Here is a 288,358-nt window from a genome sequence, read left to right as displayed (position 1 = left end):
AGTCTTGACCCTGTGCCTCATGGGAACAGTCCAGACCGAACTGCCAAGCCAGGTCCTCCCTGGACCGGTAACAAGCATCCTAGGACCGGTTTCGGGGTTTCACCCCTCTTCAGCCAGGATAGCTTGATTCCAGTGGCACAGTGAGCCCAGGACTCACGTCTGAGCATACCTGGCGCACTAAGGGCGAGAAAGCAAAAGACACACAATTGATGGACGGAATGCAGAACAAATCAAAACATTCACCCCCAGTCAAGAGATCTGGGTTAAATCCGTCATTTTTCTGCATTCTGTCCATCAACTGTTGTTTTTGCATTAAATCTGATAAAGGCAAACAATCAACACCAACAAATGTTCATTTCACATTTTGGTAAAAAGTTCTAGAAAAGGTAGGATATAAACCAAAAGGAAGACGGGTAGGTGTAGCAAATTATTTTACTATAGCAACTAATGTGGGGGAGATAAAAAACATCTACAGGCTGAAAAGATTCCCTACTCCTGGAGATTTCTGCCAGACTCTTGAAGATGCATTACGATAAATGATTTGACATGAGCCTTGCAATAGAGGTTGTGAAGGTGTCCAGGAGTAACACAGACCGCTGAAAGTCACCAATCATGCCCAACCACATCAGCAGAGCAGAAATGAGTGGAAAAAGAGAGACGGAGGAGTTAAGTGAAGGCACCACAAGAGGTAGCAAGTTGAAAAGAAACAGAAGACTTGGGGCAGATTTACTACTTCTGGCGCATCTCTGCTAATCAGCAGGGATGCGCCAGAAGAGTTGTAACGCATCTGCCCACCCATGCGCCACCACTGATGTGCCGCATTTACAAAGCGGCATACCGTGGCACACGGATGGGCAGATGCGTGTCGCATCCCCCCAGCAGAAAGGCGGCGCATTGCTGGAGTTGCGTCGCAAGCGTGACGCAGCTCCAGCAAGGTTCGGGGTGCCCCTATCCCTAACATGCTGCTTCAATCATTATGCTTGCTTCAAGCAGGCGCAGGGTTTTGACGCAGCATGGCCGTAAAAATGACTGAGTGAAATCTTGTAGATTTCACTCAGCCACTTTTCGAAGGCGTTCCTGCGCAGGAACGCCCCGCCCATGCAGGAACGCCCACATGTGGCGCAGGGCTTTACAATGTGACGCATCTCCCTAGATGCGTCACGTTGTAAATAGCCCGCAGTATGGCGCTGGCTTTGCGCCACCGCTGCGTCACAAAAGTGACGCACCGGCGGTGCAAATCTGGTGTAAGGGGCTTGTAAATTTGCCCCCTATGGTTCTTTGAGAGCGGAGTTTGCATGTGTTTCACAAGAATGTGCAATTTACTTACCTCAACCACACTGCACTTGTGTTAAATATGAACATGTTTATGATTGTTTGAAGAAATGAATGAGAAGGTGATATGAAGGAAGGAAAATAATGGGAGAAGGTATGTCAGGAGTGAATGTATTCGGTTTTGGGTTTCAATAGGTATCAATGGTAAATGCCCTATACCTGTAGACAAAAGAAGAGATGCTTTTGAGGATGTGTGTGTCTACAAGCATTCAGAGAATTTCCTGGAATGTCTATGTCAGATACACCAATATACTCACTTAGGACTGTAAAGGAAATGTTGGCAGGAAGTTCTACAGGAAATACAATGTTGTGCAGTAGAGTAAAATAATGGCTGCCAAAGTGGGTGGGGCAGGTTGTGTATTACTCCTTCTCAGCAAGTATAGATGAGTATTGTAAGATATTGGGTTACTGGTTGAGGGGGGTGAAACCATACTCAAGTAGAAACTACAATCCTTGTCAGGGTGAAGTCGCCACCAAACCTAAAATTAACCTGTGCTCAAGCCTCTGGTAGCTTGGCACAGAGCAGACAGGCTTAACTTAGAGGCAATGTGTAAAGTATTTATGTAGCACTTCAACCAGTAATAAAGTGAAAATAGAACACAAGAAAAATCCAACAATAATTTAGACAAACAGAATAAATAAATCAAAACCAGAATGACAAAAATCCAATCAACAGAACCAGAGATATGCAAGGTTAAAGATCTAAGTGAAAACAGCGCTAAAAAGCACTAATCGCCAACTGTGGTTATCTGGTTGCGCCAAACTGGGACAGAGTCGTAAGTTCATGCTGACCGTGATGGACCTACTTAGGCCTGCTGATGACAGTATCATAGTCCTGGTTCTGAAAACATGCAGAGTCCCATGTCGAGGATGCGTCAGGCAGCAGAAGTGATGCACGGTCCAGGCTAGGAGATGTGTTGCACATTGGCGTTTCAGGGGAGCTGCAATGAACGAGATGATGTCCTTGCGTGGAGATGATATACACAGCGGCGGTTCCCATGGGCTGTGTTGGGCCAAGCAATGTCCTTGCATGGAGATATGTTGGCTCCGATGGGCTGCAATGGGGGATGTGAAATCCTTGTCTCGGGAAAGTCCACACAGCAGAGTGATGCATCGGTTCCAAGGGTACTATGTTGAGCAGCAAAGGTGATGCGCTGGTTCTGCGGAGATGCATTGCGGAGAAGATGCATCATTTCTGCTAGATTCACAAATGGGCTGGCAGAGCACCTTCAGGCCCAGGTCCGAGGATCCATGACTGGGGTGGCACCACTTGGAAGGTGGGTCTCACAGATAGCAAGAGGCTAGCAGGTCAGCACAGCATGACGGCAGTCCTTCAGAGCAGCAGACCAGGGGAGTGGCAGTCCTTTCAGCAGTACAGCAGTCCTTATTCCTGGCAGAATCCACAGGTCCAGAAGTGCACTGAAGTGTTAGGGTCTGAGGTCCATTATTTATACTTGGTGCCCACTTTAAAGTGGAGGAAGCTTCTGGAGGGTTTCTCCCTCTGGGATACCAGGCATCCCCATCCTCCTTGTCCTGGCTCCAGCTTGTCTGAGGTCACAAAAGACTAGTGACAATCCTTTGTGAGAGTGCTCACCCAGAGAATTTATGATGTGCGAGTATGGTTGAAGACAGCTCCCCCCCCCCCTCGTTAACTCAAAGTGACCCATCCGACCTACATCTCTCCTCCCTTTGTCTCACTGTCTGGCAGAAATACACAAAGACCAACTGGCAGCCACACCTAGTCATTTGACCCAGGATCAGGCTCCAAATGGTTAGGACGAAAATAGCAACTTTCTCAAAGTGACATTTTTATAATTATAATAAAAAATCAGACTTTACTATTAAAGAGAGCTTTAATTTCAATTCTTTAGACACCTAACTCAATCCGTCCACCTGCTCCGAATTGGAAGCTACAGCTTATTAAATGTAAGAAGGTAACTCCAATGTTATTCTATGGAAGAAGTATGCCTTGCTGTAGTGAAAAACAAGTATAGGAGTGTTTCACTACCAGGACATGTAAAACTTAAACGTATACGTCCTATTTTTTAAATACACTACACTCTGACCTCTGGGCTGTTCAGTGCCTACCCTAGGGTTGACTTATATGTATGCAAAAGGAAGGGTTGGGTCTGGTAAGATGTTTATTTTGACAGGCAGTTTAAATACTGCATACACAGGTTGCAGTGGGAGGCCTGAGACATGTTTCATGGGCTACTTAAGTGGGTGGGATAATCAGTGCTGTAGGTCCACTAATAGCATCTACTTTACATGCCCTGGGCAAAAATAGTACCACTTTACTAGGAACTTACAAGTAAATTAAATATATGCCAATTGGGTGTAAGCCAATGTTAACATGTTTAAAGGAGAGAGCTCAAACACTTTAGCACTTGTTAGCAGTGATAAAGTGTGCAGAGCCCTAACACCAGTAAAACCTAAATCTGCAAAACAGGAGGGTTTAAGGCAAAAGGTCAGCTACAGCTTATTAAATGTAAGAAGGTAACTCCAATGTTATTCTATGGAAGAAGTATGCCTTGCTGTAGTGAAAAACAAGTATAGGAGTGTTTCACTACCAGGACATGTAAAACTTAAAAGTATACGTCCTATTTTTTAAATACACTACACTCTGACCTCTGGGCGGTTCAGTGCCTACCCTAGGGTTGACTTATATGTATGCCAAAGGAAGGGTTGGGTCTGGTAGGATGTTTATTTTGACAGGCAGTTTAAATACTGCATACACAGGTTGCAGTGGGAGGCCTGAGACATGTTTCATGGGCTACTTAAGTGGGTGGGATAATCAGTGCTGTAGGTCCACTAATAGCATCTAATTTACATGCCCTGGGCAAAAATAGTACCACTTTACTAGGAACTTACAAGTAAATTAAATATATGCCAATTGGGTGTAAGCCAATGTTAACATGTTTAAAGGAGAGAGCTCAAACACTTTAGCACTTGTTAGCAGTGATAAAGTGTGCAGAGCCCTAACACCAGTAAAACCTAAATCTGCAAAACAGGAGGGTTTAAGGCAAAAGGTCAGTGGAGAACCACGCCAAGGATGCTAAGTCTAACACGTGTGTCCGCCTGCTGAAAATGGGGAGAACTACTCAACCTACTAGGAGGTCTCATCACTAAGGGTTAAAAACCTGGAGAGGCCATCAGCATTAATGTGGTCTGTCCAGGTCAGTGTAACAGCATAATTTCCATTCGCGGTAGTGAGCTCCAAACAGGTAAAGTTTCAACTTCTTCAGTTCCCAGAGACCACTGGAAAGGCTTCTCTTTCTATTGCCCTCCACCTTTGTTTATTCTGAAGTAACCTCCTACTGATGAAGTCTACCGGTTGATCTAGGCTCTCTTCATTTAGCTGTGAGAGCACTTCCCTTATCCTATACTGTGAGGCATCGGTCTGCACGATGAATTCCCTAGAGAAGTCAGGGGCCTTGAGCATGGGTGCTGTGCTCATGGTCTCCTTCAAGGTGTCAAGAGGGTTCTGGCACCGCTCAGTCCAGATCACCTGTCTGCCTGGGCTGTTTCTTGGAGGTCAGTTCTGTCAAGGAGGCAACAATAGTGTCATACTCCTTGACAAATCTCTTGTAGTACCCAGTGAGGCACAAGAGGGCCCTCACCTCTGCCTGGGTCGTGGGGGTGTTCCCAAGCCAGAATGGTTTGGATTTTGCCTCCTCCCACTTGGTGTCCCAAGTAGACCAGTGAACCTTGCCATATCTGGCACTTACTAGGCTTGATAGCCAGGCCTGCTCTCTGCAGAGCCTAAAGCACTTCTCTGCGGTGGCACAGGTGGTCCTGAAAACTAGAACTGAAGACTGCAATGTCATCCAGGTAGGCGACACAGATGTTCTCCAATCCTGCCAGGACCTTGTTGACCAACCTCTGGAAGGTGGAAGGGGCGTTTTTCAACCAAAAGGGCATCACCCAGAACTGGAAATGGCCTTCTGGGGTAGAGAATGTAGACCTCTCTCTTTGACCCCCATAGTCAAGGCAATGTGCCAGTACCCTGACATTAAATCGAATGTGCTGAGGAACTTGGCAGCTCTTAACCGATCGATGACCTCATCAGCTCAGAAGGTGGGGTGGGCATCAGTCTTGGTGACTGCATGGAGCCCCCAGTAATCCACACAGAACCTCATATCAGGGATAGTACCTGGAGGGTCAGTCTTGGGACCAGCACCACTGGGTTGGTCCACGGACTGTTTGATGGCAGGATGACCCCTTGCTCTAGCATGTTAGAGACTTACTCCTTTATGCTGACTCTCACCTTATCAGATAGTCTGTAGGTTTAACTCTTAACGAGCATACTATCCCCAGTATCAATATCAAGGGTGCACCCTGTACTGGGGCAAAGGAGAAAAGAGAGGCAAGCTGCCCCAACAATTGGCGGCAGTCCCTCTGTTACTCTAGGGTCAGGGTAGGGGAGAGGCTGACACCCTCAGCTGACCCACCCTACTCCTTGGAAGAAAGAAGGTTAGGGAGAGGTTTATTCTGCTCCAGCAATGATGACCTCGGGCATGGTTACCTTGGACCTCTCAAAGGGGGTTTGAGGCAACTGACATGCAAAACCCTTAAAGAATTCCTGGGGTCTTGGAGGCCACCAGGTAGGTGACCTCGCTTTTGCATTCTTTCACCTGTTAGGGCCCACACCAGCAGTCTTAGAAGGTTCTGGGCTCCACAGGCTCTATTACCCACACTTTTTGGCAAGGCTGAAACTCGACCACAGTGGCCTTCTGATCATTGTTTCATGAACCCCCTGAATAGCTTCTAGATTCTCCTTGGTCTTCTTCCAGAATGCTAGTATGTAGCTGACCACATCCCGTTGAACTTTCTTGGGAGCTTACTCTCAATCCTCATTCACCAGACTCTGAGTCCCTTGCACAGAGAGCCCATACATAAGTTCAAAGGGTCTGAACCTAATCCCCATCTGTGGTATCTCCCTGTATGCAAACAGCAGGCATGGCAAGAGGACGTCCCACTTCCCTCTCAAAGGCTCTGATAGGCCAATGATCTTGCCTTACAGGATTTTGTTTAACTTCTCAACATGCCCATTAGTTTGGGGGTGGTAGGGTGTTTAAAAACATATAAGTTACCCCACACTCCTTCCACATGGACAACATGTATGCAGACAGGAAGTTGGTACCCTGATCAGATACCACCTCCTTGGGAAATTCCATTCTGGTAAATATCACCATAAGTGCCCTGGCCACTGGGGACCATCAATGTCCTCAGAGTAATAGCCTTTGGGTACTGGGTGGCATGGTCCACCAAGACCAGCATCAACCTGTTACCCAGGGCTCTCTTGGGGTCCAGAGGCCTAACAATGTTGATGCCCAGCCTTTCAAATGGAGTGCCAATGAGAGGAAGCGGCTGCAGGGGAGTCATGTGCTTCCCACCTGACTTGCTACTAGCATGGCTGGTAGGGCATGACCTGCAGAATGGATTGGAGGCCATCCTCATCCTGGGCCAATAGGAGTGGGTGACCAAGGTTTCAAAAGGCTTGTCCTGCCCTAGATGACCTGCCAGGGGAAAATCATGAGCCATCTCCAGTAGAAAGGCCCGTCAGCACTGGGGGACCACCAACAAATGGGTTGCACCATGCACAGGCAACTTAAGCTCCCTATATGTCAAATGTCAAATGTCAAATGTCAAATGTCAAATGTTTTTGTAGAGCGCGCATATCACCAGACGGTCTCAGGGCGCTTTGCAACGAAAGACAGAAGGAAAGTACAGTAACTAACATGCTCAGACCAGAGATTAGTGGGCAAAGAGCCAAGTCTTAAGTTTTCTACGGAAAAGTAAGTGGTTAGTTATAGCCGTTAGCTCCAAAGGAAGTTTATTCCAAAGAAGCGGGGCTAGATATGAGAAAGATCGGCCTCCGTTACGTACCGTCAGGATACGCGGCTGAGCAAGCAAAAATCTGGAACTGGATCGCAAAGAGCGTCCAGAAACATACCATTGAAGTTTTTTTGCAAAATACAATGGACCAGCTCCATGCATTACCTTGTGGGTGAGACTCAGAATTTTAAAACGCCCTCTTTAAAGAGCCGAGAACCAGTGCAGGATTTTAAGAGTAGGGGCAGAGGGAGACCGAGGGGGAAGATTGAGAACCAGTCTGGCGGCCGTGTTTTGGAGAATCTGAAGCTTACAAAGCAAATCTTGATTGAGCCCGGTAAACAGGCCATTGCCATAGTCCAAACGGCTTATTATAAGACCCTGAACCAAAGCTTTCCTCGCTTCCAAAGGTAGCCACTTAAAGATCTTCCATAGCATACGCATAATCCCAAAACAGGTCCAAGGCACTTTCTCCCAATATTTCAGGTGATCACCAGAGGTGTCACCAGCTGCCTGGGCTTTGCCCCTCCAGAGTAGGGCACTTCTATGCTCTGCATAACTCCTTCCTTTCTTCTGCCAATTTGCCAGTTCAGGTAGGTTTCCTAGAACAACAATGTCGTCCCCTGTAGGTTCCAGGGTGTCACCCTCAGGCTCAGCCTCCTATCAGACCGTGGGAGTTTTAGGAGCCGGTTTCCCATGCCCCTTGCCCTTCCTTGTTTTGGTAAGCACCTGGATCTTTCTTCAGAGCTCCATGTCCTCCTGACTATCCTCTTGGGCAGCCATAAACCGTGTGGTCAGGCACACCCACTCAGGCAACCCTAACATCTCCAGGTGGGACGTGAGCTCTACCTCCTTCCAGATAGTGTACTCTAGGTCACTGCCAAGCAGACAACTTACAGACTTGGATGGACACTCAAAGCTACCCTTAAGGAAACTGAGACACCCCCCCCCCACACACACACACACACTTAAAGGAAAACAGAGCCACTGTATAGTGACTCTCATGATTGTCAGCTACAATAACCTAGTGGAATACAACATAGACTACCTGCTCTGAGGTCACCAGATGACATATGACAGTTGTCATGCTGGCTCCAGTGTCTCTCAGAGCCTCCAACCTCTGCCCATTGATGGTGGCCCACTGCCTATACTTTTTAGTATCACTAGGCAAATGAGCCCCTTAGCACCATCTCTCCCTCATCCAGAGACACTAGGGTAACCTCTGCACTACCTCCCACACCATCTGAGACAATCTCCTCCCCAAACACTGCACTCACCAGCCCCGGTGTCTGCCCACCAGAGGGGGGCTGTGCCCCCTTGGGACACCAGAATCCCCCTCGTAGTGCCCAACCTTTTCGCAGTCATAACATTTTAAGGGTGCCTCCCTGAGGACTTGTTGACAGGGAACCATTTCTTCTTCTGCTCAGGTGGGGATTGGGAGCCCTGACCCATGGACCTAAATTAAAGTGGAACTATAGAAAACTCCTTGCTTTTATGTTTATCTCCCCCTTCTTCCTCTACTGGGGATCATGCTGACCTTTGTGGTGATCTCTCCCCGAATACTTCCTTATGGACCCTGGTGCTTAGCCAGCTCTCTGCCTCCTTGGCAAGCTCTACTGTCAATCAGGTGTTGGCACTGATCTGCAAACCAAAGTCTGAACATGTGCTCTCTAGCAATCAGATTGTACAGACCCTGATAATCCTTTATTTCAATGCCCTTCGCCCAACCATCCAGTGCCTTGCAAAAGGAATCCACACAATCCACCCAAGACTGGTGGCCACGTTCTGGCTGCCCTACATTTCTGCCTGTACTTCTCTTGGGTGTCTCTCTTCTCTATGGCTGGTAGGGTGTTGTAGTGATGTCCCTTCTGGGCCCACTTTGGTTCTCCCATAGTTTATTGAATTAGATATTTTACACTGCCTTTTTTTGCACAGCCATGCATAACACATTTGTATACATTACATTATTTTAGAAATATACTACACATGTTGATCTGTCATTCAGTGCTTCTTCTTGGGATTCCGTCTGCATATTTCGTACAAGGACGTCTAAAATACATAACACCATGTTGTACTGTTTTTTGCCCAGTCAGCAACAGCTCCTAATATTTTAGACATAAAATGGCGGCCCAGCTGCAGGTTTCTAACACGGTAATTTTATCATATAAACTGTGTCTTGTCCCTTTGGGGGCAGAAAAGAGAATTCCGGCAGAGAGATCTGTCCTGGAACGAACTCAAGCCAGGAATGGGGTCTGTTGCTAATCCCAGAGATCACTCATATATCCCTTTGCTTACACAGTAACGATAGGCATAGACAGAGGGATAATTTGCCATGGTTGGGTTGTTTATTGTATGCAGCCTGCTAGTAATGCTGATTAAATTGCTCAATTGTATTTGCCCACTTGTAGCAGCACATGCACATTTGCTTCAAAATAGACTACGATAGTTTCAATAAATGTATTGTAAACTTTCTTTGTGTCTTTCCTTTGTTTACTAAGGGCATGCATGAGTGAGAGACGAAAGGTGATGGTTTGTTTCCACGGGTCCCTTGGGGACTAGAGGGTCATGCTCGAGTTTGCTAAAATCATCTGCTACTCTGGAAGGTTTGGAGTTCAGGTGAGGTACTGTGAGCTAACCAGGATTTGTGCCAACAGATACTGATGTTATAGACAGACTCAGTCCCTACATTCTGATGTCTTGTCATCCCAAGGCACAGTTTTGCCTTACCAGCAGAATCCCTGCGCCAGTGTCCCTCCCTTAATTAGGCATATGCCTCCAGAGACCGGCTCTCCAATCCACTCCAGGGAAACCTCATAGTCTTCAAGCCACTAGTCAATGTCATCCCCACAACATAGTTAGGCACCAGATCCTTGGGAATGATGACCCTCTTGTCTCCAGAAGGCACTGCGGGTATGTTGCCACCAACGCTGCTAGACTCTGCTTGCCTGGCTTTGAGATCAAGCTCTTGGAGACTCTTTTCATGAGCTAGTTTCCCTAAGACCAGTTTCTCCTCCATGGCCAGTTTCCTTTCTTCCTTCTTCTTGAGTGTCTCCATCTCCAGCCTAAACACCCTTTCTGCTTTCCTGTACACCAGCTTCTCTGGGTGACAGGCCTTGAGAAGACACACTGTTCTCTGCTCTGGCAGGGAGCTCCAACTCGGGAGACAAGTTATACCCCTCAGTTGACTGCTGTATCTCAGAACTGGTCTCCCACTTCTGTCTTTGCCTTTCCACATCATCATCCCCTTCTGTTGCTGTAACCAGTGACTGGTGGACTTCTGCCCAGGCCTGAGTGCCTCTTGGAGCTCCAGAATCTGGCATTGATCTTTGCTGGAAATTCCCTCTCTTTGAGGGACTCCTCGGCCTCCACCACAGTGTAGACATCTATGTTGGTAAGCTCAAACTCCATCCTTGTAGGTGTGGTTTCAGGCATAATAGTCTAGTAGAATGAGAAGGAATTTGGAAAAAAACAAAAAGGCCAATCAGGGACAAATTTAAAACTCAAATGGTCTCAGAATATTTTGGGGGGATTTTCATTATAACACAAAATTACTGTATGGCACTGCACAAACACAAGTCCTAATTCTCACATCGGATCACCAATGTGAGAAATTGGGTTACTGGTTCACCGGGAGTGATACCCTACTCAAGCAGAAACCACAATCCTTGTCAGGGTGAAGTCACAAGCAAACCACAAATTAGCCTGTGCTAAACCCTCTAGTAGCTTGGCACAGAGCAGTCATGCTTAACTTAGAGGCAATGTGTAATGTATTTAGGAAGCACTTCAAACAATAATAAAGTGAAAACACAACACAAGAAGAGTTCAACAACAATTTAGAAAACATATAGTAATTTTTTAACAAATTAATCAAGACCAGAACAACAAAAATCCAATTAGGAGAAATGGAGATGTGCAAGTTTAAAGATTTAAGTGAAAATTGCACCAAAAAGCACCAAAACGCATTAGTGGATATCTGGCCACACCGGAACGGGACAAATTCACAAGTTCAGGCCGACCACAATGGAGCACGAGCCGGCTACAGGGAGCCACTCAAGCCAGCTGAACCTTAACCCTATTTGCAAAGAGATGTGGAGTCCTGTGTTGAGGGTGTGTCGTGCTGCAGAGGTGATGCAAGGTCCGGGTGAGGAGATACATTACGCAGCAGCAGTTCAGATGGGCTGCACTGGGTGAGGCGATGTCCTTGCATGGAGATTCATCGGCTATGATGGGCTACGATGGGCGATACGCAGTCTTTGCATTGGCGAAGTCCGTGTAGCAGAGGTGATGCACTGGTTCCGAGGGCGATGTGTCAAGCAGCAAAGGGGATGCAACGGTTCTGCAGGAGATGGGCCATGGAGGACGCGTCGGTTCTGTTGGATCCACATATGGGCTGGCAGAGCACCTTCCTGCCCACTTTCCAGGGTCCAGGACTAGGGAGGCACTACTTGGGAAAGTGGGACTCACTGTTCGCAGAGTCCCAATGCTGGGCGCAAGGATGTTCGAAGTCCAGTGTGTCCCTGAGGTTTATGCTCAGGAAGCCAGCCAACTGGATCCTGGAGACTCTCTGGGTCCTGGGTTTAGAGATGTAAGTCTGGTCCTTCTCACCCAAGCAAGAGGGCAACAGGGCAGCAGGGTAGCAGGGCAGCAGGTCTTTACAGCAGCAGTCCGGCAGGGAGGCTGTCCTTTCAGCAGCACAGCAGTCCTTACTTGCAGAGTCTCCAGGTCCAGAAGAGCACATTGGTGTGCGTTGTCAGAGTCGCTGTGGCCTCACGTCTGTGAGCCAAGATCCTAGATAGGGCTGGGAGTTGAAAGGTGGCTAAATTACGTTACATGTAGTGTCAACACGATGGTGGAGTCCCGTCTGTCTCCACAGCTGATACCTTAACATCGGGTCCTCGACGAAGGTGGGGGATTTCCACCGGCCGGTCAGAGCGCAATGGCGTGACCCGGTTGAGATAGGGATCCTTCAGAAACCAGGTGATAACCTCCCCGGTGATCACCCTGTTTCTGAAGGATCCCTATTGTGAGAAACTTGGATCATCGTGAATCTCAACCAGATCACGCCATTGCACTCCGACCAGCCAGTGGAAACCCCCCAGCCCTATCTAGGATCTCGGCCCATAGAAGTGTGGCCGCAGCGACTCTGACAAAGCACAACAATGTGGTTTCTTATATGATACGATATATTGAGTGAGTATCAACAGGCTATCACTCAGGCATAAATCCTTGTGTCCTGATGATGATCCCCCAATTCTAGTTGGGATCAAAACATCATTGACTTATGTATCTTGACTCCAAATTGGCTCCTTTGAATTTCTGTGGAGAATAAATTGCCTTTTCTATTGTGACAGACTGAATATGTATTTACTGAGAAAGTCACCATGTATACAAATGCCTGAGGTTTGTAAATCTGTTGCCTTCCAACCTTTTGCCCAAGTAATTTGCATATGTTCTTGCTTTATGGTTTAAAATTATTTTGTATTTAATAAATGTATTGAGTCTCCATTTGGAGAATATCAACACAGGTCCTACTGTGGTTCTGTGTACCATGTTTAAAGGAGAGAGCACAAGTATTTTAGCACTGGTTGGAAGTGGTAAAGTGTGCATAGTCCTAAAACCTGCAAAATTGAAATCAGCATAACAGCAAGGTTGAAGGCAGAAAGTTAGGGTAGAACCACGCCAAGGATACCAGGTCTAACAAGGTCATAGCGCTATCAGTGCTTAATTTGTAAAAGTAATAGTACAGGTGCCTAAAGCTCTGTTCAGAAGCCGACAGCTGGTGTAATTGAACATCAGTTCACTGAATACCAAGGCTGTGTAGTCTGAAATCCACCTCATGCCTCTTTAATCCATTCCCAGATACTCCCTGTGCCTAACCTCACTCTTCCTGTCTCCCTTTGCGACATTTTATCGGTCTTTCTCTTCCTCCATCTTTCTGATAAGTATGTTTTTCCCTCTCTTGCTCTTAGTAAATATTTGATGCAGAAAGTGCTGGTTCCCAAAAATAAGTGCCAACGGGCCTCACCAGCACTGTCAGTCTTTCAATACTCATCGTAAATTGAAAGACTATAAGATCCCTTAGGTGGAAGAGTGATCACTTAAGCAGAATATGTAGAGTTGCACATGGTACTGCTGTTAGCTTCGAAGATTTTTTGAGGAAGTTTGTGGTTTTCTCACTGGTATAAGAGGAGATGTTGTTATAATAGAAAGGAAATTAAATGAGGTGATGGATCCAGATTTCATTACCTCTCAAGTGTATTTGTAGAGTGCAACTCACCACAAAGACTATCTTGGGGCAAATGTCAAATAACAGTGGTTTATTTTCACCCAGCTCAATGGTCAATAGACCTTAGAGGGGTAAAAGACTGAGAAGGCATGCCGGACTTGATAAGGTGATCCTGCAGTCACACACACAACACACATCTGTGCAGTGATTGCACTAGTCCACTGATCCACCAGATCCCAATTTAATTTAATTTCAGGAGGATGATGCAGGAATTATTTCACACTAGATGTCGGTAAGACCTTCCTTTCTTTAATGTGTGACACATGCCATAGAACAGATTCTGGGACTGTGTGCTAGAAGTGGGATCCCACTTTCTGCTCCTGTTTGCACGTCACTTCGAAACTGCATGGTTTTGTTCTCCATCATTTCATGCATTCCTTATGAAATTAAAAAACATTTTCCTTATGGATATCCGTGTTTATTCACACTTATTCATACATTATCAATCCTTTGTGGTCATTCCCAACAAATTTTGCAATAAATATTCAGCTCTTCTGATTGGTTTCCAAATATTCCAATCCTCTATTCCAAGTCTCTTGACACCCGAAAGCCACTCGCTGTACTGTCTCTTACACTGATGGTGAAGATACTAATCAGGAATCCCAGTTGTTTGATGATATATGGGCTCCTGGTGAAGGGTCTAAGACCCGAAATGCATTGGGCAGGATTGGAATATTTGGATTCCAATCAGAAGAGTTGAATATTTATTGGAAAATGTGTTGGGAAAGATCACAAAAGATTGATAATGTTTTTATTTTTTTGTTTTTTCTGAGCTTTATATGACTCAAACTTGACCCAAAGGTAATGGGTATCAGAGCGCTTTACATGGTCACCAGTTTCATTACAGATGGACACATTCATTTTTGTTAGGCATGGGGAGATTAAGTGATTTGCCCAAAATCACAGGATGTTGAGCGTCGTTGCTGAGACTCGAACCTTGTTCCCCAGATTTGAGGTCGACCCCCTCCTAGCCTTTAGGAAGTGTGAATAAACACAGCTATCCACAAGTTAAATCCACAGAGTAATTTTTTTTTATTTCATAAGGAATGCATGAAAGCACGGAGAACAAAAATTTGCAGTTTTTAAGTGAAGTGCAAACAAGAGCAGAACGTGGGGTCTCGCTTCCACCACAGTCCCATTGTTTATACAGTGTGAGATAGGAGACATGGACTTAATTACCTGGTACGCACACAGAATAAGCTCTACGTAATAATTGTGTACAAACAAGATATACAGCAAGGATTGAAACCAGAGTGCGCTAAGGGAATACAGTATAATAGAACAGATTCTAACAGGGACTCTGTGTCCTTTACACACCACTTGATTATGGCTGCATTATAGTCCGAGGCTTGTTAACCATTCCCATGTTCTAGTAATATGTTATACTAACAAACTGCACAGGGCAATTAAGATGTGATACAGTCACCCTTAGTAATGATATGTTGGAAGAATGTTTTGAATTAAATGATATGGAAAACTTGTACAGAGCTCATACTGGTTCAGATTGCCAGATAACATTAACACCCATTATGTGCCAAGGACATACCGACCACAAGTGAGAGAGCCAACAACCAGAGAACCTTGCAATAACGTGCAAGGAAACAGGGAGGAAAACATGCCATGTTTTAGTACTCTGAGAACTACAAAGGAAACTGGTTCACCAGAAGATTACCCTTAAGTTTCACACTGGGTAGCCAGTCTTGTCTGACATTGCCTCTGGGTAAACTATCCCTATGGGAGCATTTAAGCGGCCATCTTGCGTTAGTAACCTTCCATGCGTTATCATAAGGAACCACCATGTTCGATCGATGCCACAGACACGCAGTATGAATGCATGCCTGCCGATGGAGGAAAGCTTTGTCAACTGGTGAAATTCCATCTTCGTGTCTCTAGGGAAGGATCCTGATGTGCCACTGGTTGAGCACTTGCAAGGCTATTCTCCAATCTCTACGCAGTATTTCCAGAATCTCCTTCACGGTGCGTACATTATTTACCCCCTATATTCTCTCACATTGAGATCATGAGTACATTGTTTCCTTCAAGCACAACCTAGAGCACTCCATATTCCATAAATAGGCCTTAATCTCTACTATTTTATTTCTGCAAATAGTTGAACACCTCATTACAAAGATCACAACCTCTCCTTCTTTGAAAGTCATACCCTTGCAACCTAACAATATCTAATCTCCTCTAGCTCATCTATTAATCTCACCAACCATCTACGTGAACTCACATACACCTCACTAATCAACACACCAAACTCCTAATAATGTAATCTAGCAAACGAAATGGAGTAAATGCATGGAAGGGTTTTCCTTGAAAGCATAAACCTAATCACAGTAACCAGCAAAGACATAACCATTGGAGTGACCACTAACCGTGGGTTCTGGAGCATCGCGCTTGCTGGCATAAAGCACTTTTAACCCCTCGTCAGGGATAGTGCTATATAAATGCAACTACAGTACAATACAATAAATAAAATTGGGTCTGCCAGAGACATGCTAGTGTACAAAACAGTACATAATGCACTGCATGTGACAGAGAGAATTAATACAGCTTCTCTGTGAGCTCTTCTGACGTCTGTGTCAGCAAATGCGGTAAGGATCTGGGACAGGAAGAGAGCGGCTGTGAAGATCCGAATATAGCCATTCTCATGGGAGCATTGTATAGTGAATTGGAAGCCCCATTGCCAGTTTCTTTCCTGATCCTTCAGGTGAGATTGTAGGTGTTCCCATAGGACCAGGGTACTGATTAGTTAGCCTGCAATTGCAATCTGGTCTCCCAAGCCCAGTGCCTAATTTAAGCTGGTGGTTTCCAGTGCTCGGCTCCGACACTTTACTATCAACACCGGACCCCGGCTCTTATAACAGCCTGCCTCATAGTGACGCTGTACATCTGATTTTGTGATGAGCACAACAACAGTTGTTTAATAATTAAATATATGTTAAAATCACCAATACCCGCTACCCAAAGCTATAAGAATAGCGTGGTCGGCATGTGTTAGTCATTTTTAATGTATATTTAAAGTCTAAATTGTCGCACTTGTATGAGTGTGATGGTTAGTTGTGATGGTACTGTCATTGGTAACACTATTGGGGGCAATGAGTAGTGCAAGCGGCAGTGGCCTTCTGACAAGGCCCTGGTACTTTTTTTTTCTTATTACGAATGAAGTACTGCTCAAGCCTTGTAGCCTTTCAAGGTAGCATGATTGAGTCATAGTGTGAAGGTTGAGCTGAGGTAAAATACAACACCATTAGCATAGTTTTATGATGGACGTGAATGGTTTAGCTCAGTTATGTATTGTAAAAGAACGCCATTTTAATGACAGATCTATAGATTTATGCATAGTAAAAACAATGGTGAGATAATGAAAAGAAAAAGGCCAAAAAATAAACTGTAATAAAACAGTGAAAAACATAATAAAAAAGAGTTTTTCAATTGCACGGACCATTTAATGTACACCAGGGGTCTTCAACCTTTTCTGTATTAAGAGCTAGTTATATGCAGCAAAAATCTTTCGGATCTGCCATAAGTATCAGTGTTGTAATTGTGACCACATCAGACAAGATTGCATTAACAGCCACAATATGCAAAATTACCAGCAGTGGTCACCTTAGTTCATCATGGTTAATACACCCACAGCTGCAGTGCCTGTGGCACCAAGGAAATAATATTAGTAGTAAGTCTCCCCAACGCCACATGATTTATCACTCAAATAACAGCTTTAACTATATTTTGGAAATTCAACCATTTTTCGCCATAGATCCGCTTATTAGTTCTAAAAATACACACTTTTTCGCCTCACCTCCACACATTTCAATTTTGGAATACAGATATTAGTTCAACCAATCAAAAACTTCTAATTTAGTAGTCTGGGCTGCACACAGGTGAGCGACTTATAGGAGGAGCTGGCTGCACAAAATCACCAATGGTCAAAGAACAATCCTGAGAGAAGTTCACTATGCACTTACTGTTTCGAATTATGTCGAGAACTCAGTATAATGTGTACTGTTCAAAAACATATATCATTTGTGGTCCCTATCCGACCACAAACACCGGCTATATCTAAAAAGGAAGGATCCCAATCTTCCTGCCAAAACTTGGTTACTTTGTGTCCATATCTAGTAAACAAATGTCATTCCAAGTAATTAAAAGCATCAAAAAAATTAGAAGACAAAAGAAACACAGTGGCAACCTGTAAGGCAACAAAACAGTATATTTGCACAATGGAAACAATCTGTTTCTCAGTTCTGGGGGAAAGGACTGGAAACATCAGCTCACCTCGTTAATTATATTTAATGTTAACTGATCCCTTACAAAATGGATATCTTGTGCCTTGTGTGTCCTAGTGGATCCAGGTCCACAGCTCCAGGCTCATTTGGGACTGGTATCGATACTGATCAGAGGCAGCTGTACGTCTGTCCGCCAGTCCTTCACCTGTGTGAGCCACAGGCACAATGACTCTCATTCAGACCATTCAGGCCCTTCCCTAGCATTCTTAATCTGGCTAGCAAGCAGAGTCAAGGGGTATGGACCGGATAGATGGGGCACAATGAGGTAGTATGCTCACCATGCAGAGTCAGGATTCAGTTCATGTGCACATGGCTGGTGTTGCCATGCTGGCCAATAATAAGGGTGAAACCGGTCCTGGGTTGCTTGTGTACTGCTATAGGGAGGACCTAGCTTGGCAGTTCGGGCTGGACTGTTCCCATTGGAGCAGGGTCAAGGCTGATTTGCATACGGCTGTGTTCAAACTGATGTAGCATGGTGTTTGAAAAACAATGGATTGGAATGCGGCTCAAACAATCGCCAGTGGCTGAAATTAATTTAAGCATTCCATTCATCACTTTGTTTTTTTGATGTAGGAAAGGTCTGCAACTGGAGAGCCAACCAGCAGGACTGCATTACTGCTTCCTGCTTTGCCTTAGCCTTTCGAAGTCTGCACCGTACAGGATGAGCTGTGTTGATGATGTTGGACTTAAGCAAGCTGTATGGAGGCTCTGTCTTTTACTTCTCACCTTTCACATTTGAACGACAGCCCCCTTATAATCAGCATTGGGGCATTGTACAAGTTCAAAATCCCAACCAACTCGTTAGGCACAAGCCTTTCCGCTTCAGAGGGATGTCGTGAAATTGGCAAGCCGTGCCCTCCTCCCATATGACACTAGGCTAGTACGTGCTTCAGAAGTCTGCTCTCATCGGAAGAAATCTTGTGTATTCCTGTGTGAAAGACCTTATAGACAAAGGAAAGAGAGGTTTGACTTGAGCTGTCCTTAGCATTTCTCTGCAGGCAGCAGTCATCTTGTACTCAGGATCTTCTAGCCACCTTGGTGGTTAACAACTCTTCCGTTCTAGTTCTCGGAGATTTCAACTTCTGGCCAGGAGATCCTAAGGAAAACTCCCTTCCAAAGACTTTTCTGCCACTCTCCACTGCTTGAATCTCACTTCCCATGTCACAGCCTCTACCCATGTACAAGGTCATATCCTTGACCAAATCTGGTCTTCTTGTCCCCTTGTTTCACCTCCCTCTATTTCTCCTTGTGTTTGGTCGGATCACCATATTATTTCCTTTTCTATTCACTTGGGTGTGGTTGATAAGCCCTCTCTTCCCAAAAATCTCCTTGCCCGTAACTGAAATCAGACCGACCTTGATTCTCTTTCACTTTCTTTGGTTTCCTCCGCTCCTGATCTTACTAACCTCCCTCTTGAGTCCCAGGCCAACGCCATCAGTACATGGCTTTCCTCTTCGTGCGATCGAGTGGCCCCGCTAAAAAAGATCAAGGCGGTTCGCCCTTACGATGCGCACAAATGGTTTTCTCCAGAGCTTAAAGCTTTAAAACTCGACCTCAGGCGATCGGAATGTCTCTGGAGACGGCAGTACTCTCCCTCTTTGCGCGCTAAATATAAATCACTTCTCACTGATTACAAACAAGCTATCCTTGTGGCCAAAACCTCCTATTTCACTGAGAGAGTAGCTCTCTCTGCAAACAAATCCCGTGAAATCTTTTCTCTGGTTCACAATCTTGCCACCTCTGATCGTTCTTCCCTCGGTTTGGTCCCCTCTCAGTCCCTCTGTATGTCCCTCAATGACTTTTTTATAGACAAGATTGTGAAGATTAAAGCTAACATTCCGACTGTACCCCAACCTACCCCTATGTGCTTTGCTACTTCCCCGCTTTCCTCCCTCGCCATTTTCCCCTCTATTTCTCTTGAGCTATTCTACAATTACCTGCTCAAGGTTAAATCTGGTTCCCCGGCAGACTGTGCCCCGGCGCGCATCCTTAAAACTCTTTTTACTGACTCTCCTGTCTCCCCGCTCACTCTACTTAATTCCTCTTTGGCCTCTGGTTCTGTTCCTTTATCATTTAAATCCGCCGTTGTTCTCCCCATTCTAAAAAAACCTGGTCTGGATCCCTCCCTCCCTGCTCATTTCCGACCCCTCTCCCTTCTCCCCTATTTAGCTAAAATCCTCGAGACCCATGTCACCTCTTGCCTCTCCTCGTATATCGAGGATAATGGCCTTCTCGCTTCCCATCATGCGGGCTTTCGCTCAGGTCACTCAACGGAGGCAGTGGTTCTCGCGGTTCTGGATGAACTCAAGGGGAAGGCCGATTCCAACCTTCCCCAAGCCCTGGTCCTTCTCAATCTGTCCGCCGCGCTTGACACGGTTGACCATTCCATTCTTCTCGCCCGTGTCAGCGCGGCGGGCATTCGAGGTGCGGCCCTCTCCTGGCTGGCATCCTTCCTTCGGGATAGGTACCAGGCGGTTCATCTCTCCGGTTTCTCTGCCCCTCCCCGTCCGGTCACCTGTGGTGTTCCCCAGGGTTCTTCTCTTTCCCCTCTTCTCTTTAATCTTTACATCTGTCCCCTTGTCACCTCTCTTCTTGAGCTAGGGGTCTCTGTGTATAACTACGCAGATGACCTCCAGCTCGTCTTTGATCTTTCCTCCTCTCCTGACTCTCTTCCTAAATTCAGTTCCACCTTAATCTTCATTTCCGAGTGGATGAGAGCTAACCATCTTAAGCTCAACCCCGATAAGACGGAACTTGTTCTCACGGGTGGTTCATCTAACCCCTGGTCCCCAGCACACTGGCCCCTCTCTTTTTGTCCCCCTCCTACGCCCTCTCCCTCTGTTCGCACCCTCGGCATCAAAGTTAGTTCTGACTTACCAATGCATAGTCAGATTAGCTCTGTTGTGTCTTCCTGCTTTCTTTCCCTCCGTCTCATCCGGAAAATCTCACGCTTTTTCACCACTGATGCACTCAAAACCATAGTCCTGGCTTTAGTCATCTCTCGCCTCGACTATGGGAATGGCCTGTACGTGGGCATTCCTGCCTACGAGTCTCGACGTTTACAGGCCATCCAAAATCAAGCTGCCCACCTTATTTTCTCCCTTCCCAAATTCTCTCACATTACTCCTGTTCTTAAATCTCTTCACTGGCTCCCTATCCGTTTCAGATCTCTTTTCAAACTAGCCTGCTTCGCTTTTCGAGCTCACTCCCGCTCTGCCCCTCCCTACATCACCTCCCTTATTTCACCCCACGTCACTAGTCGAACCCTCCGTTCTTCTTCTCTTTCTCTTCTGCACATCCCCCGTTTCCGCAAACTCAGAACTGGTGGCACTCGCCTCTCCGTTTTTGCCCCCCAGTTCTGGAACAGCCTTCCACTTCATATTCGCTCCATCCCCATTTACACCCACTTTCGAAAAGCCCTCAAAACTTTTCTTTTCATTCAGGCTTTTTCATCATAGGCCCCCCGGATCCCTTCTGTGAGCTCTGACCAGGTCCCCAGCGCCAGGAAGCCGCTTGGCCGCAGTGCGCTTTATTAAATATTTTTTCATTCATTCATTCATTCATTCATTCATTCATTCATTCATTCATTCATTCATTTCATTTCATTCAGTGGCTCTTTCTAACAAGCATTTGCAATGCAATAGGTCTCACATATGCGAGAGTTTGAGCTATTGTCATTGTAAATGACAATGCCTTTTATTTATGCGTTTTGAAAACTTGCAAGCGGTGCGTAAACATGCACTTTGTACATATAGTCCTTGCTTAAGAGAAGCAAGACTGGCAGTAAAAGAGGCGCAGTTACTGCCAGCCTTGCCTCTCATAAGCAACGACTATGAGTACAAAGTGCAGGTTTTCAAAACACATAAATAAAAGGCAGTGTCATTACAATGCCGATAGCCCAAACTCTTGCAAATGCAAGACCTATTGAAATGCAAATGCTTGTTGAGCTCTGAGACGGAGGCGGCAGCAGCCATAGGAAGGCAGGGGCCGTGACTTTCAAAAGCAGGAGGGAGGAGGAGGCAGCTGCAGCCAAAACAGAACTCAGTGTTTGAATGCAGAGCAAATGTGTCAAGATAACATCAAGATTTACAGCCCTGTTTTCAACAAGTCTCTTTAAACCATGAGCACTGGTCTCCAGTGTTATAGGTCAAGGAAAGAAATGGAGCTTTTAAAGTCCATATCCGGAATACAGCATGTCTCGCAGGGACCACGCAAGCACTGCCTAGGCGAGACTTGAAAAGATGTTCACAGTCATCTGAAGGTAACTGGAACATCACAGGTAATCATAGACTATTTTCATCCACATGCATTCCCATGTTTTTGATCATATCATAGTAGCACAACAAATGCATATAATGTTCACAGTCAGGAACAGTTCTCAAAAAGACCCTGCAGTGACGTCACTTGGCTTAACTTAGAATGGAAGGCCAGTAAGCATCGCCCCGAGTGCATCTTCTGTGCCCCAAAAACTATAAATGCTTCTGCTGCTGGGACTGGGTAGAAGGGTTGAGAAGGGATGACTGGGAGGGGAAACCAGTTGCATGGTCCCAACAACCCTAGAGGCCACCAATGATCAGATCCACAGTATCCCTTAGGATTAGGCACCCGACACACGGTGCCAGCACGAGAAAGGTGCAGGGCACCCCCAGGGCATGAAGATTGAGCACGGAGCAGCTGAACAAGAGGCCTGGGGCATTTCTTATGAAGTTCAAATACTTTTAATTTACAAAGTCATCTTCCTTCCAGACTTAACCTGTTACAGCTCTAACCTGATGCTGTTGAATTATTGCTTTGGTACGTCGTTTACCAAATGAAAGGTGAACTTTGATGTTATTGTTTACAGGACTATTTAAACTTACTCAACTTCACAAAGTAGAGAGCAGCTCTGTGCATCCGAGTCGTGTCGAGAATTAATCATTTATGTGGTGTAACCAGAGGAGGGCATAGCATGTGCTTCTTTGATAGAAAGCTGACCTTTTCCTGCTATTACTTCCGGTTCAGCCTGGTTGCTGTGTATTGAGGGTGCATAGAAACGTGATTCCCATAACAACATCACTGCAGGAACCTCACCTCAACCTGGAAACTGCTGAGGTTTACACTAGGTCCTTGAGATGGCAGAACTGTTTATCCTCTTTCACCAGCCAGGGGACTGAGGGAATATTTGTTGAAAGGAATTTCAACAACCAACCACCCAAACATTTTACCTAAGACGTTGGTCTCTTGCTGGCTGACAGGTAGAGGCCATTTTACGTGTGAGAGACTGCTTTGCTTTTTTCCAGGTTTTCTGCAAATCTCCCTGAAAACATATATAAAATAGTCCTTTATTATCCCATTCAGGATGTTTAATAAGTGTATGTTCTTCACAACTATTATCTCCAAAATTGTATTTGCCGAGAACCTTTTCCACAGCATTATTCACCAGGATGCAACGGGGAGGCGAGAAGTGATTAGAGTGACTAAGTGAATTGATCTGTACTAAAATAAGGATACTATGAGGGTGAGTTAGACCCCGGCAGATGTTCGGTAAGTCTCTGCCACCCTGTTGGTGCTCAGTCCGCCCTACTGAGAGATCATCCCCTACCTCATGAGAATCTTTTCTCTGTGAATGGATCACCGCTGAAGCAAAAACCAAAGGAAATGATGGACGGAGTGTTGAACATTGCAAGCACTCACCCCCAGTCAACTGATCTGGGTTTAATCCATCACCGTTCTTTAGCCCACTCTGCCACCCCAGTTCAGACATGGCCATATGCAAATCAGTCTGGCCCTGTGCCTCATGGGAACAGTCCAGCCCGAACTGCCAAGCCATGTCTTCCCTGGACCGGAAACAAGCTTCCTAGGACCGGTTTCTGGCATTTCAGCCGTCTTCAGACAGGCTTGCTTGAATCCAGTGGCAAAGTGAGCAAGGGACTCACGTCTGAGCATACCCTGCCATCTTATGGCGAACAAAGCAAAAACCAAAGGAAATGATGGACGGAGTGTTGAACATTGCAAGCACTCACCCCCAGTCAACTGATCTGGGTTTAATCCATCACCGTTCTTTAGCTCACTCTGCCACCCCAGTTCAGACATGGCCATATGCAAATCAGTCTGACCCTGTGCCTCATGGGAACAGTGCAGCCCGAACTGCCAAGCCATGTCTTCCCTGGACTGGAAACAAGCTTCCTAGGACCGGTTGTTAAACTGAACTTTAACAGTCCGCCCTATGAACATTATTTAGCCAGTTTGTCACTCTATATCTATCCCCATCATGTTACGTATCTCTGATTCATACAAAGCTCTCATGTGTTCAGTTTTATAGTCCAAAGTCTTAGGGCAAATACAGTTTGCGAAAAGAGAGCATAGAGGAGGCAGGCATTGTATACCCAGGCAGCAACCACATATGATCAGAATTGGTACTAGTACAATCATTAGCAACTTCCAACCCCAGTCCTTTAAAGTACTCCAGAACCAGACCCCAAGCGACCATCCTTCTTGTTCTTGATGCACCTCTGAGGAAAGTCTGTGGAGGTGTTCGATCGCCTTGTAGACTGAGGGCGAGTTGTCAGGAATAAACGTGCAACAGCTAGATCCGATGATGCGGCATGCTCCTCCATGGTCCGCCAGAACCACGTCCAGAACAAGGCGGTTTTGAAGAGCCACCAAGCGGACCGCCTGAAGCTCAGCTGTGTTGTTTGTGAGGATGCCGGCTGTGATGTTCATAGTTGTCTCGACTGCCTGGGCCAGATGTCGGATGGCACAGCTGTTTGCCATTGGGCCCCAAAGTGGAACGAGTCCCTTCGCTGCATCAAGGAACTGTGACGCAGTGGAGTCTGCTCGCTCGATATCTTTTGCTCGCCTTTGCCGGTGATGGTTTGCTGGTGCCACATATGTAGGAGGAAGGATAAAAGAGATATAGCAGGTGCCTTCCCAGCCCTTTGGGAGCCAGGTGTTGGCTTTGGTTCCGCAGATGAAGTACATATTCGGGGAGGCAACAAAGGAGGGTGGATCAGCCGTGTCCAAAGTCTTTGTGATGAGGCAGGAGCTGTGACCCACTGATTTTTTTCCACGGCCTTCAATGCAGACAAGGCCTGAGACATTCACCACAGAGAGGGCCACAGTCAGAGTGGCGGCAGTTCGTTTCCGGAGGTAGGAGAAGTTGGGTCTGGCTGGATTGTTAAACACCTGCAATTCAATGCGTTCTTGTGTAGGAATGTCCATTTGAAAGGTGGTGTTGGATGTCAAGGGGCAAAAGGGAGCGGAAGTTTTTTCGGTTTTGCTCAGCCAGAACCCATCGTAGAAGTGTGAAATGGTTTCGCCAGAAGTTGCATTGTCCTTGTAACTCTCTTGCAAGAGTATCAGCCAGGCAAGGCAGGACCCATGAACAGAGAAAGGCGAAGGGATGAAGGGGATAGAATGTTCAGTTGCATGTAGTAGCAGATCCAGCAGTTCGTGGCATTGGCAGCAAGGTTGTGCTGGTGCAGCAACTGTACAAATGAGTTGTTCCAGAACTCCTTGCGTCTTTCTCGGAGCTGGGGCGAAAGTGAAATGAGATAGTGTTCTCTATTGGTGGTGGGCTGCACGGTGGGTATCAAAGTCTTATGGGCAGGTAAACTTTCTTCCACGACCCAGAAGGTGGCCATGAGAAGGAGGCAGAAGAGAAAAGCAATGAAGAGGGCAATTGTCTTTGTGCTATGCAGCGTTTCAGTCTTGGGGTCTTTACGGTGGATCTTCGGGTGTCCGGTTGCTTCCATCACCTTCATGTCGGGAGCTTCCATCACCTTCAAGAGGCTCGATGGCTGGCTGGGCCACACGCCTTGTCTAGCTTCTCTCCTGGTAATCTTTGTAGTGTTGGTTACCGCTCTGAGATTTGTCGATCTAGCTAGTGGCCTGCTAGGTCGAGACGCTCTCCTTTCGTCGCAAGTTGTACCCTTTTCTGGATGGCACAGTGGGATCTGGAAATTCAGCCAATTCGAGTGTCTTTGTTCAGGTGCTCTTCTTGGGTGGCCACGTCTTCATTCGTCGTCAAAGTCGGTGAAATATTTTTACAGTGATGTGCATGCAGCCAATTTCGTTTACCTTCCACTCGGAGTGCAGTTCAGGTGGTGATCAAGACTTGCCAGGGGCCCATCCACCTGGGTTCCAGACTCTTCGTTCTTTGAAAATTTCGAATCAGGACGAATTCTCCGGGCTGGATGTCGTGCCCGGGGTCCCTGAATGCGTCTGGTATGGCTTGCTGAACCTGTTGGTGGATAACAGTTAGTGTTTTTGTTAAGTTATGAAGGTAATCAGACATTAAGATGTCCGGGACATCATGGATGGACGCCGGTTTCGGCGCGGCCCAGATATTCATGGGTCGGACAAAAATGACTTCATAAGGGATTAGGTGGTGCTTGGTAGGAGTGGAGCGCATTGATAGTAATGCAAGTGGGAGGGCGTCTGGCCACTTCAGTCCTGTGATGGCAACTATCTTTGCTAGTTTGAGTTTTAGTGTGGCGTTATGTCGTTCTACTAGGCCTGCAGATTGGGGGTGGAAGACAGCGTGAAATTTTTGTTTTACACCCAACCCTTTCAATATGAGTTGGATAACTTCGGCTACGAAGTGGGGGCCGTTGTCGCTCCACAAAATTCAACAAAGGCCGTAGCGCGGGAAGAAGTCCTTCAACAACACCTTAGCAGTAGTGATGGCAGTGTTGTCTCGAGTGGGGTAGGCTTCCACCCATTTGCTGAACGCACACACAATGACGAGCACGAATTTCAGACCATGGCACCTTTCTAGCTGAATGTAGTCCATTTGAAGGACTTCGAAGGGATGGTCAGGGACCCCAAACCCTCACCGAGGTACTACAGTCCCTTTCCCTGGGTTGTGTTGCAGGCATATCAGGCATTGTTGGACCAGGCGTTTCACTGTGTCTGCTATTTTGTCATTGTGCCAAACTTTAGAAACGAGCTCAGTCATGGGGACAGATCCTATGTGCGCAGGGGAGTTTGCCATGGTCAGTATGGGGATCAGATAGGAATTGGGTAACAGCCATTTGTTTGCGTCTTTCGTCCGCCAGCAGCCTTCATCGTCTTTTAGTCCCACCCGTGCCCATTCAGTCAGTTCCTGTGGTGTGCTAGTCATTTGAATGTCCCTTATAGTCTCCCTAGCGTCTTTCCATTTTTCTGCTTGTGACCTGGTCACGTACATTCGGGTTGTCGTCCTATTGTCAGCTGTGGTTCGGGCAGTGATGTCAGCTAGTGCGTTTCCTTGTCCTACAATGTCTGTGACTTGCTTGTGTGCCTGGCACTTGATTACATCTAGCTGTTTGGGGAGGAGAACTGCTTCGGTCAGGGCAGAGACTAGGTCTCCATGCAAGATCGGTGTGCCATGTGAGGTCAGGAATCCCCTCATCTTCCAAAGGAGCCCAAAGTGATGAACCACCCCGAAGGCATACTGGCTGTCCGTGTATATGTTAGCGGTCGTCCCTGCTGCTAGGATGCACGCTCGTGTGAGGGCAATCAGTTCTGCTGCTTGTGTGGATAGCTGTGTGATACGAGCTGTCTTGACGACAGTTCGGGCTGTAGTAACGGCATATGCGGCGGAGGTGGTGCCGTCGGGGAGTTTAATGCATGAACCATCTACCCAAAGTTCTCCGTCAGGTTCTGGGAAGGCAGTATCTCGGAGGTCTACTCTGATCCTAGTCTGTTCATCAGTGAGGGTCACACAGTCATGTAGGGGAGCAACATTGGGGTCATTCTCGGGTAAGGGTAGCAAGGTTGCTGGATTCAGAGTGGTGCATCTTTTCAAAGTTATGTGGGGTGCCAGTAAAGTCAGTTCGTACCCAGTCAGTCGTGCGCTAGTCAGATGTTGGGTTTTGGTTTGGTTCAAAAGGGTATCAACGGAATAGGGTACTAGCACTGTGAGGGAATTAGAAAGTACAATTCCTTCACTCTGTCGTATGGAGACAGCAGCAGCAGCTACGGCTCGAAGGCAGGCAGGCAGGCAAAGCTCTGGCTACAGGGTCAACAGTGGCAGAGAAGTAGGCACAAGGGCGTTGTTTGAAGCCAATGGATTGTGTTAGGACAGATAAAGCACATCCCTCCCTCTCGTGAGTATAAAGGGAAAAAGGTTTGGAATAGTCTTGGGATCCTAGAACAGGAGCTGAACAAAGGGCATCTCGTAATTCTTTGAAGGAGGATTGGCATTCGGGGGTCCAAGGGAGTGGGAAGGGGACATCTTTGGCCAGAAGGGAAAGTAAGGGTTTAACAATGAGGCTGAAGTTTGGCAACCGCTGTCGACAGAATGAGGTGAGGCCTACCAGAGAGCGGACTTGCTTCTGGGTTTTAGGGACGGGAGTTTCCAAAACGGTCTGAATTCTATCGGGCGTAAGTTTCCTCCCTTCTTTGGATAAGAGGTGGCCTAGGTATGTTACCTGGGGTTGGCAGAACTGTAATTTCTTCTTGGAGACCTTGTGACCATTCTCTGCAAGGAAATGTAGGAGCTGGATGGTGACTGTGACTGCAAGTGGGGTGTTGTCAGCTGCTAGGAGGATGTCATCTACATATTGGATCAACGCCACTCCATCCGGCAACTGAACTGCGTCTAGCTGTCTCTTGAGGGCCTGGCTATAGATGCTGGGACTTTCAGTGTAGCCTTGGGGTGCTCGACAAAATCTGTACGAGCGGGATTTTAAGGTAAATCCGAAAAGGTAGCGGCTGTCTGGGTGGATAGGGATAGAGAAGAAGGCGTTTTTGAGATCAATGACAGTGAAAGTGGTGGCAGTGGACGGGATCAGGGTCAGAATGGTGGTGATGTCGGAGACCACGGGGTATTGCGGCACAACTACTTTATTAACCTCCCGCAGGTCGATGATGAAGCGGTACGCTTTCTCATCTCCCTCTCCTTGCTTCTTGATAATCGGTAAGATAGGGCTCTTACAAACGTTGCTGACCACCTCCTCTACCACTCCTGCATCCACTAAGGATTGAATAATCTCTACCAACGCCTTCTCGCCTTCGGGTGATATCCTATATTGTGGGAGTTTTGGGAGTGTTGCGTCCTCTCGTACAGTTATATGCACAGGATCAATCATCATCCGTCCTACGTCCGAGTCGGTCTTTGCCCATAAGTACAGGGGTAAGGTGTCAAGTAGTGATATGTCGGCGTCATTCACAGAGAACATGTGTCGTGTGGGACAAGGTCTGAGCAGATTGGGGTTGTCATATAAAATGACTCGGACTCCGTCAGGTGAACATCTAATGGTGGCTCGGAAATGTTTCAACAAGTCAAGACCCATAATGGCATCGGGGGTGTTGGAGGAGAGCAGAAATGTCGTGTCAATGGTGTTGTTTTCCAAGTCGAAGGGGATCGGAGTAGACAAGGGATTGGTGGAGGGCGTTCCATCAAAACCTATCGATGTTATATGTGAGCCAGACAAGGGTGCCCTTGGAATCAGTCCTTTTAGATAAAGCACTACGTGTTGCTCCTGTGTCTACTAAAAATGGAGACTTCGTCCCCAGGACCTTAGCGGTGACATAAGGGCCTTGCTGGTCAACATAGAGCTCGACTGGATCCTTCCCTTGCCTTCGGCAGTCCTATGCAAAGTCGTATGTGTTGTCGTAGTCAGTCTGTTGGCACTGGTTCTGTCGGGGACGGTCAAATGTGTTCGTTTTACCGGGCCTTTCATCGCTAGTGTCGTTTGTGTACCCTCGTCCACGTCCTCTATTTCTCGGTCCGTTCACTGAGTCCCTTGTTTCCTTATTTTTGATCATTTCTAGCAGGATCAGGCACTGGAATTTCCAATGTCCGAGTCCTTTACAGAACGCACATTGATTCTCACTCAAATCCCTACGCCCAGCGTAGGATGTGGGTGCATTATCTCTAGGAGGCAGGTTTCTAGGGGCATTCGGTTGGTAATTTTCTTTATAGGGTTCCTTTCCTATAGTCACTCCCTGCAATTGTGCAATCATAACCCTTTCTTTGAGGTCCTTCTTCTTTTTCTCCGATGCCCTATCGTTTTCGTTCTTTTGATGTTCATAGTACTGGGCCATCTGAAGGATAGCTGCGGGTTTGGAGGCCGCCCAACTACTCTCGCTGGTCTGCAGTTTCTGTGAGACTTCCTGCAACAGACCTTTAACATAATTTTGGACAAACAGGTGATGTCCGGTTGCAGTGGTCATGTCCTGACCACTATAGTCAGAAAACACCGCCTCGAATCGAAAAAAGTATTCGGAGACATCTTCTTGGGGTTTCTGACGGCAAGCCGTTACAATCGACCATCCTACCTTTTTCTCAGGGATTAGCGTCTTCAATTTCTGAACAATTTTGTCTGGAAGTTCTAAAATAGCTTTTAAGGGTTTCTGTCCGGGATCTCGTTGTTTATCTATGCCATCGAGTTGTACCCAGGTATGCCCAATCAGCTCAAGGTGGTCGACTTTCCGGATTTTCTTCCACACATCAGCTGGTAGACATAACCCGAAAAACAAGTCGATGTCTGCTAAGATCATGATTGTTCATCCTAAGGCTGTGCCTAGTTCCGTATAAAGGGCTGTAGGGTTCTTCCGTAGATCCGGTAAGGATTTTCGGAAGGTCAGGATGTCTTGTCGATCCCAGGGTTGGTATACCCAGTTATAAACCACCCTACCCCTCACGTCCTGATGGTTAATGTCATCATTAGTTCCCTGACCTCGTGGGGGGACCCAGTAGGGAGCAGCTTCCTTTATTGGCATCATGGTATCCACTTTCTCCATTGGGGGTTCGGTCGTTACAGGAGTTGGGTTTCTAGTTACCGGTTCTTGTTCAGTGAGGTGGCGAAAGACTTCCAGCGTATGCGAGAAGAGTTCCGTCACATCACACTCGCTCTCATCTCCTATGTCTACCTTCCTGTACAATTCTGCAAGGCGTTCAGGTCTTTTGCCTTGGTATCTCTCCTCATAGGCTGTGAGGGTGTGGTAGCAAAAGCGTACAATAAAGTGTCGTCTATGGCTGTTGGTATATGAGTTGCACATGTCCGAAATGTATTCCTCTGTTTCTTTTCGTTCTATTAACGTTTTTACGATCTTGTCGATACCCGCTCATTCATGGCTGTTCAAGCGGCTCGCTCTCATAATTTCTTTTTCTAGGGTTTCAGGCTTGTTTGAAGCTTCCGTTGATGCGGTATTTAGTACGAGAGGCTCGGTCGGCGCGGAGGCCGTGGGTACCGAGGCCCTGGCACTACCTTCGTTCAGGTTCGGGGGTTGTTGGTGCTGTGCTACAGGATGGGAGGGGGCATATGGAGAGGGCATATAGATGATTGGGGGACCTAAGAGTAAATCATCATTTGCCTTTTGCGTTGAGGGTAGCTCGGGGTAGAGCACGGAGGGTGTTCTAACAGGGTATTGGCCTGATGTTTCGGACTCTCGTTCTTTCTTTATTCTCTCTCTTTCTTTGATCTCTTCTTCTAGCTTTTTACCAGCTAGGTGAGCTGCCTTCCGTAGCTCTTTATCTGTCTTTGCTTCGTCTCTCTTTTTACGTTGCATTGCTTCTCTGCGCCACATGCCGAGACTATCAAGCATGGTTGGCGTGGTTTTATGTTTACGAAGGGCTATTTCTAGTGCTTCTATTTTATTTATATCAAAAGATCCTATCAGTGGCCACTGACTTTCTCGATCTTTCTTGGTATTTTTATGCCATAGCTTACTATAGGCTACAGTGACTAATCCATATTTCGTGAACATGTCCTTATTAGGGGTGCCTTCCAGTGGAGCTGGATGATCTACCTCTAATAAACGGTCCGGGCTAAACCAACTACCAATCAGTGGGGGGAATATAGGCATGACGTATAGCGGTCAAAAGAAGGTTTCAAACAATAGTGGACAAAGGTCCGCACTACCTATCCTTCGCTACTTGCAAAGACTAGACAAAATATTTCTATTTTACGTTATTTGCAAATAGGGAATATCTCAAGAGAACCAATAGAACCAAACAATCAGTGGGGAGAAGATAGGCACGGTGTATTATCAGCCCTTACCGATATGGACAAAAAGTCTGCGCTACCTATCCTTCACTACCTGCAAAGGGAGAGAGAATATTCCTATTCTTCACCGTTTGTAGGCAGAGAATGTCTCAAAAAGAACCAATCTCGTTTAACAAACGAGGTTAAGCGATCCAATCAATTAACTAGTATTTTCAAACAATCAATCAAACAAAAAGAGTCGTGCTGTACGACCTTACCGTATGGACAGTTTCTCGTCTTCCACTTCCAGCGCCCGATCGTCCTCTATTCTCTGTTATCGCCGCGGCACTCCTGAGGGTTCCCAGTCAGGACCGTAGACCACTCGAGAGAGGTCTGTTCGGAACAGGAGAAGTTCGGATGATCGGCCGCCAGACAAGGGTCTATCAGGCGTGAGCTCTTCCCGATCGTTGCAGTCGTTCACTTTGTCGTCAGGACTTCTCCCACTGGATCCATGTGTCGCTGATGGGCCCCACGTTTGGGACGCCAATTGTAAAAGAGCAGTTTTCTCTGGGTAACCTTGTCGAACACTGCTTGGCGTTAGTCGCCTCTAAACCATTCGATGATTATCAAATAAAGAGGCAGGCGCTGGAAACTGGAAAGCAGGAAACAGGTTTTAATTTGATCCGGAGCAGAACACGTCAGATCGGACAAACAGGGTATCGTCTCGAGGTGCTCTCTTCGCATCTCTGTGGCCTGGCCTCTTATACACAGGTTTATTGCTTTATTGCACACAACACATTCTTGACGATACTTTGAAATATGGAAGGACATCCTTGGAATCCCCGCTTCAGGCCCGTTCCCACATGTATCTACAGTAGAAGTCCCCACCCCAATCTCAGCAGTTGATGGCTATCGCGCAGCTGGACATTCCGCTGGGAAAAGGAATGTGTGCGATCGGTCGGATCTCGTGGTGTGAAGACATTGATTAATCTCAGCTCCTTTGAAGAGGAGCGAGTTTCTACTGTAGGGGGCAATAAACTGCATCCGCAGGGCTAGGTGATGGCCTGGGATCAGCTCGGACAATCGGGCAGGGAGGAAGAGGTTATCAAAGGGCCCGTTCGCATGAAAGGGATGAAAGGGTATGTGGGTTCAGCACGGGATGGGGCTCCAAGGCAGGGTCACGCTGAAGATGGTTTTATGGCTCAATCAGGAGAGTTCGGGGGCTGCCTGGGCGCGGGGGATGTTAGCGAGGTCAGAGAGACGTGCAGGCGGCTGGAAATGCGAGGAGAGGCCATGGTGTCTAAAATGGCTGCCGCTTACGCGCTCATACAGGCCTAGGAAGGGACAAAATGGCGCTGGGAATGTTCACGTTGCAAACTGAACTTTAACACTCAGACGTGAGTCCCTTGCTCACTTTGCCACTGGATTCAAGCAAGCCTGGCTGAAGACGGCTGAAATGCCAGAAACCGGTCCTAGGAAGCTTGTTTCCGGTCCAGGGAAGGCATGTCATGGCAGTTCGGGCTGGACTGTTCCCATGAGGCACAGGGTCAGACTGATTTGCATATGGCCATGTCTGAACTGGGGTGGCAGAGTGGGTCAAAGAACGGGGATGGATCAAACCCAGATCTGTTGACTGGGTGTGAGTGTTTGATTGGTTCTGATGCTCCGTCCATCACCACCCCCTTTTGTACCGATTTGTTCGCCATAAGTTGGAAGGGTATGCTCAGACGTGAGTCCCTTGCTCACTTTGCCACTGGATTCAAGCAAGCCTGGCTGAAGACGGCTGAAATGCTAGAAACCGGTCCTAGGAAGCTTGTTTCTGGTCCAGGGAAGGCATGGCTTGGCAGTTCGGGCTGGACTGTTCCCATGAGGCACAGGGTCAGACTGATTTGCCTATGGCCATGTCTGAACTGGGGTGGCAGAGTGGGCTAAAGAACGGTGATGGATCAAACCCAGATCTGTTGATGGGTGTGAGCGTTTGATTGGTTCTGATGCTCCGTCCATCACCACCCCCTTTTGTACCGCTTTGTTCGCCATAAGTTGGCAGGGTATGCTCAGACGTGAGTCCCTTGCTCACTTTGCCACTGGATTCAAACAAGCCTGGCTGAAGACGGCTGAAATGCCAGAAACCGGTCCTAGGAAGCTTGTTTCCGGTCCAGGGAAGGCATGGCTTGGCAGTTTGGGCTGGACTGTTCCCATGAGGCACAGGGTCAGACTGATTTGCATATGGCCATGTCTGAACTGGGGTGGCAGAGTGGGCTAAAGAACGGTGATGGATCAAACCCAGATCTGTTGACTGGGTGTGAGTGTTTGATTGGTTCTGATGCTCCGTCCATCACCACCCCCTTTTGTACCGCTATGTTCGCCATAAGTTGGCAGGGTATGCTCAGACGTGAGTCCCTTGCTCACTTTGCCACTGGATTCAAGCAAGCCTGGCTGAAGACGGCTGAAATGCCAGAAACCGGTCCTAGGATGCTTGTTTCCGGTCCAGGGAAGGCATGGCTTGGCAGTTCGGGCTGGACTGTTCCCATGAGGCACAGGGTCAGACTGATTTGCATATGGCCATGTCTGAACTGGGATGGCAGAGTGGGCTAAAGAACGGTGATGGATCAAACCCAGATCTGTTGACTGGGTGAGAGTGTTTGATTGGTTCTAATGCTCCGTCCATCACCACCCCCTTTTGTACCGCTTGGATCACCGCTGAAGCAAATTCCATGTTTACCCATTCGGCAAACATTTTTTTCTGCAGTTTTATACAGCGCAAGCTCGATCCGAAGGTTTTGGTGCACCAGTTACATTACACAAGGACACACTAATTTTTTAGTAGGCACGGGGAGATGAAGTGATTTGCCCAGAATCACAGGATGTTGAGCGGAAAGCCGAGACTCAAACCTAGTTCCCCAGTTCCAAAGTCGGCAGCTCTGGCTGTTACACCACATCCTGTAGTAAGGACTCTCTTAATACGTACATACATTGTTAAGTTAGCATAACCATGTTAGATGTTAGAAAGCCATCTTGCTGCTTTTGTGCACGACACTACGTTTACATGTTATTCCTTAAACAAACTGCTGACTCGAGCCTTGCCTCACACGAGAGCAATCTGTTGTTACCATCCCGAGCTCTGCGCAGCGACCTTGGTCTGTACATGATGTGACAAACAGTCTGGGTTGTTACACAATGCATGTTTTCTTCTCTAGGTTGATCGACCCACTATTTAGCCATAACACACGGGCAGCTGCAAATACCTGAAAGTTGGTGCTTTTAATATTGCAGACATCATATTTAATATTCAGACCGAAGACGAGCCTTCCTGCGAGAAGACTCCTGATGCTCCTGTGATGTGATTTCACTAAGCTGATCTTTGAGGTATGGGGTCCCCTATTCAAGCCTAAGAGACCTTCTATTAGCATAATAATAATATTAGCTTCTTAGTAAAGGGAAGGTGGTAGTATCCACTGTCATTATAACATGATCACCCCTTTTATATTCTATGGTATTGTAACGATGCTGATGGTTTTGATTTTAATCATTTGTCTGCTTGTATTAGCCAAAGTACTGCATCTTAGGACATGTGGTCTATAAAAATAAACTCTTTTTATTTACACCGTGTCTCTGTTGATTCTTGTTGTGGACTGATGTGAGAATAATATATGAACAGGTATTTCCGATTCCCACCATTCCTGAGAGTACACTGAGTCGCTTGTTCTGGGTTGTCTTTTCATTGGGACCGCCGAGCTAAATCTCGGATAACGAATGGGACACTTATGCTAGCCGGATACTGGGTTCTGGGTTCTGAGGTGAGTTTCTGGTACACCACAATTCACTGAGGTCCTGGGGTTCTTCGCATAGTTCTGTGTATAAGCAGAATCCCTGCAACATGGCGCACCTAACGTTTGGTCTATGAGTTGAAACGCCTTAGTAGTGCTTACATTAGTCCACAACACCCTCAGTCTTGTTTCCGGATAACAAGTCTGACGGATTTAATACCTACCTAGTTCTTTTGATATAGGTTCCTTCAAGCTTGATCATTAAAAAGGTTATTGAACCCTTGTGCTACTACTTTCTACGAGTGTAACTTGTCCTTATGGCGGTTGAAATAGCGGCGCACAGCCGTGCAGCTCTGAAACGTCATTTGACGCAGTATGGGGTGCCGGACACTGGCATGAACGTCATCTATGTGGTGGGAGCCAATGCGGCATATCCATATGAGTTGTTCTACTCTTGGGTGACGATTCCGGCGGTGAGTGAGGATGATAATACCTTTCATTCTTACACTGCGACTGCCGTGCCGGCGAACTATGTACCGTATAGGACACAAGAAATACCAATATCTGCTTGGCAGCATCTTATTTGGTTTAATGGCGCCCTTCCCCATGTGGTTATACCGCCGAGAATGGGCACTTTATCAATTGCCGGGGCCACTTGGCCGGTACTAGCTGGATTTACGCCTCATCCCCGTTACCTCACGGTGCCGGTGGCTGAGTTGCGTGTACTGCACACTGCCCTTATTACGGTCTATAGGGCGTTGGTACAGTACGTGTCGCGCAATATGCAGGCGGGGGCACCTGCTGTTGCGGGACAACCTACTGACCACCACGCGGTGGTCATTAGTCCTGTTATGGTTAATTCTGTTATGGGCAAGCGCCCCCAAACTAGGGATGATTTCCCCTTTTGGCTTACTGAAAAATTTGACCAAATAGAAGCGGTATACCCGAATACATCTCCTGTGGAGAAACACAGGATCCTTACCATTAGTTTGCCTAAAGACTTGGTCCCCGACGTGGATGATTGTGTAAACTGGGGCTAGATCTTTGCAGCGACGTACGCGCAGTGCTTTGGCACTCTGTCTATGATGATGCTGCCCTCCGTTATTAAACGTGTTCAAGAGAACCACGGTGCGGAGTCTGCGATAGAATTAGGAATGCGGCTCCTCGGACAGTTTGACCTGGTGGCTACCATGATAATGGGTAACCTTAAGGGTGATGCGTTGCAGTTCCAAGTTCGTAATGAACTGAAGAAAGTTGCTGAGGAGGATAAGCCGCTGGAATTTGCGAAAATAATCTCGTGTGCGTACAGAGATTTGGGTCGTAGCTCTTTAGGAGTTAAGCCTGTGGTCAAAATTCCCGATATTAAGCAGCTGGGTAAGGCGGAAGCCTCTGGTAAGGATGACCGTCCAATCTTTCAGAAACAGAATTGGCGGTCGAAACAACAGGGAAAGCAGCAGCAGAAACAGGGCTCTCGGCCTGCCTCTCCCGTTCAGTCAAGTAGTGAACGCACTTATGATCTACGTGATCGTGCTACTATTAAGTCTCCTGATAGATTTCAGGTTTCTGAACAACGTTCTCCTCGTTCTTCACAGGAAACATCGGCTTCACAATCCGGTGGCCGAGGCGGTGGCAAAGGTCGGGGTGCTCCACAAACACGTGACCCGCCCCGACAGACTGAGGGAAAAGGCAAGCAGGACGAATTTGCACGACAAAGACCCCCGTTTCAGAAGAAGAAAGTGGCTGCTCTGACGGCGAGGTATGCCTCAGATAGTGCGGACACAGCTTCGGAACCGGACATGGGCGCTGACGCTACTGGACAGCGCGGCGGAAATTACCATAGTCCGTCAAGCTCTGCGTCCATTTCTGGCGGCGACAGCAACTGATATAATGGTTACTGTTGAAACAGCTGACACCAGAGTGGCTCCCCCTGACAGACTTTATGAAATAGTCTTACTAATTGAGGGTGACATACAACGTACAATTAAGGGGATTTTTTGGGATAATCTGACTACCACCTATGATATCCTCCTAGCGGAGGCAGATTGGCCCCCAGCCTTCATTTTGGAAGCTCCTAGAGGGGAGGAAGTAATCCTCCCGTCCTTTGCGCACACAGTGCCTAAGGACCAGGCTGAAGTGTACGCTGAGGAGTGGGTGCTGGCGCTTGCGCCGGCGGTGTATCGTACTCAGGTGGGATGGGACCGGTTGTCCCCCTGCCATGAGATTCCATTGCGGTCTATGCCCCAGCCTCAACCCCAATATCCCATGCGTCGTGAAGCTAGGCCACACGTCGCGGCGATCCTTGAACAATTGGAATATCAGGGTGTTATTGAAACTTGTGTGTCCCCTATGAATAACCCTTTATTCACTGTAACGAAGCCTGACGGCTCGTACCGTTTAGTTTTGGATTACCGGCACCTAAACTCCCATTGCCGGACATGCGCGGTACAAAATACACACAGCTCGGCTCTTGTCGACAGTCTCGTGCGTAAAAGATTTAAAACGACACTTGACATTTCCAATGGCTTTTTTAGCCACAACCTGTCCACACTAAGTAGCCAGTGGACGGCGTTTACTTCGGGCGGCAAACAAAAACAGTTTACGAGATTGGCCATGGGCTACAAAAATAGCCCTGGCATCTTCTCCGCTCGAGTGGTTTCTCTCTTAGAAAGAATAGACCCCGATGCATACTCCTATGTTGACGATATCTACCTCACGGATGATGAGCTGATGCCACATCTGTCTCGAGTCGACAATATTATAGTGAGTTTTGCTGACTATGGCTACAAATTCAATTTTGCGAAGTCACACATCGCGGAATATACGGTGTTGTTTTTGGGCTACGAGCTCAACAATGAAGGTAAAGGACTTGCTCCTCACTTTCTGGAGAAGTGCGCATGCTTGCGTGCTCCTACAACGCTGAAAAAATTACAATCTCTGCTGGGCTTTCTGAATTTCGGACGTACGTATATTCCTGATTATGCCCAGCGTATCAAGCCGTTATACGCCTTGGTACAACCTTCTTTTTCGAAGTCTAGCTGGCAGCTAGAACACTCTGCTATTTTACAGTCTTTACAGGCTGATCTTCTTGCTTCACAGTACTTGCTGACGCGTGATAACCGCACTAACCTGGTAATAAGAATAGTACCGGGCGCCGTGGGTTTCACGTACTTGACGTTTAATGAGGGCGATACAGTCCCCATTGCGTATAAATCACACTTGTACACCTCTGCTGAATTACGTTTTTCCACAGTCGAGAAAGTTCTGACTGCTGTACAGATGGCGATCCTTAAGGAACGCGCACTGTCGCATGGGAAACAGATTCTGGTTGTAACACCGTATCCTGCCCTGGAGGCAGTGACTAAAGCAAGTGTACCTAATTCTAAAGCTTTGCATCCACGATGGATACAATGGGCCACAACTCTGACGTCGCCAGATGTCACTTATATCTTTGACGCCTCATTACAGACTCAAGAGTTCTTGCAGTATGAATTCATTCATCCGGCTCCTCTGTCTTTGCGCCCGCTCGAAGAATACCATTGTGTCATATACACTGACGGCTCGGCGCAGCCCACGATTGGATCGAAGCACGCTTATTCTGCGGCTTGCGCAATTGTCGTAGGTACCTTCGTAAATGGTGAATTCCAATCTGATGCAGTGCATACGCAGTCATTGGGTGATTGTACCGCGCAATTGGCGGAGCTTCGGGCTCTGGTGCTTGCACTGGAGTTTGCTGATCCCCGAGTCACGACTCTTATAGTCAGTGACTCTTTTTATTGTGTCCAGTCCTACAATGACAACTTACACTTCTGGTCTCAAAATGATTATCGAGATACCAAAGGTAGCACAATTAAGCATAAAACGCTTTGGGTTCGAGTGGCAGACTTTAAAGAACGTCTCCCTCTTGTGAATGTTATTCACACTCTTGGTCACCAACGACTTGGTGTCCATGCTGTCGGTAACAGCTTGGCTGACGAGGCAGCAAAAACCGCAGTGGCTACATACTTAGTGGCAGCAGTTACAAGATCCAAAAGTAAGATTGATGATGACATCTTGGCAGCTATTGCTGCTACAGAGAAGGGAATTGATTACCCGAAGGGTTTTCCTTCTCGTTATTTTTATCATTTAAGTCCTGATAACGTCCCGTTAGTGAGGATTAACGACGTTGGTGACAGAATTATTCCCAACGCGGACTGCAGACCAGCTCTGATATTAGCAGCGCACGAGGGGTTGGCGTCAGCCCACGCCGGCGTGTCCGCTACTATATCTCTGTTACAACAACGTTACTGGTGGTTTGGTTTATATAAACAAGCGCGCGCTTATGTACTTGATTGTGACATTTGCCAGCAGATTAACCCTTCCTCTGTTGCGCGCCCACCACAGACACAGTTGTACATATCTAATAAACCATTTGGTTGTGTTTATTTAGATCACTGCGGTCCTTTTTCTGATACTGCGTACAAGTACGTCTTGGTTGCAGTGGATTCGTGCACACGTTTTCTCTGGGTATGGCCACAAAGGAGTGCTGACTCACGGACTGTCATCAGGGATTTGCGTGTCTTTGTGGGAACTTTTGCGTGTGGTACCTTCCATTCTGATCAGGGCCCTGCGTTCGCCTCTAAGGCTTACAAGGAGGCTATGAGAAATTTGGGGGTCCAAGTCAAATTTTCGGCCCCCTACCGACCTGAGGGTAATAGTGTGGTGGAGCGAATGAACCGTGACTTAAAGCAATCATTGACAACACGTGTTTTAGGCACAGGCCGGAACTGGCTAGCCCATTTGTATAACGTCCAACGTGCACTTAATAATCTCCCTAGAAGGTCTCTGGGTGGGCGGACCCCGTACATGATGCTCTTCGGAATCAGAATGTTTGTTCCAGACCTTGATGGTCTAGACATGGCGGCGTCGACCGCACCCTTTGACGTAGATGATCACTGTGCTGTTTTGCAGACTTTAAAAGAAGCCAGAGACACTCTTTCGAAGGAACATTTGCCCTCCACATCTGAAGCTGAGGTTCAGATTCCGGTAGTCGGCTGGCTACCCCGAGTTGGAGACCTGGTCCGTGAGAAGATGGAGAACAAGAAGGAGTTCGGCCCCTCTTATCGTGCACCAGTTCCAGTGCTTGGAGTGCAGGGTACAAGAACAGTCATTTTACCTCCACTTCCTGGTCGGAAAGAAAACAGTTACATCTCTATTGACAATGTCAAACTTCAGCGAGTGGCCGATACTTCTTAGTCTGACTCCAGCAGTTTCATGCCAGACGATGCAAAGAAATTCAGTGTTGGTTCCTGCTTCTAACACCTTGTCTGATGTTGCCATCGAGATGCAGTCAGTTACTGATCCCCTGTTAATACCACCGGCTGGTGGTCTGCCAGACGAGACTGAGTATGCTTATCCTACAAATGATCACTCTCCCGTTTTACAATCTACGGCGCTTGACCAGTCCAGTTTCTCCTTTGACACTAATTCATTGCCCGCCACTCCCCCTTCGAACATTGCTGTTTTTGCTAGTTGGTTTAAAAGACACTTTTTGGTTGCCCCTTGGACATATATCTGGCTGTTGCTTTTCAGTGTTTTTTTGTTTATGTCAATTGGATTCGTGATAGTGTTTTTCCGTCTCGTGGATGGCCACTATCTCAAAGAGAGATCTACAATTAGACTTATCAATGGAACTTTGGCTCCCCACTCCTCGTCCCACATCATGAAAAGGGACCAGACTTTTGTGAATATTACTGCCTGGCCCGTCTTGGATGGAATCGCGTGGGATGCTGTTAAATTTCAAATTCATGGGCCTACAGAGGTCATTAATGTACCTAATGTATTTCGTGTTTCTATGGGTGATGTGGTTAAGCAGAACATACGTTCTGATGATTGGGATGTTCACGCCATTGAAGCTCTGTTTTCAGATTTGAAATATTATGCCGCTTTTGATGCTGAAGATTTATATGAAAATGCGGCTAACTATGCGGAACAGTATTGTTTTCAGCATTATGGAAATCACTTCCTGCATAAAGCAAATACAGTTAGGAATTTTGTAAATTTTACCCAATGGGAACACTGTCCCACCCCCTCTTTTGGAAGTTCACCTACATTGGTTGATAAGTATACTTATTTTACTGATTTCAGTGTTTCCGACCCGGCATCCTTTTATTTTAAGGTTATGCCTGAGTCTGCCGCAAAGGTTAGACTGACACACACCAAATTACTTTATTCTAAGTCCTTTATGGATGAGTTGTCAATCAAGGGTTATGATCTATGGAAGGCTACTATTGATCTTAAGTCGGTTTGGGGTTCCAAACCATGGCAGGTTCAGGGAACTGAAGCTTTACACCGTGCCTGTCTCATACCAAATCATATGTTGTTTTTGAATTCAACCATCTTCCAAACCACCTGTTTCGGATTGGCTACTTCTAAAAAATTAAATTCACCTTCTGTGCCGGATCTGGGCGCTTACCCCAATTGGGATAACCACACGGATCTGTCCCTTCCTGCATTGCAGTCATGGGTTTCAAATACATCTTTCAATATTTCGAAATTTAGTAGTGAGGGATGGTTAATCTGGCAAAGCAGTTCTGATACCTGTCAACGTCGTTTTCTGGGACTAAAACCAGGGTATACCCAGGAACGCGTAGACCCTAGGTTTGAGTCGTCACACACAGTAACTACATATTCTGTAGGGAAATTATGTCAGTCCTGGCTGCGACATTCCACCTTGGCATCTGTCAAAGTTCATTTATCAAAATTACATGACAAAATAGATTTGAATGATTTTGTTAAAGGTCCTGTGGGTGGCAGAACCAAAAGGTGGGCGTTTGCTATTTACAACGAAGTATGGAAATTGTCGCAAATTGAGGCGGCTTCTAGATTGAGGGCTATTGACCAAGCAAATATGGAAAAGGTTTTAGCCGTTATAGATAACAGCATTAACACTCTCTCTTCACGAATTTATATGTTAGATAATATTGTTTCTTCAGTTGTTGATATTGTGCATGATGATATGTCTGTGTTGTATCATGGTCAAAACCAGTTGCGTTCTGTTATGCAGTTTGCATGGACATTGCAAACGTTAAAGGCAGGGAGGGTCCCTTGGGACTATTTGAATACTACATCTTTATTCCTTCCCTTTAACCTTACTGAGAAGCAGCGGTTCATGTCCATGAAAGATGCTACATATTCCTTGTTACATATTGAAAAATTGGAGCCGTTACCTTTCTCTGTAGTGGAACTCAATTCGGCCACGTGGTTAATCCACGGGTTGATCACTTTACCTTTTGCGCTTTTTAAGTTTACGTCCTGTATGAAACATTATGCTCTGGGTAGATATGAACAGCTGGGTACCGCTTTCATACATGAGGTTTGGTCCCTCCCCTTTACGTACAGATGTACTAGAGACGATACTGAGGTTTATCTGAAGGGTGAGGAATGTACCACGACACCAGATCATTCCTTGGTATGAAGGCACATTCAGTTGCACGGTGCTTGCAATGTACAAGCCCCGAATTTGGCCTGTGTCCTAAAAGGTGTCCCAGTGCCAGTGATTACGCCTTCTTTCACGCTGCTTGCAAACGGTAGTTATTTAATTTTAAATAATGAAGCTTGCTGCGGGATGTTAGTGGGAATCCCATATATAGTAACAGTAACGCAGAGGGTTGTCTGCTGCAATAATGTTCTATTTCCTCCCCCGCATGGGCGGCTGGATATTTCCATCTGGCCTTCGATTCCGACCTTGAAAGCAGAGTTCAACAAGATGAGCAGAATAAGGGCGCTATTGTCCCAAAAGGAGGTGCCATTAACTTCCTCCCGTGAAACATTTGTCCTTCACGTAGCAAATACGCGCACTGAGGTACAGGCGCTTTTAAATACTGACCTCCCCCTGCATTTTGGGGCTTTGATCCAAACCATTTTCAATGCCTCGTCCACAACCGGCCTGGCTCATTTTTTTAAACTTGTGGGCTCAGGCCTCGTGACCTCTTTCCAAACTATTTTTTGTGTGATCCCGGCATTTTTTCATTCCATTTTCTCGAGCGTCTTTGGAGGTGTTCCGCTGATTCTGGCGCTGGTGGCAGGTATGCTGCTTTTACTTTTCATACTACGGAATGGCTGCTCTTTCTGTGCCACACGACAGCCTGTCCCGTCTGCATCTTCTTCATGACAGGATGCTTGACTATTATGGTACGCTGCCGTTGGCAACTTTGAGCCTGGCATATGGATTATCCTTCCGGTATTCTTACTTCACCTGCGTGCAACCTGTCTTTCACTGCCTAGATTGTCCCTTTGAATGGCCTCTGGATTTGTGCTTGACCAACACGGTGTCTCCGGTGCCGGATTTCGATCGACTAATGAGGCCCTTAGTGTCTCACGAGTTTGCCTGTTCTGGTGTCCGGATTATGGCCTGTGGTGCGGCGCATGGTATCCTGAGTAATTGGGACATCGCAAGGGCTGCCTATGACTTCTTAGCTATGAGCTATCTGGAGGATCAGTTCGGTTGCCCTCTGATTGTGCTAGAGGCTCCGCTTATTGAAGAACATGTTTGTTCCTTTTCTTTACTTGATTGGATGGCTGAGACTTTTGGTGGCTCTGCAAACGATTTCTTGTTGGAAGCAGTTGCCACATATGCGGCATATACGTTCATGGATTAAGTGTACTGTCGTCCGCTTTGTTTTTATTCCATTTCCTGTGCCTCTGGACTGCTACCTTTCTTTTTAATTTTACTTTTTTTTCTCTACCCCTTATATGTTTGAGTTTTTTTTATTAGGGTTTTTCTCCCCTTTTTCATTTTTCGTTTTTGCAGCTTTGCCCTAGCCTGAAACTTTTAATTGAGTACGCCTTGTTCTGCTCTATCGATACTGAACTCTGCGTTCTTTATTTTTCTTGCCTATTGGATAGTGCTTCGATCAAGGGGGCATGTAGTAAGGACTCTCTTAATACGTACATACATTGTTAAGTTAGCATAACCATGTTAGATGTTAGAAAGCCATCTTGCTGCTTTTGCGCACGACACTACGTTTACATGTTATTCCTTAAACAAACTGCTGACTCGAGCCTTGCCTCACACGAGAGCAATCTGTTGTTACCATCCCGAGCTCTGCGCAGCGACCTTGGTCTGTACATGATGTGACAAACAGTCTGGGTTGTTATACAATGCATGTTTTCTTCTCTAGGTTGATCGACCCACTATTTAGCCATAACACACGGGCAGCTGCAAATACCTGAAAGTTGGTGCTTTTAATATTGCAGACATCATATTTAATATTCAGACCGAAGACGAGCCTTCCTGCGAGAAGACTCCTGATGCTCCTGTGATGTGATTTCACTAAGCTGATCTTTGAGGTATGGGGTCCCCTATTCAAGCCTAAGAGACCTTCTATTAGCATAATAATAATATTAGCTTCTTAGTAAAGGGAAGGTGGTAGTATCCACTGTCATTATAACATGATCACCCCTTTTATATTCTATGGTATTGTAACGATGCTGATGGTTTTGATTTTAATCATTTGTCTGCTTGTATTAGCCAAAGTACTGCATCTTAGGACACGTGGTCTATAAAAATAAACTCTTTTTATTTACACCGTGTCTCTGTTGATTCTTGTTGTGGACTGATGTGAGAATAATATATGAACAGGTATTTCCGATTCCCACCATTCCTGAGAGTACACTGAGTCGCTTGTTCTGGGTTGTCTTTTCATTGGGACCGCCGAGCTAAATCTCGGATAACGAATGGGACACTTATGCTAGCCGGATACTGGGTTCTGGGTTCTGAGGTGAGTTTCTGGTACACCACAATTCACTGAGGTCCTGGGGTTCTTCGCATAGTTCTGTGTATAAGCAGAATCCCTGCAACAATCCTCTCCCTTTTGTTCAGAGCAAAAACTCCCAAAGTGTAAGGTTTTCCCTCTAAACAGAAAACAAACAGTCCCCAGCACACAGGGAGTTTTCTCTCTGCACCCTGAGGAAATCTACATTAGGCAGGGGAAATCTGTGGCTGTTCTGTGGCAAATAGACATCTGGACTGGGGGTTCCCATCACCAGTCATAATTAGCGCCACTGGAATTATATGATTTTCGCGCCCATAGAGTTTTCGGCACAAATATGGATTTGCTGTATTTGCCACATAATCCTTCATCTTCTGCATAATCTGCTGGGTTCATAAAATAAATTTGTTTCAGCTCAACCAGATTAAAAGTTAATGAAAATGCAGCAACAAGTATTACAGCACAGTGGAAGGCCTTTCACAAAGGTTGACTGGTCACCTTAAGGTTTCTTATTTCTTTATTTGGGTGTTAAAGTGGTACTAATGAGGTAAAACCCTTTCCCAGAAAGTGTTAATATATGTAAAGAAGCCCAAATAAGGAGGTAATACTAACACAAATTATGCTGCATTATACTGACTACATTTCTGTTTCTTGCTGCATAATTTAGTCAACTCTGCTACATAACTTGGTCCTGATGATAGCCAACACGTTCCGACACCCCTAAATAGGTTGGGTGAACCATGGCTTTGGCGGCTGAGAGAACTGTCATTTTACATTGTTCCGCCCACTCCACCTAAACCTAGATTAAGCTTTATATTTGTTTACATTGAAAATGCCTCAAAAAGGTTATTACAAGAAAAGTTAAGTATTATTTTAAAAGGAGATTGAAAGCCTCAAGTCAAGAAACTCTACACTCATAAAATCCAGTTCACAAGAACAATAATCATGAGTTTGGTAATTGGTAATTGGTAGCATGTGGCAATATGCAAATGTCTTCTAACATACTATAAAATAGCACAACATAGTACCTGCTACTCGATAAATAAAAGTTTTAATCTAAATGGGGTTGGCACCAGTTCCCATGCTCCCTGTGAATCAGTGGTGGCAGGTGGTGGAGGAAGGTTGCAACTCCACATGTGTGGAAGAAAATAGTCCCACTCTGGGTAGTATCGCTGTTCACTTCAACATCAAGCCCAGATTTTGTATCCATGAACTAGAGAAAGTTTGGCCGACGGTAGAGGAAACAGAAATGGGCGGACAACAATGAAATGTGTAAATGAACCAAGCAGGACTTCATAGAAAGTGCATGGCATGCATCTTTCCACTTCGCCTTGCATGCATAGCACTACTTCCATTTACAACAGTTTTTACAGAAAAGTTACTTTGAGGATTCTGTCGCAATGCATCTTTTTGCATGCTCACCCCCAAAGTTTTGGACTGATGCATGAGTTTTTCGATTCTGAACGTGCACTGACGACTGCTAACCAGACTGCAGTGCCAGTGCTGTGACCCTTAAAAGCAGCCACGGCCACTACAGGTAAGAGTGGTGGGGCGGTGGGGAGGGGGATTTTGACAGACAACAATTAGGGAAAAATAGTTATTTAATTTTCCCTCGTGGTCATCTGTCAAATCCCCCCCTCAACCCGGCCTCTCTGCACTTACATGCACAGGCCGCAGCTGCTTACAAGTATATGTTTGATTGGCTTACACCCAAATAAAATAGCTTTACTTACTTATAAGTCTCTTGTATATGGTTCTAGGGACACACAAGTCTTGTAAGTTAAAATGTCTCACTTCGGCAGTTTTTGTACCACCAGGATGTGACAATGTGAAAACTTGTCTCACAGCCTGGCACTACAGACTGGCAGAGCAATTCTAGACTGCTAACTTGATGTTGTGATTTAAACTAATTGCATAGCCCAAGCCACGCTTTTTAATATATATAAATGACCCCTACAGCAGGCCTATTGAGCCCTTACTCAGGGTGCTGCATATTAATAAGTAGTACATGTATTTTTAGATGTCTTGAACAGTAAAAAACACAAATTGCTGTTTTTACTGTAGAAATGCTAGAAGCCCCATTGGCGAGTGTAGAGTTACACACTGACAGCTCAGCTGTGCTAACTTCTGAATGGGAGTCCTAAGGTTGGTATTTCAAGGTATCAAAATAATTGTTAAGTTGAACCCATCTTGATGCTCAAGCCAAACTAAATGTAACTTTTGAAGAAATGCAACTTTTAGAAAGTTGACACTCAGTAGCCCATATTTTCCAGTGTCTATTCACAGATGGTGGCCACCAGAGAGCCTTCTGCCCTCCTGGGGAGAAGTGTGGATGACTCCCAGGAGTGGAAACAATAGAGGTCTGCCTTTGGGAGAGGTGATACCGCTCCCTGGCTCGAGGCCACTCAGGGTGTGAGCCCATAAGGCAGCCTTCAAAGGGGAAGCAGCCTTTGATGGGCAAATGGTGGACACACACAAGAGAGGCTGCTCTTTTGTTCAGGTACACGGGCTTGCATCGAGGACGCAGAGGGGAGACCAGTTGCCAAACATTTTTTTTGTGAGCATGTAGCCCTCAGATAGTCACACCTCTGAGGTGGGCTACCAGGTGCCACACACAAAGAGATGGACTCTGCCATCTTGGGAGTGGGCAGAATAGTGGACTCTGGGATAGCTAGATGTCACACATTGCACGAAGTCGTCACCAGGCAGGAAAGGTCCTAGTAGCCAATTGGCTAGTAACCGCTGCATCCCCAGAGGGCACTTTCTGGCACCCAGACCTCATATCACACCTGGCCTGGAGAGAAGCGCTACCCTGCTGTTCCCTTGTCAGGGCGAGAGAGTCTTCAACAACCTCTGGAGAGCACCTACTGATTTTTGGACTAGCAAAGAGAGGACTGTGCCTGTGGTGCTCGGCTCATGGAAAAGCCACTCCTGTGCCCCAGAAAAAAGAGGTGAACTCCAGGAGTCAGTTGGCTGGCTTCCTGTTACAGCATCAGGGCCACAAAAGCTGAGAAATTCCATCCTGACTAGTTAGTAGCCACAATTGCATGATCGTCACTGACCGCTGACGTGCAGGCAGGGACACCAAGCCATGATGCTCAAAGGTTGCACTCGAGTCTGCTGGACCTGGGAAAGACATCAGAGCACAGTTTGGTCTGCCAAGAAGATTACTCGCCTTCACCAAAAGGAACCACTGGTTTCGCCATGACCGGAGCCCATTAGTCCAGTGGCAACCAGACTTATGCTAGACCCAAGAGGACTTCAAGGGACATCGATCCATTTGGCCAGAGTAACCCCACCTCAACAATGGAGTAGCCCCAATAAGCTCCCAGTTGACCGCACAGCATTCTCAGAATCATACAGCATCTTCGACATCCTGCATACCTTCCATCAGGGCCACTCTGTTGAAGTCTGTGGCTATTCGGCCACAGAACCTTGAGAAGGGCTTGAGACTGCTTTGGTGACAAGGTAACTGTCACACAATTCCTTACTGTCACCCTTGTCTCCCCCCATCCAGATTTGGTCACCCAAAGAGGGCCAGAATAGCTGGACACAACTTTATTAACTTTTTACAAATTTTCCAAACTTTCCACTTACTAATACTTGTTAGAAATGTGTGTACAAAGCAGTGATTTATGACCAGTTAAAAATCTATGGTGCACATGCATCAAAATAGCCAATAGCGAATCCTTAATTTCGATTTTTAAGGAATCGCATTAAAGATTCGCTATTGGCTATGCATGTAGGAATCGCAAATAAATTAGTGATTCCTACAAATCCCTTAATTGGGACTCGCAAATTGTGAGTCGCAATTAAGGAATTGCTTCCCATTCATTCTTTTGGGCCTAGAGGCCCATAGGAATGAATGGGAATTGCATGCGCAATTTGCAAGTACCCAAATGGTACTTGGAAATTGCACATGCAATTTCAAGGGTGCCCGAAAGGACACCCTGTTGCACCCCTGAAATTGCCATGTGACAACATGTTGCACACACACATGCCCCAAGGGCATGTGTGTGTATAACATGTAACGGAAAAATGCACTTTAGTGCATTTTTCAAAGTTTTCGCAAATTACCGTCCAGTTTCATTTGATGATAATATGCGACCTCTAATAGCGAAATCGCTATTTCAATTTGCATGATGCATTGCATTTAAGGAATCGCAATTTGTGATTCCTCTTAAATGCAATCGCAATTTAAGTAATCGCAAATTTGTGATTCCTTAAATTGTGCTTTTTATATTTGGGATGATGCATCCCAAATGCAAAAATACCGGTCGCAAAGGGGCAAATTCTGAGAATCTGCCCGTTTGCGACCGTTTTTTTCATTGATGCATGGGGCCCTATATCTCCAGAACCCTCCAGTCAACTTTCTTTGTTTGGTGTCTAAAACTTCATAAAAATAAGATCTATTTTTAGAAGGCGGTGCCATATAGTCTGTGGATAGTGAACAGTATCCATCGTGAATACTGCCATCTACTGCTGGTGCCCCACAAAAGAAGTGACTGTAGGTCTATCATTGGGGAGCCAAGTTACTCCCTCTGTACTCTTGATTTCCAATTTAGGAAGCACAATTAACAATAGAATGTATTACACGATAAGTCTTTATAATACAATTGAGACAAAAATCTATGCCCAATCTTATTCTATGAATGGCTGTTTTAGATATCTTTTTAAATTTAATGTGGGCTCTGTTTACAAATCAGAGTCCATGGGGCAAAGGCCCTGGACAAAATACCATCACATACCAAGCTTCACTTAACCTACAGGACAGGTTCCCTGTGGGATGTCAACCTATCTTGATGGTGGTGTTGTCTTCAGGATGTCAACCATATTGACGAATGCATGGTCTTCAGAATGTCAACCTATTTTGATGATGACATTGGCTTTAGGATGTCAGCCTATCTTCATGATGGCATTGTGGTGAGGATGTCAACCTGTCTTGACGAGTGCATGGTCTTCAGGATGTCAACCTATCTTCACTATTGTGGTATCTTCAGGACATGGGTGTAGGAAGTGTGGGGGACGCGGGGGATATATCCCCCCCAGATTTTGGAGTGGGGGGACATGGGGGACAAGGGTGGGGGGGACAAGGGCACAAAGGAATTTCCCCTCTCCCTTCTGTTATCGCAGGGCCATTAGCACGCGAAAGCGCTACCTAATGGCCCTGCACTTGACCTGCCTGGAGTCAGAGGCCACCCGCCCTCTGCCCTTTGTTATGCTGCAGGAAGGCTCAGCCGTTCTGGGAAGGGCAGAGAACGGAGAAAAAATAAACGCTGTCTCTTTTCCTTCATGGCAAGGACAGTGTCCACTACTCCTGATCTGCCTCTGGCGGCTGCCCTCCTCTCTTTATTCCTCCATCTCTTTCTGTCTCTGTCTCGCTCCTGCTTACTGCTGATTTCAAGAGGCAGCTCTTAAGGTACTCTCTCTTGCCTCTCCTTTTCTTTATTTGTTCCCCTGTGAAATTGATCCAAAAAAGGCTGAACACTTTGGCTGTAAATGTCCTCATTTTCTGACCGTTTTCTATTGAAAAGAAAAACCTCGGAATGGAGAGAAAAAATAGTTAAATACCTAAATAAAGCAATACAGCAATTTACACCCACACACATTAGCGCCACTTTACAGAGTTTGCCAGTGAAAGCGCTACTTTCTTTTTATTTTCTTTCTTTGAACAACATTGTTTTCCCAGGATGGGTAAGTGCGCCATTCCTAAAGGGACTGCAATACCTGGTTGATGGGTAGAGTGGAAACGTTTAATATGATAGTTTTCAACTTTTTAATTATTTTAGCTTATAAAATGCGGCTCTGTGTTTGGGGATGTGGTCTTTTTTAAACCAAACTGCATACATTTTGAAAGGATATAAGCAATGGACATTGAAAGGGGTCCCTTCCTGGTCCTGTAGCCATGCCTTGAACTTTTCAGGCAAAATCACTTACTGATTTCTGAATAATGAGTTTAAAACCATTAAGGTAACCATGTTTTTTTCTGATTACAGTTCACATGCTTTGCTTATTCTTGCATTCCCTATGAGTGTTTGCTTTTTCCAGGGTGTTATTAATTTTTTTTCAGGCAGCATTTTACTGTTGTCTAGTGCATAATTTGAATTTAGTCGCAGCACAATTGAGTTGTGCTGAAGGCAGTGCGAGTTTCTCTCAGTGGGGCAGTATGGTGTTCAGTGTGGGAGAGAATGTGGCACTCTGGCCAGAGCTTCTGAATTTGGAACTGGAGAACCATGTTCAGACCTTCATGACCAGTTCACCATACCACACTCCTGACAGAGCTTATTCCGATGCTACACCTTAGAAGGCCCGATAGACCTTAGAAGCCCAGGTGTCTTAGCACCCGCAGGTGGACCTGTCCACCACAATCCATACTGCAGTTCACTTCCAGTCTTACGGGCAGGCATATGAAGAAGCACATCCTAGATCGACAGTGAATCTGTCACTGAGGTCACAAGACCCTTGAGGCCAGTCCACCTCACCCATTGGTACCTCCATTGGCCTTTTTCCAGCACTAGCAGTGCAACTTGCCAGGGGATGGCAATGTAGGATTTGCATGCACACCAAACTTAGGGGGTGATTATAATGGCAGTGGGACCGCCACGTCACCCCGTCGGTGGCGGTCCCACCGCCATTGATGACTGCATCACAGCCCGCCATATTACAATGGCGGGTGGTTACCTGGCGGTCGGAAAGACCAACCACCACGCACCCGACGGGCTTCTTGAGCCCGCCGGTGTGGTGGAGGGGCTCGTGGTTCCTACAATGCTGGTGGTGCCTACCATGCACCGCTGCAGGAATTACGATGTCCCTTACCCGCCAGCTTATCAATGGCGGTTCACCTGCCATGGAAATGCTGGCGAAAGGGACATTGGGGGCCCGTAGCAGGCCCCTTTACCCCTGGCCCCCAGACATGGGTCCTGGGGGGCATCTATGATGCCCCACAACATATCACTGCACCATGTGGCAGGCACCGATATATTTAACTTGTTCCTTTTTTTTTTACTTTGCGGCGGATGATGCAGCCAGCAGCACCTGCTGCAATGTAAAAGATAGGCACTGCGAACACCGTAGTGGCAGTCGCATTGTAATGCCTATCGTGGGGCCTCCACCTTGAAGGCCAGCGGTCCCATTCCCCGATTCGATGGCGGTGGTACTGAAGTCCGCCTGCCATCGTAGTCAGCCCCTAAGTTTGCATTTTATGAATATGATTCAGCGGGAAATAAATTGATGTTTACAATTTAATTGACTTTGGTTGGCCTCTTATCTATGAGATTTCCCTGTTGAATGTGCCTTTACATTATACATTTTCGGTTGTATGAATTGATTGCATACTACACTCTCCTACAGGTATTAACTTGAGTGTCATTAGGAGTGTCTGGGACCAATTGTTTTCTTAGGAATTGTTTTCTTTACTAACCTTTGCAAAGGGCCCTAAACTTCACAGCAACACAAGCCACATTTCTTTTAATAATTTGGGATCCGTTTGAGCTACAAAATTGTTTTGGAGGAAATCGTTAGATTATGCAGCAGATGATGTATTATGTGGCAAATATGATACAGCCATAGTTAAGTGGAAAACATTTTTCCACTTAATTTTGCCCCATCATTGTAGTTGATCGACTTGTAAGTTCCCCAAACCCAAAAGTCGAGTTTGGGCACAATTTGCATTTTAAAAGCAGCCCTATAACACAGGGCTACTTTTAAACTGACCTCAGGCTTCAGCAGTGCACACATGCAAGCGCAGAAAGGCCTGCTGGCCTCTAAACTGCCATGCCTTATTCTATTCTAGGGACTTAAAAGTAGTTCTAATCCCCCTGCCCTATTCTGTACTAGGGCCTTATAGGAGAGGTCATGCCAATCATAGGGGTACCCTAACCCATAGTGCAACCTAGTGTATGTAGGTGTTTTCACTGTATTTTTAAGTGCCTCTTTCAGAATAGCACTGGCTGTTTAGGCAGAGGCCAGGGTCAGTCAGTCAGGTACCACCAGTACCAGTCAACAAAAAGTTGGGGAGTGCCCAGGGCGGCTTTGCAACACTAGAGAAACACAAACTCAGAATGTAAAACATAACACCATGGTTGGGGGGTTCTCTTCAATAATCAGAATTGATTTCTATCCTAATGAACCCATTTTCCAACATTAGGATAGGGAAAGACTGGGGAAAAATCATAACGTTCTAATCTATACATTGAAGTTTTTATGCAGCTCTTTGATGACGGTTAATAGCTCACTGTTCAATGTTAGGATTTTAACTTATAAACTTCAAATACCAAAAGAATATCTCAGACAAAAGCAGTAACTCACTGACCTTTTGAATTAAAACTTTCACTAGACAAGCCTTCGATCTCTCTCAAAAAAAGAACATTAATCACCAAAGTTATCTTCACATTTTTATTGTTGCCTGAAAATTGCTGGAGACCAGGAATGCAGCAGCAGGTACTTTTCCAACCATAATGCACTTGCAAACACGACGCCCCCACCCTAAGTCAGCGGCCTTTGTTTGCTTTGTGCATTAAGATGCAAGATTCATATATATGTTTTTTTTAAACATTTGGTCTCATTACTATATGAATGTAAATAACAATAAAGCATACATGCAAACTGTGACTACATGCCTGCTTTTCTCAATATTTCACTTCGAAAGTATGCAATTGTATTTGTTTAACGGGCGGTGATTTGTATAGGTTCACTGGAAAGTGCACAAGGTTGTCCCTGTCCCCCCCCCAGAATTTTAGTGTCTCCTACGCCCCTGCTTCAGGATGTCAACCTGTCTTGATGATGCCATTGTCTTCAGGATGTCAACCTATCTTAGCGATCATGTTTTCTTCAGGATGTCAACCTATCTTGACGATCGTGTTTTCTTCAGGATGTCAACCTATCTTGATGTTGGCATTCTCTTCAGGCACATCTCATCAGATTTGGGAACCCATCACAGTCCATATATTGCACTTCTAGCTCAATGCTGTGACCACAGGGAAGGGGAAAACTGGGGGGTCGTCTTTGTCTGCGGTGACCAGTTCATAGTGCTGCCTGCTGATGGTCTGATCTGATGCTGTATCAATGTGGGCCCCCACATACACCAACCGAAACCACAGACAGTTAATCACGCTTTAGATAAATATGTGAAAGAATTAGTCCAGGTGGACCAAGGGTTCGTTGTCCAGTGCCACGCCAGCGGGTCGGCTGGTTGGCGCGTGCAGCTTTGTTGGCCTGTGTCCTTGGCACACATGACGGCTCTTGCGCGGAGGGTGCAGTGAGCTGCACTTTGATCTGGGTGCAGCGCCCACGCCTATCTCGTTAATCTGGGAGAGCGCGTCGTCGGCTCGCAGCTCGCGCACGCCGGGGCATGCAGCGGGGAACTCCATGCCCGGGGGACAAGGAGTTTGAACAAAGTACTCATGCGCACCTCGTTCCTGTTTTATTCAGGATCGCAACTTAGTCTGAGAGCAGAGGCCGCCGGTCTGAGCCAGCTACCCCGGCCCTAGACCGGTGCACAGCCTGGACACACAGCCCGGGTCCAACCAGGTACACATGGATTTTAAATGGATTTTTAAAAGCGTTTGTAACGCGACGTGTGGCCACCAGAGCGCGCTGTCGAGAATAGAAGGGAGTCCAATAAGTGCAGGAAGGGGCTTCGAGTGCGTGGTTTTGTAATTGCATGCATGTAGCGCTTAGTATGCTGGAGGTTGACACGAGGCACTCTAGTTCCATGGGTGCCACGTTGTGGCGTTGGTGTTAGCCAATGAAAGAGAGCTCGCTAGGATGACAATTGGCTGGTTTTCGGTCACAGTCGGTTAACAAAATTCTTCTCCGGGGGCCTCAGTAACCAGTGAGGTGGGTATGATGTGTGGTGTGTCACGTCACAGCGCTTCATTTGTGTCCCAAGTTTTGTTCTGAAGCCCGCGACAGGCGCTATCCGCGGTCGGAGTATCGAATGCCAAGGCTGAGTCGTCTTGGTTCCTCCTCGTGCCTCTTTAATCCACCATCAGATACTCCCTACTCCCCTATTTCTCACTGTTGTAGGTTATTTGTCATCTCTACGTTTGCCCCTTGTCACTATTTTTCCGTCTTCCTCCTTTTCCTTCTTTCCTAATTTTGTGTTCTCTCTCTATTGTTGTAGAGCAAAGTTTATAAAGGAAAAATACATTTCAAGTCTCCCACCTGCAACCACCGGCTCAAATTAAGCACTGAGTCATCCCTATCCAGTCTGCCTCTTTCGCTGCCCCTGTGGTCACAGGCCAGGATGCGGAAGTTGGGTAGAGGGCTTCTCGGGAGTTACAGAGTCTAGGCCACTGGGCACCCAGAACTCTTCCTGTATGTTTCTACCCGTTGAAGCTCCATCCATGGATAAAGTCCACGTTGAGCGATCAGAGGTGCCATTTTATCCCGCGGATTAAGAAATGCCAGAAGAGCAGATGTTAGGGACCAACATCTAACAGGCGAAAGACCGAGCAGCTCATTAAAGTAGCCCCAGTAATCGGGGTCCGAGTGGAACCAAGTATCTGCCCAGGCACCCCAAAACAAGTGGCCTACATCCGCAGGCCGCGCCATTACTTCGTTAGTATTAGCGGGTTAATTTTGGGACCAGTCACACTGGGTGACTCTGTAACCCATCACTACACCACTGCAGTCACCTGCAGCCTCCAGATGATCATCTTCAAGTCTATAACTAACTCATTCGACGGTCCCTGAATCCACTGCTCGCCATTAAGGCCCTCAGCCCATGAAGACCCTCAGATCCCTGAATGCCCGTCCACCGTCAGTCACAATTCCGCTTGCTCTTTGTTAGTGATCCCCACTTCCCACTGACCGAAAGGACAATCCGCCATCAGGGGCCCATGAAATACCCTCATCCTAAGCTCCTGAGGCTTCCACTCATGCCCAAGCCCCACAGGCTCCCACTTGCTCTCCTGTTCCCAGCAAGGGCTCAATTTATCCTAGCACACCATCAGATCTTCAAGGCTCCTGCTCACCCTCAGATCTTCAAGGCTCCTGCTCACCCTCAGATCTTCAGGGCACCTGCTCACCTCAGATCTTCAAGGCTCCTGCTCACCCTCAGATCTTCAAGGCTCCTGTTCACCCTCAGATCTTCAAGGCTCCTGTTCACCCTCAGATCTTCAAGGCTCCTGCTCACCTCAGATCTTCAGGGTGCCTGCACACCTCAGATCTTCAGGGCGCCTGCTCACCTCAGATCTTCAAGGCTCCTGCTCACCTCAGATCTTCAAGGCTCCTGCTCACCTCAGATCTTCAGGGCGCCTGCTCACCTCAGATCTTCAATGCTCCTGCTCACCTCAGATCTTCAAGGCACCTGCTCACCCACAGATTTCCCAGGCACCTGCTCACCCTCAGATATTCAAGGCTCCTGCTCACCCTCACATCTTCAAGGCTCATGCTCACACTTAGATCCTCAAGGCTCCTGCTCGCCCTCAGATCTCCATAGCTCCTGCTCACCTCAAATCTTCAAGGTTCCTGCTCACCCTCAGATCTTCAAGGATCCCCCTCACCCTCAGATCTTCGAGGCTCCTGCTCACCCTCAGATCTTCAAGGCTCCTGCTCACCCACAGATCTTCGAGGCTCCTGCTCACCCTTAGATCTTCAAGACTCCTGCTCACCCTCAGATCTTCGAGACTCCTGCTCACCCTCAGATCTTCCAGGTTCCTGCTCTCCCTCAGATCTTCAAGACTCCTGCTTACCCTCAGATCTTCAAGGCTCCTGCTCACCTCAGATCTTCAAGGCTCCTGCTCACCTTCAGATCTTCAAGGCTCCTGCTCACCCTCAGATCTCTAAAGCTCCCGCTCACCTCAGATCTTCAAGGCTCCTGCTCACCCTCAGATCTTCACGGCTCCTGCTCACCTCAGATCTTCAAGGCTCCTGCTCACTTCGGATCTCCAAGGCTCCTGCTCACCCTCAGATCTTCAAGGCTCCTGCTCACCCTCATATCTTCAATGTTTCTGCTCACCCTTGGATCTTTAAGGATCCTGCTCACCCTTAGATCTGTAAGGCTCCTGCTCACCCTCAGATCTTCAAGGCTCCTGCTCGCCCTCACATCTTCAAGGCTCCTGCTCACCTTCAGATCTTCAAGGCTTCTGCTCACCCTCAGATCTCCAAAGCTCCCGCTCACCTTCAGATCTTTAAGGCTCCTGCTTACCTCAGATCTTCAAGGCACCTGCTCACCCTCAGATCTTCTAGGCTCCTGCTCACCCTCAGATCTTCAAGGCTCCTGCTCACCCTCAGATCTCCATGGCTCCTGCTCACCCTCAGATCTTCAAGGCTCCTGCTCACCCTCAGCTTTTCAAGGCTCCTTCTCACTCTCAGATCTTCAAGGCTCCTGCTCACGCTCTGATCTTCCAGGCTGCAGCTCACCCTCAGATCTTCAAGGCTCCTGCTCACCCACAGATCTTCCAGGCTCCTGCTCATCCTCACATCTTCAAGGATCCTGCTCACCCTCACATCTTCCAGGCTCCTGCTCACCCTCAGATCTTCAAGGCTTCTGCTTACCCTCACATCTCCAAGGCTCCTGCTCACCCTCACATCTTCAAGGCTGCTGCTCACCCTCAGCTTTTCAAGGCTCCTGCTCACCCTCAGATCTTCCAGGCGCCTGCTCACCCTCAGATCTTCAAGGCTCCTGCTCACCCTTAGATCTTCCAAGCTCCTGCTTACCTTCAGATCTTCCAGGCTCCTGCTCACCCTCAGATCTTCCAGGCTTCTGCTCACCCTCAGATCTTCAAGGCTCCTGCTCACCCTCAGATCTTCAAGGCTCTTGGTCACCCTCAGATCTTTTAGGCTCCTGCTCACTCAGATGTTCAAGGCTCCTGCTCACCCTCACATCTTCCAGGCTCCTGCTCAGCCTCACATCTTCAAAGCTCCTGCTCACCCTCAGATCTTCCAGGCTCCTGCTCACCCTCAGATCTTCCAGGCTCCTGCTCACCCTCAGGTCTTCAAGGCTCTTGCTCACCGTCAGATCTTCCAGGCTCCTGCTTACCCTCACATCTTCAAGGCTCCTGCGCACCCTTACATCTTCAAGGATCATGCTCACCCTCAGATCTTCAAGGCTCCTGCTTGCTCTCAGATCGTGTAGGCTCCTGCTCACCCTCAGATCTTCAAGGCTCCTGCCCGTCCTCAGATCTTCAAGGTTCCTGCTCGTCCTCACATCTCCAAGGCTCCTTCTCACCCTCACATCTTTAAGGCTCCTTCTCACCCTCACATCTTTAAGGCTCCTGCTCACCCTCAGCTTTTCAAGGCTCCTGCTCACCCTTAGATCTTCAAGGCTCTTGGTCATCCTCAGATCTTTTAGGCTCCTGCTCACTCAGATGTTCAAGGCTCCTGCTCACCCTCACATCTCCAAGGCTTCTGCTCACCCTCACATCTTCAAGGCTCCTACTCACTCTCACATCTTCCAGGCTCCTGCTCACCTTCAGATCTTCCAAGCTCCGGCTCACCCTCAGATCTTCCAAGCTCCTGCTTACCCTCACATCTTCAAGGCTCCTGCTCCCCCTCACATCTTCAAGGATCCTGCTCATCCTCAGATCTTCAAGGCTCCTGCACACCCTCAGATCTTCGAGGCTCCTGCCCGCTCTCAGTTCTTTGAGACTCCTAATAACCTCAGGTCCTTGAGGCTCCTGCTCACCCCTAGCCACCCAGGACTCCTACTCACATTCAGTTCCCCAAGGGTGCTGCTCACCTTCTGTTCCCATGAGCTTCTGCTGACCTAATTTCCTGAAGGATTCTGCTCACTCTGGGTTCTCTGAGGCTCCTCTCTACCTGCATTTGCCCAGAGGCTCACACTGAACTTCAGTTCCCAGAGGCTCCTGCTAGCCCTCAGGCCCCAGAGTGCCATTCTCATGGAACAGTAGACCCAACTGTGCACAGAGCATCTGCAGGCCAGTACTGAAGACTTTTGGGAAAGCTGTCTTAGCATATCTTTTGTGTACTGAGGTAAACTGGTGCCGCTCTTTGTGCACAGATTATGCTCTGCTGCATTGGGGTGCACCTGCAGAGCTGTGTACAGTGTACCTGCAGGTCAAGGCAGGGGTGCACTGGCAGTGCACATAATATGCACGGGGTACACACAGGTCAGAATTGAGGTGCACTGGGAGAGCTGTGTGTAAGGGCAGGTTATGATTAAGGGGAGCTTGTTGTGTGCACGGTATCATCATATAAGGGCTGAGGTGTATCAACAGAGCTCTGTGCACATTGTGCATGCATGTCAGTACTTAGCTGTACTGGCAGATCTGTGTTGAGGTGTAGTGGCAGAGCTGTATGTGCAGACCAGGTCTGAGGTGAAGTGAAAGGTCCCAGTGTGGGTTATGAGTGAGCCTTGGCAGAGTTCGCGGCAGCTTTCTCAAGGCGAACAAACATTTTCTCAACACGAGCCGTCGTGAGCATACGTGGCCCTTCGCAATGAGAAATCCGACCGCCGGAGTTAAGAAATTTGCCAGGAGGTTGATTTTCCACGCTCGCCAACTTGGAGTTGACAATCCCAAATGAGGAAAAATCTCACCGGGATGTGGATTTTCTCACTCACGCTCGCCGACTTGATCTTAATGAGCGCGATTGAGGAAAAAAACTCAGCAAGCTCCACGTAACGCAGAGTGCAGAAAACCCTGCAAACTCCGTGAGCAGAGAGGAATTCACCGCCCAGGGTTAGTTATGAGTAACTACTCCAACAGTGAGCAGCCTCACTGTGAGTAGTATGATGCCTCTATGTGCCTGATTTAGAGGTGGGCACTGCAGGGGGTGGGGGGTGGACTTAACAGAGCCAGTTTCTGGAAGCCAATTACACTCCTGCACCATCCAATTAGAATATATGCACCCATTTTCCAGGTCATATTACACACGTTTCCCCCTCTTCTGACCTGTTCAATGCTTTGTTTACCACTTGCTCTGACGAGGGAATGGGGACTGTCGAAGGCTGTAGCACCCAAATAGCTACCGGCAGTCTGTCAAGTCTTGGGGAATAATGTGGGAACTGTTGATGCCCCCTGTGGTACCATTTGTGGGACTGTGGCCTTGTCTGTTATTGGCCCGTGCCTCTCCTTCTATCAATCAATCAATCAATCAATCAATCGTCGGGGCTTCTATAGTGCGGCTTGTCACCACGGGGGTCTCCTAGCGCTGTGTGGTTTGGGTGATTCTCGGTCAAAGAGAGGTGGAGGTCTAAAAACCAGGTCTTCAGCTGCTTCCTGAACTCCCTCAGAGAGGGAGACATGCGCAGGTGGTGGATGAGATTACAGGCCTTGGCGGCGAGGTAGGAGAAAGCACGACCACCGAATCTGCTGCAACAGATGTTGGAGTGGAGCTGTCTGGTCGGTTGGTAGAAGGTCAGGCGGTTGTTGATGTAGGTGAGTATGGACTTGTGGAGGGCTTTGTAGGCATGAGAGAGGAGCTTGAAGAGGCATCTCTTCAGAACAGGGGCCAGTGGAGGGCTCTGAGGTGAGCGGTGATGCAGGCTCTTCTGGAAAGGTTGAGGATGAGTCTTGCCACTGAGTTCTGGATGGTTTGGAGGCAGATAAGAAGCTGTTTGTTGATTCTGGCATTGAGGACGTTGCCATGGTCGAGTCGGCTGGTGATGAGGGCCTGGGATACTGTCTTCCTGGTAAGGGTGGGGATACACCGGAAGAGCTTGTGGAGCATGCTGAGGGTGTGAAAGCAGGCAGAAGAGACAGTGTTGAGCTGTTGTCTCATGGTGAGATGGGTGTCCAGGATAATGCAGAGGTTGCATGTGTGATACAACGTGTAGGGTGATGGGCCGAGTGCAGAGGGCCACCAGGTGTTCTCCCAAGGGGAGGGCTTGTTTAAAAAGTCTTGTCAGGTAGAGATGTTGGTCATGGTGGTTTGGAAGTTGAGTCTTGCGGTGTCTGGGTCTTCGGAGAAGGATAGGATAAGCTGGGTGTCGTCGACGTAGGAAACGGTGTTGAGTCCATGGGTGCAAGCAATGTTGGCCAGAGGTGTCATGTACATTTTGAAGAGGGTGGGGCTGAGGGAGGAGCCCTGGGGGACCCCGCTACAATGTCATTGAGAGCGGATGCAAACGGTGGATGCTCTGGGTCCACCAGAGAGGATGGAGGCGATCCAGTCGAGAGCCTTGCCCTGGATGCCTGTGTGGTGGAGTCTGATGATGAGGGTGTGGTGGGATACTGTATCGAAGACTTCCAAAAGGACGAGAAGGATGAGGGTGGCAGAGACGCCTTGGCCAAGGAGTCATCTGATGTCGTCCATGGCTACCATCAGGGTGGTCTCAGTACTGTGGTTAGGTTGTAATCCTGACTTGTATAGGTCAAGCAAGTTGTTCTCTTCAAGGAAGTTGGTAAGCTGATGTTGATGGCCTTCTACAAGACTTTGATGGGGAAGGGAAGGAGCGAGATGGGTCTGTCATTTTTGATTGTTGGGGTTGGTTGTGGGTTTCTTCAGGAGGGGTTTGACCTCGGCGTGTTTCCATGCATCCGATATGGTGGCTGTGGCAATGGAGATGTTGAGGAGCTCTGCAAGGAGTGCTCAGTTGGCTTCACGTCCTAGGTTGAAGATGTGATTAGGGCAAGGGTCCGAGGGGGATCCAAAGTGGATGGAATTCATGATAGACATGGTGTCTTCCGGGGAGAGTTACTTCTATTCGGTGATTCGGTGGATGGTGGCATCGCTAGGGGTGCGGGTGGATGCGGTTGGTAGGGTGAGGGTCAAAGTTGCTGTAAAAGTCTGCCAGTTTGCCGCAGAGGGTTTGGGAAGGGTGGACCGTGTCCTCAGTGGCGGAGGGATTGGTGAACTCTGACAATGTTGAAGAGTTCCTTGGTGTGGTTGGTGCTCGCCTCAAGGTGGAAGGTCAGGGATTCTTTCTTGGTTTCCTTGATCTGTTGGTGGTAGCTGTTGAGGGCAGCCCTGAAGGAGTTGCTGTTTGCAAGGTTTTGTCGGATTGCCAGAGTCTTTCCAGTTACTTGCAGAGATGTGTGAGGGTCAGAAGTTTGGGGTGAACCAGTTGGCTTGCATGGTGGGTCTTCCCCTGGGAGTGTTCTTCAGGGGGGTGATGGTGTCAGTGGTTGAGGTGATCCAATTGAAGTTTGAGGGAGTCTGTGGAGGGTGGTCTGGTTTCGTTCAAGGCGGTGTACCACAGGAGCTTGGTGACTTTGCCCCAGTTGTGACGGGGAAGGTAGGGGTGTCCCGTGGGGGCTTCCAGGGGGTCATAGATGGTGAGGTAAGTGATGCCATGGTATGTCCAGGTTTTGTGAGAGACTTCCGAGGCAGATGCCCCGCGACCTGTTCAAATCCATCAAATGCGGCGAGCACTCCTAATTGTGAATTGCGCAAATGGAAGTTTCACCCACAACTGTACGTGTGGAGGCCTGCTGATCTAGGTACAGCAGATGACCTCAGCCGTGGTTCCAGAGGTAGACTTGCGGCACCTCTAGATTAAGAATTATGCACACTGATTGTACACGTGCGATGTCAGTAGTTGAAAGGCTCACCATCTCGGATTCCCCGCTTGGCGGGAGCTTTATGTAATGATGACGATTTTGTTTTTCTCTTCTTCCTTTGTCCTGAAGAGGCCTCAATAGTTTGGCCAAAACGCGTTGACCATTTGGAATGGAGGAGTCCAACTAGGAATTACATTTATATATAGGATTTGAATACACACTGGCCCTGTTGTTTCCTCGGGTGTGTATTGATATTGGACTACCTCCCATATGGACTGTCGTAAACTATTGAATATTGCAGTCATATAAATTGTAAAAAATGATTTTATATGGAAGAGAAAATCTTTTTGCACATTATATCTGTTGTGTTTTTTTGTTTACTTAAATGTTGGATACTTGGAATTGGTGTCTGCTTAAGAGTTTGAAATTAAACCAATGTAGGTTGGCTGGAACAATGATACCCAGTAATAGAGACTAACTAATGTTTCTCTATTATAAAACGTTTTTTTAAAATTATTTCATACACATAATTTTTGTTCATTTTTGCCCAGATGTGGTGGGATTAATAGGGCAAGCCCCCAGATTTTAGAGTGTGGTATATCCAGGACAGCACAGTGGTGTGGAAGAACTTGGCCCAGTCGTTAGTGGAGAAGATGTCATCTAGTATGTGTCCTGTGCTGTGCGTGGGGGCAGTGACCAGCTGAGCAGGACGATGATGCTCATGTTTTCGAGAAGCGTGGTGGTGTTGGAGTCGACTTGGTCTTTGAGGTGGAAGTTGAGGTCTCCCAGGAATATGTAATGGTTGGAGTCTAACGCTAGGCGAGCTATGAAGTCTGGGATGGCATTGCAGTAGCTGCCTCGGGGGCCTCATGGTCTGTAGGCGAGGGTTCCTCTAATGGTGGTTTTGGCATTGGGTTTGATCTCGAAGTTGAGGTGTTCCATGGTCAGAGTGGTGTTGTCGTCTAGGGCTGTGCAGTTGAGGGAGACTTTGTGGATGATGCTGATGCCTCTGCCGGGTCTGCTGTGGCAGTAGCGATGGATCATCTTGTATCCGGAGGGGTGTGGCAGGGGCAATGTCGGGTGCAGATGAGGGGGTGAGGCAGATTTCGGTGATGAACATCACGTTGGAAGTGAATGTGGTTAAGTTGTCCCAACTTGCAGATGGACCTGACATTGAGTAGAGCGCAGTGGAGCTGTGGTCATAAGAGGGTTTTTGGAGTCTGAATGGAGGTAGTGCTGTCTCTGGCACTGCAGGAGAAGCGGCAGTAGTGGTAGGTGAAAGGTCATTTTGTGGAGCAGGGTGAGGCAGTACAGCAGTTGTTGTCTCAAAGCTTGGATGCGAGGTTCCTGAGTTCGTTTGTGGATTAGCAATAACAGGCTGTGTGACTAGGGGTCCTGATGCTGGGCTCGGTCCAGGTGCGGATGGGTTTGCCTTTGACGTGCCTTTGTCACAACCGTACAGAGGCCTCCATTAAGTAGTCCTGGGGGTGAGGGAGGGGCAGGAGAGTGGCGCGAAAAACCGGCGCAAGCTGGTTGGTGTCGAGAGTCTGGATACAGCCCAGTGACAACGGGGCTACAATACTAGGAGAGAAATAAAATACAAGAAAAGTGGGCAAGAGTGACACAAATAAAAACAATCAGAAAAATGAGATTTTCAGCAGGGAAACAATACTATGAGACGAGAAAGTCAGGAGCGGAAGGTGGTGCGAGGTGAGTGACCGGGGCATGAACCGGTGCTCATCAGGAGCGGGAGGCAGGAGGAAAATATGCTCCCCTTGCTATGGAAGTCTTCTTCCATGGTGGGGAGGGGAGCATTATAATGATTTTACTGTTCCCTACCACCAGGATTTTACCTGCTTTTAGGGAACAGTAAAAAATGACTGCATGTCCACCCATCTAAATTGGGTGGCCGGACATGTAGCCATTTCTCTAATGGCTCTTACTCCCCAGGGTCATCAGAGAACTTTGGCCATGGCAGAGTAGTCTCTGCCTTGGCGAAACTTAAAGTCCCTCTGCAATGAAATTTGGCAACTGGGCCACTATATTGGTAGAGAGGGATCTCTGTTGCGGGGGCGATGGAGTACCCTCTCTGTCAATAAATAAATTAGGCCCTAAGTCCGAGGGTATAACTTCTGACCGGGTTAAACCTGGTATCTATATCTGACCAATGCTCCAAGCGATCGGCCTTAAATCTTGTCTAGATGCCTGTCAAGTGCGATCAGAAGACTGCCGTTGGCACTTTAACGCTATTTGGTGCTATTTTTATTTAAACTTTACTAATTCATATCTCCTGCTCCCTCTATTCGATGTTTGTTGTGTTGGTGTAATTTTATTCATTGAACTATTCTCTAGTTTTCTAAATTGGTTTGGGACTTTTCATGTGTTGTGTTGTATTTAGAGGTTAAGACTGTTTTAGTATTGCATAAATACTTTACACATTGCCTCTGAATTAAACCTGTTTGTTTTGTGCCGATAGCTACCAGGCGGTTGAGCTCTGGTTTATTTAGTGAGTCTAGTGGTTCACCCCTTCCACTAATATTTTAATTTCTTACAAGGAGTAATTCATGAGCTGATTTGTTTATTTACTTAAGAGTTTTATAAAGCACTGCATGCTCCTTTGTAGTTACTTCGGATCGTTGAGATGAACAGTTAAATCAATCTCTGTGGAGCATAATTGGGTAACTTAGAGTCCATTTGGATGTGGGATGGAGACAATTACTGGCATTCTTCAGCCCCAGTGCCTTCTGTGGGGATATCAGCTGAAAGCAAGTTTGAATGGTTTGAGTTTCAGGAGCTTCCTGATATGTCCGTTTCAGTGTGTTGCACGTCTTGGGGCTTTGGACTCTTAGAGGCCTACCTTGGTGTTTGAAGCTCTTAAAGATTCTAGTTTTGAGTGTGACTAGTCAATCACACAATTCTAGATGGCACCCAGTTGGGTGTAAGACTCAAAAAAGGATCTTTGATCTTTGCACTGGTAAGGTGTGTGAGTAGGTTAAACATGATCTTTGTAAACATTGGGCGTCAGTGGAGGGATTTGGGAGGTTGAAACACAGGCTTGATGTCTGATATTTCAGTATTTCTAGCCTGTGAGTGCTTTTCTTCTGTACTGTCAATCGCTTGTTTCTTGTAGGACACCACTGATCGGCACATGACAGTGTCACAAAAGCTCAGTGCTAGAAAAGTTTTCTAGCCAGCAAGATCAGAACCAGCTCTAAGATAAACAGAATGGAAGGAGTACTTCTTGAATTATATTGAAACTGTGGATTCAGATGGGAAAATGTCAGTGTAGCACAAGAAATGCATTTTATTACATTCATTAGGTCTGCAGGGACTTAAAACATGCAATCAAATGAACAAACCAGTTGCTGGTGGGCGCAATAGTAATGTGTTTACTGTTGCGTTGGCAAATCTTGATAGGTATTTTCCCCCGAAGGTTTGTATAGGTAGCACACGCTATACGTTTTTTCAAAGGAAATAGCTCTAGGCAGAGTCCATAGATGACTACGTAATTGGAAGCATTTAGTGTTGAATGGTGATGCCTGTTTAGATGATATCCTAGCTATAGTATGTAAAGCTGAAACGTCTAGCAGATTTGCAAATGCTTTGAAAACAGAAACAAAGGAGAAGACACTATAGCCAGAATTAAAGCTAACACTAAACAAAATGTTAGTAGGAAGCAAAGATATGAAGGGAGGAATGTTAAAGCCTCCAAGTTAAACAGAGAACCACCTAAATGTTACAAGTGTGGAAGTATTGACCATTTGGCTTTTGCCAAATCTTGCCTAGCGAGGAAGGTTAAGTGTAGTCCTTGTGGTGTTATAGGCCATTACACAAAAGTATGCAGGAGAAGGTCTAAATCAGTGAAATGTGTTCAAGATGGTGTGGACTCAGATAGTGACTTAAGCAGTAATGATGAGAATGAGTCGGAATGCAGTTCTGAGTTTTAAAAAAATGGTTTTGTATATCAGGGACGGGTGTTTACTGGTAGAGAACAAATCTGAGTGTTGGATCAACTTAGGGGTTGTGAGTGTTAAAATGTACGCTGATTCTGGCTCACCTTATTCAATCGTGAACGAAGACGTATGGGTAGAGAACTTTATAGATAAAGTAGGTACCAAATAATTTCCTTCTGATATTGAACCGAAAGGATATGGTGGTGAGAAGATTGATTTGGTGGGTTATCACTGGTTCATATTTGAATTTAAGAACAGTCATTCATATGGCAAATTGTATATTTCAAGAAAAGGTCCACCTATTCTTGGATGGAGAGATAACTCTTAAGGATGGAGACTCACCAAAAATTCACAAGGTTAGAAATGTACCAATTTCATTAAGGAATGATGTGGCTTTTGAACTCGACAAATTAGTTACTTCTGATATTATTGAGCCAGTCGAAGCTTGCTGCGTGGGTTTCGCCCTTGATGGTTGTTAAACGTAGCAATGGGAAATTGAGACTGTGTATGGACTTAAGTCATTTGAATGACAACATCATAGTCGATCAATTTCCAGCTCAAGATAAATGAAATGTTAGGTTTGCTAGAGGGAGCCAAGTGATTTTCCACAATCGACTTATAGGCAACATACCATCAGATTCTCCTTTCTAAGAATAGCAAGAAATACACAGCCTTTATTACACCACAGGATTGTTTTCAATTCAAAAGCTTGACATTTGGTTTGTCGTCGGCTCCAGCCTTTTTCCAACGGCTAATGCATCAATTGTTTGGGAAAATGAAACATACAAAATTCTTCCAAGATGACATACTTGTGTTCAGAAAAGACAAAATGGATATGGTAAATCCCTGGGGGAATTTTTAAGCAATCTGGAATCCAATGGGTTAACCATTGACTACTCAAAATGTACATTTGCTAGTAGTAGTATCACCTATTTAGTACATGTCATCGACAGTGAAGAAATTAGACCAAAACCTTCCTTGATTGATGCTATTAAGTGTGCATCAGCTCCCTGTTGCAAAGATGATGTTAGATCTTTTATTGACCTTGCAGAATTCTGTTCCAAGCACATTCCAAATTTTGCTTCCAGAACTTACAATATTAGGCAATTGTTTAAGAATAGAAACAAATTTGTGTGGTCATCTGATTGTGAACATGTTTTTTGATATTAAGGAGTGTATTGCAAAGGTTGCTGCAGTGAAAAGTTTTGACCCCGTGCCCATAGTGTAATAACAACAGATGTGAGCACCAAAGGTTTGAGTGCTGTTCCTTCCCAAGTCAATGTAGACGATAATGAAAATGTCACAGTGTATGCATCGAGATCTTTGTCACCCACTGAAGAAAAGTACTCTGTAATAGAGAAGGAGACATTAGCCTGTGTTTGGTCCGCAGATCATTTGAGGGGGTTTGTGTGGGGTAAGTGTTTCACTTTATGTTGTGACCACAAACCCTTGGTGAAAGTACTCACTACGGAAGGCACTATTAACACGTCTGCAAGAGTTGCGAGACTATCTGTTAGATTGCAGGACTATTGTTACAAAATGGAATTCGTTTCTGGTAAAAAAAATGTTATGGTAGATTTTTTATCCAGGATGCCTAAACAACTTGACAAGTGTGACGATTTGGTATGGAATGTGTACCAAGTTGCTTATGTACAGGATTTTGGTGACAAAGGCATCCTAAGGGACAAATGGGAGGCTGAGTATAGGAATGATGAAGAATTGTGCAAAGGAAAATGAGGAAGGAGAATGTTTTGAAACCCTTTTGGGGAGTTAGGTTTGATCGATGTGTTCAGGGTGAAACTATTTGGAGAGCTGAAAGAGATTACGTAGGTCAATAAATGCTTTATATCATGAAGGACATTGTCAAAACTTCATTTTGGTGGCCTGGCATGGATGGAGATATTGATTGTTTTGTGCGCAATTTTAAGGTGTGCAAAATGGCAGACAAATCATTAGTCACTATCCAACCACCCTTAGGTAAGATGGTCAGACCGACTTCACCTTGGTAACGTGTTGCAATTGACATAATGGGTCCTATTGGAAAGGAGCAGAAGTACATTTTGGTGCTTATGGACATGTTTACAACATGGCCTGATGTCAAAGTGGAGGATTGATTGGACACTGATATAGCTTTACAATTTCTGAATCAGGTATTCCTGATCGAAGGTATTCCCACTACCTTGTTAAGCGACAATGGTGTGCAATTTACTTCAAATAAGGCTAAGGAATATTTCAGTAAATTGGGCATCAGACATTGGACTACTTCATTGTATAACCCGAACAGCAATGGCATGGTAGAGCGCTTTAACAGGGTTATTAAAAACACTATTCAGTTGGCTGCCAAATAGAATGATTGGGAGATTCAGGTACAGAAAATGGTCTGGGCTTACATAGTATCGATATGTGAAGCGACAGGTTATTCACCTTTTATTCTTATGCGTGGGAGAAATCCCAGGACCAAATACACTCTTGGTTGGTTGTTCAAGTCTAGTGTAGTGCACTGGATTGAGGAATCAGTGAGAGAGAAAGCGGATTCTTTGCAAACTAAGAGGAAGGAATGGTACGACACTAAACATGGGACGACAGAATCTGAAATAGTTGTTGGCCAGTGGATTAGGGTTAAAAAAACAGGTAAAGTTTCCAAACAGGGCAGACGGTTTTATGAACCAATGGAAGTTGTTGAGGTATTGAACAATGCAGTGCGTTTGACAGATGGAAAGGTTTCGAATCTTAAGAGGACAGCTAAATGTTCAGCACCTTCTCCTTTAGCATATCTGGAAATGGATGATTTGTGGGATCATAATGACAATTTACTTGATGGATACTCAGGTGTACGTAATAACATTGATTCTTGTAGAAATGTGGATGGAAACGTTTTGAATGAATTTGATGCTTCTCATGAGTTAAGGTCACTTAGTTCAGAGTGTGGATTGGAGATTAATAATTCAGTTCAGGAGGAGGTAGTGTCTGAGTCTAAGCAATCCAAGAAGGAGAGAAAACATCCTGTATGATTAAAAGATTATATATCAGAGAACATTCCACTGTAATGTGAACTAAGAGGATAATCATCACCGCGTTAGTATGTCATTGTATAAAGTTGTTTTTTTCTTCTCTATCGTTCTATATTTTTTCTCTCTCTTTCGTTTTTTTTTCATTCCTTCCTTCCACCTCTGTTTAAAAAAAAAAAGGGGGGGGGAAGGGAGATGTGGTATGTCTAGCTGTAAGACCCAAGATGTAGGTGGAACCAGAATGCAGGGGGGAGTATTGTGTTCTATGGAATATGGAACGATGTGTGAGGGGTCCGCGGAACGGGCGTTACGGCGAGACGAGGAGGCCATCTAGACGCTGCATACATGTACCTGCCTGCTTGAATGAAATAAAGTAATACTTAAACTACTCCTCGTTTGGATCATTACACATCACCCCTCTTGGGTCCTCATTAAGAGTTTGGTGCGTTTGCTGTGGCGATACCATAGGGCAGAATTCTTGATTTTGGATGATTTTCCCACACCAAAATCTTCCAGTTACACTTTTTCCGCTCCAGAAAGGGAAATAATAGCACCACTCGGATATACTTGCTAATTTACTGTGTATTGTCCCACTTTGACTTAGCATCCACCAGTACAGCTGCAAACCTATCCTGCTGAGGTAGAAAGGAGAATGGCCCAATGAAGTCCAAAATACTTTCCCCCACACTTCCTTAGCTTCAGCCACGTGCTGCTCCTCTAGCAGCAATTGTCCAACACACACTCGCAGACGTTTTTCAGAATACACAATCCATTCTTTAATCTCAGCATCCATGAGCAGACACCACAATCTTTCTCTGACCCTCTTGGTAGTCAAGGTCTGTCCCAAGTGTCCCTCATGGGCCATGCTGATTGAACGTGACCGTAAGGAATTCAGAGGCACAAGCTTATCATTCCTCATCAACAGATAATCACCAAGAACAGACAAATCATCAACCACCTTGAAAAATGGTTTTACCGCATGAGGAAGAGCACTCCCTCTTCTGACGGCCCCCTTCATCATATTCAACACACACTGAAGCGTCAGATCCTTCTCCATGGCTCTCATCCATTCACCTTTTGAAATGGAAGCCCCCAAAACTTCGGTGACATCTTCCACACTCGCGAGAACTTCCTCAGTGACCATCTCAGTCAACTCTGCAGTTCCATCAGGAAGCCTTGAAAAGCAATCATCTACCCTATTCTTCCATCCCGGGACATATTCAACTCGACGATCATAGTCTTGCAACCTGACAGCTAACCGTACCAACTGTCCAGTGCAGTTCCTGCTTCCATCTGACCCTAACACTTTAAGTAAGGGTTTGTGGTCTGTCCTTAGGATGAACACCCCATCCCACAAAAACACCCTAAAGTAAGGAGAAGCCCAAGCAGCAGTTAAAGCCTCACGCTCGATGACCGAATAATTACGCTCCTTGTCAGTTAATGACCGTGAGGCAAACGCTACTGTCTTCTCCTGCTTGCCATGCACCTGGGACAACACGGCCCCTATCCCTACCACACTAACATCCACAGTGACAATGGTCTTTAGGGAGCTTTGAAAAGGTACAAGGACACCAGCATGAGAAATATTGTTTTTTATGGCCAGGAATGCCCTTTGTTGCGTTTCCCCCCAAACAAACCTCCTACCCTTCCTCAGTAACTCCCTAAGGGGTTCAGTTTTAAGTATGAAATCTTACACAAACTTGTAGTAGTACTCCACTAACCCCATGAAAGATCGAGGGCATCTCTGTCACGTAGAACTTACACATTAACAATCGCACTCACCAACTTAATTTTGGGCTTTAGTCCACTCCTAGTAATCATTTAGCCCAAATATTCCACTTCTTGCACCTGAAAACACACCTCTCTGTGTAAAGTCAAACTCGCCTCTCTAATACGAGTTAACACTTCATTCAACATACAGTTGTGTTCCACCTAATCTTTTCCAAACACCAAGATGTCGTCCTGGAACACATTGACATTACTCAGCCCAGACAAAAGTCCAGTCATCAACCGCTGGAACACACTCACGGCTGAGCATAACCCAAATGGAAGTCTATGGAATTGGAGGGTGTCCTCCGAAGTAATGAATGATGTCAGGTGTTTTGAGTGTGGATGGGGTTTGACCTAATGATATGTACTCCTAAAATCATTTTTTTTTTAACTTTCCCCAGACAACATTAAAATAAGTTCATTAATATTGGGCAACAGGAAATTATCCATGACCACATTTTGGTTAAGTCTGCGGAAGTCCTCAAAAAACCTAAGAGACCCATCAGGTTTTTTAGAAATTACCAGTGGAGATAACCACCCAGTAGCCTCTACTATCTCTATTACTCCATCCTCCAAAAGCTGCTGAATAATCTTCCTTGCTTCCGCCCTCGCAGCCATTGGTATCCGCCCAGCTTGATGTTTGATGGGAACAGCATTATCCTTCATTTTGATTTCATGCACATAGTTCTTGAACTCCCCCCAACCTGCTCTCAAAAACTTCACCATGAAGAGCCAACAGGCCTTCCAAGTCAAACGTATCCACCGCCATGACTTGATTATCAGCCCTGGGGTTGACAGTGATGCCAAGGTCATATGGTGTATCCAACCTAAAATTGGGGGTCCCTCAGGAGCCACATAAATCTTCCCTTGGATCTGCCGATCCACATATTTGATACATGCACTCATGAACCTTAAGACTCCAATGTCTGTCCCTTGATACTCTTTGAGAATGACATCAGAAGTGACTAACGTTCCCCCAGCCCAAGTGGCATCGAAGAATGTCTTAGGAATTATGGTGTAAAGAGAACTCGTGTCCACCATTAAAGATACCATTGTGCCATTGACTTCAAAATCATCAGCCTTAGGACGAGACAGTCTCCTCTCCTGGTTAGGGCTACCCAACACCTTTTCATCCTGCACCATGAGCATTCTGTAGTCTGATGGCTCATCCTCCACCATAGCAACCCTCTTCTCCCCCATTTGCACATCAGCGCTAAGTGCTCCTTTTTCCCACACTTGCGACAAACCTTTCCCACAGCAAAGTATTGCTTTGAGTCCGCCAAGTGATAATTGCTACTGCATCTAAAACAGACTTGAGTTGGCTTTCCATTCATAGGTGAGGAGTATTTCCAACCCCCATTCTTGCTGATACTTCCATTGGCAAGCTGCGATTTTCCTCTTACAGCATTGACATGATCACCACAGCTGCATGTTCAGTAACTTTGTTGTCCGAATTGAAAATCTTCATTTCCCTCATGCAGTTTTCAGATTCCTCCACCACCTTTGGAATGGCTAGTGCCTCTTTCAAAGTGAGATTACTGGCTGCCCACAATCGCTCCTGAATTTTCTTACTGTTGCATTGGACGATCAATTGGTCCCTAATCCTTTCTTCCGTCATCTGTCCAAATTGGCACTTGGCAGAAAACTCTTTTAGCCTTGCTACAAAATCATGAATAGTCTCTGAAGACCATTGAGGCTGTGTATAAAACTTGTGGCTTTGCATTAATACATTTACTTGTTTCTCAAATCTTGTTTGCAAATGCAGCACGGCCTCCTTGTATACATCACCAATAGCTTCACCTTGAGCATCCTGAACCGGGGGTAAGTACTTAAACACATGCTCTCCCCCCTTTTCCCAGAGATCCCAACAACAGAGCCTTTTTCCTAACAGCAGGAAATCTGTCACCATCCAGAGCCAAAATATAATTTTCAAAGCAATCCACCCAATCTTCCCATTCAATTGGTGGTTCTCCAGGTAACATAAGGAAAGGTGGCGGCGTGACAATTGCAGTGGTCACATCCATTATTCAATCAAACACTTTGACAGTGGATTATTCACTTTAAAAATCAGTTCACTCTTTTTTCACAAGGTGGCAGTGTTTCTTAACAAAAGGAAACACCCTGCAGGTGCTTACTGCGCAGCAAGCAGCCGATTGATGAGCCCACTTCTTTACACATACATCCAATGAGAATTGGGCAAACAAAGCAGCTCAACTAATCCTCACATGCGATCAAAAAAGTTCATAGGATGTGGTTCCCCACATGGGCTGCCTTCAATTCATCATCAGTCCGCTCCTGCGCTGCCGTGCCCTCCTGCCTGGACCATGCCGCAGAGGTTTTCACAGCAGCGTGACACCCAGACTGCCTCCCGGTGAGTCAATGCTGCCTCCTGCTGCTTCTTTCAGTACCGCAGGTGAGCTAGCGCAGCGCTCAGCTATGCTTGTGCTGCCCTGTAGATTTTGTAACAATCACTGGCTCGCGAGTCAGCTCTGCGCGTGCTGACCGCACTGCTACACAATGAGTCCCAACAGTGCCGGTGGCGCACCACTCTTAGCAGGGTATGGGGGCATAGGCCAAAAACTAATCAGCTGACCTTGTCTCTGCCCGCTGTACAGCCAGAGCCTCAATCCCACACGTAGATAGGCTCTCACGAAGGTCCAACGCAGCCCTTGCTCAAGTACGTTGTCTTCATGTCTGAAAGCAGTATTTCACTTTGTGGGTATGTGGTAGGGGTCTCAATCCTCAACCATAGTGCTCTTGGGCCCAACCATAGTGTTGCCAAAATGTAGTGCCAGAGTCCGAGTCCATCGTGGTCTCACCTCTCCTGAACTCCCCGATGATGCCTGCAGCCTCGGCACGTAGGCCCCCCTCAACCACGACCGCAACTGCTCAGGTAAGAAAAGCCCAACTTCTAAGGTCACCTCTGCACCCGTCGCCCCTGGGCCTTGGAGAAGAGGACCAGAGGTGTCCCTCTGTACCCGAGCATCGCAAGGCTTGAGCCCACTTATTGTTTCGGCCCGACTGTCTCCCTAGCCAGAACCTGCAGCCTCTTTTTACATAGACTGATCCCCATTGAAACGCATTGGGCTCCAGATGCTGATTTGCACCCTGCACCTGGCTGCCCTCGAAATGCTGGTGCTGCCTTGGGCCTTGCCCACTACTCACTTTAACTCCTGGACATTGGTCCTGTTAGTCGATGCTTGCAGAACTTGTTCTTCCTTCAATAGGAAAACATTGCAGACTCAGAAACTGCACTATGTCCACTTTTTGAAGTGAAAAGAATTTAGATTTAAAAATGCACTTACTTGGGGCGTGGCTTGCGCGCCGCGGCGAGATGGCGGTTCGCGCTTGAGCTCCGTGAAGAGCGAGGGCTAACGGAGACTTTGCCGACGCTGAGGAATGCCCCGCTCAGCGCCGAAGATGGAATATTACATGGGAAACTGCCGTGTAGCCTACGAGGGAGTTTTCTAGAGGTGGAAAGTGGCCAGAGTTCACTTTTTGGCATTCTAAGGTTGCGCTTCATGTTTTCACGAGCGGCCGCCATTTTGTTTCTTCTGTGAGGGAGTTCTACTTGCGCTTCTACACGACGACGCTACTGGATTATCCTGTCAGGAGTGGAGGCATACAGGAGCTGGTGACGTTTTTTTTCACCTTTATTGAGTTTATTTTGTTTTTTCCTGCCGCCTATTGCAGTGCTGCCCCTTGTGTGAACTTGTTGAGGTTTTTGCTACCATATTATTCGTCAGACGCACTGCCACTTCCTTATGTGAGGCTTTTTTGCTCTGGGCTTGATTTTGGCTATTTTCGTAGTCGGTGAGGGCCTACTTTCGCCTGCAGCACATGATATTTTTTGTGAGGTGGTTTTTCTGACTGGGTTTGCCTGCCATATTCTCTGCTCGGCGTTTTTTGATGCAAGTACATTATCTCTTCCTGTCCATTTTTCATCTTGCACATTGAGTGTTTTGCAGCCCCTGGCATTTCTTGCTATCACTATAGCTGAGGAGGGGTATTTTGTTCCTATTGAGGTGGCTTGCCCTATGGCTGAGAACATGGCCCCTTCGCCGAATGCTAAGGACGTTAAGGAATCTAAAGCATCTCTTAAGAGGTCCAAACAGGTTTCCCCAACACCTGAGCCTGCTTCTAAAGACACTAATTCGACTCTTGAGTCCATCCTGACGCGCCTTAATGAGGTCTATGAAATTGCGCAGTCTACTAAGACTAATACAGATTTACTGCAGGTGGAGGTGTTAGCCATCAGGAATGATTTCAAGGCCCTTTCCCTTCGTGTCTCAGGTACAGAAGCACGGATTAGTGGCGCAGAGGATACCATGCAAAAGCATTCTAGATCTCTCACGCAGATAGAGCGTTCCATGGCAGCATTGAGGAAAGACCTCACTGAACAAGAGGATCGTAATCGTAGATCTAATCTGCGAATTTTTGGTCTTCCAGAGGATGTTGAGAAAGAGGCATCTTCCATGATTGAGTTTCTTTATCAATGGATTCCATCTACACTACAAATTTCTTTTCATAAAGATTTTGAACTGGAACGGGCACACCGTGTCCCCTCCTTTCGCCCCAAGTCTGCTACGCAACCAAGAGCGATAATTTTTAAACCGCTGCGTCATCAACATACAGAGCAGATTTTGGCTCATATGCGGAAGGTTAGAGCTGTCTCTTGGAATGGTCATCGTATCTCAATTTCTCAAGACTTTGCCAGGGACACGGTGATAAGGAGGAAGGGCTTCCTTAATCTTCGGAAGCGTTTGTCTGAGATGAATATCCCCTTCTCCTTTGCTGGTCCCTCAAAATTCCGCATTACTTTCAAAGGTCGTGTCAGAATTTTCGACGAACCTGCGGATTTGGCCTCGTTTTTGGATAATCAAATGGAGTTGCAGATGGAGCTTCAAACGGGGGCTTCACATGTTCCTGGTTCTTCTGGCACCTGATGCGGCTATACATAATCCATTGTTTTTTTGTCTTTGTCAGATCTATTAGTCTAGCTACTTTTAGATCTGCGCGGTGGTCTTTTTGTCCATTGGTTTTGACGTATTTCTGTCGCCTCTTGGTGCTCCCCTATTATCGTTATGGTGTTTTGGTCTTTAGTGTTGTTAGTTTTATTGTATAAACCCCTTAATTTTTTTGTCGTAGCATCTCATGTTGGCTTGCCTTCACTCCTGGTCGCGTGTCGTCCTGTTATTCCTTGCCTCCCCAGTTTGTTTCTCGACGTATTAGGTCTTGGTCCTTTTCCTTTCCCGTTGTTTGTCTTTGGTATGTGCGTCGACTTTTGTGGTGAATTTTGGTTATCCTATCCTTTTGTGGTCGGTCTTTTTGCTTCATGGTTGTTTTCTGTTATCTCGTATTTTTTGGAGTTGGTCATTGTCTTTTTATTTGCGTTATTAACGTGTTGCTGTATGGTTTGTCTAGGTGTTTTAATTATATCTGTTTACTAGGTATTTATTTATGACTATATTTAGAGTTAATATGGGTCATTCATATAGTTGTTAGTTATACCTTCTTTACTGATTTTTTCATTGAGTGATTTTAGTACATTGTGTTATTAATTGTCTTTTTTGAGTAGGCTAGTTTTTTTATAGATGCTTTGTAAATTGATAGATCTATGCCTCTCTTGCCTACATGTCCACCTACTTAGGCAAGTATACTTATTTTGCCAGTTTTGGTGTATATGGCTTTATTTACTCATGGCCAGTTGTCTATAAATTTGTATATAGATTTTACATATTTATATGTAGTATTAGTTCTCTTATTTAGCTGCCATAGGGATTCACGGACTTCTATATTGACAGGATGTTATATACCGTTTTTAGTATGTTTCACCTATTGTTTCATATTGTATCATATAGTATGCTTTAGATTGTATTTCTTCTTTTCTCTGCATTATGGTCCTCTTTCTCTTGATGGAGTCCGTTTTGGGCTGGTTCTACCTAATAGTAATGTTATCTTTTAGTTCACTTTCCATCAGCTCTTATTGCCTGAACGTGCTTCCTTTTTCTCTCTCTGCTGCTTTTACCGCTCTCTTTGATTCATTTTAATTGTTATATATATATTAATTTGGTCAAACATGTTGCCTTTATAGTCGCTCATTTCGCTTATTTTCTAAGTTATAATTGATTCCAGCTCTTAGTTTTTAGATAGTTTTTCTTTTAAAATGTATAATCAACTATGCACTGTTCTGGGGCTTTTTATGCTGTTGTTGCTATTTCTCCTGTTGGCCCCTCGCTCTTTTTCCCATGTCCCCCCTTGTATGAATTTGGTCTTTTTCAGACCTGCCGGATTGGCCCTTCTCTCTCTCTTTTTCTGTTTTCTTTTGCTTTCTTTTTCCTCCTCTTTCCTTTTTTCTTTTCGGATTTCCTCTTTGGTCTCACCCTGTTTTGTGTTGGCTGTTGATGTCTGCTGCTTAGCTCTCCTGGTTGTTGCGCTCCATTTGTCACATAGGGAATATCTTTTTTTCCTGATAATGGTTCTATGTCTGGACTGAATATACTCTCCCTTAATGTTAAAGGGTTAAATCATCCAGTCAAAAGGTCAAAGATTTTGGACTATTGTAAATCTCTTTCTTCGGATCTCGTCCTTTTTCAGGAAACAAAGCTCTCTGCCAAGGAGGCGTTGTTTCTGAAGAAAGAGTGGGTCTCTGATGTTGCTTGTTCGGATGCTTGTGGTAAAAGGAATGGGGTAATTACCTTAGTTTCTAAACACTCTGGGTTATCTATCGTTTCCTCTGAACAGGATACAGAGGGACGCTGGTTACTATCTAAGGTGTCCAATGGTAATGCTGTCTTATTTGTCATGAATATTTATGCCCCCAACAAGGATGACCCGTCCTTTTGGATTGCGATCGCCAAAAAGCTCGAAGATACCCCTCACTCTGGCAATCTTATTGTAGGTGGTGATTTTAACTTGCCAATGGACCTCATCCTGGATGGGCATTCTGCCTTTAACTTTCGTCCCCCTAAAGCCCACAAACAAATGACTAATATGTGCTCTCTTACCCATCTTCAGGATGTTTGGCGTCTTCATAATCCCACTGGTAGTGACTTTTCCTTTTTTTCTTCCCCTCATTCGTCCTTTTCACGCATTGATTATCTTTTGGTTCACTCTTCTCTGGTTCAATTTTCTTCCTCCCCGCTTATTCACCCCATTTTAGTTTCGGATCACGCCGCAGTGACATTTACTCTTACGTCCTTTGTCCCTAGGGCACGAGCTCGTTCGTGGAGACTCAACACAGAAATTTTACATGATGAGTCCTTGGTGCGAGAGTTTTCCAATGACATTGAGACTTTTTTTACTGAGACTGTTGGGTCAGTTAGTTCCCCTGTTGTTCTCTGGGACTCTTTTAAGTGTACTTTCCGGGGTCAGGTCATTAAGTGTATGTCAGGGAGGAATGCAGCCATTAAGAAGGAACTCACGGACTTAGCAGATGAGATCAAACGGCAGGAATCCCTTTTTCGTCACTCTCAGGACAAGACCTGCCTCCAGTCTATTAAGAACTTAAAGTATTCATACAATACTATAGTCACTAAGAGAGCTCATATTGGCCTGCAGGCTCAGAAATCTAAGAGATTGCTGTTAAAAAATCGTGCGGGCAAGATTCTTGCAGCCACTTTAAAGTTCCAGGAATCTTCTTGTAATACCTTCCAAATTTCTTCTATTACGGACCAGTCTGGTATGAAAAAATTTCAAACTGCAGAAATCCTTGAGGTTTTCCGTGATTTCTATAATATTTTATATACCCCTTCGGCCCAAGCTTCTTTTGAACAATGTCAGGAGTTCTTGAAGTCGGTTCCTTTGAAAGTCGTTTCGGAGGAAGATAATCAATCATTAAATTGCCCGATTACTTCTGATGAAATCATTTCCGCGATTAAAGCTACTCGGTCTGGTAAAGCTCCTGGTCCTGATGGCTATCCTATTGCGTTTTATAAAACCTTTATTCCTGTGCTTGTCCCGAAACTCCAATCCGTTTTTGATGCTTTTATTAAGGATGGTTCTGTGTCTGGTTCCGCGGCTGATGCTACTATTGTAGTTATCCCCAAAGAAGGGAAGGATCACGCAGATCCCAAAAATTTCCGTCCCATTTCCCTTCTTAACATGGAAGCCAAGATCTTTGCTAAAATTTTAGCTAAACGCTTAGAGTCCTTTATTCCTCAATTGGTTCATCCCTCCCAAACAGGTTTCGTAAAAGGACGACTTGCACGGGATAATATTCGTACTTTTTGTCATATTCTTGGTGCCGCTAAGCGATCTAATCTTCCGGCGGCTGCCTTGGCCCTTGACGCTGAAAAGGCCTTTGATAAGGTATCTTGGCCTTTTCTAAGAGCTGTTCTATGTGCACATAATCTTGGGGATTCCTTTATTCGTATGGTTATGTCTCTTTATTCCCGACCTAGGGCTAATATACGGGTGAATGGAGCTACGTCTTCTTTTTTTAACCTTTGTCAGGGCACTAGACAAGGGTGTCCTTTGTCCCCTCTCTTATTTTTGTTGTCCATTGATCCTCTCCTTAGAATGATTGACTCGCATCCAGATATTAAGGGTTTCTCTTTTGGGTCTCATCAGTTAAAAACAGCTGCATATGCAGATGATGTTCTCATTTTTTCTGATGATATTGAACTGGCCATCCCTGCTATTTCGGATACGATTGCTCGTTTTTCAAAAGTTTCAGGTTATACTCTGAACAAGGATAAGACGGAGATGTTTCCTTTAAATGCTTACTGCTTCTCCTCTCATATGGGTTCGGTTGGCTTTAAATGGCAATCTAAACAGCTAAAATATCTGGGCATCTTCTTTTGTTCCACCCTATATGCTACGGCTACTTATAACGAAGCCCAAACTATTCTTAAGGTGAGACGTCTCTTAGAAAATTGGTCTCCGAAACATATTTCTTGGTGGGGCCGTATGCAGACTCTTAAAATGATGATCACTCCTATTATTAATTTTGTTTCCTCTATGCTTCCAGTAAGGCTTTCTGATTCCTTCTTTCATGAACTTGATTTGCTTACGTCTAAATTTTTATGGAATGATAGAAGGGCTAGGATGGCTTATAAATTTTTACGGAAATCTTATGATATGGGAGGCTGTAATTTTCCTGATTGGGCAAGTATCAAACTGCTTTTCTTGCGTCCCAGGGTGCCCTTTGGTTTTCTTCTCCAGCTATTCATGTTCCAGCATGGTTGACAATAGAACAGGAATTGGCCTCCCCACTGCCGACTGCATCTTTTTTAACTACAAACACCCTTTCTATTCCATTCTCTCGCTCTATTATTTTAGACACTATTGCTGCGGTTCGTAAGGTGGATAAGAGAGTAGCGATTCCATTACATAAAACTAGGTGGTCGTCTATTTGGCGTAATTCTAAAATCAAAATTAATATTGACTCTGAGTTGATGTCTTACTGGGCTGGGAAAGGTGTCTCACTTGTTAAGCATCTCTATGATTCCAACAATGATCCTTCCCCTTTCTCATCCCTTGCTCAACAATTCTCTCTATCTAATTTGGATTTTTATACTTTTCTTAAGATTAAGGTTGCACTTGCTAAAGTCCACCTTCATCCTTCTTCCCCTATGATTACGCTCTTTCAGCTTTGGATCAGATCTGGTCATGTTGCGTCGCGGATTTACAAATTTTTATCGTCCTCTACACTCCCTTCTCAAACTGTCACACAACAAAAATGGATACATCATTTTGATCATAGTGTTACTGCTCATATCTCTTCTGATACCTGGCAAGATATTGGTAAATTGTCTCTTCGTAACAAAATTGCCCCTTCTCTAACACAGTCTAAATTTTTCTCTATTAATCTTCTTCATTGGACTCCCATTCGTCTCTATTCATTCAATCTCAAAGAAGACAACTTGTGCTGGAGCTGTGGGCTTCTACCAGGCGATTTTCAACATATGTTCCTTGATTTTTCCCTTCTCCACCCCTTCTGGGATTTAGTTCACAAACACCTCATGCTCATCTTTAACATCAAATTCCACCTGTCTTTTCCATTAGTTCTTTTGGGTCCGTTGGCGGCCCCAGTCCCTTTGCCCTTAGATCCCATGGAGTTACAGTTGTTGGACCTCTTGTTAACTATTGCAGTCAAAGTAATTCTCATGGAGTGGAAATCTTTTTCGTCCGTCTCTTACCATACGTGGTGGGCTTGGGTTTCCTTTCTACGAAGTGCTCATACGTCAGTGGACCATGCTCATCTCTCTCCTTCTATTTCCTCTGGTGTTTGGAAAGCCTTAGACTCGTACATGGAGTTGGCATCTGAAGGGTTGGTGGAGCAATATCCCTTTGATTTGTCTGGTTAGTGTTTTCCTGTGTGTTGGGTGATTCCTCTGGAAATCCTCTCCTCTTTCTTTTCTTCTCTCTGTCTCTCTTTTTCTTTCCTCCTCTCTTTCTTACTCTTTCCGTCTTTTCTTTTTTCCTTTCTTCTCTTTCCTCTTCTCCCTAATTTGCCATCTGTGGGTGATACTTTTGATATATATCTTTGCCAGTTATCATTTTGGGTCTTCCCTTCTTAAGTAATTTATTTATCGGATGTCTGTAAATTAATGTATGACAATGATTTGCTCTCCTATTTATTAATTCTACATTAATGTATCTATTACCTTATTGTCCGATATCAATTGTATCACTTTGGCTTGTATCTTATGCTTCATATTTGCGCTTTTAAAATAATAAAATTCTTTTGAAATCAAAAAAAAAATGCACTTACTTGATGATTTTTCTCTGATGCCTAAACATATATAAAGATACTTGCTAAATTTATAAATTGGTGTGGATCTCCTTCTTGAGTTGCGTTGTCATTTATTAAATCGTTGTGTGTATTTGCAAATGTCTTGCACTCGTCTGTGTTAAGCCTAAGGCTGCTCAACCACATTACCCCCTAAAAGAGCATTTTGGGACTGCATAGCAAGCCCTGTCCACTAGTAAGGGAGTCCCTGGACTCTTTACACTGTATATCACATAATTGATAAATCACATAAAGACCCTTCTTTCTATAGGGATTCAAACCTGTGACCAACAGGTCAAAGATAGATTTCTGGAGTGGATACACTAATTTGGTGCACCACCGCAAGCGGTTCCATGTCATGGGTGATAATTTCAGCTATTCCTGGCTTTACAGGTGACAGCACTTTGCATTCTGGGATTTTTGTTATCAAATGCTTACAATCTTAAAAGTGAAACTTCGAGTCTAGGAATGCAATCAATGTGCTCTTGGTTAAAAACTAGAGCTTGCTGACTAAAGGTGCCTCACATGATGTCAGGAATGGGGTGCGGCCTTTTTACTAGGGGTGAAAGATAAAGAGAGGCTCTTCATAGACAGTCAGAGAATGCTCTCAACTTCCCCACCTCCACTGTGAGTTGGATGCTGTCTCACCTTTTCCTCTTCTCCAAAGTAGGGGTGGGCGAAGAATTCTGCTCCACTGGTGAAGTTTTGCCCACTCTGCGCTCGTGTGGAGTGGGGAGTTCCCAAAAACTCGGTGAAGTGACGCGGAGCAGAGTTTTTTCTCTTGATAGGCTCCCCAACGTTAAGTTGGCGAGCGCTTGCGAGAAACAAAATTGTACGCTAGACCTCCACCCGGCGAGATTTCTCATTGCGGGCAGTTGTGGGAGGTTGCGACCGCTCGAGTTGAGAAATTTGCAGCTCGAGTTGAGGAAGCTGCTGCTCGAGTAGAATGTCTACTCGAGCAGCAGAAAGCAGCAGTGCCCTCTGGTGCAACACTTTGTGCAGTTCGTGTTGATTTTACCAGTCGTGGATGCTCCAGCAAAACAGTAGTGGGGCGGGAAGGGGTGGAAGGGGAAGGAGGGGGGAGATTGTTCTTTTTTTAAATGATCACTTACCTACCAGCCGGCCAGCTGGCTGGCTTCTGCCTCTCCTCCGTCCTCTTCCTTATGTGAGCACAGGAAGCAGTGAGCACAGGAAGCACTCAGGCTCCCCAAAGCCAATCACAGCACTGCAATGCAGTGTTGTGATTGGTCTGAGAGCTGTGGTTCGGCGCTCAACCTTAGCCGTGGCGGGGGAGCCTCCCCTGGATTTTACAGCGCAGGACAAACTCCGGTGCTAAAAATCAGTGCGAGCAGTACAACTTAACAGACTCCACTGCTCGTGGAACTCCGAGGAGTGCAGTGGAGTTTTTCCGGCACTTCCGGTGTTCAGCAGAGTAAAACTCTGCAAATTCTGCAGGCCTACAAAGCTGCAGCCAACTTCTTCCCCTCCAGGGACCTGCAATTTTGTCAGCCGCCCTTTCAAGCAAAGCACAGCCTCTCTGCTTGAGTGGCATCACTACAGCCCAAAAGTGCTTTAAGTGGCATGAGAAAACTGGGGGCATCTCTCAAAGACACTTAACTAGGATCCTTTATGAGCAGTGCATTGTGTCTAATTACTGGAATGGCTAAAAACATGCATACTAAAATCCATTGCTTCACACAGCGGGCCATCAGACAAAAACTTGGGTACCTCTGAGTGTTTTCGTTAATGCATCCAGGGATATGACAAGACAATGGACCTACACCTAAAACAAGACAGAAATATTGGCTTTGCCAATGTTTGTTGGCAGTATCAAGTAAATACGTAACAATAGTGATTTTATTGTGAATAATTAGAATTGAATAGATTTGATTTCTGAAAATGAGACTATAAATTCAAACTGAAGATCTGTGGGTGGGCCAATGGTGATCTATTAGACACTTCTGCCATTTTTCCCCCTCTCATCTTTCTGAAATCCTCCAGCTGCACCTCTCACATCATCTCTGTCTTTTCCCAACCTGTCTTTTCCCTCTCATACATCCACTTCCTTTAATCTCTCCACTCCCAGTCCCACCACAAACCCAACCCCACCCCCACTTACGTGTAATCACTGAATTTTTTTTCCTTTGTAGTTGTCCATATTTCAACAGCTGTGCACCTCCTTCATGCACTTTCAGACACTTCCAATTGCCACATATGAGACCATCACTCTGCACGCCCTACAGAGAGGCCATAGATTGGATGTGAATGTAGTTTGAATATTTTTATGACCGACAGGCACTGGCTTCAGCCTGAACTGCAGGGCTCACAATCGTGCCCCATCATGAACACACGCTCACACCCTGAACACAGCCAGACACGCCAAGGCAGCTCAGCTCACAGTATGCACTGCACAAGAGTTATGTGTTGCATAAAAATATGCAGAAACAAAATAATATACTTATGGAATGCTGGAAGAGGTAGGACATATAAAAAGGAAACAAGGACTGCATGGCTGGCATGGATTACAATAAGGCTTTTTACAGTCACTGTTGCAAAATCAATCACATTTCTGCTTACAAAGGTAAGGGCATGGACAGGAGCCTGACAGCGACCCCTTTCAAAGCCCTATAGCGCGGGCAGAGTCTCACAGTGATTGTGTTCAGCTGACCCGGGTGTGCTGCAAGGGGTGAGTGGTGGGTCCCACTTGGCTGATGGTGTGAGTTGGTCTGGGGAGTGGCATCTTACACTTCCCATCCCAGAGAAAGTTTTGGACGTCCCTGCCCCTCTACACCCACCAGTGAGTGCTCATCACGGTGTTTATCGGGTTTTATCAGTTTCTTGAGCTGCTCCGCAGCTAGGGTGACCAACTGGCATTGGTGCAAATTCAGGACGGTGAGTGTAAAAATTCAGGACAAAGGGTCAAAATTCAGGACACAAATTCAGGACAGGAGGTCTAAATTCAGGATAAAACTTAAGGACAATAGGTAAGTTTTACAGACACATCAGAGGAGGTCGCGCAATAGTATATAAGTAAGCCCTGCCATATCCAAACATATTCAACCATTTTCAAACCTATCCATCATGTATCCTTCCATCTGTCATTTCACTCATCCATCCCTTCATCCATCCTTTCACTCATCTATCCATTATCCATCCATCCACCCTTTCACCCTACCCATCTGTACACTCAATCCACTCTTCCACCCATCCATTCACTCATCCATCCAGCCATTTACTCTTTCACCCATCCAGCCATCTTTTCACTTACTCATCCATCCACCCAGTCACTCATCCTTCCACCCATCCACCCTTGTCATCCATCCATCCTCCCTTTCTCTCTCCATCGACCCTTTCACTTAGCTATCCTTCCTTTCTTCCATCCACCCACCCATCCATCTACTCATCCACTCATGGATCCATCCATTGACCCTATCACTCATCCATCCTTTCTCTCATCCATTTATCCTTTCACTCCTTCACTCATCTATTCATCCTTTTGTCCATCTACCCTCCCTTTCACTCACTCATCCATCCTTACAGCCACCCTTTCACTCATCCGTCCATCCATTCACCCTTGCACTTATCAATTCATCAATCCATCCATCATTTCACTCATCCATCCACCCACTCACTCACTCATCATCCACCTTTTCACTCATCCATCCTTTCATCCATCCACCCTTTTACCCATCCAGCTTCCCTTCCACCCATACATCCAGCTATTTACCTTTTCTCTCAGCCATCCTTCCACTCACTCATCAATCCATCCATCCTCTCATTATCCATCTATTCAATCTTTCATTCATCCATTCACCCTTACACTAATTCATCCAGCCATCCACCCATCCCTTCACTTACTCACTCACCCACCTTTTCATATTAATTTTGAACTGAGCCTTTTTGAGAAGAGGCCCATCAAGAACTTCACCCTCGCTGCAGGAGCCATTCCAGGGCTGGGACAGAAGCCTCCCAGGGCGGAGACAGGATCCACCACGGGGGGGGGGGGGTACGGGGACATGAGCCATCACAGGCGGGGGGGGGGGGAGAACAGGAGCCATCACATGGGGGGACAGGAGCCATCACGGGGGGGGGCAGGAGCCATCACAGGAGGGGGAACAGGATCCACCAGGGTGGGCACAGGGGTGGGCATGCAGTATTCTAGTATCATCTTGGTCTCTTCCAGGGTGGGGTAGGGCTCCTCACCCCCTCCTGGACAAGACAAGGAGACGACAGGCTCTCTTTCTAAAATGTTAGTTTTGCCATCCCCCACTGTGATGTACAGTACTTAAAGGAGATACTCCAAGAGAACTGATTTAACTGATTGTCCTCCATACTTTGCTAATCAGTGTGGGTGCGATTGTGCCATTTCTTTATTTTATTACATTATAGACTGTATGTTTGAATAACCAAGGTCTGCTTACAATTTAGTGACAGTAATTAAGCTCTGCGAAGAGAACCACGTGCTGCCTCGGGGTAATCAGGGCCGGTTCTAGGATGTTTGGGGCCCTGGGCAGGATGGGAATGTGTGAGGCCCCTCTAAATTGCAGAGACATGAGGCATTCAGGGCTGTTTGCATCTGAATAGATGCCCCTGCTCCTGAAGCTGCAGCCCCTCCCTCTCAGTCACCTTCAAGCACCTCTTAACAGCTCATCAAGGGCGGAAGGTGTGAGGGTTGCCATCCCGCTGTGCCTCTCCAATGCTGCTGGGTATCTGAGCTTTGCTACTGCCCGGTTAAAATAACGGACAAATGGCGTCCGTTAAAGAATCCTTCACGGACAACGGACAGACGGCCGAAATTACGGACTGTCCGTGAAATTTAAGGACGGTTGGTGACCCTATCCACAGCGGCGGCTCCCTGGGGCTTCAGTGTTTGGAGAGAGGCCCAGGATGTGATGCTGTGCCCACACAGGAAGGCTCTTTATCATTAACCCATTCATGTCAATGCTCTCTATCATTAACCCATTCATGTCAATGCTCTCTATCATTAACCCATTCATGACAATGCTCTCTATCATTAACCCATTCATGACAATGTGCCTGCCTGGTTTTCACCGGTGTCACAAGCACTATCAACGTTTCCTTTGGGCTGCCCCATCTCCCCGAGCAGGTTCAATCATGGCCGAATTGACCCAGGCACAGGGGGTGCTGCACACAGTTAAAAACAGAAAAATACTCTCCACAACTGGCCCCTGCCAGCGGCCTTTAAACCCTCTCTTGAATGAACGGCCAATCCAAATCTCATAGTGTCACGAATAGGTAATACCACCTGGCGAAATCTGAACACACTTGTTATCTCAATGCTATCATTGAGTCTGCAGGATGGAATGGAGGGCAGAGGGGGTTCCATGGCCATCCATGAGGTGTGTCCTTGTTCCAGGCTGCAAACCTCAGACTCTTGCAGTTGTCCCGTGGACACATGTAGCCTGGCTTTACCTGGAGAAATGTGTGGAGAGAAATCTCCCTGGTCCGGGTGGAACTTTCACAAAACTGGAGCAAAAGAACACCGAGCACGCGGGATAGCAAATGCTTGGAGAGTTCTGGTTCAATGGACCTGACATTCATCCTTCATCTGTTGGAGCAAGTGCTGTGTGTCAATGGACCTGACATTCATCCTTGATCTGCTGCAGCATACAGAGACGAAAGCTGTAACATGTTCACTTATTTTTATACATTTCCTCTCAATGCAAGTGAATGGGAGCAAGAACCCGTGATTAAAAAAAACTTAAAGAAAACAACTAAGAGGCAGGTGCCAGGATATTCTTGTGGGAAGGAAGAGGGGAAATCCCAGACAGAGGATGAAATAAACACAAAGAAGAGCAGACTCCACTATTTTCTAGAATACCTTCTTTGTTGCGCTAACTTCAGATGGAGACTATGCTTTCCAGCACCGGTCAGTAAATGTGCATCGTGCTACATGGACTTACCTGGCCACGGGACATTTAAGATGTCTGCAAATGTGCAATAATACCAACATTTTAGTGGCTTTCATAGCTGGTATAAAAAGTATATACAAATTATTAATTAAAGCACCAGTCCACATTAAGGCAAACAGGAGCATTCGTTTTTTCATGGTAAGCCTATATTCAGAGGATGTGGCCTAACAGCAAGAGCAGTCAACCTCCAAGCTGGAGAATTGGGTTCGAGTTTCGGCAGGGACCCTCAACATCCTCTGATTCTCGGCAAATCACTTCATCTCCCCGTGCCTAACAAAATGAATGTGTCGGTCTGTAATGCAACTGGTTCTCATGTAAAGCTCTCTGATACCTTCGGGTCAAGTTTGCGCTATATAAAAATTCTGATTAAGGCACATTTATGGATAAATTCACTTTGTCACTTTTTATCTCGAAAGGGAAGCAAACAACAGTTTGTGCCTGACTTTGGGTCACCGAGGGTCTTGTAACGAGGGCGTAAGATGCCTTGGGCTGCCTCTGCCACTCATGAAGTATTCTGCTCTGCCCCTGTTTAAAAAGTAGATACACTGATCAGAAAAGTGTTGTTCATGAGCTGCCATCTTGTCATTATAAAAGCAAAGTTTACTAGCAACATCAGGCATGGGCGAAACCTGGTTACATTTTGAGACATGAGTTCCGTGCCATGATGCCCTTGGGGGTCACTTTTGTGCTTAATACATTTTATTTAATTTATTCAGCCACTGTGCAACTGGAGCCTAGCTGCACCATAGTGACGACGCCCAAATAGGCTTTAACTGAGCTGGGGTTACCTGTGGTCTGTTGCAGAGGATACCTGACCTGGCAGCTCAGGCAGGACTAATGGAGCAGCACCAAGGCTGATTTGCATACGGCTGGGTCCTCTCTGAAGTGGAATGGTGGGCAAAACAAATGCTGGACTGGGATGCAGCCCGAGTATTCACCAGAGGCTGAGATTAATTCAAGTATTCCATCCATCACTTCTTTGTGTTCCTCTATGCCCTAGCACAATGCCTGTGCCCTCCTTAGTGCCCCCCATGCCAGTATTGTGAAGGAGTGGCCATGTACCATAGGAGCCACCCCCAGTGAATAAACCAGGAATGACCGCTCATGCTCAGGCTCCAGACACCGCACCAAGGAACTCACTGAAAACACTGCAGCTGTCCTCCCTTGAACCCAGGTGGAATGGGGTCCGTGTTTATGATTTGACTGGAGGATCTGAAAAAATATAAATATTTTAAATGCACAGATTTTTTTTAATACATGTCTAAAATTGCTGTTGTATTAATAAGAAGGAAAGTATGCAAAATAATTGCTACATTAAAACGTATTTAGAATAAGTACTTTACTCAGTCAAACAGGTTAATGGACCTAGTTGCTGCATGGCGCAGTTACAACAATATACCAAGTGCTGGTGCAATCTAATTGGCCTCCTGAGTAGTGGTGGGTGAAAATGACATCATTTGCTTTTACCTAATTACACAATATTTCAGGAAAATTACACTTAATTACATAAAATGCTAAATTGACTTTTGGTGCTGCATTTTAGATGCAGGGATAGATTTTGTGTTAAAAAAAATTAGTGCAAAAAACACAAACACTACAAACAGCAGGTGCTCATGTTCTGGTCAAGTGCATTGTTCCAGTGTCAGTGCTTAACTTGAGCCGGTGGTTTCTGGTGCTCAGAAGCGGCACTTAATTGCCAGCACTGGCACTTAAGACAGTCAACCACATGGTAGCGCTGTTTGTCTATTTTAGAGATGAGCACAGCACTCATCAACAGTTGTTTATTAATATAATATCCAATAAAAGTGACTAATACCTGCTGATCGAGACATTCGTATAGTTTTTGTGGCTGGTAACAGTCTGAATAGTTACACTTGTAGGAGCATGATGGTTAGTAGTTCAGTTGGTACTCGCAGTGACGGCGCTGGCATAGGCAATGGGGGGTGTAAGCTGCAGTGGCCTACTGACGAGGGCCCTAGCATTTAGTTATTTACAAATTAGGCACTGTGTCTCACGCACTTTTTTTGCCTTGAACGGCGCTGTGTAATGTGAGGTGTCAAAACAGCACCTTTTTGGGAATTTCACCTATCAATCTTAATGCAAAGTTACCAAAATTATTCACGATTATGCAGGTGCAATTGAAATTTCATCCGGGCCTATTTCAAAGCTCCTCCAAATAATTCCCATAGTTTGTAAGCCCTAATGAACAGAGACCACTGTTCCTACTTGTCCTTTGTCTATAATAGGCAGCAACTAACACACTGAGGACCACTGAAACAATGTGACTGGTGGAGGAACACACAATGTGGGAAGGCTGACTAAATTATGCAGCAAGAAAGCACAGACAAATTAGGCTGAATTATGTATCACATTCTGTGGCAGTGTTATCTCAATATTTTGTCATATGAGCCCATATGGATGCAAAAGGATGGCAGTGGTATGTAAAATAGGAAGGTTTCTTAAGAAAGAACAGTACACATAATTTTGAGAACCTATTGAAAATGGTATTCACCAGAACATGATGATTTTGCCCTGAATAGAAGCACTGGAATAACATGTTATTAACACTTTCCCTTCAGCTGCCAGACTTTGATAGTTTGCGTAAAATACACAATGTTGCACTCAACAGAAAACAAGCCTTTATGTACACTCTTCACGTAACACAAGCATTGGCAAAGTGGTCGAAACCGGTCTGGGTTTGTGGTTGGTTCCTTCTATTTGCGGTTCTTTATAAAAGGGACTTTCCTGGCAGTTGAGGATGAATGTTCCCATGAGGGGCAAAATCAGTACTGATTTGCGTAACACAGGCCTTTGTATACAGTGGCAAGGTGGGTGAAAAACGATGGACTGGAATGCGACCCATGTGATTGCCAGTGGCTGAGATTAATTCATTAATTCCACCCATCACCCAGGTTTTTATTGCAGTTTATGACCTAAGTGCGACGGGTGTGCCCAGACATGGGTTCACTGTGCCATAGGGGTCAAGCTATACCTCACTGAGACCTAAGTAGGCCGAAACTAGCATGGTGTTGCCAGGCTGCTGATGGTGGCAAGCTTCACATTGGCTGGTGGGTCAAGCCTCTTGAACTGAAGCTGGTGGGACAGGCAATCGGTTGTCTGCAGTACTTTAAAGTCACATTAGTAGGTGTGTGCAAATCTGTAGGCGATGCTGGAAAAACAGACAAAACAATCATGGGTCTGCCCATGAAAATTTCAGTCAAGCTAAACTCAGTTCTTGGTTAAGAGTGGCTCCCGTCAACATAAGGCACATGGCGTCAGGCCACTATAGTATAGTCCTGATTCCACGCATATTGTTTATAGTTTATTTTTCAGCATTCTATTAAAGCATTCCACTCTTTTGGAGGGCTCGAGATGGTAGGCACCGTGGAAATGTTTTTGAAAAGCGTGTGCCTGGCACAATTCCTTGACTATGGATGGCACTTGTCTGGTTGGGATTAATTGGAATCCCAAACCCTTGGATAAAATCTTGGTTCAGTATTTTCGTCTATAGTGATTCCATCCGCCCATGTGCATTTATAAGCTAAACTCAACCCAAAAGTATGAAAAATGTAACCAACACTTGTAAACAAGAGCAACAGTGGGGTATCTGAATGGAAGTCAAATTGTATGTAACAGAATGGGCACCAGGGCCTGGGTGGGCAGAGCGGATATTCTTGGCGCTCTTGCCAATAATGTACGGTTAACAAACATCTCAGGATTGATGGTCCTGCTGGGCAACAGAATGGAAAAATGCTTCAAACCAGTGGGTGTTTGCACCATGAATCATTAGAGCCCTGCTAAATTGCAAGGCCATGGCAGAGTCAGGTTAGTATATCCATGCAATAATCAAACCACTCTTCCAGTTTTGTCTCACCATCAACCATCTGGATGCCAAAGGTATCCAGACCTTGGCCAAACTCTCTTCACATTCAGGGGTCTATTCCTGTGTGATAGGATAGCAAGTCTTTTTAGCTATCAGTACCTTCCTTCAGAGCCGAGGGGCCTCAAGCAAGCTTTGTTCATGAAGGCCACTCTTTATTAGCGCCAGGAAACCCTCCAGGGTAGCTGTGCGCTTTATACGTTGCTAACAATAAGTAGCGTACAGGGAGAAGTAGTAAATCCCTCTGCAGTCATAGGAACCCAAAGTAAAGAGCAACACCAAAAACATATTTGAATCAAATAAAATTGTAATGTTCTTTTTGGCTAAAATACAAGCTCCAGTAAGGGCAACAGGTTCAGCAACCTGGGCAGAATACACCTGTGGAAAACAATGGCTCTCCGCTATTTAACGCTGGGTACGTGGAGCATATCCCACCACTAATATGACATCAGTATTTCCAAGACAAGGCCCGCTGACATAAACACAATATTGCAGTTCAACAAATGTGAATCATTGAGATCAATTCAAGGTCTAGTAAGGTGGGCAGTTATAGTTAGACTGGGATGTGACTCCATCATGAGAGATAGGAAACAGTGATGCAGGGCAGTGGTGTCATGAGCCCTGGTGCAAGCAGGGTAATTTGCCCCCACCAGCCGTTAACTGGCTACACAGTAAAATAAAGCCATCACTTGAGTGCAAGGCCCTTTAACACCCCCTGAGCCCTGCCTCAACTCCACTGGCTGACCTAATGGTGGCTATGTCCCTGGAGAGGAGCTGAACACAGGGCATCTAACCAGTGTAATGTGGAGGGCAGACAATGGTTGTCTTAAGTTTCCCAGATCTATGCTCTAGTAGTTCTTCAGCCAAGGTTTAACATTGCCTTCTGAGATTTGTAGTCTTATTTGTATGAATGTATGTATATGGTTTTTCTATAGTGTGAACCTAGCCAAAAGGAAGTGGAGTGCTAAACATATATAAAGACAGGCATAAAACCAGAGAGTAACAGGAGTGGAAGCTGAGTTGTGGACGGTTGATGCATTGTCATGTAGTGTTCTTTAAAGTGGTGAGTCTTCAATTATTCCCTTAATTGGCATCCTCTATGGTGTGTTATCCCATTATGTTATTTATCCCACTAGGAACGCAGCACTACAAGCTCCAGAGTGCAAAGCAAAAGCCTGCAGTGGATAAGCTACTCAGGCACAGCCCTGAGAAACTTCAGTGATCAACAGTTCAACTTCAAAATACTTTTTAGGTCTCGCCTGTGGCAGCACATGTTCTCTCGCCAGAGAGAGATAAAACGGGCTTGGAGTTCACCCACAACTTACCATTTGTCAGCTTCATTGTCACTCTTATTTGCCGGCTCCTGATTGGTCAGTGCATCCATCTTCATTTTATTTATGTTCTTTTCTACCTTCTGTGGAGCATGGCCAGGAACTGATTGCTTCTTTTTGATTAGTGTCCTTCCGCTGCTCGAGCTGGGAATGAGGTACTTTTTTTTCTTTTTCCCCTGTTATGCTTGTTGCTGCTTGTTCCCCTGTGCCCCCTCCCATGTCAGTGTGTATCACCACCCCACTACCCTCTACTACTACTACCCTACTGCCATCATCCAATCAAACAACCACCCAACCTCGTCCACCCCTCCTGTGTCAGTATGCCACCACCCTTTACTACCACCACCCCACCACACGCTAAAGTCAGCACCTTACCACCACCACCGAAGCACCCATAACATCACCACCCTACCAATACACCACCCCCACACTACAACCACCAAACATTACCCTACCACCACTATTTCTTTACCACCATCACCACCACCGCCCTAACCCGAAACCACCCTACCATGACCACCACATCACTCTACTCTAACTATTACAACCAACCTTCAACCACCACCCTTACTACAACCTACTGGCTCCACCTCATACCACCACTCTAATCATCATCGCTGCCACCCTAGCCTCAACCCTACCCTAGCCACCACAACCCTAACCAGCACCTTCCTAACCAACACCACCTTAACCTCCATCACCCTAACCCTAACCACCACCATGATCCAAAACCACCAACCTAACAACTACCATAACCACCACTCTACCACCAACCTAAACATCACCACCACCATAACCTACCTGCCATGACGCCTTAGGACATAGTGCGCTTTGTACATATTTATATTATCTTAACACCACCACTACAATAACCACCACCACTCTAACCACTACCAGACTAACCGGCCTATCACCACCCTACCACCTCCACTCCCGCCACCCCTACGAACCCTAGCACCACCCTAACCACCACCCTACACTAACCACCACCACTACCTTACCCTAACCACCACTACCCTAACTACCATCACCCTCATCCTAACCCTCACCACACACTAACCACCACCACCACCGCCTCAACCACTACTAACACCTTAACCACTGTAATGACCCAAATCACCACCCTAACAACCACCTCCAAACCAGCACCCTAACATCACCATAACCACCATTCTTTCACCATAACCACTCTACCTCCACCACCCTACCACCAGCTGAAACATCACTGACACCCTAACAATCACCACCCTACCACCAGCATCACCGCCCTACCACCCCCATCCTAACCACCACTACTCTACGATAACCACCACCCTGCCATAATCACTAACACCCTAAGCACCACTCTACCCTAACTGAAACCACCACCACAACCCTTGCCACCACCACCATTCTCTACCACCACCCTATCCTAACCACCACAACTATATCTGAACCACCACCACCCTGGCCAAGCCCACCTTAGCCACCCCCTCCTTCACTGCCACACCCTAACCACCACCACCCTAACACCTTCAACCCCACCATAATCACCACGACCATGCCGTAACCACCACCGTAATCACTACCACCCTACCTACCACCACTCTACTCACCTCCCAAACCACAACCTCCAGCTTACTCTAACCACCACCCTAACTACCAACCAAAATACCACCATATTCACCACCACCCTCCCTACAAATACCCTACCACCACCCGTTCCCACACCACTATCCTATCACCACTGTCATACCATCATTCTCATCACCAAAATCATCCTACTACCACCACTTCACAACTATCAACCTCACCACCCTAGCCTCCCCACCCTAACCACCACCACCACCCTTTAACTAAACATGGCTCTCAATTCGTGTAGAAGCTCTTCATTTTTTAACACCTATTTCCAATGTATTATTTGATTGCTTTTTCATGGGAAATTGTGACCTACATTTGCATTTGTTACCTCTCGTGTAACTTGTTCTCGTCTCAAGCTGTGCATCTAGGTATCCATTAGAGCTAATTCACATCAAAGATTAAGAAAAGTTTGCATGTCAGCCTGGTTGATGGAAAACAATATAAGAATGATGAGAAGGAACTCTGTGTTAGGATGCTGCTGTGAACCCTAGGGTGATTGCTTGCTGGGCAGATTCACATGTGTATAAACTTCATATTTTAATGCCTCGTACATTTTAATTGCTGTGGGAATAAGATAACGTAGTGTTTATTGTGTTACATGGCATGCTTTTAATAAAGCAACCTGCAACCTACGTCATTCCTGCTTCGAAAACTGATTGAGGGCTTTCCTTCCTCTTTTTAGGTCTTGCCTAGGCAGCTCATGCCCTGACTCTTCGTGACATGCTGTAGCTAGGATATGGCCTTGAAAAAACGCTCAGCTTTTTCATTGGTTCCTCTTGCTGTCCATTAGAAATGCTGGCTTTTCATTGGTGAATACACTTAATAGTAGTCCCTACTTTTGGAATGCTGTATCCTCCAATGAGGACTGGCCCGCTTACATGTGTCCTTACTGTTCAGTTTATTTGCAGTTAGAGGGAACTCTTTTTTAGTTGGCCTGCCTCTTTGTTCGTTATCTGTTCTGTTTACTTGTTGTGCGATGTGTGCCTCCCCCTCACACAACACTGCTTGGTCTCTTATCTCTCATGCCTCCCCCTCACCCCTACCGCAACACTGCTCTCAGGGCCCCATCACACCTCTGAGGCCACTGCTGTTTTACTCGTTTGGTTAAGTTTTACAGTCTACTCCCACCCCCATGCACGATACAACACTGCTTGCCCACCGCTGAGATCGCTGCTTTGAATTCTTATGTTATTTTAAATTAGTCTCTTTTACTTATGTAGTGCACCTATCTATGCTTCCAACGTTGCACCGACACCAGACTCGAACACGAATCCCCCCAGCTTCCTAGTGGGCCACCGACACCAGACTCGAACACGAATCCCCCCAGCTTCCTAGTGGGCCACTGACACCAGACTCGAACACGAATCCCCCCAGCTTCCTAGTCGGCCACTCTCACCGCTGAGCCATATCCTTTCCCTAGCCATGTTGCATGGTGCAGTGCTTTATGTGGCCAAAGGTCGTCCCGGAGCGCTTAACTCCATCTGCTTTGTTTAGCCTATTTGTTTACATTCACGGCCACCACTCCTTATGCGGCGGTGCTTTACTCAAGCGTCACCCCGGATTGCTTTCGCACTCTGCCTTTCACTTTCAGTGCATGCAGGGCTGCTCATATTGTCAAGAGTGGACTCATTTAAACATGTTCTGGGACACCGTGCATACACATTGAAAACATTTATTATGGAAATGTGCACAAAGCCAAACAATTCATTCATAATGCCAACTTCGAATAGTAAATAAAAAGAAAAAAATGCATCATGCACATTCCTATAAAATGACACAGCCTGTGCAGTTGCGTCATAGCACTTTTTTTTCGGTTTCTTTTTTAGCCATGCCGCATACTCAATAGTGCCTGAGGCGTGACCTATCGGATTTATCAATACTTGTTTTAACTGTTTGAATATTTTCATGGTCTACTATGAACCTAATTTATAGTTTACAAAACCCTAAAATGAAAATGGATGAAAAAACAAAAGGTATAACTAAACACACTAAGCACGCCCGGCACTTCTTGGCATCTGCACTTTCCTTTCTTTCACAACGTTGGCTCTCTCACAGGTGTTCAGCAGTCATAGGCCTATCAAGTATCCTATCTCCAAGCATGAGTAGCTCACTAGGCCTGGAATTTGCTAAGCATTCTGGAACTTGTAGTCCTGATTTAATGACGGAATGAGCAAGACTACAAATCCCAAAATGCTAAATAAAGGCCTGGATTGGGTGAGCTACGAAAGGTTTGGAAACATTAAAGTTCTGCAATTATGGCCTCCAGTGATTCCTTAGACTTAGAGGCATCTAATGTTCAAGAATTTCCGTTTTGCGGTAATTACAGGGGCCTTAAGGCCTTGGCCCGGTACCCGAACCAAATAACACAAACCAGGTGCTGCAATTCTATGAAAATACCTCTGGAGTGTATGTAATACTGCGCAGGGCTATTTTTGGCAACATGTGTATGTTTGAAACATCATTGTATTTTATCATCTGCAAACGTCCCGTCTTCCGACTCGTTAAAGATATTCCGTGCATTGGTACGACATTAACCAGGGGACGCAGTTACTATTGGTGCAGAGGCACCGGGCCCACGAGTCCCATTGGACCCTGACAATTGATGTATTTTAGAACACCAATAAGAGTCAGAATGGCCATTTCCCTTGCCTGAACTAAGGCCCATGGAATCCATGACCCGCTGCTGATATTAACAACTTATTAACAGCGCGTTTTTTTCAAATGGCTGCATAACACCTGCGACCATTTTTTGAAACACTGTAAATTACCTGCGTTCCTAGTACTTGCCATTACCCGGTGTAACAGTACCCGAGTCCCCGACTTCAGAAGGATGGAAGTCCGAATAAGCTTTGCCAAAGTAAAATAAACCGCACACATGGTATGTATGACTGTATCCCCAGCGCAGCAGTGTTCACCAGGCCTGCTTCCCACAATAACCCGCAACCAGAGTTTCTCTACCCACCCCCACCATCCCTGCCCCCCCCCCCCCCCCCTCCAGTGGCGTAACTAAACTTGAGGGTGGATCCCCTGCAAAGTACATGGTGGGGGAGCTCTCTTTCCAGGGGGCTGCCAGGGCTGGAGGGGGACCCCTGCGCTGTGTGGGCTTATGTTACGTCACTGCCCCTTCTCCCCTTGACCCTGCTTCCTCTTTTCCTTCCGCCTCGCCACTCCCCTCTCCTTCTATTTCAACGCCAGCTCTATCCTCCCATCTCTCTTCTATTCTACTTCCCTCCTCCTCCTCTTCTCTCCCCTTACTCCAGTCTCTTTCCCCCTCGTTCATTATCCCTCCTGCGTGTCCCCATCCTCTGCCCTCCCCGTCTCCCATCCAATCCTCTTTCTCCCCCTATTTCCTTCTCCTAAGTCCCGCCCACGTTTCCTCCTCCCTCCTCCCTACCTCGCCACCCTGTTACCCCCCCTCCCCTCTTTCTTTCTGTAAATCGGCTCCTCCTCTTCTTCCTGGAGCCCCTCTTCTTGTCCCGTGTTGCCTTGCCCCCCATGCTGCCTCTCTGCTGGCTTGGGGGAGGGGCCCCGCCGGCTCTAGTTTCTGGGCTGATCATGGCTGAAAGCGGACACCCCTCTGGGCTTTACTTGTGATGAAGTTTGAGTCAGTTGGGCGCACACTACGCCTTGTGTGTAAACACCGCAGGAAGCCCGGGGGCTGCGGACAGACACACACCCTTCGCACCCCCCACGAGGCCCTGGCTTTTCGGAGCTGGGCACTGCCCGACCTCCCTGACTGGTCCTGGTAAGTTCCTCGGCGTGATCCCCAGTGCAGCATGGCATGGTGGCATCCGCGCCCATACATGCCAGTGCCGCGTTTGTTCTTACCTGTCTGCCCTCGGTGCGCTGACCTCTGCCTGCCCTGTCCTAACCTCTGCCCTGTCCTATGTATGTCCCCACCTTTGAGGGTCCTCGCCTGGGGTGCGTCCTCTTACCGTGTGCCCACCTAAGACTGGCGTCACCTGTGTCCTTGCCTCTGCATGTCCCCACTTTTACCCTCGCGGTGCCCACTCCCAGGCTGCCGTCACCTTCGTGCTCTTACTGTGCCCACCTGTTCTGCCCTCTTGAGCTCTCACCTTGCCTCTCCCTGTCACTCACTTGTTTGCCTTCTCTCTGCCAACCTCGCACTGCCCTCAACCCTGCCCTGACCCCTTCCTCTCCTGCACACCTGTTTGGCTTCATTATGCCCACCTCTCAACCCCTCACATCTGCCCTGGTTCTGCCTGCCCTAGTCACTAACTGTCCTCACCTCTACCCTTGCCTCAGCCTGCCCTGCTCACCTGTCTGCCCTGCTCACCTGTCTGCCCTCACGGTGCCCATCACTTGCTGCCCTCAATGAGTGTATCTCTCTCTGGACTCGCCTCTACTGACCTCACCCGTCTGCCCTCAGCTTTCCCTTCCCCGCTCACCTGTCTGACTCTGCCCACCTCTCTTTGGCCTCACCTGTGCCTTTCCATACCTTCCTGAAACTGCGCTCACCTCTGCTTGTCATCACCTCTGTCTGACCTTCTCACCTGTGTGTGTTCCTTGTGCTCTCCGCTGCCATCGCCTCTTCCTGTCCCACTGCCACTTGTCTCTGCCCCACTGTGTCCTCCGCTCCTCCTACCCATGCCCTGACGGTGCCCACCTCTGACTGCCCTCTTCGAGCTCACCCCTGCCCGACCCCGCCGGCCTCCCCTCGCTTCTGCGTCTCCCATCTCCATGGCGACCTCCTCTGATTGTCATCTCTTCTGCCCAGGCCTCTGTCCTCACTGACTGTCCTTAGCTCAGTCCGGGACAATGCCTGTCCTAATCATTGACTGCCCTTCCATCTGCCCTCACCTCGTCCTGTTTTACCACCTGCCCCTCCTCACCCTGTCCACCTCGTCTTCTCCCCTGGCTTCCCCTACTGGCTGGCTGTCCTCACCTATGGTAAGGCCTCTTCATGCCCCACTCACCTGTGTGCCGCCAGTGTGCCCCCTTCTGCCTGTCCTTACCTGTCTGCCCTCACTGTGCCCGCCCTCTCTTCTAAGTACAACTCTGTCCCCCTGCCAGGATCGCATCTGGCTGCACCCGCCTATACCTCCCAAGACCTGTACCTCCTCGCTTGTCTCACTCCCACCTGTCCCGCCTCTCTCCACTCGTACCTGTCCTCTTTGTGCGTGCCTGTCTGCCCTCACCTGTCCCCGCCTCTCTCCACTCGTACCTGTCCTCTTTGTGCGTGCCTGTCTGCCCTCACCTGTCCCCGCCTCTCTCCACTCGTACCTGTCCTCTTTGTGCGTGCCTGTCTGCCCTCACCTGTCCCCGCCTCTCTCCACTCGTACCTGTCCTCTTTGTGCGTGCCTGTCTGCCCTCACCTGTCCCCCCTCATGCGTTCACCGCTGCCCGTCCTGACCTCTGCGTGTCCTCGCTTCTGTCTGCCCGGAAGTCATTCTTACATTTCGTTCTCCTCGCATTTCCGTCCACAGCTCTGTCTGCCCGAAGGTTTGCATATATCCCTTCGTTGGTGTTTCGATGGCAACCATGGAATACAATAATATTCACACAGGTTTTTAGCAACTGCACTACTTGTTTTTTTTTTTTTTCACAAGGAGATGAGTAATAGAGAGTCTCAGCCGGTTGGGATGTGGCAGACACCATGTCATCCGAGAAAAATAACAACATACATCACATACACTGTTAGAAATGGTGTCTGCCACATCCCGGCCGGCTGAGACTCTATTACTCATCTCCTTGTTAAAAAAAAAAAAAAAACACAAGTAGTGCAGTTGCTAACAACCTATGGGATGTTTTTTTGGTGGTTGCCATCGAAACAGTAACTCAGAACTTGTAAACTTCAATGACTGCTTCGCCACACTGGATGGGAAGATGGTAGACACTTGCTTCACTTGTGATGAACAGCACTATGTGTATAATTATGTAACTTTGTTTTTCTATACTAAACCTATGTATTCTGGCTGCAGGATTTCTCTAGGGCTGCAGTAGCTTTGTATTCTGACTGCAGTAGCTTTGTATTCTGATTTCTGCATTTTTCTGGCGCAGCTTTGTATTCTGACTGGAATTTGTCTGGGGCTGCAGTAGCTTTGTATTCTGACTGGTGCACTGTCAGGGGATGCAGGAGCTTTGCATTCTGACTGCAGCATTCGTCTGGGTCTGTAGTGCCTTTGTATTCTGACTGCAGTAGCTTTGTATTCTAACTGTAGAATCTGTTTGAGGCTGCTGTAGCTTTGTATTCTGACTGATGCACTGCCTGGGGCTGCAGTAACTTTGTATTCTGGCAGGTGCATCTGTCTGGGGCTGCTGTAGCTTTGTATTCTGACTGGTGCACTGTCTGTGGCTGCAGTATCATTGTATTATGACTGGTACATTGTCTGGGGCTGCAGTAGCTTTGTATTCTGACTGTACGATTCTCCTGTGGCTGCAGTAGCTTTGTATTCTGACTGGTGCACTGTCTGGGGCTGCAGTGGATTTGCATTCCTACTGCAAGATTTGTCAGGGGCTGCAGTAACTTTGTATTCTGATTTGTACATTTGGGGCAGCTGTGGCTTTGTATTCTGATTGCAGAATTTTTCCGGGGGTGCAGTAGCCTTGTATTTTGACTGCAGCATTTGTCTGGTACTGCAGTAACTTTACATTTTGACTGAAGCTTTTGTAGCTGCAGTAGCTTTTTATTCTGATTTGTGCACTTATGTGGGGCTGTGGTAGCTTTATCTTCTGACTGGATTTGTCGGGGGGCTGCTGTAGCTTTGTATTCTTACTGATGCCTTTTGTCTGTGGGTACAGTAGCTTTGTTTTATGATTTGTGCATTTTCCTGAGGCTGAGGTAGCTTTGTATTCTGACTGCAGGATTTGTGTGGGGCTGCAGTAGCTTTGTCTTCTGACTGCATTCGCCTGGGGCTTCAGTAGCTTTGCATTATGGCTGAAGACTTTGCCTGTGGCTCGAGTAGCTTTTTTCTTCTGATTTGTGCATTTTGCTGTCTCTGCAGTAGCTTTGTAAACTGACTGCAGCATTTGTCTCAGGCTGCATTAACCCTGTATTCTTACTGCAGAATTTCTGGGGCTCCAGTAGCTTTGTATTCTGACTGGGGCGTTTTGTCTGGGGCTGTAGTACCTTTTTATTCTGATTTGTGCATTTGTCTGGGGGTACAGTAACTTTGTATTCTGACTGCAACATTTGCCTGGGCCTGCAGTAGCTTTATATCCTGATTGCAGCATATGTCTGTGGCTGCAGTTGCTTTGTTTTCTGACTGGTGTATTGTCTGCGGCTGCAGTAGCTTTGTATTCTGACTGGTGCATTTGTCTGGTTCTGCAGTAGCTTTGCATTCTGACTGCAACATTTGTCTGGGGATGCAGTAGATTTGTATTCTAAGTGGTGCACTGTTGGGCTGCAGTAACTTTGTATTCTGACTGGTGCATTTGTCTGGTTCTGCATTAGCTTTATATTCTGACTGCAGCATTTGTCTGGGGCTGCAGTAGCTTTGTATTCTGACTGGTGCCCTTTCTTGGGCTGCAGGAAATTTGCACTCTGACTGCAAGATTAGTCTGGGACTGAAGTATCTTTGTATTCTAAATGGTGCACTGTCGGGCTGCAGTATCTTTGTATTCTGACTGGTGCATTTGTCTGGTTCTGCAGTAACTTTCTATTCTGACTGGTGCACTGTCTGGGGCTGCAGCGGATTTGCATTCCTACTGCAAGATTTGTCTGGGGCTGCAGAAGCCTTGTATTCTGACTGCAGTATTGGTCTGGGGCTACAGTAACTTTGTATTCTGATATGTACATTTGGGGCTGCTGTAGCTTTGTATTTTGATTGCCGCATTTGTCTGGGGGTGCAGTAGCCTTGTATTTTGACTGCAGCATTTGTCTGGTACTGCAGTAAGTTTACATTTTGACTGAAGCCTTTGTGGCTGCAGTAGCTTTTTATTCTGATTTGTGCACTTGTGTGGGGCTGTGGTAGCTTTATTTACTGGCTGTATGATTTGTCGGGGGCTGCAGTAGCTTTTCATTCTGACTGGTACACTCTCTGGGGCACCATTAGCACTGTATTCTGACAGCAGCATATATGTCGGGCTGCAGTAGCTTTGTAGTCTGACAGCAGCATTTGTCTGGGACTACATTCGTTTTGTTTTTTGATTTGTGCATTTGTCCAGGGCTGCAGTAGGTTTGTATTTTGACTGCAACATTTGTCTGGTACTGCAGTAGCTTAACATTTAGACTGAAGCCTTTGTGGCTGCAGTAGCTTTGAGTTCTGATTTGAGCACTTGTGTGGGGCTGTGGTAGCTTTATCTACTGACTGCAGGATTTGTGTGGGGCTGTAGTAGCTTTGTATTCCAACTGCAGTATTTGTCTGTGGCTATAGTAGCTTTGTATTATGATTTGTGCATTTTTCCGAGGCTGTGGTAGCTTTGTACTTTGACTGCAGCATTTGTCTGGTGCTGCAGTAGCTTTGTATTCTGACTGCAGCATTTGTCTGGTGCTGCAGTAGCTTTGTATTCTGACTGCAGCATTTGTATGCGGCTGCAGTAGGTTTGTATTCTAACCGGTGCACTGTTCGGGGCTGCAGTAGCGTTGCATTCTGACTGGTGCATTTGGGGCTGCAGTAGCTTTGCATTTTGACTGCAGCATTTGTCTGCATTAGCTTTGTATTCTGACTAGGGCATTTCAAGTTGACTTTATTTTGCATAGTTACCAAAAACCATTGCAACACGAGTTAAAAAAAATATATATAACAACTATTCTGTGAAATTTCGTCAACTATTGCCACCTTTTTTTTGAGAAATATGTTATAAGATTAATATTGTCTTCTAATAAAATCTGTTAAAACCCAAAATAAAACAAGCATTAAAAATGCAATAGCTCTCGCCTGTTATTAAGTTAAAGCCATTTGCTTTGCTATACAATACCATTAGCAAAGCAAATGGCTTTAACTTATTCAAAGGCGAGACCTATTGCATTTTCAATGCTTGTTGTTGCGTAGCTGACATCGCTGTGCGTGTGGAAGAGACATGTTTGTGATCGGAAAAATGAAACTACAAGCCCCAGGGTGCTTTGTGCTGGTGGGTAAAAACCGAGATTGAAAGTCTAATCCGTCCCCTAACTTGAAAGTTCCCAGCAATACACAACTTTTAAGGGTTACTATGAAATAATGCGCTAAAACAGCAGCAGAAGTATAAATAAAACCAATCCACTGTACAACTTCAGCAAAGTCTGTGTTTTGTGTCACATCACGACTCCAAGTAATTCGAAGAGTAAACTGAGGTGGCTGTAGCTGATGATCGCGTGCGTGCACAACTGTTAAAGGTTACTATGAAATAATGTGCTAAAACAGCAGCAGAAGTATAAATAAAACCAATCCGCTGTACAACTTTAGCAAAGTCTGTGTTTTGTGTCACGTCACGACTCCAAGTAATTCGAAGAGTAAACTGACGTGGCTGTGGCTGATGATCGCGTGCGTGCACATCTCCTGTCCATCCGTATGCGCTACAAATCTACTGTCTGTCCGTACGGGTGCACATCTAGTTTGGAATCCGTATTGATTCCAAAAGACCCTTGCATGGCGAGGGCAGCGTATGCGCGCTGCTAACGCCAGGCGAGACCTAAAAAGGGTCATTGAAATCTAAGGCAGATAACCCTAAAACTCCATTGGTGAGTAAAAAAACAGCCAAGCACGTCATCCAGTCTCTTAAAATCTAACTCCGCCCCCTGGGATAGCATAAGTGGTCATTCCAGTGATCTACTTGATCTCAAACTTCGCCTCTTACATGATCGCATCTCTTCCATTGAGAAACACTTGAAAAAAACTTAATAAAAATGGCGAGGGATGCATACCAGGCCCCCCCAAAGAGCAGTCCAGCATGGGTGTAAGGACAACAAACCCAGCAACTACAACCGGGATCCTCACTGGGATCAACACTAGGGAGACGCCCTACAGTGGCAACAATAACGAGCAGAGAGGTATCACATCTTTAGGTCTCTCCCTTTTGGCCATAACAGTAGGGGGCTCTTCCGTCCAGGGACCTTGCTGTGATGGTCTTGATCCATTCCTGGATGTCTGGTTTGTGTTTGGGTGAAGAAATTCCCCTAGTGTACAGAGATGGGGGTTGGGGCCGCTTCCTAGAGAGTTCCATGATGATTGTGCAATTATAAACTTTCGCAGGTGTCTGGTTGCAGGGGAAATTTTGTCTCCAGCCAGGGTTGGCATATCCAAGGTTGGAACAATTAAAGTCCAACGACTGTTTTTAAAAAAAAGATTTTTATTTATAAACATCTAGCTCCTACTACTGCAGTGCTCTACGGAAGTCAACCTAAACGCCGACCCCAATATACAGATCAGCCCCTGTATGGAAATAGAGTTATGGTCCTCTATGTCCTGGAGGAACAATTACTGACAAAACAAGAGGGAGTGTGACTGTGTTAAGGAACTAGATAGCGGGAGTTCTGCGCATGTAGACAATACTCCTGAACCATATGCTCACCTCCCTCCTCTGACAACCAGCAATAAGGAGAACAAAGAACATCAGCACATATGTATCATTACACAGGGGCAGTCTAGGACCTTCCACCTACTGCCAAACCCTCCCCCTGCGTCTTGCCTGTTCAATGCTACACAAGGCCCAAGTCCAAGGGGCAGCCTTGTTTTAGTCCTTAGCCCGACTGTGCCCGTGGTCAGTATGGAAGGCCAGGCATTACCTCCCCTTAACCATGACAACACTAAACTGAGATTTCTCAGCTAGAATATTGATGACGTGTCCTCCAAATTATACATTGAAGATTGGTACACCCTGGGAAAGACCTGCAATGTTGTTTTCTTGCAGGAAACCTGGGTGTGGGATGATGTTTGCTTTGATGGGTACACTTGCTTCAATCTTCCTGCATCTCTCTGCACTGCAGGACAAGTTAAGGGATGTCTGGCCACTTAGTTTAAAGTAGGCATTGAATGCAAAATATCCCCAATACTGACAGAAAGGGAATCCATGCAGGCTTTTGACTTAAGGTGGTGCCCAACGTTTGGTATTATATCTAATGGTTAGTATTTATAGCAGTTACTTTTCTGGCAGGGACAGTTAGAACTTCCATGTGTTATTTTCCCAGATAAGGAACCTAGCTGAGATGCATGTACACTCGCGAGGGCTATTTAATCTGAGTGGCTGGTGAGTTTAACAAAAAGGTGGGCACTTTGCTTTCTCTTTCACCTGCAACCTTTGCTACAGGCATGGATGAACCTAGCTGTGAGGACCAAGATGTTGTGGACTCGAGGGGGCATTTAGCCCATGCCTTTCTGATATCCCCTGATCTGGAGAGTGCTGTCTCCACTCTGGTAACCTCAACCCACCCACATAGATTGGGAGGGGGTGTGACTCAGTAATCTACTATATCTTTGTCTCCCGGTGCATGTACCCTCTTATCCTGGATGGGATGGTTCTCCCCACAGTATACAACCATCATAACCCTCTAGCCCTCACTATTAACATTCCTACAAAGGGCATGAGAACCAGCATGGGGAGTAGGCAGATACCACTAAAGATGCAGAATGCAGGCTTGTCTGGCAGTCCACAGATGTGAAACTACTAATGGGCCGGCGTATCATAGGGTGTGCAGATTTGGTGAACTCTTGCTCATCAGAGGTGCCTGGCCCTACTCCTGTAATAACCAGCTTTACAGACCTAACATCGTGATATGTTGTCGAGGCCCATACAGAGTAATGCAAGACATAGTACGTCGTGGTTTGACAAAGCATTCAGGTCCGCCAATGCTAAATTATGCTGGGAACTGAAGCACTCTCCCAGGAATCGGAAAGCAATTTGCGCATGTAGGAAAGCTTACACCCTTGCCCTAAAAAACAAGCATTGGCATAGCCAATAGGTCTCGCCTTTGGGACCTTATAAGTGTTTAGCCATGCAACAGTTGATGTTGTTGCACCAAGGATATTGTGCTGCATAACTAAATACTTATAAGGTCCCAAAAGCTAGACCTATTGGCTATGCCAATGCTTGTTGTTGTTTTTTTTTAGCGCTGTTAGTGATTCAATAATAATTATTTGATTCTTTCTTCCTCTTCTGCACCTCTGATCTCTTTTGGCCTTTCGGGCGAAAGAGACCAAGCAGAGCTTACAGAGGATGGGGAACTAGGTACCCTCTTAGATGAGTGTTTTACCATGTTGAACAATTAAAAAAAAGGATACAGCAGGGCACCAAAATCTACTCCTCAACTGCACAAGAAATCAAGAACACACAATGAGAATCTGAAACTCAAATATCACAAAATGTCTTCTGCTGTCAATCGTTATACTTATCACAACTATTCTCAGGGTATAAATATCACTGGAATTTTTTTGATTGCTTGTTGCCAATAAAATTTAAAGTGCATTTTCCAAATACTGTATCCGTCTCTTTTTGAGGTCGTTCAATCTTTATCACAGCTCTTCGTACATGATATACTCTGCTGGAAGGTAACTCTGCAATATTGCCCCTAATTCGGTGCATGGAAAGGATTCCCATGGGGTGTCCAGGAGGTGTGGGTATACCGTTTGCAGGCCATTAGGTTGGAGCTGCAGATGGGTGCTTGTGTTTGGAGACCTGAAAGCCCCATTGGCGTGTATTTGATCGGAGCCTAGCCACCAAAGGAAAAGCATGAGCGGTGTGACGTGACAGTCAGAGCTGTCTACTTTGGAAGTACCAGGTTTGAGTCTCGGCATCGGCATCATCCTGTGATTCTGGGCAAACCCCTTAATCTACCTGTGCGTACACAAAATGAATGTGTGTGTATTGGAACTGGCGCTCCGGTACAGAGTTCCAGTACCTTTAGGTCGAATTCAGCCTATATAAAACTGCAAACAAAAATGTGCCCAAGAGTACACAGCGCGCCTTCAAGAGTATTTCTGAAACCATTATTAAGCCGTGATTTCCCCCTGAATTTTTGAGGTTTGGCGAACTGCACAAAGCGGTCTCGTAATCGTATTAACAATACTAGTCACATTATTTTGAGCGACCCCGTCCTCGCCAATCTACTTTTAGTGTCATAGATGTTTCAAAACCAAGAGTTTCCAATGGCAGTGTATTTTATTGAAGAGTTTTCAGTTTTTGAAATATTGATCTGTGCTCATGCTAATTTCTGGGGCGACCTGCTTCAATTCAACAAGCTGCCGGCGTAGTGTGAAAAACATAGTGTGTCCCAGCTAACGAAAGAGAGTGTGTAACGCCGCCAGTGAGAGATCCAATCCTGCTGGGCGTGGCTAAAAGGAGACAGGGTGGCAACAAGCAGCGATTGACATGCCTTCGGTGCAGTCATTGCACTGCCTTTGGCATAATTCGTGACTCCAAACGACGCGCACGAATGAAAACTGAATGCGGACCTGGGACAGAAGCCCTCGTATGACGTAAGCAACGCATGCGCTGCTTACGTCAGGCCGTGACCTTAAAATGCTGTACAGTTTGAAATAAGAGTTGACGATGCTGGCGATGGCGAAGTCATCAGTTGGCAAGGTAAAGTGCAGTGTAGTCGCTATTTTTTGGCTCCAACCAGACTTGCCTATGGACCAGTGTCGTATACTGCATATTGTTCAGTTGTTTGAGCCTGTTCCGAGTTTACTCAATGAAGTGCTAGTGTTCCGTCCTTGGTGTGGCAAGAAAAGCGGCTTCCCATCTGCGGGCCAACATGCAACACTGGAGACTTCGTCCTTGTGTTGGATTTATTTAATTTTTGGCATTTTAGGCATTTTTTGTTCGGCCAGCATAAGATATTTTACCAGCCTACAGTTCAGTTGTGTGTTCTCCAGGTTTAGGCAGGCCAACACTGCTTGCCTCCTGGTGCGGATGCCCTTCTGCTTAAGAGGTGCTTTTAGTAACTGTAGCTGTTCTTGATGCAAGTCCTTGAATGTGCAGATTAGATATAGACTGTCTCCTTGCTTGGTGTTACATAGCCTGCACGTGCTTTGTGTTGTTGCCCTCAGCCATGGTGGAAGATGCTGAGCACACCGGAGGATACCCAGTCTATTATTGGTGCATTTGCCGGGGGCGACAATAGTGTTAGACTCTTATTGCACCATTTTGTTGGGGCTACAGTATCTTGTTATTCTGACTCATGCATTTGTCTGGGCCTAGAGTAGCTTTGTATTCTGAATGCAGCATTTTTCTAGAGCTGCAGTAGCTTTGTATTCTGACTGCAGCATTTGTCTGGGGCTGCAGTTGCTTTGTATTCTGACTGGTGCCTTGTCTGGTGTGTCATTAGCTCTGTATTCTAACTGCAGCATTTGTCTCGTGCTGTAGCAGTTTTGTATTCTGATTTGTGCATTTGCCTGGGGTTGCAGTAACTTTGTGTTTTGACTGCAACATTTTTCTGTGGCTGCAGTAGCTCTGTAGTGGTGCACTGTCTGGGGCTGCTGTGGCTTTGTATTCTAAGTGGTGCACTCTCGGGCTGCAACATCTTTGTATTCTGACTGGTGCATTGTCTGGTTCTGCATTAGCTTTATATTCTGACTGCAGCATTTGTCTGGGGCTGCAGTAGGTTTGAATTCCTACTGCAAGATTTGTCTGGTGCTGCAGTAGCCTTGTATTCTGCCTGCAGCATTAGGGGCTGCAGTAGCTTTGTATTCTGACTGCAGCATTTGTCTGGGACTGCATTAGCTTTGTATTCTGATTGGTGCATATGCCTGGGGTTACAGTAGCTTTGTAGTCTGATTTGTGAATGTGTCTGAGCCTAGAGTTGCTTTGTATTCTGACTGCAGCCTTTTTCTGGGACTGCAGTAGGTTTTCATTCTAATTGGTGCACTGTTTGGGGCTGCAGTAGCTTTGTATTCTGACTGGTGCACTGTCTGCAGCTGCACTAGATTTGCATTCCTACTGCAAGATTTGTCTGGGGCTGCTGTAGCCTTGTATTCTGCCTGCAGCATTAGGGGCTGCAGTAGCTTTGTATTCTGACTGCTGCATCTGTCTGGGGCAAATGCAAAAATAACAAATGATGGACAGAATGCAGAACAATGTCATACATTCACCCCAGTACAGAGATCTGGGCCTAAATCCATCGTTTTTTTGCTCACCATGCCATTCCAGTTTGAACCCAGCCATATGCAAATCAGTCTTGACCCTGTGCCCCATGGGAACAGTCCAGCCCGAACTGCCAAGCCAGGTCCTCCCTGGACTGGAAACAAGCATCCTAGGACCGGTTTCGGGCTTTCAGCCCTCGTCAGCCAGGATAGCTTGATTCCAGTGGCATGGAGAGCAAGGGACTCACGTCTGAGCATACCCTTCCCACTCGGGGTGACTAATGCAAAAATAACAAATGATGGACAGAATGCAGAACAATGTCATACATTCACCCCAGTACAGAGATCTGGGCCTAAATCCATCGTTTTTTTGCTCACCATGCCATTCCAGTTTGAACCCAGCCATATGCAAATCAGTCTTGACCCTGTGCCCCATGGGAACAGTCCAGCCCGATCTGCCAAGCCAGGTCCTCCCTGGACTGGAAACAAGCATCCTAGGACCGGTTTCGGGCTTTCAGCCCTCGTCAGCCAGGATAGCTTGATTCCAGTGGCATGGAGAGCAAGGGACTCACGTCTGAGCATACCCTTCCCACTCGGGGTGACTAATGCAAAAATAACAAATGATGGACAGAATGCAGAACAATGTCATACATTCACCCCAGTACAGAGATCTGGGCCTAAATCCATCGTTTTTTTGCTCACCATGCCATTCCAGTTTGAACCCAGCCATATGCAAATCAGTCTTGACCCTGTGCCCCATGGGAACAGTCCAGCCCGAACTGCCAAGCCAGGTCCTCCCTGGACTGGAAACAAGCATCCTAGGACCGGTTTCGGGCTTTCAGCCCTCGTCAGCCAGGATAGCTTGATTCCAGTGGCATGGAGAGCAAGGGACTCACGTCTGAGCATACCCTTCCCACTCGGGGTGACTAATGCAAAAATAACAAATGATGGACAGAATGCAGAACAATGTCATACATTCACCCCAGTACAGAGATCTGGGCCTAAATCCATCATTGTTTTGCTCACCATGCCATTCCAGTTTGAACCCAGCCATATGCAAATCAGTCTTGACCCTGTGCCCCATGGGAACAGTCCAGCCCGAACTGCCAAGCCAGGTCCTCCGTGGACTGGAAACAAGCATCCTAGGACCGGTTTCGGGCTTTCAGCCCTCGTCAGCCAGGATAGCTTGATTCCAGTGGCATGGAGAGCAAGGGACTCACGTCTGAGCATACCCTTCCCACTCGGGGTGACTAATGCAAAAATAACAAATGATGGACAGAATGCAGAACAATGTCATACATTCACCCCAGTACAGAGATCTGGGCCTAAATCCATCGTTTTTTTGCTCACCATGCCATTCCAGTTTGAACCCAGCCATATGCAAATCAGTCTTGACCCTGTGCCCCATGGGAACAGTCCAGCCCGAACTGCCAAGCCAGGTCCTCCCTGGACTGGAAACAAGCATCCTAGGACCGGTTTTGGGCTTTCAGCCCTCGTCAGCCAGGATAGCTTGATTCCAGTGGCATGGAGAGCAAGGGACTCACGTCTGAGCATACCCTTCCCACTCGGGGTGACTAATGCAAAAATAACAAATGATGGACAGAATGCAGAACAATGTCATACATTCACCCCAGTACAGAGATCTGGGCCTAAATCCATCGTTTTTTTGCTCACCATGCCATTCCAGTTTGAACCCAGCCATATGCAAATCAGTCTTGACCCTGTGCCCCATGGGAACAGTCCAGCCCGAACTGCCAAGCCAGGTCCTCCCTGGACTGGAAACAAGCATCCTAGGACCGGTTTCGGGCTTTCAGCCCTCGTCAGCCAGGATAGCTTGATTCCAGTGGCATGGAGAGCAAGGGACTCACGTCTGAGCATACCCTTCCCACTCGGGGTGACTAATGCAAAAATAACAAATGATGGATAGAATACAGAACAATGTCATACATTCACCCCAGTACAGAGATCTGGGCCTAAATCCATCGTTTTTTTGCTCACCATGCCATTCCAGTTTGAACCCAGCCATATGGCACAGGGTCAAGACTGATTTGCATATGGTCATGTCTGAACTGGGGTGGCGTAGTGGGCAAAAGAACGATGGATTTAACCCAGATCTCTTGACTGGGGGAGAATGTCTGCATTGTCAGCATTCCGTCCATCACTTGTTTGTTGTAACGCATCTGTCTGGGGCTGCATTAGCTTTGTATTCTGATTGGTGCATATGCCTGGGGCGACAATAGCTTTGTATTCTGATTTGTGAATTTGTCTGGGCCTAGAGAAGCTTTTCATTCTGACTGTAGCATTTGTCTGGGACTGCATTAGTTTTGTACTCTGACTTGTGCATTTGTGAGTATCTGCAGTAGCTTTCTAGTCTGACTTGTGCATTTGTCAGTGTCTGCACTAGCTTTCCATTATGACTTGTGCATTTGCCTGTGTCTGCAGTAGTTTTGTATTCTAACTGCAGCATATGTCTGGGGCTGCAGTATCTGTGAATTGTTGCTGGTGCGAGGGGTTGCAGCAGCTCTGCGTTCGGTCCTGTTTGATAAATCGTGTCTGGGGCTGCTGTAGCTTTGCATTCTGAATGGTGCATTTGTTTGGTTCTGCTGTAGCTTTGTATTCTGATTTGTGCATTTGTCTGGTGCTGTAGTAGCTTTGTATCCTGACTGGTGCATTTTGTCTGGGGCTATAGTACATTTGTATTCTGATTTGTACATTTGTCTGGGGCTGCTGTAGCTTTGTTTTCTTACTGCAACATTTGTCTGTGGCTGCAGTAGCTTTGCATTCTGACTGCACATTTGTCCCTGACTGCAGTAGCTTTGTATCATGACTGCAGCATTTGTCTTGGGCTGCTGCAGTTTTGTATTCTGATTTGTGCATTTGTCTTGGGCTGCAGTAGCTTTGTATTTTGATTTGTGCATTGGTCTGGGGCTGCAGTAGCTTTGCATTCCGACTGATGCATTGTGCCTAGGGCTGTAGTACCTTTTGTATTTTGATTTGTACATTTGTGCATTTGTCTGAGGATGCAGTAGCTCTGTATTCTGACTGCAGGATTTGTCTGGGACTGCGGCAGCTTTGCATTCTGAATGGTTCATTTGTCTGGTTCTGCAGTAGCTTTGTATTCTCACTGTAGGATTTTTCTGGTGCTGCAGGATCTGTGAATTGTTGCTGGTTCGAGGGGTTGCAGCAGCTCTGCGTTCTGTCTCACTTGATAAATTGTGTCTGGGATTGCAGTAGCTTTGCATTCTTCTTGCAGCATTTGTCCGGCGCTGCAGGATCTGTGAATTTTTGCTGGTGAGAGGAGTTGCAGCAGCTCTGCGTTCTGTCTTGTTTGATAAATTGTGTCTGGGACTTCAGCAGCTTTGCATTCTTGTTGCATCGTTTGTCTGGTTCTGCAGTAGCTTTGTATTCTGATTTGTGTGGTTCTGCAGTAGCTTTGTATTCTGATGTGTTCATTTGTCTGGTGCAGCAGTAGCTTTGTATTCTGAGGTGTGCATGTGTCTGGTGCTGCAGTAGCTTTGTATTCTGACGGCGGGATTTGTCTGGGGTTGTGGCAGCATTGCATTCTTGCTGCAGCATTTGTCTGAGGCTGCAGAATCTGTGAATTGTTGCTGGCGCACAGGGTTGCAGCAGATCTACGTTCTGTCTTCTTTGATTAATTGTGTCTGGGACTTTGGCAGCTTTGTATTCTGATTTGTGCATTTGTCTGGTGCTGCAGTAGCTTTGTATTCTGATTTGTGCATTTGTATGGTGCTGCAGTAGCTTTGCAATCTGATTTGTGCATTGTCTGGTGCGGCAGTAGCTTTGTATTTTGATGTGTTAATTTGTCTGGTACTGCATTAGTTTTGTATTTTGATGTGTTAATTTGTCTGGTGCGGCAGTAGCTTTGTATTCTGATTTGTGCATTTGTCTGATTCTGATTTGTGCATTTGTCTGGTGCTGCAGTAGCTTTGTATTCTGATGTGTGCATTTGTCTTTTGCTGCAGTAGCTTTGTATTCTGATGTGTGCATTTGTCTTTTGCTGCAGTAGCTTTGTATTCTGATGTGTGCATTTGTCTTTTGCTGCAGTAGCTTTGTATTCTGATGTGTGCATTTGTCTGGTGCTGCAGTAGCTTTGCAATCTGATTTGTGCATTTGTCTGGTGCAGCAGTAGCTTTGTATTTTGATGTGTTAACTCGTTCCGTGCTCATGACGGAACCACGCCGTCATGAGCCACGGTTGCCGTGTGCTCATGACGGAGTGGTTCCGTCATCCTGCGGCCGTTGGCGGCCGCGCTGCCCACGCTGCGCTAATTCCCGCGCCTGTGCGGGCGATTAGCGCCGTGGGCGGAGTCATGACGGAACCACTCCGTCATGAGCACAGCCCAACCGTGGCTCATGACGGAGTGTATTTTGATTTGTACATTTGTGCATTTGTCTGAGGATGCAGTAGCTCTGTATTCTGACTGCAGGATTTGTCTGGGACTGCGGCAGCTTTGCATTCTGAATGGTTCATTTGTCTGGTTCTGCAGTAGCTTTGTATTCTCACTGTAGGATTTTTCTGGTGCTGCAGGATCTGTGAATTGTTGCTGGTTCGAGGGGTTGCAGCAGCTCTGCGTTCTGTCTCACTTGATAAATTGTGTCTGGGATTGCAGTAGCTTTGCATTCTTCTTGCAGCATTTGTCCGGCGCTGCAGGATCTGTGAATTTTTGCTGGTGAGAGGAGTTGCAGCAGCTCTGCGTTCTGTCTTGTTTGATAAATTGTGTCTGGGACTTCAGCAGCTTTGCATTCTTGTTGCATCGTTTGTCTGGTTCTGCAGTAGCTTTGTATTCTGATTTGTGTGGTTCTGCAGTAGCTTTGTATTCTGATGTGTTCATTTGTCTGGTGCAGCAGTAGCTTTGTATTCTGAGGTGTGCATGTGTCTGGTGCTGCAGTAGCTTTGTATTCTGACGGCGGGATTTGTCTGGGGTTGTGGCAGCATTGCATTCTTGCTGCAGCATTTGTCTGAGGCTGCAGAATCTGTGAATTGTTGCTGGCGCACAGGGTTGCAGCAGATCTACGTTCTGTCTTCTTTGATTAATTGTGTCTGGGACTTTGGCAGCTTTGTATTCTGATTTGTGCATTTGTCTGGTGCTGCAGTAGCTTTGTATTCTGATTTGTGCATTTGTCTGGTGCTGCAGTAGCTTTGTATTCTGATTTGTGCATTTGTCTGGTGCTGCAGTAGCTTTGTATTCTGATGTGTTCATTTGTCTGGTGCTGCAGTAGCTTTGTATTCTGATTTGTGCATTTGTCTGGTGCTGCAGTAGCTTTGTATTCTGATTTGTGCATTTGTATGGTGCTGCAGTAGCTTTGCAATCTGATTTGTGCATTGTCTGGTGCGGCAGTAGCTTTGTATTTTGATGTGTTAATTTGTCTGGTACTGCATTAGTTTTGTATTTTGATGTGTTAATTTGTCTGGTGCGGCAGTAGCTTTGTATTCTGATTTGTGCATTTGTCTGATTCTGATTTGTGCATTTGTCTGGTGCTGCAGTAGCTTTGTATTCTGATGTGTGCATTTGTCTTTTGCTGCAGTAGCTTTGTATTCTGATGTGTGCATTTGTCTTTTGCTGCAGTAGCTTTGTATTCTGATGTGTGCATTTGTCTGGTGCTGCAGTAGCTTTGCAATCTGATTTGTGCATTTGTCTGGTGCAGCAGTAGCTTTGTATTTTGATGTGTTAACTCGTTCCGTGCTCATGACGGAACCACGCCGTCATGAGCCACGGTTGCCGTGTGCTCATGACGGAGTGGTTCCGTCATGCTGCGGCCGTTGGCGGCCGCGCTGCCCACGCTGCGCTAATTCCCCGCCTGTGCGGGCGATTAGCGCCGTGGGCGGAGTCATGACGGAACCACTCCGTCATGAGCACAGCCCAACCGTGGCTCATGACGGAGTGGCTCCGTCATGAGCACCGCGCCACCGCGCTGCCCCCCCCCCCCCCGCACCCCCCAGCGCTGCGGCGGAATTTCCGCCGCAGCGACGGGGTTAATTTGTCTGGTGCGGCAGTAGCTTTGTATTCTGATTTGTGCTTTTGTCTGGTGCTGCAGTAGCTTTGTATTCTGATTTGTGCATTTGTCTGATTCTGATTTGTGCATTTGTCTGGTGCTGCAGTAGCTTTGTATTCTGATGTGTGCATTTGTCTTTTGCTGCAGTAGCTTTGTATTCTGATGTGTTCATTTGTCTGGTGCTGCAGTAGCTTTGTATTCTGAGTTGTGCATTTGTCTGGTGCTGCAGTAGCTTTGCAATCTGATTTGTGCATTTGTCTGGTGCAGCAGTAGCTTTGTATTTTGATGTGTTAATTTGTCTGGTGCTGCATTAGTTTTGTATTTTGATGTGTTAATTTGTCTGGTGCGGCAGTAGCTTTGTATTCTGATTTGTGCTTTTGTCTGGTGCTGCAGTAGCTTTGTATTCTGATTTGTGCATTTGTCTGATTCTTATTTGTGCATTTGTCTGGTGCTGCAGTAGCTTTGTATTCTGATGTGTGCATTTGTCTTTTGCTGCAGTAGCTTTGTATTCTGATGTGTTCATTTGTCTGGTGCTGCAGTAGCTTTGTATTCTGACTGCGGGATTTGTCTGGGGTTACAGCAGTATTGCATTGTTGCTGCAGCATTTGTCTGAGGCTCCTGGATCTGTGAATTGTTGCTGGTGCGAGGGGTTGCAGCAGCTCTGCGTTTGGTCCTGTTTGATAAATCGTGTCTGGGGCTGCCGTAGCTTTGCATTCTGAATGGTGCATTTGTCTGGTTCTGCTCTAGCTTTGTATTCTGATTTGTGCATTTGTCTGGTGCTGTAGTAGCTTTATATTCCGACTGGTGCATTTTGTCTGGGGCTATAGTACCTTTGTATTCTGATTTGTACATTTGTCTGGGGCTGCTGTAGCTTTGTATTCTTACTGCAACATTTGTCTGTGGCTGCAGTAGCTTTGTATTCCGATCTGTGCATTGGTCCCTGACTGTAGTAGCTTTGTATCATGACTGCAGCATTTGTCTGGTTCTGCTGTAGCTTTGTACTCTGATTTGTGCATTTGTCTGGGGCTGCAGTAGCTTTGTATTCTGATTTGTGCATTTGTCTGGGGCTGCAGTAGCTCTGTATTCTGACTGCAGGATTTGTCTGGGACTGCGACAGCTTTGCATTCTGAATGGTGCATTTGTCTGGTTCTGCAGTAGCTTTGTATCCTGAGTTCAGCATTTGTCTGGAGTTGCAGTAGCTTTGTATTCTCACTGTAGGATTTTTCTGGTGTTGCAGGATCTGTGAATTGTTGCTGGTGCGAGGGGTTGCAGCAGCTCTGCGTTCTGTCTCACTTGATAAATTGTGTCTGGTGCTGCAGTAGCTTTGCTTTCTGACTGCAGTATGTGTCTGTGGTTACAGTAGCATTGCATTCTTGCTGCAGCATTTTTCTGGTGCTGCAGGATCTGTGAATTGTTGCTGGTGCGAGGGGTTGCAGCAGCTCTGCGTTCTGTCTCACTTGATAAATTGTGTCTGGTGCTGCAGTAGCTTTGTATTCTGACTGCGGGATTTGTCTGTGGTTACAGCAGCATTGCATTCTTGCTGCAGCATTTGTCTGAGGCTGCAGGATCTGTGAATTGTTGCTGGTGCGAGGGGTTGCAGCAGCTCTGCGTTCGGTCCTGTTTGATAAATCGTGTCTGGGGCTGCCGTAGCTTTTCACAGTCAGGGAGTGTTTGTGTTCGTGGACAGGCGCGAGCTCTCAGGTTAATTGGTGGAATCGGATCCAGGCTGATCACTGGTGCAGAACAGCCAGCCATGGTCTCACCTTCATCCGCGGGATTAAATGACAGATTACTCAGTGTATCATTATCGGTGCAACCGGAGCGCTGATCCCGCCTCCCTGCAAGACGTGGACATCCTCGGTGGCGGCCAGAGTTTCTCTCGAGTTATCTCCTGTTCGCCCTCTCCGTCGATGGTCACTACAGCATATCTTGAAGATATCTCTTTATGGCCATGAATACCACCGCTCCTTTAGCTCAAAACCCGTGATCAATTGTGTATTCCTGGTTGTCTGACCTTTGTTACACGTTATCACTGCTGTATGGTGTGTCATCTTTGCTGCCACGGTCTTGTCGGCCTTGTTGTGGGTCTGGCTAGCACTATACTTTGCACTTTTTTCAAGGTTAGGAGCCACCACAAGCGAGCTGCCACGTGATTGGAGCATGCCCCCGAACCTCACCGGTGACGCCAAACGTGCCACTCTGCACACCTATGACTCTACTGTCCTCGCATAAGAAACTGAGTAGTTACTTACTGGTCGCCCACAAACCAACACTCTACTAACAATTAATAGCAAACTGAGTTGCTACTAACTAGTCTCCCATAAACCAACATGGTACCAACAATGAATAAAAAGCTGAGTAGCTACTTCCTAGCCCTCCCACAAACTAACACAGTACCAACAATGAATAACAAACTGAGTAGCTAGTTACCAGTACTCCCGCGAACCAACAATAACTAACAAGCTAAGTAGCTACTTACTCGTCTCCCGCAAACCAGCATGGTACCAACAATGTACAAAAAACTGAGTTGCGACTTACCGGCCCTACTACAAGCCAACACTGTACCAACAATGAATACCAAACTGAGTAGCTACTTATTAGTCCTCCCACAAACCAACACCGTACCAACAATGAATAACAAACTGAGTAGCTACTTACTGATCCTACCATAAACCAACGCTCTTCCAACAATAAATAACAAACTGAGCATCTACTTCCTGGTCCTCCCACAAACCAACACTTTGTCAACAATGAATAGCACGCTGAGTAGCTACTTACCGGGTCGCCCACAAACCAACACTATACAAACAATAAATAACTGAGCATCAACTTCCTGTTCCTCCCAAAAACCAACACTGTACTAACAATGAATAACAAACAAAGTAGTTTCTTGCTGGTCTCCCTCAAACCAACATGGTACCAAAAATGAATAACAAACTGAGTAGCTACTAACTAGTCTCCCACAAACCAACACAGTTCCAACAATGAACAACAAGCTGAGTAGCCACTTACCGAATCTCCGATAAACCAAAACAGTACCAGCAATGAATAACAAACTGAGTAGCTACTTATTGGTCCTCCCACAAACCAAAACGGTACCAACAATAAATAACAAACCGAGTAGCTATTTACCGGTCCTCCTACAAACCAACACTGTACCACCAATGAATAACAAGCTGAGTAACTCCTTACAGGTCCTCCCACAAACCAACACTCTACCAACAATGATTAGCAAACTGAGTAGCTACTTACCGGTGTTCCCGCAAACAAACACAGTCCCAACAATGAATAACAAGCTGAGTAGCTACTTACAAGTCCTTCCACAAACCAACACTCTTCCAACAATAAATAACTGAGCATCTAATTCCTGGTCCTCCCAAAAACCAACAAGGTACTAACAATGAATAACAAACTTGAGTAGCTACTTATCGGTGTTCCCGCAAACCAATACTGTACCTACAATGACTAACTCATTGACTAGCTACTTACCGGTTCGCCCACAAACCAACACTAAACAAACAATGAATTACAAACTGAGTAGCTACTTATCGATTCTCCCAAAAACCAACACGGTACCAACAATGAATAACAAGCTTGGGTATCTACTTACCGGTTCTCCCACAAACCAACATTCTACCAAGAATGAATAACAAACTGAGTAGCTACTTACCAGTCCTTCCACAAACCCAAACTCTTCCAACAATAGCAAACTGAGTAGCTACTTATTCAAGCAACCGATAAAGTGCTCTGGGATCTCATGATTGGAATGAAGCTCTGTACAAATGCTTCACTACAATAGCCCAGAAAATCAAATAGTTACTGACGAGAGGCAGCTGGCTCTGAGGATATGGGAGGGTTGTAAGAGGTGGTGGTCTGTAGGTTTGTCCCCACCTGACTTTTCATTGCTGCACAGAAGCTCAGACCAGGCCTGGTAGAGTATGTGGGACATACCTACCTACAGGCTAGACATCCAAAACCTCAGATGGTACCACGACCTCAGTAACTTTGCCGCTGATTCTCTGCTGGGTTACTTAGAAAGGTGTTTCAATCAATCACATGCAGAACTCACAATGCTTTACTCAAAGATGTGCATGCATGAAAAATACCATTCTGTTGAATTAAAATCTAGCTGCATTCGCCCTAACAGTACACAATGAACTTAGCCAAAGGGTTCAACAAAGACATTGTGCAAGCTTGGGAGACAATGTGGCAAAAAGGATTGAAAATGTAGATGCCAGAGTCTTTTCCTTATGCATAAAGATCTTGTGGTAAAGGCTGCCCTTTGTCCAGGTCTGTTCTGGAATGACATGGAGCATAGAAATTGACTGGCCAGTCTCTTATTAGAGGGGTGCCACGGAGATTCATATGCCAGAAAGATTGGTACTAGGGTGGTGCCATGATGTAAACTGTGGTGGAGCCGCAGACTGTCCGATGCTTTGAGTAAATAAACTACTTTTTAGCACTGTTAGCAAGATGTCCTGGCAAGGACTGGGGCTGGCTTGCTAATCATTGTGCAGATCCATCACATAAATGCCTGCAAGATTGGCTAGGCTGTGATATTAGTTGATTTCCCTGGTTGGGGTGTCTCCAAATCCTGAGCTTCTGCAATTCAAACACAGCCTTACCAAAAGTGGACCTTTCCCCGGAAGCCACCGTCCAAAAGTTCCTCCGGTTTCTACAATTCTGCCTTGAGGGCAAACTTTGTTTGGGGTGTTGCATCTCTACCAAATCTGTGTGGATGGATTGCGGAGGGGCGTATACTGCTTTGATGTTATGTCATGTCAATATAGATATGTTTAGCACTTTAGGGCCATTGGTATGACTTCGCATCGCTATTGATTAGGGTGCCTTCAATTGCAGGTTTTCAAGGATTCCAACACAGACTGAAGTCTGTTTTCTGTTTGTGTATCATCATCATTAGAGTAGATGTGTTTAATATTTTGTGCTTATGTTTGATTATTAGATATCAGTGTTTGTTTGGTGTATGCAACAATATATCTTTACCTCTTCGGGTACATGCCATCTGAAGAATGTGTATGTGCAAAGCCTAGCTTGAAAGAAATGTGTATGTGGTAACTAGCACTATAATGTCCAGGTATCCATTTTCATCACTTTATCTTTAGTTTAGGGTGTTATGTGTGGTCTTGGATAGGCTGTAATTGCTTACAGTTATGGTTTATGCTATTTTAAGCTCAGCGATTCCCAACTACCAGGAATATCCAAGCTCAGTTGTTTGTGTGCTCGGTGCTCTGTCTAATGCAGTGGTATTCAAACTTTTATTGCCACGCCCCTGCCAGTGGATGAAGAAAAAAGCACGCCCTCCCCCCTCAGTTTTTTACACAATCGTTCTTTTAAAATGGCCATGTTTAAATATGTATAGACTCATTTAAACATTGCAGTTAAGTTCTGTTACCATTTTATAAATGCAATCAAATACATGATTTCCACACTGACTATTCTAGCCAAGCAGGCCTTTCTAACTGTGTAAAGGTATCCACTGAGTGATTATTAGAAATGGGGGTGGGGGTTTTGAAGAATATTTGGAGTCCCTTTCCTAGTGACACCTTCTCCCAGCCAGGATGTAAATATCAAAAGTTGTTTGATGGCCCATTATAAAGCGGCTTACTGCTGCTCACTTTTTTCTGCTGAAAACAAAGCACTGTTATAAGCATAATGTTTCTTTTGGCCAGAGCCTGGCGCCCCCCCCCCATTGGATCACTTGAGGCCCCTCTAGGGGTGCCTGCCCCTCAGTTTGAAGACCCCTGGCCTAATGTGTACGTTGAATGGTGTCCTACCTGACTCTGTACCCTCAGCTACAAGATTGTAGTGTGTGCAGTTGTGTGTTTGTGTGTGTGTGTATTTCATCATTTGTGTTGTTGTTAGCTTGTTGATGACAGTGGAATTTCTGGTCTATGGTGTACTGTCTCATGTACTGTGTTGAGTGTTTGCTCTTGTTGGGAGTAGAGTGCTGTAAGGAGCATGATCGTATTCACCTATGTGGTGTATCTGCCCAACATTGGGCACCAACCAGTTGATGCACTAATGTTTCCTCTTGGTTGCAAGGTACAGCTGTACAGATATTTGGCCCACCCGATGCTCCTTGCCTGAGCAGGATTCACAGATGGACCTACCTGAGGCTGTTGCAGCCTGGCCAGTGCTGTGCTCTTTCCTCTGATAAGGCCGATGAGGTCAGAATCATGTACATGTATTTTGTTTTTTATTAAGTCTAGCCACAAGACAGCCTGTTTCGCCACCCTCATGTTCTCTAAAAACCTTATTGCAAAAATATATACATTTATATGAACATCCAGGGGCTTTTGTTCAGCCCTCTTTATCAATTGGTCTGTTTAAGTGTCATTTACATTTTGCTTCTGCCCACTGCAGTCTACAGCAAGGGCAGTGGGAACTGGGATGCTCCCCGAGCAATTGCCAGTGGCTGTGAATAATTCAAGTATTCCATCCCTCACTTTTTTGTACACTTCTGTGTGACAACTAGAACTCAAACACATCAACACTCCCATGCCAATCACTTGCTACTCCATGACTGCTGTGCCTTGACTCCCACTCTTGCCTAGGTCACTAATGACTGCGATTTTATTAATTTTGCACAACCCATAAGTTGTGCTACGCACTGAACAAAATATTTCAAAAGTAAAACTCCACCTTGGTACATCCTGCACGGCAGGCCACACTTAAGAAGAGGGCAGTAAACCCGCCCATGCCAAAATGGAATGTCCCTCAGCCCAGTACAGTGGATCCACCAGTGATGCTCCTCTGCTACTGGAGGGAGCGTGATCCAAAGAGGAGGTGTGAGTCCCTGCAGATGACGTTCACCCACCCCTTAGTGACTGACATGGTGTTGGAAGTCCTATTGCAGAGGCCAGCAATGCTGGAGGGAGCACTGAGTGCTGTGTATTCGAAGCATGATGGTGAAATACAGGTAAAAAGAAGCAAGTGTGTCAAACTCCCTTCGTCAGCTGGCATGCACCATGACAGAGTCAGTGTCAGCACAGATGCTTACCGGTCTGGCCATGCCTTGTCCTATTCTGAGTGCTGATGCGTGGCCATTGGCCACCACAACCACCACCACTACTACTAGCAGTGCACTTGTTTAACCTATGTGGCCGGTTGCCCATGCATTCTCCACATCTTCTGTGTAGTCTGTACGACCCTCCAGCAGCGTTCACTTGTCCTTGCCGACCCCAATAGTGGCCTGTCCTTGTGGAGTGATTAGTTCTGCATCTGCCTCGCCTTCCCTTTGTGTACCTTGCATCCCTATGCACATTTGAGGGGAGTGATTGGACTGTGTGTTGTCAACACTGTTGTGGTCATTGGCAGAGGCCAGGATACATGTTGGCGAATGCCACTTACACGACTCCATCTCAGGAATGCATACCTTGTGCCAGAGGTGTCCTTCTAAGTTCTAACCACCTCTTGCCTGCGTGGTTGTGACGGTAGCCCTGGCACTGTGTGTCGGTGGCCATGAAGGATTGTCCTTCGGTTGTTGTGTATCTTGAGACAAACCTGCAGCATGTCCTCTGCCTTCAATAGAAGCTCTGTTGCTAAGGTTCATAAAGGGTTGTTTGAGCAACTCAGTTGCTCTCCTATTGGTGCATCATGTGCCAATGGGTGCCCATTTGTAGGTTTGCTGCTTCCTGATTGGAAGGTGGTAATGGTCAATATCCATAGATATGTGCTGCCACCTGTTGGAGGTCATAGACAGTCATAAGGGCATGTGTGGTGCTACCCGCTCATAAGATTATGACTGATTTAATAGAATACCTGTTTTGTATGTGTGCAGTAGGGATGAGCGAAATAAAAATAAGTTCAGGACTTGCTTCACTGAAGCAGATGATTGGGCAAACAGCATTTTTAGGTCTTGCCTGCGACAGCACATGTGCTAGAGATATTGTGTACAACAAGAGGTTTGCAGCCCGCCCATTGCTCAACATTTGTTGGCTTCATTGTCACTCTTATTTGCTGCCTTCTAATAGGCTAGCATGTGCTGACTTCACTTCCTCTTCTTTCGGATGGATTATGGACCAAGTACTGATTGCTATCCTTCTGCTGATCGCCCTGTGATTTAAGTGCTACTTTTATTTATTTTTTCTTCCCTGTCATTCCTTGTTGAACCTCTTGCCATTTGTAGCTATATTTTACTGTGCCACACCCACTTCAAAGAAGCCCTTTTATCCTTTGAAATGGGCGTTTGTTGTGACAACAGATGTTATCTGCTTCCAAGTGTTTTATCACTAGAACATGGACATGCGCGCAATTGCTTTCCTTATGTGATAGGATCTTTTGCCAAATGTCATATTTTTTTCCTTTGTCACGCATGGGGTGATTAACTGATTTGCGCAGAATCATAGGGGTGTGTGCCGAGACCTAACAAGCATTGGCACAGCCAATAGGTATCGCTTTTTAGACTATGGGCTTTGCCGTTTCCTTTTACTCATGCTGTATAGCATGGGTACTCACAAACTTTCTCTCGGGGGCCACATTTACAGAGTGGTTTGGGACTGAGGGTCGCACCTGTGGGGGCGTGGTCAGTGAGGGGCAGGGCTAGAGTTTAAAAAAACTGTGACCATGAGGTCGAACACAGACCCCTGCAGCGGATGCATTAGTCTACTGAGCCACCAGACCCGGCATACACGCATCTATCTATCTATCTCTCTCTCTCTCTCTCTCTCTCTGTCTCTGTCTCTGTCTCTGTCTCTATCTATTTCTGTCTCTCCCTGTCTTTATTTATCTCTATCTATCTCTATAGCTATCTGTCTCTGTCTGTCTCTGTCTGTCTCTGTCTCTGTCTGCCTCTGTCTCTATCTGCCTCTGTCTCTATCTGTCTCTGTCTCTATCTGTCTCTGTCACTGTCCCTGTCTCTATCTATCGCTATCTCTATCTGTCTCTCTGTGTGACTCTATCTGTCTCTATCTGGCTCTATGTGTCTCTATCTGTCTCTGCCTCTATCTGTCTCTATTTACCTCTTTCTCTTTCTCTATCTGTCTCTATCTGTCTCTGTCTCTATCTCTATCTCTTTATCTCTATCTGTCTCTATCTCTCTCTGTCACTGTCACTGTCCCTGTCTCTATCTATCTCTATCTGTCTCTCTGTGTGTCTCTATCTGGCTCTATGTGTCTCTATCTGTCTCTGCCTCTATCTGTCTCTATTGACCTTTTTCTCTCTATCTGTCTCTGTCTCTATCTGTCTCTATCTGTCTCTGTCTCTGTCTCTCTCTCTCTCTGTCTCTGTCTCTGTCTGTCTCTCTCTCTCTCTCTGTCTCTGTCTCTGTCTCTGTCTCTGTCTCTGTCTGTCTGTCTCTGTCTCTCTCTCTGTCTCTCTCTCTGTCTGCCTTTATCTCTGTCTCTCTCTGTCTGTCTCTCTCTCTCTCCAGGTGCAATTGTCCAAATGTCTGACTGTGCTTACATCTACTCTTCAGGGGTAGTGACTCGAAGATGAAGCTGCTGCGGGAGAAGAGGAGGTCGTTGGCAACACGAAACAGGAACCTATGATGTCACAGAGGCCGGCAGTAAACACATAAGATGGCCGCAGGAGCATACGTAGTGAATACGTATTTAATAGGTATTCACTACGTATCCCCCTGCGGTCATCTTCTGTGTTTCCTGCCAGCCTCACTTGAAAAATAAAAACTTCAAGGCAAGGTCCCCGGGCTGCCAATGAAGGACTGCCAGGCCGCTGGCGGCCCGTGGCTCGTACTATGAGTACCATGGCCGTATAGCATTGCAGGGGCATTGTTGACTTTGGCAATGATTTGTAGCCCTGCTGTATAGCAGCATGGCTGGAAGACTATGATGAGTCGAGCATTAATGCACTTTAAAATAAAAAACATTTAAAAAGCCCTGGCTGCATCATTGCGCTTTCTACTACTACACTTCAGCATAGCTTTACAACATTGACAAAAGCCAATAGCTCTTGCTCTCATAGCTTAAACATATTGGCTTTGCTAATGCTTGTTGTCTAGTGATCTGCCCCTGTTTCTAATTAGTTGAAAGACCGCCAATCAGAATTGCCAAAGCAGTTTTCATTGGTTGCCTTTCAACCAGTCCTGATCAACGTGTTTACAATTACATCATGCTGTGTGGCTGCCGGCCATTCAGTAGAGTTGCCGCAGCCCCGCCACCTCGCCACCTCGCTGTGCTCTTTTGTAGCTGGCAGGAGGCTGGGCACTAGGTACACCTGTGGTTTTCTGTTTTGAGGCACAGAATCCTCCCCTGTACTTTAGTCCACCTGCAGGGTAGATTTTGGTGGTTGTTCAAAACGAAATCCACTAAGGCACTACTGTTGGAGTCTATAATGTCTAGGCATCACAGGTTACCTGAATCTAAGGATTGTGAGTCCTTAGTTCTTTCAACGGGGAGAGGTGTGAGTGAAAGGCTTCCTCGTGGTGATACAAGAGCTCTCGGGGTCTTCTATGATAACTGTCGATCCTCTGATGTCATAGACGTTTATATGGGCGTGTCTTACCCCCTGTGGTGTGTGTGAAAAGTATTAAAGCACATCCAGTGTGGTTTGAGTGGGCAATCGAAGGAGTCATTTTTGATTGGCAGGGGGGTTGCCTGATTCTGTGCCAATTTGGTTCAGAGAAATGTGAGGACAATATTTCAGGTGTTCCTTTGCCATGAGAACAGGGAATGTTCTCCTAAATTCGAATGCACTTCTATGTTCAAATCTACTTTTATGTTCAAATCTCATTCTGTATTCAAACCTCCTTCTATGTTCAAACCTCCTTCTATGTTCAAACCTCCTTCTATGTTCAAACCTCCTTCTGTGTTCAAATCTCCTTCCATGTTCCAATCCACTTCTATGTTTAAATTCACTTCTATGTTCAAATCCACTTCTATGTTCAAATCCACTTCTATGTTCAAATCCACGTCTATGTTCAAACCTCCTTCTATGTTCAAACCTCCTTCTGTGTTCAAATCTCCTTCTGTGTTCCAATCCACTTCTATGTTCAAATCCACTTCTATGTTCAGATCCACTTCTATGTTCAAACCTCCTTCTATGTTCAAACCTCCTTCTATGTTCAAACCTCCATCTGTGTTCCAATCCACTTCTATGTTTAAATCCACTTCTATGTTTAAATCCACTTCTATGTTCAAATCCACTTCTATGTTCAAATCCACTTCTATGTTCAAATCCACTTCTATGTTCAAATCCACTTCTATGTTCAAATCTCCTTCTATGTTCAAATCTCCTTCTATGTTCAAATGTCCTTCTATGTTCAAATCCACTTCTATGTTCAAATCCACTTCTATGTTCAAATCCACTTCTATGTTCAAATCCACTTCTATGTTCAAATCCACTTCTATGTTCAAATTCACTTCTATGTTCAAACATCCTTCTATGTTCAAATCTCCTTCTATGTTCAAATCTCCTTCTATGTTCAAATCTCCTTCTATGTTCCAATCCACTTCTATGTTCAAATCTACTTCTATGTTCAAATCTACTTCTATGTTCAAATCTACTTCTATGTTCAAATCTCCATCTGTTTTCAAATCTCCTATGTTCAAACCTCCTATGTTCAAACCTCCTTCTATGTTCAAATCTCCTTCTATGTTCAAATCTCCTTCTATGTTCAAATCTCCTTCTATGTTCAAATCTCCTTCTATGTTCAAATCTCCTTCTATGTTCAAATCCACTTCTATGTTCAAATCCACTTCTATGTTCAAATCTCCCTTTCTTGTGTGGTCTCTTTTGTCATGATACACTGCATGGAAACGTGTGCCCTATCGGGTTGTATTTCCATCCGGCGCATCCCTCCTCACTGGTTCAGTCCACTTTATATCCGAGGGCCTCGTTCTGCCTCTTCTGGGGCAGTTGTGGTGGTGGTAACTGTGGTGTGGCTTCTTTCTATTGCCTTGGCCTGTGTGGGTGCGGTGGTGCGTGCACACGTGTGCATTGTCGTGCTGTGATTGCAGTGCTGCAGACACTTCCCCAGTATTGGCGTGTTCTTGTGCATTAGCTGCTCTCACCTCGTTTCTAGAGTTTGTACTAACCCTCCTCTCTCTATTCCTGGTCCTAGGCCAGGATAGTGACGTGTACTGCATGGCACAAGGGAGGAGAGCCCTGGATAGTATCAGGAATGCTGCTGCCTTTCTCCTCACAGACCCAGGGCCCTGGCTATACTTGTGTTTGCAAAGCTTAGCAAAGAGTTCCCTGTTTGTCTTGCCTCCCCAGTGGCGGCTGCAGTCGAACAGTGTAGGCACACTCATAGGAAGTGGTGTGGGGTAGGTCTGTGATGTTTAACTTTCTGGGATGTGCCTGTTTTTCAGGCTAGATCCACTTGTGGGTTCTGTGACCACATTTTATGGCCTTCACACAATCGGACCCTTTCGTTTTCACTGGCATTTCCAGCCTTCAGTCATTTCCTTCTTCCCTCCTCCTCGTGTGTGTCTACAACAGCTAAACAAATTTTATTTTGTCTTAATTCATTTAATCCAATCACCGAGGCTGTAACAAACAAAGCAAGCTATTCCATAGGTACGGTAAAGAGCAGTTGTAGCGTGATAACTAGGTACAGCATCAAATTACAAAAAAAATCCAAATGTGCGTAATTTAAAATGAAAGGGGAGCGCTCCAGCAACCAAAATGTTATTTTGCCAGTAGCTCTAAAAATACTTCCTCTGTTTCTGAGATAATGCTGCATCTGGTTGCTACAGAGAGAGCAGCTTGGGTCAATATTTGCAAACTGGACACTAGAAAGGAGTTATTTTGAATGGCTGTTTGTCTGCTAGGATTGTATGGGATTGTCAGAGAGCAATGTGATAGACCACTTTTTCCCATCAACTTCCCTGACCTAAGCATCGTCCATGCTAAGCTCAAGATTTGCTTGGAGATGCTGGGTGTCTGTTAGGTAACACATTCAGTCAATACTTTATTTTTAGCCAACACCCTGCAGCATTCTGGGACTTGTAGTGTTGTTTCTGGTATTGCGAGAACCAATTCCAAAAACGTTCAAGGTTATCTAAATTGGTTTCAGACATTATGGGGATCTGCCTTCGAGCACACGAGCAAAGAGAACAGAGAATTGCCCTGGTTGACAAGGTTACTATCTCCAGGTGTTCAATTAAATAAAGAATTTCACATGTAAATAAAGAAATAATCATGTAAACTGCGCTTGGTTAGTAACAAAAATAATTTGTTTCATTGCCCCCAAGAGAAGCTAAAAGAAAGGGGCTGCAATGTAAAGTCTGCTTATTTCGGTCTGGTGCTTGCACCATGGTTGGCAGGAGCTGCTGGGGTACAAGAGAAGAAAGTAAAGTTATGGTTGCAGTGCTCTCTGTAGTGTACCTTAAACCACACGCTAAATTGTTCCTTATGTTAACACTGGTCAGCTGTTTTGTGGCTGTAGAAAGAGAGGCCACGCGACGGTGGAACCATCTTGGACCAAATGGCTTCAATAATAGCCCTGTTGCTAAGAGAAAGGGAGCGCCCGAATGGTAAAAAGTCATTTGGCCGAGTTGTCCCAAAGTCTTGCAAAGTGATGTGGCCAAAAGGCAAGAGCTGGAGGAAGGTGCCCCGTTACATTGGTCACTTGGCAGCTATTTTATTTTGCCATCAGCCTTTGCATCTATGCACGTCTGCTGCCGAAGCGGTAGTCATCTGATAGTTTCTCCGTAATCCTTTCCTCTTAACCCTAGCTCTCCCTGTCCCATAATTCCGTGCACTTTGTTCCTTCGATTCTGTTTCATGTCAAATGCTTTTCATCTTGGTTCATTAATGCGCGTGACGGCTTTGTCGCGGCCAGCGCTGTTCTTTGGTGTCAAGCATCACAAATCTCAAACAATGATTTTATATATCACTAGGCAAGGTGCTAAGGGCGGAATATTCAAAGTGGCGCATGAATATTAACGACCTTGGCGCGCGCTCATGTGTGTTGATGCAGCAGATGAGGCTGGGTTTGTTTGAAATAGTTGAATACGTCCTTAAATTTAGGTCTAATAAATTCTCATCTCTTCTAATTTCTACGCTTAACCTGCTGCCTAGGTTGTTTGCAAGTAATAACTTGACAGTAATTCTGCAGCAGGCAAGTGTTTCCCAGTTTATATTTTCAGTGTTGACTGGCGTCACAAAAATCGTAGACCCTAATTTTCATATACAATAAAATTGCTCTCTTTTGCATTTCTATGTATATTTTCATATTTATAGACGGCGAGGCAAGTTAGGGACCAGGGAGCTGTGTATAGCAAAACGGAGAACGCATAGACTTGGTCAAGAACAGGGCTGGAAATAATTTGAGTCTGTGTCCAGCAGTAGGAGACTTCTTACCCATCTTTTGTTGATTACTTCCTAGGACATGGATACTCATAAACATTTTCCTGGGGCCCAAAAAGTTTTGTCTGTGATGTGACAGAGGGCTGCATTGATACCAGCATTGTGGTGGTCAGAAGCAGGGGGAGGTGCCAGTAAGGTAGGGGAAGCGATGCATATACATCTACTGGCTGAATTGCGTAATGTGAAAACAAAAAAACGGGGATTAATCCCGGCTTCTCCACTTTACCAAATTGTGCGATCCTAGACATTTGTTTTATTTCAGTTTCCCTCCTTTTTCTTCATTATCACATATAAAAGGTTTACAGCTACCCTTGAGGCGGAAACCGGGGGTGTCGCTTCTTAACTCTTTTTAAAACTTGTCATACGCGCTATTTGCACATTGCTGTATTGTTATTTTGTTCTGATTTTACTGCATTTACCTGCGCTTCTGGTGCTTTGGGCTTGTCATTTTCCCGTACTGCTGATCCAGTGCTGGGGCGAGAAGGGCGAGTCCTTAGCCGCCATTGCCACCCACGAGACACCGGGCCACGCCCCTCGCAGTTAGCCACGCCCCCTTTCTGACGTATTTAACGCCGTTGCTGAGTTACAAGCCGGTGTTTACAGCTAACCTTGAGGCGGAAGCCGGGGGTGTTGCTTCTTAACTCTTTTTAAAACTTGTCATACGCGCTATTTGCACATTGCCGTATTGTTATTTTGTTCTGATTTTACTGCATTTACCTGCGCTTCTGGTGCTTTGGGCTTGTCATTTTCCCGTACTGCTGATCCAGTGCTGGGGCGAGAATGGCGAGTCCTTAGCCGCCATTGCCACCCACGAGACACCGGGCCACGCCCCTCGCAGTTAGCCACGCCCCCTTTCTGACGTATTTAACGCCGTTGCTGAGTTACAAGCCGATGTTTACAGCTACCCTTGAGGCGGAAGCCGGGGGTGTCGCTTCTTAACTCTTTTTAAAACTTGTCATACGCGCTATTTGCACATTGCCGTATTGTTATTTTGTTCTGATTTTACTGCATTTACCTGCGCTTCTGGTGCTTTGGGCTTGTCATTTTCCCGTACTGCTGATCCAGTGCTGGGGCGAGAAGGGCGAGTCCTTAGCCGCCATTGCCACCCACGAGACACCGGGCCACGCCCCTCGCAGTTAGCCATGCCCCCTTTCTGACGTATTTAACGCCATTGCTGAGTTACAAGCCGGTGTTTACAGCTACCCTTAAGGCGGAAGCCGGGGGTGTCGCTTCTTAACTCTTTTTAAAACTTGTCATACGCGCTATTTGCACATTGCCGTATTGTTATTTTGTTCTGATTTTACTGCATTTACCTGCGCTTCTGGTGCTTTGGGCTTGTCATTTTCCCGTACTGCTGATCCAGTGCTGGGGCGAGAAGGGCGAGTCCTTAGCCGCCATTGCCACCCACGAGACACCGGGCCACGCCCGTCGCAGTTAGCCGCACCCCCTTCCCCTCCCCATAACTATGCACATGCCTTGGAAGTGCAGCGGACGAGCGCAGCGAGCATGCACTCAGCACGCCGAAGACACGCCAAAGACTAGCCCGTCTGTGCCCGTCCGGGCCAGTACGGGGCATGGGGCAGAAGGCTATACTCCCCCCGTCCTCAGGAAGCTGGTAAGATCCTCGCTGGAACTACGAGCGCTACGCCCAATACCTAACCCAAGTTGCACCACACTCAATCTCCATAGTACTGGAGTTGTGTCGTGTAACAAGTGCAAACTTACCACTACCATCCTTCAACCGTTCCCTGATGCTGTTAGAAGACATAGGAAACACAAACAACTTCGTTTTGTTGAGGGAAAGAAATACGCGCTCTATAGTACGAACTGCCGCTCACTACTCAAGCACAGACTGGACATTTTCAACCTCTTATTAGAGGCAAATCCCAGTGTCCTCTTGTTGACGGAGACATGGCTGCACGAGAGTGCGGGCCCTGATGTGGCTACTGCCCTCCCTGCTAACTATGCTATCACTAGGATTGACAGACAAAACCAGTCAGGAGGTGGAATAGCTATCATTTTCGATAGAGACGTGAAGTGTACTTTAGAACAAATTTCCATCCCTGACTGTGAAGCTGGTTTTTTCAAAATCGCCCTGAATCCTAACTGTACAATGTCCGGCATATTGATATACCGGCCCCCCGGAAATTCTTCCAAATGGGCATCCAACTTAGCAAACTATATTACTCCTCACTATATTGCATCTAAAAATTTCTCACTCATTGGTGATTTAAATTTACATTTGGAGGATCCATCCATACCCGCTTGTACTAACTTACTTGATGATCTGAAGGCCCTAAATTTGACCTTAATTAATACTGGACCGACTCATAATAAAGGTCACCTGCTTGACCCCATTTTTTCTAACTTTACCGAGCTCAAATGGCACAACACGTCTCCTATCTGTTGGTCGGACCACTATTTAATAGAATTTAGTATAAAACTTCTACCTACCGCTTTCACGACACCCGACGTTTCTGTTATGTCGAGGAAAAACTGGAAGTCACTTGACATGGCCAAATTAAATGAGGCACTTCATGAAAATCCTCCTAGGAAGGTCCATAACATGAATAGCCTGGCGGAAGCCACTCATAAATGGCTCAACGATGCTGCTGACCACTGCTTATCTACCACTTCTATTAAAGGAAATAGACACCGTCATCCTGCTCCATGGTTTAATGATCTCCTGAAAACTGAAAAATCAAGATGTAAGGCATTGGAGCGAAAATGGCGTAAAGACTACGACCCTGAAGCTAAAAACATCTATCACGTGGCCAGGAATTTATATCACACCGCCTGTGCAAAAACTTGTGCAGCTTTTGTGTCCCATTCTATCATGGAAGCAACAAACAAGTCGAAAACTTTGTTTAACCTGGTCAAGGATCTAGCTGGTGCCCACACCACAGCCGTGGCTCCCCCACTAAACTCACAACAATGCCAAGATCTTGCATGTTTCTTTTCTGAGAAAATTGAAAAAAATCATCAGGGACATAAACACCAACAATATCGTATCTCCCCCTTTTATTGATTTGGAACTTGCCTCCTTCGGTGAAAATACCTTGGAAACTTGGCCCCTCATTACGGTAGATACAAGGAAAACCATTCTTAAAAACACTAGGTCCGGTTCCCCCAGGGACCCCATCCCAATTAAAATCATCAAACAACTTGATGACCAGTCCTTAGGAGTTATCGTTGATACGCTCAATGCTTCATTTGAACTCTCCTCAGTCCCGACTCTCTGGAAACACGCTATGGTCACGCCATTGTTAAAAAAGCCCACAGCTAACCCGGAATGTTTGGCAAACTATAGACCCATTTCCCTGCTCCCTGCCTTTTCCAAGTGCTTGGAGAGACCTGTCCATACAGCTTTATCCACCTTTGTTGAAAATAACTCTCTTGCACCCCTCACAATCTGGTTTCCGAGTTGGTTTCTCGACGGAAACCACTCTTCTTGGAGTCACGGAACATATCCGTAATCTCCTTGACAAAAGTCAGACGGTCGCGCTCGTGCTCCTTGATCTGAGCGCGGCCTTTGACACTATATCGCATGAAATCCTCATTAAGGCATTGTATAGAAATGGTGTCCGGGGTAAAGCGCTGGAGTGGATCCGTTCTTTTTTGGGAGACCGGACTTTCCAAATAACATCCTCTACGGCCTGCTCTGAATTTTTCAATGCCCCCCACGGCGTGCCTCAGGGATCTATACTGAGCCCATTATTTTTTAATATTTATCTCAGACCCCTAGCTGATTTAGCAGATCAATCCGGACTCTCCCTTATGACTTACGCCGATGACTCCCAAATTATCTTTTCCCTATCCGAACCAGTCACATCTTCTTCATCTCCCCTCAAACTTGGTCTTCAAAACATCCTTAATTGGATGACTAGAAACCAATTAAAACTTAATGGAGACAAGACAGAGGTCCTTCTCTTAGGAAACACGAAACAGTCTGCTGTACCTACAACTTTTTAACTAATGCATCTAAGTCAATTTTTGAGGCAAAAACCACTCTATCTAGACCATGCATAAATTGCGCTACAAGTCAAAATGAGATGTTTATCCTTTTTTTTATTTTCAGATTAATTGAAAGAAACTTGCTTTTTAAATGTGCAAATTATAAATTGCAAAAACAATTCAACAAACAAAGGACATAATGGTCCTGCAAAACAGTAATGCCCATGGAAAATCTAAGATATAAATTATTCAAGCATTCTCATTCATACTTAAATCCATTCACACCATAACAACATATAACACATACATCCTAAAATCTGAAAAAATGAACAATTTAGAGGCCCAACATAGTAGGCGAGTCTTATTAGGCGTGAAACACACAAATTAGTAAATTGAAGGTAGAGATTTTACAATCAAGGATATCCAAATGGGGAAAGAAGAGTGAAAAAACAAAGGATTATTCTTTTGAGATTGTAAGGTCTTAATGGATCTGTGTGGCGAACAATTCAGTTCGAGACGCCGACGCGCGTTTCGGTGTGACACCCCCTTTCCTGGGTAACACCTTCTTCAGGGCGTGAAATTATTCATATGCGATTTCCATGGGACCTATCAAGTAATAAACACAAAATATGAACATAATATGCTATTTCTAAGTTATTACATTTGAAGGTCTAACATTTTAGGCAATAAAACATCAATAATCGGACTAGTTGAGCACTGGTCTAGGCGGATGAGTGGTTAAGAACCTTTTGTAGTGGTTTTTCCTTCCCAGCCTTGCTTGCTGTGGGGTTTACTTATAGTTTCGATTCTTCGAATTGATCCTTGATAGTTGCACACATTATTTCTGTCTCAAATTCTCTTTTCTGTATCAGTCCTTAGGGAGTATTTGTTATCCTTTTCTCTATCCTTTCTTTTTATATCCTTTCTTCATTTAACTGATTGTCATTCAAAATCTCCTATGGACAGTATTAAAACCTTTGGTTTTTCTGATGAAGATTATGCACGCCTCATAGGTCAAACACTTGACCCTGATAGACCTTTCTCACTCTCTAAAGGTCCCAATGAGGATTGGACTAAATTGTTCAACCTAAAGAAAAAAACAAAACGTACTGAGTCACATGCCAACTTTATGTTGGAGTATCTGAAAGCGGGAACTATTCCCATTGGCCTCAGAGTTAGGAACATACCAGGCCTATTTGTTGAGATCAGGCAATTCCTTGAAAAGTGGGCCCTGATATCCAATAGATGCTCTAGAGACTGGATGATCCTTATTATCGAAACTGCAAGGGAGGTAATCCAGTTATTAAATAAGGAAATCCAGGACCTAGAAGACAAACTCAAAGCATCTAGCGGCCTCGAGGAAGGCAAGAAAAAATTGGAAGAGATTGTGATAGAGTTAGATTCATTTAGTGAATATCTATTCAAAAGAAAGACGGACAAGCTAAGAAAGGATATTAGACTCTTCTCCCAGGAAAGGGCCTATCCTTACCTATCCGAAAACTTCTATACCTCAACAAATGATAATTTGACTGGCAATTCCAATCCCCAGTGGAGCAGCAAACGTATTATTACATTTTCAGATACTACTGACTCAGACAGCGAGGGGCCATCTTATCAAACCCCCCAATATAGATCAGACGTGGAGAGATATCAAAGTGAGAACCGTTTTTTAGGGAATCGAAGGGGCGGATCCCGCCCACGATTTCAAAACCAATACCGAAACCAATATCAGAGTACACATCAAAGAAATCAATATCAGGAACCAGTCCAACAACAGAGATACCAGGAACAAGCTCAACCACAAAGATACATCAGGACCCGCCAGAACCAATACTGGCGAACATAGCCAAAAGTCCAGTGTTTAATCTATCAGCACATATGATGGATGACCCCACTGAAACATTACTTACCAAAGGACTTTCCTTTGTTCCTTCGGTTACGATGAACAAATTTGAATTCATGACAGACATACATGCTTTCTTCCGGAAAATCAGACTGAGAAAATTTTTTCAGAACAGAGATGTGAATGATTACAATGGGAATCGCTCCGGTCTTAAACCACCATCGAATTTTACACCTACCATTGATCAAATTGGTAAAGAAGTAGACCTCTTTGAGAAAGCCGTCCTCAACAAGATTGAAAAAATAACCACATTTGTACCCTTTCCCACTAATAACATCACCAGGGAAGAAAAGAATGCCCTTTCAACCTTGAAGAACAACAAAGATATCACAGTGAAACCATGTGACAAAGGGGGAGGCATAGTAATCTTTGACACTTGTGACTATAAGGATAGAATGAATGTGTTGTTGGGGTCAACCAGGCACTATTTGAAAATCACCACCAATCCAGAACCAAGACTGAAACGCAGAATCCTTCAGGTTGTTGTATCAGCCGTAGAGAGGGGGGAAATCTGCGAAAAAGAAGCAGAATATCTCACCCCTACACATACCCGGATCCCCATTATCTATGGAGTTCCCAAAACTCACAAAAATCAGAAAGACCCCCCAATGAGACCCATTGTTTCCACCATAGGATCGGCGACAGAACCACTTTCAAAATCTATTGATCGGTTCCTCCAACCTTTGGTCACCACGCTCCAATCCTATGTTAAGGACACAGGACACTTTATCTCTAAAATAGAAGGCCTACAATATGATCCAGAACGAGAAATATTAGTCACCATGGACATTGAGTCCTTATATTCTAACATCCCACAAGGAGATGCTTTGAGAGTAGTTAAGGACAAAATCCAATCAGAAACATCATTACACAACAACATATTCCTTGACTCAATGTTTGGAAATTGTCCTGGAAGAAAACTTTTTCGAATTTGATGGTGATTTTTATCATCAAGTACAGGGAGTTAGCATGGGGGCGGCCTGTGCGCCCAGTGTCGCCTGTCTGTATATGGGACACTTCGAAGATCGAAACATCTATAACGAGGTGGCCCCCTTTTATGAGAACATTCGTCACTGGTCACGCTTCATTGACGATATATTCTTCGTCTGGAGTGGTGACCAAGAATCCCTCAATGAATTTATCTCTTGGATTAATCTAGCTGATTCCAACCTCCGATTTACGGCACAAAGCAGTGTTGAAAAACTAGAGTTTCTGGATGTTTATGTGAAGCATGAAGACCTCCAACTACAGGTATCACTCTTCACGAAACCTACCTCTTGGAACACTCTGCTCCACTTTGAAAGCTTTCATCCCAACAGCCAAAAATCGAGTATACCATTCAGCCAGTTTCTACGATTGCGTAGAAACTGCACTTCAGTCAAAGATTATCTCCTTCATTCTGAGTTAATGAAACAAAAATTCATTCAGAGAGGGTATCCCAACAGACTTGTTAGGGATGCTCTCAAGAGAGCAAGATACTTTAATCGGGATACGTTGTTCATCCCCAAGGAGAAAGAAAATAAGATGGACAAACTGGTATGTGTTATTAAACACTCACCCATAAATCATAAAGTACGTCAAATTGTCAATTCACAATGGCATCTACTTAATCTAGACAATCAGACACCCAGGATTCCCAGACCTCTTTTCGCATTCCGAAGGAACAAAAACTTAAAAAACATGTTGGTGAGGGCTAAACTACCAGAACGGAATGTCGCGACACAAAGATCCATCACAGGCAATATTCCTGTATTGGGACACTATCAATGTGGAGGCTGCCAGGCATGCCCTAATGCCATTGTTGATGACAACATCGTAATCAACAATAGGACAGTCAACCTCAAAGAGATGACAAATTGTAAAACATCCAACTGTATATATGTCATCTTATGCCCTTGTAATATCCCCTATGTGGGAGAGACCGGCAGAGAATGCAAAATACGCATAGGGGAACACAAGTCCAACATTAGGCGAAACAACCTTACAGCCCCATTGGTCAAACACTGGATGGAGGCCAAACACACCGAGAAGGACCTACGTTGGACCATCTTAGAAAAGATCCGAACACAAAAAGGCACTGACAGTGCTCGCATTCGCAAAAAGCGAGAAGTTTTTTGGATTTTCCTTCTGGACTCTAAAACAAGGGGTTTAAATGAGGAATTACCTTGGGAAAACGCGATCATGTAAATAGCATGACATGGTCTTTTATCTGCCTGTGAAGGCGATTCCTCGTCATCATGTTCTATCTTGATCTGCATTTCCCCCTGTTGATTTATCAACCCTATCTACTACCACTCTGATGGGATTGTTAATCGAATTCCCTTTGGAATTTTCTTATACCTATCATTTGAGCCATCTTTTTTTGGGTATTTGAACTCTCTTTAACTGACTACGCGATCCGAGATGTCCTTATCTCGTTTTGGCAAATGTCAGTACTGACAGTGCTATTTTTAGCAACCAATCTCTGTTGCTAATTTAGAGAACTCCGTTCCGACATATTTGGTGGAATCCATAGCCACTTTTCATATGTCACACCATGACGTGGTTTGTACACTCCCCCTAATAGTACTTAAACAGCTGAGTACTATTAGGCTTTTCGTTTCTCTTCTTCGGAGAGGGGCCAACTGGGAGAGGAGCACATTCAGCCGTTATTTGTACATCAAACGCGTCCGTGTATTCTGAGCGAGTTAAGACGAAAGACCACATTACCAGGGAATCTTCTGACGGTGAGCGCTTTGAAAACCCGTGGGATTGTCTAAATTGAAGCTTTTCCATCTCCATGCGTTCATCACGAACGCTAATGTCATTCGTTTGTTTGCTCCTAGACCTCGCGGAAAGTCCGTGCCATTGTTTCATCCACACTGCCACATCGAAGCTGGTTTCACGTCCAGTTAGAGCAGCTAGGTGCTACTTTTTTAATTACCAAGTAGGTGGCCCACTTCATTAATTATGTTTGTCGTTTCCAACCCGGAGTCTCGCTTAGACCAGCTTACTGACAGTCCGTGTGCTTCCTTGTTTTTTAGACTTAGAACCTCTACACATCTTCTTAGGAGCACCCACAAAAGAAACCTTTGAATCGCTGACCCCAGGTAGATCCGTACCTTTAGATGTGGTTCACGTTTTATACATAATTCTTGTAAAATGTGCTAAATAACTGGAACGATAATTCCTCCCGTCCTTATTTTCATTTAATCTTTATTTTTAGATCCACTACCCCCTTTAGTGGACAAGCTTTATTTAATCGCTATGCTCGCCCCCTGCAAGAATTTCTGAAGTTGTTCTATTGAACTTAAGGACATTTTTCCTCTGTCTTATGGTGAGCATGTCTATTGTACTCTATCTCTGAGCAATGTGTTTCATATGGAATTAGTGACCTTATTTTAATCTAATTATTCTTTTTACTCTGGCACTTATTCCAAACTGTCCTCTTCTTTCGCTTTAAGACTGCTTGAAACTATTTTTCAACCTTTGAGCTGGGTATGCACATCTTTTCCTTAATCATGGTTAGCATATGTGGCTTTGACTTACTCTCTTTAACTGAATTTCTTTCACAAAACTTACACAACTTTATTTAGATGGATCAACACACCTAGAAGATTCCTTGATTAGTTGATAAGATCATTTTTGATTGGGGAATTTTTCACTTCATTTCATTCATTTTTTTCATTTCATTTTGACTATGTGTGCAACTTTCATATATAAACCATGTATCCGGTTCTTAACCACTCATCCGCCTAGACCAGTGCTCAACTAGTCCGATTATTGATATGTTTTATTGCCTAAAATGTTAGACCTTCAAATGTAATAACTTAGAAATAGCATATTATGTTCATATTTTGTGTTTATTACTTGATAGGTCCCATGGAAATCGCATATGAATAATTTCACGCCCTGAAGAAGGTGTTACCCCAGGAAAGGGGGTGTCACACCGAAACGCGCGTCGGCGTCTCGAACTGAATTGTTCGCCACACAGATACACTAAGACCTTACAATCTCAAAAGAATAATCCTTTGTTTTTTCACTCTTCTTTCCCCATTTGGATATCCTTGATTGTAAAATCTCTACCTTCAATTTACTAATTTGTGTGTTTCACGCCTAATAAGACTCGCCTACTATGTTGGGCCTCTAAATTGTTCATTTTTTCAGATTTTAGGATGTATGTGTTATATGTTGTTATGGTGTGAATGGATTTAAGTATGAATGAGAATGCTTGAATAATTTATATCTTAGATTTTCCATGGGCATTACTGTTTTGTAGGACCATTATGTCCTTTGTTTGTTGAATTGTTTTTGCAATTTATAATTTGCACATTTAAAAAGCAAGTTTCTTTCAATTAATCTGAAAATAAAAAAAAGGATAAACATCTCATTTTGACTTGTAGCGCAATTTATGCATGGTCTAGATAGAGTGGTTTTTGCCTCAAAAATTGACTTAGATGCATTAGTTAAAAAGTTGTAGGTACAGCAGACTGTTTCGTGTTTACTTTTGATTTATCCCCTGCTGCTCTACCTCTATTGACCTAGGGGTTCCCCTTTTGTAGTGGTTTTTCCTTCTCTTAGGAAAACAGCAAGAACTCTGGAATCCCACTCACTGGTCTGACCAGTTGGCTGCTTTTCCCACACCAGTGACTCAAGTTCGCAACCTGGGTTTCATCTTAGACAGTGCCCTTTCTATTAGTAAACAGGCCAATAAAGTTGTTGGGCTTTGCCTCACCATTATTAAATGGTTGAGGAAAATTATCTGGATGCTGCCCCCTTCTACTCAGAAGACTGTAGTCAATGCCCTCATTTCTTCCCGGCTTGACTATGGTAACATTCTGTATCTCGGGTCAAATAGAGCTGTAGTCAGTCGACTGCAACTTGTTCAGAATGCCGCAGTCCGTTTGCTGTGCAAAATTCCTAAAAACTCCGAGGTCTCAAGCTATCGCCGGGAGCTTCACTGGCTCAGGGTTGATAGTAGTCTCCGTTCACAATCACATTCTAATTTTTGTGTTCCAAGATTTAAATTGGCAAGAATGGGAGGCAGATCGTTTGCCTACCTTGGTCCGTCCCTCTGGAACGCACTCCCTCCTTTCATTCGGAAAGAGGAAAACTATGTCAGGTTTCGAAGAAATGTTAAGACCTGGTTATTCGAACAATAACTTGAATAGCTAGTATTCGTCCCTGACATTCTTTGCTGTATCTCGGCGCCGGGAAACCCTTTTTGGGTAGCTGTTGCGCCTTACAAGTTCAAAAAAATAAATAAATAAATCAACTACATGACTTTGGGACGTGTATCGTACAAAACCTTTCCCTGTGTTTGATTTAATAAACTATAATGTTGTTCATGTATAATAGCAACCCAGCCCAAAGAGTGCACTTAACTCACTTGCATCTTAGTTCACTATTGATATTGTTGTCAGGATCGGGGGGGGGGGGGGATAATGAATATTTGTAAATTCATGTTTGAAAACTATCACTTTTAAAAATATACTTCTCAGTGCACTGATATAATGGGATGTACTAAGGTGAAACGGTTCTACCTGTTAATGAAATACACTTTTTGAATTTTGAAGAGAGGTTATAATATTTTTACACTTTTGCTGCAAGATGTCTTTAAAAATAAAGCTGTTTCTAAAGAAAGCGGTGCAGGATAACTTAGTTACTCCCTTTTTTAACTTCAATTAACCTCTAATTACCTTGTCTGTTTATTTAACTTCTTTCCCAATGTTAGTGCCTTGTTGAGTCAAGAGCAGCCCAGTGCTGCTGTTGACCAGGGGGCCACATGTAAAGGTCAAGAGGGTCGCAAGCGGCCCGGGCCATAATTTGAGCATCACTGCCCTAGTACGTATCTTCTTCACTTGTAACTTTCCACTGATCATTTTCAGAGAACTACTTTTTTCTTTTTGCTTAAGCTTTCAGCGAGATTGCAAGTGTTTTTAGATCTCTCTCATGTGCTTCTCTCCATTCTCTGTGTTGCTCTCGATCGTCCATCTGCTTTTCTCCACCAGCGTTTCTCTCTTGATTCCTTTTTCTTAAGAATTCCATGAGTGCATGTGGTTCCAGCTTCTCTCTCAGTGTTCTTCCGCTCTGTGTTGTTCTCTCTTGTCTGCTATTTCTTCCTGCCCCATGCTGCTCTCTCTTGTTCATGTTCTTCTATTCCCCACCCCGTGCTCAGTGCTACTGTCTTACAACTGTGTGTTGCTGTGGTGTTCTCTCTCTCATGCTTCTGCACCCTGTCCTCTTCGTGTTGCTTTTCCCCTTAAATCCCACGTGTTCTCTATTGCACCCCAACACTCTTTGTCCCTTTTTAGGTCTTGCCTGGCGTTAGCAGCGCGCATGCGCTACACTCGCCATGCAAAGCCATTTGAAATCAATACGATTCCAAAGCGTGCACGCTGACGGACAGAAGATGTGCACGCGCGGCGTTTCTTGGGGACTACACGTGACATCAGAGGCGTTTCAACATCAGATAGGTGCTGCCTCAGATTTACTGCCAAGAAGACGTGCGCGCCTTTCGCGACTCGCTCCCACATCCGCACAAAGTTTCTTTCCATCAGATAGGTGCGCACAGAAGATGTGCACAAGCGGCGTTTCTTGTTTTTATAATGACGGCACCCGTGCTTAGACTTTGAACATCTTAAGCTAAAGCGCGGGTGTCGCAATAGCTTTAAAAGTAAAGAAATAGAAAAAGTCTTTACTTTTATAGCAATCGCGGCACCTACGCTTTAGCTTAAGATGTTCAAAGCCTAAGCGCAGGTGCCGTCATTCTAATAGAAAAGTAGGTTACATTGCACGCTGTCATTACTGCAAGAGTCTTCAGTTATTTCTAGATCTTTTCTGCCTTCAACTGATAGCTCTCAACTGAAGCTCAGAGCATGATGAAGTCCAAATGCTTCAAGCTCTTGTTGCTGGTCCCTCCCTCGTCATTGTTAAGGTTTTGTGATAAACACCCAGCTTCAAAGATAAGGGAGAGTTGTTTGTTTTTTAAACAAGGCAGTTTTATGTTCACAGGTCTGAAAAATTCATAGAGTAGCTTTTCAGGAACCTTATGTTTCGCACATCTCCCCACCAAAAAGAACCATAAAAACACTCGGAAAGGTCATGATTCTGCATCGTATCTTCTCCAAGTGTGCAGCATTTTTCACATGCACACTCGCGTCTCCTACACAGCTCCAGGAACGCGGCTACCGTTCTCCACTGGTTTAAGGGTGTGTGCATAGAGCAGGGTTTAGCAGCATGATCGCTTCCCGCTGCCGAAATACTGTTAATATCTGCTTTGGTGGAATTATATTTTCACAAAGTTTTGCCTTTTATTATTGCAGCATATTTATAACAATTTATCGCCCAAAGAGATAAAGGGATTTGTATAGAATCACAGATGTTACGTGGCGCCGCTGAGACTCAAATCGGGATCCCCAGCTCTCGAGTCAGCAGCTCTGGCTGCTGGGCCGCATCCTCTCCACTCCCATGTTAGGTGTCAAGGAGCTCTTTCTTTCTCCCAGACAATAATTGATGAAAAAAACTCTGTATTCATTACATAGGCAAAACCAATGCATTGCCATTGCTTGTTAGATCTGGCATCACCTAAGATGTTTTATTTTACTACAGTTAGCTATACAATATACTTATATTAGCTTTTAGCCAGCAGTTTTCATCCATTGGTCTGGTATTGTGTCATTCACATGTTTCCTTCCCTCACTACAGCATGGGGCAGTGGGTCAGCCCACTTCAGTCATTGGCTAACTATAATGTGAGTAATGGGACTCTTCCCTTTCCCAAGGAGCACATCCACACCCAAGGTAGTTCCCTTAAGCGACAGGGACACCTATAGCAGCGTGTGCTTTTTAAGACCAAAAAATAGATGTGCTTTTTAGCCAATATTTTTGTTTAAGATTGAAGAGTACCGGGCAGCTTTGCCAACAATAATGTTTTGAAAAGCCAATTCCAAACAAAACAAGCATTGACAAGGCAAGAGATGAGTGGCAAATGCCAGGCATATTGGTTTTGCCAGTGCTTATTGCCATTTGTGATTTCGAGTCTGGAGAAGGCTTGACTCCTTTTCCAACACAAGCCACCTGAGTAAGGTTACAAGATGACTCCACATCACAAGACACGAAATATTCAGTTCAGATTTTCATTCTATAGTGCTTAATCTCTACCGGTGATAAGGGGTCATAGGTATCTGCACTCTTTTTTTGAGGACCAGAATTAATTTTATCATCCTACCATGACCCAGGGCAAGAGAAAGAAAAGTAGAAGGAGGATAAGGGAAAACAGTGATAAAGGGACAAAGAAGGAATAAAAAAAGAGCCTGCAAGAGGGAGATAATAATTCAGGAAATGTAGAGTGGTGGATAAGAGAGGCATGAGGTGGTGATCAAAAGTAGGCATCACTGGAAATCGACACTTAAGGCAAACTTTGGAGCCAATCACTTATTTTCTTTTGCACATTTTGCAGCGGTGTAGCAAGGGGGGAGGAATGTGATCTGCCCCGGGTGGCACGAGTTTTGGGGGCGGCGGACCCCCACCCGCCCGCTTTTACCTGTGGTCGTAGGGGTGGCAAGCACGATTATGAAAACCATTCCCCCTCCCCCACTCTTACCTGTGGCCATCGCGGGCGGAACATGCAGGGACCACCACAGGCGGCAAAAGGTCTTCCTACGCTATTGACATTTTGCGCTGCCTCAGACTACTGTGATCCATATTTTTCTCTCAGCTAAGGTGAAGGACTCTCATAAACCCTACAATGTATGGGGTTGTTAAACAATAGCCCAGGACTGGAGTAAGCTTTGCCTAATGATATGAAGTCATCCAGTATACTTGCACCTGGATGGCTAGGTTTTTTAACCCGGTATTCATGTTTAGATCCGTCGCTAACCAAGATCTTTGGATTTTACTAAATGTGTAACATACAGTTACAAGGGCTTTTACCACCCCACTTCATGCATTGGTTTGTTACTGTGTCATTCACATTTTCATCCGCCCCCTACAGCATACATCAAGGGGCAATAGATCAGCACACTTGTGTCATTGAGTAACTCCACCTTGAGTATCGGCACTCTGCCCTTTCACAAGGAGCACATCCACACACAAAATAGTTCTCTGCAGTGCCAGGAACTTTTTGCATGCTTTTTGAGATCAAAAATATTTTTACTTGTAGATTATTTTTATGTTTTCATGTTTACAAGGGCACGACAGCTTCCCCAACAATAAAGTATTGCAAGAGCCATGATAAACAAAACAAACGTTCACAAAGCTAAAAGGCTGGCTGTCAATGCCAGATCTACTGGCTTTGCCAGTGTTTGTTTGTTGTCGTGTCTCTGTTTTACACGAGTTAAATAACTGATGCTGTTTCTAGGCGTCATCTCGAGATGGCAGCCTTGCACTGAGGCCAAACAGCAATGACTACAAAATGTGTGAATATATTTTTTAATTCTGTATTTCTTTATGTAAAATATAAATTTTTTTTTTATTTATGTAGCCTGTGGACTGTTAACTCATTAAGAACTTTGATGCTATCAAAACTTCCACCAAACTGTCTCTAGAACTTTGATTCCCCTGGTGCCTAGATGGGCTCATAAGGTAACACCTACAAACCCCATGCAAGTGGCAAGGTCTGCAGTCTTCTGTTTTAGGTTCTCTTTGAGATCTGGCTACAGACTGATTTAGTGTGTGTTACCTCATGTTATCAGTCATTCTAAAAAGTATGTAAGTAGTAGTGCATAGCGAGTGGGTTTGGTGTCACCTCTTCAGCCATTGGCTTTCATGTGTTTTTCATGGTTTGCCACTGCCTGGATCGATGTCTTTAATGGCCAGACATTTCGAGCATTGTTACATTGTCACACTTGTCTCTCATTGGCCGCCGCAGGTGTCACTCAGTGGGGGAACAGGGGCGGAGGGCATTGAATCTAAACTCACACTGATATTCAAACAACTAATCCATATGTGCACTGCCGAGGCAACTCACAAACGCACAGTCACCAGTCGACCGTCGACATTTATATTATATTGTCAGGTTTGTACCTGGCTACTCTCTGTTGTCCATGATTGGGGGCCGCAGGTTGATAGCAAGGGCTGTGCGGGAAGCATTTAGATGTTGTGTCCTGTTCATAGGTGTGGACTCTGGTAACCTTGTGGCAGCACTTCAGCACAGAATGGAGCAGAGAGATGGAACAACGGTGGGGTCACTCCTACCTATCTGGGCCGAACTGGCCATCGAGAGTTTCCCCAGTAGGCTGGAAGGGTGGGGGCCGGTTTTGCAGCAGCGGGGGCCGGTTTTGTTACTGGGGGTGGGTTTTCCAGCAGTGCTGCAATATTGACCCCCAGTGTCAAAAGCAACAGTGCCTCACACTAGTGCCCCTCTCACCCGGAGCTGCTCTGACAACATTGCCAGGGGTGCTTTGAGTTCTGAGTCCGGCCCTGCTGCCTATATTTACCATCTGTTGGAGGGTTTGGTAGGACGCCTTCTGGATGCTTGTGCCTGCTTGTTATGAAGCTGTTTTGCAGTACAGGTCAAGTGGGACATTTTACATGCTGTGCACATGGTTAAAAGAGGTGCTCCAACGGAATCTTTACTCGGGTATCATCTACCTATGCCTGAGCTTGAGTGAGTGTCGGTACTCTGGAAAATAAGATGGATCTGGAGACCTACTTAAGCCTCCAACTGCTAGTGACCGAAGGGACCACTGTTCAGGTCTGAGTCATGCAAAGGGGCACATCAGTGCCAAACAAACTCCTGGTTAGTGTCTCACACGGTCAGGCCACTGGCCTGTAAGGAGAAGAAACGGGGGCTCTGGTTAACTGGAACTGGGGGCTGAGGAAAGGAAAAGCCACCCCTGAGATCTGATCCCACAAATCCAGTGGAATCCAGGCTGCTCCATATCCCACAAAGTGAACACCCTGGAGTAGTGGCATAACAGGGTGCCAGGGGCCTTAATGCAAGAAAGGACATGCATTGGCAAAGCCAACAGGTCTTGCTTATGTGAGATCTATTGACTTTGACGTGTTTTGTAGCTATGTTCTACAGCAGTGATGCTACTGTGGAGCACAGTTGAAAGTAAAACAAGCATTGGCATAGCCAATAGGTCTCGCCTTTGGGACTTTATAAGTGTTTAGCCATGCAACAGTCGATGTTGTTGCAACAAGGATATTGTGCTGGATAACCAAACACTTATAAGGTTCCAAAGGTGAGAACTTTTGGCTATGCCAATGCTTGTTGGGTCTTCCTTGTACTATAACGGACTTGAGATAGTATAAAGTGAATTTCATATTATAAGTCAAGTTATTAACTCATACAGTTAGTTTATATATTTTTTCCTGTGGTCATGAAGCACATATGCTTGCACTGACAACACTTTACCGGTTTAGTAAATGTGATCAGTTCTTAAAAGTTGGTGGGCACTGCCGCATTCGGGTGCCATCGCAGATTCGCATAACCCTTAAGACGTTCGAGAAAGGCAACGCGCTGACAAGATGCCTTCATCTATAAGCAGTATTGAGACTGCACGTAATGTAGAGATCCAAGCTTCCAGTTGATGGAGCCAGGGGTAGGTGTCTGCATTCGGGCTATGGCTGTATAAAATTGTATAATTTGAGTTGCAGATGGGTTTGTGCTCTTTCTGCGAGCAAACCCCCTCCCATGAGTCTTTTTCAGGTATTCACATGCTTCACAAACTGCTTTTGTAAGAATATTGAAGAGTTTCCCCATTTGTCAATACTTTGCACACCCTGAAATGGCTGGTAGCCTTGTAGAAAAATGCAGGCGTGAAGTGCAGAGTACTGTCATCTGCTGGTGATCTGAGATTTTTCGTCGTTAGTGAAAGCTTGTAAAGGCTGATCACTTGTTTAATGTAATAATTGTTGGTCGCACTTTTATGTAATTAAGGATGAATTGGTAACATCGCAAGTAAGACAGTTTGGATCACCTCAGACTTCATTAGCAAATTCATATGAATGCAACTATATCCGACATATGTGAGAAAGGGCCATAGACGGAGGCAGCAACCTTGTGTCTGTTGTTCGAGTGAGTTCATGCTTGAGGCTGAACGCCAAAGGGCCTTGGTGTGTTTGCAAGACTTTACTTCATTAAGCTTACTAACTCTGTCCTTTTGTAGAACATGTCTTTAAATTAAATGGTTTGACCGGCATTGAGATTACTGATGGCCATTTCCCCACTATTTGAAACATTCTGGAATTACTGGGGAAATGCTGGCCATTCTTGCAAATCTCCAAGGCAGCTGTGGACTAACAGAACCGACTATTCTAAATAATAATTTCTGAAAGGAAACGATATTGCTGCCACACACTAATGTACTGCCACCGCAGCCCTTGGTAATTAGTGGAAATGCATGTATTGCTCTGGAACAGGTACAAAATCAAGCGCTCGCGCTGAAAGTAAAAAAAAAAAAGTAATGCAGCGTCCCGCAAGTGGCGCGAGAGCGAGCACCAGGCCATATGTTTTTAATTATCGCGCCCATGTCTGGGCACGATAATTCAAAACATATGGCGCCTTTGCGGGTAACCGCAAGCAATAGGCCATGCTCGTGCGTTGCCTATTGCTTGTGGTTACCCGCATGTGGTGAGCTTTTGAAAACCCCTTACAATAAATCTCGCAGGGCAGCGAATGCGCGCTGCTAGGCGAGACCTAAAAAGCACTATAACTCAGTAAGTGTTGACCACGTCATAGCCCTTTTTTGGTCTCGCCTGGCGTTGCAGTGTGCATGCGCTGTTCACTCTGCGAGGGCTTCTTGGAATCAATATCCTTTAACCCCTTTGCCGCGGCGTGAATTCCGCCGCGGCGCTGGGGGGTTTTCCGGTGAGCGCGGCGCCGCTGTGCTCATGACGGAACCACGCCGTCATGAGTCACGGGTGAGCTGTGCTCATGACGGAGTGGTTCCGTCACGGCGCCGCCCACTTACGTTACACGCCCGCACAGGCGGGGAAAAGGCACCGCGTGGGCGGAGCGGCCGCTAACGGCCGCAGCATGACGGAACCACTCCGTCATGAGCACAGCGCAACTGTAGCTCATGACGGAGTGGTTCCATCATGAGCAGGGAAGGGGTTAAGAAGTCAACTTTCGGCTCCGCCCGTAACTGAGTCTTCTAATTGTATCTGAGGCTTTTTAGTCCCTCCTGGTTACCACCCTGTCCTCTTTTCGCCCCGCCCACCCAGACTGGATCTGTTACTGGCGGCTTTACACGCTCTCCTTTAAAACACAGTAAGCACTCTTTTCTTTTCATTTTCAACGCCGTCCGACCGCTCATTATAGCCTCTCCTCGCTTCAGCCCCCCACCCCTGCCTCGGAGCACACGTCAGCTCAGGGAGCCTCTCCTACCTCCAGCCCCCCGCCTCGGAGCACACGTCCGCTCGGGGAGCCTCTCCTCGCTTCACCCCCCACCTCGGAGCCCATGGAACTTTCCATTGCGCTCTAACTTTTAAATACACTCCTCTCCATTCCACCCTCATCACCCACATCAGGGATGCCCACGAAGCGGGCGAGCTCTTAATTAAAGAAATCTACTTGGACGCTTCCTCCTTTCCACTCACTCCCCCATCTATGCCTTTCGTGCGGGTTTTTTACTTATTATTAGACACTGCAAGATTGGTGTTTTTCCACAACACGGTGCTGCCTGAATTCCATAAAGCGTTCCATCGGAATGACAAAATTTTCCTATTAAGGGTACTTCATATCTGGCCACCTGAAAGACAATTGTTGATTTTCCAGTAAATGACAATGCTGCCAAGCCTCAAGTGAAGGGCCGCATTCTCCAGGGAAATGCTTTCAAGAGCTGTCTTTAGCAAGGCGCCTAGTCATTCCTTCCTGCATCGAGGCGCTGCTTGGATAAGCATCCGGGTGGACACCAGAGATTTGCAGGGCACAAGAGATCCGGCTCTAACTCTCTGTAGTTATGGAGTGCTTCGGATCATCATCTGGGGGGACAATGGAGATCTGGACAGTGCATTGCGCCTGACAGATTTAACCGCACAGTACAATCGACAAATGCTAAGTACCAAGTTCATGGCATCACTCAGGCCAGTTTCTCACTGCAGGTCTCTCGCCGCCAGACTGGTAGGGTGAGGAGCGAGAGAGGAGAGGGGGAGAGAAACTGTTGTGTCTGGCCACTTCAGAGCGGTGCTCTGCCTGTCACTCTGTCAGAAAGGCGCAGCAGCGATTTGTTGCTGCAGGCTTTTGGCCCATTCTTGGGGCTTCTGGGAGTGCTGTGCCTCTCGGAGTCAGCTGTCTACACCAGCCGGTTGGAATGCAGTGCACCTTTCAGCTGGCAATACCGTCTCTGCAGGTATGGCGATTTTGTTCCTCTCTCGTTCTCATCTTGCCGAGCCAGTGCACCTGCACGCCAGGACTGGAGCCGCTTCCTGCTTTCCAGGCCTGTGCATGCAGATGCCAGGTTTTAAGCCACAGTTGGGCACAGACCATGATCTGCCCAACGTTCCCATATAAAGAGCAGAGATTCATAGTGGAAGAATCAATCCACATCCATATGCCTATACTACTCTCATCCACACTCACAATCCTTCTGCCACACACAGCTCTTCTCCACCACACTCTCCATCCTCATGCCTCACACTGCTCTTACCCTCCTCCTTCTAATACAATCTCCCTTACACTGCTCTTCTACACCTATATACTTCCTTATGCCTAATACTAATCTAATAAACTTTCCTTATTTCCACCTTACACTACACTTCTACTTCTCACACTCCTTTCATATCACTCATGCTACTCTTCTACTCCTGTCTCCTTCCTTATGCCTCATACTGCTCTACACACTTTCCTTCCTTCAAAATCACGCTAATCACCTCCTCGCTTTCTTCCTTCTCCCTCATACTGCTCTCCTCACTCGCCTTTCTTCTGCCTCATGCCACTCTCCTCCTCACTATGCTTCATTAACCCTCATGCTAAGCTTCTTCTCACTCTCCTTAACAAATCTTAAACACTACTCTCTCTCCTCCTAACGCTATGCTTTAAACTACTATACAGCTAACAATTACAATTCTCAGAACATAAAGCCACAACATATCACATACATACACTCAATAAGACATAGCTAAAATACAATACCATTAGCAAAGCAAATAGCTTTAACTTAAACAAAGGCGAGACCTATTGCATTTCCAGTGCTTGTTTTACTTTCAGCTGTGCTGAACAGTAGCCATATGTCTGTACAATATAGCTTGTTTTTCTTGGCAGGAGGGGACGGAGCAAGCAGCAAAGCAGGAGTGGGTTGGGCAATCAAGAATACAGGAGTGGTGCCAAGCACCACGAGAAGAGAGTGGAAGGGGCAAGCAATGACAGGGCAACAACAAGGGGCAACAATGATGACCGTGCAGGCAACAACAACGGGGCAACGACGGGGCACCAACAATGGCGCAAGTAACAACAACTGAACAATAACCACACACAGCTATAGGAGAGGAGAGGTGCTGAAGGGGAGGGAGCGACTCATTGCAAACGCATGCACTCTTATGGATTGCTGCAACTAAAATAAAACAAGTACCTGTGTTCTACGTGAGCTATACGACACTGTTGCTGGGGTACAGGGAGTATTAAAGGAAAGGTTGTAGAATGTCAGTGTCACAACATTTAAATACTTGTAAATTAACTTTAGAAATATTTCCAAATATATTAGTGGTTATGAATGAACAAATGGAGCACATTTTTTTCATTCTGATGTGCGACAGACCCAAAGACTTTAATAGGATCAAAACGAAGACACTTTTACTTGATGATGCACAAATGATAAATATTTACTGAAACCCAATTTCATACATTATCGTTTGTGTGCTAAATACAAAATTCGCACTGACCGTGTTATCAGTTAAACCGAATGTCCATGCTAATTTTGTGGCGATTTCAATGAAAAGTGTGATATCTGTATTTTACCACACCATAATTCTTTAATAAATTTGTGACACTGTGCTCCAGAAAGCACCCCTAGCTACATATCACACCTTTACTACCCTTCTGCTGAGTGGGCATGGTCATGCTTGTTCTTTGTGACACACATGTATTTTTCACAGTCCCTATGACTTCAGTGATGTAACATTGATGGAAGCACAGTCAGTCTGAAAATTGTTCCAGCACCCACTGGTGCTCTGAATTATTTATACATACATGTATATAAATACGCTTCCCAACTTTGTCCTCGTCCTGTAACAAAGTCGAGCACTCCCGGGGGGGTCGTATCAGCTCTTCTTTAATCAGCAAATAAACAAAAACAGACACGTTTCGGAGATTCCTTCATCAGTGTTAAGTTACGAACGCCGCGCAGAGGCATTTAAATTCATTTTACGTAACTCACGTAGCAACAACACAGATGACGGAAATATCGGCCTCGCTATTGCATTTTACAAGGCGGCCATCTTCAAACAGTGAAATCGTCATGGAACTCTCTTATTCATTATGACAATTCATTACATTGCTTGGTAATTAGACAGAAAAAATTAAAACAAATACTTTGATATCAATTTTCCTCATACATATATTTACAATATGCTAAATGGCATTATGTCCTATTAGCATAAAGTAATGTATCGATACGTATATTCTGACAGTCAAGCCGCACTACTCACATTGAGGTGCAGGCAACTCGTGTTATACACAATACTATTTAGCCGTGTATCTGCACTCAGTTAACCAACATTACACCATGTATTGGCCCCATTGCTTAATACTACGATGTTGTGATCATATATGTTATTGAAGGACATATCGCCATCAATTGGCGAAACCAAAAGTATCAATTTAGCTCCTGTCCTCAGTACGAGCAAGTACACAAAAGGAGAAAAGTATAAAAAGGAGAAAAAATAAAAATAAGAAATAAGTGCATAAAATATTAGCACAAAATTGGATAGGTAACAGAATTATATGCATTGAGCAGAGTAGAATTTCAGAACATCTCTTTTAGGAATGCAAATTCAATATGTCCAAATTTTCTGCCTAGATGAACAACTAATTCCTCTCCACTATTAAGACCATAAGGCACTTTGGTATGTAAATCAATTATAGAGCGAGATTCCAGCCGCCGTAGCCTTTGTACTCTATCTCCACCCCTTGGGCTTATGGGCACATGGTCTAAACCAAAATATTGCAGCAGCTCTCTGTTGCTCTGATGTTTAAGGGCGAAGTGTCTGGCCACTGGATAATTCACATCTTTGTTCATAATGGCGCGCTGGTGTTCAAGAATGCGCATTTTGACATTGTGAATAGTGCTTCCTATATATCTCAGCCCACAGGGGCATGTCAAACAATAAACAACGTGTGTGGTGGAACATGTAATGAATTTCTCTATCACTCTAGGTCTCTTTACTCCTTGGATGGTATAGTTCAAGACTCTTTTGCTATTGGTACAGGCCCTACATTTTCCACATGGAAAGAAGCCTTTCATTTCTGTAAGTGTACCTATTTTCTGCGTGATAGGTGACAAATAACTCTGGACCAATTTATCTTTGAGTGACCGAGATTTCCGAAATGTAATTAATGGCACTGATGGAATATCCTTGCCTATCACTGAATCAGTCTGGAGGATATGCCAATTTCTTTGTAGCCTCCTCCTAAAGGTATTGGCATCATCCGAAAAAGTTGTTATCATACGGAATTTGCCAGCCTCATTCTCTTTTTTCCTTCCTACTGTATTTACATGTTTCTTTGTTAAAAGTTATTTTCTTGGAATTCTTTCAACTTTGAGTGTAGATGTCAATACCTCTTGATCATAACCCCTGGCCTGAAATCTCGTGATACAATTAACAGCAGCTGTTTTAAAGTCAGTCTCTCAAGAACAGTTGCGTTTAAGACGGAGGAGCTCGCCATATGGTATACTGTTGATAAGTTTGGGAGGATGGTTACTGCCGGCATGCAAGATGGAATTGCCGGCAGTAGGTTTCCTATATAGTTCTGTCTCAAGAACTCCATCGCTCACATATACCTTAAGGTCTAGATAGTTCACTGCCACTGAACTAATTTCATACGTGAACTGAAGGTTAAGATCGTTATTATTCAGTTCATGTATAAATTCCTCCGCCTGTTCAATAGACCCTCTCCAAACTAGGAGAAGGTCGTCAATGTATCTATGCCAGACAACAATATACTTAGCCCATTTCATCTTCTCGTTGCTAAGGGCCACCTGCTCCTCCCACCAGCCAATGAATAAATTTGCATAGCTGGGGGCGAAGCAGGTACCCATAGCCGTTCCCGAGATCTGTCTGTATAACTGACCCTGAAATAAAAAGATGTTATTTGATAGACAGAATTTGATTAATTCTATCAACATGTTATGTTCCATGAATCTCAAGGGTCTTTTGTTGAGGAAGTATTTCATCGCCTCTATGCCCTGACTATGATCAATACATGTATACGGACTAGTGATGTCTAAGGCAATTAATAGGTACGTAGGTTCCCATTGGATATCACTCATCTGCATGATGAAGTCTTTAGTGTCTTTTACATATGATGCCAGTTGGATAACCAGTTGGAAAAGAAAAGAGTCTATGTAAGTAGACATATTTTCAGTGAGACCTCCTTTTGAGGAGACCATCGGCCTCACAGGTGGATCAACTCGGTCCTTATGAATTTTTGGAAGTTGATAAAAGGTCGGTGTCACTGGGTCACTGTTGCGTAGAAAGAGAAATTCATTAGTGTCCAACATGGCTTTATTGCGTCATTTTTCAATGAGGTTATGGTACAGGGTAATACTTTCATGATATTGTTCCTTGTTAGTCTTTTCGTAGTACCTATTATCATTCAACTGCCGAAGTGCTTCACGGCAATATTGTTCTCTGGTAAGTAGCACAATATTTCCTCCTTTGTCTGAAGGTTTACAGATTATTTGATCATCCATACTTAGATCTTTGAGGATCATTACTTGTTCTTTTGTCAAGTTCCTCTGTTTAAGCTTGCGTGGTGTGTCCTTCGTTCTGAATTTTAAGAGGTCCTGTAGTACAGCATCAGAGAACGAATCAATCGCATCATATGGCATTTGCGGATTAAAAAGTGATGGAGGCTTGAAGATGGTAGTTGGTGTTTCTTGTTCGATGCCCACCCGACATGTTCTCATTGCTACATCTCCACTTAGATTATCCTTACACTCTTGTTCCGCTCGCAGTTCTTCAAGCATCTCAAGCATACTGAGATCCTGTACCGCCAAGATATCAGTATCTCTAAGATGTGGTTTTTAGGCCGAGGACTACCGGTCTGCCGAAAGGCAGAACCGGAAGTCGGAGATTTAATGACTTGGAGAAGAGGGGCTTGAACCAGCCCCTCTTCTCCCCTGTTCTCCATTGGCTGGCCTCGTAAATGCTGGCCAGCCACTGGAGAAGAGGTCAGTCACTCTTATTAGGCCCCGTCCTTTTCGGATCGGGGGGCGTGTTTTTTAAAGAAAGTCTCATTCTCTCCTCCAGCCAATGGCTGGAGGAGAGAAAAGACAAACAAGCCCCCGAATCCAAAAAGGACGCAGCGTTTCTCCGAGGCATTTCTGCTCTGCCTCGGAGAAAGGCGGTGGTGTCTTCCGGTGCCCTCTGCTTGGTCAGGCTTCTAATCGGATAACTTTCTTATCCTTCAGTGGTTAGGTCTTCCCCCCCCCCCTCCCCCAACACAACTCCCGGTCACGGCACAGCCAAAAGGTCCCACCTAGAGGGTTTGTCAAAGCTCGCCTGATTGTTTGTGCTCGCGGCCCGCCTTGGGGAAGCAGATTTCAATAGTGCATCCTGCCTCCCCTCCTTCCCCCCTCGCCAGACACGCATGAAGCTGTCGAGTATGCTAATGAGCCCCTCTCCTGCCTTTGAAGTTTCTCCCGTTATCTGCGCTGTGTCCGTTGCCTTTTGCTCTTCATTTGTTTTAACAAGTTTCGGTATGCGCATCGTAAAGCCGCACATGAGCTCACGCGCTCACAGGCAGCATGCTTTCAGATACATGAAAGTCGGGATGAAAGCGTACACATATTGCTTCCATAAATCTGCTGCTGTGGTTTTTTAAAATTATTAAATGAACAATACCGCAATTAACTGGAATTCTGCCTTTTCTGACTTCCCAATTCGCCTACTGTTATGTTTTATTTTGGGTTTAACTGTATTTGTTTTAGTTGTTTTCCTACATGTCTCAAAGCCAACGAAGTAATTTTATCGGGTTGCATGGAAGCAGTTCACAACTCCATTCAGTCGATCGAGGTTCATTCACCTCGAGCTGAACACGAAAATCTACTAAACTAAGCCTTACGGGCTCTTCTTTATATCGCACTGACTTCGAAGTCGTCTCTAGGCGCTCTACGACGGGCGGGCGAGATTTCGAACAGGTAGTAATGTCTTTACGGCTTTTGCTGAGGAACGCGGATTCAAATATGTCAACCTCACTGATACAACACACTGCTACAATAATTTATATAGCGCTTGGTGCCTCAGAAATGTGGTTCTGTGGCATTGTAAAATAACAGAGCTGCACCTCCAAGGGCCCATTCTACAGTTCCCGGGAGAACGGACACAGACCCAGCAGCCCATGTATCCAGGGGCACTGAAAAGAATGCGCCGCAATCTATCATAGTATGCGCTAGCTTTCTCCGGTCACTAAATTAGACACACAAGTAAATAGATGTTCTTGGGATCAGTTCGCATTAGCAATTAGATCGGATTACACACACATATAGCCAGCCGTTCAACATCATACCGCAAAGTTACCCGCGAAGGAAGGACCCACAACAAGATGATTTCGCTTTCATATTTTAATGGAGGCTGCCGCTTGAGTCTCGAAAGAAGTCGTGATGAAAGCGTACACATATTGCTTCCATAAATCTCCTGCTGTGCAGGTGTTCATAAGGCCCTGCACATTAGATCGACGCTGCTGTGCCTGGTCTTTGTTTACAAATTATGGTTTGCATACCTTCATGGCACTGTAATAACTTGGTAAAAAATAAAAGTGGGAATGCGACTGGGCTAATAAGTATAACATTTAACATTTACAATTGCGCAAAAAACAAGTGACACCCCTAAAATAGGGTACTATATTCCTTAATTATGTGAAATTTACCTTTGTAAAAAATCAACTAGTTTAAAAGAGCATGAAGCTTGCAGCCTGCATCTTTCAACAACAGGCAGCTTCATTGTAATGTACTAAGTTACGTTCTAAGTGCCGAACAGATGTATCTGGTTTGTTTGTCTGAGCGCACATTAATGTTAAGTTGTAGCTCATAGTGTGTGGCAGTGGGGTGGATGCCGCAGGCAGGAGCGGGCTGGGCAACGCTAGATTTGTTTAGAAACTGTAAGTGCAGATCAAAGAAACTGATTTAAGAAAACTCTCTCTCTCCTCCCCCTGAATGGAGAATATGGAATGCGTCATTGAACGAGCGTGACCTATCACTGACGTCCATGGGGGAGAACAAAGGAGAGGGGTTCTGATGGAAGTTCAAGCGGAACTAAGGAGCGAAGATGCCCGAAATAAACTGCACGCTGTTAGCATAAACCAGCTGAGGCATGAATCAATGTCCGAGCAAAAAACGAAGGTTAGAGCGCGAGACACAATATGAGAAAGCCCAAAATGCATCAGTGACAAGCGTGTGATGGCAAGCATGTTACAATCCCCACAGAGATAGTGTGTGATGACAGCCATGTTACAATCCCCACAGAGATGGTGTGTGATGACAGCCATGTTACAATCCCCACAGAGATAGTGTGTGATGACAAAGCATGTTACAATCCCCACAGAGATAGTGTGTGATGACAAAGCATGTTACAATCCCCACAGAGATGGTGTGTGACGCGTTACACAACCAACTGGGTTTCACTCGAGAAGCAAAAAACACAAAACCAAATCAACGCCGTCACGCATATACAGGATTTGAAAAAAGAGCAGGTCGAATCGTTAAGTAAAATTGAAAACATAGGCGAAATAAAAAATAAAATGCCTTAATTGCATTCCAGGATGTGTAAAAAAAAAACAAGAATTTACAATGCAATGGTCTCGGCATTGGTAAAGTTAGAGCTATTGGCATTGCTCATGACATTATTTTTGTTTATGTTTTTGTTTTTAAAACATTTAAAGAAACGGCATTGTCATGAGCAATGCCAATAGCTCTAACTTTAACAATGCCGAGACCGTTGCATTGTAAATGCTTGTTGCTTAAGTCGCCGTGCTTCCATTATAGATGGCTTGAGATTAAAAAATGTGTGCAATTTGATTTTGCGTATAAATTTGAACAGATCGATTCTGGTCTGCGTGAACTCCAAACGATCATTGGGGCAGAATGACAGTCCCAATTTAAGGGCAGATTCTTCCGCTACTGTCAGTACTCGGGATGTTAGGTTGATGATGGTAAGATCATCCACATCTCCTACCATTTCTTGCCCCTGTTGCTGCGTGTTGCTCGTGATACGATTCTGCCCCTTCCTCTTGCTCTTCCCCTTCCAGCCGCCTCTCCTTGTCCGTCTTCACTTTCGGGTGGCTTGCTCTTCCCGCCTCTGAGCCATGTTTGGCGGATGAGGTTAAACTCCCAAGTGAAAAGGAGTTTTCCCTTGGTCACTAGGAGGGGCGGCCATTTCATCTCCTGAAAGCTCACTCTCCGTGATCTCAGATTCGGAGGTTTCGATTCTTTTAGTGGGGGGGAGAGGTTTCTTTTTATTAAGTTCTTTACGGAGTTCATCAAATTTCTTCGCAAAAGTCAAAATCCTACCCTGAGCATAATCACGCTCATCACGCTCAAATTTATCCTGCTTCCTTTGCCGTATCGTCATTTCTTCTCTTAAATCTTCTTGTTTGCTCTTGTCGACATTGTTAGCTATTTCCTTTTCCAGATTAGCTATCTCTGCCAGTGCTTTCTCTCTGTCACTCCATGCGAATTTGACCAGAATAGCCAACCTCCCTTTACAGGATGCTGCTGTGTACTCTGCCCATTCTTCTCCTTTTTTTCTTATTTTTATTTTTTCTCCTTTTTATACTTTTCTCCATTTGTGTACTTGCTTGTACTGATGACAGGAGCTAAATTGATACTTTTGGTTTCGCCAATTGATGGCGATATGTCCTTCAATAACATATATGATCACAACATCGTAGTATCAAGCAATGGGGCCAACACATGGTGTGATGTTGGTTAACTGAGTGCCGATACACGGCTAAATAGTATTGTGTATAACACAAGTTGCCTGCACCTCAATGTGAGTAGTGTGGCTTGACTGTCAGAATATACGTATCGATACATTACTTTATGCTAATAGGACATAATGCCATTTAGCATATTGTAAATATATGTATGAGGAAAATTGATATCAAAGTATTTGTTTAAATTTTTTCTGTCTAATTACCAAGCAATGTAATGAATTGTCATAATGAATAAGAGAGTTCCATGACGATTTCACTGTTTTAAGATGGCCGCCTTGTAAAATGCAATAGCGAGGCCGGTATTTCCGTCATCTGTGGTGTTGCTACGTGAGTTACGTAAAATTAATTTAAATGCCTCCGCGCCGTTCGTAACTTAACACTGACGAAGGAATCTCCGAAACACGTCTGTTTTTTAGGTCTCGCCTGAGACAGCACTTTAGCGCTGCACTCGCGAGAGCTTTTGTAAGAGAGGGATCTGGAAGTGCAAACGAGTGCTTTTCAGGCCTCCAAATACAGTGCATGTGCGCCGGGCGCGCGCACCATTTGGCAGCCTGAAAAGCACTCGTTTGCTCACTTTCACGGCCGCTTTGATGTCCTCAGCGAGCCGCGCGGCAACTGAGGACATCAAAGCGGCCGCAAACGTGCACACCATTTGCCACCCCCTTCCTGCTTGTTTATTATGTGCTAACTGTATAACACGGCCTCCCACTTTTGCTTCACACGTGACCAAATGTGTGGTCCCATACTTATCAAATCATGTTCCGAAGGTTCGGTTACATTTTTCTGCTACAACCAACTTAGGCTTGTAGTACAATGTCTCGTTGAATTCTTTGGGGTAGGGTGTAATCTCTGACACCCCAATCTTTGATGTCCTCAGTGAGCCACGCGGCCACTGAGGACATCAAAGCGGCCGCAAACGTGTGTGGCACGGGTGTGTTATTTGCGTATTGTACCTTTTGAATTTGAAGCCACAGAAGGTCGCTTTCGACGCTTTGGTTTCCCCGATAGACGTTAAAGTCCGTAAACTAGCAACATAGGTGCATTTACACTCGCCTCCTTGGGCGGGTAGTCAAAGCGCTATTCAGATCAGAACCCCACTAAAGACATCGCTGAGTTTGCCACAACCGAGGTCTCCCACCAGGCAGTAAGAGGGCCACGAAGGGGCCTCACTGTAATAAAAAATACTATATCTCTGCGAAGCACCTGCAAAACAGATACATTGCCCGAGGCTCTAGGCATAGCGCTACTACACCCCTCACAACAACCTCGAAGCACTATGATACAACAACAACGTCATATTTATTTATTGAGTATTGCCATGGCTACCCCAGAGAGTCCACCACTAATGTCAGGAAAATCAAATAGTAAGACGAACATTAGTGGGAGAGGGCGCCTACATCACTTTGTCGTGGAAAGTCGTTTCCAGGTGCTGTGCGGTGGATGCACCAGCAATTGTCTTTGGGCACAGAACGTCCACAGCTCGGAGACATATCATGTTTGCACCAGGCCACGTGCGATGCCTCGTTGAATAGGCTGCCCTCCGAGGTTTGTCCTTCGTACTCCATTTCAGCAAGGATGATTGTCAGCGAGGGCGTCTGCAGTCACCAGGGCAGGTTACAGAGAGCTGACCACTCAGGGAGAGGAAGAACAGTCTAGCAGAGATGGACCCGCGTGAGTGGAGCCTTTAGTAGAAGCGACCATATATATGTGAGAGACAGTCGTGTTCTTAACTGGAGTAACAAACTAGAACACGTCCTTTCCAACGGAGGACTCCTTGCATTGAGCGGGCCCTGCAACGGAGCTCAGAGAGGTTCTAAAAGCAGAATGTTTATTTCCGGAAGACAATTAAACGCGGTGATTCGATATATAATTTTAAAAGATATTTTAAAGTATTGCAGTGTTTAGCTGCAACATGTACCATAATGTAGACAAAACAAAGCAGAATCTTTAAAGTGCGTATAAGTCCTGTAACGTCATTTATTTCGGCGGGCACTTATCACTTTTGCTTCGTTTCATCTTGCACTATTGGGTCTGGTCATTATTTCCTCCTAATCCAGGAGATTATGAAAATATCCACTGTTCAGTTGCACTAGTCGGCGCAGTGTTGTTGCTTCGTAGCACTATGAGCAACATATGCTGTATTTACTCAACCTGATCGTTCTAATGCTCCTGTCCGTCAAATGAGTGAAAATCCGGTTCCAATTTCAGCAGCAGATGCACCAACCCACAGAGCTTTCCTCACCATTAATGTTTTCTTACCATGTTTAACGAAACAAGGGCCTGGTTGGAAAAATGCGCCGATTTCGAGGAGCCATTTAAAAGGGAAATTACGGGGTCTTGGGGAATGGCTCACGCCCTGCGTGTGGTGTCGCCACGAGAGCTATGCCGGGAATGTCGCTGGGTTGTGACTTCATGTGAGAAAAGAGCAGGTAATAAAATGCAAATGCGGTCTTGATAAGACAAGCAAGTGAACACCTGGCCCTGCCTAATAAACGAGCATTTTTTTATTCACAGGAATGACACATCTTATAATTAGAAACCAGGGCCTGCATTCTTTACCTGGGACAGACGCAGATCGCAGCTCCCCCTAAATGTCGCCCCAGTTCCCTGTCTCCAGCCCCAACACACTTTCATGAAGGAAACATTTTTGGAAGGGGGCGGGGAGGGGCTCTGAAATCACACTGCATATTAGTAAAAGAGGTCACCTTCCGCTGTTTGCCTTCCTGTAGTGTGAGTCCCACATCTTACTCTGTGAGTAGTTCTGCGTTACTCCAGGCTCGGTCCCTTTGCACGGGTGCAAAGTGGTGCAAATGGCGGTGTCAATCAACTTTTGCAGAAAAAAAGTTTTGTGTGGTGTTGAAAAGTCGACACAAACACTCCACAAAACTGCTTCAGCTCACCTGGAACCAAGCACCTGTTAATGTATGCAAAGTGGATGTAAAGTTGCGTAAACTCTGCAAACGCCCTAAGATTCCACACGAGGCCAGATCGACTTAAGTGGAATGACCTAGCTTTGTATGGAATGCCTGCACTAGTTGAAAGCAGAGTCAAGTCAAGTCAAATTCCACTTTATTCGATTAATTAAAATCATAAAAGCATACTACAGCAAATATCAAAAGTTCATCTATAAAACAGTTGATAAATTTAAAAACAATATTAAACAATTTATAAATTTAAAAAGCAGATTAAAAGGGCGATAATTGCATAAAATACTTTAAAAAGCACTCGAATGAACAGTATGGCTGGCTCCAAATTCCTATTGTTCTTCCAAACTTAGCCTTATTCTCTTGCTTCTCACAGATGCGGCTAGAAAACTAGCAGTGCAATACATAATAAGAGGAGAGAGCAACATTTGTAAATAAAACAGTGCAGGCTTATACTGGATAAATCCCAAGTCCTTCAGAATAGATTTTAAGTATTTTATGCGCGGTTCGTGATAGAAGGAACAAAAAAACAAAAAGTGGGCATTATCCTGAATAGAGAAACCATCACATTTGCATGGGGCCGATTCCTCCAGCTTGCACCAGTCTTTCACATCCCACAGCACTGTATAAATTTGGTTAAACCGAAATTTGGATAAAAGCCATCTATGGAAAGGGTTGATTACCGTAATTAAATAAGGGGCCAGCACACAGGATGGAGATATCAGAACGTGAGCCCTCACAGAGGGTTTACATAAATCGTGGGCTTCACGCTCGGCCGTGCGAATTCTCAGAAAATTTATTTTCACCCACTGCAGGTCAGCTCTACACAAGGCTTCAGGGCTACTAAAGATTTCAGGGCGTCCCAAAAGAGCTGTCATAGTTTCAATATAAGACAGCCACTGAATATCCCTTCTGTGATCAAGTTGGAGGCAGTCTTTGATAATCCGGTGATTTAGGCTAAGGTTTGGATTAAGCCAAAGCTTTATCCACATCAGGAGTGGAGCTAGATTTAAAATGTCTAAAATGTAACCCATTCCCAGCTCTAAGTGTACTGAGAAGGTAGCAGTTGACTGGGGTAACCCCAGCAATGAGCGAAAAAATTTGTTTTCCTCAGTCTGGATATCTATGACGTTAACGTAACCCCAGACTGCTGCACCATATCTAGCAATAGCAATTGTCTTGGCTTTATAGATGGCCATAATAGCCTCCATAGGTTTCCCCCCCAATCTCTTCGCAAAACCCAAAATTGCAGCATATGAGCTTCTTACCGCATTGATTTTAGATGTTACCTGCGGTGTCCAAGATCCCCTCTGATCAAAAATCACACCCAGGTAGGTGAAGACCTTAACACTAGTAATCACCTCTCCGTCACAGTAAAAGGATTTTTCTTTACGCATACCACGTCCGACAGACATGGTATGTGATTTACTTTTGTTGATCACCAGATCGAGACTACTCATAAAATTACAAAAGGCGTCCAATAACTTTTGTAGGGCAACTGGGGTCCCAGCTATGAGTACCGCGTCATCGGCATAGAGGAGCACCGGGATTGGTGCACCCCCCATGCTCGGGAAATCTTTTGTGGCAGACGTTAGGTAACCCTCCAAAGAGTTCACATAGAGCGTGAACAACATTGGTGCCAGGATACAACCCTGGCGGACCCCTCTAGTGGATCTAAAGCTCTCCGTGCACTTTCCGTCGGTGGTCATTCTGATGCGAGCCCTCAGATCTTTGTGAAGCTCCGCTAGAAAGTACACCAAGGAGCTATCGAGGCCCATCTCCAACAACATTGCCCACAGCTTTGATCTATTAACAAGATCAAAAGCTGTGGACAAGTCCATAAAACCCAGGAATAAGCTGCCCCCTTTTGCTTTGGTGTATTTGGACAATATAAGGTGGAGGTTGAGGCATTGGTCCTCAGTACTCCTCCCTGACCTAAAGCCAAATTGTGCCTCGGATAAGATGTTATTTCCCCTGGCCCACGCGGAAATCCTCGCCAGGACAACCTTGCCTAAAATTTTAACCGAGGAGTCCAAAAGCGATATGGGTCGATAACATTTTGGATCTCCTCTCTGCCCTTTTTTAAATATAGGGACGTTTGTAGCGAGGGACCAGGACTCAGGGAAACCCACTATTGCGGCGGCGTTAAAAACTCTAGTTAAAATATTTGCCCAAAACAGTGGATTTGCCCTGTACATATCTGCTGGTACTCCATCTGGGCCTGGGGCCTTACGCCCTGCGGTCTCCTCTATGGCTCTGAGTGGCTCACATGTTTCAAAACTCACAGGCTCCGTTGGACTACCAATTACAGGGGTTATAAAAGGGTCCGGCTCTCTGTGGCTGTCGTATATTTTTTCAAAATGAGACAGCCACTCAACTTCTGAGATGTTTAATTCCTGTACTGAGTTTTGGGCGCCTGTAAGAAATGGAGAATTTATTATTGTCCAAAACTCAGCACTGTTTTTTAGGGTAGCTTTATCCCTTAAGTCCTCCCAAGCTTTACTTTTTAATTCTTTTTTACGTAGAGTGATGGCCGTGTTATAATCCTTCCTCAGTCGTGCCACAAGCTCCTTGTCCCTTGGGCGGACATTGAGGGCTTTTTTAAGACGGTTATGAGCTTTACTACAGTTCTTATCAAACCAGCCTTTCGCCGGGTATTGTTTGTCCCCCAGCCCTTTGGCTAGAAGACTGCTAGACACAAACCGGCAAATACCTTCAAATGAAGATATAATATCATTGTGCCCAGCTAAAGGAGTAGCACACACCCTTAACTCATCTGCGACTGAATTAGATAAAGTTACAAAAAAAAATTCCGGTACAACCGACTCCCATTTAAGTCTTCTCCCCTGATCTTTTACTTTTAAAGGCAAAATAGTCTGCTGGAGAACAACCGGTTTTGACAATAAGGCACTATTTGTTAGCACCAGTCCAACCGGATTGTGATCACTCATGGGCATATCAATAGCATTATAAGTAATCACATAATTAAGAAAGAATCTTGAGATAAAGATAAAGTCAATAATCGAATCGCTAGCCCTTCCCGTATAGGTGGCAACCCGTGTGGTAATATCAGAAAATTCAGGTTCGAATAACTCATTTCCCAGCAATACATGTTCAAGTGCTCGGCCATTCAGTGTGTGTTCTAAACGAGGGGGTGACACACTGCCTGGCCCCTCCAATTCGACCATGACACATTTAGAACACAAATGAACATTAAAATCACCCATTAAAATAAATCGAAACAAAGTGGTTTGCTTGTCTCCGTAGAGAGTTAAAAAATCTGATAACCAATTAAAAAGCGAGGATTCTAGATTACTATTGGGGGCATTGTAACAGTTAACCAACAACAATTTACCACCATCCTCTAAGGTTAACTCCAGAATGATTAAATTTTTAGAAGCACAGTCTAACATAATCAATTTGCCTTTTAAATTCACCGAGACCAGCATCATAAGGCCGCCTTTGTTCCGACCAGCTGGGGAAGGCAAGGCAGGGACAAAAAAAGATGTGAAGCCATCTATCCAGTAGTCACATTCCAAGTCCCAAGTCTCTTGCAAGGCAATAACATCGTAACTCTTAACAAAGCTTTCCCAGCTGGGGTCTCCCTTCTTAGCCCGCAACCCAGCAATGTTCCAAGATAACAGCTTAACCGTTCCCCCATTGTCACTAGTAATAATCTCAGGTAAATTGTTCTTGACCACCTCAGAAGAAGGTACGTGGACCATAGATGTTGGGGCCGCAGCCGCGGCGTCCTCTGTACCCTCTCCCTCTTCCCGTCAATCACAGAGGTCAAGGCCTGAGAGCACATCAAACCTATTATACGTTAAAATGGGGGGACCCCATGAACTAGCATTTTCACGGCCCTGCAAAGAACATTGCTGCGCCCAACTAGGCCCCACCGGGGTAAATGGATAAGATCTTGGTCTCGACACGGAGGGAAAATTGGCCTTGTTGTAAAAATACCCCAATGGGCGAACACGGATACTAGTACTGTCCTCCAACAGGGATGCTGCCCGCAGGAGGACAGTGGCCACGTGTTGTGGATATTTAAAATTCACAACCACGCAGTCCCCTCTACAAAATTTCCTTGATGGGCCAATCCAATTCACTCTCCTTGTCGTAATAATGTCTCCAGCAAGTTTGGAAGGGAAACCACATTTAGCGCCTAACCATGCCACCACTTTGTTTTTAAGGGAATCATGCGCTTCCACTTGCGGCTCAATGTTACCTGGGCAGAATAGTGGGACGTTTGCAAGTACGATGACGTATGGAGCGCATTCCGGGGGCAAATTAATAGTATTGGCGCATCTACTTTGTACAACATTATTGTTAATGCCAGGTCTCTGCAAACCCCTCGCCTGATCGGAATCCACATCTGTTGATGGGGGATGAGTTGCTAGGGGAACAGTAAGATTATGGACCAAACTAATAACAGGAGGGCTCAAAGATAGAGAGTTGGGAGCTTTTGTAGCACTACATCCCGTCACCCCGAGATTTGCTAAACTATTATGAGGGGGTAAGGGATTCGCCTGAGAGAATTTAACCAGCTGCCGATCCAGTAGAGCTCCAAGTCTTTTAATTTCCGCATTTGCGGTGTCCAATTTGGCTGTAAGACGGTCAATACAGGCTTTAAATTTTAGATTTACCGCAGCCTCAATACGTTCGATTAGCAGATCAAACTGCTCTGGGCTCAAAGTAGCATTGGGTTCCTTCATGGGCTCTGCAATTTGGTTGGATTTGGGGGAACTGTGGCTATCCGGCCGATGATTTTCCACCCTTTTCCTGTGGGTGGTCTTACCCCCCCTCTTACTTTGTAGCCTTCTGCATGATCTAACGGGTCTCTTGCCCCTAGTTTCTTCCAATGTTTCTGTGTCTTCCTCAGAATCAGGGCGTAACGTATCATTCATTATGGAGACCAATACTGCATTATCATGCTCCTGGAGAATAGGAGCTACTGTATTACAAATTAGTTCGGTAACGTTATGATCTTGTGGCAAACAGTCCGTGATTCTATCGCCATCTGGGAAATCCTCCAATGTAGCGGCTATAGCTAGGGAGGGGGCGTAATCCATATCATCTACTTTGCCCAAGGAAGCTCTTCTATCCTCGTTAATCTTGGTCACCCTCTTAACTAGAAAATTGTTCATAGAGCCAGCCCCCGAGACTACCTTATTTTTCTTGGGGCCTGACATCATAGAATATGGCTGAAGTTGGCTGTCCACACGACAGGACCCGAAAAATAGCCACAGTCCGTTTATACTAAACAGCACCACAGCAACGCACAAGGGGCGAGACGGTAAATGTAGCGAACAGCAGCAGTACCTGTGGTGTGGCAGGAGATCTGATGTCCGATGTCAGGGGGATGGCCCCGCCCTGCCTCCTTCTGCCCCTGACGGCCACAGACGGCCCGCCCTTTGCCCGGCGCGTCCCGCGAAGCGGGTCTCTCTGTAATTTATGGCGCCTCCTGGCGCTTGCTCCGCGTCACCTCGTCGCGCCGCCGCTGAGGCTGCCGGGAGTTGCAGTCCCGGGGCGGCGACGCGGAAGATAGTGTGTCCTGTGTTGACCCCTGGACTCTTGGCGGTGGCGGCAATAGCGGTAATGGCGTGTCGGCAATGGCGTTGCGTGGCCCAGCAGGTCACTGTTGGATCTGGCAGCTCCCCCCCGCTCCGCCGGTCTCTCTGTAATTTATGGCGCCTCCTGGCGCTTGCTCCGCGTCACCTCGTCGCGCCGCCGCTGAGGCTGCCGGGAGTTGCAGTCCCGGGGCGGCGACGCGGAAGATAGTGTGTCCTGTGTTGACCCCTGGACTCTTGGCGGTGGCGGCAATAGCGGTAATGGCGTGTCGGCAATGGCGTTGCGTGGCCCAGCAGGTCACTGTTGGATCTGGCAGCAGAGTCAAACAATAGGCAAAAAGAAATCTGCACGAGTTATTACAACTAATGCCTGTGAAAAAATAACATACCATTGGATATAACCATAGGCCCTTGCCTGCGCATATAAATATGCATGGGAGGGTGCCCCTCATGTTTAGATTGCCTTGGCACCACGCTGCAGAAATAGCGTTTTGTCTGGGTGAACATGAATGATGTCATCATTAGCGAGCAACTCTCTGTAAATATGGTGCTGCAATTTTACCCCAAGGCATGGCCACTGGCATTATTCAATTCTGCGGCCATGGCTTTTTTTCGAGTAATTATGGATTTTCCGCTCTTGCCACATAATCCATCTGCTGCGTGAACTTCATATTTTAACCCCCAAATATTGTTCCTAACACAAACCTATAAAAAGTTACTTAAAAGGTCACAACATGTTCCACCTCGGTCTCTCCTCACCCTCCACCTCGGTCTCTCCTCACCCTCCACACGTGTCTCTCCTCACCCTCCACACGTGTCTCTCCTCACCCTCCACACGTGTCTCTCCTCACCCTCCACACGTGTCTCTCCTCACCCTCCACGTGTCTCTCCTCACCCTCCACGTGTCTCTCCTCACCCTCCACACGTGTCTCTCCTCATCCTCCACACGTGTCTCTCCTCACCCTCCACACGTGTCTCTCCTCACCCTCCACACGTGTCTCTCCTCATCCTCCACACGTGTCTCTGCTCACCCTCCACACGTGTCTCTCCTCACCCTCCACATGTCTCTCCTCACCCTCCACACGTCTCTCCTCACCCTCCACACGTCTCTCCTCACCCTCCACACGTCTCTCTCCTCACCCTCCACCTCACCCTCCACGTGTGTCTCTCCTCACCCTCCACGTGTCTCTCCTCACCCTCCACATTTCTCCTCACCCTCCACACGTGTCTCTCCTCACCCTCCACACGTGTCTCTCCTCACCCTCCACACGTCTCTCCTCACCCTCCACGCATGTCTCTCCTCACCCTCCACACGTGTCTCCTCACCCTCCGCCTCACCCTCCACATGTGTCTCCTCCTCACCCTCCACATGTCTCCTCCTCACGCTCCACAGGTGTCTCTCCTCACCCTCCACACGTGTCTCTCCTCACCCTCCACACGTATCTCTCCTCACCCTCCAAACGTATCTCTCCTCACCCTCCAAACGTGTCTCTCCTCACCCTCCACAGGTGTCTCCTCCTCACGCTCCACAGGTGTCTCTCCTCACCCTCCACACGTGTCTCTCCTCACCCTCCACACGTGTCTCTCCTCACCCTCCACACGTGTCTCCTCACCCTCCGCCTCACCCTCCACATGTGTCTCCTCCTCACCCTCCAGACGTGTCTCCTCCTCACCCTCCACACGTGTCTCCTCCTCACCCTCCACACGTGTCTCTCCTCACCCTCCACGTGTCTCTCCTCACCCTCCACGTGTCTCTGCTGCATGCCTCGCACTGCTGCACGCCTCGCACTGCTGCACGCCTCACACTGCTGCACGCCTCACACTGCTGCACGCCTCACACTGCTGCACGCCACACACTGCTGCATGCCGCTGCACGCCACACACTGCTGCACGCCTCACACTGCTGCACACCACACACTGCCACACACTGCTGCACGCCGCACACTGCTGCACGCCACACACTGCTGCACGCCACACACTGCTGCACGCCACACACTGCTGCACAAAACATTGCTGCATGCCACACACTGCTTCACGGCACACACTGATGCAACCAGCACACTGTTGCACACTGCTGCATTACTCACTGCTGCATGCTGCACGACACTGCTGCACGCAGCACACCGCTGCACGCCGCTGCACGCCACAGTGCTGCATGCCTCACACTGCTGCACGCCGCACACTGCTGCACGCCGCACACTGCTGCACGCCGCTGCACGTCACAGTGCTGCATGCCTCGCACTGCTACACGAAACACTGCTGCACGCCGCACACTGCTGCACGCCGCACACTGCTGCTCACCTCACACTGCTGCACGCCGCACACTGCTGCACGCCGCACACTGCTGCACTCCACACACTGCTTTTATGCGAGTGTATGCTACTGACATTGTAAATGACAATGCCTTTTATTTGTTTTAAAACCAAAACATAAATAAAAGGCATTGTAATTTTACAATGCCAATAGCTCAAACTCTTATAAATGCGAGACCTATTGCATTGCAAATGCTTGTGTTTATTTGCTGATTAAAGAAGAGCTGATACGAACCCCCCTCGGAGTGCTTGACTTTGTTACAGGACGAGGACGAAGTTGGGAAGCGTATTTATGAGAAACGTGGGGCACCACCACGCGAAAGCACCCGCCTGTGAGTGACTTGGCTTTTTGGTGCAAACTTGGCAGCTATATATATATATATATATATATATATATATATATATATATATATATATATTGCATACTGTAAATATACACTGTAAATAATTCTGCTCTAATGAATATTGCCTTTACCTACCAATTCAGGGTTGAATTGCATTTGTAACATTGGCCTTAAAAAATCGACATACAGCCATTCATCAACTTAAGATGGCCGCCATTAATCCACAGAGTAAGCTTTAACATTATGTGCAGCGATTGCTATGGTTACTCACAGGCTGGCCGGAAATGATGTATTTTCCCCCACGAAGCATTCCTTGGTTGAACTGATTAAAAATGGCAATTATTCCTGTGAGTGTTATGCAGTACGAAAAAGGCGCGAAGCCGAAACATGTCCTTTTTGCCTGTATACGGAAATAAAAACCGTATAATCCACCTTCATTGAGAGTGCGGTCTATTCTTTTGTTCTACAAAGGAAGTTTGAGCCTGATATATAATATTTTTTTTATAACACGAACATGACCCTTGCTGGTATCAGAGCACTTTAAAAGTATACTCAAATACCCACCCATGTGCTCAGATCTCAGGATCCTGCCCCACGCCTCTCCCCAAGTGGACATTTTCGCCAGAGGTGTTTGGTGTGTACGACCCGATAGGCCCCCACACCCCATTTCTTTTTAGTGCAGTAGTTTCCCCCTACACTTGGCAGCAGCCGTGGCAGAGAAGTCTTGTGCTCTGTCACACAATACACATTGAAGGGGGTGTCTTCTCCACCAGAGTGCAGTGTAAAGGTGATAAAAGCCACCCTTCTTCCCGCCCTAAACTATGGACATCAGGCCTTCCCTGAAGCGTGCGCGGCCAGTTTTGATAGTGTCCAAAATGTGACTTACCAACTAATTTTTCAACTCCCCAAATACACACGCAGGGCAAGATTACGACTTGAGCTGGGCCTCTCAAGACAATCTCTCACATGTGAGGCCGATACACTGAAATACTACATAAGGGTACCCGGGGCAGCACCCTTAAAGCCCTCCTAAAAGAAACCTTCAAGAGTCCCGGGAACCCATGGAACTGACAAATCGAAAAGGCCATAAGATCTCTACAAATTGAAGATTCAGCCCTAAAATCAGACTTAATTTCTTACGCCGTCTGGAAAAGGGCTATAAACAAGCAGGCGAGACAGATCTCGTACGGGCAGGATCTCCGGTCTTTAAAAACTTCAACTACTCTGTCTGTTTTGAACGATTCTTATCTCCCAGGGTTACCACAACCATACCTCTCAGACAGCTTAAACGCACTGGTATGCAGGAATATTATGTTTATGCGCCTCCTAGGCCTGCGAATCATCGATTTAAACCAATGGGCCCCATGTGGCGGGGAGGGGGCCTGTAGACTATGTAACTATAGGTCCGAATCGTAGCTCCACCTCCGATGCTGCCGTCTTTCCTCTGACGCCCCCAGATCTCTTCTAAAGTCATTATACCTAAAAGAAAAGGGCATCTACACATGCTTGGAGGTGTCAGCACTTTGTTTTACCCGAACAGACAAACGCTCGCAAGGTGCGGAAAATATGTGAGAATCCTGGAAGACTTACTTTTCCCTCGTCCGGTCCCTTCCAACCAGTTTCTGTTCCTTCAAAAACTAATAACTGACTACTTTATGGTTTGCCCTAGAGTTTTTATTAACACACTAATCCACTCTATACGTCTCAACTTCGATTTTAATGTTTTTATTTTTAGTAGGGCTACTGTATAAGAACGCCTTTTATGAATAATGATTTTACCTTAACTGCTCCCAAGGTTGTATCGAATGTGCTTTTATTGCAATGGTTTTAAGTAACTGTGCAAAGAATGTAATAAAATACTTCTAAATACAGAGTGCTGTGTGTTTCTGTACGGATCCTGCTAGGGCACAGGTCTTCAAACTGTGGGGCGCGCCCCCCTGGGGGGCGTGGATGTGTTCCCAGGGGTGCGCAAAGGCCTCTGCAAGCACATGTAAATGAAGAGGCCTGGAAGTGCAGCCATGTTTATTTGCTGCATTTCCAGGCTGTCTTCATTTACTCCAAAGCCCACAGAGTGCGGTGGGGCCAGAGGTCAGTGGGTGTGCTGCTGGGGGCTGGGCTGGGCAGTGTCTGGAGTCTTATTAAGACTCCAGCACGCCTGAGTTTTTCACAGGTCTTTAAAGACCATTTGCATAACTTTGGAAACTGGTTCCTGAGGCTTAGTTTTTTTTCTTTTTCCAGTAACCCCTGGGCCCTGACTCTGCCTATTCCTTACATTTGTACTGTAAATTTACTGCTGTAGTGTGAAAATGCATTTCATGAAAAGGAATATAAAAAAGGGTTGCCAATAGAGGAAAGCCTGCAAAGACCTTGCGTTGACACTAAATAGGGTCTTAAATAAAAAAGTATGTATTCATTTGTAATTTGACTTTCTGTCTGTTCCTTTTATTTTCAGTCATGAAACATTCAGGCAGCCTTAGAACACATTTAAAACAGCTTTATATTTGCTTTTCGAAGTGCGCACAGATAAGTGCTGAAAATAGGGCTTTAGGAGACTGTTTAATTTTGTACCATCTGCAACATCAAAATAATGAGCTGGCAACCCTAATCATAAGACTGGAAGTTTGTTGCAGGATCAGCACATTATTTATTTCCTTCACCTTCGATTCCCTGATTAATTCCATAATAGCAATAGTTTAATTTATATCTGAAACCCTACACCCCATCAATAACCTGCTGATTAACTTCAAGTGTCTGGGAATTCACCCTGCATTCAGACAACTCACTCCTCATTCTCACCCTTCACTTTCACGCTCACCCTGCACTCACAGCGCATAGTTATGGTTTTCCCGCATTTGCCACATAATCTATCGCCTGCTGCATAATTTGCAGATTAAAACATGCAGCAACACATTTTACCTCACAGTGGAAGGCCCTTTCTAAAGGTTGACTGGTCACCTTTCTGTTGCTTATTGCTATATGTAGGTGTTAATGTGGTACTTATGTGGGGCAATAAAGGCCACGACAATGTTAACAAGTGTAAAAAGAGCAAAATAGTGCAGTAATGCTATCACAAAATATGCAGCATAATTCGCCTTTGCTTGCTGCAGAATTTAGTCAACCATGCTGCATAATTTGGCCTTCTCCTGCCACATAATTCCAATGGCCCTGTTTAAAGTGCTATGAGGGCCCAGCCTGTGGCAGAAAGCACTGTGGATATGTAAGTCATTATTATAAAACAGTATTTACATACTCTAAACTAGGCTGCTGCAAAATGATGCAGTGATTGAGATAAAACAAATTCTTACAAAGCATACTTTTTAGTAATAAGTAATCAAACTGTATATAATGCAGACATTGTTGTAAGTGTCTCCACTATTCCAGATCCCAGCTGATAACTCCTGTACATTACATGTTAAAAAGAATAGATCTTTGCCACCATAAAGCTTTAAGCAGATCCACTGGAATTATTCAGCAGAAGAGGACAACATTATGCAGCAGGTTTGACTAAATTATGCAGCAAGAAAAGGTAAATTATGCGGCACAATGAGCCACATTTTGTGGTTAGCATGCTGTCAGGGAAAATATTTCACCTCATTAGTACCAGTGTAGCACCCAAATACAGCAGTAAGCAACTACAAGATTACCAGTCAATCTTTGCAAGGGCCTTCCACTGCTCCAGAACACTTTGTCATGCTTTAAGTAACTTTTGTTCCGTTTGAACTAGAATCAAGATTTTTTTGTTGAAATCTGCAGATTATGTAGCAAATGCAGTACACTGATAATTATGTGGAAAACGCTGCTGCTGCTGCTGAAACTTATAATTCCATGGTTTCTTTTTTAACTTTCTGCACTACCACCCACACTTCAATTTCAGGCAGAGGCATCTCAAAGTCAGTATTAACCATTCAGGGGCAGTTTTTTTCTGAAAGCTGAGTCCATGGGGTGGCAGGTAGAAGGCCAGCAGGCTTGCATTCAGATGCAGAGCCCTAATCCTCTCGATCCTTGGGGCCTCACCGTAATGGTCTAGGAGACAGAGGAAAGGAGCGAGAATCATAGATATTGTCAAAGAGAAGGCCCAGAATAGGGAGCACTGTATGCAGACTCATTTTTATGTTTACAAATGGCCAGAGACCGTTTCTTCAGAGAGATACCCCAAAGAAGGGGACAATATAAGTGTTTTTGTTTTTTTAAAAGGGACATTCATTAGTGAAGCTGGTACTGCAACCAAGTGTGTAAGTGGGCACTGCTGGTTATCATAAAGGAGCAGATGCAGCAGGACTGGGGCCCAGGGATTTGGGGGGCCAACTGCATCACAATTATGACTGTCTACCTTTAAAAAAAGGGGCATCAGAGCTTATTGTCCTTTCAAGCATTAGGACAGAGGTGATGATCCATCATGTTGGGGAAGAGGTAAAAGAGACAGAGGAGATAGCCTGCTATTCAGGGCTGCAGTTATCATTAGTGCAGCAGGTATAGTTGCATTGGGGTCAAAGAGTGTGAGGGGCTCACAACACCCCAATTATGGAGAGCAGTTTGTTTGGGACATCTGTTTTTGTTTGATGCATTTGCTGTTTTAGAAGTCTCATATTTGGTGCAATTCATAAGCTATAGAAAAACTATTCCTGAAATAATCTCATAAACCCCCACGCAGCCATGTCCCTCCCACAGCCATGTCCCTCCCCCTTCCCCAATCCTTGTCATAAAATTTTGGAGGGGGGCCCGACCTCAAAACATTTTGCTTAGGGGGGGCTCAGAGTAAAAAAGTTTGAAGACCTCTGTGCTAGGGTCCTGCGCCCTAAAAGCCTCGAAAGAGGCAGGCAGAGTGGTTTTCAGCGCGCTCATGTGCACACGTGCAGCGAGTCGTGCATCATTGCTTCGTCATGGTAACCGGGAGAGAATGGGTTTTTCAGACACGTCATTGTGCACTCCCCACCCCTCAGTGCAGAGTCAGACCCTGACCTCTATTTAAAGAAAGAGAGGGCGGGGGGCTGAGGAGCTGGGTACGCCTCCTTCCAGGCCTCAAGATAAGAAGCGTGGTACCCCGCCCGCCCCTCTGTCGCTTGTCTCAGAACGTGTTTACCTTGTATGATGCTTCCCAGATAGCAGTCTCTCAGGCCGTCTCACAGACACCAGTGCTAAGGCCTAAGGGGGGTTCACGGACAGTAGCCCAGGAGACTCTCTTTTTTAGGGAACCAGGTAAACAGCAGTCGCACGTGGCCTCTCACAGACAGCAGTCGCACGTGGCCTCTCACAAACAGCAGTCGCACGTGGCCTCTCACAGACAGCAGCAGTCTCGGAGTATCTAAAAGCCTCTCATTATGCCAAAGTGTATCTCAACGACAGCGGTCTAACCGGACGTCTCTCACACAGCAGCCCCTTGGGATGTCTCTCAGACAATTCCTCCAAGTGGCGCTCAGACTGTCAGTCACTTATCCTGATGGCTTCCAAACAGCAGCCTCTGGTGACGCCTGGAGATGTCTATGAAAGAATCTCGAGGTTCTCAGACAGCAGTCACTCGGACAGTCTCTAATAAAGTCTCAGGGAGGCCGCCAGACAGCTGTCAATTCCGATATAAATAAGGCAATCTTAGGGTGTCTCTCAGACTGCAGCCAAAGTATGTCTCTGAAAGAGCCTTAAAAAAGTTAACAAACAGTAGGCGCTGTGGATGCTCGCGAGACAGTCCCAGAACATCTCTAAGAGGAGGCACTTGACATTTGAGATATCAGAGATAAGAAGACCCAGAGTAGACTGTCCCAGACAGCGGGTATTCAGAATGTCTGCGACGGTCTCGGGGTGCTCTTCAGACGTCTCTCGGGTAGTCTCAGGACGTGCTCCAGAAGGCAGGCAGTCTTGTCAGACAATAAACACTCGCCACGTCTCTGAGACAGTCTCAATGTGCTTCTTAGACAGCAGGCACACAGGGCGTCTCTCGAGTTGTCTCAGGACGTGCTCCAGACGGCAGGCATTCTTGTCAGACACTAGACACTCGCCACGTCTCTGAAACAGGCTCAATGTGCTTCATAGACAGCAGGCACACAGGATGTCTCGCAGACAGCTGGCTTTAAAGATGTCTGCCTGGTGCAGGCTGTGACCTGCCTGCGGTACCTGGAGCCGGGGCCTCCCACCGCCTGAGAATTCCTGACTGGGAGAAGTGGAAGCCGGGACGTCCCGCAGCCCCCGGCAACAGCAAGGTGAGCTGGGGGCGTCTGAGGCGCGGGAGGGGGAGCAAGTATGGCCGTTTGAGGGGCGCGTTAAATGGGGGGGGGGGCAACAAGGACCGGGTCAGATCGAGGGGCCTATAATGAGCAGGGGCTGTTTGAAAAGACGTGGAGCAGATAGTGATAGGGCAGGCTCCAGGGTGTCTTCTTGATGCCCCTCCATCCCCCAAACCAACCCAGGTCTTCATTACACGTCACAGCGCGTGGCTGAGGCAGGGTCGGGGTGTTGAGCAGTAGAGCCTGGGGCCTGCAGAGAGGAGCTGTGGTGGAGGGATTGGGGTCCAGACGGGGACCACGAAGAAGGGGTTTGGGTGAACTTGGCGAATGAGAGGGTCTGGGAAGGAGACAGCCCAGGGGGGGCAGATGGAGAGATGGTCGGAGTGAGCGGGTCTAGAGACAGGAGCGTGTCGCCGGCTCCTGCGGGCCCTGCTGCCTTCAGCCCGAGGCCTATGAATATCTGTGAGATATGGAAGTCTCAGGGGGCCTTTGCACGTTCGAGATGGTTGGTGGGGGAGAGGGGGGGGGGTGGAGGTTGTCAAATCATTTTGTGTTACGCCACTGGTCGAGAGAGCAGAGGCACTGGAGGCTGGAGGAGCAGCGGGCACCGAGTGAGAAGACGGGGGCAAGGCGGCCGGAGGGGTGAGACACTGCCCCCCCCCCCCTCTTCCCCCCCCCCCCCTCTCTCGCAGGCAGAGAAATGTAGCCCTTAGTGAAGAATAGACCCGAGAAAGGAGCTAACGAAGGATTAAACGAACGGGGGTGGGGTAAAGAGTGGGTCTTGGAGGGCCTCTCAAGAAGAGAGCGGACGGTAGATGAGTGCAGGGCGCAGGAGAGGGCAGGAAGGCTTCGCACGTCACTGGCTTAGGTGAGCCGGTCCACGTGAGGAGAGCCGCCATCACAGGAGTGAGTTTAAACACTGCCACTGAGCTCTACACAGAGAATTTAAACAGCGCGCTGCTGTGAGCTTACGTAGTGCCACGCCGTGAGTGAGCTCAGATAGCGCTCTATTGTGAGCTCACATAGTGCTTACACTTTAAGTGAGCTCAGACAGCGCTGTTTTGTGAGCTTAAATAGTCCTACACTGTGAGTTTAGATAGTGCTATATTGTGACCTCAAACAGTGCTACTCTGTGGCTCTAGACAGCACCACACTAAGTTTAGACAGTGTTTCACTGCGAACACAAACAGCGCTCCTGTGTGTGAGAGTTTAAACAGGGGGGCACTGTTGGGCGACGCTGAGTTTAGACAATGCTCACATTGAACGTAGACAGAAGCACACTTTACCCAGTGCTGTACATTGTGAGGCGCTACACACAGTGAAAGGAGCGCGACATCTACTAGTTTAGTAACTTTAGAAGAAGCTACACTCAGAGTAGCCTGTACCGCACCGTGGGCTCTGAATGTGCTATTTTGAACACAGAATGATCCACGTTCAGTATGTATTTAATGCTGCTCTCTGACATGGGTGCTACCCTGCGACCTTACACAGTAATGTACTACGATCTTATAGTTGCTACACTGTGATCTTACACGGTGCTACACTGCGATCTTACCCGGTGCTACACTGCGATCTGACTCGATGCTACACTACGATCTTAAACAATGCTCCACTACGATCTTACTCGATGCTACACTACGATCTTAAACAATGCTCCACTACGATCTTAAACAATGCTCCACTGCGATCTTACTCGATGCTACACTACGATCTTACACAGTGCTACACTGTGACCTTACATAGTGCTACACTGGCGATCTTACTCGGTGCTATAATGCGATCTTACTCGGTGCTATAATGCGATCTTACTGGGTGCTATAATGCGATCTTACTCGGTGCTACACTGCGATCTTACTCGGTGCTACACTGCGATATTACTCGGTGCTAAACTGCGATCTTACTCGGTGTTAAACTGCGATCTTACACGATGCTACACTGCGATCTTACTCGGTGCTAAACTGCGATCTTACTCGATGCTACACTACGATCTTACACAGTGCTACACTGCGACCTTACATAGTGCTACACTGCGATCTTACTCGGTGCTACAATGCAATTCTTACTCGGTGCTACACTGCAATCTCGATGCTACACTACGATCTTAAACAATGCCTCACTGCGACCTTACATAGTGCTACAATGCGATCTTACTCGGTGCTACACTGCGATCTTACTCGATGCTACACTACGATCTTAAACAATGCTACACTGCGATCTTACTCGATGCTACACTACGATCTTACACAGTGCTACACTGCGACCTTACATAGTGCTACACTGCGACCTTACATAGTGCTACACTGCGATCTTACTCGGTGCTACAATGCGATCTTACTCGGTGCTACACTGCGATCTTACATGATGCTACACTGTGATCTTACTCGATGCTACACTACAATCTTAAACAATGCTCCACTGCGACCTTACATAGTGCTACAATGCAATCTTACTCAGTGCTTCACTGCGATCATACACGTTGCTACACTGCAATCTTACACAGTGCTACACTGCAATCTTACTCGGTGCTACACTGCGATCTTACTCTGTGCTACACTGCGATCTTACACGGTGCTACACTGCGATCTTACACGTTGCTACACTGCAATCTTACACAGTGCTACACTGCAATCTTACTCGGTGCTACACTGCGATCTTACTCGGTGCTACACTGCGATCTTACACGGTGCTACACTGCGATCTTACACGGTGCTACACTGCGATCTTACACGGTGCTACACTGCGATCTTACACGGTGCTACACTGCGATCTTACACGGTGCTACACTGCGATCTTACACGGTGCTACACTGCGATCTTACACGGTGCTACACTGCAATCTTACACGGTGCTACACTGCGATCTTACACGGTGCTACACTGCGATCTTACTCGATGCTACACTACGATCTTAAACAATGCTACACTGCGACCGTACATAGTGCTACACTGCAATCTTTCATATTTCTACACTGTGACCTTACACGTTGCTACACTGCGAACTAACATGTTGCTACACTGTGGCCTTACACATTGCTACACTGTGATTTTACATGTTTCTACACTGTGATTTTTACATGTTGCTACACTGTGATCTTACGCATTGCTACACTATGTTCTTACATAGTGGTACAATGTGAGTTTACTCATTGCTACACTGTGATCCTACTCAGTGCTACCCTATGATTTTGGTGCTACACTGCGATCTTATACAGTGCTACACTGCGATCTTACATTTTGCTACAATGTGATCTTACATGTTCTTACACTGTCACCTTGCACATTGCTACACTGTGATTTTACATGTTGCTACACTGTGACCTCACAGGTTGCTACACTGTGATCTTACACCGTTCCACACTGTGATCTTACACAGTGCTACACTGTGACCTTACACGTTGCTACACTCTGACCACACACGTTGCTACACTATGATTTTACACGTTGCTACACTATGATTTTACACGTTGCTACACTATGATCTTACATAGTGGTACAGTGTGATTTTACTCATTGCTACATGTGATCCTACTCAGTGCATACTGTGATGTTGGTGCTACACTGCGTTCTTACTCAGTGCTGTACTATGAACTTACTCAGTGCTACACTGTGATCTTGGTGCCACACTGCGAACTTATACAGTGTTGCACTGCAGTTTTATACAGTGATATACTGTGACTTTACACAGTTCTACACTGTGACCTTACACGGTGCTACACTGCGATCTTACACAGTGCTACACTGCGATCTTCCACAGTGCTACATTGCGATCTTCCACAGTGCTACATTGCGATCTTACACAGTGCTACTCTGCGATCTTACACAGTGCTACTCTGCGATCTTACACAGTGCTACTCTGCGATCTTACACAGTGCTACACTGCGATCTTACACAGTGCTACACTGCGATCTTACACAGTGCTACACTGCGATCTTACACATTGCTACACTGCGATCTTACACATTGCTACACTGCGATCTAACACAGTGCTACACTGTGACCTTACACGTTGCTACACTGTGACCTTACACGTTGCTACACTGTGATCTTACACGTTGCTACACTGTGACCTTACACGTTGCTACACTGTGACCTTACACGTTGCTACACTGTGACCTTACACGTTGCTGCACTGTGACCTTACACGTTGCTGCACTGTGACCTTACACATTGCTACAATGCGATCTTACACGTTGCTACACTGAATTCTTACATGATGCTACACTGTCACCTTACACGTTGCTACACTGCGATCTTACACAGTGCTACACTGCGATCTTACACAGTGCTACACTGCGATTTTACACGTTGCTACAATGTGACCTTCCACGTTGCTACACTGTGACCTTCCACGTTGCTACACTGTGACCTTACACATTGCTACAATGCGATCTTACACGTTGCTACACTGAATTCTTACATGATGCTACACTGTCACCTTACACGTTGCTACACTGCGATCTTACACAGTGCTACACTGCGATTTTACACGTTGCTACACTGCGATTTTACAGATTGCTACACTGAATTCTTACACGCTGCTACACTGAATTCTTACATGATGCTACACTGTCACCTTACATGTTGCCACACTGCGATCTTACACAGTGCTACACTGCGATTTTACACGTTGCTACACTGCGATTTTACAGATTGCTACACTGCGATTTTACAGGTTGCTACACTGCGATTCTACACATTGCTACACTGTGATTTTACATGTTGCTACACTGTGACCTTCCACGTTGCTACGCTGTGACCTTCCACGTTGCTGCACTGTGACCTTCCACGTTGCTACACTGTGACCTTCCACGTTGCTACACTGTGACCTTCCACGTTGCTGCACTGTGACCTTCCATGTTGCTGCACTGTGACCTTCCACGTTGCTGCACTGTGACCTTCCACGTTGCTACACTGACCTTCCACGTTGCTACACTGTGACCTTCCACGTTGCTACACTGTGACCTTACACCTTGCTACACTGTGACCTTACACCTTGCTACACTGTGACCTTACACATTGCTACACTGTGATGTTTCACAGTTCTACACTGTGACCTTACACGTTGCTACACTGCGAACTAACATGTTGCTACACTGTGGCCTTACACATTGCTACACTGTGGCCTTACACATTGCTACACTGTGATCTTACACATTGCTACATTGTGATGTTACACAGTGCTACACTGCGATCTTACACAGTGCTACACTGTGGTGTTTCACAGTTCTACACTGTGACCTTACATGTTGCTACACTGCGAACTAACATGTTGCTACACTGTGGCCTTACACATTGCTACACTGTGACCTTCCACGTTGCTACACTGTGACCTTCCACGTTGCTACACTGTGACCTTCCACGTTGCTACACTGTGACCTTCCACGTTGCTACACTGTGACCTTACACATTGCTACATTGTGATCTTACACAGTTCTACACTGTGATTTTACACGTTGCTACACTGTGATCTTACACAGTGCTACACTGATTTTACACATTGCTACACTGCGATTTTACACATTGCTACACTGTGACCTTCCACGTTGCTACACTGTGACCTCCATCGTTGCTACACTGTGACCTCCATCGTTGCTACACTGTGACCTTCCACGTTGCTACACTGTGACCTTCCACGTTGCTACACAGTGACCTTCCACGTTGCTACACGGTGACCTTCCACGTTGCTACACGGTGACCTTCCACATTGCTACACTGTGACCTTCCACATTGCTACACTGTGACCTTCCACATTGCTACACTGTGACCTTCCACATTGCTACACTGTGACCTTACACATTGCTACACTGTGACCTTACACATTGCTACACTGCGATCTAACACATTGCTACACTGCGATCTAACACAGTGCTACACTGCGATCTATCACAGTGCTACACTGCGATCTATCACAGTGCTACACTGCGATCTATCACAGTGCTACACTGCGATCTATCACAGTGCTACACTGCGATCTATCACAGTGCTACACTGCGATCTATCACAGTGCTACACTGCGATCTATCACAGTGCTACACTGCGATCTATCACAGTGCTACACTGCGATCTATCACAGTGCAACACTACGATCTTACACATTGGTACACTGCAATCTTACCCAGCGCTACACTGCGATCTTACCCAGCGCTACACTGCGATCTTACCCAGCGCTACACTGCGATCTTACCCAGCGCTACACTGCGATCTTACCCAGCGCTACACTGCGATCTTACCCAGCGCTACACTGCGATCTTACCCAGCGCTACACTGCGATCTTACCCTGCGCTACACTGCGATCTTACCCAGCGCTACACTGCGATCTTACCCAGCGCTACACTGCGATCTTACCCAGCGCTACACTGCGATCTTACCCAGCGCTACACTGCGATCTTACCCAGCGCTACACTGCGATCTTAGACATTTCTACACTGTCACCTTACACGTTGCTACACTGCAAAATTACACAGTGCTACACTGCGAATTTACAGGTTGCTACACTGTGACCTTCCACGTTGCTACACTGTGACCTTCCACGTTGCTACACTGTGACCTTCCACGTTGCTACACTGTGACCTTCCACGTTGCTACACTGTGACCTTCCACGTTGCTACACTGTGACCTTCCACGTTGCTACACTGTGACCTTCCACATTGCTACACTGTGACATTACACAGTGCTACACTGTGACCTTACACATTGCTACACTGTGACCTTACACATTGCTACACTGTGACCTTACACATTGTTACACTGTGATCTTACACAGTGCTACACTGTGATGTTACACAGTGCTACACTGTGATTTCACACGTTGCAACACTGCGATCTTACACGTTGCAACACTGCGATCTTACACGTTGCAACACTGCGATCTTACACGTTGCAACACTGCGATCTTACACGTTGCAACACTGCGATCTTACACGTTGCAACACTGCGATTTTACAGGTTGCTACACTGCGATTTTACACGTTGCTACACTGTGACCTTCCACGTTGCTACACTGTGACCTTCCACGTTGCTACACTGTGACCTTCCACGTTGCTACACTGTGACCTTCCACGTTGCTACACTGTGACCTTCCACGTTGCTACACTGTGACCTTCCACGTTGCTACACTGTGACCTTCCACGTTGCTACACTGTGACCTTCCACGTTGCTACACTGTGACCTTCCACGTTGCTACACTGTGACCTTCCACAGTGCTAGACTGTGACATAACACAGTGCTAGACTGTGACCTTCCACGTTGCTACACTGTGACCTTCCACGTTGCTACACTGTGACCTTCCACATTGCTACACTGTGACCTTACACATTGCTACACTGTGAGTTTACACGTTGCTACACTGTGACCTTACACTTTGCTACACTGTGACCTTACATGTTGCTACACTGCGATTTTACACAGTGCTACACTGTGACCTTCCACATTGCTACAATGCGATCTTACACGTTGCTACACTGCATTCTTACATTATGCTACACTGTCACCTTACACGTTGCTACACTGCGATCTTACACGTTGCTACACTCTGACCTTCCACGTTGCTACACTGTGACCTTCCACATTGCTATACTGTGACCTTCCACATTGCTATACTGTGACCTTCCACATTGCTACACTGTGACCTTACACAGTGCTACACTGTGACCTTACACATTGCTACACTGTGACCATACACATTTCTACACTGTGTTCTTACACAGTGCTACTCTGTGATTTTACACGTTGCTACACTGTGATTTTACATGTTGCTACACTGTGACCTTACACATTGCTACACTGTGAGTTTACACGTTGCTACACTGTGACCTTACACTTTGCTACACTGTTACCTTACATGTTGCTACACTGTGATTTTACACGTTGCGACACTGCAAATTTACATGTTCCTACACTGCGATTTTACACAGTGCTACACTGTGACCTTCCACATTGCTACAATGCGATCTAACACGTTGCTACACTGCATTGTTACATTATGCTACACTGTCACCTTACACGTTGCTACACTGCGATCTTACACAGTGCTATACTGCGATTTTACAGGTTGCTACACTGCGATTTTACACATTGCTACACTGTGATTTTACACGTTGCTTCACTCTGACCTTCCACGTTGCTACACTGTGACCCTCCACATTGCTATACTGTGACCTTCCACATTGCTACACTGTGACCTTACACAGTGCTACACTGTGACCTTACACATTGCTACACTGTGACCTTACACATTGCTACACTGTGACCTTACACATTGCTACACTGTGACCATACACATTGCTACACTGTGTTCCTACACAGTGCTACACTGTGATTTTACACGTTGCTACACTGTGACCTTACTCAGTGCTAAACTGTCACCATACATAGTGGTACAGTGTGATTTTACTCATTGCTACACTGTAATCCTATTCAGTGCTGCACTGTGTTCTTGGTGCTACACTGCGATCTTACACACTGCTGTACTATGAGCTTGCTCAGTGCAGCACAGTGGTTTTGGTGTGGCACTGTGATCATACACAGTGCTACACAGTGATCTTGGTGTCATGCTCTGTTCTTACACTGTGATTTGCTGTGATCTTAAAGACTGCGGCACTCCTCCCAGGGAGTGCTACCCTGTGATCCTGAAACTATACTGTGTTCTTACAAAGTGCTGCACTGTGATCTTAGAGACTGCCACACTCTGAGCTCAGCCAGGGCACATTGAATATATTTAGGGCTGTAGTATGACCTTGGTGCAGCGCCGTGACCTTATGTGCTTGTGTTGGTACATGGTGAGTTTAGACACTGTACGCTGGGAACTAAAACAGTCCCAAAGAGACTCTAAACTAAAGTCAATACTCCAAGCCATACCCCACATTGACTCCTCAGGATGGTCTCTTCAAACCTTGGACCCAGGTACACTCTCTTGGCCGCCACAGGTTTCTCTTTGCACCCCTTGAAGCTGTTTGGCTCGTTTGTGGCACCAAGAGATTTGATCACATCTTGCCTTTAATGCCCTCCCTAAACTGGCTGCTTATTAAGGCCCGTAGCACATATGAAGGAGTCTTCCCTCCGTAGACGGCACTAGGTCACCAGCATCCCTGTCGCGCAGACTCCTCATCTCTGGAGTGAGACGTCATCGACGAGGAGGTCTATCGCCAAGCTCGAGTCCTCCCGGTCCAAGAGAGGTTCTACAGTGAAGCTTGTCTTTCTGGCAGTGTCCAAAGGGAGGGGAACTCTCTTGCAACACTACTATTCCTCTCTCACACATGGACTGCACGCTCACTGTGCTAAATATGAACCCCCTTCTAATGCAACATCTGTCGTGCTTCTATTGCATTGTATGTGCTAATCCTTGTAGATTGTGCAAATTATGTAGTAGCCAACTCTCTTTAAGGTGCTCTGCCTCCCTGCAGATAATCATGATCCCGCTACATAAACAATCATTGGCAAAGCCAATAGTTCTGACACTGCCTGCCTGGCGCTTGGCTTTACCAATGCTTGTATTTTTGTTATCATAGTTTTTGTTAAACAATATTTCTTGTGGGAGCTGCTGGTCGCTCGCCAATATATAAAAAAAGACTGTCAGCTAAAATCAAAAATATTGTTTGTTATCAAAAAGCACACATTGTTATAGTATTCCCGGCCACTGAAGGGAATTACATTGTGTGCAGATGCGCTCCTTTTAAAACTGAAGAATGCAGCCAGTCACAGTGAAGTTAGCCAATGGCTGAAGGGGGTGGGCCCACTGTCCCATGCAGTATGCTATAATGGGTGGAAGAAAAATGTTAATACAGTAGCAGACCGATTGATGAAGCGGGCTGCCATAAAGCTATATATGTATATATCTATTTATATCTTCTGGTTTTGGCGTCTTGACCTCAGGCTGCCAAATCGCTGGAGGTACTCATGTGCTGCGCTTCACCGCGCACAGAAATTTTTATCCAAAACCAGCTTCTTTTTGGTCAAGAATGCCACGGCACTCCGGTGCAGCTATTGTTAACGGTTTTCATTAATCCACACAGAAAAGAGCAGCATCAAGACTTTTTGGTGTCCCAAAGCACCTTGGATACGACGCATCACCCAACAATAACGTTACTTTAACCTTTGTTTGTTCAGTAAGGGTTTTCTTTTTAAACAAAAACAGCTTTTTTATCACATGTAACCATAAAGTTACTTTAACCTTTGCATTTGTTCAGTGATTTTTTTTTTTTTTAACGTAAAGTAATATTTTATTACCATACATACAACCAACTTCCCACTGCGCATGGCCTTTGGCCGTGCACTGCAAGGGGATGGCCCACAGACAGCCAACCCATGCTGTGCATGGCCTTTCATTGCATGGTGCATGGGGTTGGCCACAGGGCCTGGCTTGCAGCCAGAGCCTGCATCCAACTCCCCACAGGTAGCCTCCCGGAGGCAACCGATCCCACACAGCCTTTGGCCGTGTGTGTCATTAGCCACAGGGCCTTTTTTGCAGCCAGGCCCTGCTTCCAACTGCCTGCAGGCAGCCAAGCCCAAGCTGCACACTTCCTGTGGCCATGCACAGCAGGGTGTTGGCCACAGGACTTGGCCTGCTGCCAGGCCCTGTGGCCAAATCCCCAGCAGGTTGCAAACCCCACACCGCGCACAGCCTTTGGTGTGACCAGCGTAGGGTTGGCATTCAGGCGCCGAGGATCACTCCCTGTGGCAAAACATATATACTAAGGGGAGTGGGTGTACAGCACCCTCCTCAACCCTTAATTGTCCCTGGAGACCCTATCCCCGGGGCTAGTTCCAATTAAGAGGACTTCAAGGACTTCGTGGTCTTCAAAGGGCCCAGAGACCCAATTGCCTGGGGCCAACTACAATCGAACAGGGGAGAATGGTGTACGGCCCACCTCCCTGAACCTTCTTGGGCTCCGGGGACCCCCACCCTGAGACCAAACTCTAATGGGACAGGGACTTACACGCAGGAAATCTCATCTCTGCTCCCAGCCAATGGACGCATTTTTAAAGCTCCCTCCATCTGGGAGCAGACTTTGTGTTTGCTCCCATTTGGCAGGAGATACAAAAATACTCCCACCAGGCAGGAGCAAACACAAGTTCCCCTGCCCATGCCGTTGCTGGCAGGGAAACCACTGTGTCCCAGGGTTGGGCTCTCCAGGACACAGTATATGAGGTAGCCCTGGGGAATGGGGTCCCCAGTGCCTTTTAAAGGCTCGGGGAAGAGGAGGCACGCTGCCGTCTCCCATTTACAAAATACTGTGGGCCCCGGGGGATGGAGTCCCCTTGGGCCGAATACAGCTCGGGAAAGGGGCCGGGTGCCTCTCCCCATATTTCTTTAAACGGACACTGGGAGATGGAATCCCTTGAGCCGAATGTGGCTCAAGGAGGGGGTCTACGTGCATCCTACCCATATAATTAAATTTGGCCCCGAGGATGGGGTCTCGGGGACGAGAACAGCTCAGGGAGGGAGGGCCGCATTCACCCCTCCACTTAATTAAACATTGTGTCCCTAGGCCACCATTTTTAGGTCTTGCGACCTGCGTTGCACTGCACAGCGGTGCTCGCGAGACCTTCAGTAGGTGAAAAACTGGGAAATCAATCTGACCTAGGAATCGCACACGCTTGTGCATGTGCGTTTCCTTTTCAGCTCCCCCATTGGCCTTTGCGTGCATCTTATTCTAAAAGACTGCACGCAATTGGCCCGAGGCGCGCGCATAGCTCCTCCCAAGGCCTATTGGTGTCTATTTCGTGCACCAAGCGTGTAATAGACACCAATAGGCCGTGGGAGGAGCTATGATCGTGCCCAGACACAGGCGTGACGCGGGCGCCGCTTGTTTTTCTTTACTTTTGGTATAAGCGCGGCACTCGCGCTTTACTTTTGATGTTATAAGTAAAGCGCGGCTGCCGCGATTATACCAAAAGTAAAGGAATAGAAAAAACATCTATTTCTTTACTTTTGGTATAATCGCGGCACCAGCGCTTTACTTTTAATGTTATAATTAAAGCGCGGGTTCTGCGATTATACCAAAGGTAAAGCATTTGCAATGCAATAAGTCTTGCATTACTGAAAGTTTGAGCTATTGGCTTTGCGAATAATTATGCAACACCAATAACTCAAACTTTTAGTAATGCAACACCTATTGCATTGCAAATGCTTGTTGTTGTTATTTTGTTTTGCTGCGATGCCACCGAATCGTGGCAGAAATTGCAATGTTGTTCATGACTTTGGATTGGGGGTCCCCTCTGGGTACCCCCCCCCCTCCCCCATGGGGATTAGGGGGACTGGGTGTCCCTACCCTGCTCCCTTATATGATTTTGTTTTTAAGTTCACAACAGGAGACTTACTTTTTGAGTCCTGTAATGGCTGTCAGCAATATTTTCCTCATGTTGCTGGCAGTCAAACGGAGCTCTCACTCCTGCTGAAGTCTGGCTCCTGCAGGGGCATGATGGCCCAAGAGATAAAAAGCGCCCTGGGCCAATCAGAGTGCTCTATTTTTAAAAAAGTCCAGGGATCTTGAGGATGCTCAATAAGGCATATTAAGTGGCTTACAGTAGCCTTGGAGGGTCTAGAAGGAAGCATCCATCACAGAAAAGTGCTTATAGGCAGAGCCTGTGCTACTCTTACTTTGATTCCAGAGGGCACCAAAGCATCAATAGTGCAGTAAAATGTGTTGTGTCTGGTTTCTACTTCTGGTTTCCCTTCAGTGGTGTTTTATCAGTTTAAAAGTAATTTTAACTGAAAATTAGAAACCCTAAATATGTTCAGAGCAGCTACAATGTCAGAACGTTTGGGCTTTCACAAAGAATCTCGAGCAAATTTCCTAAATTGGTATCTGAAATTACTCCTTTAAAATATCATAGTTAGTTTGCTGTTAAGTTGGCAACTACACCCATTAACCCTTTATTTTCAGATGGGGTAGAAGAGGAGGTTTATGCACATGCAAAAACACTTTAAATGTGGAGAAAAGACAGGAAAAATGAGCAAATATATATTACCCCTAATACTAAAGTTGTGCATTGTCTGCCTTCCAACAATCTACAGGTGTGGGGCATGGGGAGATCAGCACATTTCTGGAAATGTCAATGTTTCTTCATTTCTGGGCACACTTCAATGGATTTTGCAGGATCCCCAAAAATGTGTATATTTGTTATTTAAGCTGGGTCATTATCTGTTTACAAGTCATCTGTTGTTGGATTGAGATAATGGCTCACACTTTTGCTCTTGAGGCAATGTAGTCCTTTCAATCCGCTCTCCTTATTAATTTAATTGTGTGGCTTGCCCAGTGTTAAAATGAAAGCATATGTCTACACAATATGTAAACTAAGTTTTTAGCTTCAAATTAGCTCTGTGCTACGCGTGACGCCGTCAGCCAGTCCCAGCTTTTAGCCAACACCACTTTGCATGCTGGGAAATTCAAAGCGCATTCACATAATGGGAAAGGAAACCTTTTCATTTCAAGGAAACTGACAAGAGTTCAGTCTGCAGGCCCTTCCTCAATAAGACATCTAGTTGAGCTCTTCTCTCAGACCTTGGTTCATTGATGTCCACAGGTTAGGGCCCTGAAGTCCCAGTGCCTGGCCTTCCTATTTGGTCCATTTGAATGCTCTTTGGCCAATTATATGTTCAAATGTAGGGTGTAAGATCTTGTTATGTGTGTGTTGTGGAGGTACATCTTTGCAGATATCCTGAAACTTTGCCCCAGTAAATCTTGCAGATAGTGCATAGTACTTTAAAATTGATTCTGGAAGCCAATGCAGAGCCTTCAAAGCTGGTTTTATGTGAGTACATCTCCCTGTATGGTAGGTTATGGTTGGTTTGTTTTGGAGCCTTTCCATCCACTCAATGTGCTTTTCTGGAAGCCTAATGTATAGAACATTGCTAAAGACTAGTCTTACCATGACCAGGGCTCTTGTCTATGTATTATAGAGGTCAAGTTGGAGGAAAGGACGGAGTCTCTCTCTTTGAAAGGGAGTTTCAGGTTCATGCCCTTGACATCCACATTTATTTGGCCTTGATGGAAAGTTCTGAAGTTTCTTATTATCAATGCAATTGAAGGTGGTGGACCTATGACCGAAGGCCATTTAAACACTGAATATTCGGTTTCTGATGTTCTCAAATCAAGGACCTTGGTCTTCATTCCAGTTGAACAAACTAAGCTCTCCTCCTTCCAGTGGAATCTGTGGTCCAAGCATATAGTGATGACAGCCTGGCTTCTGGACCTGTTTTCCAGCTGTAAATGGATCTGCATGTTGTTGGCGTATATTTGGAAGCTGACTAGGCACAACAAATAGACCCACACTTTGTTTTTAAAGTGCCTAGCTCAGTTTGAGAACAAGTGAAATACTTAGCATCAAAGAGACAGGGGATATACATGTAGCAAAATAAAGATATACGTTACCTAAAAGTGGTTATAAAATGTAGCGGACCTATTCAAAAATCTCTAGTTCACTATTTCTTCAGCTATATTTTTGTATTCGGTGAAGTCTTTTTGTTCTTTTTTTTCACTCCTACCATGATATACTCTGTTGTGGCATCTTTCTCTTTAGAGTTCATTGCCAGCATCCCTCATGATTTTGAACATTATTTTCTCTATCCCCTCACTAACTTTTCCTTTATATAAATTCCACTTCCTTCTTCTACATCCTTGCTGCCAATATTGCAAAACCCCTTTTCGGTTATCTGGGTACAATGCTGGATATCACCCTGATCTAGAGACAGTTTCAAGTCATGAGCAAAGTGGGCTTTGGCACAGGGCCCCAGCCTTTTACGGGGCCCCCTAATAGGGCCAATTCTTTTCTGCAGAGACACTTGCCCTGGTGACCTTGAATAATTCTTAAACAAATTGTTTTAAATACCAGTTTCCTTTATTTTTAATATGGGTGATGTGTGGGAGTGTCTTTCCGACATTTTGCAGAGAAATGTTGTTTGTTTCACGCATTATCCATAACAAAAGTTTCTTTTAGATCAAAACAGGACCTGCTTGTGAGAAATGGGAGGGCGTCACAGAGATTATTTGCAATAATATTAGTGAGCTTCTGCTGTTAGAATTCTGAAATAAACTTTACTATCCCTGAATATTATTTGCATTTAGAATTTGGATGAGTGTGCCTGTGCACTGTCTGTGACCTTGCCAAAGAGGGCCTGAAAGAGTTAAAATTGGATCATAAATTGAAAACTGTTCCGAACAGGGGCCCCCAAAATACGTTTGGTTCTGGGCCCCTACAATCCTTAAGTTGTCCCTGCCTTAATCACTTAAATTGTGATTCTCCTATTACCATGACTAGAGAATCTGGATTTCATTAAAGACACGGAGGCTAACATTATGCATATTACTTTTAATGCAGTCCCCAAGCAGCCGCATACATCATAAAGCACAAAAGTTCCAGAATAGAACGTTAACATAAGATAAAAGGCATGAGACCATAACAATCGGCCTCTTTTAACCCCATGGCTGCGGCAGGAATTCTGCCGCAGCGCTGGGGGGGGGTTTGGGGGCAGCGCGGTGGCGCTGTGCTCATGACGGAGCCACTCCGTCATGAGCCACGGTTGAGCTGTGCTCATGACGGAGTGGTTCCGTCATGACTCCGCCCACTGCGCTAATCGCCCGCACAGGCGGGGAATCAGCGCAGCGTGGGAGGAGCGGCGGCCAACGGCCGCTGCATGACGGAACCACTCCGTCATGAGCACACGGCACCCGTGGCTCATGACGGAGTGGCTCCGTCATGAGCGCTGAAGGGGTTAAATGCAATGTAGAGCAGGATAAGATCCAAAGAGTCAGAGTTCAAACAGCAGACAATTCCTTGAGGTTATGAACAAACGAAGAAAGGAAGGACGATGGAAGAGCCAAAGCTCAGATCTCATGAGGTTAAGATTGATTATCTGAAAGAGAAAGAAAGATTCAAGTAACTCCAGAATAAAAAATGCTAAAATGAGGAGGCAAAATATGTAATTAAACAAGGTATAACAATTCCATCTTGAAAACATCTAAAATGTAAATTACATACGATATGTTAGACTAAACAGTAAACATAAACACTGTAAGCTTTATACAACCAAGGGAAAGGGTGGGAGGGATAATGTTAGCCTCCGTGTCTTTAATGAAATCCAGATTCTCAAGCCATGGGAATAGGATAATCGCAATTTCATTACAAGACCGGAGGCTACATTATGCATGTTGGTGGCTTTGTAAGACCACATCAGACATATGAGAAATTGGTTTACAATAATGCAGAGCGAAAGTACTAGCATTAGACCTGTTGGCAGCTTTAAGGATGTCATCCAACTTACCTCCAGACCAGAAGGACTTACTGGCCATAGCACCTCTGATTGTATGAGCTTTGAAGATATTTAAATCAACACCAGCCAAATTCATAGCAATTTTAACCCACCTAGTGATAGAAGCAGAAGTAATAGCTTTGTGAGGTTTAACGAAGGAGATAAGTAACTGATTTACACCAAGGGGACCGAGAGGGTTCATTCTACAGTCATATTCTTTCATACACTCCACAACACAAAGTTTTTTGCAAAGGTCAAAGCGAGGGTAAAATATAGAATCAGACATAGTCTTGGTTCTTCTAAATAAATCAAATTTGACTCCAAACATGTTGTAGGATCTAGTGGAGATTTCAAGAGCTTTAACGTCGGAGACTCTACGACAAGATATAAGACAAAGTAAAGTGGCAATATTGATGGATAGATTTTTCCTATTCAAAAGAGTGTTATCAGGCCAGTTAGAAAAAAGATCAAGAATCAACTTAACATTCCATAGAGACTGATATCTCGGTTTAGGAGGTCTCCTTAGTCTAATACTTTTTAGCACTCTGCAAATAATTGCGTTTTTTTCAATTGTCTTACCATTGACGAGCGAATGTCCCGCGGAGATAGCTGATCTATAACAATTGATCGATCTATAGCTAAGACCCCTTTCGAGTTGTTCTACAAGGAAATTAACTATGTCAATGATAGGTGCTTCCACGGAATCCAGATTCCTTTCCAAGCACCAACGTACCCATAATATCCAAATGTTGTTATATCGGTAGTGTGTACATGGGGCCCAAGATTCTCCTAGGAGAGTTGAAGCTGTTGACGAAAGGCCTGCGAGATCATTGGATCTCCTGACACTCTCCAGGCAAGAAGGTTCAAATTCCCTGAATGAACTAGATTGTGAATTCCTCCGTCTACGTCTGTAAGAAGATCTACTAGGGGAGGTCATAAGTCAGTTCTAGGGTGGTGGGGAACCAAGCCTGAGATGGCCAGAAGGGAGTGACTAGGACAATTGAACAACGTTGATGTCTCACTTTCTGAAGAACCCTCTGAATCATTGCAAAGGGGGGGAAGGCATAAGCGTTCCTCCCCGTCCAGCACTGAAGAAAGGCGTTTACTGCTAGAGCACCCGGGTCTGGCATCCAGCTATAATCATTTTCTAGTTGGAAAGTTAGTCTGCTGTCAAAGAGATCTATTTCCAGTGGACCCCAAAAATTGTTGAGAGAATTGAAGACAGAAACGTTGAGTTTCCAATCGCTGTGGTCCAAGAGGAACATTGAGTTCCAATCTGCCGAAATGTTTGATTTCCCTGGAAGATATTCGGCTTTTAGGGAAATCTTGTGTTCCAGACAGAACATCCAGAGTTTTCTGGCTAGATTGGAGAGGTCTGCAGATTTTGTTCCACCTAGCCGATTTATATAGGCAACTGCGGACATATTGTCCTTTTTCAGAATGACAGATCTGCCTTGAAGGGAGTGTTTGAAGCTCATTAGAGCATACAGCCCTGCGGTCAGTTCTAAGAAATTTATGTGGTGTTCGGACTCTTCTTGAGACCAAACACCACCTGTGTTCTGATCTAAGAGACAGGCTCCCCATCCATGAAGGCTCGCATCGGATTCTAACACAAACTCTGGTGCTGAACCAAAAATTGCTTTTCCGTTCCTAGCATCTAAATCAGGGGTCTCCAACCGGTCGATCGCGAGCTACCGGTAGCTCGCCGACCCTCCAGGAGTAGCTCGCGCTGGCATTTCATTATTATGGCCTCACTCTGAGCTCTGGCATCTATTTATTATCCTTTCCTTCTCTTTCGACCTTTTGTGAGTGCTTGCCCGCCCTCAACCAAACCAGCCGCTCAGATTGGCTGCAACGGAGCTTAGCTGGAGCGGGGCGGGCAGAAGAACATGACGTTCTTCCTGAACTTCGGAACTAGCAGGAACTGCGCCACCTGCCATTTCCAGGCTGGCTCCGCACTTGATAGCCTGCAAGACATGTGCGCAGATAATCAGGACGGAACGCCCGATAGCTGTGATGCAGGTGGCGCAAGCACTATTCATGTACTTCCCTTTCGAGAACCAAGCAGCTGCCTTTTGATCCTGCGTGGAGCAAAGCACAGTAAGAGATTGGTAAGCGAGCCCCAGTATGTTGACAGTAAATACTGAGCATTATCAATTAGGTCTCAACATTAATGCTCAACCGTAGGCATAGAATTTACACTCCAGTGTTGTGCTTCGTTTGTATGAATCTGTGCGCTCTATATATTACGTCCTTCGATTTGCTTCCTTATGCAATCCTGAAGATAAGTTACTACTTTACCTTTTTTTCCTTTCTGTTGATCAGTTTGTTTTCAATCTTTTGACTTTTGTTCTTGGCAGCAGGTGTGTGTGTGTTTTCTTTGTTTCTGTTTAAATTCTGTATTCGCCATCTACCTTTCAGTGTCTCGCAAGTGTTGAGTTTCACAAATAGCTGCACATCTGTTTATTCCAAGAGTCCCCTGGGTGTACACAGCTTTTGGTCTTATGTGACCCAGAGGTTGAAAAGGGGTAATTTCGGGACCTTCGTAATACACACGGACACCACTCAGTTACGCCATCTGACCTGATGTTGGGGGGAAAAAGATCAGTTATAGTACCTAAAAGCCTATTACAAATTCTGTATGTGACTCATGGAACTTGCATTGGTGTCTCTCCCAATGTACTGAACGCTAAAATGGTGTGAGTATTATAGCTTAATTAACATTATTTTGCGATACATAAACAAGATTGAAATTTCACAGGAGGACTCATTCACCCTTTTTCCAAATAAATACTTTCTACATTTACCTATTCAGTCATCTCACACACTCATGAGGTCTTTGTCTTATTAGTTCTGGACTCCTTACCTAGTCTAATAGTTTGGTGCCCTGTTGTGTGGCCATCAAACATGTGGTGGACCTCTGACTGCAATCTCTCACCGGGCTCCTGAAAGAGAACCCAGGACATGCCATTGTTGGTGCGAGTCTAACCTTTGATACAGTCTGGTTGGACATAGATGGAGTCACGGGGCTGTGTTCACAACACCCAGTGCAGGTGGTGAATGATGCCTTTATGCAAGAGCAGCCCCCAACAGCTTTCTCAGCTGATGGTATCCACAATTCCTAATCAAGATACCGATAATAGTCAAACATGTGCCGCGGAGAGCACTGTCCTCCTCTTCATTTTAAAATTGCGTGCAGCTGAAAAACATGCACCAATATCTTTAATCACAATATTTCAGCAAATGTTCTGTATTATGTTTAATAACTCTGCTGACTATTTCAGCAAAGGCCTACTTGCAAGTGCTGCGGATTATCAGATTCAAAGATGTATTCTTTGAATTCAAGAAACAAGCCCGTGGGAAAAAGTACTATAATGCAAGTCAAAACGCTCTTCGAGATAGCCATCCCCCTCGCTGTCCTCCAGCTGAACTACCATTGCTTAGCAGTGGTCTTGAGACGCTTTATGGGAATTTATTAGGCATAACTCAGATAATAAATAAAATAATTGGATTTAATTTTCCCTTTTTTGTATACCGAGTGCTGAGTGAGACAACAGACAGCCCCAGCCGCCAACAGGCCAGCCCCAGCAACGTGCAGTCTGAGTGCATGCAGACAGAAGTAGAGAGATGCATTCTCAGTTTTGTCAGTTAACCTGCTTTGTCTGTCAGCAAATAGAAGATTCATGAAAAGATGATCAGCCCGTACACGTACACTAAGCGATAGGCATAGAGGAGGCAGGAAGTGGGTGCAGTCACTAAAACAGACAGAAAATTAATTAGCATGGATCTGGGCTACATCCACTGTTTGTAACTTTGAAATGCGTCATCCGATCAGGCAGATTAGAACAACTGGAAAAACCTAAGGCACTATTCCTGACTGCCGCAGCAGGTGCTCTGCCCCATGAGCAACCTTAGTGTGACCCGCAGGGTACCCCACAGAGATTCCAGGTCCTTTAATCACCTGAATGCTCTTCTCGGGACTGAACCCTCTGTCCAGCAGGATGCCTCACAGAGCTCTACTGTGAGTTAATTAATCCCATATCTCATGCAGACTGTGGCCTGCAGCGCTTCGTAACAGGTGCTTTAATCCCCTGATCTATCTTACTTTCATTGGAACTAATGAACCACAGGTTAATACAGATTAGTGAAGGAGGTGCATTGATCTCTGATGTATATTCAGGAAACTGTGATCTGCAGGTAGGGAGATGCCCTGCGTTAACCTATTCAACTATCATACTGCGGCAATAACTGGTAACCTGTGGGTTACATCTGGAGCTCTGCAGCAAGTGCACTAAATCCCTGAGCTTTCATACTGGGTTTGAACCTGCGACCTTATGGTTGCATGGCTATCTTTGCAGCAGGCGCATTAACACATATACACATTTCTGCAACAGGTACATTCATCCTTTTAGTTCGCTGCTATGGAACCATTACATGATCAGCATGCATGCATTGCCATTTGAAAAGAAATAAAGCACATAATGAAACTAGGGTTGCCACCTTTCCAAATACCGGATATTTATTGTTTTAATAGTCTGCAAAGGCCCGGACATGAAGGAAAATCATATGTATTAATTTGTAGCATAACTTTTCTCCCTTTGTTTATTTGATAACGAAAAAAAGAGAGGAATTTTGTTGCAGCATTTTCATAGTGCTTACTAACCCAATGTATGTCACTGAAGTACTTACCTACATGGAGAGCAAGCTATGGCATGTGTGGGGTGGAAGTGTTTTCTTAGGTTTGTGATCCTGTGTGGGAAGTGGTACCATGTCTTGACTGATGAACACCAAGGTGCGGTTATCATGTAATGGGATGTAGCACGGTGGATGATGAGGTGTGAGACAGTCAATGACGCTGGGCTTGGGGGGTCTCTCAGAAAACCTGCAAGTTGCTTAGCCTTTAGTAGCTCCCTATGATATTCACTGATCAGAAGTAGCTCCCACTACAGAAAAGGTTGGAGACCCCTGATCTAAATTCTCCAACCACCAGGTCAGTTCTATTCTTGCCTCGGGGTCCAGGGAAATGCGATCCCCATACCAAAGGCCCGAACGAAGGGTTCTTGCTTTTATTCTCTGAAGAGCACGATAATTCAGGGGACCAGGAAAGATAGCTTGGATGGAGGAAGAAAGTAGGCCTAGTAACCTTGCTAGTTCCCTCAAGGATAAGTTCTCTTGTTTCAACACGTGCCTTATCTCTTTCCTTATTTTTGATATTTTCTTTGGGGGAAGGAGAAGAAGACATTTCGTCGTGTCTACGGTGAATCCCAAAAATTCCATGGCTCTGGATGGGGATAGTATGGACTTCTCTCTGTTTATGATGAAGCCTAGTTTCTCTAGGAGGTTTATTACAGTCTCCAGGTCTTGGATTATCTGAGAGTGGTCTTGTGATAGAATAAGGATGTTGTCTAGATAAATGATCATGCGGATACCTTTTTCCCTCAGGGAAGATGCGGCTGATCTCATTATTTTGGTGAAACACTATGGTGCAGAGGAGAGGCCGAAGGAAAGAGCTTGGAATTGGAAAAGGTGATTTTTCCACATAAATTGGAGAAAGGGTTGATGAGCTTTGGCCATAGGGATGGTAAAATAGGCGTCCTTTAGGTCTAGTTTGACTAGCCAGTCTCTTTCTAGTAGTAAATCTCTGAGAAGATGGATGCCCTCCATCTTGAAGTGCCTGTAAACAAGATATTTGTTGAGATCCCTTAGATTTATGGTGGGTCTCCAACCTTTGTCTTTTTTCTCAACGAGGAAGAGAGTGCTTATAAACCTTAGAGTCTCTATCGGAACCTCTATGATTGCACCTTTCTGAAGCATTGAGGATATCTCTTCCTCTATTATTTTTTCTTGATCTAAGGTGAGAGGAATATCTCTGGGGAGAGAAGTTTGATAAGGGGTGTCTATAAAGTCTATCATAAATCCCCTTACTGTGTTCAGAACCCAAGGGTCTTGAGTAATCAATTTCCAATTGTGAAAAAATAATTTTAGTCTGCCTCCTACTTTCAGAGAAAAAGAAAGGGGGGGAAGAGGAGAAATTGTACTCACTTTGGGGAAAGTTGGCGTTGGATGTTCCACGTGATCTGAAGCTTCGAGAGCGTAATCCTCTTCCTCTTTGTGGGTAGAACTCAGGGGTTTTAGAGGGTTGGAAACCTCTTCCACCGTATCCTCTTGATCTGGAGTAGGGCATGCAATTGAAGTGGCCGGAATAAAGGCCCCTTCTTCCGGCCCTACCAAAAAGATTATTAGTGTTGAAAACCCTTTTCATGTTTTGATGTGCTTTGTCTAGAGCGGTAAAGGTGGATACATATTTGCCAAGTGTCTTGATAAGACCCTCGCCAAAGAGGAGTCCTTTGGGGTTGATAGAGGGCTCTTTGTCAGCCAAATCGCTCAATTTAGGAGAGATTTTAGTAAGAACAACTCTTCTCCTTTCCGAATTGAGGCCAGCATTGGCATTGCCCAAAAGAATCAAGGCTCTCTGACTGAGACCCCTAATAACTTCAGCGTTGAGGGGTGTTCCCTTTATGTGGCTACGTTCGGCTGTGTCAGTGATCCTGGCTAGTGGGCCCAGGATATCAAGGACGCGGTCTTGGCAGCTCTTCAGTGACCTCTCCATTCCTTTTCTCGGGTCTCTCCCGAGTTTAAAGAGATATTTAATAAGTTCAGGGTCGAGGTTTGGCGTTTGGCAGACCTTCTCATCTATAGAAGGTCTGGAGCATTCAGCTCTTAGAAGGCTTCGAGTATCTCTCTCCAGAGGGTACCTTAATCATTTTTTAATGCATTTGCTGACGTGTTCGCGAGGAAACCACTCGGAACTCTTAGGATGTTTTATATTGAGGGGTGAGAACATCTCCTCACCTAGGGGGTCTACGATATTATCTTTAGAAGGAGAAGAGGGAAGCTCACTTTCAAAAGGATGAGAATCAAATTCCTGGTCATCTTCATCCAGATCCAGGATATATTCATCTGGAAGATCAGAGGCATTATCATCTTGAAAATCATTGTCTTCAAACTGAAGATTAATATCATGAGCACTTCGATATTTTGTGCCGCTAGGGACACCCTGATAGTTTGTGCCGCTGAGGACACCATTAAGAGTCGTGCCGCTAAAGACACCCATTGTGTTTGAGGTGCGATGACCTCCCATAAAACTTGAGGTGCTAAGACCTTCCGTGCTCTTGGGGGTTGTTTGAAGAATATTCTTACTTTTTTAAAGTCTTTTCCCCCTGAGATCCTCATTGTTTGGGTTATGTTGGTTTTCAATAAAATCATCTTGATCAGAGGGAAGTGATCTTTTAAAAGCCACAACCTTGGACAAAGTCTCCAACATACAGGATCTCATTTCTTTATGTATTACATTTTTAAATGCCTCATAATCCATATTAGGTATAGGCGCGCTAGCCTCATCAGATTTTTATATATATATGTTTTAGGATATATTAAAGTAAAAGTGTTATGCTCCCTCTTCTTTTTTTATTTTTATTTTTTTATTTTAAGGAGTGGAGGGTCTGGCTTTAAACAGCCGGTAAGAAAATATATATAAACCCACAATTAATCAAGTTGGTAAAGCAAGTGTGATATTTTTTTGGGTATTCTAATGGGCAGTAGATCGCTTTTGGAGAGAGACACATCGAGGAGCAGGAGAAATCAGCTGATCAGTGGTCGAGTAACTGTCAGATTGCTCGAGCGACCGATTCAGCTAGATCTCGCAGTACAAGCGAGAGGAAAGCACCCTGGCAACGCGGGGACGTCACGACTGCATTGCTAAGGTGTGTTCCTCTAAAGCGGTGCAATACGAAAATACGGAGGCATTGGCAAGCCCGCTTCAACAATAAACGAAGCGAAAGAGTACCGCGCGTCGAATATATATATATATATATATATATATATTAACGCCACTTTAGGGATTGAATCCAGGACAGCTGAGCGAAAGAGAGGTAGGGGAGGAGGCGAGGGGGGAGAGCTGTCGATAGGAGACAGGGCTCTCCCCCCTATTTTTAGACGATGGGGTAAAATGCGAAGGGTTTTTCAAGTGAGAGGCGGGATAAAGAGGCAATCTCCGTAAATTGGAGATTGAATGAGGCGATAGGAGAAGGTAGAGGGGGGTGAAGGCCCAAAAGTAGTGAGATAGAAAGCGAATAAGAAACACTTGTGTACAATTTTATGTAAAGAATATACAATATTACAGAAAGATAGGAGTAAAATAAATCAACTTATCTGCTTGGAGCCGCATTTAAAAGAGGCTGATTGTTATGGTCTCATGCCTTTTATCTTATGTTAACATTCTATTCTGGAACTTTTGTGCTTTATGATGTATGCGGCTGCTTGGGGACTGCATCAAAAGTAATGTGCATAATGTAGCCTCTGGTCTTGTAATGAAATCAGTCAGAGTTTCACCTATATTTAGCAACGTTCCAACTTATTTCCAGCCCATAAGACCCTCCTGTGGAGGAAACTATTCCTCCTCTTTGGTGTGTATCACGTATGCACTTGTTGTCATTATGTCTTTTGAAAGAATCCACTGACCCCTTTTCTGATATCTACGCAGTATGCTTTATTTCCAATGTCGAAGCTTGACTTTAATTGACCTTTTTTAGTCATCCTTTCATCGTCTCTTCGCATACCTTTAAGTGGCTTCTGAGGAGTACCCAGCGATAGTTCTTCCCCCCTACGGCTATCCCTCCATTTTGTAGGCTTTGACTATAGAATTCCATCACAGTAAACATCATATGAACAAATCCTGCAGTATTTTAAAAAGGTTGACATTGCCAGAATACCTGTTTTTCTTCCACCTCAAGATACCTGCCACACTCAATACCGTTGAGATCGTCTACACCCTGTTTTTCTACTTTTTAAATACCATAACCTGCTGTGGGAATTATGATAGCCCGAGCTCTGCGTAAAGTCATATAATCAGCATTACATAGACTTATCGTTGCACATCTGTATTGGGAGCAGAAATCTTCCATCCTCAAGTTCGAACTAAATAGGTATTAAATGGCGATCCGAGTAGAAATGCATTACTTATGATAGATTTGAGTGTTTATCTTGCAAAGAGAAATTACAATTATCAATTGTTTAAAGTTTTCGAATCACTGCATTGCACATCATCTCAAAAGTTAACTGGAGGACAAGAATTACTTATTCCACCTAGCCTTATTGTAGTCAAAAAAGTTATTTTGCTGGAGGATTCTGCGAGCATGATCTATCTGTCTGTCTGTCTGTCAGTCTGTCTGACTGACTGACTGACTGACTGACCTGTCTGCCTATCTATCTATCTTCTGTCCTCAAACTAACATTACATGGATAATAATTTTCTTTGATCTTCACTTGCAGCTTCAGTGGTTGCCCATTGGATACTGTTGAAGAAAACACCTGCATCGACCTGCAATCTCCAGTCAGTTGTCATCAAAACACTACAAACAAGTCTGTTTCCTTCATCAAATTGAACTTGCATCAGTTGTCCAGTGACCGAGCTTCCAAACACAGATTTCCACCAATTTAGAATGCAGTGCCTGTATTAATGGAGATACCCTTGCCCTGTTGGTTGCAAGAGGTTTTCGACTTCACTCTGCCGTCATCTGGCTGGTCTTTCTCAAATAGAGTTCTCTGCTGCTGTTATCCAGTGGGGCTTGCCAAGAAAGACCCTAATATAAGCAGTTCAGAATAAGAGTGTAACCATATGTAGCACCTAGTTGGAAGGTGGGAGCTTGAAGAAATAGGGCATCTTAAGATGACCTAGAATGTGATCTATTGGAAACATCTGCCGAGATGGTCTCCTAGAGATGTCACGTATATTTTGACTTTTGGAGTAGGACTAGACTACTGAGCACCAGCACTCACTCTGTCAGAGCGGAGAACAGTCACCAGTGGGTGCTGCTCCACGTACTCGCACCCATTCACATCTGGGGGCTGGAATTGGTATTGCACCCCAGCAGAAATCGAATGAAGGAATAACCGCTCTCCCAGAATCATGGCTATGGACCGAATAGACCCTCCCAGCCTGGACTGGAAAGCGTTTGAGTCTCACCTGGCCCAGCTGCAGCAGAGTGAGATGAAGAAGGAAACGGAGATCGTCAACCAATACTGCCCTGGGTACAACACGGTGGGTCATGTTCATTTAAATATTTGTTTACTTCTTGAAAAAGTGAAGTTAGCCAGTTCTCATTAACAGATCCAGGGCCAGATTTTATTGGAGCATGGTAATGCATTTATCCCTTGAAAATCAGTGGTAACTTACTTTCCTCCAGAATTGAAATTTCCACTTGAAGCCGAAAAGATGACTTTTAGAAAAACAACTTGTATTATTCTTTATACAACACTAGGTGGCAGGAGCGGGCATAGCATGTGAATGTAGAAGACCACAAGCTGCACGCAGATGGTTACAGGTAAGTAACGTTTCACTTCCCGCATAACTTTAATTTCTATTAGAGAAGACTCCTCTCTCAAACTTGTAATCCCACTAGTGGAGAATCCACCAGAGAAAATGATGTTACCCTGGTTTTCTGAGGACTATGCACTACCACACTTCTCCAAATCAGGCAATGGATAATTTAGTGCAAATGTGTCTGAGGTTTGTGGGTGACGGGCACAGCTCTCCTGCTGCTGCTACATCGCTGTTGCTCCTGTCTTCTCCCTGTGTTTTCCACACTATTTGGGTGCCTTCTCTTCGCTTTTCCCTCTTTTTCGCTGGTTTCTCCTTCCTTTTCCCCTATTTTTTGAGTGCATTCTGCTTGATTTCCCTTTTGTTTTCTTTGTTTTCCCCGTGTTCTTCCTCACACTTTTAAAGTGCCTTCTCCTTGCTTTCCCCTCATTTTCATTGCTTTCTCCTTGTTTCTTCTCTCCCTGCCGCTCTTGCCTGCCACCTTTTCTTGCCTCCACCTAGTCCTGCCCACTGCCTCCAACTCCCCTCCCTCCTCCCAGGAACTACTTAATGGAGGCCGCAGCGTTATCCCATTGAGATGGCCACAGGCCCAGCTCTCTCCATGCTGCTGCATCGCTCTTGTTCCTGTCTTCTCCTTGCTTTTCTCTTGTTTTCACTGCTTTTTACTTGTTTTTCCCCCATTTTGTGAGTGTCTTCTCTGTGCTTTCCCCTCATTTTCACCACTTTCTACTTCTTTTTCCCCCATTTTTGAGTGCCTGCTCTTTGCATCCCCCTCTTTTTCACTACTTTCTCCTGGCTTTTCCCCCCATTATTTGAGTGCCTTCTCCTTGCTCTCCTTCATTTTCATTGCTTTCTCCTTCTTTTTACCCCCGTTTCTTTGAGTGTCTTCTCTTTGCTTTCCCTTGTTTAATATAATAAATAAATAAAATAAAAGCGGTCAGCAACTCCAGCCCCTGAGACCTCATGGGTGATTTGCCGCACTTTATAAATACTTGATTAATCGCATGTACATAGTTCAGTGTTCATGTGCACAGCTATTAGAAAGGTAGTTACATACATTGGTAAATATGTGTTAACCCCTTCCATGCTGCGCAGATTCCGCCGCTGTGCTGACGGAATCTTGCGCGGGCGTGGTCATGACGGAACGGTTCCGTCATGAGCACAGCTCAACCGTGGCTCATGACGGAACCGTTCCGTCATGAGCACCGAAGGGGTTAAAGATTATGTGTATGGTTTAATTAAAAAAACGATGCATTCAATATTGACAAACGTCGGTTGTGAATTCATTTTTACAGCTACACTTTTACCTCTCCTGATGACGTCATACATCACATCAAATTCCATCTAATGTATAGAAAAAAGCAGCTAATTGTTAAGCATTGAAAATTACTCTAATTAAATTGGCTGCAATCGTAAACACGAAAACTAAAGCCTATCCGTGACGGAATCCCTACACCTAATCCTTAACCCTAAAGCTTTTCCCAACCATGTTCCTAGATCTTGAACATTAATCCTTAACCCTAGCTCTACTCTTACCTGAACCCTAATCACTTTACAAAACTTTACATATTCTGTTCTTTACAATATGTGTATGTAGGTGAAATCAATTTTCTGTGCTTTAAATTAAATGCTTTGAAAGATCCTTGGCCCATGGGACTCCTGGAGTACCCTCTCCTATGGGGCATCATCAGGGCCATTCGAGGTGCCTTCTGGAATGATGTCTTCAGACAAAGTCAAAATGCTGAGAGTTATGGATCTGCACTGTAATAAACGTGCACGGTGTTAACTTCATGTTTTTAATGCATTAGACCCGTCTTTTTTCCAGGTTCTTGTACTGTGTATTGTGTTACTCTCATTGAGACATTTTTGATAAGTTATCATGTTTAAACAGTTGCACTAGGCATCAGTGTGGTTAGGAACTATTTTCAGGTGTGTTGGAGCAGGGGAAAGGCCAATCACATTCAGCTGCTGGCTGTCAGCGGTATTGTTGGCGCAAGCCAGTGCTTGGTTTATGTCAGTTGTGGCAGGTGGTGGGCACCAGCTCATATTTTTGGGGTCCAGGACTTATTTTTTTATCATTAGACTTTGACCCAGATAATAAAAGAAAAAGTCAGAAGAGGGAAGGGCAATGAGGAAGAGAAAGATTAACAGTGACAAAGGGGGGGACAAGTATTGACATAGTTAGCTAGTATGTCCTTGACAAGCCTGCAATGTTTCCTATTTATGTGCATGTAAACTTATTCTATAGGCATTAACATTAATGAAACATAATAATGTCACCATTTAAAGGTGGTGTGCATATGTTTCCAAAAAAGGAATAAGTAAAAAATAACTCTGCCCCCAAAAATATATTAAACAAAACATGAAATAAAAAAGGCACCTCTCAGATTGAAAAGAGCCAATGGCTGAAATAGGCTGACGCACTGCCCCATGCTTTATGCTCTGGTGGGCGGAAGCAGAATGTGAATGGCACTTGAACATACCAATAGATGAAGAGGGCAAGCAGTCAGCATCTGTAAGTATGTATTTACAATTGTATTTCTAGCATGAGTTTGGAACACATGAAGATGATGACGCAGCTAAAGCTGTCTATAGGTCAGACCAGAAAAGATAGGTCCAGGATGATGGAAGAGACATGAGCTGGAATCAAAACTAGTGAGATTTGGCATTCCACAGCACCATGGTGGACTCAGAAGAAAATCTTTGGGTACATGCACTTACATTTATTTTTTTCTTTACAAATTAAAGCTATGGCACAAATTAGTGAACAAATGACATGGGGCTTGCAACTCCAAATTTGATAGAAAACATATTTGGTCAAGCAAGGGACGAGACATTAACACTTGTCCGGTGGGCTTAGACCTTTAACAGCTGAGTTATTAAAGGCTGTGCATGGCAGGCAGTGCCACTGTCAGGAGCAGTGTTGCAGCAGGGAGAAAATGGACAGTCTGCACGTGCCTGGCGGTCAAAACAAACTGACTGTCTTAAAGCAGGCAGGGAGTAATTGGTGTACATGCAGCTGGTAGCCAACACCAAAAGACTGTATGTGTCTGGCAGTCAAATCCTGCAGTTTACAGCAGTGTGATAGCATGCAGGCAACAGGCGGTTTATAAGAGGCTGGTGTCGCCAACCTGTTGACATCAGTGTTAGTGACTGGCGTCAAATACCTGTTGTAACAGCAGTTGTTCATGCAGGCAGGGAACCGGTAGATTACAAGCGGCTGGTATCCAATATCTGTTAACAGCATTTGTTCATGCAGGTAGACTCAGATAGATAACAAGTGAGCGACTAGTGTCAAATACCTGTTGTTAACAGCAGTTGTTAATGCAGGTAGGAAACAAGACGATTAGAAGCGGCTGGTATCAAATACCTGTTAACTGCAGTTGTTCATTTGGCTAGGGAACAGGTAGATAACAAACACCTGGTGTCAAATACCTGTTAACAGCAGTTGTTCATGCGGGTAGAGAACAGGCAGATTACAAGCGGCTGGTGTCAAATACCTGTTGTTAACAGCCGTTTGTTAACAGCCGTTGTACATGCAGGCACGGAAGAGGTAGATTACAGGTGGCTGGTGTCAAATACCTGTTGTTAACAGCAGTTTTTCATGGAGGCAGGGAACAGGCCGATTACAAGCGCCTGGTGTCAAATACCTGTTGTTACATCACAAAACAAAATGATGGATGGAGTGTTGAAACTTTTTAGGCATTCACCACTAGTCTCAGATCTGGGTTAAATCCATTGGTTTTTTTTGCTCACTATGCCACCTCAGTTTAGACCCAGCTTTATGCAAATCTGTCTTGACCCTGCTCCCCATGGGAACAGTCCAGCTGAACTGCCAAGCCAGGTCCTCCCTGGACCGGAAACAAGCATCCTGGGACTGGTTTCGGGATAACACCCCTCATCAGCAAGGCTTTTTCACATTGTATTTTCCCACCATCTGTTTCAGGCTAGAATAGAACCCATTTTTCGTGGTCCACCTCATTATGGAAGCAGGTCATAGAAAATAACTTACATTTTGGCCAGTTTTGAGGATTGCAGTTTAGTTTCTGTATTTCAGATTATGCCGAATTGCTTTAAGTTCTGCTCAGTGTTGCAGCTGTTGAGTGGGCAATCGATGGTGGACTTGGAATCGCCACGAGCCTTCGTGTATGTCACCGATTCAGATCGAAGACATGGAAATCACCCAGGTAAAATTGATGAGCATCTTATGCAGAGGGTTTTTCAGCAAAAGTCTTTGAGGTGCAACAAAGACTCAGCACTGCGCATGAGCATGGAGCGTCATCAAAGGCTAATAAGAACTCAAAGAGAAACCCAAGTATGGAAAGTCTCTTAGAAGAATCTTGGAAACGTTAGAAAGCCTGCAGCCACAGATAGTAACACCAGCGCCCAACTAGTGCAAAGGGCACATTCTTTTATTCTGCAGGTCATGTATTAAATGTTTACTTTGATTGAAATTAAATAATAAATTATGCAAAGCCATCCTTTTCAAATGATCTTCAAAAACCCCTTTGATGATTCTGAAGCTCACCTTGGACAGGACTGAAAAACAGCACGCCCCTCCCCACCCACTGTATGTCATCCTGAAGCAACAGAGGACACAAACAAGTCTTCATGCAAGACTTAAAAAAAATGATGAGGCTTTGACCTCTGCAGATTTAAGCGGCAGGGATAAAATGTTTAAAGGGTCTCATTCAAAGCACCCTAAAACTTGGCCACTATGAACCTGGAAGCACCCTCCTTAAAATGGGACAACCTTAGAGAGATGTCACGGACTCTTATTCTGATGTTGACGCTTCGAGCTCTAACCATAGACCTAAAGAAAATACTAAGATGTTATTTTAAGAGGCCTTGTCATCAAACATAATAGATCTGAATCTTTCAATGACATTGAAACATAAACAACTTGTTAGTGAACATTTCATCTGGTGACATTATTAGAGGGAAAACTCGCACACCTCCATAAGAAGTGAATCATCTATCGAGTCAGACTAGTAATACAAAACGGAGTAGAAAATGTATGATAAAAACCCGCTGGTGCTATAAAAGCTTGACATATATACTTACAGTCTATGTTACGATGAAGAGCTATACCCAGTGAGATCATCCACCTCTATCTATATGAACAGTTATAAAGCGCTGCATAAACTAGACCGGAAACTTTGGCACTATAAAAATGTAAACATCTATATGTTCACTTGCATCTCGGGGAGCTTGGTTTACCTAGAAAATAAAAATAATTTGAGCTTTTCCCTACATCTGAACTGATTTGCTTCAAAAATATAATAAACATTGGAAAACCCAATAGGTTTGGTCTTGGTAAGCCTGACACATACATCGCCCAAAGGTGGCATGCAGGCTTGGGAAAAGTAGGTAAACAAACGAACCATCGAATGAATACACTAAAATGAAAGATAAGTATTTGGCCCACTATCTTTTGCACTGAAGTGGGCTGCTCTTTAGGCTGATTTGCATATGCGCAGGAGCAGAATGATGTCACTCACAGCCAAGGGAGCCAATGGCTCAGGTGGGATGACCCACTGCGTGTAGGCTCTGGGGAAGCAAAATATGAATGGCGCTTGAACAGACCAGTGGATGAAGAAGACCGATCAAATGCTCCTCAATATATATATTTTTGTGTGTATTTTTAATATGTTTTCTGGGAAAGCCAGAACTAAAACGGGAGTGCCATAGTTTTTACCTTGCATTGTATAAGATACTTAAACAATAGTTTAGAAAATGATCATGTGTTCAAAGATGACACGTGGTTCATAAACCTTTCCTGAGAAAGCCTTGCTCTTATTGTAGAAGATGTGGTGAGGGCAGCATAAGCCTGAATTCAATTACAGGTGCTGTTTGACAGCTTGGATGGAAGCAAAGAAGACTGCCTTGAGTGGGGCCAGAAGGATGGCTGGTAGCTGAGTTGGGAGGTCTTTGTCCCTCCTTTATGTGGGTCAGCCTAGGGTCAGTGTATTTAAGAGGAGGTTGGTGTAAGATGGTGTGGCCTGTTGGTGTGGAGAAGGCTTCCCTGAAACCAGGCCACTTTATGTCTTTTGCTTGTGTGAACTTTAAGGAACTGGGAGTCTATGTAGAATCTGGATTGGTTAACCTGAGGGCCTTTCAGTGTGAGGCCAAATTCATGGGTTTGAAATTTCTCCTTCCCCATCAATTACGTATCTGTTTTTATTAGAACTTTTTGAAAGTTACTTGGCTTGGGCAGTTCAAGAGAAGTGTCAAGCTGTAAACTTGTTTGAGGACTACGATTGGCCCATACACTTTGTTTTAACCTAACAGGCCTGAATCTTTGTAAATGTCACATGAGAATCCTAGTTCCTTTATAAGTGACATTGGCCACACTGAAAAAGTACATTTTAAAAGGATACAATTATCCAAGGACTAACTAGTTTGCAAAGGTTACGCTCGCAGTGTGCCTGATGAGTCAACGAGTTGCTCAGCAAATTGTGTCATTTGTTGCTTTGTTGTCCAAAGTCTTCCCCAGTGTATAACTCAGTTTATAACACATCTGTTGGACAGTAGGACCTCATGAGGCAAATGCACTTGTTTTTAGCATTTGGCTACAGACCGCTGTAGCTGTCTGCTCTCAGTGTTAATAAGTTCCATACTACCAGATCCATTGCATATGGTGGGTGTTTACAATGTGCTATTCAAAACATGTTGTGACATGTGAAATGGCTATTTCTGCTTCACAATGTCAAATGTGAGGAATAATGGCACCACCCTGTGCCTATTTTGTGTGTTGCAGGTAAATTAGACACATTGGCTTAAAAAAATGCTTGTTTTGATGGGCATGCAAGAAATGGGCATTGCGTGAGATGTTGGTAGTTAAAGTCGATGAATATATCATGTATTTTCTCAAATCTTTTATTTTGCTTGCATGGACATGTTTTTCTTTTTTTTTTTTTATTTCAATAGATGTTTATTGTTTTTTTTTTTACAACATATGACATTTAACATATAACATGTACTCTGCATCGCTTGTTACAGGGCAGCCCAACTTGGCTGGGTTAGTTGTAGCACAGTTCCGGTAGGTTGGCTGCCCCCCATCCACTGTCCTCATATGGGCAAGAGAAAGAATGGGAGGGACAAGGATAGGAACTAGAATAGAGAGAAATGAGATATAGAATGCCAGGAGTTTTGTTTATTCGCTATTGTCTTATGAGGGTTGCTTTCTGGGTAGTACTACTAGTCTTATTCAGGGCGGCTCATATGGGTCTAGGTACTTGTCCAGGGATGCCCACATCTGCCTGCAGGGCTGTCTCCATGGTGAGTCATGTAGGGCAACTGTGTCCACTCCGCTGAGATACATCACCCAATTGAGCATTCCCTTAAACGTTGCCTTGGAGGTGTCTTTCCATTTAGTGAGTACCATTTTGACTCCTGCTGTCAGAAGGAGATCCAGTAGGTCTCTGTCTTGTTGTGAGTCTGCATCTGTCTTAATAAAAGCAGTTACCAGGGTGGCAAATTCCGTTTTTAGAGTACAACCTAACATTTTGTTTAGGAAAGTGAAGATCTTCTCCCAGAATAATTTGACTTTGGGACAGTAATATATACGATGAGCCAGGTCCCCCTTTCCCTTATTGCAATTCCAGCACTGGTCATTGGTCTTCAGGCCCAGGGTCGCCAGGCGCGCCGGGATCCTGTAGATTTTGTGTAATGTCCAGAACTTTGTCTGAGCTAGTACCGGGGATATTTTGTTTTGTGTAGGGGAGATCCACAGCATCTGGATCTCTTTTTCGCTGAGTGTGCCTCCAAGTTGGGACACCCAGTAAGTGAGTGTCTTTTCATTAAGTTTGGTTGAGCTGGGGCGTAGTAGTCTATAAAGGTGTGATACTTGGTGGCCTATTTTATTAAGGTTGGACATGTATTGGATGATTGAAGGCTTGATATTGGAGAGTTTCGCTTTGGTCAGTGCTGGTTTTATGTTAAGGAAATTATATAGTTCTATGTCTGAGAAGTTATGTTTGTTTTTTAGCATACTGAAAGTGGAGGGGTTCCCTCCCTCTTCAAGCTGGGCAGGGTGGGAGATACCAGTTTTTTTCCATGAGTACATAGAAAGCGGTTTGCCTCTGTAGTTTATCTTTGCGTTTGCCCACAGTGATTCTCATCTTGAGTTTTTTGTGCTGTGTTCCATCCTTTGGTCTACTTTTAGTAGGGCGTTTCTCATATTTTTGAGTATTGGGTTTGCTGCTAGCATCTGTTTCTTAGCTGTTAGGAGAGCTAATTTTTCAAGGTTGTTTAGTATGGCTCTCTAGTCCCAGCCAGACCGGTGTGTATTCCTGGCTGGGCAGGATCCAGTAGCGCCCCTGTTTTGCCAAAAAAGCTGTTTGGAAAGTTTTAAAATCCACCAGGTTTATGCCCCCCAGTTTTTTTAGGTCTCGCCTGACCCAGCACATGCACTGGTCTGGCGAGACTTATTGAGAGGGCTCCAAAAAGTGCTACCAGGCCAGCCTAGAGCTACAGTGCATGTGCGCGGGCGCGCGCGCCACTTTTACCGCGATTACTTTCACTTTAGCGGCCGCTTTGATGTTTGATCGCTATCAGGATCACTTTCATTTTTGGCCTAGCCAATAGGTCTCGCTTTTGGGACCTTATAAGTGTTTAGTTATGCAACTGTTGCATGGCTAAACACTTATAAGGTCCCAAAGGCGAGACCTATTGGCTATGCCAATGCTTGTTTCTCTAGCCTTAGTTTTTTAAGGCTTATCCTCGCTTTTTTGTCTCGCCAGATGAAATTATTTAGCATCTTGTCTATTTTGCGATGGAATTCGTCTGAGTATTAGAAGGAGCATATTTGACAGGTAGTTGATCATTGGGGTGATCATCATCTTTACTGTCTCTATCCTCCCCCACCATGTTATGAATTTGGGCAACCAACCTTCCAACAGCATCTTTGTCTTTTCTAGCATTAGTTTTTCATTTTGTTCAAGTGTGCTTTTGAGGTCCGTCCCAAAGTGTATACCTAGGTATTTAATGAAACTGGTTTGCCAGGCAAGGCCCGAATCCCCCAGTATATCTCTTGTGGTGTATATGTTAAGTGGTTTACATTCTGATTTGTCTTTATTTAGCTTGTAACCGGAGAGGGATGAGTACTTATCTATAGACTCCATGAGCGCCGTGATAGAGGATTTAGGGCTTTCTGTGACAATGAGAATGTCATCCGCGCACGCGGCTAGTTTAATTGTGACCTCATTGATGGTGACCCCTTTCCAGTGCTTAATTTGTGCCGGAGCTTTCCGGTGCTCAGCCCCAGCTCTTAATTCACAGGGCCGGGGCTATAAAGTTTTCTTTCCATGGGTGGCTGGTCTGATAATTATTAAAAATAAATGTACCTGTCCTTAAGGGCGGCAGCCTAGTATGTCTTCACAGGCTAGCCCACCCAGGTCCACGCATGATGATAATGCATCTTCTTCACGTTAGTGATGCCACATGGCTGCTTGTTACGCAGACCGTCATGTTTAGTCAATTTTGCTGGCGCAGATTTGATAATTTTGTCTGAAGCCTGCCTCCGGGCTCCCGTAGCTGAGCTGGGGCGAAGCAAGCTGGAGCTGCGCAGGTGCAGGATGAAGTTTTCTGCAACAGCACAAAACAATGAAGAGCAAATTAAAAGTGCGCACTCCTCGCTGCCTAGAAATAAAATCGGCTGGCCATATTCTGCCCTAGTCATTGTGATTGAGATAGAGAGAATAATCGGCATGGGACCCTTGCTGCTTGCTGGAAGACTTCCATATTTGGCAAAGCACAGGCACGTAAATCAGGCAGTCGAGACAATGATGGTTCTGTACAATTTGCAAAAGGTAGGTGTGTGTGTGTGTGTTCCCTGATTTCCAAAAAAACAGAATGACTGTGAGCGGGTGCAGGAGGGAGCCTGGGCACTTTGCTATCATTCACTTTTTCCCATTAACACTGGCAGTTTGTCTGAGTAACGTCATTTTAGGAGGATATTTAATTCTAATCAATGTTATAAAAATGTATATACATACTCACCTGTTGAAATGATAAATCTCTTAGTATTAAATAGCAAACAAAGAAAACCAATGTAATGGTAGTTTCCTGAAGGGAACATTGTAATAGACAAAAAATAATTTGTACCATTTACCATGAGGGAAAGGTATTTAAATCAGATTCTTTTAGTTCCTCTTCTTCTAAATTTCGATGCCAAAACAATGACAACATTAAAATTTATTACAGTTTTTATTTAAAAGAAGTAGTTGCACAATGGAGGCTGTCTTTAGCTTTGGAGACGGAGCGGGTTCTATATATTAATTATTATTATTCTTTTTTTTAAATAAAAGGTGCAGTGAAATATGATCTTATATGATTTTATCATGCAATATAAAACCCATGTGAAAACCTAGAAAATACTATTATTTGCAAACATTCATAGTAGATTAGCTTGAAGTGGGAACCTTAAAAGCATGCATGCCCTGTGATCTGTTTTAATATGTAGCCCTGGAAAGCCCTGTTTCTACCATGTGCAGCAGCTGGGCTGGAATGTGGCATGTTCCAACCGCCCTCCTTCCCTAAAGAGCAGAAGGGAGATGCTGAGGCCAGAACTCATCCCATTGCTGCCTCCCTCACAGTGACTACCCGGTGTGTGACCCAGAGGCAACAGACTGTGTTGCCAGTGTATATTTGGAGGTGGGGTTTGCCAGGTGAAACCCACAACCACTAGCACAGATTTTAGGGGACAAACATTTATTTTACCTCAACAAACTTTGAACCAGAGACTCAAGGAGGAAAAACACAAAAGGGGGAAAGAACGAGGAAGAGAAAAACGGAAAAACAATGAGAGAGAGTAAGGAAGAAAAGTAATCTGCACAAATGAGCTATAGAGGCAGGGAGTGTCTGGTGGTGGATTAAAGAGGCTTGAGGTACAATCAAGAGTCGCATTCTTTTCATTTAGCACCCCAGCATTCCAAGACTTTGGCCGAGTTTGTCTGAGGTAAACTTTTAGCCCCGGCACTTATTCTTTTACAAATTAAGCACTGCCCCTTTCATCTCCTCATTGGCCTCGATGTCCCTAATCAGTGGTTCTAGGGCCAGTAGAAACAGCGAGGGGGACAGGCGGCAACCTTGCCTTGTCCCTCGCTGCAGGGTGAAGGGCTCTGAGACACCCCCATTGACTACGATGCGAGCACTGGGTTTCTCATATAGTGCCATAACTTTCCGCGTAAATGAATTCCCCAGGTTGAAAGTCTGTATGCACTGCTCCAGGAAATGCCATGATACCCTATTAAACGCTTTCTCTGCGTCTAGTGTGATGGTCACCGCTAGTTTGCCGGTCTTGGCGGCTCTTTCGAGTATATGGCATAGGAGTCTGGTGTTGTCATGTGACATGTGTGTCTTAAGGAATCCTACTTGTGTGTTACTTATCAGTTATGGTAGAACCTTATTAAGCCTTGTTGCCAGGATTTTGGCGTATACCTTGCAATCAACGTTTATCAGAGAGATAGGCCTGTAGTTTTGGGGCAGCTGATTGTTTCTGCCTTCTTTAGGGATAACTATTATATTTGCTTCGGACATGGTATGTGAGTCCATCCCCGCCCCCTCGCAGTGGTTAAATTATTTTTTCATAATTGGTTGTAGGTGAGTTGAGAAAGTCATATAAAAGGTGGATGTGTAGCCGTCTGGCCCGGGTGCTCTGTTATCTTTAAGAGACTTCACTGCCATATCAATTTCAGTTGAACTTATCTCCCGTCCCAAAGTTGTGTGCTTCCTCGGGTGTTATCTTCAGGAGGTTTAGTCTGTCTAGGTACTCGGTGCAACCACTTTCGTCCAGTGATTGGTCTTTTTTATAGAGATCTTGATAAAACTCCCTAAATGTTCGTAGGATTTCCTTATGTCTTGTGTGTGTGATGTTTTGTGAGTCTGTGATTGATGAGATGGTATGCTGTCTTTGTCTATGTTTCAGGTAAGAGGCCAGGAGCTTTCCCGCTTTGTTGGCCTTGCATAGGTTGATTGCTTTATATTTGTTTATCCACATTCCGGCCCTTTCGCTCAAGATTCTGTTGAATTCGTATTTTTTCTTTGTGAGTTCTGTCAGTGCACAAGCGTTCTCTGAGTCTGAGATATGGATTGCCTCTAATCTTTGGATATCCTTTTCTAGTTGTCCTAGCTATGCTTTCGCCTTTCTGTTAATTTTGGGTTTAATATCCATAATAGTGCCCCTAATTGTGGCCTTTAATGCGTCCCACATGGTCTTAGGATCCGTGTCCGGAGTGTCATTAAACCTAATATATTCTTTAATGGCCTCTTCTATTTTATCTTTGTTGGTCTGGTCTGACAAGACATCGCTATTGAATCTCCATCTACATGGATGATCTTCATTATGTCGCCCGCACAGCAATAGGCTAATGCAGGAGTGGTCTGAGACAGTTCTTGTCGCAATGTCTGTGTGTTCTATTAAGTGGGTGTGTGTTCCTGTGATTAGTATGTAATCTATTCTGCTGTATGAGTTGTGTGGGTTGGAATAAAAGGTGTAATCTCTGGTGTCCGGGTGTTGTAGCCGCCACGGGTCTTTAAGGTTGAACCTGGTACATAATTTTCTTAGTGTGGTGTGCTCACTTGGGGGTAGTGAGTGGAACTGTGATTGTCTGTCCAGAGTGTAATCTAACGCTATGTTGAAGTCGCCTGCCATCACTGTTAAGTCATTTTGTGGGAGTGCCTCCAGTCTTTTCGAGATGCCCTCCCAAAAATCGGAATCATCAGAGTTTGGGCCATAGATGTTGACTACATGTATGCTTTCTTCCCCCCTTTTTAGATGCGTCGCAAGTATTCTCCCCTACTCATCGCATTGTTGTTCCTCTATACTTATTTTGGATTTCTTGTTTATCAAGGTAATCACACCCGCTTCTTTCCTGTGGCTGGAGAACAGGTCATCTGTCCGACCCATCTCGCCCTAATTCGTTCTGCATCTTCAAGCAATAGCCTGGTCTCCTGTAGAAGGAAGACGTCTCCTTTTGTTTTAGCTAGGTATTCTAGTATTTTTTTCCTTTTAACTGGGTGGTTGAGACCTTTAACATTTAGGGAGACTATCTTTAGGTTGGACGTTAAGGATTTCGGGCTGTCTAGTGACATTTTATTATGCTGGATGCTCGCTGTTTACCCAAAACCATTTTTACATTCTGTTTGGTATTCCTCCTCCCCCCTTTGGGGCAGTGGGTGTGCGCTAACTGTGTCTCCCTCTGTTGGGCCCTCTTCAGTGCTCCCCCCCCCCCCCCCCAGGAACTAATTACGTTCTCTTCCTTGCATGCAGCAGTGTAGAGAGAAAGGTTTAGATAGGAGAGAGTGCAGTGGGTCTAATCCAAGCAGGTGTACCTGACATACATTACTAACATGACAAAAACAACACTTAAAAAAAAAAAAAACTCCCCCGTACCTAAACATCGTATTCTGGACGTGCGACAGCAAAGATCCCGCTCCGCTTCCCCTGGTTCACTATGATTCTTTATGCCAGAGCGTCTATATAGGTATGTTCTTTATATCTTATCTACATCTACTTCTCTTCTCCAGCACACTATAGCCCTTTTTTATCAAGATGGGTGTTCACTCATGGTTACTACGTTCACACTTATACATTCCTATAGAAACGTTCCCCAAAATGATATAGTGATTATAGTGTTTATCTTCTTAGTCCCATCGACTGTTTTGTTTGAGTTGCACGCTCTGTTATTGTCGATATCCTGATCACATCACTTCTTGCGTTGGTACAGTTTTCAAGTTTCAAGTTTTTTTCTTGGGACTGGATCGCCCATTCGAGGTAGATATTTGTGAGGTTAGGTTCTGCCTGAGGTAGGTCGTGTGTATTGAAGTAGAGGTCGATCCAGGTTCGGAGTATGCCTGAGTTGTCCATTTTGAGAATTTGTTCATTCCTTCATTCCACTCTTAGATCCGGCGAGGCTCGCCTCTTGCTTGTGCCTGCTTGAGAGGTTTCCATCTCTTGCTGTGTGGGACCTTGTAGGTATCTGGACAGTTCTTTTGGGTCTTCGAAGACGTGCGTTCTGCCTTTGTCAGTGATTCTGAACTTTGTAGGGCCTATAAATGAGAAAATGATGTTCTCCTTCCTTAAGTTGTCTCGCTGGGCCAGAAACCCCTTTCTTATGTCCACTGTGGGTTTAGAGTAGTCTTGGGTGAGGATTATTTTTTGGCCGTTCCACTGCATAGTCTGGTTTTTCCTGGCCACTGCGAAAATGGCTTCCGTGTGTTGCAATCGGAGAGGTTTGCATATTATGGGGCGTGGTACCGCCCTATTTGAGGGTTTGTAGGCTGGTACTCTGTAGGCCTTGTCTAGCTCAAGATGGAGGTTAAACTTAATGTTCGTGATTTTGGGGCTCATGTCTTGTATAAAGGCGATGCACGACCCGTTTTTTTCCTCTTCCCCCTCGGGGACCCTCAGGATTCTAATGTTCCTCCTTCTGTTATGATCGTCTAGTTCTGCCGTTTGTCTTTGAAGTATTGCAGTAGTTTTGGTTAGGTCTAGCAGTGCCTTGTTTGCCTTTTGTTCCCCATCCTCTATATCGCTGACCCTCTGTTTTACTTCCGTCAGTCTATTGTTTACCGCGGCCAGTTCCAGCTGAATAGCATCAGTAGTTTGTTTAGTTGATTTGGCTAGTTCGTGGACATCCGCCAGTTTTTTCAGAATCATGTCCAGTGTGCTATTGATATCCGGTCTTTGTTTGATGGGGGAATCTAGGGTGTCACTCTTGTTCTTTTTTGACTGCTGCGTAATTTTCCCGTCATTGCCAGCCATGGCTGATAGCCCTCTCTTCTCTTGTTGTAATTTGTACCTTTCTCTCCCTTTCCGCTCTATGGTTCGATTTCGTGAGTCACCACCTTGTTGTTTTTTAGGGGTCTTTTGTTGTCCTCTGTCCGTGGTTGGAATTGCTGTGATGGGGGGGTTGACCTGATGCTGGCCCCGCCCTTGTCCTTGTAGTCTGCACTTTGTCCTTGTCGACGCCACCCCACTTGTTGTGTTGGGGTTTTACCGCTTGAAGTCTCCTCTAGCGTTGGTTTACTGCAATATTTTCACCTACTGGGCATTTGTGCACTCCTTGTCTGAGTATTGGGGTGATCGTCTATCCTACTGATTGGTTACTCATCTTCTATGTTGGGCGCGGTAGTTGGAGTCTCCTCTGTCTTCTTATATCTTATATCTTCGTTCTGTAGTTCTGTGTGCCTTGTTGGTGGTGGTGTTGTTAACATCTTGTCTTCTTGTTTCTCTTCGGCTGGTCTAATTGCTTGTATTGTTCTACGTTATGCACCCCACTGAGTTACGATCTTCTTTCTCCTGTTATGCATAGTCATCTCCCTCTGGTCTCTCTGCATATGTTCAGATATCTTGAGATCTCATGAACTTGCCACCCCTGGTTTACTGCTTTATCGGCGATTAATTTCTGTTAATTTACATTTTGTGCTTATTTTACCATGTGCATGTGTCAGCGACTGGGGCTTAGAGGCAGTTCACTCCCCCGAAGTTCGCGTGCCTCTGGTTTCGGTCACTCTTTGCCGGATGTGTACTGGCTACTGTGGTTGTGTGACAGGTTAGGCTGACGTTTCCCCAGTCTCTCTTCTTTGTTTTTTTTTTTTTTTTAATTTCCCCCTCTTTACAGTCGCTAATTCTGTATTGTCTTTCTCCCCCACTTTTTTTTAAAAACCTCTTTGGTTTTGCTGTGCGGTATTGCTGTACGGCGCTATGGGCGCTTCCTTATATTGCACTCGGCATCGATCCTTTTTCCATGTCCTGGTGCGCTGATTTATCTGCCGCTGTTACTGTGTTTCGCTCTGTAATGGCGGCCCGCGCTGGCAATTTTACTTTCACTTTTGCCTCTTCGGCTGTCGTCCGGTACCTAGCGTTGCCGGTTGGGTTCGCTTTTTTCAGACGCGCTCGCACGCTATTGTGCACGCTTCAAATTTGTTCGTTGCACTCCCCGCGGCCCCTCTTCTCCTGTTCTCCCTCCCTCGAAATCTTACTTCATTTATTTTGTTTTCAGTCCGCGGTTGTTTACCACTCGGACCTAAGATGGCTGCCCCCTTCCTCGGTTTCAGTTTCGTTCCGAAACGGACCGAGTGTTTCCCCCACTAGAGTCTCCTCCTATGGCTTCTGTTGCCCCGGAGGTCTCCGCAGGAACTTCCCGGCACTAACCTCAGGTGTGCTAGCTGCTGGCTCATCCGGTGTTCTTTATTGTGCACAGGCAACAGCAGTAGTTACGGCAGCGGTGGGGCTTTCACTTTCTGGGCACCATCTTTGTTTCTTCTTATCCACACCGGGAGCTCTCCTTTGCAGTAATTTTCTCCTTTCGCTATCGATGTGGTGTTCAAGTGCCCGGGTCACTTTTCTCCTTAGCCTTTCCGACGTCTTTTGATGTAGTCCTTTCCCCTTAGAGATCAGCTCTTGTGCGTTCTTTTGGTTGCTCGCTCCCAGGTTCGGCGGAGCACTGGATTCAGGCGTCTACACCCATTGCCGTCCAAGCCACGCCCGCATGGACCTGTTTTTCATGTTTCAAACTACTATGCAAAAAAACCAAAAAAAAAGAACTTTGAGCCGGAGTTAGAGTTTTTGGGATGCAAGACATCCACCAAAAAGTGGAGGATGTCCCGATTGCCACATTTACAGTCTGTAAATGTGTAAGCACTGTGAAGAGGGTGGACTGGACGTTAGCTTAACTTTGGCCAATTCAACTCATCATCAAGCTCTACATGGGGCCCTAGGGGGTCAGTGTAGAATCTAAAGGACTATTTGACCCCTCCACCCCCCAGAAGTATGATAGTGGTCAGGCTGTCATTGCAGCAGACAATAACTAATAGATTTGAATTAGTGCAAACTGATGTCACATATATGAAATAAAGTTGTCTTAGATAGCGCATAGGCTGCAATCATCTGCCCATCTCAAGATTAGCAAAGATAGTGTTTCAGGTTTTCTCCCAGAACAAAAGTGTGGATGCAAATATGTCATTTTAGCGACAGGAATAAGTTGGCATGGAAGTGGATGATGTATATGGAAATAAATAAAAGGAGACAGGTGTGGCATTGGCATGGATGTCTTGCATTCTGGTGAAGAACCCAACGAAGAAGCCCTTCAGACATAGACAGCCCTTTCCTGAGAGTGGTTGGTTATATATAGGATAACTACATGGAAACCAATGACGACACACTTGCCATATTATGCCAAACAAGGTGGTAATGGCTCAGAAGCGGAAAAAAGGTCCTTTAATCACATTACTGAATAGGGTTTCCATTTTGTACCATTTCCAATGTGTCCAAGAATTGCTCGGTGTGCGGTGTCATTTTCCTGTGGACAGAACTCCGGTGTCTTGTGAGACCTCCGGCTACTCTGGGAGTTTTGCTAAAATAGCAGCAGACATGCTGTTTCTACCTGGTATGTTAAAAGCTCCAAAAAATGTCTGACATAAGCTGCAAAATGGTTGTAGGTAATGTTGATACAGATCAGTGTTTCTGGCGTTTTATCTAACATGTTTAATTTGAGGCCATTTTAAAAAAACCTCTAGTGGTAAGACTAGTTTTAATAGAGAATTTGAATTCTGTAATTCCAAAAAGAGACTAGAGTGTGTAGCCAGGACAAATACACCAAAAACTTTACAAAAATATGTATATTGGAATTTACAACATGGTACCCGATGCTTTTTCACACTTTGTTGCATGAATCTTCTACCTTTAAACGATCTAACAGCAAACTGGTCCCCAAATTTGGGAAATGGAAAAATCTGCAACCTTTGCAATCTAAGTTCTCAGTCCTTGGATCATGCCTTATTTGCATGTCCAGCATTGGCCGCGAGCCGTCGTTGTTGGCTTAGGCCAATGTTTTTACTAAATAGTGTTAAAAATGTAGTTTCAGCCCACGACTTTTTACTTTGTCCAAAAAATGAAGCAGTATGTATAAAACTTTTTAATTATTTTAAGGAGTTTATGTATATATTTTAATTGCTGTCTTTTTTGCTGCTATTTGCACAAGAGGCCGACGCTATGTTCATCTCCCGCTTTTGTTTTGCTGTCAAGTTAAAAACTCACCCAAAGTGTGATTCTGGATTGCGTTTTGCACATGTATTGCGGCTGCTGAATTGTTGTTTGCACATATTAGGCCATGCTTTATTATCCCTTTTCTTGCTGCTAAAGCTGAACGTTTTTGCTGGTTCTCGTACATCTTTGTATTTCTTAGGATATGCCTTGCCACTTTATTGTTGTTAATTCCAAACGTGAAATAAGTTTTGTTATGTTTAATTTCTTTTTGTAACAAGCTGTATGCTCTTTTAAGTGGACCTTATATGAGTTCCAAATCTTAATAAATATTTGAATTGAATTGAGGCCATTAAACAGTCCAATGAGGCACTTTCAGATCCACGCCCATGCGAAGCTGAGGAACTGTTCTTACTGGAGAAGCATGACACCCACCAAAGGATAACAAGGAAGAACCCCACCCCACACACCACACCAGCCAGAGTAGGACTGATGGTCTATTCATGTCATATGGATATTGGATAACATTTGTAGCGCTGCTGTTCAAATGTGTTGTATGTCGAATTAATGTAAAAGAACACTAAGACCCTTCCCCCCCTTTTTCTGTTCCTCCGTACATTCAGCACAATTTGTTCTTTCTCTCCTTATCAATCAATCAAATAATTTGTAAAACGCACTACTTACCCGCAAGGGTTTCAAGGCGCTGAGGGTGGGGAGTGGGGGGTGCTGTTGATACTGGTCGAACAGCCAGGTCTTGAGTCGTCTCCTGAAGGTTAGAAGGTCTTCGGTTTGTTGTAGGTTGAGGGGGAGGGTGTTCCAGGTCCCAGGTCTTGGCGGCGCGGTGGGAGAAGGTATCTCCTATTTTATTTCAGACGGGGAAACGCCCCTTGACATTTCTGCTGCTGAACCATGGGATGCTTGCACTGAAAATAAAATAGTGGAAATAAAATATTTTTCTATAGGTTTTACTTTCTGTGTTTTGCATAAACCTGGCATAATGGCACACAGCATGTAAATCTATAACAGAGATCAAGCTGTAAAACTAGTGAAAGGGTGTAGCCTTTCGGCTGTTGTAACCTAGCGTCTGTTAGCCACCGTGTTAGAGCTGGAGAGTAAGCGGCCTGTTGGCACTACGCATTGTTTGTGTGAACCGTTGTTGGAATGGCAGGTATTGACGAGTTGGATACCAAAGGGAGAGTCTTGTTGGACAGATAGGATGAGCTTTTGATGGAGGTTTTCTTTATAATTATGTCTCCTGTTTATTCTCTGCTTCTTTAACAGGGACCCTGGAACGGGGACCCTCCTGATGAGGTTGGAGAAGACCACGAAATGACCAAAAGGATCACAGCTCTAACCTCTGGGTAGGTCATGACCCACGCAGAGAGCTTTAGCCCTGATGGAGACTCACAGGGCTTGTTCTGTAGACTGGGCAAATCCTCTGATCTCTTGTTGCAGAATGTATCAAAGGAGAGGGGTTGGGGGAGGGGACTTTTGTTGCACAGAAATTAGTGCAAGCTCTATATGTGTGGGCATTGCAGATGGGTCCAGTGCTGTGGAACAGGAGGGGAGTGGTATCATTCTGTACGTAGAGCATAGCTGAGATGCCAAATATGCTGGGTGTTGTGGGGAATACCATTGTTGAGGAAAGTGGAGGGTTGTCTCTTTCTTGAGGTGATCAGTTACCCAGGTCCTTGCTGTGTCTGAGCGCTATTGGCTGTTGCACTTGTGGAAGATGTGGGGACATGGTTTTGGTGTAGCAAAAGGGGCCATTGGTGAGGAATAGGGTTAATGTGGGAAAACTTGAAGTTGCCTTCCCTATTTATTGTGGTAATTATTGTTGGTGAGGTAAAGCCGAATGCCTGCTCGGTTGGTTCCTGTGACTGCATGATGTGGTTTGTACCACTGGTAGGTAATGGGGAGGCCGTGTGTTCTGTAGATGAGGAAGAATTGAAGGAGGTTTCCTAATTTATGGGATTATGGAATGTTTCATTGTGGTGAAGAAGTGCTTGATTTATAGACTATTAAAAACCTGCTTCCTTCCTATGCAATTGAGTTTTACAATGATTGGTTGAGTATTTGAGGGACGGAGAGCATTTTGGATGACGTTAAATAGCCAAAAATATACACAGGCCCTTCCTGGGCCTCTCTTGTATTGGCCAGGCAGGGCTCAGCAAACTTGTTTGTCAATGAATAATCTAGGGTGTCTTTGTACTTGGGTTTTGGGTCTGTAGTTTGGGGATTCATTCTCTACTTGGGGTTCTCTACTTGGGGATTGATCACAATGTATTTCCGGTCCTGAATTTTGTGAGATGTGTCCTAGATGAGGAAAAGGATAAATCATTCCGTAGATGGGGAAATCCTCCTCCGTTTGGGGTACTTGGGGTGCATCATTGGTTGAAATTATGGGAAACTCAGTCCATTGACGAGAAGTAACCTGGAGTGCTCAATTCGTATTTCTTAGAATTCATACCCACCAAAGTATGCAACTCTGCTTCATCAACGACAGCAGCAGCGATCTCGACAGCGACGGAGAAGACGGACACACTCTGACTCGCAGAGGGCACGAGAGAGATTCCGCAAGACCTGACAAACAGGTAAGAGACACCCTAAGACCTGGGATATAGGAAATGCTTCCTTACATTAGGATAATTACTGTGGATCGCCATAGTGGGAATGCATGGGAAATATGGATCGGATGATAATATGTTTGTATGATGTGCGCTGATGACGTGTGCTGCTTTTGGATATGTTGTATTGTATTGTATTTGCCCTCTCTGGGGCACCTTCCCTCAGGCTTAGCCTCAATTCCGTGCTGTGCTCGCCGGTTTCCAGTGGGTAACTTGTAATATAACCAGCGACTGTGTTCACTGCATTCTGCCACATGCAAATGTTTTAATTGATATGTAAATGATAATTTTGCAATTGCAAAACCTTCATAAAGAAATTTAAAAAATACTCTTGGATAACAGCTGACAACACTCAGTGACTTGATGAGATCAGTTGAGATCACCTGACAGTGTAAAAAAACAAGAATGACCCCTGCCCGTCCCCAAAAGCTGGAGGACCAGAGACCCTAAGGCCTGGGATACAGGCAAGAGCTGCAGGAGGATGCATCGAAGAGGTGAAAGAAAAAGCGCTGACGTGCTTCTGGGAGCTAGGTATTGTGGGATGTACCATTGGTAGGAAGGGGAAAGACAACTCCGAATAGCCGAAGGTGTTACCTTATTGTGCGGTTGGGTATGCTTCATCGACACGAACAAGGACTCATTCTCTGGATAGGAAAAATGATGTTAGTTTCCTTTGTTTAGGCGTTTTTTCTATGTATCGTTATTAATCTTTGTCCTTGTGATTACCCATTCAAACAGCAATACACTTTTTTGTAAATATCATTAATCTATTTGTGTTTAGTATTTAGTTCCATCCTTGTGATTGCATGCTTATAACAGCTGTAGACCAGCACTTCTGTTTTTTTTTTTTACAATTAGTTAGTTGATAATCTTCGGTATGCTGAACCATGAGTCTTTTCATAGATGTAGTTAAGTATGGAGGATTTTAATGTACATGATGCTCATGTGTGATTTTATGGATTGTTTAAAGCAGCTCTTTTCTTGCTGCTGTTCTGTTTTATGGTCATACTTTTAACTCTATTCTGCAGTTATGTTATATTTCACACTATCTTTCAAAACGCCCTCATGTTGAACAATCGGAGTACGGTGGAGGTACCACGTAACCAGGAAGTTCAACACGTAAACACACAGTTACCACAATTAAAAAGACATTCATGGATTTAGCATTAGTCGGGGACCAGGAGGTGAGACCATAAGGGCGTGGTGTGCTCTCAATTGCAGAGTAAGGACTTTTTCATCCCTTTCAATTTAAATTAACCCTTTTTTAACAACTTTATTGTACTCACATTTTCAGGATCACATGCTGTAAAACTTATGTTCTCTCTATGTGTATTTTAAACGGAAGCCATATCATCTCGACTCTGTTTCTCCTTGAATTTGTACACTCTGTTGTGTATGATGGGAGATACTGTTTCCATGGCATGGATGTTCCATACGTTTCCACACAACATGATAGTTAAGGGAGTAGTCTGGAGTCTCCAGATGTCAGCGATCACCAATCTAGCTGCGAATAAAAGATGGGAGATTAGTTATCCATTGGTGTGCTTAGTGGTTATTGAGTGTTCTTGCCTGGATCACTTACAATTGGAAGTAGGGGCTGGAGCTGCAAGGTAATCCCTGTCATGGTTCTAATTTGAGGCCGTGTTTTTTTCCTTTAAGTTTAAATACAGATGCAGGGCCACCACCACATGTGGAGTAAAGTGCCCCTCTCGCCACAGCATTGCAACATGCATTCGATGTGCCAAACATACCTTTCAATGTAGTGGGAGACAAGTACCACCTGGTCATAAGTTTGCATACATTTGAGTTATGTTGTACACTGAGGGATGACTAGCGGCTCTGGTGCAGATTTTTGACCACGTGTCATCTCCATCCATCGATCCTCTCCCAGTTTGCTCTGCATCTTGGCAATGAATTCCAAGATCTGCATTCGAGACTGAGAATCCGGTGCCTCCCAGATAAGAATTGTTATATTAAAGAACCTCCGTGCAGAGAAGGTTCTTCAAGCGCAGGCATCTCCTAAACCAGTAGCTCCGGAGCTTCTTTCTATTTCTTTGAGTGTTTGGTGTGCAATGCACAGGGCCTTAATCGAGCGTTGCAGACCAGGTGACAGCCAGCGGAGTGCTTGTTCGCTGGAGGGTTGTGTATGTGGTGCCGTGGGTGGAGTTGCAGCAGTGTTCTGCACCCATTGGAGTTTGGCAGATTAATTATTCTAAGGTGGTAGAGCAGAACACATTAATGCAGTCCAGGTGAGAAAGTATAAGCCGGGAGGTTGCTAAGATACAGGGATCCAAGGAAGTGGTAAGAAAATGTGACTACTGAGTAGACAGGAGGTGCTAGGGTCATACCTACACCCAGGTCGAATCCAAGGTTGTGCATAGAATTGGTGAGGATAAGCAAGCAACCCAGAAGGTTGCCAGGGTTGAACGGAGTTGGGGAGAGTTATAACGTGTCAGGATTTCAGTCTCTGGCATAGAGTCTCACATGGATCTTAGTCATTGGGGTCCATCAAGTGCTAAAAAGGCATTTCTGAAGATTCTGTTTCTTTGCGTGAAGCTTGTTTACTCCAGCAATCCATTCAGGCCTTAGTAGCCCAGGAAGACTGCAGGCTGGCACAGGCTGTTTCATATAACCATCCTACTCCAAGGCTCCTTCCTGGGGGCGTTGCATCTGGCTGAAGGGGTCCCGCTCATAGCTGTATAAGAGAGTCCCCTGAGTGACCGTGTCTCATACAATTCACATGACCTTAAAATCTCTGCTGGAATGAGTCAGGAGCCAGGGAAGAGGGCTGTGCATTTGAATGAATCCAGCTACACTTCCTCCTATGGCTTTATAATGCGCAGTCAGGAGTCCGGGATGAAATACCTGCAATCACCTGTGACATCTCTAATGCTTGTACAACAGTTCTAAAGTCATCAGCTGGAAAACATGTTTTGTTTCCATTAGCATGCACTTAAAGAAGTAGGGTTTTGAAAAATCACCACATGGTGCGTTCAGCTCAAAATACAAAAATGAGGGCTTTTACCAGGTATAGATGAGAGCCAGAATTTTAAAAAGCCCTCTGCCAAGAGACGGATCAAATAGTACTTTCCAAGGACCTGCACCCACCATGTTCTTGTGTCTTCGCGGGGTTCACTTAAAAGAGTGCTGCGCTATCCAAATCTTGGTATCCCAGGTCACAACGACACACAATACATATGTTTGAGACCTGATGGTCTAAGACATACTTTGTATCATTGGGATATTGATGGAATAATACCATTTCAAGCAAAGTGATATCAATCGATTCACCTGCAAAAGAATAAAGGATTGTCCACCTATGGGTTAATGCACTGTTCAACACAGACGTGTAAATGTGTTGTGTTCAATGGTTATTTGCTGCATGTTTCCTTCTGCATTAGAAGTTGTGAAAAAGCTTTAATGGGAGTTGGAGAGAGCTGGGTACATTCGCACAGATACAGTATTGCCTCCCTCTCCTGTTTTTAGCAGTGGACGTTTTCTGATATTTTTCCTGCATTACCAGAGGAGCTCTGCTCGTGTCCCACAGGTGTCGTCATCGCCGGGTCTTTCTAACATCAGTCGCAGCTCGTTGCTATCACCCTCGAAGGAATCGCCCAGCATTGTTTCATCTGTCCGATGGAAAACAGAGCTCAACTGGTTTGGGTGGAAAGCAGACAGACTTCCAGAGAAGGTTATTACTGCCTAGTGATGACACAACAGCAGCAGTGGCAAATTTAACCTTAGGAGATGAGCACAGCTTGTACTGAACCTAGAAGCCAGGAAAGCTGCCACCCTACACGTCTTTAGTCAAGGGGATAACCAGCCTGAATAAAAATCCTTGTTTGGATTATCCTGCTTGTTTTACTCACACACTTCACTGTATCTACACTTCACGGGCCACACACCCCCACTTCATCATATGGCAAGGAACAAAAGATCTCTGACAAAGAGCCCCTTTATTGGAGCCTGTTGGGTATTGCACCCGACCCAACGAGGAGCAGGTCCAAATGATGAAGCATGACACCTAGATTGCTGGGTGTGTGAGGACCCTAGTTCCGACAGAGCGGGATCCCTCCTGGTCCTTCCACAACAACAGTGCCCGACTTCCCAATCAGTATCCACGAAAGTGGTGAGTCGGATGTCTGTTTTGGTCTCTAGGCATCACCTTGTTGAGGAACAGCAAATCTTTTTTGTATAGGTTCTTACAGGGCATCTTTGCTGGACCCCTTTGTCGAAAAACAAATACATTTAAGTCAAACTAACCAAGATTCAGAGAAAAGCTTTGGGTCAACAAGGGGTTCAGGTCTGAAAAAAGCACATGGCTCCTAGTCCACATCTGTGCAACACATCTGTTGTCCTGAAAATGCCCAATATATTCACCTGGTCAAAATCATGTATTGTGCAACCATTCACCCTTCCAATTATCAACTCCCAATCACTCAACTCCCGACGCCCAACTCTCTTGCTCACACCAAAGCGGTTGTTGTCAATGACCTTGGCAATGTTTTCCTGTTCATTCAAAATCAGCCAAAGCAACAGCCATCCAAAAGTACACCGATAACCTCTTCCTACTGAAATGGGTACTCGTTCACAAGAATCACTGTTGAGTACACAGCAGTCCTCTTGCAAATTTCAAAGCCGTCTCTGTTTCTTAGTAAACAAACTAAGCTTTGGCAAAACAAAAAAAAATATTTAACCAGGGCCCAGTGGGACCCTCTGTTTCTGTCCGTCACTGGTTAACAGGAAAACAAAGCCTTTACTTGCCTGCCTGTTGCACACTGGAGCTGCAATGGAACATCCCTGGATGTCCCCTTTGTGGCACAGGGATGAAGCGACACAGTGGTTACTGCTATTTGACATTTTTGACTGAGGCCTGAGGGGATATTTCAGTCCACGCGAAAGACAAAGTTAACAAGTTTGCGTAGTTGACTTTCCTAGGAATCAAGGTGTTCCTTGATTTTAAAAACACCTTGTCAAATATTTTTCTCCCTATGGCCCAGATTAGTGGTGCTATATAAACTGTTAAGCATGTTTTTGTCTGCTGATTTCAGTTATTCTTTGTCCAGCTGGACTCTGAATTTGTCAAGTTCAAGATTCCATTTCACATGTATGATGCCGGGGTCTTCGTTACACGGGCCACGTCTCGCAGGAAGGTTTCTTAGAGCTCCCACCTCTGTCATCCATCTTAAAGCACTGGCACAATATCAAAGTAGCAGGAGCAAAGTGCCAGGGCCCACAGCACAAACAGACTGACAGTTGTTACAGCTATACAGCTGGTTTATAAAGCACTGCACTTTACAGAAAGGCAGAAACCTACAATAATCAGAGTATATTGCGTTAACCTGATAAACAGCAGCTCTTGCAGTGAGGTATGAGGAGGGTCATAATGTCTTGTTTTCCTTTCTTCTATCCCACCTTGCTTCATGAACGGTCAGGTTAGTGAGGCACAGTATGAGGCACACAGAGCAGTAATGGCCGACAAAAGGGCAATGTTAATATTACTGAGAATGAGTGAATGCTTTCAAGTTAGGTACGCGCAAATAGGCAGCTAGATGGTACAAGGACCAGGGTGTGCTAACACTTCTGCAATCCTGAGCATGCTGTACATTTATGTGCCTTATTTGCAACTCTTTTAAATATCTTCTATCCCTTTCTCCTGCAAGCAATCTGCAAAAACAACCTTGGTGTCCTCTCCCTTCAGTTCTAGCTCATTCTTTCCTACTCAACTTGATGCTCTATTCTTTAATACCATCCGCTTTTTGTTTTACTTGTTTTCTCTTTCTCTTCCTTCTATTCTCCTCTTCTTTTTTGTACTTTTCTTTCTTTTTTTCATATCTCACATTATCTATTTTTTGTTCCATTTCTCTGGCCTCTCCTTCGTTCTGACCTTTTGTGTATCTTTAAATCGATCAACCTGTGCTAGGTGAGATGCCGCCAAAAATCTGAAGCGATTAAATGCTGGCTGGAACCTGAAGATCTCAAGCGAATGTCCCCCGATCAGCTGCAACGTCTCAGTGAAGGCATCACCCATGACATCCAAAGTAAGTACCTGCCGGTGAGAGCTTCAAGTGAAGCTGACTGAGGGCACACGAGAGAAGAGCAAACGAGGGTGCAAAGTAGACGCCTGTAACAGTGACATACCCTGGGTGTCATGGGCCCTAGTGCAAGCCATGAAAATAAGTCCCCTTAAAACACTGCTATAAATAGGGTGCTGTGCACGCATCACACCCCTGTGCCCCGGTGTCGCTGCACCTGCTGCACTAATGTAATTTATGGGTTTCCAAGTTCTTCATTCTACTCATCTTTCCTTCTCGCCTCCCAATGTACACCTCACCCTCCTTACATCTCCTTCATCCATTTATTGCTCTTCTCTCCATCCCCTTCCTCAGTTTCTCACTTCCCCCTCTTCTATCACTCATCCTCATCTCCTTTTTACCTTTTCTGCTTTTTTCTGGATACTTTCTCTTCCCTTTCCCTTGCCCACTTTGCTCATCCTTCTCTCCTATCTCTTTCTCACTCAACCTCCTATTCTTCTCGCATTCGCTTACCTTTTCCTGCCTTCCACTCTGTTCTTTCACCCTCTCCTTTTCTTCCATCCCTTTCCTCTACTTTATTGTGTCCATCTCCTCTATCCCCTCACACTAAAAACTTAACACAGCAGTGCCCCGGCAGACAGTATGTCCAAAAACAAATAAAAGTCAGAACAGGCAACCTCTGAAATAATATCAGTGGTGCAAGGAAGAATACCAATGCGCCCCAGTGCATTGTACCAGCTGCACCAATGGTAGCTACTTCCCTGGCCTGGGAGAGTTAGGAGAGCAGAGGGGACAGAGGAGGCAGAGCAATGGGGAGAGAAGAGACAGAACAAGTAAGAGGAGAGAGCCCTTAAGAGAGAGAGAGAGAGAGAGAGAGGAAACATGGAGACGGGTCCTCAGTTACCATATAAGGGTAGGAACTACCAGCTAGTACTCAAGCAAGTACTTTTCATCTTTTCTAATGCACTCTTCTCTTCTGGAAGGGCACAAATGGCATATTTATATTCTCCTTTTCATGATCTTGAGGCTAACACGTGCTTCTTTATTTTCTGTTGCTACACAAGGGGTAATGTTGGTGGTAGTGTGAAGAAATCTAGGGAAATACCATACTATTACCATATGGTCACAGTGTAACCCTTGGTGGTTTCACCACTGCTTAGAAGTAGCAATAGTATTACATTCAGGATTTACTACCTGGTAAAACTGTATAAAATTCCTCTTTCCTATCTTTCTCCCCACCAGTGCTTAATTTGAGCTGGTGGTTTCTGGTGCTCAGCACCAGCAAGTAATTGTCAACACCGGCACTTATGACAGTCTGCCACATGGTGGCACTGTTTGTGCAATTTAGAGAAGGGCGCAGTTGTTTATGAATTCAAGGTACATCAAAAGTGACTATAAATGCCACTCAAGCCTTTCTCATAGTTGTTGGGGCATGAAACAGTCCAAATTGGCACACTTGTAAGAGTGTGGTGGTTAGTAGTTGTGTTGGTACTGCTATTGGCAACGCTGGCAGGGGCAATGGATCGCGCAAGCTGCAGTCGCCCACTGACAAGAGCCCTGACACTTATGACCTCATGCAAAATTCTCCAGGTAATTCATGGAGTGATTGGCACCAGAATAAAATGGCATCCAATCACAATTTCCGCCCACTTAGAATCCGAAATTGGGCGCAAAAAACATTTGCACCTAATGTCAGAGTCACCCTCGGTTGCAGAATCAGACAGTCAGTTGGAAACCTGTGTATTTCTAACTGTGCCATGTAGCGTTGTATTCTTTGTTTGGTGGCAAATGCCACTGATCTGTTGGTATACAGTGGCTCATTTAGCGTATCACAAAACCTACGATCAAAATGTTATAGTATGAAAAAAACAGACACCAAAGTATCTGACTTTAAAGAACCCCACATAGAAAGAGAGGAGTTAGGGGCCACAGGTGTGCCTACGTTGAGAAGCAAGCTTTCCTTTCTGTGAGGTCCGCTGTGTACATAGCATAACGTGACATCCGGTCTCCTTCCACAAATATATATTTATTTACATTAGAGATGACACAAGCCAAGCCACTAACGTGGACAGAGTGAAGCTGGCACGCCTAGCAGGACCTACCACTATGGGCATTCGCTTTCTGGGAAGAATAGGGGTTTCAGGATCCATCTTTTTACAAGAGAACTTTGAGCAAAACACATCTCCTACACCGCCTTGCATCATTTCCTGTCGGCATCCTTGTCATGCGCACGTGTGCTGTATTTTACCTTCACACCCAAAATTGTCTAGGGGTTCTGCTCTGGTTCTCTTCTGGTGTGGTCTACCGTTGAAAATGGGCCTGTGGTTTATTAACTGTTCAATTATTTAAAATCTTTACAGTAAAAGGAACTTAAAATCTGCACCCTCCACCTTGGCCCCCCCCTCGAACCAGCCAGCCACTTAATTACTTAAAGCGTGCATACTATCAACCCTTTTGTTTAGTAGTCCGTCAAGCGGGAGGTTGTTTTTGTGTTGCGCAAGCGTTTCCTTAAAAGTCTGTGAGTTCCTTGCCCTCGTGTGAGGGGTTATTATGTATTGCACAAAACATTTTGTTACCCCCGTTAAAAAGTCTATGAGTTCAAAGTGCCTTTGGTTTAGCACAGAAGTTATCTGGTCTACAACGAGCAATAATTTCTGGGTTTCCTTCTGGCAATATAGCAAAATCCTCTGTTTTTCAGAATCTGCAGTCCCCTCTCAAGCATAAACTCTGGCCAGAGCAGATAGACACAATTTTATTAACTTCCACTGGTAATGCAATGCGGCTGGGAATTCCTGCTTATTGTATATGTCAGTTTTTACCTTGAACATAATCATAGTGGAATGTAATCATGGAACCACAGATGTGGTGTCATCAGATTCAGGAGGACTGCCATGCCGATACTGGGAAGGGACGAATGCTGTGATGGTCATGATTCTCATGCTGGTTGCAAGCTTGGACTTGGATGATACGTCAGAGCCAGTATTGCAATAGATTGATGCAACTGTATGTTTGCTGTTCTGCATCCTATCATAAACCTATCCCAGCCAGGGGGTGGCTTTAGCTCATGTGGTCAGAGAGAGGCTGTGGTCCTACTACTGAACATCTCAGCCACTACCACTGGTGATACTAATGTCTAAGGGGAAGTTCTATGGCTCACAGCCCTCTCAATCTTGTCCGTGATATGCTTCAGCTCATCACCATGTCTCCTCATCGGAGTAACTCGTAGTCCATTGAGACATTGCCATGGAATGCAAGTCAAAAGACACGCAATTGATGGACGGAATGCAGAACAAATCAAAACATTCTCCCCCAGTCAAGAGATCTGGGTTAAATCCATCATTCTTTTGCTCACGATGCCACCCCAGTTTAGACTTGGCCATATGCAAATCAGTCTTGACCCTGTGCCTCATGCGAATAGTCCAGCCCGACCTGCCAAGCCTCGTCCTCCCTGGACCGGAAACAAGCATCCTAGGACCGGTTTCGGGGTTTCACCCCTCTTCAGCCAGGATAGCTTGATCCCAGTGGCACAGTAAGCCCAGGACCCACGTCTGGGCATACCTGGCACTTAGGGCAAGAAACCAAAAGAGACACAATTGATGGACGGAATGCAGAACAAATCAAAACATTCACCCCTAGTCAAGAGATCTGGGTTAAATCCATCATTCTTTTGCTCACGATGCCACCCCAGTTTAGACTTGGCCATATGCAAATCAGTCTTGACCCTGTGCCTCATGCGAACAGTCCAGCCCGACCTGCCAAGCCTCGTCCTCCCTGGACCGGAAACAGCATCCTAGGACCGGTTTCGGGGTTTCATTGTTCTGCATTCTGTCCATCAATTGTTCTTTTTGCATATGGAATGCAAGTCAAACAGAAGAGAAATCTAAGTATTAGCAAAGAGGACAAAAAATAGCCAAGAGAAATGCCAGAGTTGAAATTTGCTACATTTTAAAATCTACAAATGTGATTGTATCTCCTCCTTTGCAAAACCTTTCAGCCAGCAGCACACACAGCTAAAAGGGAAAAGGTTTGTGGCTTGTCACAAGATTTGACAAGCGTGACATCTACAGTTCCGTAATAACACTTGCAAAGCCGGAGATAAACGCTGCCAAACATCCTTATTTCCTGAAACAATTGTTCAACACGTAAATGAGACATAAATTTTCCTCTCGTGAGATATTGTATTGTTCTGATACCCCCCAATCCAGAAAAGCGATACACCTTGATGCCTCCCTTAACTTGGCACTGTTTGCCTCTAAAGTTCTGTTTTTAGGACATTAAATATTGCTCACATGTCCTTCATGCTCTAGGATATATGTACTGTTTGCCAACAGATCATTTACATATTGTAGATTGCATAATATTCCCGGAACACACAGCATCTAGTAATTTATTTTTCGCTGCCTCGTGAAACGCTAAGTATAGTGGGCTGCGCTTCGCATCCTCCGGGGCATGCTAGCCCGGAACATACTATGAACGCATGTGTTCATTGCTCACTGTAGCCTGCAAACAGGCAGGGGCTGTTCTTCTGACGCAGCCAGATTACCATCCAGAAAACAAAATGAAGCATATTTCACAATCCGTTTCATCACAATGTGAAAGGTATGATACTAAATATAGTTCTCATTGCCCGTAACTGGGATTACTAGTTGAGCACTTGGCATGAGTACATATGTTTCTCTAAAGATAAATTTAAAATGATGTCTGTATATCTGAGCGACGATGTCTTGAATGGTGGCGTGTGCAAAGTTGTTAGTCAAGTTTTGCACCATTCCTGGTTTTTGCCACACACAACGTTTGTGTACCTTACAGGTTTAAGTTCACCTTTACCCATGCAAAGTTAAGTTTCACTGCTTTGCAAGATCATTATCTCTCTAATCAAACAATGGCAAATGTAGGTTGACTTGTTCTCTGCAAGGTAGCCTTTTGCTACATACATTGTTACAAAGGTCACAACCTTCACGAAGATGTGGGGAAAGTTACAACTTCAACAAGTTGCAATCTTTTCCATCGAAATTTGCAAAGCTTGTGAGAAATACATTTGCATGCTCCTGCTTGAATGTTAACAATATATCCGCGCGCCACATAGCATGCATGTATAGGGAATGATTGCACGCTAGCCAGCGCTCAGAACACAACGCGCCTCATAGTAAAATGGGAGGTAAAAAGTATTGGTGCTGTCGAGGTAGAGCAGGGCGACTTCTTGTTTTTAATAAGTCAAAGGTGCCCCATGTTTTGAGAATTCAACACCCAAGGGTACGATCATACATGAATATAAACCATCCCAAACCAAGAACTTATTTCTGCAAACGGTGCAGGGGAGAGCCCTCCATTTTGTGGCTCTTGGCTCAATCTTATCGCTGTTCCATTACCTCTGCCCGGGTCCTCCAGCTGAGAGGGTGTTTTATCCAGACTGTCCACAGTGGTTGTTTTTACCTTGCGCTTGCCCTCGCACTGCTCACAGGGATTTCAAACATTCGGCTCCTGTCGTTTGCTACCAGAACGGTCATTGATAATGAAGAATGCCATAAAAATGAATACCACAGTACTAATCTCATTATCAAGAACCCATAAAAAGAAGTTTTTAATTTCGCCTTCAGTTAATTGTAATAAAGAACCAGTAATAAAGAATGCCATTATGTTGAAAATGTCAGTAACCATAATCTTGCCCTTAAACGTAACCCCAACTCTGGTGCTAAGCCTAAGCATTTTTAATCCTCATCATAGCCCCATCTCACACCGAAACCCACATTGTATCTTTTAGCGAAATTTTGAAAATTGACGCTTCCCAAAAGCTCTTTATTTTTTCTCATTTTTAAATTTGTTATTTTAGCATTTCTTCACTTTGGATTTGTAGTTTTGTGTTTTTTATAATGGTTTCTACATTTTCTCATAATGTCCTATTGAAAAAGGGGCTTGTGAGAACCCCTCCATACAATTACAATTTCACATGCACAGTATCATGCAGCTACAATTGTGTAATTATATAGTTACATGACTTACTAGACGTGCAGCTACAACTATGTTTGAAAAACATACTTTAAATTATTTGGTCGTGCCTGAACACAAAATTGAAATACATAATTCTGCTGATGCCGGGTATCAATGCGTGAAGGCGAGCCCAATGCATGTCCTGGCTTCTGTTTTGGGACCAAAAAGTCTGCACCATACCACACTCTCTGCAGTCATAGTTTGTTTATTGATACTTCCATTTATATGGTCCTATAGCGCTACAGAGAAATATTAAAGTATTTTACTGGCTATGCAGTTTCCATACATAGTGCTGCTGGCTTGCAATGTATTGATTTTTTGCATGTTTTTGCATGCTAAACCATTATTTAGTTATTATACTTCCACCATACTTTCTGCCTGGGGCTTGAAGGGTATGTGAAGAGCAGCTTTCCTGCTTGCACCTTTTATTGCCTTCTTACGAGTTTGGCTGACAGGTTACTCCATCACAAACGTGACGGATATCCCGCCCGCGGTATTATGAGCTCCATTATATCCAATGGAATATAATGAAACTCGTAGGACAGCAGACGGAATATCCGTCATGTTTGTGATGGAGTAACCCGTCCCCCGAAAGTCCTAATCCGGCCCTATGTTGTGAAGTATTGATCATACTGCTACTGAAACCCTGGAGTGAGGTGTAATTGCACATTAAAAGTTCTGTATAATTTGCCTGGCTTAGGCTGCAGTGAAATGGAGGTACTTGTGACAAGATGGAGAGCATCTAGATAATGTTCACAGTAAAAATACTCACCTGGATCCCAGGGAGGAGGGATGACGGAGCAAGAGATGAAGCTATAGTCCCTGATAGAGAAAGCAGGTGAGAAAGGAAATAGCTCCAATAGACAATATGGCAGACAAAAGATGAGCGCTAGGATCAAGGGAGGAGCCAGAAAATAAGATTCCTACCACTTTGGACTGTATCTCAAGTGTGCGCATGAGGAGAGCGAGCCCGGCACTTGTTTGTTCGCTTCCCTGAGGGAATTCTTAAGACTGTGAGACGAAAGAGTGCCTTTCACACCTGGATTCTCAGTAAATTTGCTCATTTATACATCCATCCTTCCGTTCTCCATCCATCCTTCTTCTCTAGCATACATCTTTATGCTCTTCATCCTTTCTTCTCTCCATCCATTCTTCTTCTCTATCATACATCCTTATGCCTCATCATCTGTTCTTCTCTCCATCCGTCCTCTCTGTTCCTCCTTCCGCCCATCTTTTACTCATCCATCCTCTCCGTCCACCTCCATTATCGTGTGCATCTAATCACCTTAGTATCAATCATTCTGTTCATCCAACCATTCATCCTTATCTCCATCCATCCACCCACCTTTTGTTCCATCGACCCTCCCGTCTCTCCCTCCTTTTCTTTCATGCTCTCTAGTTTCATTTGTCACCCTGCCTCACAGCTCAATTTTATTATTTCCTTGTAATTGTATTTATGTTTGGGGTTCAAGAGCCCAGACAATATTTTAAAGGTTTTCAGTTATGAACACTACCCAGCGGCACCTGCCTCCTGGACAAGCTGTTCTTATGTTCTTTCATTATACATCCTTTCTTCCTCTTTTCTTCATTCCATCTGTCAGTCCTTCCTTCCTAGTGTCTTCCTCCTTTCCTTCTTCCTCTCATTCTGTGGCTCCTAAAGGCATTTTATAAGCAATGCTTGTTTCCTTCTTTCTGTTCTTCCTTCCTCATCTTTTTTCTGCCCTCTCTCTTTAGATCCTGCTTCCTTTCTGTGTTTGTTCCTCCAACCCAAACCCATTTCTTTGTCTCTCTGGCATTTTCTCCTTTTTTTACACCCAGACACTCCATATTTACAGTTACTCTGACCTGTATGCCCTTCTCTTGTTGCTTCCACTCACCCCTCACTGCCACCCATGTTTTCCATTCCCCGGCATCCTTTCTCTCACCTGGCCTTCTTAGCTTCTCTCTCCTGCCGGCACAGCTCTTCCTACTTTCCTTCCTTATCCACAGGGCTTAACCTGGAATTGCTGCAGGCGCTCACTGAGAGGGAAGACCTGCAGATGCGCCGCGATGGCCTACTTTTCCACCTACAGGAGCTCACGCAGAGGGAAGACCTGGACATGGATTGCATCAGCACACTTTTTCACCTGCAGGAATCCACCAGGTAAGCAATGGAACCTCCTGGACGCGTCTGGTCCGCTGCAAGACTGTGAATGGGAAACAAGTGTAGTTCGTATGCTGAGCATAGTTGTATGTGCAGAAAGGTTTTGGGTGTTTTGTTGTAATGGGTGTTAGCTGCGTAGTGGGTGCTTTTACGAGTGGCTATATATTAGGGTTGTTGCATGTGAGCTGGGTGTCATTATGGGTGTGTGCTAACGTTTCACAAGGTGCATATGATGGTGAATGGTTGAGTGTGTCCTGAGTGGTGTTTGCTGGGATGGTGTATGATGTGGCAGTTGCATGTGCTCTATTTAAGGATGGGTGAGGGTGCTGGGGTATGATCAGCTGTATGTGCTGGGGAGTCCAGTTTTGGAATCTGCAGATTGTTCTTGGGCCATTCACAATCCAGCCTTTTCTACTTTTCATCTGTGGCTGTCATCATCATCTGCGGAGTGATATTCTGCCCTCGGGGTCCTATCGCAAACCAATATCTTCCCTCGAAGGGCAGATCACTGTTTGACTTGAGGACCTGCCAGCGGAACACAGAATCTGAAGATGACTGATACGCACTGGGACATTCTGGGCTTAAGGTCGCTCTTGTAGGGAGTCATAATAGTTCCTCCTGTGGTTGACAACCAAAATACAACGTAGCTTATTGCAAAGTATATGTCGGGACTCAGCAGGTAGATGGTGAAGTAATGCACAGCATGTGAATCTAGAAGGGTGTCAAGTTGCAAAATTATTACTACAGATGAGTAACTATTTCCGTATGTGGAGCTAGTAGGTTATAACAGCAAGCTGCTGTCAGTGGTTTAAAATTATAATTGATTGTCTTTCGACACCCAGTTCAGATGAAGCCCACTAAACATCATTTTCTGGTAGTGAGAACTTCTTCACCTGCCAGGGTCATGGATGTTTGATGTAAGATCCAGTCTCCGGGCTTTTTAATTCCTGGGCACATCTCAGGAAGGAGATGGGGTGGATAGGAGAATCTTCGAGTGCAGCTGAGCCCTGGGGGTAACCTTTTGATGCACATATCACTGTGGCTGACATCCAGGTGTGAACCTCTAGTCACTCCCACTTGCTGTGTTGTGTGACTATCAGATTTGAAATCGCTCCTGATGTGACAGATTGCTTTCTGGAGGAAGGGCAGGGCAAAGGAGAAGGCACTTCAAAAGGAAGCCGATCCACATCATTGACTTCAGAGACTTAGACTCTAAATCACATTTGGTGTCTGGAAAGGGGCTATAAGGGGAGCTAAAGGCCTCCAAAATGTTCAATTGCCGAGCAGCCTGTGAGAGGAGGAGTAAGCTCTGCTAGACTTCTGCCTGTGACCAGGACTGGGGGCCAAGACCTGCTAATCTCCCTGCTAGTTGAGGGGACATCACCCAGGGAATCCGAGACCACCCACCACTGGAGCCTGAAGCACCAGTGCCTGCCTGCTTGCCAAGACCACTGTTACCTGTTAGAAAGAGGAGAGCATTGGAGGGGAGAGATGTGCAGTGGGCTATCCGAGATTGGATCTATGTAGTGAGGTGTGAGGAGAGGGCTGCTGCACCGATCAGGTTGTTGCCCTGTGCAGGGAAAATTTGCAGCCCTCCGATGCCATAGGAGTCCACCATGAAGAGGGCCGTGAATGCTGGTGCATCAATTGGGTCACTGCCAGTGTGCATGTTGTAAGACAGTGACCCAGTATGCCAGGTGGGGCCACCGTAAAAATTGCTGCCATGCCGATTGGGCTGTGGCTAATGTGTGGTACTACATTGGCGACCATGTATGCCAGGTGGGACCACCGTGAAGATTGCTTCTGTGCCAATCAGGGCGTGGCCCATGCACAGAGTGAGGACGGAGATCCTGTATGCCTGAGGAGGCCATGGGCACAAGGAAATGAGTGTGGTCTTGTCAAGACTGTCATCGGAAGAATGAGGCTTCTGTAGTGACCTGGGCGGGCCCAAGCCAGAACTAAGGATCAGCACCAAGAGCATTGCACCCCTCCTCTCCACCTGTGGGGAGGATCCCAAGAAACATATCGGCAGTGGACGAGCATTAAGGGTCCTGCATCTGCTGCCTCCCCAGGTATGCCTGTGAGAAACTTTCAGGCCCCATGACTGCTGCCCCTCCCAGGCTGTGTGTGAGGAACTTACTGGAGACAGCCGCTGCAGCTTTAGCTCCTGCAAAGTGGGCGTGCTCACAGACTCCAGTCACTTGGATCTGACTGGTGCGGGTAAGACAGATTTATGGGCCAGATGGCCCCAGGGGAACTTGCCTGCCATACAGTGCCTCGGCACTGGAACACTTTTGACTTTTAAAGAAACAGAGTGGGACTGCTGAGACTACTAGTGGAGCTTCACTTGAATCTTGCCTGTATCGAATGGGGAATAACCACTATTGCTAGCAAGAGGGGAAGTGGGAATCCAGGACCCTCCTATAATTAGAGTGGGAATAGTAATTTCTACCCCTCCACTATCCAACACTTTCCCTACTGTTGCCCCTAGGGGACCTCTGGATTGAAGAGGAATTAATTCCCCAACTTAAAACGTGCCACAGGGCGTGTTCGCACACATATCCCCTCAGGCCCCACCCCCTACCTTCACCACTGTGCAAACGCGCCCCGTGGCATGTTCTAAGTTGGGGGATTGAGTCCCCTTGAATCCTGGGGTCCCCTGGCGGCCAACTAGCCCACCAGGTACCTCCAGTATGCGCCAGGGAGCTGCGTCGCAGAGAGGTGTAAAAAGGGGCGTGTCCTCATTACACCTCTCTGCAACGCAGGCCCCTGGCGCATACTGGAGGTTCCTGGTGGGTAGTTGGCCCCCAGAGACCACCAGTATTTAAGGGGAATTAGTTCCCCCTCTGCAAACGCACCAGGGGGCGTGTTTGCAGAGTGGTGTGAGGAGGGGGCGTGGCCTCCGGCACGATCCCGTCTTTTTTTTTTTCTTATGTTTTTTTCAATTACATTTTTTGGGCCCTGGGGACCCCATCCCCCAGGGCCTGCCCCCAATTTTGATTTATAAAAAAAAAAAAATCAGGAAGGCGGTCGCGTGGCCCCCCTCCCGAGGCCATAATTTGCCCCGGGGACCCCTTTTTAAAATGTAATTTTTTTATTGAGGGGGCTGCGTAGCCCCCCTCGTATGGCCACTTTAAGGCCCCAGGGACCCCATCCCCCCCATGGTCCCAGCCGTCTCCCCGCGTCCTGCGGGAGCCAACATTGCTTTTCCACATGGGGAGCACCTAACATGCTGCTCCCCATGTGGAAAAGCAATTAGCTTTGCTTCATTGAAGCGAGAGCAGGTTTCCCTGCTCTCACTTCAATGAAGCAAAGCAGTTTGCAATGACAGGGCGGGCACCCCGGGACACTGCAGGAGCTGGCCCTGGGGGGTGGCGGTCCCCAGGGCCTATACAAGGCTCCAGGAGGGGGGCCGCGTGGCCCCCCTACCACATTGACAAGTTGCCCCTGGGGGTGGCTGTCCCCGGGGCTGGGGGGCCTGAGAGCCCCCCACCCTAAATAATTTCAAGCCCCGGGGGGGTGGTGGCCTGAGAGCCCCCCCACCCATGTTGAAGAAGCCCTGGGGGGTGGCGGTCCCCGGGGCTGCGGGGGGCCGTGAGCCCCCACGCATATACAATGTTCGAGCCCTGGGGGGTTGGCAGTCCCTGGGCAGTGTGGGGGAGATTGGGACCCCCCACACTTTTTTTTTTCTTTTTTTATTCTACCCCCGGGATTTGATCCCCCCCCCCCCGGGTCAAATTAGCTAACTTTTTTTAAATTTTCGGCCGAAATTCGTGCTGGGTGCGCGAATCTCGCCGATTTTTTTTTTTGGCGTTTTTCGAGTTTGTTTTTTAGGTTTCTTGTGCCTCGGTTCTACCGAGGCACAAGATGGCTGCCAACACTTCCTGATCTGGAGTGTTTACAGCCAATTAGAATACAGCTCGTGCACGGCAGGGTGCGCGCTGGGTGCACATAGGGTGCGCGGATCCTCCGAGACCATCGATATATATGTACTTTTTTTTTTAAGAGCAGATTTTATTAAGCGATTGCATTACAGTTGCTGAGCCCTGACCTCCAGGTACGTCAGCCAGGCGGGTGTATCACAATAACAACATCACAATCCGTTTTGTTTTACTGTTAAACTAAGAACATGCTACTCCTACTTTCAAACCTATACTATCCCCCCACCCTCCTCTCCCCCCCTAACCCCCTGCCCCCTCCTCTCGGTTCCCGCCCGATATATATGTACTTTTAACTCTAATTTTCTCAGGAACTACTGAACGGATTTACACCATTTAAGCAAAAGGCACGCGTCTGAACTACCTCTTTGCCAAATTTGGTGTAATTCCGTTCAGCAGTTCGAACTGTAGCTGCGGCTAAAGGTCCTATGGGAAAATGCATGGGGAAAACGCGTTTTGGGTCCCCCCTTTTTTCTAGACTGCTGCTTGATGAATCACCGTGAAATTTTCAGGATAGGAGCGGACCGGAGCTGGCCAAATGTCTGGAAAATTTTGCGAAGATTCGTCAATCGGCGCCAACGTTATTCCAAATAGAATGTTGCGGATTTCCTATGGGAAATAGGTCCTAACTATACCTACCTACTGGCGACTGCCAGTAGGGGATGTGATATATATAATATATATATATATATATATATATATATATATATTTAAAGAGTTTGTCTCAAAGCTTGCAGAAATCCTCATACAAGAGACGAGCACGGACCCATCGATAGGTGCAAAATTTCTTTATTCAGTCCAACATAAACGCACCACCGCCATGACGCGTTTCGGCCTACCAGAGGCCTTGATCACATGTATATATTACAACTGTATTTTTGACATGGATTTTTTTTTCTCGATATTCTTACGTCGATATTTTTTACATCTATAGAGGTCGATATTCTGTCAGTGATCCCCTTTAGAGCAGGTCCAAAACTTTGTATGTCTGACAATAAATGAAGGAGCGGGCGTCGAGCAGGATGCATTGGAGCGGTTCCGGGTCTTCTGGGTAGAAGCAGCATGGGATCCGGTGTGGGCTGGCGGTCCCGTGTTGCAGGAAAAACAGTAGTGGTGGCATGTGAAAAGGCCTTTGGTTGTTTGTGGGGAGGATGTGTAGCACCTGTTGTTCCATTGTCTGGGGTCCAGGGCCAGGATCTCATCGGCGGTGTAGCAAAGGATGACCAGGGGTCCTGTCGCTGGGCATGGTCCAGGCATGGATGGGCACAGACAGGCTTGCCTTTGGCGCGTCTTCAGCATACAAAGGGGTTCATTGACTTGTTTGTCCTGACAAATGCCCCTATCCTAAGTGGCAACTTTGTGATGGGCAGAAACGTGTCGATGCCTATTCTTATGACACACAAAGATTCTTAATTATTCGCTCAGTATGGCATTTAGTTGTTTTAAGTTGTGTTAGGGAAGTAAAATAACATTTAATTTTATGTATTTCATTACACAATTTTGACTGCTCAAGCCCCTCTGGGAGTAAAAAAATACTCTCTTATTTATCATCTTTTTGGATTGTCTCCATGCTAACTAATTTGGGTGCAATCCTTGAACTCCCTGTGGACATTTCAAAAGCTAGGTTTGGACTTGAACCTTGCCAAATATATGTGGCTGAGAGTTCAGCACCCTAAAATAAGCACTCCTTATTATCTTGGGAAATACCATTGAACGAGTGACCACTATGCAATTCAGATTCTCCAGAATATTGCAAACCAGGAATTAACCTGTCTGTTTTTGAACAAACAGGTCAATTATGTAGGCATAGCATTTGTTTGGGAGGATACATGCTATGCCCATTACCCCCCTCATTCCACCATGGCATTTGCATTATGATATACTTGCTTATTAATCTGTGTTTCCAACTCTTTATTCTGAGATGAAGCTCACCATTTGGTATTAAATGTTGATTGCTGATAGAACTATATTCTATGTTATGAAAGTGGTTCTGTTCATGTTCAGTGTAGATAAATTCATAATTGTAACAGGAATGGTGTTCATTAACATTATGCACTGCAGACCAGTGCTTAATTGGAGCTGGTGGTTTCCGGTGGGCAGCACCAGCACTTAATCATCAACACAAGCGCTATAGTTTCATGAGCACCAGTTGAGGAAATACTCATTTTTGGTAAGCACAGGGAGATTACGTGATTTGCCCTGAATCACAGTATGTTGAGCCGAGGTTCGAAGCTGGTTCTCCATCTCCAAAGTCTGCAGCTCTGGCCATTATGCCACATGCTTTCCGCGCTTCATAGTTTGTAGCTGGCTCTGTTTTAGGCGGTGTTACAGGAGAAATGGGCTGGTGCAAGCTGCCGCCTGACGAGAGCCCCGGCACAAATTAATTGCAGCTGCAGACCATACTACCAAAATTATGTGCCCCCATGATTTTATTGAAGTTCACAAGATTGATCAGTTCATACACCACACAGGTAACTCCTTGTAGGAAGTGCAAGCTGTATCTTGTAATCTACAAGAAAGACTCCTCGTGGAAGAGAACCTGTGCAATCGAGTTCTTAATTCCACTGATGAACCTTTCTGAAAATAAACACGTGCAATAGTGTTTGTAATCCTCATGATGACCCCACAAAAATAAACAAATGCAAGTCTATAACCACTGTGAAAGTCTAGTCAGATATTTCCCTGATTTCAAAGAGGTCTTTTGTCGACTTCAATGATTTGTTAGCCCTGGCTTCAGAAACTATGTATCACAGTGGCCTAGCAAGGGCACTGTGGATTTAGGTGTTTGACAGACCACGTCCCTCCGAGCCGTGATGCTTCCATGCAGACGACGTCCACACTCTATGCACTTCTCCACCCCCTTTTGCACCTAAAGACATGCAAGTTCAAGAGTTCCGGGCTAGCACGTCATTCGTGGCCGGGGTGTAGGGTAAGCACACCCCGAGCCTCATCCTCAGTTCAGTGGGTGAGCCGAATGTGTTCATATGGGGATGATTTTGAGCATGGGCTGATGTTTGTTCTCAAGTGCAGTAGGGTTTCCTCTCTAGCTGGACTCCCCCTCCATTAGGCCTGATGACTCCCTGGGTTCTCCTCCCATTCCTTGGTACTCTCTTCTTCTGTCTCATACCAGGTCAGCAGAACACTCAGATAAGGAGTCGGCGAGCAGAGGCGGTCAAACCATGAGTCTACAAACATCCCAGTCAAAGGGCTGCTGAGGTAGGTGACATGTATCCCTCGCGCACCCTCTCTGTGTACTCGCTGTCATGTTATTGTGTGGTGAAAAAGATGCCACGGAGAATTCAGTCTTAGTGACTCTGCCTGCCAGAGCCTCCTCTCCCTCTATACCTAATAAATCTTCATTCTCACCTCACTCCCAAATAGTTCTTGCTTCATTTTTACACGTCCTTCCCTCTTTTCTTCACAAATCCTCAAATCTGTCTCAATACATTCAATCATTTTCCCTCACATAACTCACTCATCCACAAAATGACGTTCCCTAGTTTTCTCTTTTCATGTCACCTTTCTTGGCACTCTTCAAATCATTCCTCAGTCTCTCCCTCTCGGTCTGCACTCTCTCTGCTTTCTTGTTACCAGGGTCAGGCTGCCACATAGGGCGCTCTTGCAGCACCAGATGGGATGGTCTAACATGTCAGTGGGTGTTTCTGGATTCTTTGTGAGCATGTTTTATGATCTGGTACTCCGGTTTTTACCGCTGATTTGCCAGACATTACCAGAAACATTAACTGCAGCATGCACAGAAGTCTGCAGTCTCCCAAACTTTTAAAAACAGTGTGTGACTTTACATTTCAAACTTGCCCCAGTTGCAAATGTGGGCCACTGTTTTAGCAATCTAATTTGAGAATAGGGGCCAGTTTTCTTTTGGTGCCCAGGCCTGTTTTTTTTGTGCCAGTCCGACCCTGCTTGTTACCTTTCAGTGCCTTGCTTCCCCCACCTGTTCTGCAGCCTCTTACTTTCCATTGTCCACTACCTGTCCCTTATGAATTGCCCTACCTCCCCTTTACTCTTTCTTTAACTCTTAGTACTCTTTTCCGTCTTCCTTTCTATGCCTTCTAGTTTCATGGTATTTAATTTTTAACATTTCCATCTGTTTTTTATCCATATTTGTTTTTTGGCCAACTAATCCGTATTTATCCAGATTTATTTTTAGTTCTGTGAAGAAATGAAGTTGTAACTTGTATGTTTCCACATTTATTTAACTGATAGCTGTGCACTCATAGTTTGATAGCTGTCTCGTTTAAGCAAGAGTACACTTACATGAAAATATTAGCATTATACCACAAACACCCGCTGAGAAATTGAGTAATTTGAGGATATATCATTCCTGTTTTTAATCCCCTATGCTGTCAATCTGTACAGTTGTTGGCCTGGAATACATGAATGACATCACGGAGAGTCACTCAAAAAATTCTGATTGTCCTTATTTTTCCACAATTAAAAATAAATGCAAAAAGAAAATACAATGTTTTATGTCTGTATTTATCCGAAAAATGGGGAGCCTTAAAAATAGTTGAGGAAATTAATTGAAGGAAAACAAAAAGTGTTCTGGGCATAGTTCCTCTGTAGCACTGAGGCTGACTTCACTGTGTTTGGGCAGAATGCGTTGTGTACAGTAAATGAAAAATGTTGGATACAGAGGTGTGGACGTCACCAAGGGAGAGTGACGGGGACAGTGCCCCAAATTGTCCGTGGCGTTCGACCACAGGAAGAATTTCTACTTGACTCCCAAGAAATTGGTGTCTGCCTTAGAGTTCACCAGGAAATTAAAAACAAAGACAAGAGGAACCTCAGCCCTCCCTGTAACTGTAATCCGAAATATCTTGGGTCATTTGTGTTGTTGTTGGAGTGTCCAGGTTTGGTGTAGGTGTGGGAGGTTAGTGGGAGCCCTTACATATGCTGCTACAGCCCCCCTCACATAGTACACTCTACCCCAATTCATATGTCCACTGAGAGGTCAACAGAGAGATGAATGAGATGTGGTGGCGGGAGGCGGGCAGGGTGTTACCCGAGCTGTCCCCGTCTTTGCGATGATTGTATCATGTCCCATACACAGCGCACGCCTAGACCAACTTAACTTAGAGAGTGAAATACATGGAGTTTGAGACAATAAACACCATACACATTGGCTTGAATTCACAGGTTGTTGCTAGTCCACGCGATTTGTGAAACTGGTGGAGTAGGCTAGTTTTCAGAAAAAAGCATGTCACAAACTGTTCCCCCCCCACCCATACACTACTCTCCAGACCCCTGTTTATGGTCAACTTGAGAGGACATACTGAGGTGCTGCCGTCCTCATCCAGCAGCAACCCCAGAGAGCCCTTTGGCCAGCGCTTGATTTGTTTGTAAAAAAAAAAAAAAAAAAAAAAAAAGTGGAGCGGCCCAAATGTTTCCTTACATAGTTTCTCTTCCTTTTTCTCTTTTCTTCCTTTCTCTTCCTTTTTCTCTTTTCTTCCTTTCTCTTTCTTTTGCTCTGGCTCTAAGTCTGAAGATGTCAAATATGTCTGTGTGCCCAAAAAAGCAAGCCAGTGCCTACCATCTTTAACCAGAGGCACAAAATAAGCACTATCTTTGGCCTTACCTGCTTTTAGCACCTAAGTCCTGATCTATGCATATTCTTTTTGTCCTCATCGAGATACCCTGCCACATGTGTTAATGACTAGCTGCAAAGTGACCTGGGACTCTGAAACCCCAGTCGCACTGGAATGCTTTGGCTGATTGGTGATGGACCCAAAATGTGCATCTGAAAACAAAGTGCTCCAAACAGATGAAGAACACCACCTCTAGACTCATGGGTTTCTAGGATATTGCTTCCTGCTTCACTTGTGTTCCACCTGAAAAAGTGTCAGCCAACATGTATTTCACCCTATAGCCTTTGGGTACCTTATCTACAACCCTCATCTTCTCTAAGCAAGTCCTCCCCTTGTCTACATTAAAGGTTCAGGAACTTAGCACAGAGAAGAGAGTTGAAATCACCACTAGTGTCGAGAATAATGCCAAGGAATTGATGTTTCAACCTATCTCGCTTCGTTGCTTCCTTGACGGCCACTCCATACCTTACTGCCGCTTATCCAGGATTGTCCAGAACCCTGTGCTGCCCGCTGCAGCACCAGGGCTGGACTGGAGACCCAAAGCAGTCCTGGCAATTTTGTCAGACCAGTCCTCTGGGTTTGCAAGTGTGAAGCACTGCTGCTTTTGTTACAGAGGGCCGATATTGCAGCACTGCTGCAAAGCAGGCCCCCCAGCAACAAAACCGCCCCCACAGCTGTAAAACCAGCCCAACCCTTCCAGCCTCCCAGGGAAATGCTCAATGCCTGTTATGGCCAGTCTGGCCCTGTGCACCACTGTCAAGTTCCAGAATTCTACCAAAATTGATCACATGAAAACCCCTCAGTAAGTCATTCTACTCTTTAAGAATTTAATTCATAGACCCAGTGAAGTTGGGTTATTGCATAAGGTCCACCATTGCTTGTGCTAACATTCCCCACAAAGGATGATCCAGCTGGACCACCTTCATCGTAAAGCTCAAAAGTCCCAATAAAACGTTCATGCCAGTGTGGCATTTTCACTCAGCAGACACCATCGGGACAGTATCCAGCCCCAACGGGGAACAACCTTTACAACGCAACTTTTACAATGCACTACACTTACAACGCATTTTTTACAACGCAAAATCCACTACAACGCATTCCATTACAACGCATGACACTACAACGCATTTTTAAAAACTACCTTTACAATGCATTCCATTACATCGCATACTACCTTTACAACGCAAACCATTACAACGCATAATATTACACTACACTATCCAACACTTACCCTACTGTTGCACCCCCTGGAGTTAGAATAGTAATTGTTACCCCTATACTATCCAACACTTACCCTACTGTTGCACCCCCTGGAGTTAGAATAGTAATTTTTACCCCTATACTATCCAACACTTACCCTACTGTTGCACCCCCTGGAGTTAGAATAGTAATTTTTACCCCTATACTATCCAACACTTACCCTACTGTTGCACCCCCTGGAGTTAGAATAGTAATTTTTACCCCTATACTATCCAACACTTACCCTACTGTTGCACCCCCTGGAGTTAGAATAGTAATTTTTACCCCTATACTATCCAACACTTTCCCTACTGTTGCACCCCCTGGAGTTAGAATAGTAATTTTTACCCCTATACTATCCAACACTTACCCTACTGTTGCACCCCCTGGAGTTAGAATAGTAATTTTTACCCCTATACTATCCAACACTTTCCCTACTGTTGCACCCCCTGGAGTTAGAATAGTAATTTTTACCCCAATACTATCCAACACTTACCCTACTGTTGCACCCCCTGGATTTAGAATAGTAATTTTTACCCCTATACTATCCAACACTTACCCTACTGTTGCACCCCCTGGAGTTAGAATAGTAATTTGTACCCCTATACTATCCAACACTTACACTACTGTTGCACCCCCTGGAGTTAGAATAGTAATTTTTACCCCTATACTATCCAACACTTACCCTACTGGTGCACCCCCTGGAGTTAGAATAGTAATTTTTACCCCTATGCTATCCAACAATTACCCTACTGTTGCACCCCCTGGAGTTAGAATAGTAATTTTTAACCCTATACTATCTAATACTTACTTTAAATGCAATTTAATATTATGCGTTGTAATGGTATGCGTTGTAAAGGTAGTTTTTAAAAATGCATTGTAGTGTCATGCGTTGTAATGGAATGTGTTGTAGTGGATTTTGCGTTGTAAAAAATGCGTTGTAAGTGCATGCGTTGTAAAAGTGTGCGTTGTAACGACGTACATCCGCCCCAACTGCAAGGCACACCTCCACATAAATGAGGTACTAACGATTTTGGACATTGTGCATGCCAAGGGAAAAAGGTCATGGTCCAAAAAATGTGCCTAATTCATTTTTGGGCACTAAACTGTGGTGCATAACTGTATAATTTTCCATCGTGTGTGAAAGCACCCAGCCACCATCCCCTGCTGCTTTTCCTTCAGCAGTCGCCAGAATCACGGATCTCCCATTGATTGAGTTTAGAATGTAAACAACCTACCTCCTTCCTCCCGATATATGGAGTTTTAAAAGGTTCTGAAAAACCTGCCACCATATATACTGCCTTTCCCAGCTTAGAGAAAACCCTCAATGCATCAGATCACACCCGAGAAAATTCGGCTTCACCTGGTTCTTAGTCTTCAAGTTGTCTTCCTGAATCCTCTCATCTGTCGCTTCCATCTCAGCGTTTCCTTCCATCTTCCCAAAAGACTGATGTTTGACACTCTCTGACATAGGAACCATTATCCTGCTAGATTAAAGACAGGGAAATAGATGTGGTGTGGGGCATAGGCTTGTCTCCTCCTCCCTCCATTTCCTCTGTAAGGGCCTGCTGTTTTGTTTACGTCCCTCTACCTCTCCGTTGTCATGCCCTTGATTACAAGTGATCCAGAGGTGTCCCACACATTACGCAGTCATGGCCAAACCTACAACCCTGCCGCTGTCCAAGTCACAGCACAGTTCTTTTCTTCCTGTAATCAAATAGCCTTTCTCTACATGCCTAAGTATTGCTAATAGTAAAAGAGACCAAAGAAAATCGGGGGCTTCTTCGAGATCTAATTGTGGCCATGATTTCAAATTCATGTGAACAATTTAGCTCACATAGCAGCTTCTTGTCTGAATAAATCTTTGTCTGATCTGGTAGGCCCTGCTATCTTCCACCAATGGACAATCGCTCAGACAAGCAGAGTTTCTCCATCCCAGCACCATACGCTTGCTAGACGGGCACCACTGTGTTGACCACAATGCCTGCTGTTGCTGCCCAGGCTGATGAACACATTGTCTATTCATTCTGAGTGGAAATTCACTTCTCTGCACTCCAATGCACTTCCTGCTAGAACCGTGCCACCCATCAAATCCTTTCTCTGTCCTCCTTAGTCCGCTTGGCAGCTTCTTGCTTCTTCACCTGGTTCTAAGACTTCAAGTTGTCTTCCTGCACCCTCTTATCTGTCGCTTCCATCTTTGCTTTTCCTTCCATTTTCCCAAAACACTCATGTTTGAATTCTTCCTCGGGTCCTCCGCCCCTTCTTCTTCATACTATCTTTACACTTCCTTTCTTGATAAACTTCAGCATTTTTAATTTGGGCCTCCTTGCCTCCTCTCGTCCCCCCTGTTTACCAACATTCCTCTGCTTCTTCCTGACACTCATCCGAGCCTGAATAGGGGGGCTCTTTGTAGGTTTCCTAGTTGCCTGGTTATTCTTGAGGCCAAGTTGGCTGGTGGCCCCTGAGGCCCGATTGTTCCTTCAGAGGACCTCACTCTCTTTCCGTAGAACATCTCCCCATCGCCTTTATTGGACTAGGTCATCCAGTTCCCCTTTTCTTCATTAGTCCAGTGGCCACTAACTTGCACCAGAACCTTGATGGATTTTATGAATGCAGGTGTGGAATAGCCTATAGCAAGCCCTCCCTGCAGCATAGCCTGCTTGCTTTCTTCTATTGCCTCTCTGCCCCAGCCCAATGCCCCTATTCCTGCTGTGAGGACGCAGCAGTCCAAAGTCTGCAACATCCCATTGTCTCTGATCTCAGCTGCATGGGCCGAGCAGCAGTGTTGCCAGGTTCTGAGACCCTGTTAAAGCACAAGGGGGCCCAACAATGAGCCCAGTATAAAGCCAACACTGCATTACCCAATAAGTATCAACAACCCTGTCAGGGAATATTTTCAATGCACATATCTAGTTTGTTTCTTTAGACCTCTCCACAGAATATCTTCTATATTTATGATGTTGTTCCTCCTTCTCTGGTTTCAAGTAAAAGAAAGTTTTGGAAAAAGCCAATAGGTCTGGTTTTACTGAGCTAACACTTGCAAATACACTGATGCACACATGTTGTTGCCATGTGCTAGCCCATTGAAGTCAGACCTATTGACTCAGACATGGCTTGATTATTTATTCAGTCTCTTGTGTGTTTAATTTAGATCTTCAGATTCAGTAATTCAAAGCCTATAATAACGTTCCCTTGCATCAATAAGAATATTTTCCAGTGATGTGCATTAAACCTTAAGAATAACGTTTCTATACCTCTTCTAAGTACAGCAGCCTTCCAAGAAACACTTGTAATGTTCTATTGAAATTCTGTGTAATGTTTATTTTTTGTATTTAAATGTTTTAATTGTAAGTATATGACCACCTCATTTTGTCTGTATACTGTCTAATTTTTCTTGTTATGTTTATGGCATATGCAAGCAATAACAAAACCATGGCACCAGCCTGCCAAGGCCAGAACTCCTGGCTTTGCCAATGCCTGTTAGATCTAGAAAGACCCGTACTTCCATACCCAAAGAGAGGGTCCTCTTTTAAACCTTCAAAGTTTAAGAGGGTGTGCTGTCAATATGACACAACAGCGTGCAGATGGGAATCTCACCATCTGATTCTTACTCCCACATCTTCCAGTACGTAAGGTGTGCGTGCGTTGGATGTACAGGGAGCACCACCTATGTTCTGAACAAGAATGATGGAGTTGGGTATGGAGCGGGCCATTCCTTTCTAAAATAAAATAAACTATAGCAGCATGTGAAAAAGGAGGTCTGCAAAATGGCAGACAGAATGGCCTTGCCCCACTGGCCTGCTCTTCAATGGAAAAAGCAAACTGCTCAGGGGGACGGCAGCCCACAGAAAGACAGAAGGAAGTCGGAAGATCAAGGGGGGGGCAAATATACAAGAAATCAGGCAAGCTCTGTAGCAATAAGTGGCACATCTGAGGGGACCACGATGTGGGGGTGGGTCATTGGCCTACTTGTGCGCTGGTTGAGTGGGGGCTCAGGCCTATGGAGGTGTTGCTTGTTCTGTCTACTAAGAAAATGTTTAAAACACATTTTTTGTTTGCAATTTGTATAAAAATGCTACCTTTAATTAGGAGTCTTTCAAACAGAAACACATGACTCTTGTCCCTGTTGGAACGCTGTGGGGCCTATTAGGATGGCGGGCGGACCCTAGCGGTGCTGGGACCGGCTGCCAGTGGTGCGGCGGTCCCGAACCGGTAATTAGGATGCCACTGCCACAGTGGCAGTGGCATCCACAACATTGTCGCGGGCGGTGCTCACAGCATCGCCTGCCACAATGCATTTGCATGCACAACGAGGCAGGCACCACGTGGTGCCTGCCACATTGTGCCTGCAAATGCAGGGGGGTACTATAGGTAGCCCCATGTGTACCCCCAACACACCAGGGGGCCGCAACGGGCCCCCACATGCAGACACCGCATGCCTTTCCATGGCGGCAACGCCACCATGGAAAGGCACATCCCCGCCTGCATGATAATATGGATGGCGGTGTCTTGCAGACACCGCCACCATATCCAGCCCCTTTTCCTCCCGGTCGACTCGTCGACGGGCGGAAAACCGGCGTACAGTCTTTCTGTCTGCCGGGGTCCCGCCGCCATTGTAATTGGGCGGGGGATAAATTGCTGGCGGGCAGTGGGAAATGACGGGCGGATCGCCACCGCCATACGGGCAGTGGCGATCCGCCCGATATACAAATAGACACCTTAGTCCCTTAATAACAAAGCACACGCCTGTTACATTTGTTCCTCGTTACCTATGCTTCTTAGACGGCTCCCCACACTTTGTAGGACACACCTCTGAATTATTGCTGTTTGTGGTGCTCTAGGTCCTGTCTCTGGTTTCTTTTCCCTCTGAGAGCACTGCAGGACTGACAGATAACGGCAGAGTGTGGCTGTATTAGTGGTGGTGAAAAGAGAGGGACAATAGATTCCCTCTGACTACAGAACTGGAGAAGGAGCGCGAGAGAGACAGAGACTGCAAGAAAGCACGGGTGTCGGGGCTCGTCAGGGGTAGCAGCTGCAATCCTTAGTTTGCTCCTTGGTCCCTCTGGCAGTGCCCTTGCTACCCCTGGCACTGCCCGTGCTACTCCTGATCTCAGTTGTCATTAAGCCCATGGAGGGAACACATACAAAACTGGATTCTAAGCACTTTGTACTCGTTCTGTAGTTGCCATTCCTTGGATTGTAGCAGCAAATGGAAGGCTGTTAATGGGTGAAAGGCGTCACATAAGGCCAACCCTGTGATGTCATTGGTGTCACAGGGTGCATAATGTCACTTCCTTAACCTCTGGCATTTTGGTGAATCAACATCCTTCAAGGAGAGAAGGGCTCCCAGAGAGCTGGTTTGCATGAAATCAGAGAGAAAGAGACCCCCTCTTACCTCAGGAGAGACAGTGAAGCCCAAGAGAGACTGGCATGAAGAGGGAGGGGACTCTGTAAAGGGAAGCTGATGAAAGGTAGGTAAGGGAGACGCCATCTGAAGAAGGGGAGGAGGGGGATCCCCAGGGACAGAGGGCGAAAAGAGGAGTAGGACCCTGGCCTGCGGTCGGAGAGAAGATGTTCCATCAGGGTTAAGCCCCGCGCAGCAGGGGGTCATTGCTTCTGTGAGGGGGAAACGTTTCCAAGTGGAATAATGAAATAATATGGTTCATGGGTCCATGTACATCTCACTGAACCATGCTTAGTTCCCCTCCTGGAGGTCTGTATGGAATTATGGGCTCATTTGCCAACATTCTTGAATGTGTGGGCACTATGCGACTTTCACAGTGCACCACCTACAACACGAGATGCACGTGTTGAAGGCAAGGTGCACATTGGAGAGCTCATGCAGCAAGTAATGAACTCATCACTTGAAAATAAACACTTTTAATTTCAAAATGGCCTCGCATTAGTTCATCCAGTCTGGAGACGCATCCTCAACATGTGTGTGTGGGGGGCTGGGGGATTCAAACGTGCTTCCTTGGTCAGGATTCACCAAAGGCAAAGCTCCTGTCCACGTGACCCTTGCAAGTGTTTATTTTGTCCAAGCCTGCCCCCCCCCCTCCCCCCAGCCCTCTCAGCGCCACACAGCAGGGGAAAACAAAGTGATTAACTCTCATTAGGATCTTGCTGATAGCAGATAACGCACAAGTACTCACAGGCTCCTGTGTGCAGCGTAGCAGTTAAAGAAGAAAGGGGCCCATGGATAACATACCCTGAGACCCTCAATTTTCTGGTAACTGCGAAATCTGGGTCACCTTATGATCCATGCCCAGTGGCAATAGCAAAGTTGGCACCCTAACCCATAGCTTTGACATTGACGGCTCTCTACAATAATATGTTTTCTCTTGGGCAGTTTCCAAAACGTTGGAAGGTAGCCTCGGTACTTCCTCTGCTGAAGAAACCTAACTTGGATATGAATGATCCTAACAATTTTCGGCCCATTTCACACCTTCCCCTACCGGCGAAACTGGTGGAAAAACATTTGAATATCAAGCTGAGTGCCTTTTTGCGTGACACCAATGTCCTGGATCCCACCCAGTTTGGGTTTAGAGAAGGGCACAGTACCGAGACCGCTCTTCTCAAATCTACGGACGAGATTAGGAGAGGGCTGGATCAAGGTGGCAAGGCAGTGCTGATCCTTCTTGACCTTTCCGCGGCCTTCGACACGGTCCATCATGGTGTTTTGATGGACCGGTTGTCGGCTTGCGGAATACGGAATAAAGCTTGGTCTCTTTTAAAGTCCTTCCTTTCCGACAGACAACAGTCAGTGGCTTTGGGTGACTTTGTCTCGAACCCCTTTTCACTTCCCTGTGGGGTTCCACAGGGTTCTTCCCTTAGCCCTACACTTTTTAACGTTTATGTATCTCCTCTGGCCCCCTTGATTGAATGGTTCGGCTTCTGTCTTACATCTTATGCTGACGACACTCAAATTGTAATCTCCATGTTACCAGGCCAGGAGAGGGCGTCAGGGGAAAGGCTACATGACTGCATGGGGGAGGTAGGAGGTTGGATGTCTCAAAACTGTTTAAAGCTCAATGAAAGTAAGACAGAGGTGATGCTATTCGGCAATAATGCCAATATCTGGACTCCTAGTTGGTGGCCTGAGACCATGGGTACTCTTCCAGTCCCCTCGAGAAAAGTCAAAAATTTGGGTGTAGTGCTGGATGAGTGCCTCTCCATGCAAGCTCAGGTGAATGCGGTAGTTTCCACCACCTCTTACATTCTTAGGAGCCTGAGGAAAGTGCTTCCGCTTCTGCCTTCGGATTGTAAATTCACAGTGGTTACAGCTTTGATTTTGTCTCGCCTTGACTACTGTAATGGTCTCCATTTGGCATTTGGACATGCAGGAGGGTAATCTTCGTAAACTCCAGATGCTCCAGAACTCAGCAGCCAGGCTGCTTACGGGAACTTCGAGGTCTACCCCAATTTCCGGCGCAATAAGAAAATTCCACTGGTTACCTGTAAAAAAGCGTTTCCTATTTAAAGCACTTTGTTTAGTCTTCCGCGCTTTGCAGAATACAGGCTCTCTACATCTGAGACAACAATTTCGCTGATATGTACCAGCAAGATCATTGCGCTCCTTGGGAGCAAAACTTATCATCCTCCCTATCATTAGGAAAGCTAGATGGGGCGGGAGAAGTTTTGTAGCAGGGGCGGCTAGGGCCTGGAATGAGCTTCCTTTTGATTTGAGGAATTCGAAGGATCTTCTTTCCTTTAGGAAAGCGCTCAAAACATGGTTGTTTTGATCCTCTCGTTGCTGGGTGTTGGGAGAACTACAGCAAGCGCCGGGACACCCTAGGGTAGCTGCGCGCTATAAAAGTTCCAATAACATAACATAACATCAAAGGTAGGAATTGTGAGTCCTTAATAGCGATTATTAAGGAATCGCTATTAAGGAGTCGCAATTACCTATGCATGTAGGATTCGCAAAACAAATTGCGATTCCTACATATTCCTTAATAGCGAATCGCAAATTGCGACTCGCTATTAAGGAATGGCTTCTCATTGACCATAAGAATGAATGGGATTGCATGTGCAATTTGCGAGTACCAAATAGGTACTCGCAAATTGCACATGCAATTTCAAGCGTGCAAGCGGGCCAAAAGACCGCCCTAATTTGCGATTCCAAATTGTGAAAATGGAATTTGCGAATGCATAATTCATCGCATTTAGGGAAACACAATTTGCGATTCCCTAACTGCATTCGCAAAATAGGTAATCGCAAAATTTGCGATTAACTATTTTGCTAAATGCTTTTGGGTTGATGCATCCCAAATGGCAAAATACCAGCGCCAAGGGGCCGATTCTGCAACTCTGCCCCTTTGCGACCGGTATTTTGCTTGATGCATGTGCCCAAAGTTTTTAATACTGTCATACCTAATAATCAATTGTACTCACTTTGGCCTCTGAACTAATCCCAATTTCAGCCTCTGACCACAAATCAAATTGTGGGATATCAAACAAAGCGTCCCTTTCCCCCATGCACTTAACATAGTAACTTAAAAAAGAATATGTATAGTGTATTGTCTGTGACACACTGCTCTTCCCTTTGACCACCTTGCCATTGTGTACAAACTATGTCATTTAGGCTACACAAAAACATCGCAGCTGTAGGTGAGTTAACCCACTAATCTATTCTATATGGAAAGGGTTTTCTGCAGCACGAATCTAGGTACAAAGCAGCTGAGTGCTGTGTGGGAGTGGGATCAAAGGGGAGAGGAGATGAGGCGGATGGTGGATGGTGGAGGGACTGTAGGCTGTACAGGGCTCCCAGTGGGGTCCTCTCCTGAAGGTTAGGCATGGATGAGAAGCTGCTTAAAGAGGAGGGCCTTGGAGTCTTCCTGAGCTGCAGGAGTGAGGGAGCTGGCTGCATCCAGTGGGGAGTGAGTTCCAGCTCCCAGGAGCACAGCAAGAGAAGGCTCAGCGTCTGGTCCTCTTCTTCCTGGAGTTTTCCTGATAAGGTTACTGCTTCGAGTGTTACGTAGCGCAAAATCATGAGCTTGCATCCGAGACTGGAGGAGCGCCTAAGGGCCAAGCAATTTCCGACCAGCTGCTCTTCTTTCTACGACATCTGGGATGTGATCAAAGAGGCAGAACTATAAAGATGCGTCCCTGGCCTGTGATGTCATTACTAAGTTGCACTGAAATCTCTGTCGCGGACTTAAGATGACAGGCTCAGTCAACACGTACAGCTGTAGCACCTCAATCCCTATGAAACATGCATACGATGGCACGCTCGGTCAACACGTACAGCTCTAGCATCTCAATCCCTATGAAACATGCATAGGATGGCACGCTCAGTCAACACGTACAGCTCTAGCACCTCGATCCCTATTAAACATGCATACGATGGCACGCTCAGTCAACACGTACAGCTGTAGCACCTCAATCCCTATGAAACATGCATACGATGGTACACTGTCAATACGTACAGCTCTACCAACTCAATCCCTATGAAACATGCATACGATGGCACGTTCAGTCAACACGTACAGCTCTACCAACTCAATCCCTATGAAACATGCATACGATGGCACGCTCAGTCAACAGGTACAGCTCTACCAACTCAATCCCTATTAAACATGCATACGATGGCACGCTCAGTCAACACGTACAGCTCTACCAACTCAATCCCTATTAAACATGCATACGATGGCACGCTCAGTCAACACATACAGCTCTAGCACCTCAATCCCTATGAAACATGCATCCGGTGGCACACTTAGTCAACACGTACAGCTCTAGCACTTCAATCCCTATGAAACATGCATACGATTGCACGCTCAGTCAACACGTACAGCTCTACCAACTCAATCCCTATGAAACATGCATACAATGGCACGCTCAGTCAACACGTACAGCTCTACCAACTCAATCCCTATGAAACAAGGTAGGTATCTGTTGATCTTCAAGTGAGATGCGTGCGCACTCACCAAAGGTCCATAGACAAGACAGACTGGAGGGGACCCTTCATAATCGTGGGTAGAGGTCTTTACTGGTTGGTCTAAAGAAAAAAGGCCAAAGGGAGAGACCACCATCCAGCGGGACCACTTAAAGATGAAATGTTTTCTAGGGCACTCTCTTTTCTCTCTGTCGCACTCTCTCTCTCCTTCCCCATCTCTCTCTCTCTCTCGTTCGAGCCCTCAGCTCTCATTTCTGTCCTTTGCAGTCTCACATCGGTGTCTCAGATCATCCTCTCTTCTCACCCTCACAACCCCTTACTCTTCTCTCACACCTACCGGTCTCATGCTTCCCTCTCATACCGTCCTTTCTGAATCTTCTATTCTAGTTCACACCCTGATCTCCTTTTTCCTTGTGTTTTTTACCCTCCCCTATCCCTCACCTGCCTCCTTTGTTTTTTATAGCACCTGCAACCCCCAGGCTTAGTGCAAGAAATGTTGCCAAAGTGGTTGACTGCACATTCTTCTGTTCCACCACACTCTCTCTAGCAAAGATGTCACGTGTGCTGCTTGCAGGGTCCGTATGAAGCTCTTACTGCTGACCCCACAGGCCCCCGCGGACTATGCTCTCCACCAGGAAATGACCCTGCCTTCGCTTTCTTCGCTGAAGTCACTCCCGTTTCTCACACCTCCACTCTTTCCCAACTTCAGTAGCCTTCATCTGACTTTCTTACACACCCTGGCAATTCTCAACCACTCATACCTTTCCTCTGTCTCACACATCTGCCTTTGAAACTACCCCCCCCCCCCCCTGTGTATCCTATCCGTGCTTAATTTGAGCCGGTGGTTTCAGCACTTCATGGTCAACACCAGTGCTTGTGACAGTCTGCCACAAGGTGGCGGCGCTGTCTGGCTAATTTAGAGATGCCCACAAAAACAGTTAATTATTAATTCATAACATTAAAAATGACTATTACTCTCCCCCTTTCTGGCATGCACTCACTCACTCTTACTCTTTTGTCTCGCAAAACCTCCCCACCCACATGCTCCCCTTTGGCACATCCCCTTTACCCTCATACGCCCTCCCCTTGACCGTCTTTCCCATGCCATGTCCAAGCTTTCGCCTTCACCCCCTCCCTTATCTGTCTCCCTCTAGCATTTTCACTCAGTCATGATTCGCTTTCCTTCTCTCTCTCAAACCCAAGCATGCTCTAGCACTTGTTAGTCCCTCTTCCATGTCCACTTCTTGTTTTGTTGCCATTTCTATTTCAAGGCAGCTGCTGCAGCACAAGCTGATGTTCAGTGTTACTTATTGCATGCTTGTTGGGCCCAGCCCTCGCAAGCACAGGATTGAGATAAATCACCCCTCCCAGGGTGTTTGGTGTGGTGCTGGGTATTGGGGGGAGTGTGCCTGCATCTCGTGTCATTGGTGCGCTTCTCTGTTCCTTTGTAAGCTCTCCTTCTGAGTGGTGAGTTCCGTTGCCCTCTTCCCAGTGGGTTCTAGTGCTGCAGGTGGTTCTGTGTTTGTATGGGTGTTCTGTAATTGATTTCTTAGAGGGTTGAAGTTGGGCACCCTTAGGCCACGGTGTTTAAGATGTTTCTCAGAATCCCTTTCCCTAAGGGCAGGGCAGAAAGCTGCAGTTGTTTTTGGTGACCCTCCCGTCCCACCCCTTGCCCCCATTTTATGTGGCGTGGAGGTTGCACCTGCTTGAACCCAGGTTCTTCGCCTGCTCTTTGGTGGCGCGTGTTTCTCAGGGTGCAAAGGATGGCGAGACACAGGTGCAGGGTTTCCTGTAGCTTAGCGCTGGTGCTGCTGAGCAAATGATTAACCCCTTCATTCAATCATGCTGCTTTCCTCCAACGAGCCGCATGCATGCAGATGGAATTTAAGACTCGTGAGCAGTGATCCTGAAAGGCTGGCTGTGCACACTTGGAACAGGCAGGGGCTGGGAGACTGCCTTCCAGGGCTGCATGTCCACTGTTCCTGCAGCGCGCCTCCTGCAAGTCAGCTGCTGCCTGCAGCATGCCACTCATAGGAACCTGCCTACCTGTGTGAGCCATCCACAGCTCACTCCTGTCTACCTGGTGCACCTCTGACGGGCAGGCTGCGGACAGCTGGGACCACCAAACGCAGAGACCAGTACCACAGGAGAAGCAACCCTCAGATCCATCCATCTGGCAGCCCCCTGGCGAGGAGAGCGCCGAGTCCTACGCCGGCTGAGAGTTCAAGCCTTGGATACATAGGAGAGGATGCGGAATTTTAGGTGGACGCTAGCTGCCGACAGTTCCACACTCTCATAAGAGCAGACTTTCAAGTTAATTTTGATGCTGGGTGGTCCCATACTCTGGAGAAGGTAGGTTGTCGCACCCTGAGAGATTGTGGGGGAACTCTGTCTATCCTGGGTGTGGGATCTCGTGTTCCAACATTAAGGCTACCTATCAGTTTGCCAGAGATGACACCCTTTCCGCTGCAGGCATGTCTAATACTGACCATCACTTTTTGCTGAACTATAGCGAAGAGGTAAGCGATTGGGGGCACCAGACCCAAGCGATTCAAGAGTTTGGGGCAGAACTTAATAAGTAAAAGAAGTGTTGGTGCCCAAAGCTGTGCTTAGAAGCCCACTGCTGGTGCTATAAAATGTTAGCACGCCGAATACCAAGTGTGAGTAATCTTCAATCCACCTCACGCTTCTTCAATCCACTACCCTGCGCCCCCTCCCCTTCATCTCACTCTTGCTGCTTCCTCCTTTCTCCTTGTGTGATGGTTTTCCCGTCTTTATCTTCTTCTTTCCACTTTATGTGTGTTTCGCTCTCTTGCTCTGGGGGAAATGTCTGATCAGTAAAAATAAGTACCAATTCCTAAAAATGAGTGCCGGTGGCCCCCACCAGAAACCACCGGCTCAAATTAAGCACTGGTTTGGGGTGCCTTTCTTTTGAGTAGAACTTTGTAAAGTTCTCAAATGCAAACTTTTGAACCGTCGTGGCTAGATTCATGAGCTAGTGTCCACGCCTGGGAGCTTTGGACTTTGGGCTTCACCAGGAAAAGTGAAATTTAAGATTTCTCTTTTCCACACAAAAAACCTTAGAAATGTGGAGGGCACAACTACATCTCTTAAAATAATGATTTTTGGTCACCACTTCATCACATGATTAGAGATTCACTGTTTTGGTAATGGCACATTTATTGGGGCCAGCAGATAAACATGTGCTATTGTTAATAAAATATTGTTTTAGCAGATAATAGTTGACAAAATGCATACAAAATGTTCCACTTTCCCCTGAAACTCTGCAGATTTCAATGTACTATTCTTCCAAAATCGACTTTGTTATATCAAAGTGCATGATTTCCTAGTCTCGTTCTCTGTAAAAATAAGATTATTTTTTGTTGCTTTACCAAAGAGTGAAAACTGGCCTCCGCTCTGTAGCTCATCCCTGTGCGTGTGGTATATCGCGCTTATTGCAAGAAAATAAGATACTTCGGCTCTGGGCCAAAATATGTCCATTTTCAACTCTTTTAGCATTTCCATACCTTTTGTTTTACCTCAATGAAACCTTATGAAGTTTTATCACTGTGGCTTAAGCAAACGTGCATGGGGCCCTTTGATAGAGGATACCTCAACTAGCTAACATAACCCTGAGCTGGTCTGCCATCACAACTATCCTTTTCTCTGAATTCAAGCATTTTCATTGTACAAATTGCAACTACCTTAGGGCAGGGTTAATGTAGGATAAGGTAGATATTGTAAAAGTGCAAGCCGCAGCCCTGATCTTCCATAGGGTGGCTACCACTGGAACAGTTCTGTTCTGTTCTTGAATTTCCTTTCCTCACTGCAGTTCGCCAACGGGTATTGCTATTGCCGACCCTTGCCCAACTCAGATGTGGACATTATCCCATCCAAGAGCTTTTGTCATTGGTTGTAGAATCCTCGTACCCCCTCTTCCATGCAGATTTTGGGACTGGAGACATGGAACTTTTAGAGTTGGGCACAATATCATTTCCCCAAGTATCCCCCCAAAAGCCTGATATTTGGAGACATTTCGCATTTCATTCAGTGCCTGTTAGGATCTAGAGAAAAAGTTCTTACGCAGCACCGTTTAGGCAATAATTCACACAGGATTTCTCAACATTCAGCGTGACTCATCAGACCCGGGTCCATCCTTTTACCCCCACCAGGGTAGTGTTGTTTAATCCCTGTTCCTTGCGTGGATAGCTTTTCTGGAGTTGCTGGGATCACCTTTTCAGTGGTTCGTGTAGGCATGTGTTCTGGGGTTGCTGATGGAATGATGTTGATAGGAGCTGATGGTTATTCTGAGGCTGACGAATGACAGCATCTTTTTGGGGTTGGTGTTGAGAAGGTTCTCTTGAAGATAGCCGTGTTCAGCAGAGGTTTGTGGTTGGCAGGGGACCACGTCGAATTGAAAGACATCTGTTCTACGGTTAGTACGCACAGATGTTCTGGGATAGTGGGGGCATATGTTTTGAGGTTGGTGGTTACAGATATAGGGTTAATGTAGACAGAGGTTATGTAGTTGGTATGGATAAATGTACTTTGGTTAGTGGAGTGCACAGGTCATGTTGGTGGGAGGCAGATGTTCTCGAGTTGGGGGGTAGATTTAGGATGATTAAACTAGAGTGGACAGATGGTCTGGGGTTTCATAAGGCCAAGTCTTCTAGGTTTTGTATAGAACAGATGTTCAGATGTTTTGTACTAAGTGGGGCAAGATATGTTCTCCGTTTAATGGGAACTACTGTTCTGGGGTTGAGCAAGCCGATAGTCTGGGTTATTTAAGGACAGATGTTCTGAGAATGGAAGGAGAAAGGCGTTATTGAATTGATCGGATACAGATGTACAGGGGCTATTAGGAAATATTCAGGGGTTATTGTGGACAAGGGGTACAGATGTGGTTTTGGTGAGGTACAGTTTACATAAGTTAGCAGGAAACATGTTCTAGGTTTGGTTGAGGCAAGTTTACTGGAGGTGGGGGTGACTGAAGCCCCGATACTGGTGGACCCTCTACCACTTTCCCACTTTAGCATGCTCTTTTTATAGCAGAGTGCTCATCTATACAAAGGCTGTGCATACCCTCCTTGGTTTAAGCATGTGTCGTATGCCCGAAACGTTTCAGAGCATCAGCCTTTATGTAGTCATCTTTTGCGTCTATGGGTTTATGGTGAGTAGAGAAGAATCCTGTTGCTTCCAACCAACCCTGAACCTGTTTGATGGAGACTGCCAGAAAGGTGGCACTGAAAGGAGAACGTAAATCAAACTGTGGACTAAAATCATCCGTAACTCCCTCACTGCCCCCTCCCAATAGGCCGCTCCAGGTTGGTTTTGTGGAATACCCAACCAACTGTCAACAAAAAAGCATTCGATATTGAACATTCACAGAGCACCATCTTGGTGTGGTCAATCATCCCCGATCATGGTGGGCAGGAGGTCCAGGATTACCTGGTTGCATTGAAGACATGGGTTCGCATTGGACCCATAGTAATCTATCAAAGGTGAAGCAAGTAGTTAAATAACCCTGCATCCCAAGGTGCCCCACAATCCCCTCAGTGGAGTGTTAACCAGTGCTGCCCGTCCTTCTCAGGACATCACTGCCAACGGAAATTGTGACACTACCGAATGGAATGGTGACCTTAATAGCAACAAATCGTAGCCCAGTAACGGGAACACTGATGAAGGCGTGAGCAAGGAGATCTCTACTTTATGGTTTGGTGATTTGGATACATTCTCTAGGGTTTATGAAAGGGGCATGTGCCTGTAGGTCCTAGTGATTGAAGAGTTGTGTTGGGATTGTTCTATCATTTTCTGCAGGTTTTGAAAAAGTTTGATGTAAGGCATTGTTAGAAAATCATGACTTTACATGTTGACTAAGCATCCATAGCGCTACTGTTAGGCAAGGGGACTTTTATAGTGTTTATAGTGCGGTTCAGCATGATGGTCATTGCAATTTGGTTTGAATAGAAGATTGTTATCTGGTTAGATGACGACTAATGTTAGAGTTCGTTACTTTATGGGTTTGTGGCTGTGGAGTTATACTTGGGGGTGCTAGGTGCTTGCCATTGGGTTTTGCTATTGGATTTGATTAAAAATCATTACGGTAATTGTGGCTCAGAGGTCATTGCAATGAGGTCTCGTAGGATGATTGTGTGGGATGGCAGGGGACTTTTGCTGAACGGCTTGGGTTCGAGGATAGGATTTGTAAGGGTTGATTTTGGACTGATGCTACAGGTGTTTGTTAGAGAATTGCTGCTGTGGTTTATGGTTGGAGAATTGTTGGTATTGGCTTTGGTAAGAAGGTTGTTGCAGTACAATTTGGGTAAATGACTGTTGCAATAGGGTTTTAATAAGAGCATGGCTACCATAGGGGTTGGCTATACAACTGATGCTATATGGGTTGTTTAGAGGATTGTTGCTGTATGGGTAGCATATGTTCTTATTGGTATGGTTAATTTAGAAGATCATTGCAGTGAACATTGAATTTGAGTTTTTCAACATGATTTTTGGTTTAGCGTTTCATTCGAGCATGGCTACTAGAGGGCTGTGTTGTAGAATAGTTGCTGAAGGGTTTGGTTAGTGGATTATTGCTGCATTGTTTTATCAGAGGTTCCTTAGTGCACCTCTTATTTTGAGGAATGTTGCATTGATCAGTTCTGTGGGGTTTCATTAATTGATTCCTTCTAAAATGCCTGGTTGACAGCAGGTTAGTGTAGGGGTTGTTCAGCGAGTGGTTGGTATAGGGTTTGGTTACCTAAAGAATCATTGCTGTGGGTTTTGGTTAGAGGGTCCTTGCTTATTGGCTTGTCAAAGATTGTTGCTATACGGTTTGCTCAGAGACGGTTGCTTTATGGTTTGGTCACAGGATGTTGCTGTAAATTGTGGTCAGAGAAATGTTGCTGTATAGGTTGGTCAGGCTGTTGCTGAACTGTTTGGTCAGAGATTGATGCTGTACGTTTTGCTCAGAGAATTGTTGCTGCAAGGTTTGTGAAGAGATTGTTGCTGTGAAGTTTGTTCAAATTATTGTTGCAGTGGGGTTTGGTAAGAAGTTGTTTTCCTAAGGTTTGGAGAGAGAATTGTTGCTTTGAGGTTTGGTAAAAGATTGTTGTTGTACAGTTTGGTTAGGGATTGTTGAGGTAAGATTTGGGTTTGGTCAAAGAATTGCTGCTTTAAGGTTTGGTCAAAAATGATTGCTGTAAGGTTTGGTCGGCTTCTGCCCACAAGTTGGATTGTAGTTTCTTGCTGTAAGGTTTGATAAGAAAGTGTTGCTATATGGTACGGTCAGAGGATTATTGCTGTACTATTTGGCCAGAGGCTTTTGTGGTACGATTTGGCCAGAAGTTGTTGCTTTCCCGTTTGGTCAAATTGTTGTGACTTTTGACCAGAGACTGTTGCTGTATGGTTTAGTTAAATTGTTGCTGTGCCGTTTGGCCACAGATTGTTTCTACACGGCTCTGTCAGGTCGTTGCTGCACTGTTCAGTTAGATTTTTGCTGTACTGTTTGCTTAGAGACTGCTGCTGTATGGTTTGGTTATCTTGTTTCTAAACGGTTTGGTTAAATGGTTTCTGTACTGTTCGGTTAGATTGTTGCAGTACGGTTTGGTCAGAGACTGTTGCTGTACGGTTTGGTTATCTTGTTTCTAAACGGTTTGGTTAAATGGTTTCTGTACTGTTCGGTTAGATTGTTGCAGTACGGTTTGGTCAGAGACTGTTGTTGTACGGTTTGGTTATCTTGTTTCTAAACGGTTTGGTTAAATGGTTTCTATACTGTTCGGTTGGATTGTTGCAGTACGGTTTGGTCAGAGACTGTTGCTCAACGCTTTGTCAGATTGGTACTGCATGATTGTGTCAGAGGCTGTGCTGCACCGTTTGGTCAGAGGCTGTGCTGAGCGGTTCAGTCATATTCTGTGCTGGACGATTTGATCAGTGGGTTTGCTGCACGGTTTTGCCAGAGGCTGTGCTGCACAGTTTGGTCAGAGGTTGTGCTGCACAGTTTGGTCAGAGGTTGTGCTGCACAGTTTGGTCAGAGGCTGTACTGCAGAGTTTGGTCAGAGGTTGTGCTGCACGGTTTTGTCCGTGGCTGTTGTGCACGGTTTTGTCCGTGGCTGCTGTGCACGATTTTGTCAGAGGCTGTGCTGCCCGGTTTTGTCAGAGGCTGTGCTGCATGGTTTGGCCAGAGGCTGTGTTGCACGGTTTATATCAGAAGCTGTGCTGCACAGTATGGCCAGAGGCTGTGATGCACGTTTTTTCTCAGACGCTATACTGCACAGTTTGGTCAGAGGCTGTGCTGCAGCATTTGGTCAGAGGCTGTGCTGCACAGTATGGCCAGAAGCTATTCTGCACGGTTTATATCACAGGCTGTGCTGCACAGTTTTCTCAGAGACTGTGCTGCACTGCTTTTCTCAGAGGCTGTGCTGCACAGTGAGGTAAGAGGCTGTGCTGCACAGTTTATATCGGAGGCTGTGCTGCACAGTTTTGTCAGCGGCTGTGCTGCACGGTTTTGTCAGAGGCTGTGCTGCACGGTTTTGTCAGAGGCTGTGCTGCCCGGTTTTGTCAGAGGCTGTGCTGCCCGGTTTTGTCAGAGGCTGTGCTGCTCGGTTTTGTCAGAGGCTGTGCTGTACGGTTTTGTCAGAAGCTGTGCTGCACGGTTTTGTCAGAGGCTGTGCAGCACGATTTCGTCAGTAGCTTTGCTGCATTTTTTTCCAGAGGCTGTGCTGCACAGTTTGGTCAGAGGTTGTGCTGCATGGTCTTGTCAGCGGCTGTGGTGCACGTTTTTTTCGGAGGCTGTGCTGCATGGTTTTTTTAAAGGCTGTGCTGCACGGTTTTGTCAGAGGCTGTGCTGCACGGTTTTGTCAGAGGCTGTGCTGCACGGTTTTGTCAGAGGCGGTGCTGCACGGTTTTGTCAGAGGCGGTGCTGCACGGTTTTGTCAGAGGCGGTGCTGCACGGTTTTGTCAGAGGCGGTGCTGCACGGTTTTGTCAGAGGCGGTGCTGCACGGTTTTGTCAGAGGCGGTGCTGCACGGTTTTGTCAGAGGCGGTGCTGCACGGTTTTGTCCGAGGCGGTGCTGCACGGTTTTGTCCGAGGCGGTGCTGCACGGTTTTGTCAGAGGCGGTGCTGCACGGTTTTGTCAGAGGCTGTGCTTCACAGTTTTGTCAGAGGCTGTGCTACACGGTTTTGTCAGAGGCTGTGCTGCATGGTTTGGCCAGAGGCTGTGTTGCACGGTTTATGTCAGAAGCTGTGCTGCACAGTATGGCCAGAGGCTGTGCTGCACGGTTTATATCAGAGGCTGTGCTGCACGGTTTATATCAGAGGCTGTGCTGCACGGTTTATATCAGAGGCTGTGCTGCTCAGTTTTGTCAGAGGCTGTGCTGCTCAGTTTTGTCAGAGGCTGTGCTGCTCAGTTTTCTCAGAGGCTGCGATGCACGGTTTTTCTCAGAGGCTGTGCTGCACAGTTTGGTCAGAGGCTGTGCTGCAGCATTTGGTCAGAGGCTATGTTGCACAGTTTGGCCAAAGACTGTGTTGCACGGTTTTGTCAGAGGCTGTGCTGCACAGTATGGCCAGAAGCTATTCTGCACGGTTTATATCACAGGCTTTGCTGCACAGTTTTCTCAGAGACTGTGCTGCACTGCTTTTCTCAGAGGCTGTGCTGCACAGTGTGGTCAGAGGCTGTACTGCACAGTTTACATCGGAGGCTGTGCTGCACAGTTTTGTCAGCGGCTGTGCTGCACGGTTTTTATCAGAGGCTGTGCTCCATAGTTTGTTCAGAGGCTGTGCTGTCCAGTTTTGTCAGACGTTGTGCTGCACAGTTTTGTCAGAGGCTGTGCTGCATGGTTTAGTCATAGGCTGTGCTGCACGTTTTGTCAGAGGCTGTGCTGACCAGTTTTGTCAGAGGTTGTTCTGCCCGGTTGTGTCAGAGGCTGTGCTGCCCGGTTTTGTCAGAGGCTGTGCTGCCCGGTTTTGTCAGAGGCTGTGCTGCCCGGTTTTGTCAGAGGCTGTGCTGCCCGGTTTTGTCAGAGGCTGTGCTGCAAGGTTTTGTCGGAGGCTGTGCTGCACAGTTTGGCCAGAGGTTGGGCTGCATGGTTTGTCAGAGGCTGTGCTGCACAGTTTGGTCTGAGGCTGTGCTGCACAATTTTGTGAGATTGTTGCTGCACGGTTTCATCAGAGGCTGTGCTGCACGGTTTGCTCAAAGGCTGTGCTGCACATTTGGTCAGTGACTGTGCTGCATGGTTTGTCAGAGGCTGTGCTGTACAGTTAGGTCAGTGACTCCTACACGGATTGTCAGAGGCTGTGCTGTACAGTTTGGTCAGTGACTGCCGCATGGTTTGTCAGAGGCTGTGTCGCACGGTTTTTATTTGAGGCTGTGCTGCACGGTTTTGTCAGAGGCTGTGCTGCACAGTTTGGTCAGAGGCTGTGCTGCACAGTTTGGTCAGAGGCTGTGCTGCACGGTTTTGCCAGAGGCTGTACTGCACGGTTTGTTCAGAGGCTGTGCTGCACGGTTTGTTCAGAAGCTGTGCTGCACGGTTTGTCAGTGGCTGTGCTGCACGGTTTGTCAGTGGCTGTGCTGCACAGTTTGGTCAGTGACTGTGCTGCACGTTTTGCCAGAGGCTGTGCTGCACGATTTGTCAGGTTATTTCTGCACGGTTTTGTTGGCGGTTGTGCTGCACGGTTTGGTCAGAGGCTGTGCTGCCCGGTTTGGTCAGAGGCTGTGCTGCCCGGTTTTGTCAGAGGCTGTGCTGCCCGGTTTTGTCAGAGGCTGTGCTGCCCGGTTTTGTCAGAGGCTGTGCTGCAAGGTTTTGTCGGAGGCTGTGCTGCACAGTTTGGCCAGAGGTTGGGCTGCATGGTTTGTCAGAGGCTGTGCTGCACAGTTTGGTCTGAGGCTGTGCTGCACAATTTTGTGAGATTGTTGCTGCACGGTTTCATCAGAGGCTGTGCTGCACGGTTTGCTCAAAGGCTGTGCTGCACATTTGGTCAGTGACTGTGCTGCATGGTTTGTCAGAGGCTGTGCTGTACAGTTAGGTCAGTGACTCCTACACGGATTGTCAGAGGCTGTGCTGTACAGTTTGGTCAGTGACTGCCGCATGGTTTGTCAGAGGCTGTGTCGCACGGTTTTTATTTGAGGCTGTGCTGCACGGTTTTGTCAGAGGCTGTGCTGCACAGTTTGGTCAGAGGCTGTGCTGCACAGTTTGGTCAGAGGCTGTGCTGCACGGTTTTGCCAGAGGCTGTACTGCACGGTTTGTTCAGAGGCTGTGCTGCACGGTTTGTTCAGAAGCTGTGCTGCACGGTTTGTCAGTGGCTGTGCTGCACGGTTTGTCAGTGGCTGTGCTGCACAGTTTGGTCAGTGACTGTGCTGCACGTTTTGCCAGAGGCTGTGCTGCACGATTTGTCAGGTTATTTCTGCACGGTTTTGTTGGCGGTTGTGCTGCACGGTTTGGTCAGAGGCTGTGCTGCACGGTTTGGTCAGAGGCTGTGCTGCACTGTTTGGTCAGAGGCTGTGCTGCACTGTTTGGTCAGAGGCTGTGCTACACTGTTTGGTCAGAGGCTGTGCTGCACGGTTTGGTCAGAGGCTGTGCTGCACGGTTTGGTCAGAGGTTGTACTGCACGGCTTGGTCAGATCATTGCTGCACGCTTTTGTCAGAAGCCGTGCTGCACGGTTTTGTCAGAGGCCATACTGAATGATTTTGTCAGAGGTCTGTGCTGCACGGTTTGGTCAGGTCTGTGCTGCACGGTTTTGTCAGAGGCTGTGCTGCACGGTTTGGTCAGGTCTGTGCGGCACGGTTTTGTCAGAGGCTGTGCTGCAAGCTTTTGTCAGAGGTTGTGCTGCACGGTTTTGTCAGAGGCTGTGCTGCACGGTTTTGTCAGAGGTTGTGCTGCACGGTTTTGTCAGAGGTTGTGCTGCACGGTTTTGTCAGAGGCTGTGCTGCACGGTTCGTCAGAGGCTGTGCTGCAGAGTTTGGTCAGTGACTGTGCTGCACAGTTTTGCCAGAGGTTGTACTGCACGGTTTGGTCAGTGACTGTGGTGCATGGTTTTGCCAGAGGCTGTGCTGCACGGTTTGGTCAGATCATTGCTGCGCGCTTTTGTCAGAGGCCGTGCTGCACGCTTTTGTCAGAAGCCGTGCTGCACGGTTTTGCCAGAGGCTGTGCTGCACAGTTTGGTCAGAGGCTGTGCTGCATGGTTTTGCCAGAGGCTGTACTGCACGTTTTTGCCAGAGGCTGTGCTGCACGGTTTGTTCAGAAGCTGTGCTGCACGGTTTGTCAGTGGCTGTGCTGCACAGTTTGGTCAGTGACTGTGCTGCACGTTTTGCCAGAGGCTGTGCTGCACGATTTGTCAGGTTATTTCTGCACGGTTTTGTTGGCGGTTGTGCTGCACGACTTTGTCAGAGGCTGTGCTGCACGGTTTGGTCAGAGGCTGTGCTGCACGGTTTGGTCAGAGGCTGTGCTGCACTGTTTGGTCAGAGGCTGTGCTGCACTGTTTGGTCAGAGGCTGTGCTGCACGGTTTGGTCAGAGGCTGTGCTGCACGGTTTGGTCAGAGGTTGTACTGCACGGCTTGGTCAGATCATTGCTGCACGCTTTTGTCAGAGGCTGTGCTGCACGCTTTTGTCAGAAGCCGTGCTGCACGGTTTTGTCAGAGGCCATACTGAATGATTTTGTCAGAGGTCTGTGCTGCACGGTTTGGTCAGGTCTGTGCTGCACGGTTTTGTCAGAGGCTGTGCTGCACGGTTTGGTCAGGTCTGTGCGGCACGGTTTGGTCAGGTCTGTGCGGCACGGTTTCGTCAGAGGCTGTGCTGCAAGGTTTTGTCAGAGGTTGTGCTGCACGGTTTTGCCAGAGGCTGTGCTGCACGATTTGTCAGGTTATTTCTGCACGGTTTTGTTGGAGGTTGTGCTGCACGGCTTTGTCAGAGGCTGTGCTGCACGGTTTGGTCAGAGGCTGTGCTGCACGGTTTGGTCAGGTCTGTGCTGCACAGTTTGGTCAGGTCATTGCTGCACGGTTTTGTTAGAGGCTGTGCTGCATGGTTTGGTCAGGTCTGTGCTGCAAGGTTTGGTCTGAGGTTGTACTGCACCGTTTTGTCAGAGGCTGTGCTGCACGGTTTCGTCAGGTCATTGCTGCACGGTTTTGTCAGAGGCTGTGCTGCACGGTTTGGTAAGGTCTGTGCTGCATGGTTTTGTCAGAGGCTGTGCTGCATGGTTTTTTCAGCAGCTGTGCTGCACGGTTTGTCAGAGGCTGTGCCGCACGGTTTGGTCAGGTCTGGGCTGCACGGTTTTGTCAGGTCTTGGCTGCACGGTTTTGTCAGGACATTGCTGCACAGTTTGTCAGAGGCTGTACTGCAGGCTTTTTTCAGCAGCTGTGCTGCACGGTTTGGTCAGAGGCTGTGCTGCACGGTTTGGTCAGGTCTGTGCTGCACGGTTTGGCCAGGTGTGTGCTGCACGGTTTGGCCAGGTGTGTGCTGCACGGTTTGGTCAGGTCTGTGCTGCACGGTTTGGCCAGGTGTGTGCTGCACGGTTTGGCCAGGTGTGTGCTGCACGGTTTGGTCAGGTGTGTGCTGCACGGTTTGGTCAGGTGTGTGCTGCACGGTTTGGTCAGGTCTGTGCTGCACGTTTTTGTCAGGTCATTGTTGCACAGTTTGTCAGAGGCTATGCTGCAGGGTTTTTCAGCAGCTGTGCTGCACGGTTTGTCAGAGGCTGTGCTGCACGGTTTGTCAGAGGCTGTGCTTCACAGTTTGTCAGAGGCTGTGCTGCATGGTTTTTTCAGCAGCTGTGCTGCGCGGTTTGGTCAGAGGTTGAGCTGCGCGGTTTGGTCAGAGGTTGAGCTGCGCGGTTTGGTCAGAGGTTGAGCTGCGCGGTTTGGTCAGAGGTTGAGCTGCGCGGTTTGGTCAGAGGCTGTGCTGCACGGTTTGGTCAGGTCATTGCTGCACGGTGTTGTCAGAGGCTGTGCTGCATGGTTTTTTCAGCAGCTGTGCTGCGCGGTTTGGTCAGAGGTTGTGCTGCACGGTTTGGTCAGAGGTTGAGCTGCGCGGTTTGGTCAGAGGCTGTGCTGCAGGGTTTTGTCAGGTCATTGCTGCACGGTGTTGTCAGAGGCCGTACTGCACGGCTTGGCCAGGTCGTTGCTGTAATGTCTGTCTACCGCTTGGTTGGCACACGGAGGTCTTTTAACGCATCACTCTCTTCCAGTTTATTCGGAAGCAGGTGTCTGGTTTTCAGAGGCGGCATGAGCGGGCCGAGTGCACTCCGGCCGTCAGCGCGGAGGCTGGACGGGAGCGGGAGCGTGTTTGCTCGGATGGGCGACGCCCCGAAGACAGTAAATATTTTGCTGTTTTGAAGTGTAAAGCGTGCGCAAGTGGCCGTTGATTACACAAGTGCTGGGGCCACAGAAGGCGTCTGTTACTCATTGCAAGGGGTGTAATGAGCTGGAAAGGCTGAGTCAGCCCCGCTCCCCGGGCACAGAGCACCCCCCCCCCCCCCCTTCCCCCCACCTCTTCACCCGCGGCCAGGCAGGCACAAGTACCTGGAAGGAGAATGAAAGACGGAGGGGTGGGGTTGGGGGGGGGCGCGATTGTTGAGTGAAGATCAATGACAGGGGAGGGTGGATCTAGAGGAGGGAGAGGGTGGCATGGGGATGGCAGAGGTGCAGGGACGGCCTTGGGTATAATAGAGCTGGGCGCAGGCCCGGGGCGCCAATATTCCGAGGGGCGCAGCAGGGAGCTGCTTGATTTAATGTCACAGCAGCTCGTCCATCCCGCTTGGTCTCAGTGGGGTCGGTTAAAGAGTTTCTCATCAACCCTTAATGTACCTCAGTGTAATTGTTAGCACCCCATCAGCACCCTGCCCTCCTCCCATCTTCCTCACGCCTCCTGCCGGCACACCGCAGCGACTCTCGTCCCCACAAGCAACGCCACATTTCACTCCGCCCAGGGTGCCCTCCCGTTCAATTCGATTTAGAGCCGGCCCTGCAGAAGAGAGACGTAGAAAGGCTGGCAGGATACATGGTGTGGGGAGATAACAGGAGGGAAAGGGCAAGTGGAGCTGGCCAGCTAGACATGGTACGAGGAAAATGTACAAAGGATGGCAGGTTGCAGGTGGTGAGGGTAGACGCGGGTGGAGAGGGCCAGCTAGACTTGGTTGGAGGGAGATGGCAGGAGGGAGATGGCAGAAGAGAGATGAAGAAAGGATGTCATGATGCAGATGGTGAGGATAGATTCTGGTGGAGAGGGCCAGCTAGACATGGTAGGAGCAAGATGGCAGGAGGGAGATGGCAGAAGAGAGATGGCAGTAGAGTAATGAAGAAAGGATGGCAGGATGCAGGTGGTGAGGGGCGATGCGGTTGGAAACGGTCTGCTAGACTTGGTAGGAGGAAGATGGCAGTAGAGAGATGGCAGGAGGGAGATAAAAGGATGGCAGGACACAGGTGTGAGGATAGATACAGGTGGAGAAGCACAGCTAGACATGGTAGGAGCAAGACGGCAGGAGGGAGTGGCAGAATAGAGTTGGAGGGAGCTAGCCGGAGGGATATATCAGGAGAGCGATCAGGGAGCGATGGCGTGTGGGACTCTGCAGGCCAGAGACGTCAGGAGGAAGACGGCAGGAGGGAAACAGCAAATGGAAGAGTGGAGATGGAAGGAGAGAGAAAGCGAGAGAGAGGCGCGGTGGAAGTGGGTGGACTGGGGTGGCTACGAGGAGATGGCAGGGTGGAGATGACATGATACGTAGTAGGAGTGAGGTAGGCGAAGGGTGGGCGGCAATCCAGAGAACGCTGTAGGGAGATGGCAGCAGGGAGACGAAAGTCTGGGGATAGCAGGTCAGATATGGCCGCTGCTGATGGTGGGTGGACAGAGGGGGGGGGGAAAGTAGCTGGCGAGATTTGATATGGTTGAAATGGCAGGTGAGAGAGATAAGAGGGGAGGGTGGAGCTAGCAGGGGATATGGCTGGCGGTAGATGACAGCAGTACTTTGTTTGTAAAAAATTAAGTGCCAGGGCCCTCGTCAGGAGCCCACTGCAGCTTGCACCACACATTGCCCCTGCCATGCTGCCAACGACAGTACCAGCACAGCTACTAACCATCACACTCCTACAAGTGACAATTCAGACTTTTTCGAGGCCCCCAAAGCTATAAGAATGGCTTGGGCGGCAGGTATTAGCCATTTTTAATGTATATTGAATTAATGAACAATTGTTGCTGTGCTCATCTGTAAATTAGGCAGACAAGGTCCCCATGTGGCTTACTGTCATAAGCACTAGTGTTGACAATTAAGTGCTGGTGCAGAACACGGTAAACCACTGGCTCAAATTAAGCACTGGATGGCAGGAGTGAGATGGCATGATAGCTGTAATAGAAATTAGTAGGTGGAGATGGACTGCTGGAGATGGCAGGCGGAGGGAAATGAGAGCAGGATGAAGATTCTGGAAAGAAGATGGCAGGACAGCATTGGAGACAGATAGTAGAAGGGATATTTCAGGAGAGAGATGGCATGTGGGTCAGAGACGGCAGGAGAGATATAGCACGTTTGAAGTAGCAGAGGGGAGATGCCAGAGGGGAAGAGGGAGGAGCTGTGGAGATGATTGGACTGGAACAGCTGCAGGGAGATGGTGGGGTGGAGATGACAGGAGAGAAGTAAAAGGAGGGAGAATGCAAAAAGTGGGTGGGGAACCAGAGATGGCACAGGGTCACAGAAGACCACAGGTGGCAGGTAAGATGTGGCAGCAAGCTGATGTCAATCAATCAAGGATTTATAAAGTGTGGCGAAGCATCCTTCAGCGTCTCAAGGCGCTGGATGTCGAATGGAAAATGGTGGGTGGGAGACGGTGAGAGTGAGATTGTTGGCTGGAAATGGGAGGGCGGAGCTGGCAAGAGGGAGATAACGGGAGAGGTGATAGGAATAAGGCAACAGAGAAGTGATAGCAGGAGACATGGCAGGTTGGCAGCAGCCGGAGTGCATCATGGCCCCGTGGGAGCTGAGTTGGTGAAGTTATCCCTGGTTTCTGCAGTCTATGTGAACTGAAGGGCTCTCTCTTGATGCTCTTGAAAACGCTGCCTTGAATTATGCCCCACTCAATAATATTCACCTTCTCACCTGGCTGCCAGGGCCCTAAAAATGGCAAGGGTTCTGCAAAACCATCCCCAGTCTGGGTTCCTCCTGAAAAATGTGGGTGCCCATGTGGCCCAGTGGGGTGACAGTCTGGCCTAGACAGACAAGGGTGATGTCTTGCTCCTAAAAAAACTGTGCCACCGAGCAGCGGGTGCTGGTCAGTGCCAGAGGGGCAACTCCAGCGGCCTGTTTGTTTCTTCCGTGGGCCTTGTTCCATGCATATGTCCCTCAGTGCCCCTGTATACCTCTCTCAGCTGTTCCATACTGAGGCAAAACAGAGCATAGAGCTGCTGAGAGCCCATAGTCTTGGGGTTCACTCGCAAGCCAGTGATTTACCTGTGGGGCAGCAGTCTCTCCGACCATTTCTACACACTGCCCCACAGTTTTCTTGTGATGCAAGAGTTCCTTAGCTCGCCACCAATATCAGGATCTTGCTTCATTGGTAGCACATTGGTACCCTAGCCATCCTCCCACACTGACTCGGTCTCTTGCTTCATGCATCAGTAACAAGGGCTCACCTGGCTTTCGTTGGGATATGAACCCCCATTCCAAAACAGGTTCGGGGTGCAAGGGCCTGAGACTGCGCTTGTTTCCTGAGACTGCACTAACGCCGAGATACCCCTCCAGGGGTGAATCGAGCGCTATATTAAATTAAAATAACATAACAAGGCGTTATTGTATTTTTCACAACGATAGCAGCTGCAAAGGCCCTGCAAAAAGAACTACACCTCTCCTGCAGCCAGCAACCTCCACAACTCCTTGGGAGACTGGCTGCCTTTGAGAAAGACCAGAACTCGCGTGGACAGCGGCTCTGTCCACAAGAAACCATCAGAAAGGAATCTGGTGCCCTCCGGATTTGCGATCCTTGACCACTCTGCACCCGACACCTCCGGCCTGTGTCCAGGTGGACCACTGATCCCGAAAATGTTCCCCAGTGAGTCCTAAGTCCAGCGTTGGTTGACCTCGCCTGGACTCCACAACAACACCTGCAATGTGAATCCAAAGGCTCCCGTGACAGTGACCGGCTCCGGTTAGAGAAAGCCAACGTCAAAGGACACCCCTACATCCGAAGCCCCTGGGTCTTAAGGAGCTCGACTGACAGTGTCCATGGGACCTACAACATCCCAGCTTACCTCTGCTGTTGCTGGTGTTCCTCATGAACCTCCGGTTCAACGGCTGCAGCCTGTTTTCAAATCCAAGTTTCTGCATTGAATTGCATTGGGGGCCGACACCGTATTTGCACCCTGCATCCGGCCGCCTCTGTGCTGCTGGTGGTGTATGTTTGGTGCTGGCTTGTGGCCCCCCTGTGCTTGTTTTAACCACCGCAGCTTGAGACCTGCAACCGTACTTACCAGCAAACAGTGTGTCTTCAAGCACCCCCAGTCTCCATTGGGTAACATTGGGCCTGATCTTTAACTTTGACCTCTGCACCCGGCCACCCCTGTGCCGCTGGTGGTGCAGTTTCTGGGCTTACCTGAACCTTGCCCACTGCTGACCCTAAAATCCAAAGACTGGAAATATAAGTTGGTTACTTACCTACAAAACCGCATTATTGTTTTCCTCCATAGGCTAACATTGTAAAGACTAGAAATTGAAGTGCCCACTTTTTAAAAAGAAAAGTATTTCTATTTAAAACTGTGCTTACCTTTTCGCAAAGATCTGGGTCTTAAAAGAAATCACGAGCAAAGCTTAATATAAAAAAGTTGGTGTGGATCTCCTTTTTGAGTCCTGTGTCATTTGTTGGTCATTGTATGCGCAACAAATGGATTCAACTCCTTTGTCTTAGCCTAAGGCTGCTTGCCCACACTACCACAAATAGAGCACTTTGGGTTTGCATTGAGCCCTGTACACTTCTGGAGGAATCTCTGGACTCTGTGCAAGGTATGCCCACTTAATGGTATACCATATACAGAGCCAGCTTCCTGCAAAGGTCCTATCCCTTCTCTTCAGTCGCCAGTTCAGGGCCAAGCCCTTTCTACCCAGTTACTGAATGAGAGTCCCATGTCCTGTGCTCAGTCTCTAGCGCAGGGCTCCATCCCCCGCCACCAGTGAATCATTCCTCCTTTACCCAGCTGCAAGCTGAAAGTCCCATCCCCTCCGCTCCATCGTCTGCTCAGTGAGACACTTTTTCTACTTTGCTACTGGTTGAGGGTCCCATCCCCCTCCTCACTCACCAGCACATAGTCACACCTTCTCTACCCATCTACTGGCTGAGGGTCCCATCCCCCTCCTCAGTCACCATGGTAGAGTCATTCCATCTCTTCCCAGCTACTGGCTGAGGGTCCCATCCCCCTCTTCACTCACCAGCACATAGTCACACCTTCTGTACCCAGCTGCTGGCTGAGGATTCCCATACCTCCTTCTCGGGAACCATATATTCTCTGCCCAACTAGCAGCTGAGGGACCGACCCATCCTCAGACACCAGATCAAGGCAGGCAAGCAAGGAGCCTTTCACTTCTCTTTGACTCATTTTTAAGTTCCTGGAAAGACTATCATCCATCCCCCGGGGCCAGGTCATAGCAGCCGGTGCGCGCCGGGAGAAAGCAGACTTCTCTCATCCTAGAAACTACCTTGGAAAACATGAAGTACTTGAGTGGTTGCCGCTCTTGCCAAAAACCTCCTGGTCTTCACCTGAATGCATTTCTTATGAGTTAGAGATTATAACTTTGGCCTGAGGTCCCACAAATAGCCCTGTGCACACTGCCCGTGCATGGGCGAGTGCCAGAAGCCTGGTTTAACTGTGGCTTCAGAGGAGACAAATGGGTTTCCGACTCTAGCTGATGTTAGGAGGTGAAAACACTAAAAAGCGAAAACCCAAGACCACTTGATATGTAATATTAAGAGGAGAATCTCTGAAGCCACAGGAGTAAAAAGTAAAGAATCATGCTCTCCACGATTATGGCCTTTGTAAAGGCACATTTTCCAGATTCTACCCCTGCCCGACCACACACTTCTAGTCTCAGTTCTGAAACGTGGGGCAACAGATCACCAATTTGACCCGAGCTGCCTGACACATAAGAGGCTGTTATATTATATGCTTGAGGGGATAGACTGTGTACCCAGAGTGGGATGGTTTCTGTTGGCGCAGGCACGTGTGAGGTGAGTCTATAGCATGTCACTTCCATGGAGATCCAGGCTCTGTTTCCCGTGGTCGTCAAGGAGGTGATCAAGTTCTGAAAGTTTGGGAAGTCTATTTCTATCTAGATCTGCCACCTCAACAGATCTCAACTTCTTGAGACACAGTTCTCCAGAACCCTCCTGGCCCACCAGCCTGAAAACTCAACAATGTTCTCCTACTTTCACCTGATACAGGCTAGCCACCTTACTCTTCTGGCGTTCTCTACAACTTTGGATTAAAAGGTGAGTGTGATCTTAGTAGGAGTGACCTGGTATAGACCATTGCCACAGATGCGCTGATGGGGGTAATTCTGAAAAAGGCATGGCTTTATGTAATTTACTGACATTAACAAGATACTCAACAGTATAGACTATGCAAGAAAGGCAACTATTGAACATGCACTGCTGCAGATAGCAGGGTAATGGCTTAGTGGCCTAATGTGTCCACTGTAGGGGCCTGTTTTTGACCTCATGGCCACAGGTTCAAATCCCGGTGGGTCCACTCAGCCTTTCATCCTTCTGAGGTTGATAACATGAGTACCGTTGGGTAACAACAAACTTCGGTCATTCAGGGCCAAAATTCCCTTGGGTGAGCCTGCGCTTTAAAAATACACATTTTGTTTTGTTATAGACTACACAGATGTTTATATAAATATAAAGTTTGGCGATAAAGTTCTAGTGTCGTTAGGAAGCAAAGTTTGCGACCTCTGCAGTAATCTTCCAATGTGGCTCTGCTGAAGGTCATTGACAGAGAGAAAAAACCTAGAAGTAATTTCTGAAAGAGAGACAAGTTTGTGGTCTAGTTGCAAAAGTGAAGCCTGTCTTGAGGACACAACAAAATAGTCTCTCGTTTGACAGCTCCCTCCGATTACAGCTCAGACTCGCAGCCATTTTTACTTGGGTTTTTTTGCTTCTTGGCTGCAGAGATGCATTTCTGGTACTACTGAGTGTACACCAGTGGACCTGTTTCTGCACGAAGGAGTTAAAAAGTACAGGTTACATAGTCTAGATTGTACTTGTCATCTACAGTCCACGAGGAGACGTGTTTCACATGGTATAATGTACACTCTTGGGCACAAGAAACCGTGGTGCTTCTGTTGGAGAAGCAGGCTGTGTGGTGCAAGCGAGCACCAGCGACAGCGCCTCCATGAGACCAGAGGAACATCGTCCCTCCGCCAGAGAGCAGGAAACATGAAACATAAAAGGGTCAGCAGCGGTGCCTCCATGAGAGCGGTGGAGTATCGCTCCCCGCTGGAGATCAGGAAACATGACAAATAAAATGGTAATAAAACACATTTCTTACCATTTTATTTTATGTCCTTGCAGCAGCCGAGTCTGAGGGCGGGTCAGCAGGAGGGAGGAACAGCATGCACTTCAGGTTTAAAGTGCGCATGTCACTTTGGCCGACTGTCTTGCAACGGCCAGCCTGACATGCACACTTCAAACTCTCCAACCCAGGCTGTCTCAGACAGCTGGGTGGAGAGCAACCACAGGTCCCACAGTGCTTTCAGGAGCATCGCACCAGGGTGCTCCAGCCAATCCTGGTGCTTCTCTCATGCTGCTGAGAGAAGAACCTGGATTGGTAGAGGGGAGTTACTTGCTGGAGCTCTGGGATCCAGTGCTGCCGAGAGGAAGAGGAGCACCCAGCACGAGGCAACAGGTAAGTAAATCTTTTTTTACTTCTTTTTCTTATTATATTGAGTTGCTTTAACACAGTGACAGGCAGCACTGTGAGACACTCGCCGTGCCTACAGTCTCAACTCCAGATCTCTCAATCGTGGCTCATTAAAAAAGACAGTTTAAAATGGACCACGATTCAGAGCTTAGGCTTTGGGCCCGAGGGCACTGCTGGTTTTTATTAGTGTCCGTCAATGAGCCTGTTGCCCGGCCTGTTAATTGCAGCTGGCTGCCCCTGGTGAACATTGACCAGTACGATTGACAAGTTGGAACATTTCTCTGTTTTAGCACATCAATGTCCCTCCTCAGTGCAGACCTGCTCTCCTCTGCAAGAAAGGCACGCTGCATTGCAGGTGCGCTCTTCTCCCCTTCCATACGCTAGCATTTAGCGCTTCCGGTGACAAAGTCATCACTGTATGGCTCATCTCCTCCCATTCCTCCCATCTCCTAGACCTGACACCTCAAACTTTGGTTTTTTAATTATTGAACTGCCTATGTATATGTGGCCAACGGTCCTTTTGGATACCCTGTTTTATTTTAGGAGTCCTAAGAGGGCTTTGATTTCTGTTTTCTTTCTGGCCCCACCCTCCTTCTTCCTCATTTCACTGCCAGGGCAGCCATTTCTGGGTTGATAGCTGCATCCTTAAAATCCATGCAGACCTTTTTTCTGGGAAATTCCTAATGATGGCAGGACAAGCTAGAATGTTACCCTGAGGCTGCTCTTGTGTGCTTTGTGTGATCTGTTGCCTCCCACTTACTATGCCCTTCCTCTCTTGTCTTGCAGAAGTTCCCACCCTTAGGCCTGTGATGTGTGAGCCAACCTAAGAGGCCTTCAGGTGAAATGGAAGAGGCTACTGGAGCTCTCCGGGCCATCAGCACCCCCGATAATTCCAGCAGCGCCCTCATGGCTCAGGGATCCTGCCACATCGACGAGTCGTACAAGTACATTTTCCTGCCCATGTGCTACCTGTTCACCTTGGTGCTGAGCTTGGGCCTGAACTCCATCATCTTATATCGCTCCCTGCGGAGGACCAAGCAATGGAACTCCTCTCTTATATACATGTTCAATTTGGCGCTCACTGACTTCATGTACGGGCTGTCGCTGCCCTTCCTCATAGCCAGCTACATCAAAAGGGACCAATGGATATTTGGGGACTTCATGTGCCGGCTAGTCCGCTTCCTCTTCTACTTCAACCTGTACTGCAGCATCTTCTTCCTCACCTGCATCAGCTTCCACCGCTACCTGGGCATCTGCCACCCTATGAAGACCATCACCATGGAGACCAAGAAGACCGTGCGTGCTGTCTGCGTGCTGGTCTGGGCCGTTGTCTTCGCCCTCACTAGCCCCATCTTCCGCTTTGCCAAGACTGAGTTCTCCAAGAACATCACCAGCTGCTGGGATGATGCCCTGGACAGTGACCTCTTGCACTATGTGCCCTATGGCATCTTTCTGCACATGGTAGGCTTCTTCGTGCCTTTCTGCATCATCGCCTGGTGCTACTCCCGCGTGGCCAGGACCATCTTCCGCACCTTGCGCAGCCCCCAGTTCCAGTCTCCGGCCCCTGCCTTGAACAAGCGGCGCAAGTCCATCAAGACCATCATGACCATCACGCTGCTCTTTGCCCTCTGCTTTCTGCCTTTCCACATCACCCGCACCCTCTTCTTGGCGCTCAGGGCCAGCCGGATGGTGGACTGCCAGACCATGAGCGTGGTGTCCATCTGCTACAAGGTCACCAGACCTCTGGCCAGCTTCAATGCGTGGCTTAATGCCTTACTCTACTTTCTAACCAAAGACAAATGGGGTCAAAACTGCCTGAAGCCCTGCAAGCCAGAAAATGAGTCCAAGTCTTCAGGCAACATCTTCAAGCCGCTGCCGTGAGCAGCCATTGTGGTGGGTATCCTCTGGGGGTGTTTGCGCGAGCGGCCCACACTGGTAGCAGGTCCGAAGGACATCACTTGCTCTCCTTGAAGCCTACAAAGCATGGTGTCCAATCTCTCAAGTCACTTTTGAAAGTGTGGCCCCTTGCCATAACCGCCTAGCGCTGTGAGGACAACCAATGGCTCTTGTGAGTATGCCAGCCTGACAAGGAGCGTGCTGGGTCTCCAGACTTTCTTTACAGGATTGTGAATCCAGACCTCGGTCTCTAGACCACACTGCATACGTGTTGTGGTCCCTACTGACACTGCATGGCAGCTACAGTCTCAGTTGTCTCAAGTGGGCCCTACACGGGGTCTGCGAACTCTATTGACTCCTCCCAGAGATTGCGCCCTTTACTGACTATACACACGAGCTGCGTTCTCCAGGAACTCAGCACAGTGATGGGTGTCTTCTGAACTCATGACCATTCAGTGTGCCTTGCTGTTTCTTTTATTCATGAGGAAAATAAATTGCTGTCTCTTCTGCGACTGAACATAGACTGGTACATGCCGCAGTGACAGACTGGGGCTCCTGTCTCTTTTAACATTGGTCTGTGCTGCTGTCTAAAAAACTGCTGTCTGATGTGAATACTGCACGGGGGCTGCTGTCTCTTTTTGAGTGTGGCTGCTGTATCTAGAGACCTGCAACAGGTAGGCCTCTGCTACCCATCAGTCTGTGTGAGGGCGAGGCATAGAGCCCGAGGCTGCAGGTTTTCTCTGTTTCCTTTGTTAGTTCTCTTTCCGTTCCAGCCCCTTCCTCTTCCTTGCTACCTGTTTTTCTGCCTTTTCTCTCCTCTCCTACCTCGCTCATCCTCTGCCCGTCTTACCCTCCGGCATCCCTGACCACCATTTTTGCTTCTCCCTTTCTCATTTTTTTAATCTTTACCACCTTTTCCCCACTTTTTCTCCTCACCTTCCGGATCTTCTCTCCTTCTCTGGTGTCTTTTTCCCTCTTCCACTTCTCATCTTATCTACTCTTTCACCTCCTCTCTCGCTGCTCTTTTTTCTCCCTTTTTCTGTCTTCAACCATCTCTTTAAATTGCTCTTCCTCTTTCGCCCACTTTCTCTTTCAACCTTGTTTCTCCTCCGTCCGCCACTGACCTCTCCAGATGCTCTCTTTGTCCTCTTTTCTCTATCTCTTTTATATGCCCACCCCCACACGCTAACTGCCTTCCTCTCCACCTACTTCTCTCTGTTGGCCTCTCTTTTCTCACTTTGCCCGTTTTGGCTCATTTCTTACCTTGTCTTGTCCTCTTTATCTTCCATGTAGTTCTCTAACCTCCTATTTTTCTCCTGTTCTTTACATTCCTTCTTCACCCCTTAGTTCTTCCTCCCTCTCTGCTCTCTTTTCTGTCTGCTTTTCATCCTCTTCTACCTTCCCCCTTTCTCTCTCTACCGTCTTCTCCTCCTCACTTCATTTGTCATCACGCTTCTCCTTATCTCACCCTCTCCTCCGATCCCACTTTCTTCTCCATTCTCCTTCCTTTATCTTCTTCTCTTGCTTTCTCTCATCCCTTCCCCTATTTATTATCTTCTCCCCACACTCTCCTCACTTTGCCCCTCTTTCTCCTCCTCACTCTCTCTTCTTCTTCCTTCTGTTTGTCCCTCCTTCCCATTATCTCTTCCCTTCCTTTTATTTCTTTGCCCTTTCTTTCTCCACCTCTCTGTCTCCGCTTTCTTCTTCTTCCTTCTGTTTGTCCCTCCTTCCCAATATCTCATTCCTTCCTTTTATTTCTTTGCCCTCTCTTTTTCCTCATCTCTCCTTGCCCTTTCTGTCATTGCTTTATCTCCCCCACGTGCACTAATATGAATCAGCTCCATGTATTACTGCCACAGCAGAATGTTTGGTGATAAACGTGTTATTTGAATCCTGCGCGTGCTTGTCTTTTATTTCACCAATTCACAGAATCATAGAGGGTAACTACTACAATAAAAGCCTGCCATCAGCCAAATTAAAGGGATAGCACAGGCGCAAATTTACATCAACATTTCCAACTACACAGCTTGCACTGGTTCCGGTTCAAATATGCACAGACATATCCGGATTACACAGATTTTGAAACAACATTTACAGCTAAATGTGGATTTAGCAATGGTGAGTTGATGGTCTTCTCACTGTTTGCACTTGGCAGGCGGTGCAAAGATCTGTGCAAAATTAAGCTGGTGCATTTCTGTAGCCAGGCCCCAGGTCCATCGGTCCTGCCTGTTTTTTCCTGTCCATTTCAGATTCCAAACACCCTGTCTACTCTCTGGATGTGTCCCAGGCCTGACTGTTCTTTGTGTACCCAAGGAGTCCAAGAATGGACATGTGCCTTCAGGTGACCCCTCACCCGCTGCACTCCTCTTGTCTCGGCTGCAGTGGTATCCTGAGGGTGCAGCATTGAGGTTGCGTGGGAAAATTGGATGGGGCAGATTGGAGTGGGGAAGATTGGAGTGGGGCAGAATGTTTTGGATTGAGTGGGGCAGATTGGAGTGGGGAAGCGTGTTTCGGATTGGAGTGGGGCATATTGTTTTGGGGTGGAGTGGGGCAGAGTGAAGCAGGGCAGACTGTTTTGGATTGGAGTGGGGCAGATTGTTTTAGATTGGAGTGGGGCAGACTCTTTTGGATTGGAGTGGGGCAGATTATTTTGGATTGGAGTGGAGCATATTGGAGTGGGGCAGACTGTTGTGGATTGGAGTGGGGAGATTGTTTTGGGTTGGAGTGGGGCAGATTGTTTTGGATTGGAGTGGGGCAGATTGTTTTGGATTGTAGTATGAGTCTGGCTGCCATGTTCTGTATCGTGTGGAGCTTGTAGAGTAGAGACTTGTTGATGCCGGCGTAGAGGGCGTTTCCGTAGTCCAACCTGCTGGGCATGGGTGACTGTCTTTCTTGACTCGTGGGGGATCCATTGGAAGGTCTTTCGGAGGATGCGGAGGGGGGTTAAAACAGCTGGATGCGACGGCGTTGACCTGCTTGTTCATGGATAGGGAGGGCTTGAGTATCGTCAGTGGGGTCGGTGGGCTGCAGAGTGCGGCGGGCCACCAGGTGTCATTCCATGCTGATGGTGTCGTTCCGAGTACGAGAACTTCTGTCTTCTCCGAGTTGAGCTTCAGGCAGCTTTTTCTCATCCAGGATGCAACGTCCTGTATTCCTTCCTGGAAGTTGAGTCTGGTGGTGTCCTTGGTGAGGGAGAGGATGAGCTGGGTGTCGTCGGCATAGGATACTATGCTGAGGCCGTGCTGTCTGACGATGGCGGTGAGGGGGGCCAAGGAAGGCAGATTGGAGTGGGGCAGTCTTTTTTGGATTGGAGTGGGGAAGATTGTTTTGGATTGGAGTGGGGCAGATTGTTTTGGATTGGAGTGGGGCAGATTGTTTTGGATTGTAGTACCACAGATTGTTTTGGATTGGAGTGGGGCAGATTGGAATGCGGAAGATTTGAGGGGGCAGATTGTTTTGAATTGGAGTGGGGCAGATTAGAGTGGGGGGTTGCGAGCATTGGTGTGTGGTGTATTGGAGTGGATTGGATTGAATTGAGGTGAATGGTTTAGATTGGAGTGGAGTGGAGGTGGGTGGGGTCGGTTGGATTCAATTGACCTTGGGTGGATTGGATTGAGTAGGCCGGATTGGATTGAGTAGGACAGATTGGTTTGGGGTGAAGGGGAGGTGTGGATTGGTGTGGATTGGAGTGGGCGGATTGGAGGGCGGTGTATTGGGGTGTACTGCATAATTATGTGTTGAAGCATCATTTCAGAAATTACACAAAAGAAAGAAACAATGTTGCTTTGCAATAAACTAATCCTCATCTTTCTTATGAACAGCACCCACAAGCAAAACAAAAGAAAACATGAGTGCAAAGTGAGAAAAGAATACTTAGCAAAATAAAATAAAGTTAACTATAGAAAATACAACTTTGCTTTTTTGTTTCTCCTACTGGGCATGTTCTTGCCAGTCACATGCCTTCTGTACAGGGCACTAAAAGTTGAACAAAATAGCACCTCAATCACGTTGGGAGCAGCGGACGGCAGTGATTACGTTGAATCAATCAGTGCTTGGTCCCTGCTCCAAAGAGAAATGGAAATGATGTTATGTCTGCCTTGACGAATTACAAGGCTGTAAAGAAGCGTGCCAAGCAATCCAACAAATGGTAAGCCACGCAAGCCAACAAATGGTAGGCAACGGGCGGGCTTTAAGCACCTTTCGTTAACAACAGTGTCTCACAAGCGAGGCGCATGAGCGCTTAGCACATGCTCTTGCAGGCTCAACCCTAAAAAGTGCGAGACAAGTAATAGAAACCTAAATGTCCCACTTGACAGCTGTCAGGATTTTTCCTTGCCTGTATACTGTGTATCTGTATTGTAGCAGATGAGGAGCTCAGGTTCCCTGAAGGTGTAAAAAATGTGTGAAGACATACATTGTTATGTCTCCGGAATGCATTTAACTGAACTCTGGCACTATATTAGTTCTATCTCAACCCTAACAGCAACCCTATTTATTTACATTTTTCAAAGTTATTTCCCTTCTCACTGTTTCTTTATAAATTACGTTTTTTCAATGAGGTAATTTGACCCAAAGGATTTGGTGCATGCATACCCCTCTACTCCTAGGACTGGTGCATATACAACTAAGGCAAGTACATGCACAGTCTCCACAAGGGCTAGTACGTGCACTGGGTTCTTCAGAACTGGTGTCTATACAACCTATCATCAGGCTAGAACATCCCCAGCTTACACTAGGCCTATTACATGCACAGCCTTCGCTAGGGCTAGTACATGCACAGCCTCCACTAGGGCTAGTCCATGCACAGACTCCACTAGGGCTAGTCCATGCACAGACATCACTAGGGCTAGAACATGTGCAGCCTCCACTAGGGCTAGAACATGCTCAGCCTCCACTAGGGCTAGTTCATGCACAGCCTCCACTAGGGCTAATATGTGCACAGCCTTCACTAGGGCTAGTATGTTAGCCTCCAGTAAGGCTAGTACATGCATAGCCCCCACTAGGTCTATTACATGCACAGCTTCGACTAGGGCTAGTAAATGCACAGCCTCCACTAGGGCTTATACATGCACAGCCTCCACTAGGTCTATTACATGCACAGCCTCCACTACGGGTAGTACCTGCACAACCTCCACTAGGGTGAGAACATGTACTGTCTCCACTGGGGCTAGAATATGCACAGCCTCCGCCAGGGGTAGAGCATGCATAGCCTCCACTAGGGCTAGTACATGCATAGCCTCCACTAGGGCTAGTACATGCATAGCCTCCACTAGGGCTAAAACATGCACAGCCTCCACTAGGGCTAGTACATGCATAGCCTCCACTAGGGCTAAAACATGCACAGCCTCCACGAGGGCTAGTGCATGCACAGCCTCCACTTGGGCTAGTGCATGCACAGCCTCCACGAGGGCTAGAACATGCACAGCCTCCACTAGGGCTAGAACATGCACAGCCTCCACGAGGGCTAGAACATGCACAGCCTCCACGAGGGCTAGAACATGCACAGCCTCCACGAGCGCAAGTACATGCACAGCCTCCACTAGGGCTAGTACGTGTACAGCCTCCACGAGGGCTAGTACGTGTACAGCCTCCACGAGGGCTAGTACGTGTACAGCCTCCACGAGGGCTAGTACAAGCACAGCCTCCACGAGGGCAAGAACGTGCACAGCCTTCACTAGAGCTAGTATGTGCACAGCCTCCACGAGGGCTAGTACATGCACAGCCTCCACTAGGGCTAGTACATGCACAGCCTCCATGAGGGATAGTACATGCACAACCCCCACTAGGGCTAGTACATGCACAGCCTACAACAGAACTAGAACATGCACAACCTCCACTAAGGCTAGTACATGCACAGCCTCCACCAGAACTAGTACATGCACAGCCTCCACTAAGGCTAGTACATGCACAGCCTCCACCAGAAGTAGTACATGTAGTGGCTTCTTCAGAGCTGATGCATAAACAGCTTATCCCAAGCTAGTGCACACTCAGTTTCTTCCAGATAATGTATGTGCATGGCTTCCCCTGGGGTGGAACATTTACAGCCCCCCTCAGGTCTAGTATATGCATGGCTTGCCCCAGAGGTAGTGCATGCACAGCCTGAGCCAGGGCACATACACACACAGTCTCCCCCAGGGCTGGTCTGT

The 288,358-nt window shown here is 46.0% G+C and overlaps 1 protein-coding gene across 10 annotated transcripts; it reads left to right on the top strand.

The window, feature by feature from the left end:
- The first annotated feature begins 54,444 nt into the window (after positions 1–54,444).
- LOC146780096 (P2Y purinoceptor 4-like) lies at positions 54,445–284,103 on the top strand. Of its 10 annotated transcripts, none has more exons than XM_085639818.1 (9): positions 54,445–54,684; positions 130,077–130,193; positions 201,933–202,701; positions 222,251–222,330; positions 223,431–223,563; positions 229,520–229,637; positions 237,609–237,762; positions 244,831–244,916; positions 281,103–284,103. In XM_085639818.1, the coding sequence occupies exons 3-8, from the start codon at positions 202,570–202,572 to the stop codon at positions 244,913–244,915; spliced, it is 702 nt and encodes a 233-aa protein (XP_085495944.1). In that variant the 5' UTR covers positions 54,445–54,684; positions 130,077–130,193; positions 201,933–202,569; the 3' UTR covers position 244,916; positions 281,103–284,103. The 10 variants fall into 10 exon arrangements, with proteins under 10 accessions (XP_085495944.1, XP_085495943.1, XP_085495945.1 ...); XM_085639821.1 differs by lacking the exon at positions 54,445–54,684 and adding an exon at positions 98,175–98,539; XM_085639817.1 differs by lacking the exon at positions 130,077–130,193 and having other exon boundaries at positions 54,477–54,684.
- The last annotated feature ends 4,255 nt before the right edge of the window (positions 284,104–288,358 follow it).

This window comes from Triturus cristatus, chromosome 12 (genome assembly GCF_964204655.1).
Source record: "Triturus cristatus chromosome 12, aTriCri1.1, whole genome shotgun sequence".
Lineage (NCBI taxonomy): Eukaryota > Metazoa > Chordata > Amphibia > Caudata > Salamandridae > Triturus > Triturus cristatus.
This window is presented reverse-complemented; position numbering and strand designations above follow the sequence as displayed.

Coding starts and splice junctions, on each gene's coding strand:
- LOC146780096 (XM_085639814.1), top strand. CDS start 281,160: ATGGAAGAGGCTACTGGAGCTCTCCGGGCCATCAGCACCCCCGATAAT.